At 50.7% G+C, this 243,058-nt stretch overlaps 3 protein-coding genes and 1 long non-coding RNA gene across 7 annotated transcripts; all 4 read left to right on the top strand.

Annotated features, from left to right (window-relative positions):
* The first annotated feature begins 4,532 nt into the window (after positions 1 to 4,532).
* KIAA1671 (KIAA1671 ortholog) lies at positions 4,533 to 191,439 on the top strand. Its single transcript, XM_036874227.1, is given in 21 exon segments — positions 4,533 to 4,869; positions 57,108 to 57,258; positions 59,000 to 59,499; positions 59,502 to 59,621; positions 59,624 to 59,702; positions 59,704 to 59,771; positions 59,774 to 59,863; positions 59,866 to 59,986; positions 59,988 to 60,255; positions 60,258 to 60,422; positions 60,425 to 60,603; positions 62,708 to 62,795; positions 67,289 to 70,063; positions 78,557 to 78,682; positions 172,672 to 172,790; positions 176,106 to 176,361; positions 179,253 to 179,427; positions 180,189 to 180,313; positions 182,644 to 182,786; positions 185,003 to 185,085; positions 186,329 to 191,439. Coding segments are annotated over 18 exon segments (5,421 nt in total). The 5' UTR covers positions 4,533 to 4,869; positions 57,108 to 57,258; positions 59,000 to 59,054; the 3' UTR covers positions 185,082 to 185,085; positions 186,329 to 191,439.
* Positions 188,890 to 200,750, top strand: CRYBB3 (crystallin beta B3). Of its 4 annotated transcripts, none has more exons than XM_036874230.1 (8): positions 188,890 to 189,004; positions 193,035 to 193,096; positions 193,475 to 193,810; positions 195,185 to 195,279; positions 196,823 to 196,941; positions 198,308 to 198,440; positions 199,103 to 199,245; positions 200,440 to 200,750. In XM_036874230.1, exons 4-8 carry the CDS (start codon positions 195,205 to 195,207, stop codon positions 200,603 to 200,605), a joined length of 636 nt encoding a protein of 211 aa, XP_036730125.1. In that variant the 5' UTR covers positions 188,890 to 189,004; positions 193,035 to 193,096; positions 193,475 to 193,810; positions 195,185 to 195,204; the 3' UTR covers positions 200,606 to 200,750. The 4 variants fall into 4 exon arrangements, with proteins under 4 accessions (XP_036730125.1, XP_036730126.1, XP_036730124.1 ...); XM_036874231.1 differs by having other exon boundaries at positions 193,475 to 193,821; XM_036874229.1 differs by lacking the exons at positions 188,890 to 189,004; positions 193,035 to 193,096; positions 193,475 to 193,810 and adding an exon at positions 194,253 to 194,326.
* Positions 200,751 to 210,659: 9,909 nt separating this feature from the next.
* CRYBB2 (crystallin beta B2) lies at positions 210,660 to 221,551 on the top strand. Its single transcript, XM_036823658.1, has 6 exons — positions 210,660 to 210,680; positions 212,417 to 212,496; positions 215,216 to 215,334; positions 218,213 to 218,345; positions 219,478 to 219,620; positions 221,291 to 221,551. Exons 2-6 carry the CDS (start codon positions 212,443 to 212,445, stop codon positions 221,457 to 221,459), a joined length of 618 nt encoding a protein of 205 aa, XP_036679553.1. The 5' UTR covers positions 210,660 to 210,680; positions 212,417 to 212,442; the 3' UTR covers positions 221,460 to 221,551.
* Positions 221,552 to 225,255: 3,704 nt separating this feature from the next.
* Positions 225,256 to 226,944, top strand: LOC118880331. Its single transcript, XR_005016259.1, has 3 exons — positions 225,256 to 225,355; positions 225,711 to 225,870; positions 226,868 to 226,944. It is a non-coding gene; the product is annotated as an uncharacterized LOC118880331 (long non-coding RNA).
* The last annotated feature ends 16,114 nt before the right edge of the window (positions 226,945 to 243,058 follow it).

Below are 243,058 nucleotides of genomic sequence, written 5' to 3'. Positions count from 1 at the left end.
CAGTGTGGCCTTGGTCAGGGCATCTCTGCTTTACTGGGCCTCAGTCTTTCCACTGTAAAATGAGAGCCTCTGGAATACACCAGGGTTTTGAAGAGATGATTGCCAGGGTTTTTTTCCCACTCATTTGGTCACGTATTCTTTTTTTTTCTTTCAATCAGTATTTGTGGAAGGGCTTTGGAGTTAGTCTGAACTGGATCTGAATCCCAGTGTGATATCTCTCAGGCTTGATCGATGCACCTTCTCAGGTGTGCTTAGCTGTGTCCTTCCCGGCCACCCAGCGGCACTGGATGCCATCAGCCTCCGCTCACCTGCCCCTGCAGGCGGCCTGGGTCAGTTGCTGCAGCCACTTGGCCAGCTCAGCCTGCGGTGATGAGGCCTGAGTCGTGGCTTGGTCTTCCAACGACCCCAGCTGTGGTCCAGTCCGACCTGACTGGATCCTTGGCTGGGGGTTGGGAATAGGGTTCTGCTGCCTCCTCTTCTAGACTCAGGTGAAGCTCTGGGTGTAGAACTGGCTTCCCTCATGGCTGCCTGGAGGTGCAGGTAACACAGCCCAGACATGAGGAGCAGTTGGGCCCAATGGTCACTAATGGCAGACAGGAAAGGGGACGGGCCAGCAGATGAAGTTCTTGCCCTTCATCCCTGCATGTTTCACGTGGCTTCTCCAGAGATGCCCTGAGTGGTGGAACTCCCGGCCGTATTTTCTTGGAAAGCTGTGGCCAACTTAGTAAGACACGTCTTATATTTGCTCTCCCTTCTTCTCAGTCTCACAGTCCCTTTTCCTTAACTCTTGTAAAGCTGGGATTTCATCCCTAATAAGGCATTAGCTTATAAATCTTGCCTCAGGCTCTGTTTTCTAGGGAACCCAGGCTGTGATCCTAGCTGTGTGACCTTGAATGATTTACTTAAACTCTCTGAGCTTCAGATCACTTACCTGTGAAAAGGAGATAATATAGCATCTCTTATAGGATTGTTGTGGCGTTTAATGAGACAGCTCAATAAATGACAGCTTTCATTAGTATCACTACTGTGAATGAGGCATTGGATTGTATCATGTGAAAACATTTATTCAACGTTGAACTCCATGAATATTTATTGGGGGTCAGCTCTGATTCAGGTATTATGTTAGTCTCTGCTCCCAAGGAGCTCACAGTCTAGAAAGTGAGACAGAGAAGTAATTTACAGTGTCATCAGTGTCTAGTTGGGGCTAGAAGACTCAGAAGCTTCGGCATGGGGGTCAGGGATGGTAGTCAGGGATGGCTTCTTGGAGGAGTTGACTTTAAAACTAGGATCTGAAGGACACATAGTTGTTACAGATGATGGAGGGCAAAGTGTTCCAGACAGAGGCCATGGCATGGGCAAAGGCCTGGTGTTGAGAGGAAACATTTCAAAGAACGTACTGGCTCTCCCCCTCAAGGAGCAGGTAAATTACAGGAGAAACAAAATGAATAAATATACATCAATGAAAATGTGTGAATATGCTCTTTGCCAAGGAGTGTGTGAGTTCTAGAGCTGTCCTGTTCAATACAGTAGCTGTAGCCACGTGTGGTTATTTAAGTTAATTAAAATGAAATAAAATAAAAAATTCAGCTCCTTGGACACACTGGCCGAATTTCAAGTGCTCAGTAGTCATCTGCGGCTGATGTTGGACAGTGCAGATATAGAACATCTCTGTCATTGCAGAAAGTTCTACTGGACAGAGCTGCCAGAGAGTCTGAGAACAGAGCTGCCGGATCAGGACAAACTTTCTGGAGGAGGGGGCAAACAATGGCAGAGAAGGGGTTCTGGGAGAGTCCCTGGGCGGCACTGTCCTCTCTCCTCAGGAAGAGAAAAGCCAGGGCTGGGAGTGGTGAGTGGGGTGTTGGCTCTGAAAACAATGTACAACCTGACACCTCTTTGGTCAGGGTGTAATCTCTGGGTGTGTGCTGGCTGGCAGCCTCTCACCTGGGAAGGATGACACAGGAATGCAGACAGAATCAGCTAAGGTGGGGCTGAGCCAGGAAGTCCCGCCCCTTCTGGGGCCAGGAGGACTCTGGGAGTTGTAGTTTGGCACGTCTGGGATTTCCCCTCAAAGCTTGATGTGGGTAGAAGAACTGACACTGGGCATGGGATGGGCATTTCTTGGGGTGTAGAGTTGGGGGTGAGCTGGCTAGGGCTGGGGACACATCTGAGTTTGGGGTTTCTGTGATAGGTGGCAGAAAAAGGACTGTCTTCTCCCTTCCCCTGCTTAAGTTCTGGGATAGAGAGGAGAGGCCAAGATGGAGGACTAAGCTGGATGGGGAGCTGAGAGACATCCAGTTCAACAGAATCCTCAGCCCACACGTTCTGGTTCATTGAGATTTGCCTGGGAGAGACAGGAAGTTCTGATAAGGTTAGGGAGGAGAGACAGCAGAGGGTATCCTATCAGCTGTTGGTCATTCATGCATTTAACCCAATATTTATTAAGCGCAGTATTTATTGAGCACTTACTATGTACCAAGCCCTGCTCTAGGCACTAAGAATAAGGAGTGAACTAAAGAGATAAAAGCCCCTGCCTCCCTAAGTTCTAGAGAGGGCAGCAGACGATAAACAGTGATTTGCCTTTGCTCATACAATATACATGTAATGCAAAAGTCCTGCTTAAAGGTTGATTTTGAGGCATTTTAACTTTCAATCCAACCATTCTCTGTCCCCCACCACGAAGACTCCGCCCTGGGAGTGGTAGACGTATTTAAAAGCCACTCAGTTGGGTCCTACTGATGGCTGTTCTCAAGACATCCAGATACAGATTATTCTAAGATGTAAGACTTTGGGACTTCCCTGGTGGCACAGTGGTTAAGAGTCCGCCTGCCAATGCGAGGGACACGGGTTCGATCCCTGGTCCGGGAAGATCCCACATACCACAGAGCAACTAAGCCTGTGTGCCACAACGACTGAGCCTGTGCTCTAGAGCCCACAAGCCACAACTACTGAAGCCTGTGCACCTAGAGCCCGTGCTCCGCAACAAGAGAAGCCACCACAATGAGATGCCCGCGTGCAGCAACGAAGACCCAACGCAGCCATGGGCGTCATGGGGCCACTGCCTCACCACTTCTGGGTTCCATCACTGTGGGCTAGTCTCAGGCTGCTGCTTGATAAAATGGTGATACTTACTCCAAAAGTGCAGATTAAAAGAAACAAGAGATATGATGTGTGTATCTCCTGTAACAGTGGTGCCTTCTTACACACACACACAAACTGAGAGAAAGACAGGTAAGAGAGATCCCTGCCAATTCTCCTGAAGCCACACAGCGTGATGTTCTTTTTCCTCTCTTTGACTTTATTGAGGTCTAACTGACGTACAATAAATTCATGTATGATTTTAGGTCCTTCAGTTATTAACTCTCCGTACATTTCCTTCCTAAGGAAGGAAGCACGAGTCACAAAATACAATTCAATTTATTCGTGCAAATATTGTTTACAATGTCTGTAAGCTCCACGAGAGCCTGTATATTGCCAGATGCTTCACCACTGGGTCCCTGACATCCAGCATACTGCAGGTGCTTAATAAAGACCTATGGAATGAAATGAGTAAAGGAGAGCAAAACAGGCATTTTCCCATTCAGGAGCAGCTTCCTTCGATTCTCTCAACTTGTCCAAAAAGTCTCTATATGCCTCACACCTCAACCCCCACCTCAACACAATGGCAGCAGGCGTGGCATACAGTAGGCGCCCCAGCGGAGTGAACAACCTCCTGCCAGGCCCCTGGTCCTGCGGTCCCGGGTGCAATTCCCCTGATTGCCGCGAGGCGGCGCGAGCGCTTCGCGCAGACACCCCCCACCCCCCACCCCCCCAAGCCGGCGCCCGCAGCCCAAGAGATTCAATGGGCGAGGCTCTACCGTGCGCCTCCTGAGTTACCGGGCTGCATTAGACTCTCGGGGGCGCAGACCCGGCGGCCGGTCGGTGTCCATTGCGGGGGATCCCAGCCAGAGCCGGGGACTGACCCCGGGAATGCGGGCGGGGATCATGAACAACGTTCTGAGTCCGGCGCGGCGGGGTCGGGGCTCGAGGGCCGGGACCGCTTCCGGGAGGAGTGTCGGGGCAAACTCGCGACCTCTGACCTGTCTGACCGTCCCCCGGCCCTGGCGCCGGCCGAGAGCACGGGTCCGCTGGCAGCGCTCCGCCCCGGGGCCCTCCGCGCAGGCGCCGCCGGCCACGGTTCCCATGGCGACGGGGGCGCTTCCCCGCCCGAGGCCCCGCCCCCAGCAGGCTAGGCTGCGCTGGGCCGCGGGCGGCGCGGGCAGGTGCCACGGGCTGCGGGCAGGTGGAGGCGCGGCGGGCCGGCGGCGGCGGCTCTAGGGTAGGTTGAGCGGCGGCCGCGGTAGATGGGGGCAGGCCATCCTCCCCCTGTCCCCGGCCTGCGAGGGGGCTGGGGAGGCGGCGGCCGGCGATGGCCGCCAAGTTTCTGCTCGGCTGAGGCCCCGGGAGAAAAGTTGGCAAAGTTGGCCGGGGAAGAGGTGGGGACCCGGTGGATCTCCCGGGGCTTTGGGTCTGCGGGGAGGGGGCATCTCGATTTGGGAGCCGGGAGGTCTGTCTCTCGAGACTTGGGAGTGGATCCCGCGGGAAGATCCCTCACTGGGCAGCCAATGGATCCCACGCCACCCAGTTGAAGACTTGGGAGTCGATCCCAGGAGTGGATTGGGCGCTGGTGGCCTGGGGTCCCATTCGCTCCCCAGCCTGGGGGTGACTGTGGACGGTGATTGGAAACTGGGAGCTAGTTGATCCCTCTCCTCTGACCCCCACTGGTCCGAGCCTTGGGAGTGATTCCGAGAGGAGATCTGGTGGCCGGGAGCTGGGGTATCGCTGGAGATCCGTACCCAGCCTGGAACTGCTAAGATCCGGACGTCCGTGCAGGTTGGAGGCCCAGGAGGTGGACACGGGGAAGCGGGGGTGCTGATCGAGGCGGAGCCCGGGGCGAAGGGATCCTGCGGGCACCTGGGGCGGTGGAGAGAACAGCGCGTGGGGCCCCACGGGCTCCGGGGCTCCGGACGCGCCCTCCACGCAGGGCCTGCGCACCCCTCCGCGCGCCTTCTCAGGGCAGAGGCGCCCTGATGGGATTAAGGCTCAATCCCCCTGCTCCCGGTAGGCTCGGGTGGCCCCCACCCCGCTGGCGGCGCTGCCTAGGGCTACAGGCGGGACCCAGGGGAAGGGAAGCGGCCCGTTGACCCCCGAGCCGGGCCCGACCTTTCCACACCCTCCTAGCACACACTCGGCACGGAGCCGCGGCGCCGCGCCCTGAAACCCTGCTTCTCCGCTGGTCGGTAGCCGGTCGGTAGTGGGGCTGCCGTGTGACCTCCGCGCGCCGCCTAGGTGGCCAGGGCTTCCTGCCCGCGGGACTGAACTTTCTCCAAACAGGAGCTGCCATTACCTTTTGGAAAGGAAAGGGCTATACCTGTTGCACAAAGAAAGTGCTTTTTCTTTGCAGCTTCTTTGTGACCTTGGACAAAACACTTAACCTCTCTGAGCCCAGGTCTCCCTTTCGGGTAAAATGGAGTGGGGGTGGGGGTCACAGTCCTCCCTCGTCTGGGTGACTGGCAGGATTAATAGGTATAAAAGGTATGAAACAGGTACAGGCTCTGTAAATATTAGTGGGCCCCTGTTCCGTGGTCTCTCCTTTCCCTTGTCTCATCCCCGGCCGCTTCCCCTCGGGTATCTGAAGGAAGGCTCCAGAAACCCAACTTGCTGTCTTTTTAAACTGCAGGATTAGGCAGATATTTAACTTAGTCTTTCTTCCAAAGGGGTTTAATTGCCCCTCTGATCCCCCTTGCAGAGAGAAGCTCTAGGGTTTGGCTAATCAGTAACCAGGGCATTTGGACAAGACTTCTCCCTTGGCCCAGCTTTCCCTTTGCTAATCCATCGAAGCTCCTGGACAAACATGCATTCACCCCCAGACACCAGTGTCTCATCCTTGGGACAGTTCCAGAGGGAGTTGTGCATCCACTAGCCACGGTCCTGGTGGTTTTATGGGGAATCCTTTTTAAAGGATTTGCATGCTTGACAAGGGGGCAATTATCCTAGAGAAGTACAGGGTTTCATTCAGTACAGTGTCTGGACATGTGAGAAGCTCATTCGGTCAACCAGTGTGTGTATTGAGCACCTACTATGTGGCAGACACTAGAAATGGTGGACCCAGGGCAATATAGGATCTGTCCTCCTGGCTTGCGATCTAGCTGTGAGCAATCAGCTTGCCCTGCAGTCCAGTGAGGCAGCTGTACTGATTCTTGTTGTTGGGGGTATAACCCTCACCCCAGATTCTGAGTCTGGAGGTGCCCCACCCCCCCTTGGAGGTCCTGGGGGCTGGCTTTTATTCAGAGCTGACCTTGGCAGGAGAATGGAACAGCCCACTATCTGGCCATGAGCCTTTCTCCCCTCTCAGCATCACCAGAATACATCTCTGACCATCTCAGAAAAAGAGTCTCAGAGGAATGTTTTAAATGTGCATTCATTAATTAATTCATTCAACAAATCTTTCAAGACACCATGTCAAAGAGGAGGCACACCCTTAAGGGGTAAATTCTTTGTGAAAAGAGGCAGTTGTCCAGAAGGAGAGAGCTGTGATAATGGGAAGAGGGGCTGATGACTTCTGACCTGGAGTGGGGGATGGTGGGCAGGGGGTTTGTTTCTTGGAGATCGTGCCCATGGGGAGAGGATGGCGTTATGCGCTGGAAAGAGGGAACAGAAAGGCCTGGGCACCTGGACAGAGGAGGGAGCATAGGGTGTTGGCTGGAGATCCTGACAGGGGCCAGGTCAACCATTCCCAGGGGTTTGGACTTTATACCGGGGCAGTGGGGCACTGTGGGAGTTTCTCTGGGGGAGAGGGATGGAGTCAGATGTGTGTTTTGGGAAGCTTGCCCATCTCTTGAGGAGGCTGGATGGGAGATGGTGTGCCAGGAGGCTGGAGACTGCTCGAAAAATCCAGGTGAGAGGTGATGACGGAACTGCACTTAGAGACAGTGGTCAGTGTTGTGTTTCAAGAGCCATGCAGTTGAAGACCCCTTCCTGGAGGCATGGCAGTCAATCTGGAGAAGGAAATCCCCAGTGAAGGTGGCCTGAATATTTTAAGTGTCAGTATTTCATTCAATTCAGCAAACCTTCCTGAGCATCTGTTGTCACCTGCCCTGGGAGGGTCATAAACATCTGAGGGGACTTTACCTTGGAACCCTCACCACCTTCCTGTGTGAGGGGGTGGGGCTCATCATTCCCATTTTACAGATTCAGGACTCAGTGTTGTGGCAGTGAGGCCTTTGTCAGCCGCCAGTGGCAGAGCAGGGATTTGAACTTGCTTCCAGTTTGCAAATCGCGGATGTTTGGAGTTAGGGAAGTTGAGCAGAGAAGCCACAAATGTTGGTGAGGTTGGGTCAGGGTGCAGCAGGGGTAAACCCAGGGAGGCTTCCAGGAGGAGGCAGGGATAGAAAGGAGGGAGTCAGCCAGGGAGACTTGGGGGCAAACCCTGGCGCTGCCCCTTCCTGGCTGTGGTCTGAGGCCATGGTATTTGGTTTGAGACTCAGTGTCCTCATCTGTAAAATGGGCTCATGATAGAATACTCCCCTCCGTCAAAGGGCTGTTATACAAGTTGAGAGAAGCAGTGCATGGACATTACCAGGCGCAGTGTCTGCACTGGTCTGTGCCCACTAAGTAGTGGGTATGATTATTATAATAGATGTCATCACGGCGTGTCATTTTATATATATATATATATATATATATATATACACATATATATATATACTATATATATGTATATATACACACACTATATATATATATACACTATATATATATATATATATACACACACACACAATAGTGTTTCAGGCAGGTGGTGCCTGCCTCTCCCAACCTGGTCTGTTTGGTGGGGGGGGGGGGGGGGGGGGGATGTTGGATGACCATGGGTGACACTTGAGCTGAGTCTTAAAGGAGGAGAGGGCAAGGATGAGGACATTGCCGGCAGCAGGAGCAGCACAGGCAAAGCCAGGGCCATTAGGAGAACTGCGTGCTCATTAGTATACCCAGAGTACAGGGTGTGTTGAAGGAATAAAAGTTAGACCATTGGCAACAAAAATTCTCTTTACACCCCCTGCCACTCCCTAAATACCCAAACAGGAAGGCTTTGGCAGGTTTGGGATTGAGAGGAGGGCAGGGGGAAACCTCTGTCCAGGAGTTTCACATTTCTTCCCCCACTCACCCATCCAGATTATAGGAGTGTGACCCCAGACAAGCCATTCCCCTCCTGGGACCTCAGTTTCTTCCTCTGTAAAATGGGAGGATTGGAGAGAATGTAGAGAAAGCACATAACACGTCAGAACAACTGCTTTTCACTGAACCCTTTACATGTGCTGGGTTCTGGGCGAAGCTTTTTTGTTCTTTTTTTATTCTTCACAACAAACACAGGCGATGCCTGCTTTGGGGACCCTTGATTCTGCAGTTTATAAAACTGAGGCTTTGAGGGGTCCTTCTGCCCAAGACCACTACTGAAACTCCTGTCATTTACAAAGAAGCTAACAAACTTTGAATTGAGAGATACACACACATGCACACACAAATTTTTTTTCCCTTCAATGTGATGGATATTTTATTGAGCATCTTCTATGGGCAATTCAAAAGAACCTCTGCCCTTAGGAATTCACTCCACAGAAATCTGGTCAATTGGATAGAAGGAAGGGAGGGGGAAGGCAAAGTGAGACAGATATGGAAATGATTATGGATTGACTTCTGGGAAGCAGTTATCACTGCCACATTTGCTAATTGCTCAGTTGAATGACCTTTGAAATGTTGTATAGCCTTGTCTCCACTGAGAATATAAAATACATCCCCAAAGGCTGATCTTTGGATATTTACATCACTGAGTCAGAAGAGATACACACACACACACACACACACACACACACACACACACACACTCACACACACACAGTATAATAATAACATATATATATTATTGTGAAAATAACATGTAACACACCAAACACTTCAAAGACGGCAAAATGATTTTATGTTAAGTGAAAAGTAAAATCCCACCCAAGACCCCCGATCCCACTCCTCAGATATAATGCAGTCAGCAGTTTCCCTCGACCCTCCAGAAACTTTCCACATACATATGCTCTGTTTACTTCTTTCCAAGCCCTTATCACACTCTGCTATCTTAAGTTGTTGTTGTTGTTGTTTTGTCCACTCTGGAACAAGATGGAAAGAGTTGCATCTTGGTTCTGCCACTTATTGGCTGTGTGACCTTGGGCAGGTGACTTAACCTCTCTGAGCCGCAGTTTCCTCATCGGTAAATGGAGATAATAACAGGTCTTACCTCTGAGGGTTGCTGTGAGGAGGAAATGAAAAGGGACTGGCACATGGTCAGTGCTCGGTGTGTGTTGATTGTTATTATTATTCTTGTGCCTTGTGGTGGTTGTAGTGGTTGTAGTGGAGGTGGTATTGCTTCCTCCCCCTCTAGATGATGCTCCAAGAAGGCAGAAACCCTATTTGTCTTCACTGCTGTTTCCTTAGGAAACAGTTGTGGAATAAAGAAATGAATCAGTATATGTGGACATACGCTTTGAACAACAACAATCGTAAGACAAAGAATTTCAAGCAGAAATTAAAAATAGATGTGGACCCATTTTAGACTGTGTTGACTTACTGCACTCTTTTAGAAAACTGAACAATACTTCAATGCATGAAGGTGCTATTAGTTATTGAGCACATGCCCTGTCTAGACAAGCTAGACAATACTAGGGCATTGAGTGGTTTGTTTTCTTGCTATGACACACAGTGTCACGGTGACATCCCTGCTCATGTGTCTTTGCATACTTGTTGAAGTCGATGGGAGGACACATTCCAAGATGGGGAACAGTTGGGATAAAGGGTGTTTAGAATGTTGATCTCACCTGCTCAGTTTCCCTCCAGAGTGGCTGTACCTTTCCTACTCCCTCCAAGGCTGGAAACACATAGCCCTTTGTGTCAGTCAGGTTTCTCCATGATAATACTGTGTAACAAACGTCTCCCAAATCGCAGTGAATTTTTTTTTTGTCTGCGTTGGGTCTTTGTTGCTGTGCACGGGCTTTCTCTAGTTGCGGCGAGCGGGGGCTACTCTTCGTTGTGGTGCGTGGGCTTCTCGTCGTGGTGGCTTCTCATTGTGGAGCACGGGCTCTAGGCGTGTGGGCTTCAGTAATCGTGGCACATGGGCTCAGTAGTTGTGGCTCACAGGCTCTAAAGCGCAGGCTCAGTAGTTGTGGCGCACGGGCTTAGTTGCTCCACGGTATGTGGGATCTTCCCGGACCAGGGCTCGAACCCGTGTCCCCTGTATTGGCAGGTGGATTCTTAACCACTGCGCCACCAGGGAAGTCCCTGCAGTGACTTTTAACAGCAAACATTTGTTTCATACTTGGGGGTCATCAGATGGCTTGGCTGACCTTGGCTGGGCTTGGCAGGGAGGCTGGATTCCAGGCTTTGGGTTGGGTTCCCGTCTGCCCTGTGTATCTTCGTCTTGGTCCCCAGGCTGACAGGCAGCAGCCAGCCAGGACACGCTCTTCTGTGGTGGACAACAGATGCTCAGGAGCTCACTGGGAACCTGCAGAGCCTCTGAAAGCCTCCCCTTGGAACTAGGAAGGTGTCATTTGTGCCCTCATTCTCTTGGCCAAAGCAAGTCACATGGCCAAACTCAAATCAATGAGATGGAAGTATGATCCTCTCGTGGAGGCTGAGAGGGAGCTAGTATATATCTTCTGAGCAGGAATACAGCCTGCCACATGGGGCAAGGAGGTCCTTGCCAAGGTGGAGGGTCTGCCCAAGAGGTGGCGGTGAGCATCGTGGCTCATGATTTGTGGGGGACACATCAGAGCAGGGGTCTGGGTAAGGAGACCTGGTTTGAGTTTATAGCCCAGAACAGGCAGTTCACCTCTCTGAGCCTCAGTTTCCTCATCTGGAAAATGGGAATAATGCGTCTTCTCTGGCAGAGCTGCTGTGAAGCATGAAACAGTATTAAATAAGGAGGTGCTTTCTGTGACATGAGGTGCGAAGGTGAGGGATAACCGTCTTGATGATGGTTTTTGCTCTGGACTTTGTTCCTCAAGCTCTGGTACCTGTAGCCAGTGGACTGGGAGATCACAGTGAGACCAAGGGGAGGCTGTGGTGATCAATCTGGCTTCAAATCCCAGCTCTGCTCCTTATGGTCCTCGTGACCCTCAACCAGTCTCATCACCTCTCGGAACCTCAGTTTTCCTGTTTGTAAAATGGACACAGGGTGCTTGTGACCATTAGCAAGAAGGACTGTGAAACACTTGGCATGAAGTAGATGACAAATAAATGGTCCTGTGACTGCGGAGCTGGGATGGGGGTGGGGGTTCCTGATTGGGGTGGAGTGAGGAATTCTGCAAAACTGGATATCGGTTCTGCAGAATTGGCTATAGAATTAGATATTCCCAACATCCCTTGGGAATAATGCAGAGAATCTGGATCCAGACTGCCTGTGTTCAGACCCCAGCTCCACTACTTTCCAGCTGTGTGACCTTAGGCAAGACAGTTAGTCTCTCTGTGCCTCAGTTTCCTCCTCTGTAAAATGGGAGTAACAATGGTGCCTGCCTCCTGAGGTGGATGAGCATTAAATGAGTTAATACATAGTGCCCTATAATGAGTGTACATGTGTCATTTTTATAAATTAATTAATTAATTTATTTTTGGCTGCGTGGGTCTTCATTGCTGTGCACGGGCTTTCTCTAGTGGCGGCGAGCAGGGGCTCCTCTTTGTTGCAGCATGTGGGCTTCTCATTGCAGTGGCTTCTCTTGTTGCGGAGCACGGGCTCTAGGCACGCGGGCTTCAGTAGTTGTGGCATGCGGGCTCAGTAGTTGTGGCTCGTGGGCTCTAGAGCGCAGGCTCAGTAGTTGTGGCGCACGGGCTTAGTTGCTCTGCAGTATGTGGGATCTTCCTGGACCAGGGCTTGAACCCGTGTCCCCTGCATTGGCAGGTGAATTCTTAACCACTGCGCCACCAGGGAAGTCCCTACATGTGTCATTTTTACAATAATACTATTGTCATTATTACTAGTATCATTATTGTCTATGAAGGTCTGGTGAGGTTGCTTCTGGTCCTTGGAGCACCAGGGCCCTGGGGAAAGGAGTGACTTAGGACCCCTGCTTCCCAGCAAGTGTTTTTCCCCTTCTGCTGTAGCTGGAGGGCTGTCAGTGAATGGATCACTGTTTACATGACTTTCTGTCCCCAAGGCGAGCCTTGACTATCCACTCAGCCCCATTCCGGCCAGGGAGGGGTCTTGGATGCTCTGCGTTTAAGGAATGTTCACACCGCCCCATTGTGGAAGCAATCAGCAGGTTTCAGGGAGCCCATGGTTATGAGTATCGGCTGGAGGCCACCTGAGCTAGCTGCAGGGTTAGAAGTCACACTTACTCCTTCATTTCGTGAAAATTTATCCTGTATCTATCACTTGGCAAACCCCGTGCTGGCCATGGGGAAAATGGGATCTGCTTGATGTCAGGGCTGGATTTTTGGAGAAAAGTCGGGTGGCGCCGGCATGGGATACCTGTGTGACCCTGTGTAGGTCGCTTCACCTCTCTGAGCATTTCCCCATCGGTGATGTGAGTCTCAGATGGGCCAAGGTGTCAGTGAAGGTGAGAGAGGACAGCCTTTGACCTGTGTGTACCTGATGGTCTCTGCCCTGGCTCCTGTGCCTTCAGAAGTTTGGGGAGATGACTGAGTCTGCTGTTGCTCCATCTGCTGAGACCTGGCTTTTGAGAACACTAAATGTTATTTAGAGTGAAATAAAATAAGTAGGGAGTTTTCATTCTGTCCCAGGCACTGTGCGCATCATTGTTTTATTTGATTCTTATGTCCCCATTTTACAGATGAGAAAACTGAGGCTCAGAGAGGGAGTCCCATGCCCAGGGCCTCTACTAGGAAGGGGGAATGCTGATCCTTGCAGCCTGACTCAGCCCCTGTGCCCTGAATCCCTCCTTTGCTGCCTCCCTGGCAGTAAAGCAGGCCAAGCTAGACAATCCTAGTGTTCCATCCCATCTGTACTGTCATTGCTGTGTGACTCTGGGCAAGTGACTTTGCCTCTCTGAGCCTCAGTCCTCATCTGCAGAAAGAAGACACTAGGATTTTCCCTGTGGGGTGGTTGTGGGGTTAGGTGAGGTAACCGTGCACATAGTAGGCACTTTAAAAATGGGAGCCCTGCCCCATAAAAAGATCAGTTTAGTATTCTTAAAAACTGTCTGTAAGTTATGCCAAGGAATGACTTTATGAATCACTATATAAATCTTCCTTGTTTGTAGTAGCAGAAGTAGTCATAGTAGCAGTAATTCAAAATAATAATTAGCTTTGATGGACTGCTTCTTATACTCTAGTTCCTTGTGCATTATTATATCCAATCTTTTCTCGGTGCTAGTGTTGTTCCCATTTTACAGATGAGGAAACTGAGTCCCGGTGTGGTGAACCTCCTTGCCCAGAGCTACCAGCTAGTGGCAGCCCTCTTGTGTGTGAATCTCCTTGGTGGAGACACAGCTGCACTTTCAAAGGCTCCAGGTCAGGGCTGTGGCTCTGTGTTGACGTTTCTTTTTGTTTTGCTTCCTCAGTGAAGAAAGCCCTTTCTGGGTGCCATCCTGTTTACCTGAGGCGTGGTGAGGCACCGCTGTGGGAAGGAAGCCCAGGGTGTGCGGGGCCCACCGGCAGTGGGAGGCCAGAGGGCACACTGGGTACACCGAGGTCACTCCGTGATTTCCTGACACCCCGCCTGCCCAGACATGGAGCCTGGGCCTTAGTGGGCACAGTGCCTGCCAAGCCCTGCCCAGTGCCCTGGGCTGGGCTGGGGAGTGACTCGTTGGGGAACTCCCAGGGCCCTTTGGCCTGGGAAGCTGCCCAAGTTTGTCTCTCCCTTTCATTTTAGGCCCCAGCCCTGGAAAGCTCATGTCTTTGTTTCTAGAATGGATTACCTGCCTGCCAGGGACTTGCTTGGCATGAGAAGGGGTCCGAGGCCATGGGAGAGAATGCAGAATATATTAGAATGAGTTCTGGGCCACTAGTCAGGACCCCTGAGTACCCACTTCTCTGCTGTGTGTCCTTGGGTAAGCCCTTTCCCCTCTGTGGGCCTTTTTCACAGGGGGAGGGGCAACTGGATGAGTAGATCCCAGAGCCTCTTATTCCTGCTGCGCTTCTGGGAAGAATCAAAACCAGACCTTTGAAAGGTAGGGCCCAGGAAAAAACCAAAAAGAACAACAACAAAATCCCACCATTTGTTGAAGACCTACTGTGTACCAACTGCCTTGTTAGGGAGGTATTACATCTACGTCTTCTGTCAGTCCTCAGAATGACTTGGACAGGTGGTATTACTAACCCGTTTTACAGATGAGAAAACTGAGCCTCAGAGACCTGAAGCCTTCCTCAAGGTCTCTTAGCTTGAGGCAAGAAGTGGCAGAGGCTGGATCTGAACTCAGGTCTGCCACCTGGAAAACTGCCGACCCCTATGGTAATAACTCAACGCAGTGGGTCCTCCCACCTCCCCATGACCATGCTGAAAATACCATCTCTCCCCTCAGAACTTCCCGGGCAGTGTATCCCTGTCCTCTTTTGGGATAGTTGGTCATTTTCACCTTTGTTATTAATTAAGCACCTATTGTGTACCAGGGCCTGGGCTGGGCCCTGGGTCTCAGAGCTGCCTGGGATATAGCTCCTGCCCTCCCAGAGGGTACAGATGAGGGGTTACAGGGCAGCGTGCCCAGGGCTGTGATGGCGGGTGTGGGGCCCATGGGGGCACCGGGGTGGGGACCCTGTTCTCCTGGCCCCGCCTCCTGGCAGCCTTGAAGCAAAACCATTTCCCTTGACACGCTCAGACTTGGATGAGATGGGAAGCTGTGGCAACCAGCATTCCAGCTCCTTCTTGGAGAGGTGAGGTGTGCCGGGTTACTGTCGGATTTAACTACAGGGAGGAGATGATAAGACGTCCAAGTGTCGCCTTTATCCAGATGCCTTCATCACAGCCCCTCTGCCCTCCTCCTTTTCCTTCATTAAAGGGGGGGATGGGGTGGAGGGGGGCAGGAAAAAGCTCTGGAGGAATTTTTGGAACGCCCAGAATGCTGGCTGACCCAGCAGAGCAAGTGTGAGCCATCTGCCCTGGCTTTAGTGGGCTCGGCTGGGTGACCGCAGGGGCTTTCTGGGTGTCGCCCAGTTCCTGTGCCAAGGCCCAGGTCACCCCCGGGAAGGTGGCTCTTCTGTGGACCGTGGCAGCGGCCCACCATGATGACACTGCTCGTTTGGGAGCCATGCAGCCCTGGGGTCACCTCATGCCTCTGTTTTGTCCCCAGCCATGGGCGTGGCTTCTTCTCTCTGCATGGGTGTCCATGCCATGGAGCGCGGGCGCTGATGCCCATCTTTCAGCCCGGCCGGGAGCTCCCGGCGAGGTCACGTAGGTGAATGTTGGGGTGAATGGCCAGCTGATGTTCGTGCTGATCTACTGGGGTGGGTGGTGATGTTAAGTAAAGCCCCCACTGTGCGCATGCATCCTTCTGCAGTGCCACGGGGTTTCTATAACCTTTACTATTTACACCTGGCCAGCCCTTCTGCCTTAAGGTGGTGGCAGGAGATAACTGTTCAGTGCTCTAACGGTTGATTCTCAGTTCATTTTCCAAATTAATAATTTTTATTCTCTTTTTATCCTTAGTACAATATGTTTACATCATGCTACAGTACATGTTCATTGTCAAACATTTACAAATACAGATAAACAAAAAGGAGGAGGTAAAACTCATACAATCCCACAATCGAAAGATAACCAGGGCTCATGTTTTGCAGTGTGAGTTTTAGACTTGTGCACAGTACATGTGATGGAGAGATGTCAGCACTGCATTCTGCGGTTTAGAGTGTGGGCTTTATTCTCAGGTGGCTTGAATCCAAATCCTGACTCTGGAATGTCCTAGCTGTGTGACCTTGGGCAGGTCACTTTCCCTGAGCCTCAGTTTCTCCTCCGTGAAATAAGGTGGCTGTGAGGATTAAATGAGTCAATGTCTGTGAAGTGCTTAGAGAGATGTCTGGGATACAGCAAATGCTTCATGTTTACGAGCTACCGTTTTACACGTATGCATATTTTTTCTTGTTTTGAGTGCTGCGCCCCTTTCTAGCAGTGCTGTAATCTACAACTGGCGGGTTTGGACATTAGGCTGGGGGGACACCCTGACCACCTCATGGCAGGGCCAGGGCCAGCAGTGGGGGCTGCTGAGAACGGGGGTCGGGCCAGCTGGTTTGGCTGACACAAAGCACTCCGGGCACGCTCACAAGCCGGTCCTGATCTTTATCGCTCAGGGATGCTTCCTGTCCCCACTGAGTCCTGGGCGTTTGTCCAAATTAAAGCCGCTGGCTGGTCCCAGCAGCTGGAGGTGGCCCCTGTAAATGAGCTCACCGAGAACCTTTCTTCTTCCTCCCTTGGCGGCCGCAGTGGCTTCAGAAGGATGGGCTCAGCCACAGCTGGGAAGAGGGACAGGGTCGGCTGGCCACCTCTAAGCAGGTCTGAAAGTAGGAAGTCACCTGGCACCAATGGGGACCCTCAGAGAGAGGGAAGGGGTTTGGGGAGCCATCGGGCAGGACAGTTAATGGAGCCTGGCTTTCAGAAGTGAATTTGGGGTTGGCGACATCCATGGGGGGCAAGCGATGGCGTGCTTTACCAGCTCAGTGACCACGGGCGAGTTAAACAACCTCATCCGCCCTCAGTCTTCTTCTCTGTAAAATGGGGCTAATAGTAGGTCTCACCTTATAGGGTTGTTGTACTATGATATGTAAAGGTCCTAGCATAACTGGACCCATAGTCAGCACCTCCTCCTCCTCCTCCTCGTCATCATTTGTACATTTAAAACAGCACGGACTGAGCCAGACACTATGCTAGGTGCTCGCTATGCATTATTTCCTAGTCATGAATTGCCGTTGCTGTTATTAACACTGTTGTCCTGCTGTCTGATTCCACACTGCTTGGGAAGTATGTTTAACCACGGCTTCACACCTTTGAGCGTGTGATGAAACACTCAGCACACAGTCAGTGATCGATAAAAGGCAACCACAGCGGTTATTATTATTAGGTTTGCTGGCACTACACACAGCTGTTGGACAAGAGGCAGCTCCCTCACCAACCCAATGTCTGTAATTTGGAGCGCCTGCCCCGTGAGTGTTCTTCTGGGGCTGACCTTGAAATCCAGGTTTGGGACTTCCCTGGCGGTCCAGTGGTTAAGATTCCGCGCTTCCAATGCAGGGGACGTGGGTTCAATCCCTGGTTGGGGGACCAGGATCCCGCATGCCGCATGGCACAGCCAAAAAAAAAAGAAAACCAGGTTTTCCTTGTCCATTTCAGTGCCATGCCCCTGCCCCCATTGGCAGTCCTCCTGGCTGTTTATCCACTTCAGCTGCTCTGAAGGATGGTCGCCGCATCCTGGGGGTACCCCCGGATCCTCCAGAGTGAATGTTGAAGCCACGACACGGTACATCCCAAACGTCTCTCCCAAATTTGGGCGTGATTAATCTGGCTGTTGTTGTGGAGGATGGTATAAAATTTGCCCCCGGAAACTGTATTTTTAGGGGGTGGGTCGTGGAGGCAGGGTGTTGGGAGGATGACTGCTCTTGCGGGCCGCTGGCTCGGGCTCTGGCTGCAGTCTTCATCTTCTGCTGGCTTGGAGTGCGGGTGGGGGGGTGTCCCTCTAACTGTGCTTCCAGAGGCCGACCGATGCTGGGAAATCTTCAGTTCCAGCGTGTGTCTACTGTGAGGGGGTGGGGTAGGCGGCTGGAACAGGCCGGGACCCCAGCTGGGTTTCCCTTCTATCTGAAATCTAAGATCATACTAGAGAAAGATGCTAAGTACTAAATATAATTCTTTGGGTAGTTCTTAGTACCGAAACAAGACAGAATCATTATAGAACACAAGCAAAAAATTAAAATACAAGATAAAAATCAACCAAAATGTTACCACCCAGGCAGATATCACAGTGATAACAAAGAAAATAATAAGTTAATGTCTATTGAGCACTTGCTAAATGCTTTACATGCTTTATCTCACTTCACCTACTCAGAAAAAGGTATTTCTGAGAGATTTTAATTCGGGACCCTGTGCTCATGAACACGTGGTCAGAACCACCCAAAAGATCTGGTCCCCCATTGATCCTTCCGTCGACCCCCTAGGATGTGCCAGACACGTGCTAACTCACTTCATTCTCACGGTGACTCAGAGAGGCAGGAACTCTTCTTGTTCCCATTTTCCAGATGAGGAAACTGAGGTCCAGAGAGGTGAAGTCCCTAGCCCATGGTCACTCAGGAGGTGGGATGTGAACCCATGTAGAGCCTCTGTTTTGAGGATTTAATGCATCAACTCTGTGTTTCCCAAACTCCAGTCATTCCTGTATCACCTTGAAAATTTTTCATATTTATGTACCACCTGGGACTGTTCCTCAGTTAACGTTTTTCTTGAAATTGACTCACTTTTTAAAGTAACAGCTTTATTGAAATACAATTCACTTACCATATGATTCATTCATTTAAAGCGTACAATTCAAATTACAGTTAAAAATAGAACTACCATATGATCCAGCAATTCCAGTTCTGGGTATTTATCCAAAGAAAATGAAAACACTATCTTGAAAAGACATCTGCACCCCCGTGTTCATTGTAGCATTATTCATAATTGCCAAGATATGAAAGCAACCCAAGTGTCCATCGATGAATGAATGGATAAAGAAGGTGTGGCACATATATACAATGGAATATTATTCAGCCATAAAAAGGAGTGAAATCTTGCCATTTGTGGCAACATGGGTGGACCTCAAGAGGATTAAGCTAAGTGAAATAAGTCAGATAGAGGAAGACAAATACCAGATGATCTCATTTATATGTGTAATCTAAAAAAAACCCAAACAAACCCAAAACAAAAACAAGACCTCCAGTACATAGATACAAAGAACAGATGGGTGGTTGCCAAGGGGGGGCGGTGGGCCTGGGGGTTGAAATGGGTGATCAAAAGGTACAAACTTGCAGTTATGCAATAAGTCCTGGGGATGTGATGTACAGCATGATGACTCTAATAATATTGTATTGCATATTTGGAAGCTGCTAAGAGAGTAGATCTTAAAAGTTTCATCACAAGAAAAAACTTTCTGTAATTATGTGTGGTGATGGATGTTAACTAGACTTATTGTGGTGATCATTTTGCAACATATACACTTGAAACTAATATAATGTGTGTCAATTATACCTTAATAAAAATTTTTTTAATAAAAAGAATTAAGAAAGTATATAGTTCAGTGGTTTTTAGTATATTCACAATTTTAGGACATTTTTATGACCACAAAAAGAAATTTTGTATTCATTAGCAGTCATTCCCCACTTCCTTCCAATTCCCCCAGCCCCTGGTAACCATTAATCTACTTTCTGTCTCTCGGATTTGCCTATTTTGGACATTTCATATAAATGGAATCATACTGTATGTAGTTTTTATTCTGGCTTCTTTCACTCAGCATAATGTTTTCAGGGTTCAGCCGTGTTGTCAAGTGTATCAGGACTCCATTCCTTTTTATGGCCGAATAATACTCCATTCTATGGCTCGATGACATTTTGACTCATTTTTAAAAAACTTAAAAATATTAAAAAAGATGTTCAACATGCTGGTTATATTTGATCTAAAGCATGGGGAAATACATCACTTAAAACCTTTTTTTTTAAACTATAACTGGAGATTTATTATATTCTAATACAGATCATTTATAAATGCAATTTCTTTATTCAGAAGTTCCCTCTCTTTTTATCTGTGTACAATTTGCAAAACTATTCTGAAAGCGGAATATATGTGCACGAGTCTGCAAAGACTGCAAATTCAGAATATGGTAAATGCTTTACAAGTTACTTTCAAAAAACTATCTGCTGTATAACTGATTCACTTTGTTATAAAGCAGAAACTGACACACCATTGTAAAGCAATTATACTCTAATAAAGATGTTAAAAAAAAAAAAAAACTATCTGCCACAACTGGGCCTTTACAGTGCCTTTTTCTCTTTTCTTTTTTTTTTTTTTTTTTGATAAAAATATTTCAATGCCAGCCTTCCTTCCGCTGCGTTATCACTGTGGTACATACACACTCCATGCCCTGATGTACTTGGGACCGTACATTGTAAACTCTTAACAGGCCACCCACAAAGTGAGCTGTTTTATCGTGTCGTGTCATTGTTATATTTGGGGGAGGGGGGTGTGGTGAGATATTTTCCATTTTGTCCCATGAATGAGAAAAACACAGTCTTCTGCTAGAACAGAGGAGAGATTTAAATTTCAGCGTTGATTGCTCGCATGCTGTGCGCTGCCCCCATCCACATATTGGGTTGAACGTATGAAAGTGCCATTTTTGTAGCCCAACGATGGTGGAATATTGTAATTTCATGTGGTACAACCTGAGGATGACCCCACCAGGTCAGCAATATTGGTCCCTGTTTGCAGATGAGAAAACTGAGCCTCAAGAGGGAGGTGACTCAGCAAACACAGCCAGGACGGGCAGAACTGGGAGCCAAAGTCCCTACTCATTTCATATGGCCTCCCTTGGCTCTTGCAATGACACTGCTGACTCACCGGTGGTGGATGGGAGCTTTGGCTTATTTTTTCAGCAGCAGGGACGGGTTTCCCTGCACCATCCACGCTCCCCTCCGTTCCACGTGGGCTGGCCACGTGCCTACCGCATGCCCTGCGGGAGGCCGCTGGCTGGGAACCGAACAAGTCTACCCATCTCTGGTCTCCAAGGCCCCTGACAACCTGGTCCTTCCTCTCCCCATCCTGAGCCAGCGACTCGGGGCTCTTGGCCCCGCTGCAGCCGGGAACGCTGAGCCCTGCGCATCCCTCCCTGGAGGATTGGTCCATATTTGGCAACTCCCTGTCTACAGAGCAGGATGGCAGAATCCCCAGGGGCGGGCATTGGATCCGGGCCCTAACCAGGCTGTCTGGATTTTTGTGCCTTTCCTTTGGAAGCCTTCCTTTCTAGGGGAGGGAACAAAAGGCCTCGAGTGTGTGTTTCTCTCAAGGTCACAGAGCCAGCTGGGAGCTGCTGTGCAGGGACAAGGTGTCAGGATTCCTGCCACCTAATTCCTGCTTCTTCCCCCCGACACCCTCCCGGCCCCCTTGAGCCCCCTGCTGTTGGAGGCACCCGTCCTTGCTGCCCCCCACAGCAGGTGTGAGCTGGCTGAGGGTGCCACACAGCCCTCGAGCTGTCTGCGTGGAGCTCCAGCACCCACTGGCCGCCCGCCAGGTGACTTGGGGAGCCCACCGGGCCGGTCACGGCTTGAAGATAGTCCAGCACCCAGCACCCCAGCAGGCGGAGGAATGGGTTTGGCCCTTTCCTCACCCATCCCCCGCATGCTGGGGCCCACCCCTGGCTCAGCCCATGGGCCACCTGCCCCTGGCTGCGCCTGAGTGTGCCGGGCTTTGCAGGAGAAATGCTGCCTCGGTCCTCCCCGCCCCAGGAGGACAAAGCCTTCCAGGGACCCTGCCAGTGGGGAGGGGAAGGGGGAGACAGAGGCGGGGTAACTGGACCAGCAGAGTCACAGCCCAGTGTGGATGACCACGGTTCCACAAAGAGACAGACCCCAGTTCCAGTCTTGCCTCTGGACAAGTCACATCACCTGCCTCTACTTCCGTTTCCTCATCTGCCAGATGGGTGTGATAGGCCTGCTTCAAAGGACTGATAAGGGTTGGGCCTCAGTAAATGGCCATGTAATGGGGGAGGGGGTAGATGGAGCTGAGCAGGCAGGCTCTTGTGTCCAGGAAGCCTGGGCTCAAGTCTTTGGCTTCACCACTTGCTGCTTGTGTGACTCCAGGCAAGTTGAGTCCCCAGCCTCAGTTTCCCTGTCTGTACAATGGGAATGACAGGAGAACCAACTTGAATGTGCTGTTATGAGGATTGATTGAGATGCTGCCTGTGAAGTTCTTATTAGCTGGGCATGTCTTTGGAAGCTGTTATTATTATTATTAATATAATAATAATGTTTCCACAGTATCAGCATCGGATGCATCTGAGTGTGTTTATTGGATGACCTTGCAACCTTGGGGCTGTGTTTCTTTGAAAAGGGGGAAACCAAAGGGTGATGGAGGCAGGGGGATGGATGATGTGAACCCTCAGGGGCCCTTCCTGTCCAGAGATTCTGGATAAAATGTTTGTCCAAGGCCAGGGACTCTGTGTTCTGCTGTCTGGGCCCTTGACAAACGGGGTCATTGGCCTTGGTGAGGCGAATGGGTGGATGGTAGGCAGGATCCACCCCCAACTTCCTGCTGGGGTGTGAGTCAGAAACAGAAAGGCCTGAGTGTGTCCGAGTCCCTCTAACCCTGTGGTCACTTGGGGGCACCCACCTTCCCCCCTTCCCTCCCCCGGGGTTCTGGTGGGGCCCAGGGGTCTGATGTGCTCACAGGTTGTTCTGTGGACTGGTTTCTCACCCTTAGATTCGCAGCGGGGTGGGGTGGGAGAGCTGGGGCTGCTGAAGCCCAGAGAGGGCAGGGTCTTTGACCTGTGTCACCCAGCAAGCCGAGGGCAGAGGGCTCTTGACTCTGGGCTCCGGGCAGGGACATTTTATTGCTGCATTGGCCTCTGTCCTCACTGAGTTTAATTTCTCCACTTTCTCACCTGCAGTACATAGTCTTTATTCCTTACTCATAAGTGGCACCTGGTATTAACCAAACCACGAGGCCAAAAATACACTCCCCTGGACCTACACATTTTTCATGTGGGTGTCCTCCAAAAGCTCAGAGGGGGGATGGTAATAACAGCCACCACCATCATATAGCTGTTAATACACTGAACACATGCTGTGAACCAGGCACGCTGCTCTGCACTTTATAACGATTAATTCATTTCATCCTCCCAGTGGCCCCATGAGGCAGGGATTGTTATTTTTATACTCATTTTACAGATGTGGTAACTAAGGTACAGAAAGGCAAAATAACTTGCCCAAGGCCACCATGGTAGAACTAGGATTTGAACCCCGGCAGCAAAATCTGGCACCAGATTTTAAAAATAAAAATTATATTAAAATTGTGGTGAAGTACACATAATGTAAATTTAGCATCTTAACCATTTTTAGGTGTACCGTTCAGCGGCATTAAATATGCTACCGTCATCACCATCCATCTCCAGAATTCTTTTCATTTTGCAAAACTGAAACTCTGCACCCATTAAACACTAGCTCCCCATTCCCAGCTTCCCGCATCCCCTGATAACTGTTACTCCACTTTCTGTCTCTGTGAATTTGACTAGTCTAGATACCTTATGTAAGTGGGCTCATGCAATATTTGTCCTTTTGTGTCTGGCTTATTTCACTGAGCATAATGTCCTCAAGGTTCACCCATGTTGTAGCCTGTGTCAGAATTTCCTTCCTTTTTAAGGCTGAATAATATTCCATTGTACATAAACACCACACTTTGTTTATCCATTCCTCAGTCGTGTACCTGGACACTTGGGTTACTTCCACATTTTAGCTATTGTGAAGAATGCTGCTATTAACATGGGTGTACAAATATCTCTTTGAGATCCTCCTTTCAATTTTTTAGGTAGTTACCCAGAACTAGGATTGATGGATGGTATGATAATTCTATTTTTAATTATTTGGGGAACCACCACACTGTTTTCCACAGCAGCTGCACCATTTTACATTCCCACCAGCAACGTACAACCGCATCCCACCAACACCTGTTATTTTCTGTTTGTTTTTTTTTAAACACCAGCCATCCTAATAGGTGTGGCTGGCACCTGATTTTTGTGGGAGATTCTTAGAAGCTGTATTTGTGAGGCCTCAGTTCCTGTTAGAATGCCTGCTGCATCATGGGATGCGTTTTCTGGAAATATTTCGGCCTCTCCCACCCGACTGGGAACTTTCTTAGGATGAGCCCCAGGGCCGCCACAGGGGTGCTGGCCTGGGTTAGGTGCTGAGGAAACGCTAAAAAACTCGATTCTCACTGACCCAGGGCACACCCTGCCATGTGTCTTTTTTAAGGAGAAACGCTTAAGGCCCGGATCTTATTCTTCCAGGATGTTCTCTGGGCACCGTAGTCCCAGCTTCTGGGTCACTGGGGAGGAAGCAGCGGCTGAATACCTGGCACTTGGCTGTTCAGAAGAAATACCCTCCCACCCCCGGCAGCTTTAAGAAAATACAGGTGCTGGGACCACCATTTGGAGGCTCATACTCCGTGGGTCTGGGGTGGGGCCCGAGCATCTGTTTTAAAAAAGAAATCTACCCAGGTGATTCTTACGGGCATCTGGCCCAAAAGGCACGCCCATATAACATGTCACTCGACTCTGGCTAAAGCTGCGGAATTTATCACAAAAATACCCGAGGGACGTGTGTGTCTGCGTCTTCGCTAGAGTGAGTGAGTTAATGAATGAATGAGTGCTGAGTTCCCCAAGTTCTGTCATCCCCACACCATCTTCATAATTTTTGCCCCGTCTCTACAGGCATACCTCGGAGATATTGCGAGTTCGGTTCCAGACCACCACAAGAAAGCCAATACGATAAAAAAGCGAGTCACGTGAATTTTTGGATTCCCAATGCACACAAAAGTTATGTTTACACTATACTGTAGTCTGTTAAGGGTGCAATAGCATGATGTCTAAAAAGACAATGTACATACCTTAATTAAAAAATACTTTATTGCTCAGAAATGCTGATCATCATCTGAGCCTTCAGCTAATCGTAACCTTTTTGCTGGTGGAGGGTTTGAAATATCGCGAGAGTTACCAAAATGTGACACAGAGTCAGGAAGTGAGCAAAGGCTGTTGGGAAATGGCACCTATAGACTTGCGCAACGCAGGGTAGCCACAGACCTTTAATTTGTGAAAAACGCAGTATCTTCGAAGGGCCAAAAAATGAGGTATGCCTGTATACTTTCTATGTTATTAGTCACCTAATACTTTAGAGCCACCCCACCTGGGTGTACTTAAAAAATCTTTGTAAAAATTGGAAAAGCCAGTATCTCTGGCCATAAACAGAAGTTTACTTTCAAGGTTCAAAGGCAATCAAACCGTGTCAGCAGATTTCAACTAAACTCAGTCTCCCTCGGTATCTGCGGGGGGTTGGTCCTAAGAGCCACCCGGGTACCCAGATCCGCGGATGCTTAAGTCCAGTCTAGGACAGGCGGCCTTCCGTATCCGTGGCTTCCTCATCCTCGGATGCAACCAACTGCGGGTGGTAAACACAGAACACGGTGCGCGGTCTGTTGAATCAGTGGCTGCGGAAACCGCGGATGCAGAAAGTGCGTAGGCGGAGGCCAGACTGTAAACGCTGCAACCCCCAAGGGTTTTGAGCCAGAGGCCTTGCTCTCTTTAGTAAAAAGTGTAATTACTTAGTATTACATAAGTGTTAAGGACAGGCTAGCGCCCAGTGGAGATGTTCTTCTGCCTGGAACTACTTTTCCTTCATGAGTCAGTGCTATTTATTGTCCAGACCTTGGACTATGTGGCCTCCCATGCTTCATAGCTGCAGAGTCAGGCAATGAGGGCATGAGGGAGGAGCCGGGGTGATAGGGAGAGTGGATTCCCGTGGGCGAGGCCCGTGGGCGAGGCCCACCGTCTTGAGTGGCCATCGTCCCCAACTGCCCTGTGGGCGTGGGATTAACCCAGAGCCCAGGGCATCCCTTGCCCCACGGCTGTCCCAGGACTGAAGAGGCTTTTATCTACAGGTTCATTGAGTTGAGACGGGTCCCTGCCAAGGAGGTCAGGTCCTGGGTCGGGCACAGAGCCCAGAGGGCACGGACCTCGTAGCTGGGAGTCAGGAGGGAGAAGAGGCCTGTCCTGCAGGGCTGGAGTCCCTGTGGGGTGGACGTAGGCATCCCGGCTCCTCGGATCACCGGTGTGGAGGCCAGCGGTCTGCCTCTTCCTGGAGTGTGACCTTGGGTGAGTCCCTTGACCTCTCTGAGCTTCCCTTGGTCTCTCTGAGCTTCCCTTGGTGCATCTGTCAAATTAATTCATTTGGAAACTACTATTGGATGCCTGCTGGGGCCAGGCTCTGAGCTGGTTGCCGCAGGAAACCCGGCAGCTGAGACCCCTTCTCCCTGGGAGTTTATGGGCTGGCGGGGAGGCGGACATGGCAGGGAGGGGAAGAGGAGCAGGAGGCTTTGAAGATAGTCTGGGGGAGGTGCTTTAGCTGAGGGGTCGGCTCACATTTTTCTGAGGCTGGTGTAACAAGTAACCACAATCTGTTGTTACTTAGAACAACAGAAATGTATTCTCTTACAGTCTGGAGGCTAGAAGTCCAAAATCAAGGTGTCAGCAAGGCCACACTCCCTCAAAGGCTCTAAGGGGAACCCTTTCTTTCTTCTTCCAGTTTCTGGTGGCTTCCGGCAGTCCTTAGTGTTTCTTGGCTTGTGTCTGTATATCTGCATTTTCTTTTCTTATGAGGACACCAGTCATTGGATCAGGGCCCACCCTAATGCAATATGACTTCATTGAGACATCATTATGTCTGCAAAGACCAAATAAAGTCACGTTCCAAGATTCCAGATGGACATGAATTTTAGGAGGGCACTATTCAACCCACTATGCTGAGGAAGGGCCATTAAAGCTGAGACCAAACATGTGTGTGTGGTCAGGGAGGGTGGGGAGTTGGGGGGAGGGGGTCATTCAGGCAGAGGGAACAGCATGTGCGAAGGCTTTCCGGTGGGAGGGCAGCTGAGGCAAGTGTGACGGGGGCAGGGTAAACAAGGGGAGCTGTCGGGGCTGAGGGCAGAGAGACTGGGGGGCTGCAGCACGGAGCCCCGGAAAAGGGATGGATTTCATCCTAAGCGCCTCTGACGAGTTTAAACAGGGGCATAACGTGATTGGATTCACTTTTTGGAAAACGGTCATCTTTTTTTTTCTAATTGAAGTACAGTTGACTTACAATGTTGTGTTAATTTCTGTCGTGCAGCAGAGTGACTCAGTTATACATATACATATATTCTTTTTTATATTCTTTTCCATTCATGGTTTATCACAGGATATTGAATATAGTTCCCTATTTTGTTTTTTTTTAAAACAAGGTCATTCTAACTATAGATGGGGAAGGGGCACGGCAGTGACCAACAGTATACATGCTTTAAGGTTTACCCCAGCACATTTGCTTCCCACGAGTGCTTTAATCTTCAGAGCCCTGGCAGGGAGGTAGGGCAGTGCTAATATCCCTTGAGGAAACGAAGGCCCAGAGAGGGTAAGCAGTTTTCCTAGGATCACACAGCTAGGACGAAGAGCACTCAGGACACTCACCAATGTCTTCTGTCTTGTGAATGCTCAGGCACCTGGAGGTGAAGGTCCTTGGACCTTGAAGGCCTATTTTCAGAGACAGCTGGGATTCCGGGGCAGGGGAAATGCATTGATTTTACACCTGTTGCTGCCTGTGCTGTGTCATTTGCTCAGCCCATGGAAGGTTTAGCTATGCGATGGGGATAAGGTAGCTTTGGCAACTTAGTGTGGAGTTAATTCCCTTATATCTGTGAGCTGCTAGGATCCTCCCCTTCAGAGCAGAGCTCCAGAAGAGAAAAAGCAGGCCAAGGGCAATAAACACTGCCCTGTTCACCAAAGAGCATTTTGGAGGGTTGTGATAAAATCTTGGGCCAAGGCCCAAAGGAAATGGCAGGATAGTTAAGACTGTCCCAGAACCTTTGAGCTGATGTTTCTGTGACATTTGGGGTGTCTATTCACATGGAAAAGAACTCTCTTCTTCTTGAGAAGTAAAAATTCGTATCTATTCAGATGAAACATTCCAAAGTGTGAACATGTTCATTTAACCCGTCCTGGGATTGAAAACATAAATTAAGTGCCATCTCCCAGGTACTGAGGGCGCTAATATCCTCCTATGAAACAGGCTTATTTGCTGGATCTGAAATTCCCAGTGTGGTGCAAGGTCATTATTTCCTGTTCGGGTCTCTTGTTTCTTTAGTTCTCTCTTTGTCTCGGTGCTGGGGTCGGGGAGGGAGACGGAGGGATTGCTCTGGAATGCCCCCCTTCTGATGAGGATTTTTCTCCAACTGTGTTTGGAGAGAGCTGTGGGCTGCTCCCTGGGGAGAAGGCTGAGCCAGACACCGCTGACTCCCTCCCCAAGCCTCGCTGCTGGGATGGACTCCTTACCCAGCAAGGTTGAGAGATGCTGTGTGTGTGTGTGTGTGTGTGTACGTGTTTTATGTGTGTGTGTGTGGCGGAGAGGAGTTAAACTTGGTTTGGGATCTGAGGGCTGGTTTCCTTCCTCTCCTGGTGAAAGGCCCTGTCGAATGAATCACATCCTCTCTTTAGCGTTCTGGGCCCACAGAATGTCAAGGCCAGCCTGGTGTTGTCAGAGGGACGCCCACCCAGGGGATGTCAGACTCTGGTTTGGGACTCCGTGGAGGGACTTTGGGCCACCCCAAGGGATGATGCCTATAGCTTCCCTTTGAGGCATGTATATTTCATTCATTCATCCATCCATCCATGTGTCCATCCCTCCATCTGTCCTTCCACCCATCCACTCATTGCAAATCTGGGTGACGCTCAACCCCTTGCTGGAGACAGGTCCTTGGGTTAATCATCCACCCTTTGTTATTCCAACACCTGCCTCGGCCTGGCCCTATGCAGCCCCCAGGGACTCACCTGTGGAAGAGACAGACAAGCTCCCGCACCCTGGTCTGCCAGCTTCTCCTATAAAGGACCAGATAGTAACTATTTTCAGCTCTTCAGACCATACGACCCCCATCACAACTGCTGACCGCCGGAGACAATATGTAGCCAAGTGCATGCCGCTGTGCTCCAATCAGATTTTATTCAGGGACACCGAAACGTGGTTTTCCTATAACTTTCATGTGTCACGAAATATTATTTTTTCGATTTTTTTCCCCAACGGTTTAAAAATGTGAAAACCATCCTTAGCTCACAGGCCCTACAAAAACAGATTTGGCCCATGGGTTTCTAGACAGAATCAAAGTGAGTAAACCAACAGAAAGATCATTTTGGTCGGTGAGAAGGGTGGTACAGAGGATACAGCAGTGAGACGGGGGCGCTCCTGTCTGGTGTTCAGGGAAAGCCCCTTTGAAGAAATGACGTTTAAGTGGAGAACTGAGTGGAGGGAGAGACAGCCCCTCTTCCAGGCAGTGGGAAGAGTGGGAGCAAAGGTCTGAGGTGTAGGGAGGAGTTGGCGGAGGGGAGGGTGGCACAAGGACAAGGAACAGAAAAGTGTGCATGGCCCAAGCCAAAGGGTGAAGGGGAGAGATGGGTAGTGGGGTCCCAGAGATGAGAGCTCAGCCATTTTAGATTTTGATGAGGACGTTGCACCTTAGATGTTTCCCCGAGGGATGGGAGAGCTGGGGTATTTATACTCCAGCTCCTGGGGCGTCAACTCCTGGCTACTTCCGGCCGTCTTGCACCCAGGCCCCCAGAGCAGGGGAAAGCCCTTAGGCAGAGACTGCAGGGCTTTTGAAAATTGTGGGAGCGTTCAGGGTTGCAGATAGGACACTGACAGCATCCACTGCACTGGGATTTAGTGCCTTTTTCAAGACCTAGCTCAGGTGTCTCCCCTGCAGGAAGTCTTCTCCACTCCCCCCAACACCCCCGGCAGCCCCTGGTCCTCCTTCCTCTGATCCCCCTCAGCCCCGAGGTCAACCCCCATCCTAGTGCTTCAGGGCTTGATGCTGTGATTCCTCCTTGGTCTGGGTTGGGGCCACACCTTGTTCCCAGATACAGGGTTTGGAAATACCTGGCGATGATGAGTTCAGGGCAGTAAGGCAGGACCCCTGCCCTGGAGTGCTCACAGCCCTGGGGGGAGGCGGACAAGTGACAGGTGGCTATGTTTCAGGGGACGAGGGCTGGGGAGGCTGTGTCTGAGAAGTGGCTGTTTTTTGAGCTCCTCCTGCTCCCAGACCCTGTGCTTCTCACCCCTGGACGATCCCTGGCGTCCCTCTGGGAGTTCCATAAAAATAGCCATGCCCAGGCTCCACCTGCGGAAATTCTAACTTGGCCCAGGACTGCATCTGGCTATAAGTCTTGATCCAGTCCTTTGGGCTTGGAGTGCCAAACGCCTCTGTATTTGTTTCTTGTGGCTGCTCTAACAAATTATTACAAACCTTAAAGGCTTAAAACAACAGACGTTTATTCTCTTCTGGTTCTGGAATCAGTTTCACTGAGCAGGAACTGAGGTGTCGGCTCCCTCCAGGGGCTGTTGGGGAGAATCCTTGCCTTTTCCAGCTTCTATAGGCTGCCGCATTCCGAGTTCCCTTCCTGAATCTTCAGAGCCACAGCTGAGCATCGATCGTCAAGTGTTTCTCTGCTGAGACTGTCACGTGGCCTTTTCTCTTCCCTAGGCAAATTCTTCCTCTGCCTCCCTTTTATAAGGACACATGTGATTGCATTTAGGGCCCACCCGAGTAATCTAGGCTAATCCTCCCATCTCAAGATCCTGAACGAAAGTACATCTGCAAAGACCCTTTTTCTATGTATGGTAACAGGGATCCTGCTTCCAGGGCTTAGGACCTGGATATTTTTTGGAGCCATTAATTCAGCATCGTGCTCTTGGTCCTGAGAACGCACCTCCTGAGCCCCCAGCCCGGGCAGGCGCCTCCCCTGACAACTAATCTTACGGACTCCTGCAAGGTTGGGCTCCTTATTTCTGCTTTCCAAGTGGGGAACCCGAGGCTTGCGGGGGGGAGAGTGATTTTCTGAAACCAAGCTTGCATTTGAGTCTGACCTCGCATCCTTTGCGCCCTGAATCGTGTTAGCCTTCATTCCTCGTGCTCCAGGGAGGGGGCAGCGACCGAAGTGCTGTAGCTAGAGGGGGTCCTGCTGAGCTCCCTCTTCGGGTCGCAGGATTCTAGAGACTACCGCCTTGGGGCTGGGAGCCTACTTGTTATGTTTAGGGTGTCTCTGTTCTGACCCCCCTCAGTGGGAAGAATTCCCATTTCTTCTTCACGTGATCCTTTGGGGAGAAAGTCACTATTGATGTTAGTTCTTTAAAAGTGGGCTTTGGGGTGATTTAACTCACCTGAGGATTGCAGTGGGCGTCAGCCCCAAAGACAGGGGAGGAAAGGGAACCGCTCTGTCCCAGTTGCTGCCCTGGGGCCCTCCGTGCCCATTTGGGCTCTGCATCACTATACCCATTTCACAGGTGAGGAAACCCAGGCTTGGGCAGGGGGATTGCCGTGTCCAAGGTCATGCAACCAGTAAGTGGTGGAGCCGGGATTTGAACCCAGGTCTCCCTGACTCTGCCCTTTGCGCTAGTGGTGAATCACCAGGCCCGGCACGCTCCCTGCTTCTGAGTGGTGGGAGGGTTTTATTGCTTTTTTTAAAAAAATTTATTGAAGTATAGCTGGTTTACAATGTTGTGCTAATTTCTGTTGTACAGCAAAGTGATTCCATTATACATATATACTTTTTCATATTCTTTTCAATTATGGTTTATCATAGGATATTGAATCTAGTTCCCTGTGCTATACAGTAGAACCTTGTTGTTTCTCCATCCTATATGTAATAGTTTACACCTGCTAATCCCAAACTCCCAATCCTTCCCTCCCCCACACTTGGCAACCACAAGTCTGTTTTCTGTGTCTGTGAGTCTGTTTCGTAGATATGTTCATTCGTGTCATATTTTAGATGCCACATATAAGTGATGTCCTATGATATTTGTCTTTCTCTGTCTGACTTACTTCGCTTAGTATGATAATCCCTAGGTCCATCCATGTTACTGCAAATGGCATTATTTCATTCTTTATTATGGCTGAGTAGTATTCCATCGTATATATATACCACATCTTCTTTATCCATTCATCTGTTGATGGACATTTAGGTTGTTTCCACGTCTTGGCTATTGTAAATAGCACTGCTGTGAACATTGGGGTGTATGTATCTTTTTGAATTATAGTTTTGTCTGGGTATATGCCCAGGAGTGGGATTGCTAGATCATATGGCAGCTCTATTTTTAGTTTTTTGAGGACCCTCCATACTGTTTTCCATAGTGGCTGCATCAGTTTACATTCATGGTGGGAGTTCTGAATTGAACTTTTTCGGTCCCTTCTGGTTTCCCTGCTTCATGTCGGGAGGGGGTTCACGCTCTTCCTCTCACCCTCACATGCAGTCCTTCAGCCGGTCCCTTCATCTGTTTTTAAAGCCACAACGTCTCTTCTCTCCGTCCCACTGTCACTGAACCCGCCCAGGCCGCCCTCCTCTCACACCTGGGAGGCAGCAGGGGCCTCCACTCTTGTCCTCGGCAGTTTATTCTCCTCTGGGCGCCCAGAGTGAGCTTCCAGACGGTTCACAGCCCTGCTAAAGCCCACGTCGGAGTGGATTCCCACTCCTTCCCACAGAGGCTCTGCCTGACCCCCCCATCCATCCTGCCCCTCCAGACGACCTCATCCTCCCCCTTCCCCCCTGCCTGCCTCTGGCCTTCCTTTTGGAGGCTCTTTCCTGAGCTGTTTGCATGGCAGGCCCCTCCGCTTCCCTTGGGTCTCAGCTCAGATGCCAGTCACCTCCTCAGAGCCCTCCCCATCCCCCCAGGGTAGAGTTGCTCCTCGCCACCCCGACTCTTATCACACAACCCTGCTTTATTGCCTTCGCAGCCCTGGTCGGCTCCTAAACGATTTCATCCTTTCCTTTTGTCTACTGAAAGCAGTACCGTCTAGAGCAGAGCCCTTGACACTTTGCTTTGAGGCTGCATCCCCCATGCACATAGTCGGTGCTGAATTAATGGATATTTATTGAGTGAACGGCCCTGGTGAGGAGTTCCAGGTTCCAGTGTGGACCTTGCCTGGGCTTCCTGGATGTCCTTGGGCAACTTTCTTCCCCCTCGGGCTCTCCTCGCCGGTATAACCAAGAAGCTTGGGCTGCGTAGTCTTGAAGATGGAAGACTCTGGCCTTCCAGGCCCCAGGAATTCAGGGCTGGTCAGGGCTCTGGGGGGATGGGCTGGCCTGAGGGAAGATGTGGGAGGAAGGCAGACCCTGAGCCACAGGAAAGGGAGAGTCCCTGGGTGGGGAAGAAACTATTTGGGACGAGTTCACTAGGTTTAACCAGAGCTCACGAGCCCCCCTCTCCACGGCCCCCCAAGAAAACACTGGCTGTTGTCTTAGCTGCTATGTTGGTGCCGGGAGGGTGTGCGGGGCGAGTGTCCCCCCCCGCCGCCGGGACCTCTGCCCAGCAGGCTTTGTTTGAGATTTGAACAGAAAAGAAGGCTATCCTCTTTAAAACGCAGCTCCAGAAACCTCTCTGGGCTTTGGGGATCTGGGCAGAAGATGGCAGGGAGCTTTTTTCTCACTCTTTGTTAAACATTAAAAATTTTTTTCTAATGGAACATTATACGTGCCAAACACCAGGAAGAAAAAATATCCTCCGGAAGTAAGCCCACCACCATTGGATAATCACTGTGAACTTTTGGCATGGGGAGTTTTGTATTTTTGAGGGTGCCATGATTACAATTTTTTTTTCAAAACCCCAGATGTATACAGCTTTGAAGCTTCCTTTTTTTACATTTAAATCATGCTATTAACTAGTTTCTCCCATTACCCATCTTGGTAAACTTCATTTCGGACAAGTGCATAAAATTTCCAAAGAATACCATAGTCTGTTTAACCAAACCCCAGTCATAGGACATTTAGATTGTTTCACATTCCTTGGTCCATCTCTCCAGCCTCGAGTACCTGGTGTTCTCTGGCCCTGGAAAACCCTGTGCTTTTGGTTCCCTGAAAGGGTCTCCTGCCTCAGGACCTTTGCACCGGCTGTTCTGCTGCCTCTCCCTCTGTTGTACCTTCCTGGTGTGCCCCCTTTACTTTCCTCACAGTTTGTATGGAAACCTTTCTTGGGTTTCTCTTTGAGTTCTGCTCGCCTCCCCTCACCCCTGACTGTGAGCTGCCTGAGAGCAGGGATGTTGCTGACTCTGGAGGGGTTATGGGGATTGTTAGTTTCATGCCCCGTAGATGTTTATTCTTGAGTTGTAAAAATGGGGCCTTGGCTTCCTTTGTGTCTTAACTAGTTGAGTGGCTGGCAGGGTTGGGGGGGGGGGTGAATAAGTTTTATGATGGGGGTAGGGGATACATTTTTATTTTATTTTATTTTATTTTTTGGCTGCTCTGCTTGGCATGCAGGACCTTAGTTCCCCAACCAGGGACCGAACCTGCACCCCCTGCAGTGGAAGCGTGGAGTCTTAACCACTGGACCGCCAGGGAGGTCCTAATACATTTTTATTTTAGCCCCCAAAGCATGAGGCAAAGATGAAAATGACCCCCACAGATGCATGACACCCCATCTAGTTCCTCCACTGACATACTCCACGTATGTGGACCCACATGGCAATGGCGGTTACCATGGATATCCACAGGTGTCATTGTCACCATGATAAATAGTAAGAGCTGCTCTTTCTTGAACACTTAGTTTAATTAATTAGTTTAATTCAGTTACTTCTCACAGCCAGCCCCCGAGAGAGGCTCTCATCATCCCCATATTACAGATGAGGAAACTGAGGCTTGGAGAGGTGTTGTAATTTGCCCAGGATCACACAGACTAGAAGTGGCTGAGGCAGTATACAAACCCAGGTGGGGTGGTTCCAGAGTCTGAGCTTCTAACAACAGCCCTGGCCCACCACACACACACACACACACACACACACATGTGCCAGACGTGAGCACACGCCAGCAGCTGCCCTGGGTGCTGGTATTGGCTTTGGGCTACAGAACCACTGCCTCCAGCCCGGCCCCAATGTGAACAGGTCACCTCTGGGTGTCAACAGGATGGCCCAGCAGGCGCTGGCTCATGCCCTGGCCTTGCCCGTCCTTGAGGGGTGGAGTCATGGTGGCCCCATGGTGACCTGGACTTGCAGGTGGGCAGCTTCAAGGATGCTGGCCTTGGACTCCTGCCGTAGCCTGAGCGGCTGATCTTCCGGCCACACCTGTGGGAAGGGCCTGGGGCTTGATGGGTGTGCCAGGCCCTCTTGCCCAGCAGGGGAACTGAGGCTCAGGACGCACAGCCAAAGTCACAAGCCCCAACCAAAGGCCTCCCCTTGACCGCTCAGCCCCTCTGTCCTGCTGAGGGCCTGGCCCAGGCAATGCCTGTCACTCAGGCCAGCTTTGGGGACCCACCCTTCCGTACTTTTAAGATTGTCCCCTGTCTTCATTCCTGCCAATCCAGGAGAGGGATTCAGCCTTTTGGGCTCTGAAGTTTGACAAGATGAGTGACCTTGGACTAGGCTTTTAATTTCCTTAAGCTTTAGTTTCCTCCTTTCTTAAGTGGGAAAAATAATGAAACCTGTAGTCATGGGGTAATGGGAGGAATCAAGGAGATCATCTCTATCCAGAGTTTATTTTAGAGCTGGGGACATGCACAGCAGGCGTGGGGTGGATGCTTGTTCTGTGGTTGGGCTTGTTATTTCCACCAGCATGGGGAGGTCCGGGACCTGGGCTTGCCCTGTTCATGCTTGTCCCCTCGCGTCCCCTCCTTCCTCGGCGTGGCCACACCGTATCAGCGTTTGCAGACATGGGTCTGGGGACCCCTCCCCCTCCTCTACAGAGCAGGACGTGACTCATGCCTGTGCTGGCGGACACCGCCCTTGGCATAACTGACCACACCCGCAACTGATCTCCTGAGAGGTTGTCTCTTGGGTTTAGGGATGTTGCCAGCGGGTGGGGGTAGGGACCAGGGCTTGGACCCTGCCAGAACTGAGACTGACCCCTGAAGAGCTGGATTCTTTAAGGATGCCCATGCCCGGGTCTCTGCCAGGAAACCAGAGTCTTAACTTGCCATGTCGTGGCTGTAGGCTCTGGGCTTTTAGTGGAGGACATGGTCTCAGATGGAGAGAACACACCTACTATGTGCTTGTAAAATCCTGTCTGTAATTACCGACTTGTGTGAACATTACATGTGTCCCCTGCCACCCCCAAGCTGGCCCTGTCTTGTTCACAGGTGCATCCTGGCTCCTGGTACGGTGCCTGGCACATAGTAGGAGACCAGTAAAAAGGGAGTCAATAAATAAGCAGTGCCAAGCACTTTTACGTCCTTAGCAAACCTCTCAGCTACTTTTGGAACTGGATAGGATCAACAGGCGAGGAGACTGAGGCTAAGGAAGATAAGGAGCCCAAGTGCACAAAGACAGGATTTGAGTTCGATTCTGCATGCTGTGAGCTGCTACCTGAAGCTCTCTTCTGACTCAGACGCGCACTTGCCAGGTGCCGATCTCAAAGCAGCTCTCTCTGCCTCTCCCTCTACCTGCCTTGAAGCCAGCAGTTCTCACCTGGAGGATGCTGACATGTGAGACGCCCTCCCCCGGGAGTGGGGGACTCAGCGAGGCTCCTGGCAGGCAGGCGGTAACTCCACCCTCTCCCACTCAGGAAAGCAGATCAGGATGCAAGGGAGGCAGGGAGAGGAAGGTGTTTCTGGGAGAACCCCAAGTGCACTCTCATAGGTGGCCTCAGATCTGCTCATTGTCCCTTGTCCAGATTCAGCCCTTGCCACTTTTTGCCACTTCAGCCCAGCCAGGTTAGCAGAAATTGCCTTTCCCTCAATGCCCTGAGCTCTTTTCCAACTCTAGACCTCATGGTCTTCCCTTGGCTGGCTCCCTCTGATCCTTTAGGTTATGCAGCTGAAATGTCACCTCCTCCAAGAAGTCTTCCTTGATCACCCAATCCATGGGGCTCAACCATGATTCACTTCACAGACCTCAGTCCCTTCACCTCCCTTGTCACATGCTGCCATCTTTGTCCTGGCATGTTGGCTTATCCATTCCCCGTCTTTCCCACTTCCCAACTCTAAACTCTGTGTAAACAGGGACCTCGAGTTTTGAGTTCATCAGTATCTCCCCATCCCCGAACATGGGGCCTGGCACATAGTGGGTCAATAAATCTTTTGAATGATTGGTAAAAGAGCAACTTGAAAACATTTGGCCAGTGCGTACGTTGGCACCTCCCACCATCTTGGTCATCGGTGGGTTGTGGACCATTTCACAATGGGGTATGCCTCACCATCACATCACGAGACCCTAGGGGAGAATGGGTGTTCTGAGCAAGTCCATCTCTTGTGAGTCAGTGATTTTGGGAAAAGACGGGTATCTTAGGTTGGGCTCCCCCAGAAGCAGAGCCTGAGTCAGGGGTGCCAGGGCAAGTGATTTATTTGGGTGGTGGGACACCATTAGGCTTTGCTAACAATCAGGATACCTCTGGGGGCAGCTGGGGCATGAAGTATGCTGGGAACCTCAGGGAGACTATGAAACACACCTCTAAATTGTCCCACCGGCAGTAGAAAGTTGTCTACCGGTGCCAAGGAGGTCTGGGTGGGGCTCTGACATCATCTGCTACAGCAGGCAGGCTCTTACTCGGTGGCTGGCATGCACGGCCTGGCAAGCCCTGGCGGAGACCTGCCGGCTCCAGCAGACAGAGGGGGTGGTGGCCCCGGTGAACCCGAGCGTGAGCCCCGAGGCTGTGACCAGGGAGAGGCTGGTTACTCGTTCCTGTTTCTGCCCGAGATCTGGGGCTATTTGCACATAGTTGCCACTTTGGGCGTAAAAGGATCTCCGAGCCCAGGGAGGTCATTTTCTTGGGTTCATCTTCTGAGGAGGAGTTTTATCATAAGCAGAACTCCTGCATACTGAGCGCCTGCTGTATGCACTTCCCAAGCCTCTTTGGTTCCTTGTGTTGTTGGAGATGCCGGACGAAGTCTGTCTGTCCCTCCCCCCAGCTCTCCACATCTTTCCTGCGCTTGTACAGAAGGCAACAGGTCTAGCCCCGCAGGCCCCCTCCTCGTCCCAGTCTCTCTAAATGGTTAATAATAGTACTAGTGATGAGGACAATGATGTGTGTGGCGCCCACAGGCATTGTCCGAAGCACTTTGCATGTGTGATCTCCTTTAATCCTCACAAAAGCACATGAAAGACCTACCCATGATTCCATTTTATACTTGAGGAAGCCAAGGCTCAAAGAGGTGGAGTTACTTGCCCAAGGTCACACAGCTGGTGAGGTCAAGACAGGACTGGACGCCCAGCTGGTTGACTCTGGAAGTCCACGCTCTGCTCCGTCCTACAGAGGGACACGAACAGGGCGAGGAGGATGGGGGGCTCCTGGCTGCCAATCCTGCATGTGTTCCCCCAAGCATGTCGTCCTCTGTGCTCTTAGTAACTGCTGATTACCCTGGGCAAAATTAAGGTCTGGAAGAACTGAGTGCAGGTGTTTTTTAATCCGAATTTAGGAGATTGTAGTGTTTTCTGTCACCAGATCAGGTAGATTGCCTTTAGGGGAGGGGCTTGAAATGACTCATCAGGGAACAGACCCCGTCTGCCCAGGTGGCTCTTCTCAGAGCCCGTGGTTGGGAGGGGTGGCTCGGGGGAGGGCCCTCTCTGCGCTCAGAGGGATGTTTCTTAGCTTCATTGCTGGTGGCTGAAAGCAAGGTTTTGTTGGGGGTCCTTCTGTATATCTTTTAGAGATAAAAGTGAAAGGACTCGGGAGCAGAGGGTAGACCCTCCCCCAACACACATGCATGCATGCGCACGCGCAGACACACACACACACACACACACACACACACACACACACACACACACACACACACACACACACACACACACACACACACACACACACACACACACACACACACACACTGTGGACATTGCCTCCCCTTACAGCTGGGCTCCTGGTCCATCCTCAGTCTGTCATTGTCATTCACTTTAGACTTACCAGTGGGAGGCAATGCGTCTTCCCGCAGTCCAGGCCGGTGGAGACCCTGGAGTCTGTCTTAGGTAGGGTTTGGTTCCCGAGAACCAAGCTTGAGATGGAAGGCATTGATTGGATGGGGGAGGGGTGCTCTCAGGAGTGGGGGAGTGAGGGAAAGAGGAGCGGGCAGGGGAAGGGATGTGGTCTCACCCAAGTTTAGCTTCAGCCTGAACCCCTGGGGGGCTCTGGAGCCACAGAATGAATCCTGCCTTGATGCAAGGGTAAGTGGCCTTTTGTATCCCATATACGTTAGTCACTGGCTATGGATGCCCTGGTTGGTAGGGGGTTTGCAGGGAGGGTTGGAGGTCTTGGCCTGTTGGAGGACAGCTCTCCTGGAAAAGTATGTATCTGTGAACAGACAACCCTCATAGCAGCTGTGGGGAGGGTGCAGCACCAGGGAAGGGGATCTGGTGGAAGGAGAAGGCAACAGTGTCTTCTGGTGGTTCTAGGCTACATTTGTCCCTAATTGGCTGTGTGACCTTAGGCAAGTCACTTACCCTCTCTGGGCCCAGATTTCACCTTCTATACCTGGAGGGAGTTGCGTAGAATCATCTTGGCCCCATCCCATTTTTAACCTCCATCAAACGACTCATTTTCTCCTTCAAACATTCATTTGTTTCAGCAGGTGTTTATTGTGTACCTACTATGTGCCAGGTGACTTGCTAGGCTCTGATGATGAGAGAGGGGAGGGAACAGGACAGAGAGGGTCTCAGCCCTCAGGGGGTAAGACAATCAATTCAACAGACTTAAAACAGTAGGATCAGTGTCACAAAGAAGCAGAGAGCTGTGGGGATGAAAGCCTCCCTGGGGTGGGGGCAGAGGTCTGGGAAGGCTTCCTGGAGGAGAAGCATTTCATCAGAGAGCTGTTGCTGCATGAACGCACATGGGTACTGACATCACTTGGGAGAAACAGAAATGACCGGCATTTCCTTGCAGGTCTCTTTCCCATCTGAGGGTGGAATTCTTACAGATCCTGACTCCCTCCAGGTCAAAGCAAACTGAGATCCCCAGGCTGGGTGGAGCTGGGGGAAAGGGAGGGGGCACTTGGTAGGAGATGAGGTGCTGGGGTGGGTGGGAGGCACATCAGGCAGGGCTATGGTGAGGGGCATGGCTTCATTTCATAAGCACCTGGAGGCCACTGGAAGTTTGAGGGCTTGTTTTCTCAGGCATAACTTACAGTAAAGTACACGAATCTTATGTGTAAACTGGACACACGTTTGCATATGAACACAGCACGTAACCACCACTCATATCAAGATATAGAACATTTCTAGTCCCCTAGAAAGCTTCATTATACCCATCCTAGTCAATACTCCCCAAATTGACCTGCCTTCTATCACCATTGACTAGTTTTGCCTATTTCCTGAACTTCAGGTTAGTGCAGTTTTACTGTACGAGTGCTTTTGGGTCCTGCTTGTTTGCTCATCGTAATGTCTGTGAATTTATCCACGTGTTTGCATGTTGCAATAGTTTGGTTTTTTCATTGCTGTATTATATCCCATCATATGAATATGCTGCAATTTATCCAGGCTACCGTGGATGGACACTTAGGTGGTTTCTAGGTTTTGGCTATGACCAATGAAGCTGCTGTGGACATTCGTGTACACGTCTCTTGTGGACCTGAGCACTCATTTCTTTCGGGTAAATACTCAGGAGAGGAATTGCTGGGTCATAAGTTAGATGCAGGTCAGCTTGAGTAGGTTCTGCCCAACAGTTTTCTAAAGTGTGCCAGTGTAAAAACGGTTCCACTTCCCCCCGGTCAACACGTCAGTCTCTGTTGTTTTGGCCATTGTGGTAGATGTCGGGTAGTATCTCATTGTGATTTTAATTTGTGTTTTCCGGATGACCAGTGAAGTTGAGCATCTTTTCATGTGCTTATTGCTCATTTGGAGATTTTTTTCTGGGTGTGTGCAGTGCCCATTCAAGTCTCTTGTCCTTAAAAAAAAAAGCAAACAATAAGCCGGATTGTCTTTTTCGTATTGGTTTAGAGTTCGTTATGTATTCTGGGTAGAGTCCTTTGTGAAGTATATATGTCTGTGTGTATACACGTGTACACATGTATAAATATGATATAATATTTTAAATTATATTTATAAACATAATATAGATGAAATACTATGTATCATACCATTTGTATACATAATATTTTATCCCAGTCCATGTCTTCCCTTTTCATTCTCTCCATGGTGTCTTCTTTTTATTTATTTATTTATTTTTGGTTGCATTGGGTCTTCATTGCTGCACACCAGCTTTCTCCAGTTGCCGCCTGCAGGGGCTACTCTTCCTTGAGGTGCGCAGGCTTCTCACTGCAGTGGCTTCTCTTGTCGCAGAGCACGGGCTCTAGGCGCGCGGGCTTCAGTAGTTGTGGCACGAGGGCTCAGTAGTTGTGGTTTGCGGGCTCTAGAGCGCAGGCTCAGTAGTTGTAGCGCATGGGCTTAGTTGCTCCACGGCATGTGGGATCTTCCCAGACCAGGGCTTGAACCCGTTTCCCCTGCATTGGCAGACGGATTCTTAACCACTGCGCCACCAGGGAAGTCCACGTACCTAGCATTTTTAAAACGTTTCTTTTTTTTCTATCATGAGCACATTTATTTGATCAGAAGTCAGCACAGCAAAGGAGTCCAGACGGTGGGCTTCGTGGTCTTGGTGCCTCTGAGCCTCAGTTTCCTCATCTATAAAATGGGAGTAAAATACTACTACCTGCCTCAGAGGTAGCCGGGAGAAGTGAGGCTTTGCCTATAAAGTGTTTTACCTGGAAACTGGCTACACATTCAATAAATAGAAACTGTTTTTGTTGTGATTAGTATTGTATAAAATTAAGAAATTATAAATAAGCAAAAAAAAAATAGATTAAAATCCCCTGTAGTCTCATCTCCCTCCCACTTAGAGTCACCCTCTCTGAACATTTCTTATATATTCTTCTAACACTTTCTGTAAGCATCCTTGTATTCATATTTATATACCCATCCATGTGCATCTATATAAAACAAGAAATGGGATCTTCATGGTCCATATCTTACCTAAATGTTTTACAGTTTAACTTTTACTTATTTATTTGGCCAGGTAATACATTCACGAGGCTCAAAATGCAAAGTTACCAGAGTGCAGACAGTGAGAAATCTCCCTCCCATTTCTGGCCCTCAATTCACCCATTTCCCTGCCTGCCACTGCCAGGGAATGAATTTAAAATTTATTTTTAATTGTATTCCCCCCTGCACCCCGAAACTCTTTGTAACTGCCTCTATTGGGCAAGGAGCCCCTTATATCCTTGTAAGTGGCAAAGGTTACCCTAGAAATTGAACCATGTTAGCCTCGTGTGTTGATGGTGTAATTCTGGCCCTGTAGATAGAGGTTTTCTTAGCGCTGTATGCCAGTTGATAAAGATGATGGATTTGGGGGTCAAAAGGACACTGGCTGATCTCTCAAACACGTGACACTCCTCAGTTTAAACCACAAGCGCTCTGTGCCCGTAATGAGTGGCTGGAACCTCTGTTAACCAGAACCTTTCATTAACCAAGGCCTCTCCTCTGCCTCCCTCGCCTCTCACCCTGCGTTTAAGGCAGAGAGAGAAAGAGGTCAAAATAAACAGTTCTCCGTGATGCTAAAGGTCATGACTCCGGACAGTGGGTGAATAATTCATGGTTCAGTTAAATAAGGTTGGGCCTGGGGTTGAGGCAGCCAGCCCCGTGGCCCAGGCCTCCTCTGTGTTAAGAAGGCTGAGGATGAAATTAGAAGATCCAGGGACTGAGTGCCAGCTTGTCCCTTCCCGCCCCTGTGACTCTGAGCCTCAGTTTCACATCTGTGTATTGGGAATGTATAGCGCAGTCCAATAGAACTTTCTGCACTGCCCAGTAAGGCACCCAGCCTCCCGTGCCTACTGAGCCCTTCAAATGGGGCTGGTGTGACCAAGGCACTGAATTTAAAATTGTATTTAATTTTAATCAGTTGACATTTAAATTTTAGTAGCTACATGGAAAAGTGCAGTGCCAGGACCTACCCTGTAGGATTTGATACTGTCAAGGTCCAAACAAGCAGGAATGGGGGGGTTAAGAATTTTGGTGGCTCTGGGGGGGCTAACCCAAAGGACTTCACAAAGGCTTGAGCTTTGGGGTTATTTAGGTAGCCATTCAGCTCCGTGCCGCCTCCTCCAGACAGTCCCCCCTTTCCTTTCTCCCCAGCCAACTTAAGCTCTGTATGAGTTTCCTATTGCTGCTGTAACAAATTACCACAGTTTACTGGCTTCAACAATGCAAGTTTATTACCTTATAGTTCTGGAGGTCAGAAGTCTAATGAAGGTCGGCTGGGGTGTGTCCCTTCCAGAGGTTCTAGGGGAGCATCCATTTCCCTGCCTTTTCCAGCTTCCAGAGGCTGCTGCATCCCTTGGCTTGTGGCCCCGCATGGCTCTAATCCCTGTTTCCTTCATCACATTTTCTCTCTCTGACTCTGACCCACTTGCCTCTTTTCCATAAGGAACCTTGTGATGACATCGGGCCCACGCAGCTAATCCAGGATAATTTTCCTATCTCAAGAGACTTCCCTTGGTCACATCTGCAAAGATAACAGAGTCACAAGTTTTGGGGATCAGGACGTGGACATCGTTGGGAGGCATTATTCTGTCTACTCTAAGCTCTTCCTCCCGAGGGCCTCAGTCTCACCTCCCTGCTGTGGTCACTGTCTGTGGCCATGTCTGCAGCCGTGTCTGCCTCCCAGCTAGACTGTGCTTTGAGCACAAGGACGTTCTGTCCCAAAACTTGCCTGAATACCCAGTCTGAGCTGGACAGGTCCCGTGAAGGATAAAATGGCAAAGTGCATACACTGTGGAGTCAAACAGCCTGAATGGAATCCCAGATCTGCTAACTTACTAAGCAGTTGACCTCAGCCAATCACTTTGTCTTTTGAAACCTCAGTTTACCTATCTGTAGAATGGGGATAATAATAGCATCAGCCCCAGAAGATCATTGAAGAGATTAACAGGGCCCAGTACAGGGGTAGAGGTGGAGGTGGTGGGGGGGGGAGTTTGGCATGGGGAGGGGAGGGGATGCCAGCACTTAACCCAGCAACTGTTGGCTGCTGCGAGGATGAACTGGGTGGGATTGAACTGGGTGGGATTGGGAGGGAGGCTGCCTGAGTTCAAATCCCAGCTCCACCCCGTGGGCAAATTGCTAAACCTCCCTTGGCATCATTGTCCTCATCCATCAAGTGGGCCTAATCATGCGACCCACCCCAGAAGGTGGATTAAGTGGGGAAATTCATTTAATGTGCCATCTGGCACAAAATGAGTGCCCAATTAGTGTTAGTGATCTGATGATGGTAATTATTAACACCAAGCTTTCCCAGGGCCCAGCACTTAATAGGTTGGAGGACAAAGCAATTGAATAAACTTGGGATTGTTCATTGGGTTCTCTTTTTGGCAGCCAGGCCAGGTATATTTCTTCAGCTCCACTGAGGCCTGGGTTCTGTGCCAGGAGGGCCTGTCTGTCGTGCCCCGAGGCTGGCAGCGCCAGGCCCTGACAGGTTTACAGGGGTGCTGGGAAGCTGGTCCCAGAGGACGAGGAGGAAGAGTCAGTTGGTTGCCTGAAGGGTATCGGAGGCACAGTTACCCTCCTGGGAAAACCAGGAGAGGACACGTCGGCCATCACTGCAGGTTCATTGCCATGGGCGTAGCCCCGATGAGAACGGCTGGTGGAGGTGGGGTGGGGTGGGGTGGGTGCAGCAGCCGGGGATGGACCTGGGACTGTTTACGTCCCTGGGACGCCAGTTCGGTCTTGACCGTCTTTTCAGGCTTTTCTTGCACCTGGTTTTGGGAGGGATGCTCTTTGGTGCCTACATTCTTCGGTGCTTCCCCATGATTTTAATCAAGGCTTGTGTAGATGACAGGCTGGTATTGGATCGTAGGCCAGCCTTGAGAAAAGTATCCGCTTACCCAGTCGCTGAATCACTCTCTCTCCCAAATTCCTTCATCAGAGAGCTATTCCTTTAAATCTAGCTAAAAAACTCCCACCAACCCACACATCCCTCCATCAGGCTTGATGTTCTGTTTGTTTATTTGCTCATTTATTTATCATGCATTTGCAGAAACCTACTATGTATGTGCCAAGTATACTGATGGTGTTTTACATGCACCATCTCCTTTAATCCTCGGAATCCTTGAGGTAGGTATCATTGAACTTAATTTACCCATGAAGAAACTGAGCTTTCAAGGGTGAAGTGGCTTGTCAAAAGCACTACTACATTCACTGTGTTTACTTACAAGACATTTGTCCACTTAACCAATTTGTACCCAAACTCCCTGTGTCCATTAAGAATGCTTTTGCCTTCATGTAACAGAAACCTTAACAATGGCTTAAATAGTACATTGTTATTTTTCACATAACAATAACAACAACAAAAATCCAGAGGAGAACGGTTCAGTTAGTTTAGTAACTCAGCTATGTCATCAAGGTCTTTTCCATGTCACTATTCTTAAAGTATCACTTGTGATCCCATGGTCCCAAAATGGTTGCCTTGGCTCCAGGCATCACATCTTTGTTCCAGGCAGGATGATGGGGAGGGAGCACCACAAGATGCATCTGCCTGTTTTTGACTCCAATGCCATGATCTTTCCACTTTACTGATGAATTCCAGTCACATGGGCTTTAAAAAAAAAAATAATAATTGATTTATTTTTGGCTGTGTTGGGTCTTTGTTGCTGCGTGGGGGCTTTCTTTAGTTGTGGTGAGCGGGGGCTACTCTTCATTGCGGTGCGTGGGCTTCTCATTGCGGTTGCTTCTCTTGTTGCGGAGCACGGGCTCTAGGCGCGTGGACTTCAGTAGTTGTGGCTCACGGGCTTAGTTGCTCCATGGCATGTAGGATCTTCCTGGACCAGGGCTCGAACCCGTGTCCCCTGCCTTGGCAGGCGATTCTTAACCACTGTGCTACCAGGGAAAGCCCCTGTCACATGGGCTTTTGCCATTTCTACATAACCCCTGTATCATCATTTTATTTTTAAACTTTCACTTTTCCGAAAGTTAAATAAAATTTTAAAGGAACCGTTACAAACATCTCTACTGTAAATAGCAAACCAGTGTCACTTGTCTTAAATTGAAAACAACAGTAAAATTAAATACAATGAAAATAAAATTATATTTTAAAATCTGCTGCTGCAGCTGATGGTCTGAGCTTGGAGCTGTGTCTTCTTTCTTAAACCTGGGAGATTAGCAGATAGTGTAGGTGTTAAAGTCATGGTGGCACCAAGCAGAGATGGACTCAGGAACTTCATGAGAAGGCACCCATGAGAATCAGAAAGGAAACAGTTTGCACAGAATGTCATTCACAGAAGCTTCATGCTGTGCCTGGATGTCAAAGCATCCTAAGTGTTACCAAAGACCATCTTGTGTCCCGCATGGGCTGCCTCCCACTGCTGGGGAACCCAGCACTCTCCTATTCTGCCTTCCCCGTGTCAAGCATTGGGTAGGTTCTGGGAAGGGGAACCCAGAGCCGGAGGGGTCTGTGTCCTGGGTGGGCTCAAGAGGGATCTGTAAATCTTGCCGGGGGGAGACTGTCAGGCTTATCTCTGATACAAGGCATGATGATCAGGTAAATAGCCAAAGAGGGTTGGAAGACACTTTGGCTTAGGAAGTCAGCACAGGCTTCCTGGAAGAGGTGTCCCTTAGTCTGCTGTAAAAGCATGAGTGGGATTTGGGCAGATGGAAATTGTGCTGTGGGTAAAGGGCTCTCCACGGAGAAGAAATAAGTGAAAAAGATACTCAGGTCGTGAGGTACCTTTGGGAATCTGGGAGTGGAGGCAGGACCTGTAGTACAGATCAGGTTGGTTAGTTTTGGCCTGTGGGTGGGTTGGTGGGGGGGGTCTTGAATACCTTGTCCAACGCAATGGACAGTGGGAGACATTTATTTTGGAGCTGGGGAACACATGATCAGACCTTCCCAGGGTTTGAGTTTGAACATAAGGCAGCTCTTGGGCCAAAATAAGCTAATTCCTCCAGAAACCTGTCTGTGCTCGGAGGGAATTATTTATTTATTTTTCTGAAACGCAATATGCACCTCTCAGGCTCCCTAAAGAGAGAGCATGTTATACTCAGATTTTTCTGAGTCCAGCATTGATCTGTGTGTCGTGTTGAACTGAGCTCTGATGTTGAATTTCCTCTGCCGTGAACGTCATTTCTGGGGCGGGGCTTCCTTCCTGCCCACCCTTGCAACGCCAGGCTGGACACAGCCTCTGGGCTGGGCCCAGACTCACCTCTCCCTGTGAGCCGTTCTAATTGCCTTTGCAAATCTTACAGTCAAGTGCGTGATGGTCCGGCCATAAATGAGACCCAGTAAAGCTGCCAGTGATGGCACAGTCAGCCCTGGGGCCCTGGTTTATTTCTCATCTTTATTGGGTCTGCCCCAGGGCAGAGGTTAAGAACCCTGGCCTCCTAAGCTTTGACTCAAGTCAGCATGGGATGTGTTTCCCTTAGGTGTGAAGCTCCATTCTGCATATATCCAAAGCTCTGAAAAAAGTGTACACCCTTGGAACCAGCCAGCCCACTTCTAGGCAACATTTACCTTGGGAAAGTCATTGCACGTGGGTGTTCACTGCAGTGTTGGTTTTAATAGTCAGAGATTGGAAACAACCTAAGGATACAATAGTGGAGGATGGATTCGATGTAATGATGAGATATCCATGTAATGGGATACTGCAAAGCATGAGAAACAGCTGTAGAGGTTGTGTAGCTATTGATGTGAAAGGTATTTATGACGTATTTTGAAATTAAACAAAACAAAGCAAGTTCCTAAACAGCACGCATGACCTGATTCCATTTTATTTATTTATTTATTTATTTATTTATTTATTTTTGGCTGTGTTGGGTCTTCGTTTCTGTGCGAAGGCTTTCTCTAGTTGTGGCGAGCGGGGGCCACTCATCATCGCGGTGCGCGGGCCTCTTCACTATCGCGGCCTCTCTTGTTGCGGAGCACAGGCTCCAGACGCGCAGGCTCAGTAGTTGTGGCTCATGGGCCCAGCCGCTCCACGGCATGTGGGATCCTCCCAGACCAGGGCTCGAACCCGTGTCCCGTGCATTGGCAGGCGGATTCTCAACCACTGCGCCACCAGGGAAGCCCTCCATTTTAGTTTTGACAAAAAGTTCCCACTTATTTTGGAAATGGCCAGATGGATGGACATCAGAATGCTAGTAATGGCTGTTGGCTCTGGGTGGTGGGATATAGGATTATTAAAAACATTTTGCTCATTTATATGTTTGAATTTTTCTGCAATTACTATGTGGAGAACCTGAAGAGACCTCGTGAAGAGGTAGGTCTCTGCCAGAATAGCGTGAGAGCTTTGGATAATTTAAAGGGGGGATGTCATATCCTTGGGGGAGTCCAGTCTCTCAGGGGACTGAGTTCTCTACAATCTAGAGCAGGGGTCACAAACTCTTTCTGTAAAGGGCCAGAGAGTAAATATTTTAGGCTTTCTGGGCCATACGGCCTCTGTGGCAGCCACTCCGGTCTGTCTTCACACCTTGGAAGAAGCCATCAATAACATGTAAATTAATGGGTGTGTCTGTCTTCCAATAAAACTTTATTTACAAGAACAGGCAGTGGGCCAGATGTGGCCTACAGACTGTAGTTTGCCCATCCTTGATCCGGAGAAAAACAAACAAACCCAAAAAAGCTGCTTGATTAATGGTTTTGGTGAGTGCTGTAGCCAGTCCAGAAATAGCACAAATAGTAGGAAGGAACAGGCCAATGAAAGTTGAAAAGGCGGATGTTTAAATAAAGGCATAAAGGCAACTTGTAACATTCTTTCTCCGAATCAGCAGTTGCACCTGGACAAGGCGTATTGGGGTGAGGCAGTTTGGATTATGCTTTGGAGTGTCTAAAATGCCAATTAGCTCACCAGAGGCTCTGAAAAGTCCTGTGGGAAGGACAATAGTTTACACACTGTTGAGCTCGCATTTCCCAAACTCTTTCTATTGATATAAACCACAGGACCCTTTGTGTGGGTGTGAATGTGTACCACCCACATCTTGTGGTATGGGGCCAGTTGGGGAAAAGCCCCCTCAAACTGTTCCTCTGTATTCCAGAGTCTGAAAGGTCAGATGCCCCGAATTCTAATTCATTACAACTTGAAATTGACACAGAAGTCAAGGCTGTACTAATTAAGGCAGTTCTTACAGAATCACACACATTGAGTAGGAAACTTAGCCCTCACTACTTCTGTCAACACTGAATGAGAATTTTATTGAGTCCCCTAACAATCCTTTATTGAGCACCAGTTGTTCAGAAGGAATCGTGGGGGACCAGGGGATGTAGAACATGGATCTCAGAATCTCAGAGAGCTGGGCTCCACGGGGGATGAGCCAGGGGCAGAGAAAAGTTACATAATGCAAACCTGATAAGTCCTGGGGTTGAGCCAAACCACAGTCACAGAATCTGGCAGGGACTTGTCCAAGCTCTCATTGCAAGTTTGTGGAGGAACTGAGACCAAAACTAGGGTGAGAGACATATTGGGTGATTCCATTTCTTTGAAATATCCAGAAATGGCAGCTCCTTATAGACAGAAAGCAGAGTAGTGGTTGCCAGAGGCTGGGGGAGGGGAGAAGGGGGAGTGGCTGCTTCTTGGGTATGGGATTTCCTTTGGGGTGATGAAAATGTTTTGGAACTAGATAGTGGCGACGGTTGCACAATACCTTGAATTTACAAAATGACACTGCTTTCACGCTTTGAAATGGTTGAAATTATGAATTTCATGTTATGTGGTTTCTACCACAGTTTAAAAAAAAAAAGTAGGATGATGGAATAATTTATTGTCCAAACCCGGGCACTTTTGAGAATGAAAGGGTTCTGTCCCAGGTACACCAGGATCTGTGATCACCTTGACTAAAATCACCCAGTTCTGACTCTCGGACCAGTGTTTTGTACCTTCCAGTGCGACTCTGACTCAACAAAAGTGCATGGTTTTTCGAAAGTTGTGCCACTCAGACTTTTCACCAAGATAGCCCCACATTGCCCCAAGGAGAATAAGTGAACAGGCTCACGCTATATGACTGTGTTTCTCCTGTACCTTTGGGCCTTTTCACATGCTGTTCCCTCTCCTGGCTCCAACCTCCTCCTCTGCTTGACTGTCTCCTACCAGTCTCAGTTGAGATGTCACCTCTTCCAGGAAGGCATCCCTGACTACTCCTCCTTTGGGCTTTTACAGCCTCATTTTCTGCCCCTATTAGAGCACCCCCCGATTGTAATCAGGAATGGAGTCTCCTTTGCTTCCCATTGTGTTCCTGGTGGGGATGGGGGCAGAGCCCAGTGTGTACCATGAGGGCTTTTTTTTTTTTTCATGAGGGCTTCTAATGGAGATTTGCCTAAAGGACATGGGTCCCCATGAGCTGAGTCACATGGTAATTAGAGCTTAAGCATTAGGTTTCCTTTATATTTGTCTTTAGTTTCTTGTTTTTTTTTAATTGTGGTAAAATATACATAGCATAAAATTTATCATCTTAACTGTTTTTAAGTGTGTAGTTCAGCAGCGTTAAGTACATTCACATTATTACTCAACCATCACCACCATCCATCTCCAGAATTATTTTTATCATTTCATACTAAAACTCTGTACTCATTAAACAATAAAGCCCCATTCCCCCCACCTTCCACCCCCTGGCAACCAACATTCTACTTTCTGTCTCTATGAATTTGACTACTCTAGGTGCCCCATGTAAGTGGAATCATCCAGTATTTGTCCTTCTGCGAATGTCTTATTGCACTTAGCATAATGTCCTCCAGGTTCATGCACGTTGTATGTGTCAGAATTTCCTTCCTTTGTAAGGCTGAATAATATTCCATTGTATGGATAGACCACATTTTGTTTATCCATCGATAGACGTTTGAGTGGTGTCCACCTTTTGACTATTGTGAATAATTTTGCTTTGAACACTGAAATTCAAATAAATTTAAATTTTATTAGGATTTTTTTCTCCATTAAGGAAGCTACATGCAAAATATACAACATACAAAATATATATACAACATACAGAATATCTTTAAATAACACAACTCCCAGACAGGGACAGGGTGATCTTTGGGGGAGGGGCATTCTGTCTTTGCTTCACTATGTTCTATTTTAAATTAAAAAAAATTTTTTTTCTCCTCTGGATGGAATTCTGAGATGGCAGTGGATGGGGGATGTAGTGGTGCTGGGAGGATGGGAGAAAAGCAGAAAGCAGTACAAATACGAGACTTCAAGAAGATTCTCAGAGTGACTGGGAGGTAAAGACACAGAGAGGGTTTGGTGGAGGTGTGCAAGTATCTGTTTGAGTCCCTACCCTCAGCTCTTTTGGACATACACCTAGGGGTGGTCATATGGTAATTCATTCTTTCTTTCTTTGGTTGCGCCGGGTCTTAGTTGCAGCAGGTGGGCTCCTTAGTTGCAGCAGGTGGGCTCCTTAGTTGCAGCTCACGGGCTCCTTAGTTGTGGCATGTGAACTCTTAGTTGCAGCATGCATGTGGGATCTAGTTCCTGGACCAGGGATCGAATCCAGGCCCCCTGCACTGGGAGCGCGGAGTCTTAACCACTGCACCACCAGGGAAGTCCCCGTATGATAATTCTATGTTTAGTTTTTGAGGATCTGCCATACTGTTTTCCTGGGCAGTGCACAAGGGTTCCAAATTTTCCACATCCTCACCAACACTTGTTGTTTCTGGTTTTTTTTTGATGATAGACACCATAATGGGTGTGACGTGTCCTTTACATTTGAACATCATAAAAAAGCACTTGTTCTAGTTAAGCCCATGTGGACTTTGGAAGGAATCCTACGGAGGGGAGGGTGGATCGGCATACCTCCTGCTGCCCACGGCAGATCCAGTCACTCCTCCAGCGTCAGTTTCCTCACCTGTAACATGGGCTTCATAATAGGACCTGCTTCTTTTTTTTTTGGCCAGGCTGCACAGCATGAGAGATCTTAGTTCCCCAACCAGGGATTGAACCCTCATGTCCTGCAGTGGAAGCGCAGTCTTAACCACTGGACTGCCTGGGAAGTCCCAGGACCTGCTTCTTTGTATTGTTAAGGGGACGAAATGAGTCATCTTTGTAAGGCACTTAGCACAGTTCCTGGCACACGCTTAGTGCTTAATAAATAATAGTTATCTTTATCCTCAGCTTCTTTTTTAAAAAAAATTATTTATTTATTTATTTGGTTTGTTGGGTCTTAGGTTGCGGCAGGCGGGCTCCTTAGTTGCCGCTTGCAGGCTCTTAGTTGTGGGCTCACTGGGCTCCTTAGTTGCGGCATGCACGTGGGATGTAGTTCCCAGACCAGGGATCGAAACTGGGCCCCCTGCATGGGAGCATTGAGTCTTAACCACTGCACCACCAGGGAAAGTCCCTATCCTCAGCTTTTGAAAGCTCTGAAAGTGGGCAGGAAGGGAGCCTTGGTACCCTCTACATTTTGAATTGATGGGAGAACACAGCTCAGAGGGAGACTTCCGGTATTGAGGCCTAAAAAGAATCTGCACAAACAACATTAATGGAAATAAAAAGGAATCTCAAAGTGAAAAGGAATTTAAAAATATAACAATTCCACCCTTGTCCCTGACACTTTTTCTTTTCACCTGTCCCTTTCCCCTTCCAGACCTTGACCATTTGTGTAAACAATCTTTGCCATTGTCACAGCCTTGAATACAGAAAATTACCCACCTGCCACCCTCTCTCCAACAGCATTCTCATGAGCTCTTCTCACTTTCCCGCACAGGTCCCCCAGTCCTCACTTTCAAGAGATGCAGAACAGCCCCTTACATGCGGCTGAGAGGCTTTCGCGTTTTGTGGAGAATGTGGATTATTTCTAGGTTTTTGCCATGATAGCCATGGCAGCCATCCTTTCTTAAAATAAATTTATTTATTTATTTTTATTTTTGGCTGCGCTGGGTCTTTGTTGCTGCGCGCAGGCTTTCTCTAGTTGCGGCGTGCGGGGGCTACTCTTCGTTGCGGCGTGTGGGCTTCTCATTGCAGTGGCTTCTCTTGTTGAGGAGCATGGGCTCTAGGCACGCGGGCTTCAGTAGTTGTGGCACGTGGGCTCAGTAGTTGTGGCGCACAGGCTTAGTGCTCTGCAGCATGTGGGATCTTCCTGGACCAGGGCTCGAACCCATGTCCCCTGCATTGGCAGGCAGATTCTTAACCACTGTGCCACCAGGGAAGTCCTGCAACCATCTTTTCTGATCACAAACTCAGGCTGTGTGGTGTGAAGGGATTTTTGTGCCACTTGTGGGCAGACTGGGAACTGGAGATCTGGTCTACCCACTGACGTTGCAACTTTTGTGACATTTCAAATGGCTTCTGAGTCCTGGGTTTTTTCAAATAAGAGTTATCACCCGAAGTTCAGGGTGCGTTATTGCTGCACTTGGATGGGGAACACTGCAGGGGGCATCTTCGTGTGGATGGTTTTCTCTTCCTTTAGATTCCTTCCATAGGACACGTTTTTAGACGTGGGATTACTGAGTCAAAAATAAATGAATGTTTTTGGGGTGAGGTATATGGGGGGAAACACTTGATTCATAGTGAGAAGATTTCAACTGTAACACTACCCCTCACTAGCTTGAGATCTGACTCATTTTCCTCATCTGTAGAATGGTGGTAATAAACTGAAAAGCACAAGATGGTTGAGAATATTACATGGGAGAAGGCAGAAGGTGCAGAGTCACTTAGTGTGGTCCCTGAGTCTTGATGGGGTCTCCAAAATTATTAGTGGAAAGTGAATATTGCCAAATTGCTTTTGTAACTTACATTGTCCCTGGGAGCAGATGAGCGTGTCAGTTTTCCCACACCCACGCCTGCATTGGATACTATTATTTTCTTCTCTCAGGGATGCTCTCCCTTGAGGTATTTTTTGCACACTGACTTTATGTCCGGTGCAGCATCAGACCCTGGGGGTACAGCTGCGAACCAGACCCAGGACCCTCCTGGTCTGGAGCTCCCACTCTAGAGGCAGTCACCACATATGGGATCAGCGCTGGGCTAGGGAGAGGCTCTGGAAGTTAGATACCAGAGCAGAGAAGAGGCACCTGAACCCACCCTGGGGCATCAGGGAAGGCTTCCTGGAGGAGGTGGCTGCTTGGAGCTGAGATTAGCCAGGCAGTAGGAAATGGCAGTGTAGAGGTGGGAAGGTGAGGAAAAGCATGATGTGTCTTGTGACCTGTCTGGGGTTCATGTGCTGCAGTAAGTATGTGAGTGAGTGTGAGAGACAGACAGACGGATGGAGGGGGAGGTGTCAATCATGAGACTGAAGCTGGAGAGATGAAGAGGATCCAGATCCTGCCAGGCCCTAGGGAAGGAGTTTGATCTTCATTCAGAGGGCAGTGGGAGGTGTGGGGAGTGACATGGTGGCCCCTGCGTATCAGAGAAACACTCTGGCTGCTGCTAGAACAGATTGGAGAAGACGCCAGCAGAGAAAGTTAACTTACCTAACAACATTCTATGCCTCTTGCTTATTTATTTCGTTTATTGTCTTTTCCTATCTTCATGATTTTCAGCTCCGTGGGAACAGGGGTTTCTATATGTTTTGTTCACTGCTGTGTCCCCAGAGCCTGGTACATGGTAGGTGCTCAGTAACTGTGTATTGGAATGAATGAATGAATGAATGAATGAATGAGCTGGGGCCACAGCCATGGGGACGGAGAGGAGAGGATGCATGCACTCCATCGACATTAGACGTTGGTCCCCCTCCATCTGGGGCCTGTGGATGGACAACGCACGTGCGTTTACCACAGCCCTGCTTTCCTGGGGAGACCTGGGCATGCACTTGGCCCTTCACACGGGGCACCACACAGAGTGGATGTGCAGATTTGGGAGCCCAGGTCACATTCCAGAAGATGCTGGAAGGTGTCAGGACTGGCTCACGGCCCTCAACAGATTGTGGCATTCCCAGGAAGCGGCACCCAGAAATGGCTGAGTGAATGACTGTGAGCTCCCAGATCGGATTTAGGGGTGTCATTATGAAAGATTGGCAACAGCTGTTCGAATGAATCAATGCCTCTGAATCTGAGAGAGAAGCTACCGAATGGTTGGGTTGTGAATGGAAGGGCTTCTCCTGCCTTGTTCCTGTGAGGTTCTCTCGGATTCCCCGGGAGCCTGTGCGCTCCATGGCTGCACCCCCAGCACCTGGCACAGAGCCTGGCTTATAGAAGGAAGGTCAGAGGGATGGGAGGAACGAATGCTCGTGAACGACGCCTGTCTAATTTCAGCGATGATCGGTCTCGGTGACTCAACCCTCAGGAACATGGTTTTCTCTGCATGAAATCGCAGGAAATGGGAATTTCAGACCTTGCAGATCAATTCAGGGAGATCGAGCCTGTGGACCTGGCGGGTTCAGCAACCGCAGAGGCACACCCACCACTACCCCCACTGCTGCCCCGCATCCTCCGTGTCCTGGTCCACTGCAGCCTCCTGACCTCCCAGATCAGCCTGGCTCCCCGTCTGTCCCCCCCCATGCCGACCTCCACGGTTATTTGTAGATAAAACCAGACGCAGCTCATACCTGGTGTCCCTGCTTTCTCCAGGGAGCTCTTGTTTACCTGGCTCTGGCCATCGTGCTAATATATTTAAAAAGAGCGAGCGAGGCCACCCCAGGAATAAACAGCATCTGTCCTCTGTGTGAGTGGGCTTCTGAAATGTTTTGGAAGAGACTACCATCTCTTAAATTAAGCATAACATATGTGGTGCATTTAAAGCAAGATTTTAAAGCGAACATTTCAGTCGGTTTCCTTGTATTTTACAACAGGTTAAAGGAAAACCTGAGAATCATGGGTTTCTAGGTTTGGGAAGAGTTCAAAATATTATTTAGCCGTCCACTATGGTGGTTTAAAAACTCTTTTTTTTTCCCCCCTTTGTTCATTGATTGATTGATTGATTCATTGATTCGTTCATGCAACCATATTTATAGACCAGGCATCTGCCTGGCATTTTAAATGGAAACTTGAGAGGGAGCCCAATATAGAAAGGAGATTACAGATAACAGAGACACCGTTCTGGTTAAGAGGGGTGCGGACCAAGAACCTTTCTCTTGTTTTCCCTTTTTCCTTCCCTGCAATCTGGCTACTGAGATGGGTTCAGAGATCCCAAAGTGGGGGCAACATTTGTGAGCCGTCAGCCCTGATTCAGCAACAGTTCTCTTGGTGGTTCTTCCCAGGAAAAGCTGTATAGAGAAGCATTCGTTCATTCCACCTTTGGGCAGATGAGCCGGTGTGACAGCCTGGGGTTAATGTGGTCACAGCAGGTGTCTGACGGTGGCCTGTCCCAGGCAGTGCAGCAGGTGAAACTGGTGGGGCCTCTCGGTGGGGTCAGCAGGTTGAGCTCCCAGCTGAGCTCTTCGCAGCTCCTTGGTTCTGTCATTCAGTAGCAATTGACCTATGGCCACACCAGAACTTGCCAGAGCCACCTTGACTGCTTAGTGTCATGAAACTCAGGACTCTGGCACTTATTTAGACCCAGACTGCTTAGTGTCATGAAACTCAGGACTCCGGCACTTATTTAGAATCTTAGAAGGGTGGGGAGCAGGGCCAGGAGAATAGTTCTTCATTCATTTATTTATTCACTCAATAATTATGTGTTCAGTGCTATTATCTGCCAGGCCACTGTGCTAGCTCTTGGGGATTCAGGGTGACTCCTGGGGGCTTCCCATTGATGTGAAATGAAGGATCATGAACTATTAAATGTAGCTGTGTAGCTATGAGGAGTCTGGCCGAGTGTCTGTGGGTCTCTCTGGACATGTAAGAGGGAGATTTTACTAGGTTGGAGGGGAGCAGCTGTGTCTGGACTGCAATCTTAGGGGATGGCCTGCGTCTGTGTGTAGTGACACGGGTGTCTCAGAGAACAGGCACAGCACGTGCAAAGGCCCTGAGGAGGCGTGTGAGGACCTCCAAGAGATGCAATGTCCAAGTACTGCTGAGCAGGAGAATCAGGGGAAATAGCTCCCAAATTAGCCAGCTCTTTGAGTCTTCAGGAGTTACCTCCTCTAAACCGAGGGAGTCTTCCGGGACCACCACTCCCAATTTTAGGCAGTTAATCCTCCTTTTTCTGTGCTCCCATGTCCCCCTTTATAAACTATGATGTTTATTGCCCAGTGTTGTAATCGCTTGTGTGTGTGTGTATGTGTGTGTGTGTTTCTCACACAAGACTCTGAGTTCCCTGAATGCAGGGGATATTTCTTATTCATCCTTGTGAACGTGGTAGGTGCTCAATAAACATGTATCAGAGGAACAGGGGAGATTTTTATTGAGCACCTACGGTTTGTACTCAGCACCCTTGATGCCCACGTGTATAGATAAGGCGACAATACTGAAAAGCTGCTAGGAGCATGAGTTTTGCAAGCTGGCAGAGATGCCAGCAGCTGCCGTTGGAGCTCGAAAGCCTTTGCGCCGTCTGTGCACATGTTGCCAGAACCCCGGAACTGAGGCTCTCGCCCTGTGTCTCCCCAGACTGCTCGAACTACTCAGCCTGCTGGGACGATCCTTCCCCCACCCGCCGGCTTCTGCATGGGAGTGTGCGGACAGCCCACTGGAGATGAGACACGATACCGCTGGCTTTCTTTGGCAGTCACACGTCCCCAGCCAGGACCTGCTAGCTCGGGTAAGTGGGGCTGGAGTGTCCGGGGGTGGGCAGGGCTCCTGTGGGTTCTGCCTAGGGAATTTTCTTCTGTCCTTTGAATCCTGTTCTTGTCCTCTGTCTCACGTCCGGGCTTATGTCTGTGTCCCCAGAGGTCACGGGAGCTGGCTCTAACGATGAGCAGTCCTGATTTGGGGCAGGACCCTGTGCACCTTAGAACTCCACCCCGAGTCACTGCAGACGGGTTCCTCCCAGTCTCCGATATTCCCATTCTCCATTTCTGTGCCTCTCTTCTGCCTCTAACCCCGTCTAGACAGTGTTTCCCCGCTTTGGGAGAAGGAATCTTTTTAGCACCATCGAGTGTGTAAGGAAGAGAAAATATCAAAATCTGTCTGCCTTTCTTTCCTGCAGCCTGCTGAGTGAGTCAGAGCCGGGGGCAGCAGTGTAGCACCCCAGGAAGGAAGTGGGAGGCTTGCGTTGGACTAAAATGCCTTCTACTTTCAGCCCATCTAGACGGGGGCAGGCTGGGGACAATTTTGTAGGGAAAGAGAGCACTGGAGTGAAGGTGGGGTTAGGGTGGGGGATGAATCAAGAACAGCAACTTGTCTGGCACTTTTTAAGACCAGAAAGGAAGAGGACATAATTGTTAAAAAGGCAGAGTTGAATGGGTCCAGGACTTGAGGTCACGTTTCAGCTGTGTGATGGTTGGCAAGTCGGGCCACCTCTCTGAGCCCTTTCCCTTCATCTTTATAAGGGAGATAAGGATAATCCCTGCTTCTCGGGGTCATTGGAGGATGGATGAGAGAGGAGGGCTCCTGCCTTGAGAGAGCAGAGCTCATGACTGGATGAACAAGGGGTTTGTGCCTGAGCTGCTGCAAAACTGGGGCTGATGATCACACACCCACCTCTTAGGGTTCTAAAGAGGATGTGATTTGTAAAACAGAGGAAGCACTTGGCTTCCCTGAGGCCTCACTCATGGTAAACTCTCGTCCTTAGCTGTTACTCTTCTTGCTGAGACTGTGAAGGCAGCCAGCATAAAATAGGCGTTCAACCGAAAAGAACCCAAAGGCAAACCGATCACGACAGCAGGTGGAGTGGAAAATGAGGATGGCTTTTTTTTAAGGCTTCTGGAAGGACTGGGGAGGGGAGAGATAAGGGACTGTCTGGACGGTTAGAGTTCCAAGGCCAGTGACCAACTTTGTGACCGTTGGGTAGTTGTGTGAGGTGGGGCTCGTCACCTACCCTCTCTGTGCTTGGTTGTGACCAGGATCAGCCTGACGTGGGCAGGCTCTGAAATGGGAGAATACTGCGGGGTGACAGGACTCTCACCAGGGTTTATGCTGGGAGCCGTGTGGTGTGAATTTGGAGTCTGACCTGGTTCGAATCCCAGCTTTGCCTCTTTACTCTCTGAGTGACCTCAGGTCGGTTACTTGCCTCTCTGAGCTGGTTTCCCATACCTGTACAGCAGAGATCAATCCCTTTTCACCCTGAAAGCTGGCCTTGAGATTAGCTGAGTCAGGGAAGTCCAAGAGAATGTTGGCGCCTTTTCTGTATCCTTTGAGCCGGAATGAACTTCAGAGTCGGGCCATTTAGTCCACTGCCCTTTGCCCACAGCTGAGAGGTGAAGGCACTGGCCCAGGCTGGCCCAGTGGTCAGTGGAGAGCTGTCGTCCAGACCCGGGACTCTGGTCTCTTGATCCCCGTCCCCCAATCCCTCTGCTTCAACCCAGACGCTGACTGAATCTTAAATTTCCTATTTTTTTTAGCGGTTGCCTCTCCGTTTCTGATGTTCGTCTTCCCCATGGCTCCACAGCCGTAGCCATGGTGACGCGTGTGGAGGTCGGCTCCGTAAATTCTCTGGCAGGAGTGCCAGGCCTGGGCGAGCTCTCCAAGGAGGAGGCTCTGACTCGGACCTACTTCCGCCAGGCTGGCAAGGCCCCCGGGGCGCCCTCAGCGCGGCTCTTGGAAGGAAAAAGCCCCCTCAGGAGCCCGGTCCGCTTGCTCCCTCTGCCGAGACTCGCCCCCAAGCCCTTCTCCAAGGAGAAGGCCGCGGACGTGACCTCCTCGTGGCCCAGCCTGGGCAGGCCGTCTCCCACCGGGGGGCTCTCCCGGGACGTGGCGGCAGCGGGGCTGGGCGAGAAGATGCCCGGCTTGGTGGGGCGGGAGGCGGGGAGCGGGGTCGGCCCGAGCAGCTCGTCTCTGGTCTCCAAGGCGGCGCTCCTGCGGCCTAGCCCCAGCACCGTGATCCTCTTTGAAACCAACCAAAGCCGGCTACCCTGGGGAAGGGGGTCGGCCGGGGGGCTCCGGAGGCCGACGCAGGCGTGTCCCAGGGGCCCCCTGCTGCCTCCCGGACTGAGGTGGCTACCAAGCCCGCCTTGCCGGCCCGAAAGCTGCGGGGACTCTTCCCCGACCGGCCTCCCGGTCTCAGGACACCGGCCGGCGGCCACCCAAGAGGAGACAGGCCCAAGGAGCCTCTGTCAAAGGCCAGCAGCGTGGAGGACGCGGGTAGCCCCGCTCTGGAGCCCAGGCCTCGCCTGAAGAGAGGCCCGTGTCGGCCATTTTCATCGAGTCCATTCAGCCTCAGAAGCCAGCAGGCCCTGGCGGGGCAGCCATGGCGGGGAAGGCGCCCCCACCCCTCCTGAGAAGACGTGGGTGAGGAGGCCTAGGCCTCTGTCCATGGACCTCACGGCCAGGTTCGAGAGTAGAGAGGCCTTGGCGAGGAAGGTGGCGGACGAGGCCATAGCAGGACCCACGCCAGTGGCGGGGGCCCGAGAGGCCTGACCTGGACCCCAAAGTGGGTGGGGAGTGTCTGGTCAAAGCAGAGGCTCCCCGTCACGACCCGATTCCGACTTCCTGCAGGTGGCCAGGAAGATCCAGGACGGAAGGAGAAGCTGCTCTGCAAGCAGGCGGAGATGGGCAACCTCAGAACCATGGGGGCTCGGCCAGGGTCACCCCCATCAATGACCAGAATCTCGGGGAAGAGAAAGCCAAGCTGGATGGGGAGCCAGAGAAGGCACCCAGGGCCCCCAGTCCCCTTCGCCCAGGCCTGGAAAAGGCCAAGAAGTCGCTGAGGTCAAGAGCAGAGCGGCTGATGGGGAAACCCAGGCAGGGGGAGAGCGGACCCTGAGGGGCGGCGTGAAGAAGCACGTCAGCCTCTTTGGCTGAGGAGAGTGCCTCGGCCTTGTCACTGGGGTCTTCACTCCCCATCAGCCCCCCCTGAGTCCCCACCGGCTGCACCGGAGCAGGGGAAAGCCGGTGTGAGCGTCCAGGAGCGGATCAAAGGCTGGGCCACCGAGAGCTCGGAAGCAAAGCCAGAGATCAGGAAGAAGGTGGTCCAGGCAACGGCCGCTGTCAGCGGATTTGACAAACTGTAAGTGGGAATATCCCGCTGGCTTCCCCCAGCCTCCAAGGTCCTCAACCCCTTACCAGAGACCCCTCGGGAAAGGAAACAGCAGGGCGCCAGGCTCCGTGCTGCGCGCCTTACGCCCCTCTCGGTTTACCCACAGCCCCCAGAGGAAGTGGCATTGGCTCCATTTCTCAGATGAGGGGCTGAGGTGTGGAGAGGCAGGGCAGCTCCCCTGTGTGTGCTGGCAGCAGGGCTGGGAGCTCCATTTCCTCGTACACTTTTCAGGGGGAAATATTGTGCCCATTTCACAGATGTGGACAGGAAAGGTGAAATACCATGAGGAAGTCGGGAGCCTGGTGCAATTCCAGCTCAGCCTGTCTCCATAGCTAAGCTTTCCTTTCCTAAAGTCCGAGGACACCTAATATATGGCCTAAACCTCTGTGGATGGCCCAAAAAACAAAATCAGATGGGTCACGATAACTTGGGCGGGTAGCTTCGCCCCTTGAGCCTCGGTTTCTTCATCTCCAAAACAGAAATGATGCTAAGACCTGCCTTTAAGGATTAAGGCAAAGACTCAGAGAGATAATGCTGAGAGTCACTCAGCCCAAGGGAGCCCTCAACACGTAGCTCCAAATGATATGATTAATCCTAATGGTTAATGATGATTTTCTAAGCTTGGCCTGGCCTCTGATACCTCTTGCTCCTTTGTTTTTCCACAAGTGGCTTCTCGGCTAGGACAGGGAGATGCCACCGGGTGTTTCTGCCAGCTTGTTAATGACATGCATGCCGCTGACATACTTTGTCAGGGATGGAGCTCCCAGGGGGAGCTCTGGCCAGACTGCCCTTCAGGCCCTGGGAACCCCGGGCAGACAGCTCGGCCAGAGTTAGGCCGGTGGCTCTCAGCATTTAGAATAACCTGGAAAAAAAATTACCGATGCCTGGCCCCCACCCCACCTCCTAGAGAATCTGATTCAGCTGGTCTGGGGAGGGGCCCATGTCTTGGTGGCTTTTAAAAGTTTCCCAAGTGATTTTCATGTGCAGTCAGGCTTGTGAACCCCTGAATTCAGAAAACAGAGAAAGGGGGGAATTCCCTGGCTGTCCAGTGGTGAGGACTTGGCGCTTTCACTGCCATGGCCGGGTTCAATCCCCGGTCTGGGAACTAAGATCCCGCAAGCTGCACAGCATGGCAAAATAATAATAATAAAATTTTAAAAAACCCCAGAAAACAGAGAAAGGGGCACCCATGTCGGGGACCTCACACACCTCCCCTCTCTGCGTCCCCGCAGTGTCTCAGGTTGTTCCCATCTGACAGGAGGGGAAACCAGGGCTCTGGGCTTAGAAACAACTCATGCACAGCCTCACGCTCCCAGAGGCAGACCTTGGACTGCTGCGTGTGGGTCAAGTTTAAGCGGTTTGATTTCTTTCACCTCCCTCTTCTCTGCAGCCCCCAGCCCTGAGCTAATCTTTCAGCGTCCGCTCCAGAGAACTCTTCAGAGATGGAAAAAGTGTAGCTCCAGAACTCCGCTTTCTCCCTCTTCCCCTTTACGGTGGGGAAACGGGCCCAGAGAGGGATAACGACTGGGCCCAGGCAGAGGCAGGCCCGCGCCCCGACACATCCCTGACTGCCCACTGCCCCCAGTCCCCGTGGTCGGTCTGCGGTGGGGCTGCTATTGTGGGGTTACAGCCATTAATATCCCTCTGGGGCATCTTCACTCTTCTCTAAACGCCCTCTTGTAGCTATTAGGGCCTTGGGTAGCCTCTTATCCGCCCTACAAAAGATGACGGGGAGGTGTTAATTATCCCCGTTTTATAGGTGAGGTCACAAGCCTGGCCCGAGCTCCCTCAGTGGGGAGGCAGGAGAGCTGGGACTAGCACCCAGGTCTCTTCCCCCAAGCCTGGGGCTCCTGCTGCCCCGATGATGCTGTGTTTAAGGTAGGCTGTCCCCACCGGGCCAGAGAGGTTTGGCAACTGCAAAGGACATGTCCCTTCTCGGAGGAAACTGGGCAGTGTTGCTTTGATGGTCTCAGTGCTGATTTCACCCCTGGGTTCCTGAGCTAGTTACGGGGTGTGGGCTGGAGGGAGCCACTGCTGCCGGCCCCTGTACAAGTAACTTGGATCTCTGTGCCAGGTTTTCAAGTGCAGCTTCAAGCAACGAAGTCACATGTGAGAAGTGTTCTGAGCTGAGCAGTGAGCCTCCTAAAGAACCAAGAGAAAAGGTAAGGAGCCACTTGGCGCATCCTTTTTTCCCAGCAGGTAGTTATACTTATTGGAAAAAGGGCTTTTATGATCTCCAGGACCCAGGAAAGAATCAGAAACCTCTCATGAACCGTTAAGACATTTTATTCCCTTAATGTTGGGACTTTGAAGTCCCTTCCGGTATGATGGGCTGTGTGATTCCCCGTTGCAAATATAATCGTCAGGCATTTCTTTTTGTCTGTGCAAATGGGAGGAGGGACATGGCTTTCCTGTATAAGAATGTCTGCTTTATTAAGAAATTAATAAAGATGTAAAAATGTTGATAGAAACCCCCCTCAATTTTCCCCCATTGTGGTCCCTGCTTCTTTCTCCACCCTGATGTGTCACCTAGGAGAAGAAGAAGGAGGAGAATTACCATCAATTAAATTGCTTAAAAAAATTTTTCATTTAGTCTGTTTTCTTAAATATTTATTTATTTATTTATGTTGCCTGTGCTGGGTCTTAGCTGTGGCACACGGGATCTTCGTTGCGGCATGCAGACTCTTAGTTGCAGCATGCATGCGGGATCTAGTTCCCCGAGCAGGGATCGAACCTGGGTCCCCTGCATTGGGAGCATGGAGTCTTACCCAGTGGACCACCAGGGAAGTCCCCATTTAGTCTGTTTAATAAAAAAAAAAGCTCATAAAATAACTGCTAGGTATAACGGGTTTGTGGTTGATGCTTTCTGCAGTTTCAATTTTTCTTAAAAAGCTTTATTGAGGTATAATTGACATACAGTAAACTGGACATGTTTAAAGCGTATAAGCAGGTGAGCTTTGACATCTTTGTACACCTGTTGAAACTTTCATCACAATAAAGACAATGGACATTTCCAGCACATGCAAGTTTCTTCTTTGTAATCCCCCAAAGCAACCGCTGATCTGCTTTCAGTTACTACAGATTCATTTGCATCTTCTAGATTTTTATATAAATGGAACCAGTGCTCTTTTTTTGGTCTGGCTTCTTTCACTCAGAATCATCATTTTGAGCTTCATCATGTCGTCATGTGTATCAATAGCCCATCCTTTTTTATCGCCGAGTAGTACTCCGTTGTACAGGTAGCCCACAGTTGGCTTATCCATTCACCCCTTGATGGGCATTTGGGTTGTTTCCAGTTTGGGACCATTGCAAATAAAGCTTCTGTGAACATCTGTGGGCAAGGCTCTGTAGGGACATCTATTTTCTTTACTCTTGGATAAATACCTAGGCGTGGAATGGCTGGATCACATAGTTTTACTTTTTAAGAAAATGATGCAGAGTTTTAAACACCAGAGCTTGGTTCCAAGCCCATTTGAACCCCTCCCATCATAAACCCCTAACAAAGGTGAGCTGGCTCTGAATGACAGTGCCCACCACTCCTGGGGTGGGCAGTTTGCCCTGTTTTTATCCTTGGATCTTGTGAGTCATTTCTTTAAAAATGGTAGAGAGGGACTTCCCTGGCAGTCCAGTGGTTGAGACTCCACACTTCCACTGCGGGGCACATGGGTTCGATCCCTGGTCAGGGAACTAAGATCTCGTGTGCCATGTGGCATGGCAAAAAAAAAAAAAGGTAGAAGGAGGCTCTAATTTAGGTGAAGCCCCCATATTCACATTAAAATATTATAGTGACAATAGCAGTAAGAACAAAAAGGGCTACATGAAGCCAGTGGGGCAAAATGTTGATTGTCATTGAATCCAGGGGATGGGCTGTGGCGAACTGATTATTTTATTCATTTATTTATTATTTTTTCACTTTAATGACATTTATTGTTTTTATTCAAGTGAATTTTTTATTTTAATCTGTCATTTCATATGTTTGAAAATTTTCAAAAAAGTGAAGAGTTAATAAAGAAACGCTTGCTTTAAATATCATGAGATTTCATCTCTATAAATGGACTTTTCTTTTGGTGATTTTTTTTTATTGGGTAAAATACACATAACATAAAATATACCTTTTAAACTAATTTTTAAGAACAAAAAATATATTTTTTCAATTAAAAAAACTATGTGTGTGTACACACACACACACAAGTGCAAGGAGAAAGTTCTGGACAGTTCTTCCAGGATCCACTGCCCACTGATAACACTTGTTATCCAGGAAGGGGCCTGGGATTTGAATATTTGAATGAGGGAACTGAAGGACTTGAGCTTTGTCTATATTGTTTAGATTCCTGTACAACGAAAATGAATTCGTATATTACTTCTGCAAAATTTATGAAATGAAACATAAAAATTTAAAATCAATATATTTTTAAAAGTCCTTAACGGCATTCCATCATCTAGAGTAGAGATTAGCAAGCTATGGCTGTGTCTGCACTATAGCTGTTTTGTAATAAACAATTCAGTGGCATTACGTATATTCTCAAGGTTGCACAACTGTCATCACTGTCCCGTTCCAGGATTTTTCATCCCCCCCAAAATGGAAACCCCTTACCCAGTCACTCCTCATCCCCCACCTCCAGCCCCTGGCAACCATGAATCTACTTTCTGTCTCTATAGACTTGCCTATTCTGCATATTCCATATAAGTGGAATCATATATGTGGCCTTTTGTGTCTGACTTCTTTCACTTTGCATTATGTTTTCAAGGTTCATCCACGTTATAGCGTGTATCAATACTGCATTCTTTTTTATGGATGAATAATATTCCATTGCATGGATATACCACTTTCTGTTTATCCATTCATCCACTGATGGACATTTGAGTTTCCAGCTTTTGGCGATTGTGAATAATGCTGCTGCGGACATTGGTGTACAAGTTTTTGTCTGAACACCTGTTTTCAGTTCTTTTGGGTATATACTCAGGAATGGAATTGGTGGGTCGTATGGTTAAATCTTTGTGTAACTTCTTGAAGTAGACTTTTTTCTAACAGAAGAGAAAAGTTTTAAATATGACTAAGCAATAATACATGCATATTATAAAAACCCAACAGAACTAAAATGTGTAGGATTAAAAGATGACGTTCTCATCCTCATTTCTTCTTCCTACCCTCACTCCTTCACTCACAGTTTTTTTTAATTAATTTATTTATTTTATTTATTTATCTTTGGCTGCGTTGGCTCTTTGTTGCTGTATGCAGGCTTTCTCTAGTTGTGGCGAGCGGGGGCTACTCTTCGTTGCGGTGCACTGGCCTCTCATTGTGGTGGCTTCTCTTGTTGCGGAGCACGGGCTCCAGGCACGCGGGCTTCAGTAGTTGTGGTACGTAGGTTCAGTAGTTGTGGCTCGTGGGCTCAGTAGTTGTGGTGCACGGGCTTTGTTGCTCCACGGCATGTGGGATCTTCCCTGACCAGGGTTTGAACCCGTGTCCCCTGCATTGGCAGGTGGATTCTTCACCACTGCACCACCAGGGAAGCCCTTCACTCCCAGTTTGATTGATATCTTTTCTCCATTGTTTATGTACACACGTACATGTTTATACACATGTACACATGTAGTTTTTTAAAATGATATTTTATTATAAATATATAGTTCCTCATCCTGCTTTTCTTCCACCAGCACGGCATTTTGTGTGTTCTTAGATGTTAGGACATTGGGACCCACACCCCCTTCTGTGGATCCAAGTGCCTGTGTGGTATTCAGTTATTTGAATATTTCAGAATTTATTTAGCCAGTGCCCTTCAGATGGGCATTTAGGTTGTTTCTGTGTTCTTTTGTTTCACAAACAGTGCTGTATGAACTTTCTCGTTCACATAGACTAGTGCACGTGGGCAAAGCAAGAATCCTGGGAGGAAATCGTCCAGATAAAAGGAAATGAGTGTCTTAAAATCATGACAGATATACTGAGTTGCCCAAGAATCATGCCCATTTGTCTTCTCACCAAGTGTCTGAGAGTGGCTGTGTCTGAGAGTGGCCGTTTCACCACATCCTCACTCACACTGGCTATGCTCAGTCTGTAAGATTTTATGGTGTCTCACTGCTGTGATTTTAAAAGCAGCTATTTCAGGGCTTCCCTGGTGGCACAGTGGTCAAGAATCCGCCTGACAATGCAGGGGACACGGGTTCGAGCCCTGGTCAGGGAAGATCCCACATGCCGCGGAGCAACAAGCCCGTGCGCCACAACTACTGGGCCTGCGCTCTAGAGCCTGCGAGCCACAACTACTGAACCCATGTGCCACAACTACTGAAGCCCGCGCACCTAGAGCCCTAGCTCCGCAACAAGAGAAGCCACCGAAATGAGAAGCCTGCTCGCTGCAACTAGAGAAAGCCCGTGCGCAGCGACAAAGACCCAAGGCAGGCAAAAATAAATAAATAAATAAATAAATAAAAGCAGCGATTTCAATCACTTCATCTCTTTCTTTCCATTTCAAACTGCCCCCCCCCCCACCCAGGTTTTGTTTTGGCTGCACTGCACGGCTTGTGGGATGTTAGTTCCCCGACCAGGGATCGAACCCCAGGCCCTGGCAATGGAAGCCCGGAGTCCTAACCACTGAACCACCAGGGAATTCCCTCCATTTCAAACCCTTTAACTTAAATTGGATTTTTTTTTTTCCCACAGCAAAAGGAAGGGCATGGTGTGGATGGAGCATCTGTCCCAAGAAGCCCCTGGAAGCCTGCGACGACCCGGGAGAAATCCAGGCAGACAGAGCGGAAAGACAGTTCTGACCAAGCCCCTGGCAGCGGTTGGAGCGAAAGTGTGGTGGGGCCTCTGAGCCCTTCTGCCAGCACCCCGGATGATGACGGAAGCTTCCAGACCGTGTGGGCCACGGTGTTCGAACATCACGTGGAGAAGCACACCGTGGCTGACCCGTCAGGACACTGTCCCACAGCCATGACCCCCAGGGACACGGCCGATGTCTTGGAGCTCAGATCCATGTTCCTTGGGTCGAGAAGCTCTTTCCCGCAAACCACATACCTGAAGAAAGAGTGGTTGGAAAATCCCGACCCAAAGAAATCTGGGCGGACCGCCTTCTCCAACGGTGAGCCCAAACAGCATCATACGTCTTCCCTCCTGGGAAGATATCCTGTGGGCGAAAAGTGCAGTAATAACCCCTGCCTCAAGCTCTTGGAAAGCCCTCCCGCATCCGAGAGGGTCGAGCCCAGGTATGACATCATGCACGCGGTCGGGGAGCGTGCGCACAGTGAGGCCATCCCCACGGCGCCCGAGGAGAAGGCTGTGACGCTCCGGAGCAGCCAGTCTTGGCTCTCGCTGTCCCAGGAGGTCACCCCTGCCGTGACCCCTGCTGACCCCGAGCGCAGGCTGGAAGGCCAGGTGGGGTCCGTCCAAAGGGCCAGTTTGATCTGGGAAGCTCGAGGGACGCGTGAGGTCAGTGGGCCAAAGCCTGAGTTCCACCGAGAGCTAAAGGACACGTCTGGAGGCAATTGCCTGTCACCCAGATGGACAGGTGGGGTGGCCATGAGCTGGCAGAAAGCCGCCGTGGGGGTCAGTGAAGAGAGAGGCACGGAACCAAGCCCCGAGGCCACCTCTGCGAGGACCATCCAGGCTGCCATCCAGGAGACCCAGCACCAGGGGATCGAAGGGGCCGGAATAAAGCCAGGGGAAAGGGGTCCCCCCCAGGGGGGCCCTCTGGAGCCTCCTTCCAGGGCTAAGGGCGAGGCCTCTGACTTCCGAGCCCGGCCACAGGCAGACGTGCTGCTGCAGAAGGGGCCCCTCGCCGTGGCTGGCGGCCAGGGTGGAGCGAGGCCGGCCCAGGTGCCGGAGCCCGAAGCCAGGATGTGGAAGGTGAGCCCCAGCGACCAGAGGATGGAGAGGTGGAGGCGGCGGACGTTACCCCACGACGTGAAGTTCGATGAATTCAGCTTGCTGGCCCCAGAGCACTCTTCCAAGGCAGAGCAGAGACGGACGGGTTATTTGACCTGCACCGCAGGTGCCTTAGGAAAACCCCAACTAGCCCACGGTTGGGAGGAGCCCCAGCAGGGCAACCCGGGCGTGTCACAGGTTCTTTCAGCGGCAAAGCAAGGGTCATCTGTGGAACCCAAGGCGACCTTTTTTGCAGTGACGTATCAGATTCCCGACACTCAAAAAGCAAAGAGCATTGTTAAGCCTGGGCCCGAAAACTTGATGGAACATTCTAGAAAAATAGCCCCACCTCCATCGCCTCATCTTTTAACATCTACGTTGGTTTCTCTGAACCGTGAAGAGCTGCTGGAGACCATGGGCAGTAAAAACCAGGCTCCAGGCAGAGAGCATGACAGCGCAAACTTTCCAAAGACTCCGAGGCCGGCGTCTCTTGGGGACAGGATTCTGGGTCCTCCCAGCGAGAGAATCTCCGATGCCGACGCTTTATGGGTTCGTCGGGGACCGGAAGACAGCATTGGTTTTCACAGCGACTGGAAGGACGGTGGGAACAAGACGTCCCCGCCTGGTGCTCCCCAAACACCTCCGGCTCTCAAAAGTCACCCGAAAGCCACCCATCTCCTGGTCAGAAGGAAGACGGAGGTGGTCAGCGAGACGTTCCCAGGTAAAATCAAGGACGGCTACAGGTCCAGCATCCTCGACATTGACGCCCTGATGGCCGAGTACCAGAGACAGCCGGCCGCAGGCCCCAGGGAGGCTCAGGAGCTGATGGGGGGTCCGCCCGCAGAGCCCAGGACCTCAAACCCTGAGAGGCCCGGCCAGCAAGGCGAGGTGGATCGGAGACGGAGGAGCCTGAAGGAGGGCCCTGAAATTGAGGGTCCCCGGAAACAAGCCAGTTTTGCCGAAGCAAACCCCAGTTCTACCCCCGGCTCGGGCAAGCAACTGGCAGAGACCCCGGGGGCAGCCACGAACACCAAGGTCAGCCCTCCTCTGTGGGCTCTGCCGCACTCAGCTCCTCCTGAGAAATATCCAGGGGCCTCTTCTGGCCCTGCAGGTCCCAGGAAAAAAGGCTCGGGGGTCACTGAGGATGAAAAATTGGCCTTTATCAGTAAACATCACAGTGCAAAGTGCCAGCATCCCCTGGCTGAGTCAAAGCCCACCACCTCCTGGGAGGATCTGGGCAGTGGGGCCACCATGCCACCCAGGTCGTCCCCCACTGACCAGAAGAAAGGGCCCCCAAGGAAATCCCTCGGGAGGGGAGAGGAGGACAATGTGACCCAATGGGGCAACCACCCATGGGACTGTGGAAGGTCACTGCTGGATGTCAAGAGGGCCCATTCGGAGAAAGGCCCCCCTCTCAAAATCCGAGAGGGCCTGTCCGTCATGCAGGAAGCCAGAGAGAGGAGGCAAGAGCAGCCCAAAGGGAGGCCCAGCCTCCCCAGGGAGAGTTCAGAGGCCAAAGACATCAAGACAGGGCTCTGTCGGCAGGAGTCGGGGAATCGAGACAGTCAAAAGGTGAGTACAAACCATGTTGCAGTTTTGTCAAACGTTGTTAAACATGCAGGCCAGGGGTCTCAAACTCAGAACCCACGTGGGTAGGCCAGGTGAGTATGGAAATGAGTGGAGTCAGGCTGGGTGTGAGATGCTAGGGAGTGGTGGGGCTTGTGGCAAATGGAGAGCCCATGCCTTATCGGAAGGGGGCAACCGCTGTGCAGCCCCGGCTGGTTCTTGACAAGTGAGGAAGGTGGTGTTGAGATGACAGATCTGATTTATCAAGAGAACTGGAAAGATCCAGATTTTTGTCCGTAATCCCCTCCCCCCATTATGAAATGAGGACAGAGTACTAAAAAAGTGCTGCTTAGGTCCAAAACAAAACTTGTCTGCTGGCACTATACAGCCCGGGGGCTACCAGTTTTAAAACCTCTGGCCTAGAATGATCACGATAGGTGTCATTATTGAGCACCTGCTGTATTCCAGTGTGCTTGCATCACGTTCATCATTGTATCCCCAGAGTCCAGCATCCTGCTTGATGTTTCGTGAACGTTCAAGAAGTGTTTGTTGAACGAGTGAGCTCACATGAGCCTCAGGACAATCCACACGAGAGGGATTGTCGTGGTTTGTGTTCCTATAGAAGCAGCCCCCTGCAAGTTGTTTTAGGAGGTGATCCCCAGAGGAGCTGGTGTGGGGAGGAGAAGTGAGTCAGGGAAGGGAGGCAGGTGATGAAGGTGTGGGCACCTGAGGCTCGTTCTCACTGGAGACCCCTGGGGAGCAGCACAGGTCACCTCTGGGTGGTCCTGTCCAAGGGGCAGGGGACCTGGAGTATTTTTTTCCTAGTTCCCCTCTGTCCTTGCCTGAGGCTGTGTCTGGAGTTTTTACCATTCAGACTCCTCTAACCTGGCTGGGGCCATGCTCAGTGGTGGAGAGGAAAATCCTCACGCAGCATTGGCGTGTACTTGAGTGGTGGGCAGGACACCCACAACGTCTGCTGCAGGTATGATCACCTTGTTCAGATGGAAAAAACTGAGGCTCAGAGAGGTTCAGTAACTTATCCCAAGTCACAAAGCACCAAGTGGCGTAGCCAGTGTTTGCACCCAGGTCTAGCCCGATACCCGAGCTTTCAGTGGAATGAGAGATCATGAAGGTGGGGAAGAAATCTGAGGCATGGAGTCAGCCCTCGGAAACTTTCGATCTCTGTGCGGAGGTGGGACATGGTGATTGATGGCCAGGAAAGGATGTGGTGCAGAGTGAGGCGCTGGAGAAGAGGCCCAGGGAGACGTCCCGGAGGAGGCCCTGGCCTGAGCCCACCCTTGAGGGGTGGATATGAATTTGGATGGGCTGATTAAGGGAGGTGAGGGCATTCTTGGTAGGAGCACAGCATGGGCAAAGGTTCAGAGGTGGGAAAAAAAAACGGCATGCCCTGGGGCCAGTGTGGAAACTGACTACGGGCCCCTCCCTGTCACCCCCCATCCAACCTAGAAAGGGATGTTGTGGAAATTAAGCGATAGGAGAATTCACCTAAGGTTCAGGGCGCATAAGTGGTGGAAGCAGACTTTGAACCCACGTCTCTTCCAATGACCATATTCAGGCTTGCGTTGGAATCTCCGCTCTGCCGCTCACCGGCTCAGCTGTGTGCAGAGCAGGCACTTGGCCTCCCCGAGCCTCCGTTTCCCCCTCTCCGGAGTTAGGAGTTAACGGGGATTCCTTCCTTGAGGCGCTGCGACCAGGCGGAGAGGAGATAAAGCGCCCAGCATGGGCCGGGCAGGCAGCGGGCTCCGCAGATGCGCCTCCGGGAAGGGTTTCGCCTCCCCCGCCCCCCCCCCCAGCTCCAGGCTGTTGTTGTGGGGAAGCGAGAGGGGGAAGAGGCCGTGGAAATGTGACACTGCATCTGTGTGCCAGCGCCTGGCTGAGGGGCCCGCCGGCAGCAGGAGACTCGGGGCCTCGTGGAGGGGCCACCCCAGCCCAGCCTTGGACGCCCGCCCGGGGTGCCGGGGCCCCAGGAGCGCTCATTGTCAGGGGATCTGTTTTCTCACAAAGGGGACTGGGAAGCCTTGGAACAGCTCCCGTTTCTCTTCTCTCCTGCCCAAAGATCTTTGGTTCTTGACCTTTAAAAAATAAATAAGAGCAAAACAGAAGTAAAAAATGTTGGTTGTTGAAAATTCAGACCTTACAAGAGTGTATAACGTGTATAGAAAAATGTCCCCCCCGGACCCCCTTTCCTTTCCTGTCCCCCAAGATGCAGCCACTGTTACGGTTTTTTGATCTCCTTGGAGACTTGCCCACACTCCAGAGTGGCTTACCCATCGTATATGTATTGATTTATAATTGTTTGTATTTTCTTATTGCAAAAGTAGTGAATGCTTGGGCACAATTTAAAATATTATTGAAACATATGGTTTAGGATGGAAAGCTCCCCCAAATGAGGACCCTCTGGTGCACTGGGACCCTCCCCTCCAGGCCTGTTGGTGGTTCTCGGCCATGGGCAGCTTTGCTCCCAGGGCGTATTTGGCAAAGTTTGAGACATTTTTTGTTGTCGTAACCAGGGAAGAGTTTGCTCCTGGCATCTACTGGGTGGAGACCGGGGGTGCTCCACAACATCCTACAGCACTGCCCCCAATACAGAGAATCACGGATCCCCAAATGTATGTAGATCTGAGGCTGGGGCACCCTGGCCCAGACACAGATAGGTAAATGCATACTGTTCTCTGGAAACATGGCAGCATTCTTCAGAAAATCTCACAACTTGCTTTGTTTTTTCTGTCGTGTATTTAAAATGTTTTAAAATTTTTTTGTAAAATTTTTAAAGATTACTTTCCATTTACAGTTATTACAAAATATTGGCTGTATTCCCCGTGTTATACAATACATCCTTGAGCCTATTTAAACCCAATAGTTTGTACCTCCCCCCTGCCTCACGCTTACGTTGCCCCTTCCCCCAATGCCCCACTGGTAACCATTAGTTTGTTCTCTATATCTGTGAGTCTCCTTCTTTTTTATTATATTCACTAGTTTGTTGTATTTTTTAGATTCCACATATAAGTGATACCATACAGTATGTGTCTTTCTCTCTCTGACGTATTTCACTTAGCATAATGCCCTCCAAATCCATCCATGCTGCTGCAAATGGCAAAATTTCGTTCTTTTTAATGGCCGAGTAATATTCCAGTGTGTGTGTGGTACACACACACACATATACACACACACGCACACCACATCTTCTTTACCCATTCATCTGTTGATGGACATTTACATTCCATACCTTGGCAATTATAAATAATGCTGCTGTGATCATTGGGGTGCATGGATCTTTCTGAGTTAATGTTTTTGTTTTTTTCAGATATATACCCATATAACTTGCTTTTAAAACTTTAACAGTAGAAAAAAAAGTGCATATATAATCACCTTATTATTTTTAATGGTTGCAAAGTATTTCATTATGTGACTGAGCCCAAGCTTTTCTTATCCAGACTTCTGTGGATGGACATTTGGGTTGATTTGAGTTCTAGGGCTTCATTGAGCATCTTGAGGTGCATCTCTGCTTCCTTGGGTGAAGATTTCTTGATCGACAGCCAATTCTGCTCATGTGCCCCAAATGGGGTGTGATTGCAATTAAAGTTATTCCTCCCTCCCTCCCTCCTCTCTTCCCTTCGTTCTCACTCTTTCTTTCTTTTTCACTTAACATTTATCAGAACTTTGTCCCAGGCCCAATTATAGTATTTCATTTCATCAAATGATTTATTTTCGTTTCAAGAGAGAATATTTTCACATGGCTCCAAAAATACTTATAAAGTAAAAATTCCCCCAGACCTCTCATTCTCCATCCTCCCGTTCCTCCTCATCCCGTAATCATATTCTTTTCTGCCCAAATTCTTTTAGAGTTTCTTTCCGAAAATACAAGCAAATGTGAATACGTAAGTCTTGTTTTTCCTTCCCTTTTCTGTAAAAGAGAGCGTTCTCTAAGAGTGGTTGAAACTTTGGTTGCCTATGGGTAAGTCCTAAAAGACAGCAGTGCAGGGGCTTCCCCCCAGACCAATTTGGCTGAAGTCTCTGGGGTGGGGCCTGCCTTTGTCAGTTTTAGAAGCTCCCCTGGGGATTCTTGGGTGGAGGGTCAATGCTGAACGCATAGATCTGCTACCTGCCGTTTTTTTGGTGTTTTTTTTTGTATAAAGCCTCTTTGAGAACTTTTGCATTCAGCCCGCAGACAGCGAGCGTCCTCATTGTTTTTAACTGCTGCATAGTAGAGGTGGATGATATTTCCCACCTTTTACTATTTACAAACCACGTACGTGCAGGTGTATCTGTGGGTTCAGAATGGCGATTGCCCTTCCACGGGGGAAGGGGGCTGTGGCTTTGCAGGACTGCCAGCGCGCCATGCAGTGGAGCTGTACCAGTTCACATCCTCCCCAGTGATGACAGGGCCCCGTCTTCCCTCAGCCTTGCCAGCCGGCTGGGTTATCAAACTTTTGGAGCTCATGCTCCCAATGAGTGCCTTCCATCCTGTCACTTGTGCGTGAGGCCATTTGTATTTCCTTCCTATAACCTGCTGGCTGAAGTTCCGCCACTTTTCTTTTGGAAAAAGAATTCTTCATTAGGAAGATGAACACTTTGTACTTTCATGATTTGACTTCTTCCTGGAAACAGCCCTGGACTGCAAATGGGGCAGACCTGGCATTGGGCAGACCTAGCTTTGTGACTTACCAGCTGTGTGGCTCTGGGCACCTTGCCAGACCTCTCTGAGCCTCAGTTTCCTCACCTGTAGAATGGGAATCCTGCTTGCCTCATGGACTTGCTGGAGATTTATCACAAAGTAACATATAGTCAAGTGCCTGGCCCAGGGCCTAATGTGGAGAAGGTTTGTGGAAGTCAGAGGGATGCACTTGGGGTCAACCTTCATCTCTTCACACATTGCATAAGTGTACGAATCTGGTGTCAGGCCCTGTTCTGGGCACCAGGGTTGCTGGGAGGGCCCAGTCCACTGTATCAGGCTGTGCCGTCCAATACGGCAGCCACTAGCCACGTGTGGTTCTTTCAATTTAAATTAGTTAAAATTAAGTAAGATCCAAAATTCAGTTTCTTCGTCACACTGGACACATCCAAATGCTCAAAAGCCACAAGTGGCCCACGGCCATGGTATTGCTCAGCCCAGATGGAGAACCTCGCCATAATCACAGAGTGTTCTAGTAGACAGCGCTGGTCCAGATGGGCAAGCAGAGTGAATGAGTGGGATCATTCAGAGAGTGGTAAGTCCTGGGGAGATGGAGTAACCTCCCTGTCACCCCCTTTCTCTAAGGGGCTGTCTCATGGGAAGGGACTTGACAGATGCCATGTGAGTGATGGGAGCACCCCAGGCAGGCCGGGATCTGCGGGGAAGAGGCAGAAGCAGTGAGTGAAGATGCCCCAGCATGGGGATGAGCTGGTCCTGGGCATGCTGGAGGGACCCCAGTGGGCCCTGGGATGCTGGCCAGAGCTGAGCTGGAGAGGTGAGGAGGGGCCAGAGCGTAAGGGAGCTAGCAAAGGGTTCTGAGCTGCTGCCACCATCTGTGTCTCAGAGAGACCCCTGGCTGCCCTCTGGGTGAGGGTGGAAGCAGGGAGGCCCGTAAGGAGGCTGCCGTGGTCCTCAGACAGGTGACAGGGCTTGCACCAGGGTGGTGGCAGTGGAGGGGTTAGCAGCATTTTTTGAGGAGGTGGTAACAGCTTTATTGAGATATAAATTCATGGCCCATGCAATTCACTCATTTAAAGTGTACAGTTAATTCAGTGGCTTTTAGTATATTCACAGAGTTCTGCAACCGTCATCACATTCAATTTTAAAATATCTTCTTCATCCCCCAGAAAGCCCTGTACCCACTGACCAGTCACTTCCTGTTCTCCTAATACCCTCCAGGCCCAGGCAACCATTCATCTACTTTCTGTCTCTATAGATTTGCCTATTCTGGACATTTCATATAAATGAAATCACACGAAGGGGTCCTTTGTGACTGACCTCTTTCACTTAGCATAATGTTTTCAAGGTCCGTCCGTATCGTAGCATATATTAGTAGTTCATTCCTTTTTATAGCCGAATAATATTCTGCAGTATAGATGCACCCCGTTTTATTTATCCATTCATTGGTGATGGGCATTTGGGTTGTTTCCACTCTTTAGCTATTATGGAGGAAGGTGCTTTGAACATTCATGCACAAGTTTTTGTATGCTTTCATTTCTTTGGCTATATACCTGGGAGTGGCATTGCTGGGTTATATGGTAATAACTCCAGGTTTCACTTTCGAGGGGCTGTCAGACTGTTTTCCAAAGCAGCTGCACCATTCTGCATTCCCACCAGCAGTGTATGAGGGTTCTAATTTTTCTGCATCCTAGCCAACATTTGCTATCATCTGTCATTCTGATTCTAGCCATCCCAGTGAGTGTGAAGTGATATCTCATGGTGGTTTTTTTAAAATTGAGATATAATTGACATGTAATGTTATATCAATTTCTGATATAACATGATGATTCAGTATTTGTATATATTGCAAAATGATCATTGTGGTTTTGATTTGCATTTCCTGTTGAGCGTCTTTTAACGTGCTTATTGGCCATTTGTGTACCTTTTTGGAGTAATGTCTATTCAGATCCTTTGTCCATTTTTAAATTCGTTTGTTATTTTATTATTGAGCTGTAATTATTCTTTGTACATTCTGGATACAAGTGCTTTATGAGACCGAATGATTTGCAGGAATGTTCTCCCATTCTGTGGGTTGTCTTTTCACTTTTTAAAAATTAATTAATTAATTAATTAACTTCTGGCTGCGTTGGGTCTTGTTGCTGCGCATGGGCTTTCTCTAGTGTGGCGAGCAGGGGCTACCCTTCTTTGCGGTGTGCGGGCTTCTCATTTCAGTGGCTTCTCTTCTTGCGGAGCACAGGCTCTTGGCGTGCGGGCTTCAGTAGTTGTGGCACGCGGGCTCAGTAGTTGTGGTGCATGGGCTTAGTTGCTCCGCGGCACGTGGGATCTTCCCGGACCAGGGATCGAACCTGTGTCGCCTGCATTGGCAGGCAGATTCCCAACCACTGCACCACCAGGGAAGTCCCACTTTTCACTTTCTTAATGGTACCCTTTGAAGCATCAAAGTCTTTCATTTTGATGTAGTCTAGTTTTCTTTTGTTGCTTGAGCTTCTGGTGTCCTATCTAAGAAACTCTTGCCTAATCCATGAAGGTCATGAAGATATAAGCCTATATTTTCTTCTAAGAGTTTTCTCCTTTTGGCTCTGACATTTAGGTCTTTGATCTATTTTGAGTCGATTTTCGTATATGATGTGAGGTTTGCAGCATGTTTTGAAGGCAGTGTCAGCTTTGTTGATGGGACGGAGAGAAAGAGGAGATAGAGGGTGACCCGAGGGTCTTGGCCTACCCAGCTGGTGACGGGGACAAGGTGGGGAGGAGCGATTGGAGGGGAGGAATGGAGAGGCCTGTTTTGGGCACATGAGGTCTCAGATCAGCGTGAGCAGTGACTATAGATGGTAAGTGGGCAATGGGATCTGCAGGTCTGGAGTCCCAACACAGAGAGACAGAATCCGGACTCGTCCGTGTGTACACGGGATTTATTTAAGCCATGGGGTGTGATAAGAAACCCCAAGGGAGTGATGTAGAAGAGGAGGCTGCGTGGCTGGCCTGGGTCACACTTTCACATGTCCCTCTGAGATGCAGGGAGCCTGAGAAGGAATAGCCAGGGAGGTCAGAGGAGAACCAGAGAGCCTCATAAGGCATCAAAAAAGAGGCTGTGAGGCAAGGGATCAGGAATCCAGCCATGCTCTTCACTCATGCTGTGTGTTCTTAAGCAGATGCCTTCCCTCTCTGGGCAGGGACAGTGTGAGGTATGTAAAATCCACATTCTAGAGTCCCGTGTTTACTGGCTTGTGACTATCCCCTTATATATAAAAATAACAGGATTCATACCAGCACACCTACTCCATTGTATTCATGTACCATTTCTCTGTATATGTGCACATGTGTTTGGATGCATGGAAGGATGTCTAAAATGAGGTCACCAGAAGTTGCCAGTGGCAGTGATGAGGCAGGCTAACATTTACGGAGGGCTCCCCACATGCCAGGCATGGGGGAGACTAAGATGAAGCCAACCAGGCACCCAGGTCTCACGCACGTCTGCCCCCTGGTGGCAGCACTGAGTCACACGCTTTCCACGGGCTGGTCCATCCCTGAACTGAGGACGATTATTAGGGGTCTTTCCCCACATGGTCAAGGCTCAGAGAGGTTAAGGCACACAGCTGAGGTAACACAGTTACTAAGTGGCTGAGGCTGGGCTGAACCCAGACCTGCTGATCCTACATATTACCCCCGTTCACTGAGGTGGACCACCTGCCATGGGATGGTGCGGGAGGGTGGGGATGGAGCATCTGGAGCTTTAATTTTCTTCTTTGCCCTTTTAGGTCAGAATGGACTCTCTCGGTGTGACATATTCTTCCTGCAAGTAGGGAAGCCCCAGTAAAGTCCTTTTCTTGTGTCCTGTGCCTCAGGAGCCACCGGGGAGGGAGGATGCCCTTCAGGACAATGAGCTGCTGCTCCGGCAGGTGACGCCTGTGGCTGCGGGCCCCCGGAGAAGCCACAGCTTCTGCAAGGACAAGAGGAGCGGGCCCTTCGTGGTGAGTGGTGCTGGCGTGGCCAGAGTGGACGCAGTTGGGAATGTCCCAGGCTGGCCCCAGGGCCTGAGGGGGACGGGGACGGGCAGGTGACTGTCCAGGAGCCTGGTGCTGTCTGGCTGTGCCATGGTTCATGACGTGGAGGGTGTTTGGTGGCTCTGCTGGGGAAGCCTTCTCCCCTCGTGGTTTTTTGGCCCCTTGTGGAGGGGTAGCCCCTGCTGTTTGGCGTGGAGCAGTTAGGAGAACACGTGCTGCGGTCCGAGAGCCCTGGGTTCGAATCCCAGCACTGTCTCCTCCTCTCAGCCTCTTTGAGCAATTTTTATTAATTTCTCTGCACCTCAGTTTGTTCACCGGGAGAACAGGGCTGATTCCTGCTTCTTTTGCGCCGCTAGGAGGATGGAGTAGGATTGCGTGGGGCCCAGCACATGGTAATTCAGACAGTGATAGTTAGTGTGGTGACGACAGGAGGAAGGTGGGGTTAAGCTGCTTCTGGAGCCGGATCGCCTGGGTTCACATCCTAGCTCTGCATGCAGATGGGCGTCTGGCCTCAGTTTCCTCATCTGTAAAATGGGGGTAGTAATAACATCTCCTTCACAGGGCTGATGTGGGGTTCAGATAAGATAATTCGAGAAGTGTTTAGCTTGGTCCCGGTAAACACTTTAATAAGTGTTACATTACCATTATTATTATCATTGTTGTTGTTGTTATTATTCTTGTTTTCGAGTGTCCTTTTGGCTGTCACTGAGCTCTGTCTCCTCAGCCAGCACTTCCTCCCTCTCAGCCTGTTTCCTCACTTGTGGAAGCAGGTAGGTAAATGAGGTGGCGGGACCCCAGGTGAGCCCCCTTCGCTGGAGCCTCAGTGTCCCCAGCTGGGCTCCAGGGCTTCACCACGTCTGAATTTCCGTGATTTTCTTTTCTGGTTTTTTTTTTTTTTCACTTTTGCTCCATGATCCTTGGAGATCTGCTGAGCTCTGCATTTCCTCCTGAAGTCCCTCCCAGGCCCTGGGCCTTGCGTGGGGACATCTGAGATAAGCCTTTTTTAATGAGGCAACACCAGCTCTGTGCCTGAGGTCATTCTGAGTGCAAGGCTGCATGCATTTCAGTGGTTATCTGTGCCCGGTCTCACGTCTCTGAGACGTGGGCTCCTGCAGCATTGAAGCCTGAGGTCCATTCCTTCTAGCTTTATGGCCACGGGCAAGAGACTTCACTTCCCTAAACCTTGGTCTCCTCCTCTGTAAAATGGGTGAAGACGCCGCCCCTGGCAGGCTTCTTGCCGAGACATGATGGGAGAGTTAAAAGGCCTGACTGTGGGGCTGGGGGTGACAGCTCCCATGCAGGGACTCAGATGTCGGCTGAGAAGCCCTGGAAAATTCCTCAAGTGTCCAGATCTCAGCCACCGATTTCTTTCTCACCCTTGTCTCCACTCCCTCTCAGGCACTGACCCAGCTTATCTGATTGTGTGTGTATGTGTGTGTATGTATGTTTGTGAGAGAGAGAGAGAGAGAGAGAGAGAGAGAAGACAAAGGCCATGGAGCGAAGAGCATTCAAACCCTGTCTTTTTACAGTCTCTGCTTGCTGGCCCCTCCCCTTTCTCCCTCTGTCACTGAGGAGCCTTTGTCCATGGAGTTGTCAGGTGGCTCCCTCCTTCTGGCCCCCAAGGCCCCTGCCCCATTGCTGCCTGCTTGATCACCTCTCCCCTGGAGGTGGATGGGTTGGGGTACTGAGCCTGAGCAAGACAGAGCTGGGGCCCCAGACCTCGGTTCCCTGCTTTCAGGACTGACACCTGCAATTCCAGGTAGTGGCCACCAGGGGGTGGTGGTGTTCAGCTCACTTTCTGATGGCTCCAAAAGCCTGTCTGGGGGTACCTCAGCATTGGGGCTCTGGAGACTGAAAGAAGTAGGTTCAAGTTCTGGCTCTGGCACTCTGTGACCTCAGGCAAGTGGCTTGATGGACCCCACTGAGCCTCAGTTTTTGCTTCTGTAAAATGAGGCTGGTCCTAAGTGGCCTCCAGAGTATTTTTGTGAGCAGTAAATGAGGTCACTCAGCCGTCAGGAAAGTAAATTCCCAGTTAATGCCTTGGCTGCGGGGATCACTGTTCCCGCTTTCCTTTTCCTCTCCTTCTCTTCCACCTCCCTTGCCCCCTCCTCCTCCTCCTCCTAACTCCCCGTCCTCCTGTCATCTCCCTTTTTCTCTCCTAGTCCAACTCTCTCATTATGAATGGGGAAACTGAGGCCCCGAGAGAGGGCCTGACATAGGGCAACCCTGCAGGTGAGGCCTGGGGTCCTGAGCCCTTGGCCCTGCCAGCTGCCCCTACCCCTCTGGAGGTAGGAGGTGGTCAGTCCTGCATTTTATACTCCGTGGTACATTTGGGAATTCATTCACTAGTGGATAAACGCCATCCGCCGTTACTCCTGTCACTGTTTTGATTGATGACTTTGTGCTGTTGACTTCCAATTGAGATTCAGGTTCATCTCCCTTTTTTGAGTCTGTGCTCCAGGCCTTGTCAGTCCCCACTCCCCACTCATGTTAGGGAATATGAATCCCATTTTGCAGAGGAGGAAACCAAGTCTCAGAGAGGTTAAGCCACTTGCCCAAGGCCACACAGTCAGCAAGCGGGGGAGCTGGAATGCATACTGGGCCTGTTTCACCTCCAGCCTTGGCCCTGGGCCCCTTCTGCCTCAGGCCTGTGCTTTTGGCCTGGGACCGCCCTGCCAGCCCCTCTCTCCCCTTGGGCCTGCAGTGCTTGGTGCATCTCTCACAAGGAAACAAGACAGCCAACCAAGCCCCGGGGCTGAGAATATGATATTTGTCCAGCACAGGGTTGGCCACCCTCCGAAGGGTGCCTGGGACCCACTGGGGCTGATGCCCTGCTGATCTGCAGAGCCCCACCCACCCCCAGCTGGTCAGACCCTGAGCATGAGGTCAGACCGGTCCCACTCGGCCGCTTCATAGAGGCGGCAAACGAGTGAGTTTAGCACTCGGGGCCTCTCTTTTTTTTCCTCTGTAAAGTGGTGGATTGCAGGAATAACAGTGCCCACCACAGTGCCCACCACAGTGCTTACTGGGTGGCGTAGATAGTAGTTTATCCCCATTTTACAGGTGGGAAAACTGAGGCTCAGAGCCAGTAAGTGCCTCTCCCAAGGTCTGAGTCTACCTCATCGTGTGGTAGGAGGATGGGGCTGAAATGAGATGATGCTTATAAAGCACTGATGGAGAGTAACTGCCTGATAAATGTTACTGTGTTTTGGTTTTGGGTTTTTTAAAATAAATTTATTTATTTATTTTTGGCTGCGTTGGGTCTTTGTTGCTGCACGCGGGCTTTCTCTAGTTGCGGGGAGCGGGGGCTACTCTTTGTTGCGGTGCGCGGGCTTCTCATTGCGGTGGCTTCTCTTGTGGAGCACGGGCTCTAGGGTGCGCAGGCTTCAGTAGTTGTGGCACACGGGCTCAGTAGTTGTGGCTCGCGGGCTCTAGAGCACAGGCTCAGTAGTTGTGGCGCACGGGCTTAGTTGCTCCGCGGCATGTGGGATCTTCCCGGACCAGGGCTCGAACCCGTGTCCCCCGCATTGGCAGGCAGATTCTTAACCACTGCGACACCAGGGAAGTCCCACTGTGTTGTTAATTATAATTTGCTGTCAGCTGTTTTTTTCCTCTACATTCTCTCGAAGAGCTGCTCATGGAAGGGGAAGTTGTCCCGTCTCTTAGGAGTTTTTTTTGCCGTTGAGGAAACGGAGGGCAGGGGAGGGGCGCTGTTCTGTCCGGGGTCCCATGGCGGCCGGGCTGGGCTGGGACTGGAGTTCTGAGTCCCTGGCCGGTGCTCTCTGCTCTCCCTGCTCCCCTGCTCCTTTCAGGGCCATCCTTAGGACCTCCGGACTGTGTGGCAGGTCCTAGTCCTACGCCCAGCCTCCTCCCTCCCCCATCCAGGGGTGGTGGTGGATGGGCGCACCCTCTTTTCCTCGTAAAGTGAGCCTTTGGCTTGCACTCGTGCTGGGATTGTAAAACACGGTGACTCAGTCGTGGACCATGACCTTGCATCATGGTTCACCCCAGAGGCCCCTCCCGTGACCGTGAAGGCACAGATTCACTGGCTCTGGGGGTTCCCTGCGATGTGGCAGATGGGCCTCTGGTAACCTCAGGAATGTTCTCCCAAATCCCCAAACCCGTCAGTCAGCATTTGGTGGCTCATCTAGTGATGAGTTCACCCCCTCATGGGCCTACTTTGTGCCAGGCCCTGAGTGAGGGGACCCTGGAGAGTCTCTCACTCAGTTTCCTGGGGTCCACAGTCCAGGCAGGCCTGGAGGTGGCCCAGGAGGGCATAGTTAGGTGAAGGCAGGCACTCAGGAAGTAGGGACAATGCATGCAAAGGCGTGGAGGTGAGGTGAAGCAAGAGGCGGGTCTTGGGGTCAGTGACTAGCCCAGTTGGGCTGAGATGGAACATTTCGGGGGTTCAGTCTTTATTTTGACAAATATTTATCTGCATGTTATGAATAAGACACAGGTAGATAAGAAGGTAAGTAAATAAAAAAAAAAAAAAAAAAGAAGGTAAGTAAATAACTGCCATGGGTTCTAACAGCTCTGGTTCACTGAGCCCTTACTGTGTGTGCCATGCTCCCTGTTGCGTGCTTCACCTACATTCCCTCATTCAATTTGCTCATGGTTCCAAGTTTCCCCCAAGATTAGGGAGTATATCTCTCCATCTGGGGAGGTCTCACAGAGGAGGGACAATTGTTTTAAGTGTTCAAAGATGAACAAGCGTTTGCCAGATGGGTGTGGTCTGGGAAGAAGTGGTTTGCCCCTGGTGGAGGGAGCAGCTTGGGCCAGGGTTGGGGGGTGTGAAACTGTGTTCTATTCCTGAGTGTCATGCAGGGTCCAGGAGATGGCCTGGAAGTCATTCCTGGACACCCCCCCCAGTGTGTGTTTTAATCCTGAGTTCAGACTTTTCCCACACCTCCTGCTGATGAACCAGTGGTTCTTACTTTTGAGCAGTGGCACACCTCCTGGCAACTCTGTCATCATGCCGTCATCTTTGGACAAGGATCGGCCAGGGCAATCCCTGAAGCTTTGAAAGCATTTGAACCTGATAACTTTATTTTTTTCCTTTTTATGATTTCTCTCTTTTTTTAAAAAAATTTTTATTGGAGTATAGTTGACTTACAATGTTGTGTTAGTTTCAGGTGTACAGCATAATGAATCAGTTATACATATACATATATCCACTCTGAGCCTGATAACTTTATTATAACGACTGGAGAATGGGGGCACATTTTTTTGAATTCTAATGACAAGAATAGTAATTCTTGTGAATGCGATCAACTTGAGATAAGAGGGAACTCTTGATGTGGCCCCAAAATGGAGACATCAGTGGTCCTGGTTAGAGGTTCTCTTTGAATTTCAGTTGGTTGACTGGGCTGTCAAAAGAGAAGGAAATAAAAGCAAAATGGAAAACCATATATGAACTGCTAGAAAGAACTCATCAAAGATTGTGCTTAAAAAACAAGTTGTACATAAAGATATGATGGCTTTTTATTTGCTGGGGATGTGAATTCTCCTCCCCATACTGTGTTGCTTGGTGTTCCCACATATGAGGTTGGGCCTGTGTCCACGTCTTGCTGAAGTACCGGGAACGTGGCTCACTGGCTTAATTGAAAGGCCTAATTTGCCTCACGCAGCAAGATATCTGGAGGTGGGCAGCGGCTGACTTAAGTCAGCACCTCTGAGAGTCTCTTGGGCTTTCCCTCCTGCTTCGTGCCTCATGGTCCCAAGGTGGCTGCCACTTTTCCAGCCACTCGGTCCACTTTCAGGTGGGAAGAAGTGGGAAGCCAGAGGTGCCATGTCAGCTGAGTTTGCAAGAAAGCAACAGCTCTCCCTGGAGCACCCTCCCAGAGGGCACTAATGGGTCACACGGCCACTGCTAGTAGCAAGAGGGTCTGGAAAAGTCAGTGTTCCACGCTGGAAGTTGGCCACATTGGAAATGGCCGTTGGTCGTTCAGATAGCATTGTCGGGAATTCCGTGGTGGTCCAGTGGTCGGGACTCCGCACTTCCACTGCAGGGGGCATGGGTTCAATCTCTGGTTGGGGAACTAGGATCCTGCAAGCCGCGTGGTGCAGCCAAAACAACAACAACAAAAACCAAATAGCATGGTTTAGTACAGTCTGGCTTCCTTGTCAAGGAAGCCTTGGGCCTCCAAACCAGGATACAGGACAAGAGAGAAAACCTACCCAGCATCTGTGTGCTGTGATGTGAGATGTGTGCTGGGCACTGGGCTTCAGGGATTGGAGGACACAATCCCCGCCCTCCAAGGCCCCCAGTCTGCTGGGGAGCAGGCCTCAGGGAAGGGAAGGAAGGCTGAGGTGGGAGGAACAGGCCGGGTGGGAGCCGGCCCAGCGGCCGGAGTGACTCCTTCTGCCTGGGTGAGTCTGGATTACGGGCCAGCTCTAGGAGCGTGACGCGGAGCTGAGTGCTGAGGATCTGGACAGCGAGCTGGGCTCTTAGGAGGCCCAGGAATCCTCTGACAGGTGGCTAATTTCACTTGTTAATTGCTTCTTGTCTTTCACTGTTGAGTCCAAAGGGCTGGAGAAGAATGGAGTAATTTATATCTCAGCTGATTAAAGTTCCTTTTCTGAATTAAAACCAGCCAGACCAGAAAGCTTTTGTTTCCTAGGTCTTAAAATGCAAATGACCAGTTGTGCCTGAGATTTTGTATTGGGAGGATTTTGTACTTATTCATTTACCCAGTTCTCTCTCCACCCACTCACTCATCTACCCTCCCAGCCATCTACCTACCCATCCATCCATCCTCCACCCAGTTATTAATTCATGTTAATTCATGCAAAGCTCTACAGATATAAAGATGAACAAGTTAACTTGTCTTCAAATTGCTCACATTCCTACACTGTAAACCCAGGATGGTACAAACTAGTTATTTGTTGATTTAGTCACTCACTCATTCATTCAACAGAAATGTATGAGTACCTACTATGTGTCATGTGCTGTTTTGGGCCCATCAGGTACAGCAGTGAACAAGACGTGTGGTTCCTGCTCCCTGGAGCTAATACTCCGGTGTTGGGTAGGACAATGTGGGGTTTTCCAGGAGCTTCCAGGGGGTTAGCTGGGGAGTGGTGGGGATGAGCCCGTTGACTAGACCCAGCTGAGAAGGACCCTCAGGGTTAGAATAAGGGGCGTGGTGTTCACCGGCCAGAGGCTTGGAAGAGCCAAGGGAAATTAGGACCAGGGTTAGAGAAGGTCAGAGGAGCGCCTTGGAGCTTGGGGCGCCCTTCAGTGGCCATTGCAGAGAAGGGTTGGAGAGGGTAAACTGGAAGCTCGGAGACCGGTTAGGAGGCTGTTGGAACAATTTGGGCAAGACGATTAAAAAAAAAAAAATTACTGTGGTTAAATACACATAACGTAAAATTTACCATTTTAACCATTTTAAGCTTACTATACATCTATAATAATGTATGTCATTAGATACAGTCTCAGTGTTGTGTAACCATCACCACCATCCATCTTCAGAGCTTTTCTCATCATCCTGAACAGAAAGTCTGTCTGTGCCGTGAAACACTAACTCCCCACTCCCCGCCTCCCACAGCCCCCGGTAACCTCTACTCTACTTTCTGTCTCTATGAATTTGCCCTTTCTGGGTACTTCATATAAATGGAATCATACAATGTGTATCCTTTTGTGTTTGGCTTGTTTTATTTATTTATTTGTCCATGGTGTAGCACGTGTCATCACTCCACTCCTTTTTATGGCTGAATAATATTCCCTCGTATGTACAGAACACATTTTGTTTGTCCATTCTTCTGTGGATGGACACTTGGGTTGTGTCCACCTTTTGACTATTGTGAATAATGCTACTAGGAACATTGGTGTGCAAGTATCTGAGTCCCTGCTATCCGTTATTTTGAGTCTATACCGGAGAGTGGAATTGCTCAAAAAACTATGGTAATTCTACATTTAACTTTTTGAGGGTTCACCACAGTGGCTTCACCAATTTTACATTGTCACCAGCAATAATGCACAAGGGTTCTAATTTCTCCACATCTTCACCAACACTTGTTATTTTCTGTGTTTTTTTTAAAAAATACTGTCCATCCTAATGGGTGTGAAGTGGTATCTCCTTGTGGAGTTGATTTGCATTCCCCTAACAACTAATGATATTGAATATCTTTTCTTGTGCTTCTTGGCTAGTTGTGTATCTTCTTTGCCCATTTTTGAATCTGATTGATATGTATATATATATATATATACACACACACACATTTGTATATTCTGGATATTCATCTCTTATCAGATACATGATCTGCAAATACTTTCTCCCATTCTGTGGATTGTTTTTTCATTCTCTTAGTAGTGTTCTTTGATGCATGAAGGTTTTCAATTTTGATTACATCTAATTTATCTACTATTTTTTCTTTTGTTGCGTAGAAAATAATTTTTAAAATTTGTGTTATAATATGCATACCAAAAACAATTTTTTAGTTGAAGTGTAATATGTATCTTAAGTCAGAGAGCCTGGGTTTGAATCTTAACTCTGCTACTTCTCAGCCATGTGACCTTGTGTGGGTTAATATCTCTGTGCTTCTGTTTCCCCATCTGTAAAAGAGGGATAATAATAGAGCCAACTTGTTAGAAATGAACTGAGTTTACATGAATTAATGTCAGAAGGCACTGTGAACAGTGGTTGACACCTAGTAGGTGTTTTTTAAGTGTTTGCTGTTATTACCATGACTGTATATCATATATTGAGTTTCTACTTGGCAGTCCCTGCGCTGAGTGCTATACAAACGTTATTCCACTGTCCCGTTGAATCCTCCCAAACCCCAAGAGATTGTCCCCATGTTGTAGATGAGGAACCTGAGGCCTGGGCCCTTACACTTTGTTGAGTGCCATATCCTGGCATTTTTCCCCTGAGTGACCCCACTGTATCCTGAGGTGCTAGGAAGATGCCCATTTTAGAGATGCTGAACTTGAGGCTCAGAGAGGGGAGGTGACTGGCCCAAGGGCACACAGCAAAGGAATCGCAACACCTGGATTGATTCTTGGCCTGTGGACTCACCCCTTGTGGCCGGGGAGGGGTGAGGGCGTTTTTCGGGGACAGGGGAGTGCTGCTGGGCTGAATTCTGTTTCAGTTGTGCCACTGGAACTCCCGGGGTTCTGTGGGTTCCCGGGCACCTGCTCCGCTTGCGAAGCCTCCCTACTGGGGCCAGGCGGGCAGCTTGTGGGCGCTGGGAGGAGATCCTGGGACCTGTTCACCTTGTCCACGTGTTAACTCATTCCGTGCCACGGCACGCTGCCGCCATTGCATAGGTGAGGAAGCAGAGGCCCAGAGGGCAGAGGATGATCTCGTCCTTTTGTTTCACCTCCTTGAGAAAGTATGCTGACGTGCCCTTGCGTGAGAATGATGCTAATACTGGAATAATCTTGATTCTCGTTTCTTTTTTTTTTTTGTAAGAAAGTAAATCATTAACGAACATACACTTTCAACTGCTAACAGTCACAATTACTTGCTTCAGCTGTACAGGCGATTGAGACACAGCACCCTGGCAGGGTTGCTGGGGCCACACGATTTCTGCTTCCAGGGTGCACACTAGTGCTCTTGTGTATATGTACACACACGCACACACACACACACACACACCTGCGGGAACCCCGAATAAGCCCCACTTGACCCGGATTCTCATCTAACCTTGTTCAGCTGCCACTCTCTGGCTTCGGACACCTCGCTGAGCTTTATTTCCCTCATCTGTGAAATGGGGTGAAGCCCACTCCGTGCCCCTCACAGGCTGTCATGAGTGGATGAGAAAGACATTGGTAAATTGCCAAGTTGGACTTAGTGGTCCAGGGCCCCGGCAGAGTTCAGAGTTCATTCCAGAAACGTTTGCTGAGCACCTACCGCACGCTGGAGAGAAGCCAGGTTCACATCGGTTCCTGGAAGATAAAATCCCATCGCACTCAGGCTCCAGTTCGTGGGCACAAAGGGCCTAAAGGACTGTGTGTGGTTTGGCCCCTGGCCACCCACGTGACCTCTGCTCCCAGCACTCAATCTCCGCTCACCCCACTCAAGCCACACTGGCCTCCAGAAAGTTCCCTTCACACGCAGGCGTGTTTCCACCCAGGGCCTTAGCACAGGCTGTTTGCTGTCCTCCAGATTCCCTCCTGACTTCCCTCCTCTCAGGGCATCTCTCAGCTCAGTGTCACTGCTCAGTGGGGCCTTCCCTGATGCCACGTCTCTAGAAGGACCCCAGACACCTGTGTCACATGCAGTGTCCCCCCGTCACCCCGTGTCTTCCTCCCCCATCAGAGTGGAGGCTCTGAGAGGCAGGGAACACCCAGCACGGTGCCCGGCACATAGTAGGCATGCAGCGCGAGGGTTTACTCCACTTCTGGTATACTCACAAACTTGTGCATCCATCAAGCAATCAATTTTAGAAGATTTTCATTACCCCCCAAAGAAACCAAGCACCCCTTAGCAGTCAATCCCTGGGCCCCTCCTTGATACAATTTATTGACCTCCTAGGATGTGCCAGGCACCGTGTTCGGTTCATTCTCACGGTGACCCTATGAGGTGGGAACTATTCTTGTTCCCATTTTCCAGTTGGCAAAGCTGGGGCCCAGAGAGATGAGGTCACTTGCCCACATCATGAAGCCAGGAGGTGGCAGAGCTGGGATTTGAACCCACACGGAGCCTGTGCTTGGAGGATCTAACACACGAATTTGATGTTTCCCAAACCCTAGTCATTCTCATGTATCACTCTGAACATTTTTCATTTTCATGAACCACCTGGACTAATACATAGTTAACGTTTTTCTTGAACTTGGCTCACTTTTCAAAATGTAACAGCTTTATCAAGATGTAATTCACATGACATACAATTCACTCACTTAAAGGGTAGAATTCAGTGGTTTTTAATATATGCAGCCATCACCACAGTCACCTCTAGAATGTGTTCCTCACCCAAAAAGAAAGCCGTACCCATTAGCCGCCATCCCCAGCCGGTCCCCAGCCCTAGGCAAACCCTTTCCTGTTTTCTGTCTCTAAGAATTGCCTGTTCTAGGTACCTTGTATAAATGGAATCACACAATATCTGTCCTTTTGGGTCAGTCTTATTTTACTCAGCGTAGTGTTTTCTAGGTCCATCCGGGCCATGGATGGATACCGCGTTCCTTTTTACGGCTAGATAGTACTCTGTCATGTCAACATACCACACTTTGATTATCTGTGCGTCGATTGATGGACATTTGGTGTGTTTCCACTTTTTGGCACTCCCCTCATTTTTACAGTCCCCTTGTACCGGTTTCATTTCTTCACTATTCTAACCTCTGTCTACACTTACAATTTATTTGGTTTCTGATCTCCTGTCTCCCTACCGCAAACAAGAACTGCAGGATTTCCGGGCTCTTGACTCCTTTGTTCAGCGCCATGTTGAATGAATGAGTGAGCAAGTGAGCCAGAGGGTGAGTCAGCAGCCGAGCAGGGAGGACAGATAGGCACGTGCACAGCTAACCGGCCCGGTGAGAGAAACAGTGCTCGGACGCCCTTGACTTGGTTGTGGGGAAGCCAGAAGGGCTCGAGGTACAGTGAAACTGGGTCTTGGCGGTGTGTAGAAGTCAGCCAGGTAGAGAGAGGCAGGAAGGGCAACCCAGGAAGAGGACTCAGCCTGAGCAGTGGCCGGGGGGCTTGACCTCTTTTGCCTGTACAACAGAGATTTGTTGTCCTTGCCACACTCCTGGGAGGGGACCCCTGTGCTCGCAGGGTGGCCTTGTCACTGAGCAGAGAGGAGGGCTTGGAGCAACGTGGAGAATTTAGTCAGGGGGGTGGGACAGCGCTCCGAGGACCCCATTCCTTCCACCTCAGAAACCCCCTGACCTGGTGATCCCTAAGTGCCGGCCTCAGATAGATGCATTCAGGGCTTCTGAATCCAGATTTGTGGGCAGTGTCCCTCGAGATCCTGTATCAGGGGCTACCCTCAGAAGCCAGGCCAGGCAGGGATGGGAATTTAATGACAAACAGGGTAGAGGGCGGGGGCCCTCCCAGGGTGGTCCTGCCCAGAGTGGCTGGACCACCCGATGTTCCAGGCAAAACTGATGACGGGGATTTGATCTTATTGTGAAATCTCACTGTCTTTATACATGGGAGAAAAAAAATTTTTTTAACCACACCCAGCCGCCTTCAGTTAACACAGGCGGTATTGGCAGTCTCGATTCACATATGATCTCGCTGAATCTTTGCCACAGTTCATGGGGAAACAGAGGCTTGGGAAAGTGGGCAGGTGCCACCGGCAGGCTCGGTCCAGGGATGTCAGACTCTTTTGGAAGCCTCCACCTTCAAGGGGCATCAGAAATGCCCTGAGTGTCCTCTAGGGAGGGTCTTGCTACAGTTTCTGTCCTCTCCCCCACCCATCCTCCTCCCAGATTAAAAGAAAGCACCAGCTTCCTGATGCAGTGTTCACAAGTGACCACCAGAGGGCAGGTTGGGGGCGATCTAAATGCTTTCAACATTTTGCTTTATTAGTTGTTTTTAACCCCTTTTGCACTAGGGCCTTCATTCTAAAACCGAAAAAGCCAAGTCTTCCACGGCCATTTAGATTTTTATTTTAACGCTTGTCACTGATTTTGGAGCACGTGTCACTCAGCTTGAGTCCCCATCAGGTCTCTTGTCAGTTTTGATTTTGCAAGCCAGTCAGGGCTGCTGGGCTGAAGTTGGGACATTCATCTGCAGCCCTCACAGCCCTGGCCACCCCAGTTTGTTTTCACTGCTGTTGTTTCTCTTTTGAATAAATTATTTTTTGGGGAAAAAAAGTTTCCCCAAAGTTTTTTGTTGTTTTTTTTTTTTTTTTTTAATTTTTTTAATTTATATATTTATGGCTGTGTTGGATCTTCGTTTCTGTGCGAGGGCTTTCTCTAGTTGTGGCAAGCGGGGGCCACTCTTCATCGCGGTGCGCGGGCCTCTTGCTATCGCGGCCTCTCTTGCTGCGGAGCACAGGCTCCAGACGCGCAGGCTCAGTAATTGTGGCTCACGGGCCTAGTCGCTCCGCGGCACGTGGGATCTTCCCAGACCAGGGCTCGAACCCGTGTCGCCTGCATTGGCAGGCAGATTCTCAACCACTGCGCCACCAGGGAAGCCCTCCCCAAAGTTTTATTTCTAAAAGAGGTGTGTGTGTGGGGGGGGTTGTATGTGTCCAGGGGGTGGGTAGCCCATAATGAGAGCCCTATGAATATAGAAATGGCATTTCTGACCTAAGAAGATGTATTTCCAGAGATGCTAAATCCTCTACTTGAAGACAGAGTCTCCTGAGAAGAGGAACATTTGGTCGTATCTCAAGCCTCGGTTCCATGCCACTTCCTCTAAGAAGCCCTCCTGGGTTGCACCCTTTCCTGTGCACTCCAGGCCCTTCAGCCTCCAGTGCCATAATTTATTCCCAGGTGCTTCCCTCCTGTAGACCCTGAGCTCCTAGAGGGCAAGAACCTGGCCTCCCTCAGTCTCACGCGATGTCCCTACCACCTCACGCTTCATCCTCAAGGCTTTCAGTGAGCGAGCACTTGAAATCTGCTAGGCACTCTTCTGACCCCACCTCACCTCATCCCCCAGCTGCCCTGTGAGGGAAGAAGTTATTATTGTTGCCGTTGTGGTCGTTGTTATCTTTTTCACCGACCTCGTTTTACGTCAGAAGGAACCAAGGCACAGAGAGGAGAAGCAGGTTGTCCAGGACGACACCATTTGGCAGGATCAGAGCTGGGATTCGAACCCAGGCCCATCTGAGTGCAAATCCCTGCTCCTGGCAGCTTCGTGCCCCAGCATAGTAACATCACTGCAGGTACTCAAGCAGGGCTCACTAAGTTAGCAGGGGGGGCTCTCTGGCTGGGGTCTAGGTGCATGCAGCCCCGCACACGCCTGCCTGGGGCTCTTACTGCTGCTGCCCCCCACCTCCCTCGGTCCTTTGCAAGCTGCCTCCTCTTCCTCCTGCTCTGGCTTCTCCTCCTCTTTCTTCTTTCTTCTCCTCCTTCTCTAAAAGCTTATTGAGGTAGAATCTACATCCTATAAAATTCACTCGTTTTTTAAGCGTACAATGTAATCATTTTCAGTAAATTTACAAAGTTGCACAACCATCACCACTGCCTAATACCAGAACCTTCTCGTCACCCCATTAAGAAACCCCGTACCAGTTAGGCCCTGGCAGCCACCGATCTACTTCTGTGTCCATCATTTCGCCTTTTCTGGACATTTCCCACCATGAGGTCTTCCCCCCTGGTTTCTCTCCCTGAGCACGGTGGTTTTGGTGCAGCCAGAGTGCTTCCACCCTTTATGCTGGCCTGGTTCCCTCTTAGTGCTGGTGTCTTCCCTGTCCCTCCCTTCCCTGTCTGCCCCTCCCTTCCCTGTCCCTCCCTTCCCTGTCCCTCCCTTCCCTGTCTGCCCCTCCCTTCCCTGTCCGCCCCTCCTCACAGTAGAGAGAACCCAGGGGTCAGGCTGGGCGAAAGTGGATGAAAAATGTTCTGGTTTGGTTTTTTTTTCGGGGGTGTGTTTTAAGTGATTTCCAACGTCCTGCAGTTGATAACGCCCTGTGGGTTGGCCGTGCCCTGGTGGGATGGGCTCAGAGTGCCTTGTTTGGGGTAGATATCCCCCTATCCTGCAGGGCTGACCCCAGCTTGGACCCCTCCTTGTTGCCCTGCCATCCAGGGCGGCTGAACTTGATATACCACTAGTCGGTCATGGCCAAGGTGATTTGAGCCCTGACTGAGAGCTCCAGGCTCTGAGCAGTTTATTACACATATTTCTTCATTTCCTCCTCCCAGCGACCCCGTGGGACAGGCACTGTCATCATCCCTATTTTACATAGAGCTGGGGCACAGAGAGGTTAAACAACCAGCCCGATATCACAAAGCTGTCTAGTGCTGGGACGAGGATTCGAACCCAGGCAGTCTGCCTCCAGCATCCACACCCTTGTCCTGCACCCCGGCTGCCTCTGTGAGACTAGTCATCCCCTCCCTGGGTCTCAATTTCCCCTCCGGACAGTCTTCTGCTCTGTCTGTGCCCTGACCCTTCAGGGGATTGTCAACTCCTGGAAGATGGGGGCATGTGTATGGCTTCTGTGGGTCCCTTTTGGTGGCTGAGGAGCCGCCGTGCACACAGTAGGTCTGCCTTCTGTGTGTCGTGGATTCCCAGATCTAGCTGTGATCTCCTTGTCAGCAGGAGAATTGGGAACCCTCTGCCTTTCAGGAAGCGGTTACAGAGCACCTGAGTGCTGGGCTCCGTGCCAGGCCCTGGGACCTCCTTGCCTGTGGGGAGCTCACAGCCCTGCGGGGAGGACAGGCTCTCATCATAAGAAGCACCTTCATATACTCTAAGAGGAGGCCCAGTGACTCAGGCTTGCTCGCTCAGAGGGCTTCCTGTGGACGTGCTGCTTGCACTGGCCTTGAGCGATGGTTGCATGTCCACAAATAGAAAGGGCATTCCCGGCGGAGGGCCCTGCCTGAGGGTCCATACACGGTTGAGGAACGGGTGTCACTGTGACTGTACGTGGAGGTTGTACGGCTAAGGGCACTGAAAGCCCAGCCAAGGCTGTGGGGTGCAGGGAATGTGGCAGGGCCAGTGGCCCATGTCCTCATGCAGGAATGCAGACTCTTGGGCCAGGCCAGCCTGCTTTTCTAGGGACGACGGAAATCTGCATTGCTACCCACCGTTCTTCTGACGCTTAAGTGTTAGCAACTCGTTCAAATAAAACAAAATAGTGTGCCTACCTCCCCCTGCCCTCCGCCCCCCAAAAAAACCTGACAGAAACAGAGTCACTCCTGGGGGCTACCAGTTTTCATCCCTGTTTTCCTTCGTGAATGCAGATGTTGATTTTTAACAGCCTCCCATCTTTTTTATAGGCGAGAGATTTCTGCTCAAGGCTAAGCCCTCTCAGTAGGTCGACATGGTTGCTTGTACGTTCAGTCTTTTCTGGAATGAATGAAGGACCTTAATAAGGATTGCCCGAGGACCTACTGTGGCCGGGTGTCGTCTTGGGACGTGGGGAGCCAGGCTGACCAGGGTGGGGGCCCCTGGGGAACTGACCTTCGAGGAGGGATGGAAGGAGGGGTCACCGGGATGCAGAGTGTTCCTCCAGAAGAGGCATCGTGGGGCCCTGTGTCTGGGGGCCACCCTGAGCCTGGGCTGGAGGCTGCCGGAGGGGGCAGGATGGTTAGCTCTTAAGCCAGAGACCCCGGCATGAATAGGAGCGAACTAGGTGGAGAGGAAGGGGAGTGTGTTTGTTTTCCGGGGCTGCCGTAATGAATCACCACGTGCGTTGTGGCTCAGAAACAGTAGATACTTATTCTCTCTCCGTTCTGGAGGCCAGAGCCTGAGGTTAAGGTGTCGGCAGGGCCACGCTCCCTCCAGGGATTCTAGGGGAGGATCCTTCCTTGCCTCTTCCCGCTTTGTGGGCCCGAGGCGTTCTTTAGCTTGTGGCCATACCCCTCCAGTCTCTGCCTCCATCCTCATGTGGCATCCTCCCCGGAGGTTGCGTCTTCTCTTCTGGACACTTGCTGGATTTAGGGCCATCCAGGGTAATCCAGAATAATCTCATCTCAAGATCCTTAATTTATTAATAATTACATCTGCAAAGACCTTTTTCCGGATAAAGTCACATTTACAGGTTCTGGGCGGACATACCTTTTGGGGGGGCCACCATCCCATCCGCTACAGGGAGGAAGACTTTTTCCGACTGAGGAATAGCATGAGCAAAGGCCCTGCGGTCGCCTGGCGCACCCGATCGGGGTGGGGCAGGTGTGGGGTCAAATGGTAAAAGGTGAGCAGGGGTCTGGGGTGGGAGGGATGGAGAGCCAGGGGAGGCATCCAGGGTGTGTGAGGGGTGCCTTGGTCACCACAGTGCCTGCAGGTGGTTCCCCTGGCCAGGTGAGAAGGGTCCTACAGGGCAGGGTGGGACCAGCCCAGCTGACCAGAAGGCGATAGCCCTGACTAGGTAGGGGTCGCTTTGGGCCTGGAGCGGAGGTGCGGTAGGGGGCCGCCTGCTCCTGGGAGTGTGACCTGGTGACTGTGGCCACCTCCAGGCTGAGAAAGCGGGACTCTGAGTGGGGGGGGGGGTGGAGGTGCGTCTCCATCACTGGCGCCTGCCCACCCCCACCCACCTCGTCGGGGCTCAGCTCTGTCTCCACCTGGGACTTGCCAGGTCTGACTTTTTCGCTTTTCTTTTTATCCTTAGCACCCCTGCCCTGTCTCCTGTCTTTCTGCCTCCACCCCACCCCCTTCCCTGCTCGCACCCCGCTGCCCTGCTCTCTTTGTCTCCTCGCGGTCTCTGACTTTCTTCGGGTTCATCTCTTTTCCTGCCTGTGTGTGTGTCTCCATCCCCCTCAGTGACCAAGCCCCTTGCCCCCCTCTCTGTCATCCCCTCTGCCCTTTCCAGCCCATTTCTCTCTTGGTCCATCCCCGTCAGGCCTGTGCGAGGCTGAGCAGCTGGCCGTCAGCAGCCTCCACGTTCCTGGTGGTGGACGGTTATCCCCTAGGACAGTCAGAGCCACCTAGGGCCACCTCCCGCTGTTCTGTTAGCCCCCCAGCGAGCAGGACCCCACTTTCCAACTGGACCATCAGCCAGTCAGCCAGAGAGCAGGGGCCAGGCTGTACCTCCACCTGCGCCATCGGCGGGGCCAGCCCCCAACTGGCTGTCCGTTGGGCAGTGAGCGGCGGGGACCCCTCGCCTGCCAGATGTCGGGCGCCGAGTCGGACGAGCCATGGGCCTGCTTCTGAAGAGCTCTGAAGTTCACGCCGTGGTTTCCTCAGCCGCTGAGCTCAGCTCCCCGCTGGTGTCCCCAGGGGCTTCCTGTCAGCTGCTCTGCCCCGAGTCGGGCTGTGGGCCTGATGTGTACGGCGCACGTGGTCCCTGGGGCCGGGGGTACCTCTGCGCCACCCCCCGCCTGGGCTCTCATGCAGGGCTCTCGCTGTGCGCCAGTCCGGTTCCGGTTCAGACGTGGGCTGACCTGACGGAGGTGGTGTGGAGCTGGGGCTCTGGGGCTGCCCCGCCGCTCACCTCAGCAGCTCCCTTTGCTCTCGAGCCCCAACTTCCTCGTGTGGCCCGTGGAGATGATAATGTTTCCCCCAGGGAAGCACCATGAGGACTAAACGAGATGCTCTGGTATTATTCTGCCTCATCCGATGCACAAAAGCCTGAAACACAGGGATACTCCATCCCATTTTACAGAAGAGGTAACTGAGGCTCAGGAAGGTGGGGTGACTTGCCAAGATCACACTCTTTCGAAGGAAGTTCCCAAGAAAGGTCACCTTGGGTCAGCCTTAGGTGTGCTATAATTAGCGTTTTTAATTGCTGAAAAGTATGCTCCCCCTGCTCCCCCCACCCTCCCCCCACCCCCAGCTGGCAGATGGTGACGCTGGGAGCCGGTCTCTCCCTTCCTCAGCCTCCCCCGCTCGCACCCTGGGCCTCCCGCCCTCAGGAGTGGACAGAACCCAGGACTGGTTGGGAGGCCTGGGTTCCAGCCTTGGCTCAGTTTCCACCTCTCTGTGTGACCTCGACCAAGTCCCTATCCCTCTCTGGGCCTCCCTTTTCCCCCTCTGTAAAATGGGGACAACCAGGGCCTCCTTCCAGGGCTGCTCAGAAGCTTAACTGAGTCAGAAGGAACTTGACTGAGCTGGGAGGGGCTGTGTGAGCCGATGGGTTCCTGAGTTGATTTATTTCCTTTATATGGAAGGATTTGGGGTTGGGGGGGCTCCCCCTCAGTGTGTGGTTTTGGGGAGGAACTTGTCCTCACATGACACACTCACATACACGCACACACTCAGTTCTGGGGCTTCATCCTTGCTCTTCCCACCACTCAGCGGAAAACCCCCAGGCCCAGAGCTCCCCCAGGAGGGTGCAGGGTCCAGACCGCTCAGCTAGATTAGGGAGGGGCCACCCCTGGGCCCGCCCCCCCTGGAAGAGCCACTAGAGATGCTCCAGGCGGGGCCCCGGGACCTGAGCAGCAGCTTCCCCGTGCCCTTGGCAGGGCCATCCTTCCAGTCCCCTGGCCACAAGCCGGCCCCTGAATGATTCATGCCACCTTGAACTTGACTCCTGGTGTGACAAGCCGAGTGGGAAGGAGCCACCCCCTCCAGAGGGAGACTGGAAGCGTGCACAATGCAGGCGGCATAACCCCCAGGCGCCAGAAATGGAGTATTATTACTGCCCCAGCTTGTTGAAGCTCTTGCGGTACCTGTGGGTGAGTGCGGCCGTCCGGACCCGTATCTCCTTTTTCTTCTCCTCCCGACTCCGGCCAGCTTTGCTTCCTGGCTCTGTCTGGTCAGCAGTGTCTCTGTTTTCTTTAAGAAATGGTGGTTTTTTCAAGGAGGAGGGGGTGTTGGGAAAGGGATGGGGTTTGATTTGGGAGGCAGAGGGGGCTCATAGAAGAGGACGGAGTCCTGCCCAGGGTGGGTCAGTGGGCACGGCGGCCACCCCTCCAGTCCTCGGCCACCCCTCCAGTCCTCGGAAAAACAAGGGGAGCGTTAGTGATCTTTCCAGAAATCGACATTTCTTTGATTTACAGGACTGTTCTTTATTCTGAAATTACATCCTACTTGCCTTTGTGTGCATGTAAAAATGTCTCATCTTTTATGAGTTGGAAAGAATAGATTTTGTTTTTCTTTCAGTGAACTTACTAAGCAAAAGTAGAAAGTTGGAACCCTCCCATTGCGGCCTCTCCTCTATATAACAGAGGAAAAAAAAAAAAAAAAAAAACTCCAAACTTTTTTTGGCGAAATGCCAAAAACAGGGAACCCACGTGGAAGTGCTTTGTGGGGTATAAAGTGTTTTTCAAATCTTGTTTTGACTCTGAGATTGACCTGCTGTGTGTCCGCAGGCAAGTTGCTTCCCCTCTCTGGGCCTCTGTTTCCTCATCTGTGAAACTAAGGGGTGGGCAGTAGATGATGGTGGGTTATGTGACATTCATCAGGGCTCCGTGAACAGAGGGGCTTAGTGGGGAATCGTCACAGGTGGGTCTCAGAGTTTTCCAGAACATTTGCCACCCGGCTGAGAACGCCCAAGAAAGTAAGACTTGGGAAATATTATTTTTCCCCCTGCTGAATGTTTGCAAATACTTCAAATGCCGAGTCACCCAGGGAATTTTCCGGAGCTCCTAAAAATACAACTTTAGGAAACATTGTCCTTCAGCCGCTCCCCACCCCAGCCCAAGTCCCCTGCAGCAGTTGAAAAACAGGAGACACCCCCACCCCCGCCGAGTCCTTCTCCTTTGATCACTGACTTTTGATTATTGTTGTACTGTAAACGTAAGGGAACATTAACTGGTTTATTTTTTTTTAATTACAGAAATAATTTATGGGCATGGTAGAAAACTTGGAAGATATTGAAGAACATGAGAAAGAAAATAAGCAGTCCACAATCATTTGTATTTGGGGATTCTGCTGCCCACTGGGGCCTCACGACCTTGATGTGCTGGACACACAGGCGCTGGGCTTCAGTGTTAGGGAGGCTGTGATATTGTGATTTATAGTAAGAAATACATATTTGGTCTTTGTTCCTGTCTCTGGCACAGGGCTCCTAAAACCCTTGGAGTTTCCAAAGTGATAAAAGCGATAAAAGTGTCTAGATATTCACACATGAGTTTATGTTAATGAGATGACTTTTGGCCTGCACCTAAGTAAGGGTGGGGGCTGGTTGCCAGGGAAACCAACTACATGAGCTCTTCCTCTTTCCCAGGAAGCCACGTCAGATGGAGAGTGACCAGCTAAGCATCGATTATTGTAAGGGTCCTGATGGGCGGAGCGTAGCCCTCCCCATCCCTGCTGTAGACTCACGTAGCACAGACTATACATTCACCCATCACTCCATCAGCCTGGGCCACTAACTGCTCTCAGTTTTCTGCTCCATGTCACCTCTTCATAATGTTTCAAAATTTTGGAATACTTTTAGATGTACAGAAAAGTGGCAGATATGGTCGGTGGAGTCCCTGTATACCCTTCACCTAACATCTTACTGTAACAACCATAGTATATTGTCCAACGTAAGAAATTAACATTGGTGCAGTACTATTAACTAAACTCTAGGTTTTATTCCAGTGGTTCTCATCCAGGGACGACCTTCAGGGGACACTTGGCAATGTCTGGTGACATTCTTTGATTGTCGCAGCTGGGGCGGGGGGGTGCTGGTGGCATCTTGCGGGTGGAGGTCAGGGATGCTACTAAAGATGGTCCAATGCACAGGGCAGTCTCCCACCCCCCAAACAACCACCACCAACAGCGACCCGTTCCCAACAGCAGTCGCACCAAGGCTGAGAAAGCCTGCTTGATTCGGATTTCACCAGATTATCCACCCATGTCCTTTCTCTATTCCAGGATCCAATACGGGGTCCCACGTCATATTTTGCCTCTAAATTTCATCCATCGCAGTGAACGAACGAGTGTAGAATATGCACGTCTCACTTTATGTGCCCACTGATGAGGGGAACATCTGCCCACATCTGGAAGCCCTCTGTAAACGTGTTGCTTAGTGACCGCTAACTACCTGCGGTCCTTGTCGTCAGCCTGGATTTATCAGCCGTTCTCCCACGGTTGGACACCTGGGTTACTCCCAGACATTCACTACACGCACAACTTAGTGATCGTCATTCTCAGCCTTAAATCTCTATTCACTTTTCAGGTTCTTTCCTAAGTCAGCTTCTTAGAATTGGGGCCAAGCGTGGGCTGTAGCAGGTTTCTGCAGAGTTGGTCATTTGTCGGTGGGATGTCGGTGGCCTCCTGCTGGTGGCCCGAGTCCCCCACGTAGCTGCAGTTCTGTTCTGGGGGGGAGGGGCGCTGCCCCCCACCATCAAGCCCAGTCACTGCCCAGCATCAGCTGGGAAGTGGGGGAGGGAGATTAAATTTCTGCTTTAAATCATTAGTAACTGTAGCTGGCGGCTACCCCTGCCATGGCTGTTTTGAGTTACTTAATCTCCTTTGTTGCCGAGATAACCCAGCCAGACGGTCCCAAGGCTGGTGGCCTTGCTGGGGCACTAGCACCAAGTTGGTTGCTTGTGGTTGTCAGTTGCAACAACAATAATAACAACAATGGCCACCGTCACCACCACCATTCCTACTGAGCGCTCCCAGTGTCCGGGGCCCGCGCCTTTCATGGTTATCTCATCCTCACGAGAAACCAGAACCTTATGTGTGGGTCTCATTATTATCCCCATTTTGCAGTTAGGGAACCTGAGGCTCAGAGAGGTTAAGCTGCTCACTGAAGGCCTCCCCAGCTAGGAGGTGTCAGAGCCTGTATCTGAGTGCGGGTCTCCCTCTATGACATTTTAGCTACTTCATTGAGTCTGATCTTCCTGTTTCTCAGATGGGGAAACTGAGGCCCACGGGTTGAGGCGACTTGCCAGCCTACAGGAAATCCTTCGACCTGAATCAACTTTTGCAAAGTGGGGGATTATAGAGGGATGTTGCACTGGGCCAAGCTGGGCTCTGGAGGGGAGAGGCCTGGCTTAGAATCCCAGCTCCACCAACAGCAAGTCACATTGCCTCGCTGAGCCTCAGTTTCCCCATCTGCACGTGGATTGTGCTGAGGATTAGCTAAGACAAGCGACATTAGTATCCTTGGCACAGGGCTGGACTCGGAGGAGGCACTCACCATCTAGATGTTCTTGTTTGGGGGTGGCGGGAGGGCTCTGATAGAATGGGAGGCACCCCCGCCCCCAGACTTTCCCAGGCTCCCCGGAGGCTGCCTGTTCAGCCAGCCCAGAGAGCCTGAGCGCTGACTCCTGGCTGGCCACCTTCCTTGACTCCATGTCACCCACGGCCAAGAGGGTTGCCAGAGTGTCACTTCTGACAGTTTCTTCAGGAAGAGGCTGTGTGACGCGGAGACCAAGCCCAAGGGCGGACCCCTGTGCTGTTGGTGGCGGGTCCCTTTCCTGCCCCTTTCAGACGCCTCCTTGCCAGGGTCTGTGGTCCGATGGCTCCATCTCCGTGCAGTGACAGGGAAACCACTTTGTTTTCCGTGGTGGTTGCTGGGCTTCATCTCCCTGCCTTCGACTCCATGGCCAGATTTTTTTTTTTTTTTTTTTTTTTGGTGGAAAAATGTCCAAATGTCTAAATGTGGTTAGACTGGCCGTTCTCTCCCCAGGGCCTCCTTGTTGCCTGGTTACTCAGCTTTGTCCCTCACTCAGCCTGTCATCACCTCCAGGAATAATAATACCAGTCATGGGACAGTGACGTGCATTCCTCTCTCACCCTCCAAACACTTGCACGTGTGGCATCACAGTTAATCCTCCCGACAGCCCCGAGAGCCGGGTAGTATTATTTTACAGATGGGAAGCCTGGAGCTCCAGGGGGTTGAGTGCCCACCTGATACGGACCAGCTGGCAAGGGGCAGGGCTGGGGTTTGAACTCGGGAAGTCTGGCACCAAAGCTAATGTGCTTGGTTATGGCATGCGGCTTCCCTCGGGCAGGAAGGATGCCCATCTTCACCAAGCCCCGGGCACGGTGCCCAGCACATAGTAGGTGCTCAGCAGACAGCGTGTGGAAGGCGTGGTGAGGACTGGATGGCTGTGGGCTTTCTTGGGGTGCCCGGCACTCCACACACACCTGTCCACTATTACCATTGCTACTGCTGTTATTTTTACTACCAGCTCCTGCGTCTCAGATCTTGGCGGTCTCACTCTGTGCTAAGGGTCCGGTTTGGCTTTGCAATGTCTGTGGCTGAAATAGGAGAACTGGCTATTTTTGTGCTGTTGGAGCCAGGGCTGAGGCTTGGGCCGCAGGCAGCTTGTGTCATGAGACTCGAGCCCCGGGTGCCTTGTAAACCCAGTTGCAGGGCGGAGAACTGGGGTCTTGGTGTCATAGCCTCCTGGCTTCCAGTCTCCACCGAGCAGCTTGCTAATGGAGTGGAGAGCTTCAGGCGAATCTCCTAACCTCTCAGAAAGTCAGTTTTGCCGTCTGTAGAGTGGGAATGATAATACCATCTCCCTCGTGGGAGGTCCTGAGGACTCAGTGAGGCAATGCCAACAAGCCCAGGGCACAGTCGGTCCTGGATAAGTGTTAGCAGCTGATGCCGGTGTAGACAGCTCATGGGTCCTCAATTCAATTCAATTAAACGCCTGTGGCAGGGCCTGCTCTCAGTGTTTGAAATAATCCGTGAACCAGACGGTCAAAGATTCCTGCCTCGGGGACTAACGTTCCAGTGAGGGGTTCAGGCAGTAAACAATGGGCGTGTTACACAGGAACACTGTATAGTATGTCAGGAGTCAGGGTGGCCGGGAAAAGAAGGAAGTAAGCGGGTGAGACGCTCAGGAGGGCTTGGATGGGTGGGCATGCCCCAAGAAGGTGACACTGGAACCGAGACTTTGGAAGAGGGGAGGGAGTAGGCCCAGGGAGGTTGCGGGAAGAGGCAGCGGCCAGTGCAAAGGCCCTGAGGTCCATGTGTGCACAGGCAGTTCTGTGGAACCAGGAGGAGGCCAGTGTGGCTGCAGCAGAGAGTGAGCGAGGGGATGGGAGTTGTCAAGGTCATGCAGGGCCTGGCAGCCACTTGGAAAACTTTGCCTTGTGCTCTGAAGGGGACGGAGCAGTGGAGGGTGTTCGCTTGGAGTGGGAGGGACACAGTCTGACTTGGGTTTTGAACAGACAAAGGCAGAATCAGGGAGACCAGCGAGGAGTCTCTGCAGTTGTCCAGGTGGGAGATGACGGTGCCTCAGACCAGGGAGGTGGTGAGAAGCGGACAGATTCTGGATCTGCCCTGAAGGTCAGGCCACGGGATTCGCTGATGGATTGGGTGTGGGTGAGAGAGTCATACAGACACTGAGGATTTGGGGGCTGACGAAGGGAAGGATGCAGCTGCCGCTGGCGTCCGTTAGGAAAACTGCAGAGGAAGAGGCTCCTGGGGGCAGATCAGGATTTGACTTTGACTTGTCGAGTTTGAAATGTCTGTTAGACATTCCCCATCCTTTCCCCAGCCTCTCTCTCCCTGTCTGTATAACCGAAGGTAATTCCTGCCCTGCCCGTGTCTGAAGGTTGTTGAGATGCTTTGGTGGGAATTTGAAACGACCTCCGAGGAGAATGAAAATGCCAAGCCCATGCCGGGAGATTCTTTAGCCCCTGAGATATTTCACGCTGATGGGCTGAAGTGAACAGCGTTCCCTACTCTCAGACGGAGTTGTCTCAGGCTGGCAGCCCTGGTTGTCCCAAAGGAGCCATTGCTGGGTTTCAGACATTCCAGGGATTAGAGCCATTAGAAGGGACATGCCAGTCCTATGACTGCCAAAAGGAATGATAAATGCAAGGTAGAAGCTCTGGAGGGGTGGGAATGTGGGCAAAACACTTCCGGGAACCAGGAGTCTGGGGTGTAATTGCTGTGTGACCCTGAGGCAATTGCCTGCCCTCTCTGGACCCCAATTTCTCTGTTGGTATAGTGAAGTATTGGGCTGGATTCTCCTTAAGGTTTTTGACTGTGCACAATCTCCTAATTCTAGGGATCCAGTAAAGAATGGAACTTTGGGGTCAGACAGACCTGGGTTCGAATCCAGGCTTCCCTGCAGTGTGACCTTGAGCAGGTGGCTTCCTGTCTCTGAGCCTCAGTTTTCTCACCTGGGGATGAGTAATCCGCCTTTCTCAAATGGGGATTATGTCAGCATCTCGTTGTGGAGACCAGTGGGGGGAACACCTGTCACGTAATAGGCACTAAATAAACGGGGGCCGTTATCTTTTTACATTCCTTCCCAAGGGAATTATCCGAACTGACTTGATACAGGAAGTGGGCTGGGGGACTCACTGGAAGAATGATTTCCAGATGGAGACGCTAGAGGGCACTCCTGTTCTAACAAATCACTTGAGCGGCTGCCTTTTTAAAGCAGGTGCAGGGCTACCCCATTTCCACACCTGAGCGTGTGTAACCCTCTCCAGAGAGGCAGGTGCTCTGATTATCTCCATTTTACAGATGGGGACATCAAGGAAACCTAACTTGTCCAAAGTCGCACAGAGGGGAGGCCTCAGAACTGGGTTTCTAGGGCAGGGTTTTTCCCCGCTGCAGCCCGTGGTCTCTCTCTGCCCCTCAGGTCTCCTGCCGCCTGAGTCCTAAGGCCAGTGAAGGCTAGGGAGTCACAGAAACGACGTTGCCACCAAGGTCAGTCTCGGTGGGATAAGCCAGGCCAAGGCCAGCCCCTGACCTCCAGTTATTTCAGCTGGAAAATCCAATATGAAGAGGGTGGGGTATAGTATGGAGTGTAAACGATGGAGCAGATTTTGCCAAGTTTTGCTAAATCCTAGGATGTTGGTCCTTGCAGAGAATCTGCATCTATTTTTTTGGTAGCAAATCTGGCCTCAGTCCATCAGCAATGGAGGGATGAGAAGCTTGATGCAGACCGGTGCCCGCTCTGCCACCCACTCTTGTCCCTGGTGGGCAAACGGATTTTCCAGAGCTGAAAAGGCACGTGGATTTGGGAGTTTCAAACTGAATGAACACATGGTTTCCATCCTCGAGGCAGAACGGGTGAGGGAGGAGGCAGCCTGGGCTAGCGGGACAGCGTCACTGAATCGGGAGCCAGGACGCTGGGCTGCTGGGCTGTGGTCCTGGACGTGAGACCTTGCTTGTGCTGGTCACTGCCCCTTTCCCGGCCCAGCGTCTTCACCTGTGGGATGCAGTCATCGGCTCGTCTCAAAGTTGGCTTGCTGTGCCGTGCGTGTGTATTGAGTGCCTTTTCTGGACTGGGCCCCGAGCTGGCTCTTAAAGCCTGAGTAGGACGGGGGGTGGGGGGTCGGGGGGAAGGACATTTAGGTGGCAGGACCAGCATGTGTGGAGGCCTGGAAGTTCTGGAAGCGGTGGGAGGTTTGAGGTGTCTTTGTTTGGAGCCAGAAGAAGACAATGTAAGTATTTCCTCAAGGGTGGAGTAGTGTGTGGATGAGAAGGCTGTCAAGGAATTTGGTCCAAATTAAGAAAACTCTTTGCTTTCTTTTTAAGAAAACCTGGTGAGGTTTGTTGTTTGTTTGGTTTTTTTAATTAATTTTTACTGGAGTATAGTTGCTTTACAACGTTGTGTTAGTTTCTGCTGTACAGCAAAGTGAGTCATCTGTACGTGTATGTGTATTTCCTCGTTTTTGGATTTCCTTCCCATTTAGGTCACCACAGAGCACTGAGTAGAGTTCCCTGTGCTATACAGTAGGTTCTCATCAAGGAAAACACCGTGCTTTATGTAGAAATTCTGAGGTAGGGAGGGACAGCTGTTTGCAGATGTATTCTGTTTAATGTCATATTCATATTTTGCATTAAGCCTACTTGTATTAATAAAATATAAGCACATTCATGTTAACATCATATTATTTCACAGTTGCAATATAAATACGATAATATAGTAATAGGAGATCTTCATGTACCTCTTCCTTTGTGTCAGTGTATGTATTTGCTAGGGCTGCCCTATCAAAATACCAGTCTGGGTGGCTTAAACAACGGAAATTTATTTTCCCACAGTTCTGGAGGCTAGCTGTCCGAGATCAAGGTGTCGGCAGGTTTGGTTTCTCTTGAGGCCTCTCTTCTTGGCTGCAGGAGGGCTGCCTCCTGGTTTGTCCTCACATGGCCTTGCCTCTGTGCACCCCAGGTGTCTGTGTCCAAATTTCCTCCCTGTAAGGACACCAGTCTCATTTTTACTTAATTATCTCTTTAAAGGCCCCATCTCCAAGCCCAGTCTCGTTCTGAGGTACTGGGATTAGGGCTTCAACATATAAATTTTGGGGAAACACAATTCAGCCTATAGCAGCCAGGCAGTAGGCAGAGCACTTCATATTACTTCGTTTTATCCCTCACAACAGTCCTGGGAGAGAGACACTAATATCATCCCCATTTTACAGATGATGAAACCGAGGCTCAGAGAGGTTATGTCACTTGCAGAAGATCACACAGCTGGTTGGCAGAGGAGCTGGGATTTGCTCCCATGCTGTCTTGCCTTGGAGCCTGCACTATGTTAGTGTATGTTTATAATTTGACTTGAATCCTAGGGAGACCTTTTTTTTTTTAACCTCTCACATTCTATTGAATGTACCCAATATTTCCTCATTGCCTCTCTGTACTCTGCCCTGTCCTTGTTTTAGGCGTAATTGGAAAAGACCCAGAGGGGGAGCGAAGGCCCCTGCCAGACCCCAGTGCTGCCCCAGCTTGCCTGGGCCCTCGCTGGCCTGTTGGCCACCTTCCCAGGAGGGGCGTGCCGGGGGCTGCCTGCTCCCCGCTCTGCCCCCAGCCACCCGTGTTTGCCGAGAGCAGCCTGGGGCCCAGTGAAAGCAGCCTTTGTCCTCCAGCCGTTCCTCCCAGAGGGATGACCCTAAGTCCCAGCTTGGGAACAAAGCAGCAACCTGCCATGTGAGTTCAGGTCAGCACCAGTATCCTGTGGAGTCTCCCAGGCTAAACACGGTGCGGGGAGGGGGCGGCCTTGGCTACGGGGTTGCAAAGTTAGGTGGGATCCAGAAGGCGGCAGAGCACTCCTGTGTCCTGAGCGATGATGCCAGGGGCTCCTGTGTGCACGGAACTTTACAGTTTATAAAGTTGTTCCATGCTTTTCCGGGTTGGTGGAGCCTCCCCGATTGTGCACATCATAAAGGGCAGGGACTCGGAGAGACAGGTAGTAGTTTTTACAAGGAACCACTTCAAAACACTGGGGTGTAAGCCAACCACTATTTACTCTGCTCATAACATTCGGTGGGTCAGGAAATCGGGTAAGGCTCCATGGGGATAGCAGCTCTGTGATATTTGGGGTGTCAGCTGGGATCCCCAAACAGCTGGGGACTGGAATCATCCAGAGGCCTCTTCACCCACCTATCTGGTGCCTGTGATGACTTGGAGGCCGGACTTTCTGGGACTGTTGTCCAGGCATCTGCTGTAGCTTGGGCTTCCTCACAACATGGAGGCTCAGGGCTCCCAGAGCAAGTGTTGTGGCCAAGAGGGCAGACCTGCATTGCCCTTTATGATGGACACAGCCTCAGAAGTCACATAGCGTCACTTCTGCTGCTCTCTGTTGAGCGAAGCAGTCACAAGCCCCCCAAGATTCAGGAGGAGAGGACACGGATCCCCACCTCTCAATGGGAGGAAAGTCAAGGAATGTGCAGCCATGTTTCAAAGCCGCCACAGCCAGAAATGAAAGTAAAATTACTAGGTAATGTTTATTGAGCACTTACTATATGCCAGGCACTGTGCCAAGGGCTTCCCATGGATGAACCTACGTAAGCCTCCCCACAGCCCCAGGGGTCAGGGGATTCGGAGCCTGATGTTTTCCTGTCAAGCTTTCAACCTGAGCAGACGGAGGAACCCAGGGAGATCGACAAGGCTGCCATTTGTTTGGTGTTGAACATGTCACAGTGGGAAGTTGTGGGCCGGTTTGTTTTTTTTCCCCTTCCTCCTCTAAACTTAGAATATTCCTTGAGTTCTTGAAAATTCTCACTTAGCTGTCTGATTCATCTCCTCCTCACTCACCAATTCTTCCCTTTAGTGTTTATTTCAAGCAGTTTCTCTCTCCCTCCCCCATCACCCCTTCTCCACCCTGCAGCTCGTGAGAAGGGGCATAGCAAACTTCCCCGCTGCCGCCTCTCCCCGGGCTTTTGAGGAACCAGGGGGTGGGGCCTCGCGGTCCTGCCTGAGGAACCGAGCCATCACTCGGCCTCCTGTGTGCGCCGGCTTTGCTGTTCCTCCGCGGCCAAGTCTGGGGCTCACTCATCTGCCTCCCAAAGGTCTGATGTACAATAGGTGCGCAATATATGTTTGGTGAACTGAACACGTAAATGATGGAGGAAGGAAGAACGGCTGGCTCTTCAAGGGTGGAGGTTCTCTCCTGTGCACCTCTGCATCCCTGGCACGCAGTAGGCACTCAATAAATGTTCATTGTACCAAATGAAGGAAAGAAGGAATGGGTGGATGAGACTGGGAGCAGCGACTGGGCCTTACGTTTGTATCCTTGTCACATAATGCAGTGCTGGACGCCCATTCATTCCCTCGGTGAATGAATGAATGATTGACTCCAGTGAACTCTCCACCAGGAGGGGATGTGTCTATTTCACATCTGTATCCACAGCCGGGCACACAGCAGGTGCTCAGTAGTGCCTATGGAGCTGAATGAAAGAAAGAGGGAATGAAAAGAATGACCAAGTGAAACTTCCCATTATCAGGGACCTTGCCTTGTTCATCTCTGTCTCTCCAGTTCTCAGCACAGAGTCTTGTATACAGTAGGTGCTCATTCAATGTTGAATTCAATGAATGAATGAGTGAATGAATGAAAAGAGAAACTTCCTGAGGGTAGGGACATGTCTTATTTGTTTCCCCACTTCCTAGAATGGGGCTTGGCACACAGTAGGTGCTCAGTAAATGTCTGTTGAACTGAACGCTTGGGTGAATGAGCGAGTGAGTACGTAAGTGAGACTTTTGGAGTGTAGGGCCTGTATCTTGTTCATTTCTTTCCTCAAGTCCTAATACCGGGTCAGGCATACAGCAGGTGCTTAGCAAATGCTTCCGCGCTGCCCCGACCTTTGTGGGAGTGTCTGTCCATCCCTGAGAATGGACTGAAAGGGGAAGGCCGATTGGGGGGACCTCGCCCGTCTCGATTGGCCCGCACCCTGCCCGCCGGGCCCCACGGCTGGGACTTCCTGTTGTTCCCGTCTGCACAGGTGAACAGGAAGTCCCCGAAGGCCTGCCCGAGAGCTGCTTCCCATATTTCCTTCATGCCGGGCTGCCCTCGGTTGGACCCAGGCGCCACACCGGGCCCCAGCGCCGGCTGGCCGAGGAACAGTACCCCCCAGGGACCCCACTTCCTGACCACATTAGCACTTCTATTTTAGGGCCTGCTGAGTTTTTGCACAAGGCAAGTGAAGCCTGGGAGAATGTTCCACTCGGAGCCAGCCCCTAAAATCACCTTGTTCTTATTCTGGGCTGTTAACCTTCTCACAGCTGAGCAGCAGGAACAGAGCAGAGAGTCAAGGCTTTGGGGTCTGAGAGAGCAGGGTTCAAATCTACCTCTGTGGCTTTAAAGTCGAGCCTCAGTTTTCTCATCCGTGAAATGGGCTTTATAAATACCCACACACACACCCCACCCCCTCCTGTTTTCCCATCTTGGCCACATGTCTGTTGCTCTTTCAAACTCCCCGTGCTGAGGCTGCCCACTCCCGGAGTTATGATTTCAGTAGATTCCCAGCACTGTGTTTAAAAAACTGTCTGCCCCGCTTGATTCTGAGAGGCAGTGGCTCAGGCTAGGTTCCCTAGAAACAGAGCTTGAGATGGGGATTCATGTGTCCACAACTTAGTGACGGAGAACTAGAGTCGGCCTGATCCCTGGAGGAGTTCTGGAGGGGCGACAGCACCACAAAGTCAGTCCCTGCCTTGGAGAAGCAGGGTGGCTCTCCCTCCACCAGCTGAGGTCCGCTGTTGGAGAAGATAGGGCAGTGAGCGGTGCAGCCAGCACCCCAGAACCTGGGGGAAGGGGGCCCCAGCCAGTACCGGGGGTCTGGGCGGGACACTAACAGCATCTACTGCTGTCAGGCAGCCTGGAGAGTTATGGACGCAGTGCAGTGAGATGCTGGGTGTGGATTGGCTAGCATGGAGAAGTCGATGCCTAATAAGTAGTAACTTGGTAAAAATGAAGAGCTCTGAAGAAGATGGAAGTGGGTATATGGGTGTAATGATGCCGTTTGTTCCTCCAGCACGTACTGGTTGAGCGTGAGAGGCCAGGCTCTCGGTGGGCGCACAGGTGTGGACCCCACATTCCGTGCCTCCAAGGAGGGGTGACACCCACATAAATGGATACATGGGTAATGGTGCTGTACCTGTGATGTCTCCACACATTGGTGGGGAGGTTAGGCCCATTTTTAGGGGGAGGAAATTTAACACAGATGATGGATGTCCAAACATTCAAAATAGTTTATTTTTCTTTGATTTGAGAAAGTAATACAAAGACACAGTGAACATTTCCAATAGTGCAAAATAGCATAGCGTTCTACAGAAAAATGTGTCTCCCTGCTACCGCCAACCTGCAGTCCCACCCTGCAGTCCCACCCTGCTAGAAATTGGTGACAGTTTCATGCATCTCCTTGCAGAGATATTCTCTGCATACATAAGACTCTCTGTGCATGTATCTGTATTTCCTGTGTATATACACATATTTTTTAACACCATTCAGACTTTGCCATACATAGTGTTCTATGCCCTGATTTTTCTTTTTTTCATAATGATGAGACCTTTCCCTCTCAGCACAGTAGGTCTATCTCATTCATTCTGATGGCTTTATGTTTTTCCTCTCACTGTATTTATTGAACCAGTCCCCTCCTGATGGATAGGTAGGTTATTTCCAGTTTTGTGCACCATAAACAACACTGTAGCGAACATCCTTGTGCAAACGTCTTGGTGCCCTTGTGTGTTGCATCTGCAGGGGAAATGCCTAGCCATGGACTTGCCAGGTCATTTGAAGGTTGAATAGGGTTTTCCAGGTGGGCTGGGGCTGGCAGGAGTGGGAGTGAGGGTGAAGGGGAGGTGTTCAGGTATGAAGAACAGCATGAGGACATACAGGAGCTGACAGCTGAGAGCAGGGTGGCCTGCCTCCATCACAAATGTGGTCTGGGTTCCAGCCTGATGTTCAGATGCCACATCATCTGCCAGAGTTTCACTCCAGCTCTGAGAATCTGCGGTTGTAGGTGGCTCCTTATGAGGGGTCTGACACCATGCAAGGCACTTTTTCTGTCTTCTCCTTGGGTTCACGTGGCACATCATCAAACAATATTGTTATCACAGTTTTATCACGGGCTCAGAGAGGTGCAGTGACTTGCCCAGGGTCACACAGCTAACGAATGACAGATCTACATGATCCCATAGGTCAGTCCTTCCACATATACCATGTTGCTCCCTGCTCTTCCTTGCTAGGAATTCCTTGCCAGGAATGCTCTTTCACTGAATGTCTATCCTGTTGGACCACAGCCTCCATGAGGGCAGGGATCTTCATCTGTCTCATCCCCTGCTGTGTCCCCACAGTCCAGCACAGGGCCTGGCACACAGCAGGCATGCAATGAATGTTTGTTGAATGACCAAGTGAACTAGTGAAGTTCCGGTCCATTCCATTACAAGCAAAACTTTTATTTGCTTATAACAGTGTTTATGATGATGATGATCTGGTTCCTCTTCTCAGAAATAGACTCACATTTTTTAAAGAAATGAAACATCTTTCTTTGCAAACCAGTTTATCTCGTAGGAATCTGACATTTTGCATTTTTTTCCTCTGGGAGCCAAACGAGGATGTCTATTCTGTAGAATGTCACCAGAGAAAAGAATCTGAACATTTCCTTTTGGAAATTACTGCATAAAAAGTTAAAGCGAGATGGAACTGTACTTGAAGATTTCAGTTGCCATGGCTACCTGATAACACAGTGAATAGTGTTCTTACATATGGTCTCCACTAGACCTTCAACCGCTGTATCTCAGTTACAGAATTTTGGCTTTTAAGTGCGTTTAATGCAGTGAGGCTTTGAGAGGCGAGTCTTGCTGCTGGGTGTCCGCTGGCTGAAGTGCTTTAACCAGCAAGTATTTTTTTGAGCCTCTCCTGGGCCCCATCCTTCGGGGCTTGTCTTCATCACCATCCTGCGGGTGCTGGAACTACCACCTCCACTTCAGAGATGAGTACACTGAGCCCCATAGAGTTTTGTATGGTGTATGTGTGTGTCCATTCACTATTTATTTGTTCGTTCATTTATTCATTTGTTTATTCTCTCAGCAACTATTTATTGAACCCCTTCTCTGTGTCAGACACTGGTCTAGGCACTGAGCATCCCTGCCCCAGCAGAGTGTGTGTTCCAGTGGGAGAGACAGATAATATACATGAAAAGTAAATACTGATAAATGTATGAAGATAGTAGAACAGGATGATGTGGCAGATAGAAGCTGGGAGGAGGTGTGGCTGTAAAGGCCCCTAAAGGGATGTGGCTTTTGAGCAGAGATCTGAAAGAAGGAGCCCACCACGTGGGGATCTGGGGGAAGAGTGTTTCAGGTGGTGGGAACAGCATATGCAAAGGCCCTGAGGCCGGAACCAGCTTGGAGGGGTTGAGGCCAATAGTGGGGTCAATATGGCCGGCCTGGTATTGAGCGGGGGGATAGGGGGAGGCAGGTGGGGGCCTGGAGGGCCAGGGCAGAGCGTTTGGAGTTTGCTCTGGTCTTAGTGGAGAGCTGAGGGCATGCTTTTGGTGGCGGCTGATGGGATAGGTTGGAGATGGGGGCTGGGATCTGGTGCTGAGGAGGGATGTCGGGGTCAGTGTGGGGATGGGGATGGAGAAATGATCTGGTTCTGGCTGTAGTTTGGGGAGGGAAGAGGGAGGGGAGGAAAGGGACCGTGGAAGGTTTCCAGTTTTCAGGCCAGGACAGCGAGGTGAGTGGAGGAACTTGTGTGGAGAAGGCAGATTTGGGGCCAGGCATCAAGAGTTTCCTCCTGGTGTCTTTGAGGCACATTTGAGGCACCATTAGATTTCCAAGCAGGGAGAGAAGTGGGATTGAAGGAGGTTTCCCTTTGGCTTTTGAAGATGAGTGATGTCGAGGCTTTCCTGATGGGCCTGGTCCAGCGGAGGGGGAGACTCGGGTGCTGCAGGGGACAGAGGGGTGGTCAGCTGCAGGGGTGATGCCCTAGAGTTGGTGAGTGGGGTAAGAGCAGGGGCTGGCCTGGCAGCTGGAGGGAGGCAAGGCGGGCTCCCAGATGCGGGGGCCAGAGGGGGTGGGCTCACTCTCCTCTGATTGCTTTGACTTCTTTCAGTGAAGGGAGAGGGACTTACCAGTTGGTGGAAAGAGAGAACTGATTGTGCTTCGGACGCAGGCTCCTGGGTTCAAATCCAGCCATTCGTCCCCCAGCAAGTTGCTGAGCACGAACATTCACTGAGCACTTCCTACGTGCTAAGTGATCCCTCCACAGAGGTCACTATTATTATCCCCATTTACAGATGGACGAGGAAACAGAGGCTCAGAGAGGTGCAGCAGCTTGCCCAAAGTCACACAGCTCTTTGGCAGACAGGCCAGGTTTTGATGCTGTACAACCTGGGAACCAGGTCTAAGGCTCAGGTTTCTCATACTTCAAGTGGAGACAAGACCACATGGGGCTGTTGGCAGAGCATCAGTGACCTAAAAGATACGATGGCACCTGCCCCGCACCGAATGCCGTGCTCAGCCCACGGCAGGTGCGTGAGTGATGACCACCCCGTCCTGGCCTGTTTCTGTTCACTGGGTCTCCAGTAAGTGCCACTTGCTGCTGGCATCTCGAGGCTGCACAGCATTTTCATTGCTTCCAGAAGTCCTTCTGCCAAGGGATCTCATTAAGTCCATTTTGAAATGAGAACACTTGGCAGGGGAAGAGAAGGTAGTTAGCATATTTATTATTCAAATTTGAAATAACTTGTCTGGTAAGAATGGAGAGGCACTGGGATCTGGCCTGAAACCCCGCCCTCTTCCCCCCCTGCCCTCGGAGGGTGCAGGGCCTGAGGGAGGAAGGCCGGGTTTCTGCCGGCCTGCTGGCAATTAGCCTGTCCCTGGGATCCAATCTGATGCGGGAGGAGGCCCCGAAGCTGCAGAGCCAGACCTGTCCCCGGCCTGCTGCAGATGGTGGTTGGAGAGCCGAGCTGGGAGTGCTTCCTGTTCTTTCTGGGATGCGTGAAAAAACAAAGTCTAGGGCTTCCAGGGAATTCCGTCTGGTGTGTGCCCTGGGTCTCATTAGATGGGAAGAGACCTGGCACCCCAGACACCAGCTCTGGCACCTGGGAAGTCCCAGAAGAGCTGTGGGTGCTCAGCACAGCCCACAGGGTCCTTGAGGCTGGACGAATTAAGGCCACTTGTCCCCGAGCCGTCCCCAAGGGCTGCCTCTGGGGCCTTGTTTGCCAAGTTAGGAACGTTTCAGAGACCTGCTTTCTTGTCCTCGGCTGTATTATGGAGCAGGCAGAGCTGAACATCACCTTCACCCAAGACACATGAGGTCTGGTGTGGGGCCTCTGGCTTCTCAGGCTCCCACCTTCCCTCTTCCCCTGCTTTTCTGCTGGTCCCATTCGGCCAAGACTCACCCACCCGTCCCTTACCCTCAGGGCTCCACTTATTGTAAGAGCCACCACTGTTATTTTGTATGTGTGACGGCTTTGTTGAGATATAATTGACGTACAATACAACATATATATTTAAAGTGTGTAATTTGATGAGTTTTGACATGTGTGTATTCCCGAGGAACCACCATTACGATGAAAATAATGAACACATCCTTCACCCCTGAGAATTTCCTCGTGCCCCTCTGTGATCCATCCCTCCCTCCCTGCCCTCATGCAACCACTGATCTACTCTCTATCACTATAGATGAGTTTGCATTTTCTGGACTTTTATGTAAATGGAATTGGACACCACACGCTCTTCTTCATCTGGTTTCTTTCACTCTGCATAATTATTTGAGATTCATCCGTGGCGTAGTGGGTGTCAGCGACTCATTCCTTTTTATCACTCAGGACTGTTCCACTGCATGGATGTACCGGTGTGTGTATCCATTCATCTGTTGACAGACATTTGGGTTGATTCCACTTTTTGGCTCACGTGAGTAAAGCTGCTCTGAACATTCTTGGTCAAGGCTCTGTGTGGACACGTGATTTCATTTCTCTTGGGTAAACACCTAGGAGTGGAGTGGCTGGATCATGTGGTAGGTGTATGTTAAACTTTTTAAGAAGCTGCCAAACTGTTTTCCAGTGTGGCTGTACCATTTTGCATCTCATCCCCTGAGAGTTTCAGTTGCCCTGCATCCTCACCAGCACTTGGTACACCGCTGTCATTTTATCAGTGAAGATGCTTTTGAAGATGCTGAAAGTAGCAAAATAACCCCCCCACCCCCAATAAAGATGGGTCAAACCATAAGGATGTGTATTACTTCACATAATTCACCTGATGGTAGAGGGGATGTAGTGCAGGGTTCATCACACTGTGGCCTGTGAGCTAAGAATGAGTTTTACATTTTTAAAAGATTATTTAAAAAAAAATCCCCCAAACCAAAAAATATGTGACAGAGACCACACATGGCTGGCAAAACCTAAAATATTTACTATCTGGCCCTTTAAAAAAGTTTGCCACATCCTGGATTAGTGGATCAACCCAGATTCTTTCCATTTTTCTACGCTCTCTTCAGTGTCTTGTCCCCTCGTGGTCCCAAAATGACTGCCACAGTTCCAGCCATTCCTGGGAGACTTGACAATATCCAGCTAAGGAAGAGGGGGTGTATTGGGAGGAAGACTTCTCCCTGAGTATACCCAGCAGACTTCCCCACAAAATCTCATTGGCCAGGATTTGGTCCCATCCCCATGCTATTGCTGCAAGAGAGGGTGGGAAGTTAGTAGCCAGCATTTTCAAGGCTTGGCCAGGAAAGAAGAATGCTGTTCATGGCTGTATTTTTCTGTGCCAGTTCTTTGATTAGTTTCCTGGTGCCCGATTGTCTTGAGTGAGTTTGAGCTGGTTATGAGGACCCTGTATGTCCCTGGTCTTTGTTCCTTCATCTGAGATTTGATGTCTCCTTTAAGGGCTGATGAGAACTGAATGAGATTTATGTAAAGTGCCTAAAGCGTTGCACATAGTCGGTGCTGGAGGACAGTGTGGTATAATGGTCGCCCAGGGTCCTTGCTGTGTGACCTTTGCCAAGTAGCTTGCCTTCTCTCAGCCTTACTTCTCTTGCCTGTAAAATGGGTATAAGATGGTCCCCCTTCTTACAGGGTGATGCTGAAGAGTCTATGAATTATCTGATTCAAAGTGCTCAGCCTGGGCCTGGCATGTGATTAGGCCTTGATAAACATTAGCTGTGCACCAGGCCTCAGGATGGGCCCTGGAGATACAGAAGGGAATTGAAACAGCACTGACCTTCCAGTATCTGCAGCCAGTGGGCAGAGGGGTGTGGAAATTAGCCCTTTTATTTATGGTTAAGAGAACGCTGTGATGGGGAAGTTCAGGGGTTGGGGAGCCCAGAGGAGACACTGAGCTGAGTGGGAAGGGTAGCAGGGAAGGCTTCCTGGAGGTGGGGGCATCAGTGTGAAGTCTTTAAGGGTGGGTAGGAATTGACCAAGGAGGAGAGGAGAGGAGAGGATGGGACTGCAGTACAAATGTTATAGTGTTTCTCCCCTCCCCTCCCCTCCCTCCCTCTTATATGCACCCCCTGCCACTTCTCCTCCCCTCCTCGCCCCTTCTTTCTCTTCTTCACTTCATTCATTCATTCAGCAAACACTTACTGAGAGCCTCCAGTGTGCTAGGCACAGGGACAATAGCAGATATTAAGACATCCAAGGTTTCTGCTCTCACGAGCCTTGGTTAGAGAGATCACATTAAATAAACGATCAGGAAAACACCAGGTAGTATAACAGAATGTGTGAAGGAAAGGGTGCTAAGATAGAGAGGGTCTGGCAGCTCCTTTGTGTTGGGTGGTTGGGAGGGAGAGTCCCTGAGGAGCTAAGATTCAGAAATGAGGAGCATCATGGTGTGCGGGCTACAGTCAGTTTGGGGCTGCTGGGCGGTACCTCTCCCGGCAGGAGGCAGCTGGGTGGAGGGAGCTGGGGGTCTCACCTTCATTGCCCTGGTGACGGGAGGGTTCCAGACAGCGGTGAGTCCAGGTTGGCCAAGGTCCAGGACTCTGCCAGAATATGCCTCGTGCCTACCAGGTGGGTACTGTGGGGGCCTATGGGGCGACACACTTCTGTCAAAATGCCAAGGCTGCCTGGCCGCCCCCCTTCCTGCCCTCCTGCCCAGCACAACGTGGCTCCTGGAACAGTGTGGGCAGTGCAGAGGAGGGGCTCTCTACAAGCCGAGAAACAAGGCACAAGATAATAGACCTCTAGCCGGGTCGGGAGAAAGCCGTGCCTGTGTGGAGGCCTCAGCCAGCAGGGACCGAGTGGGGACCATTACTCACAGCAGCTCTGAGATGAGAGGAGGGTGGCCGAGGGCTGGCGAGCTGGGCAATGGGAATGATAGAGGTGGGCCTGGGAGGCCAGAGGCGCCGGCTCCCCAGTGCCCACTGTCCCCTTGCCCACCAAGCCACAGCTCAGAGCACAGGCCTCCAAGCCAGACTTCACCACTAAGTGACGGTGCAGCCTTCAGCCTCTGCTCTCGCTGCCTCGGTGTCCTCATCTGTATAATGGGGATAGTCGTTCTGCTCTCACGAGATAGAACACACATCACATAACCTTCAGCACCACCTGGGGAGGAGGGGACCATTTTTATCCCATTTTAAAGACAAGGAAGGAGGGGCTCAGAGAAGGCAAGCCACTTGCCCAGGGTCACACAGTGAGGAGTCAGTCATGGGAGGCCTGCCCTTAACCATGTGTGTGTGGGGATGACATGAGATGGTGTAGGGCCTGGCCCGTCGTTGGTGCTTAGGAAATATTAACCGCGTCCTAGCAGTGTTTGAATAGATGTTGATTTGGCGTTTGGGAGAACATTTTTCTTCAAAAGTTTGTTCTGAAAATGTGAGCACTCCAGCTGCAGACAGCCCCACGGGAATCTGACGCCATCCCACCTACCTTTGCCAGGGGCCTACTTTGTGCACCTTTACCTGGGAGGCAGGTGTCATGATTTCCATTTGTGAGATGAGGCACCACAGGCAAAAGGAGGCCACGTGAGTGCCCCAGGCCACACGGTGTTTGAGTCTGCCTGGGACAGGAGGCTTTTGAGAGGAGGCAGCTGGGGTTTTGAGTTGGGCTCCCCGGCCTCCCAGAGAGGAGGGGAGCGCTGCCTGGGGACCCCCAGTAATTGGGGGCAGAGCCTGGTGGCCTCAAGCCTGGGTCAGTGTGCCCAGGGCCCACCCTCTCCTCTCCGTTCAGCCGGGGCAGGTGGGATACAGGGGGCTCTCCAAGGCCGCCCAGACCTGGGGGTCCTTGGAGCTGCCGAGGCGGCTGAGGCCATCTCGGGAAACCTTGTGCCCATCACAGTCAGGCTTCACTTGGGGTTCACGGCCACCCGAGTCTGAGGAAGTGAAGCAGAGAGGAAGAAAGAGGAGCAGGGGTAAGGCCCTTTATCCTGCCACCACCTCTTCTGCACCCCAGATCCAGCCCCGTTCTGCCATGAACCGGGGTGCTCACAGAGGCAGGGTAGCCCGGTGTTTAGGAGCCCCGGCTGTGAGCTCAGCCTGACCTGGGCTTAAGCCATGCTGTGCACGCGGCAGCCGTGTGACTCGGGCTAGGTTCTGCCTCACGTGGTGTCTCGGTGTCCTCATCTGTACAGCGGGGATCGCAACCCTTCTGGCTTATGCAGGTCAGGCAGGTGATGGCGCGCACAGTAGGCCCTCGGCGACCAAGAGCTACTCCAGTTCGCTATCATCCTTACTGCAAAGCCCAAATAAAACCGCTCTGGGGGCCAGGGGTGGGGTCCCCAGCACCTGGCACAGCGCTTGGCATATAGTAGGTCCTCATTCAAATGCTTGTTGAAGTCAGAAGGGAGGAGGGAGGGAGCAGGGAAAGGAAGCCTTCTTCTCATTCCTCCAGCCTTTTATTATCCTCGGGGAGAGGCTTCAAATCTTAGGGTGTTGCTTAGGGGGCACTTAGCCCAGGATAGCAGGCTCACTGCTCAGGGATAAATTTCCTAGGGGACATCATGAATCCCTTGTCCCAGTTCTAATTCTTGTTCCCCAAGAACATCTTGCTCTCTTTCACCAACTGATCCAAAAATGTGGAATTTCAGCTGCTCTGGTGGAAAGAGACGTGTTGTCCAACCCCAGGCAAGGCGACCAGACAAAGACCCCATTAGGGTCCCCTTCTCCTTCCCAGAAAGCCCGAGGAGCGGGTGGCAGCGGTCCAGAAACCACTGCCCCAGAGCCACTGGGCAGCCAGCAGCGTGAATCAGGCGGGGCCCTCAGCCTCTTCCTTTTGAGGAGGCCAGGGCCTGCAGCTTTATTAGACGCCTAGCTCTTCAAAGAGGGGCTGTAATTACAGACTGGCCTTGCCACGCCGGGCGGGGCCACACAGCGGGCTCTCCCCAGTGTGGAAAATGCTACTTTCCACTTGAGCTCAGGGTGGGGCCTGATAAAGCAGGGAGATGAGTTCCTGGCTGTTTCTAGAAAGATTTCCTTTCCAGATGGTTTTTTCCCCCCCCCTCCCCTTCCAAGGTTAATTAAGGGCATCTTAGGTCATTAAAATGACTGTTTGAATAAGAGTGTGATAAATGAACACAAGGAAATAGTCTTGGGCTTGGTTTATAAATAATCTGGGATTGACTTGTCAGATCAAGTTATTTCTGTGTTTTTTTTTTGTTGTTCTCATATCAGAATTCTTTTCCCTGTTGCCTTGGAAACAAGCCTAGGGAGAGGGATGCTGGGAGTTGTATGACTGGGGTTCAAACCTCAGTGATTCCCTCGTTTCACACGGTGGGCACGTCGAGTGCCTGCTGAGTGCCGGATGCTGAGATTCAAGGGTGAAAAGGACACATACCTGCTGCCCCTGGGCTCAGAGTCCAGTGGGGAGACTGACGGGTAAATTGAGCTACAGCTCTGATTGTTAATGATGCTTGGGGGTCATACGGCAAAATGGAAGCCCAGAGGTGACCACCCCCTGCTGGGGGGCATGAAGAATCAGGGGAGGCTTCTTGGAAGAGGGAGTACCCTAAGCTGAGCTGTGAAGGACAATAGATGCTGACCAGGTGAGGAACGGGTAGAATGGTGTCCTAGCCAGAGGGAACAGCATGTGCAAAGGGCTGAACAAGAGGCAGCAGAGCACATCCCAGAGACCTTGTCAAAGTCCAGCTCGTGAGTGACTCCTATGGAAGATCATGGCGCCTGACATAGATTTATTGTGGGTCTGGGACAGCCATCTGCCTGGGCCTGGTTCTTCAATGAAATGAGAAGTTTGGCTGTTGGTCAGCTCTCCAAAACCTTTGCTCCATCCCACAGGGAGAGAAAACAGGTTTAAGCTGGGTCAACAAGTCAGCCCTTCCCACATATGGTCCCTGGAATTAGTCTCTAGGCCAGTTGTCAAGAAAGGAAACTGATTTACAACCAGACAAGTCCTTCTGCAGGCATTTCCTGACCCAAGGAGGTCTGAAGACAACCAGAGAAGTGTGTGGAATAGTTACTGCCCTCATGCATGGGGCTTGGGACAGAGTTGGTTATTTTAAGGGGTCTTAGAGGTGTGGATAGAGTCTGGCTTCTGCCCTAGAAGGAGGAGGGCTTTGGAATCAGACAGGTCTGGGTTCAAGTCCCAGAACCCCACTTGCCAGCTCAGTGACCTTGAGCAAATACCTTCAGCTCTTTAAAACCTCACTGCCCTTCTCTGCAAAATGGGGATAATTAATAACAGGACTCACCCTGTAGGGTTGTTGTGAGGGTTATGTGAGGTGAGGTGTATGGGTGACCAGTTCCCGGCACACAGCAAATCCTCAATTAATGGTTATTATTATTTCTACCACACCACCTCCTTATCAATATAACATTAGTATGTTTCGAGGCCCAGGATGCCTACTTCTGGAATGTCCAATCTTTTGGGAAGCAGGATGTGCAGAGAGTCATGTAATTGAGACCTCCTGGGGGAGATTTGGAAAAGACTGAAGTTGCTGAAGGTGGTCTTGGGGTGCGGGGACATCCAATAGAGGTGGAGAACAGGGGAAGGCAGCTCTAGGCAGGAATACGGGGGATACAGCATGTGAAAAAGCCCAGAGGCAAGACTGAATACGGCCATGCCCAGTGGCCTTTGCACGTGCCATTCAGCCTTCTTGGAATACTCCTATTCATCTTTTAAGACCCTACCCAGATCTCCTTCTTCCAGTTACAGTAAATGATCCTCAGTAAATGATCATCTTCCCTTTGCTCTTCTTTCCTCAACTTCCTACTTTCATGGTTGGGTTTCACCTCCCCCACTTACATACCCATCATAGTGTGTTATTCACTAGTCTGTTATAGCCCTTGGTACTTGTACTGCAAATGTTCGGTTTTTTTCTGGCTTTTTCTTCTACCTGAGGGATTCTCTAGAGTGTTCATGTTTGTATCAGATTTGGGGGAGAAAATGCTACAGCCTCAGATTTGAGGTGGCCTGTTGGGACACCCTCTCCCCTTAATGGCTGAGATCAGATAGCTATCCCGAGCTCTTCAGGGACTATAGGTCCCTTCAGGGTCAGCACGGAGCTCACACAAAGTAACGGCATAGGGAACATTTGTTGAATGAATGAATGACCGCATTCTGATTTCTGTGACGGCACACACTTGTCTGGCAATGGTGACCTCTGGGCCCCACCTCATACTGTGGATAAAATTCCCCTTTATTTCCTGGATCACAGCAGCTTCTCCAGAGTATTTTGGATTAATTATGTAAGGAGACGGCTTTCTTTCCTTTTTGATGCCCAGCAACATCCCAAGAGTTTCCTGGAGAGAACAGAAGAGTTTGCAAAAAAAGTCCTCTGGCAGGGAAAGCGCTCAGGCTGCCCCAGTTTTCAGAGAGTCACGCTTTTTATAGTCACACTTTCAGACCACATTGTACCTAAGGGGAGCCGGGAGCGGGGAGCAGGCAAGCAATCTGGCTTTCCAGCTCCCTTCTGCACCCATCTCCCCCGTTGTGGAAGGAGGTGGGGCCTTGTGATCCTGCCTGCTGCTTGGTCTCCTCTGCTCTTCCCGACACTTGTCTTCCATCCAGGCTGATTTGCCAAAGGCCAGTCCTCCTCTACCTTGTCCAAGGTGCGAGGCTGGGGGTTGCACACTCTACCACTTAATAGCTGTGTGACCTTAGGCTGCTCATTGAATCCCTCTGCCTCAGTTTTTCCATCTGCAAAATGGGAGTAATAATCCTAGTACAAACCTCATTTCATTGTTGGGAGGAGCAGGCAATGTAATACAATGCCTGGCACACACAGTAAGTGGTTCCAACAGCATCAGTGACAATGATGACTTTGATTATTTCATCTCTGAAAATCTGAGAGGTTCAGTAACTTTCTCAAGGCCACACAGCTGATAAGAGCCAGAGGCAGGTCTACAAACCCTTAACCATGAAGCTATATTGATTTAGCATATCCTGGGCTGGGGCTAGGGTGAGGTGACTGAGGCACACACCTAGGGCCCAAAATTTAAGAGAGCACCAAAATAATGGGTTATCAAAATAAATAACTTTTAATGCAGTAGTTTTTAAAAATCAAAATTAATTCAAAAATCCATGGTGAACAAACTGTCGACATTATGCATAAAGACAGGATCAGTGTCACTGATTTTTTCTTTTGCCTCTGACTTCAGTATGGGTCGGCACAGCACTGAACGAGTCTCTTTCTGTTGGACGATAAGGTTTTTACGAATTTTTCACAGATATAACTGTGATGAACACCCCTGTATAGCAAAATGTTTGTATAGATCATTCTCATTTCCAGACAGATTGCTGGGTGTGGAATTGGATCATGAAACGCAGGATCAAAAGGCAGGCACATCCTCCCATCCCAACATTTTATTATGAAAAATTTCAAATATACAGAAAAATTGTACAGGACGTACACATATACCTACCAGATAGATTCTATAATTGCTCACATTTTGCTATATTTGCCTTAGAAAAATCTAGCCATCCATCCATTCCTTAGTGTATACTTTCTTTTTTTTTTTTTGGCTGCATTTCAAAATAAGTTATAGATATCAGTACACTTCAGCATGTGTGTCATTAACTGGCCATTGTTTTTAAGAATTTTGATCTTCAATGTTAAATTCCCTTCAGGAAATAATATACCAATCTCCATTTCCATCTGTGGGTAAATGTATCTCTTTTACCACAGCCTGACCAACACTGGGTATTATCACTTTAAAGGTGTTGTAGGTGCTGCTTTGATGTAACGTTTTTCCTCCGGAAGGTTCTCAGTAAATTTTTCCCACCTCTGTGTCCAGATGGTCTGTTAAAAAGTTGCGTCCCTTTCCAGATCTTTAGGTATTTCTGGTGTGGCTTTTCTGGGGTTAGATGGGGAGGACTCAGCTCTTTCTCATGACTGCTCCCACCCTGGAAGTTCCTGGCCCTCTGGGCAAGTGGCCCGCCCACTGCAGGAGGCTGGCTACGGACCAGGTGAGGAAAGTGGGCAAACCTTGGTGGCCAGAAGCCCTGGGACCCTGAAGGCTGTATGGGGTGGTGGGTGGGGCCAGACACATGTATGGAGGTAGGATCTGGGGCCCTGTGCACATTTTTCTCATTTGCATCATGGGGTGCAGGCTGCTACAAGAGCCCCTTGTCCCCCTCCCCTCTCTCTCCTCATTCTGCTCCAGCCCTTGGTTTCCCAATGGCCCAGGCACTATCCTGCCTCTGGGCATTTGAATCTCTTCTGATTTCTGTGGGTCAGGAATTTGGGAGCAGCTTGGCTGGATGGCTCGGGCTCAGGGTCTCCCGTGAGGTTGCAGTTGAGGGCCACAGTCATCCAAGGGTTTGCCTGGCGATGTGGGGTCTGCTTCCAAAATGGCTCACTCACACGGCTGGAAGTGGGTGCTGCCTGTTGGCTGGGGGCCTCAGACTCTCTCCACGTGGGTCTCTCCACAGGGCTGCTTGAGTGCCTTCACAACATGGCGGCTGGTAGGACCCAGCTTTGGAAATCACACACTGTCACTCCTGCCTTATCTCTTGGGCACACAGACCAACTCGGACTCATTGTGAGAGGGGACCACTCTGGGGTGTGAATAACAGGGGTCAGGGATCCCTGGAGGCCATCTTGGGGGCCGCCTACCACCCTGGAAGAACTTGGCAGGTGACGTCACCTCCCTGGGCCTCAGTCTCCTCCTGTCAAATGGGTTCATGTGAGGATTCATGAGTTAATTCCTATGAACACTTAGAATGGCATTGGACACTCAGTCACACTCTCAGTAAATATTAGCCACGGTTATAGTGTCCTACTGGACTGGGAGCCCTCAAGGGCAGGGACGCCCTCAGTCTCTGTATCCAGTGCCTGGCCCGGGGAGGGCAGTCTCTGAATGTTTACATGAATGAGTGAAAGAATGAATGAGCAAACGAACATCTGTAAGGACTGGGAATCCAGAGAAGAAGGAGATCTGCGTCAGCTGCATTGTCAGAGACACCTCCGTGAAAAACTTTCTCAAGTGAAGCCCTTTGATCGGTGTCTAGGGATCAAATATTTGTTCAAAACTGAGATGACGTGGGTGGGGGAAAGCGCTGGGGATGCAGTCAGACTGATCAAAGTTTCACTCTTGGACTCGGCGTTTGAACGATAAATATTTACTGAGCTTCAACTCTGCACCATGTGCCATGTCAGACCCGGAAAATGGGGCAGGGGCGGGGATGAAACAGCCCAGACCCATGCTCTGGTGGTACCCTTGCTGTGTGACCTTGGGCAAGTGAATCTACGTCTCTGAGTCTGCATCTCCTCATCTGTAACACAGAGGGTGGATCCCTGCTGGAAGGAGAAAGCTCCTTCCGCAAGTGTGCCTCCCCTTAGGGTCCGGCTGCTGCTCACCCTTCCGGACAAGCACCCCCTCCAGTCTCAGATGCTGCTGCCTCCCATTTCCCACCTCGCCCCCCAGCCACTGCAGCTCCACAAGGGTTAAAGCCCAGGAGCTCATGTGACCCAGTATAAACCATGAATCATTCCTGTTCATCCCTGTGCTGCGCCTGCCCACCCAGGATGGGGCAGATGCTGTGCCCCAGGGTTGCCATGGCAACTCTGCCTGTACTGAAATACAGCCCGGCCCAGTTCCTTCCTTCGGGGACCTCGGGGACTGTTTCACCTGGCTGGGTGTTGCCTTTTAGGGAGGAGGGAGAGAAGGCTGGAAAGGTGAGAGAGAGAGAGAGAGAGGATGAGAGGATGAGAGAGAGAGAGGAGCTTAGGGAGGAACAAGTGGAAAATAAGACACAGGGGGAGGAAGGAGAGGCTGAGAAACTGACAGAGAAATGGACCGCCAGAGGGAGACAGACTGACTGCCGGCCAGAGGTCCCCAGACGCTCGCTGCCTGTCACCCCAGAGGCAGTTTCCCAACTGTTCAGCCTTCGCCGGGCCGCCTGATCTCCGACATACGTGCACACAGGCGCCCGCGTGCACGCACGTGCAGCCGCATCTCCCCGTGCGCCCGCGGTCAGGGCACAGGGCGGATAGGCTGCCGGGCACGTGCAGTCACCGTCAGCCCCGCGGGACGGTGAGCGAGTTGGGGCTTGGAGAGGAAGAACAAATGGGGGCGGACGTCAGCTCCCTGGGTGGCCGCCTCCCTGAGGCCCCTCCAGCATTCCTGGGCAGCGAAGCCCCTCGCTGAGAACGGGGGCTGATGTCATCCTGGGCTGCCGAGCCAGGGGACCCGGGGCCCTGGTGGCTGCCTCCGGAAATGAGCTAGCTGCCCGCCGGCCCACAGGTTTGGAACCCCCGGCCGGAGGACAGGAAACCTGCGTGGGCCAGGTGAGCAGGGCCCCGCCGCCGCCGCGGGTGCCCTGGGGGTGCCGCCTACCTGGGGGAAAGTGAGGACCCAGGTGCCTGAGGGTGCCCGGGGGCCACCGCCTTTTCCTCCCCCACCTCGCGGGGACCGTCACGCCCTGGAGCCGGCGCGGCAGCCCAGTTCCTCAAAGCTCCTCGTCACCCGAGCCCGCCGGCCAGCCGGTGAGCGCTGGGAACTGGATCTTGGAGCTGCCAGCGTGTTTACTCACAACTCCGGGGGGGCGGACTCGCAGCCTGACCCTGAACTGCCTCCGATTCGGAGCGAGCCCCGCGGATGCCGCCGGCTGCTGGCTCAGCGATGTTTATCTGCTCTCGGGCCGGCTGAAGAGGGCTGCGGGCTTTCCTCTCCAGGCAGCCCAGGACTCCCGGCGGCGCACAGCAGGGAGAGGGGAGAGGACCCCGGCGTTTCACCGCTTTCCTGCCTCCCCACCTCCCGGCCCCATGGATTACCTGGGAGACAAACTCACGGTGGCCCAAACCCACATGACCCAGTGGATGGGGACCGTCCGGAGGTCCTTCCAGGAGGCCCTCAACTTAGTGACCAGCACGGTGGGCCCCGAGCGGGCGAGTGGGGAGCCCTCCGGCCGGACCCCCTTCAAGCGCACCTCGTCCTTCCGCCACCTCGCCTCCCGCAGCCGGGAATCTTTACGCCGCTTCTCTGCGCGAAGCCAACAGAGATTTTCTTCCCTGAGGAAAAGGCAGCCGGACTCGGAGCCCCCAGATCTTGTAAGCTTATTATGTTTTTTAAAATATTAAAACAACAGTGAGAACTCCTCCCCTCCAGTGCTGCCCCTCCCCCACTCCAGGGAGGTGGTGGGGTTCCCATAGATCCAACCGGGGAGGTTGCCTCTTCCAGAATAATTGTCCGTCTAGCCCGACCCTGTCCTGCTCCCGCGCCTGGGAAAGAGGCGTGTGGTGGCAGTCCCCCTGACAGTGGACTTGCTCGCTCCCCCAAAGCGGTCAGGACATTTATACCGGATTCAACGTCTGTGTGGACGGGGCTGGCACATGAGTCCAGCAGGCTTTGCCGGTTGATTTATCTGCAAGTGCCGACACTCCAGCCCGACGCAAATGCTTCCTATTTTGGGGGAGGATTAGTTGGCACCTGCTTCATCTCCTTACACCCTCCAGGGTGACCAAGTGTCCATGTCATATTTGTGAGGAGTTGTGACTTCTGTGGTCTTATAGTCGAGCAAAATTGCGAGGTCTCATCTGATTACCCGAGGTGGTGGGCAGATTTGCCCACTGACAAGTGAACCTTGGTGTGAATGAGCCAGGACAGAGGACCTTAATCTGGGTCCTGAGATTCCACCATCTCTCACTCAGGCAAGCTTGATGGGGCTAGGGGACCAGGGTGGAATGACATCTAATGATTGAAAACGCGCCTTGCATCCAGGTTTTTCCTCAAGGACCTTATTAATGATTTGAAGAGGTGGAACTGAGCCCAGACAGGAAAAGGTACCTGCCTGGGGTAGCACAGTGAGTGAGTGGCAATGCAAGTGCCGGAACCCCCAGCTTTGAACCCCACTCAGGGCTCTTTCCAGCCAAGCTTCCAGTAAAAAGATTTCTCCAGACCTTCCTGATAACTTCAGGGAAGCCCATATCACTGACCCTCAAAGAAAGGACCTGGTGTTTTCACATAGGAGACATCTGCCACCTGACTATGTGACCCAGTTCGCAGGAGACTAAAGATGGGTGAAGGGCTAAGCCAGCTCCTTCCCCGGGTTCAGCCTTGTGATGAGTCCCGATGGTCATTTTGGGACCCAGCATTTAGGTATGGAGCCGAGGGGTGCACCAGGCTCTGAGCCAGCCCTCTGTGCACGCGAGGTCGCTGAGATCTCACACCTGCCCTCAAGGTGCAGGATCCCGGCATCCCCTCGGCTGGCCCAGAGAGGTGTGGTGATTCTCCCAGGGTCACACGGCAACCAGAGCAGTCAGGTGCTAACACGTGCCTCATTAATATGACATCTCCTTCCCTTCTGGGTCTGTGCTGCTCTGTGGCCCTGGACGAATCAGTGGGGCCTGAATTTATGAGACAGATCCCCCACCCCAACCTTTGGAAGGGGTGACTTAGCCCAGGGAGAGAAAGCCTCTCGTTCATTCTTTCTGTCCCTCTGTCTCTGTCTCTGTGTGTGTCTCTCTCTGTCTCTCTTCTCTTTCACTCTTGTTCCCTCTCTGGAAATTCATTTAAGGGTGTGGGGCTTGGTAACATTCAGTTCTCCTGCCCTGTGACCCTAGGCATCGGCCCGAGTCCCCGCAGGCCTCATTGCCCTGCTCCCCCGCTTGGTGAATGAATGAATGAATGAATGGAGATGGACCTTGCAGCGTCTTTGTCTCCTCTGTTCACTGTTGCCTTGCAGTGCCTCCATCAATGCTAATGCGTGCTGGATGAATCTGGGCTGAATTAATCTGACACCTTCCCATTTAGCATTTGGCATCTACCAGCTGGCATTGGGGTTGAAAGCTTGAATCAAAGTCGGCCACATCCTGGCGGAGGGACCTTGACCCGTTCTCAAGCCTCAGTTTCCTCCTCTGTCAACTGGGGAGAACTCAGGATCATCAGGAGGTTGAAATGGGTACCCATCGCAGGACTGGGCACATAATAGGTGTGCATTTGTAGCTGCTTTCTGTCTGTCAGGTGCCATGATGTCCTGACTCCTCGGGATGAGGGCAGAGTTGGGATGGAGACACAAGCTGTTTTGCAGAGGGCCTGGGTTTGACTCCTGGCTCTGCCACTTCCCAGCTGTGCAACCTTGGGTGGACTGTTCCCCTCTCTGTGCCTCAGTTTCCTCATCTGTGAAATGGGGGATTATCCTCATTTCCCATTTACATTTCCCATCGTTATCACTTAAGGGCAGTGACCTGCCACCAGTAGACGCATGATGCCCATGGCCATGGTATGTGGGCCTTAAAAGTTAGCTACTGCAACAACCAAAACCTTTTCTCCCAAACCATCCCTTCAAAGATCCCCAGCGAATTGGAAAATCCACACATTCCCCTTTCACTCAGGGACTTCGCTTAAATGTTTGTTCTATGGGAGGAGGAAACTTTTTAAAGCCACCAACAATTAAGAGTTCAGGGCCACCTGCAGGAGCCATAGCTGGGGCTGGGAAGGGGACGGGGGTGGGGGGGGGCGGGATTTCAGTCTTTGGGACTTGAACTCTTACTCGATTTACCTAAAGAATCCGTTCTGTTCCAAATCCTGCCTCAGGCTCCTATTTACTCAGAGCCGAGTAGAAGAATCTCTGGCAGGCAGAAAGTAACCCTCAAAGGCGTGCCCCAAAACATTTTTCTAAAGGCAGCCTTGAAATAATTTGCTAATGGCCTGCCTGGGCGTCTGCCGAATAAAAGGGGGAAGAAGGGAAATAATCGCATTGTCTCTGAGCGACAAAGGCAGGAAGAGGCATGTCTGTGCTGCAGCCCAGAGTGAGCCTGAGAACAAGCCCAGCAAGTGAGGTGGACTGCAAGTAGAGGCCAGGCAGAAAATTCCAGAACCCAGGCACAATGGCAGTGCCACAGAGGCCAACGGCTGGAGTGAAAGTGGGAAGTGGGAGTCTCCAGGGCCGAGGGCTGTTCTGCAGAGAGGGCTTTGGAATTGGACCGACTCGGGGTCAAGGCTCAGCTCCTCCATGTGCTGGCCGAGTGACCTTGGGCAAGTGGACCCACCTCTTTCAGCCTCAGCATCCTCATCTGTAAAGTGGGGGTTCGCCTGGGGTTTGTCAGGTGGGTGGTCCAGTGGGCCGGACTAAAAACCAGCACAGCCCTGGCACCTGTTAAGCACCCGCATACAGGAAGGGCTTAACGAGTGTGGGTGCAGGTGCCGTGATGTGAGTCCCACCTGACCAAATGGGCAGACTGGTGCCTTTTGCAAAGCAAAATAAGAACCTGGCCAACCTTTTGTGGGCATTTACTGTGTGCCAGGCCCCCGTAAGCATGAGGTGTGTATTATTTGTGTCCCTTCATTCACTCACTCACATTTTCATCCCACCAGTGTTTATCGAGCACCTACTAGGGTGCCAACACTGAATGAAACAGACACAGCTCTCGCCTTTATAGAGTTGCCTTCAAGGGGACAGAACATAAAACACGTCAGCACATAAATATGTCATGTAGGGGCTGAAAACGAGGGAACCGTCTTAAAAGATCAAGGGCTTGTCTGTAACACCAAACTCTTTTGTTGTTGTTGTTGTTAATATTTATTTATTTATTTGGCTGCGCCGGGTTGCGGCACACGGGATCTTCGTTGCCACGTGCGGGATCTTTGTTGCGGCATGCATACTCTTAGTTGCGGCATGCATACTCTTAGTTGCGGCATGCGAACTCTTAGTTGAGGCATGCGAACTCTTAGTTAAGGCATGCGGGAATCTTTTAGTTGCGTCATGCAGGCTCTTAGTTGCGGCATGCATGCGGGATCTAGTTCCCTGACCAAGGATCGAACCCGGGCCCCCTGCGTTGGGTGCGCGGAGTCTTAACCACTGTGCCACCAGGGAAGTCCTGACACCAAACTCTTGCCATATGTCAGTTTTCCAGTCTCACCACCGTTGGTACCTAGGGCCCAGTCATTCTTTGGGGGGCAGAGAGCTGTCCCCATGTATGTATATAGGATCATCCCTGGCCTCTCCCAACTAGATGCCAGTAGCGCCCCCATGCATGATGACCAAAAATGTCCCCAGACATTGCCAGGTGTCTCCAGGGGGCAAAACCGCCACCCCCTCCCCCTCCTCCGGTTGAGAAGACTGCTGTACGTAATTTGGTTGGGGGACTATAATTGTATTTGGAGTATCCTCCCACTGACCTGAGCTGGGGAGGAAGGGCAGGCACCTCCTGCTTGCCAGGAGTTTGTCTCATCAAATTCGCACAGCTGCCCCTGAGGGACATGGAGTGTAGCCCCCATATTTCATGGATGAGAAATCAGAAGCACAGAGAGGTGAAGTCACAGGCCTGGGGCCACACAGCTGGGATCAGTGAGGCTGGAACCCCAACACCCCAGCGTGTGTCGGCTGCGCTGGGCCCAAGGCGGCCCCTGGCCCCGGGGATTCACTGCTTAAGCACCAGCGCCCTGTGCTGGGTGGGTTCAATCCTGAGTGGGAGTATTTGGTTCTGCATCAATTATGACGAAATGGATGCATAAATATTCAGCAGGGCTCAGCATCTTCCCCCTGCCGTGAGCATACACACACACACACACACACACACACACACACACACACACACACACACCCCTTTTTTTAGCAAGTAGGAGAGAATTAGAAAGGAAAAGGATGTCTGTGACTCTCACCATCAAAAGCCCCGATTTCTGTCAATACCTCCTCCACGTTGACTGCCTCTTTAGGCTGCCACGATAAATGACCACACACACTGGCGGCCGAAAACAACAGAAATTTGGAGTCCGAAAGTTCAAAATCAAGGTGTTGTCAGGCCACACCCCCCTTCTAGGGCTCTAGGGGAGGATCCTTCCTGCCTCTTCCGGCTTCTGATGGCTCCAGGCATTCCTTGGCTTGTGGCCACATTGCTCCAATCTCTGCCTCTGTCTCCACGCGGCTTCTCTTCTGTCTCTTATAAGGACACTTGTCATTGGATTTAGGGCCCTCCAGGTCATCCATCCTGAGCTCATCTGGAGATCCTTAACTTCTTTAACATCTGCAAAGACCTTTTTTCCAAGTCAAGTCCCATTCACAGGTGCCAGGGGTTAGGATGTGGACATATCTCTTTGGAGGCCACAATTCAGCTCACTCACTGCTTCTACTCTGGCCTCTTGCCCTCCAGGCCATTCTTCACCCAGCAACCCAAGGGGTCAAGTTGTTGCCCTGCCTCACCAAGACTTAGGAAGCCTCAGCTTCTTACCATGGCCCTCAAGGCCCTGTGAGATCTGGCCCTGCTTCCCTCCTGACTGCAGCTCTCACCGCTGTCCTCCGAGCTCATTCACTCCTGCCACTCTGACCTCCTGCTCTTCTTCAGTCACGGCATGCTCCTTCCAGACCCTGGGCCTTTGCCCTCACAGTTCCCTGTGTTTGGAATGCTCTTCCCTCTCTCTTCATCTCTACAGAGAGGCTTCCTGACAGCTAATCCCCACCGTGTTTCCCTCCACCCTGTGCCCTGTAAATGTCCTCCTGGTACTTATCTCAGTCTGAACTTGCTTCATTTCACTTGTTTGTTCTGTCTCCTCCACTAGAATGAAAGGCCTGCGAGGGCTGGGGTTTGGGTTGGCCTGGCTCACCTCGGTATCGCCCATGCCTAGAAGAGCGTCCTGCACATCTAGCCGCTGACGTCATGTCTGCCTTCCTGAAATCCACTCTCCTTTATCCCTGTGTCTGCCTTGTGGCACCATCTCCATATCACAGATGGGTAAACTGAGGCCCAGAGAGGATCAGTGATTTAGCCTTGGTACCCACCTTCTCAGAGTTGACACCAAGATTCCAGCCCAGGGTGGTCGGGGGTTCTTTCCTTATAGAGGTCCAGGTGGGAAAATCTGAGATATAATGGGGATAGAAACTATTATTCATTCATTAAGAATTTTTTGTCCATTATCTCTTCTTTGCCAGATGGAGGACAAGATAGACAGGGTCTCCACCCTCTCAGGGCTCACAGGAACAGGGAGACACAGTAAACAAATAAGTCAGCTAATGAGTGAAGATACTCTCTGGTATGTGTCAGGGCTCTGAGGAAAAATGTCACAGGGTATGGGGACTGGTGGGAGTGTGATTGAGGAAGAGAGGTCAGAGAAGTTTTCTCAGGAGGTGATGTTTTAAGCAGAGACGTGACTGAAGGGAATGGGCCTTAAGAAGTTTTGGAGGAGGAACATCCTGGCAGCGGGAAAGGCAGGTGCAAAGGCCCTGAGGCATGTTTGAGGAGCAGCAGGGAGGCCAGGGTGACTGTATCAGAGCAAGTAAGTTGGGAGAAGGTAGAAGATGAGCAGTTGGGGGCCAGGTCGTGCAGGGCCTGGGGGCTCTGGTAAGGATGCGAGATTTTAGAACCGTAAGGTTACGAGCAAGGGAGCAGTAACGAGAGCAGAGTAACCATTGCTGCTGTTAATTATCGAGTGCCTACTCTGTGCCAGGCACAGGTTGTCACGTTTCTCCCGGAGACCTGGGCTTCAGGGGAGTAGGGTCCAGCTGCTACCACCCCCTCCTCCATCTCCTGGCACCTGTGCCGATGCTGCCCACCACTGCTGGTCCAGAGTCCTGCCAGGTCCCCTGGCCTCAGACCCCGCCCCTTAGGGCATGGAACTGGGGTGCTGGACTTCAGCGCAGCCCCCGAGCCCAGCGCCCAGTGACTGCACCTCTGCTCCGGTGTGGATGGGCAGGCAGGATGGGCCGACCGCACCCAACTCCAGGTCTGCTCTTCACCCTGCAGGCAGCAGAATGATGTCACCCAGAGAACAATGGCCCCTTCATGGGTCCAGACGGGGCGAAAGGCTGGGCCCAGAACCGGTGCCTCTGGGAGAGACCTGGAGTGACGCGCAGAGCAGGACAAAGGCTTGGCCGCTCCACCGGGCTCTGTTTGTGTGAAATTATGTTGAGCTCCCCGCCCCTCCCCCCACACTAAAAAAAGGGGGGTGCGCTCACAATATGTGGAGAGTACAGAAAACCCGAACAAGAGCAGAATCCACCCATGATTTTAAGGTCCATGGAAACCACTCTTGGCATTCGAATGCATTTCCTTCCTGTCTTTTTTCCTCCCTTTCTCAAGCAAAATCGCCCACCTTCTGTCTCTATCCTTGGAAAACATGTGCCGGTTTTATGTGTCTGTAGTAAAGACTGTTGTGAATGCCCAGGCCACACTCCACAGCGCACACACTCCTTTGTTTATTCACCCCTCTGCCTGGGCATTCGGGTCGCTCCCCATTTGGGGCAATCAGGAAGGACTCTGCAGGGGTGGCCCTAGGTGGGCACGTCCTTATCCGGATTTCTGAGAGGTCAGCGAGGTTAAAAGAAGCTCCTCTTCATCTCTGTGACCCCACGGCCCCTCTGTTACTCTCACTTTCTCTCCCTCTTTCAGCGTTTTCAAATCTCAGATGTTTTGTTCAGACAAAATGCCTCTGGCTTTCCTCATCAGGAAGTCAGAAATTTCAGGAAGGAAATCTGGGTCGGTACATATCACAGGGAATGTTATATTTTTGGATTTCATGAAGAATGGGGTCTCTGCAAGGAGTCACCGAGATAATTCCTTACGAGTGGGAAGGATGTATTGGGTCAGTTACAGTGGGCCACTGGTGAATGTTTAACATGAGCCAGGTCTTTAGGGGTAAAGCCCTGATTTGTATGCAGCATTTGCCTATTCCTCTGGTGTAAATACTCCCACCAGGGCCCACTGCAAGCTACCAACTAGCCGTCAGTGAGCATGGAGCTAGGAAAAGATGTGCGGTACACCATTAGTATACACAGTAGTCCCCCATTATGTGCGGGGGATACGTTCCAAACCCCCAGTGGATGCCTGAAACCCCGAATAGTACGATACCCTATATACACTATGCTTTTCTATACATACGTTCCTATGATTAAGTTTAATTTATAAATTAAATTAAACTTTTAGGTACCGTAAGAGATTAACAATAACTAATAACAAAGTAGAACAATGATAACAACATACTCTAATAACAGTTATGTGAATGTGGCTTCTCTCTCTCTTTCTAATTGTACTCTACTCACCTTTCTTCTTCCGGTGATGATGTGAGATGGTAAAATGCCTACATGATGAGATGAAGTGAGCAGCATGACGTAGACAGTGTCACGGACCATTGGGCTGCCATTGATCTGACGATACGTCAGAAGGAGGGTCGTCCACTTTGGGTTATCCTGGATCATTGAGCCACGACGATGGTAATGGATGGATGTCGGGAGCAGATGAATCCAGTGGTTGGGGGTCCAGGAGGGACAGTGTGAGATTTCATCATGCTACTCAGAAAGGCGTGCAATTTAAAACTTATGAATTGCTTATTTCTGGAATTTTCCATTTAATGTTTTTGGGCTGAGGTTGACTGTGGGTAACTGAAACCATGGAACGTGAAACGGCAGATAAGGGGGGGGACTAGGGTATAGTATGTTCATTGTACAGACTCAATGTACATAAGTGACCTCAAGACCATAGATAATAGTAAACTGTAGTAATTAGGAAGTGATAAGGTTTGACTACTCCTTAGCTTTGCTTTAAATAGGGTTTATTCAATCGTTAGTTTATATCATTAATTTTTCGTAATGGCTGTGTTTAGCAACTGGCTCAGAACTGACTCCTGAAAATTTCACAGTTGTGTCTGTACCACTGTTGGCAAAGAGAGTAAGTCGTGGAGTCTCAGAGCTGTGGGTTTGAATCCTGGTTCTGCCTCTCACTTGCTGTGGGACTTTGGGGAGGCAACTTAGTCTCTTTATGCCTCCATTTCCTCTTCTGTAAAATGAGGCCCACAATATTAGTCGACTCCGCAGCTGTGCTGGAGATTACACTGAGGTAACGCACACAGAACACTGAGCACAGTGCGAGGCACGTAGTAGGGTCTCAGTGAATGCTTTCTGTCCTCCTCCTCCTTATCATCGTTTAGTGTTTAACAGTTGGCAAAGCACATTCAGACACTGGCAGGCAGCCTCCAAGTTGGCCCCCAGAGCTTCTTGCCCTTCAGTATTCACAAAAAGCCCCCTCGCACCCCACGTCGGGGTGGTCTGTGTGACCAGGAGAATGCAGCAGAAGTGGTGGTGTCACACCTGAGATCCGGTTATACTGAAGGTGGCTGTCACTTCCCTCCTGGTCACTCTTTCCCTTTCTCGGAGCTTTCCCTCTGGGGGAGCCAGCTGCCTTGTCTCGAGGACACTTGGGCAGCCCTGTGGAGAGGCCCACGTGGCACAGACTGAAACCCACCAGCAGCTGCGTGAGTGAGCTTGGCAGTGTTTCCTACAACCTGCAGAGGAGACTGCACCCCCAGCTGGGAGCTTGACTGCAACCTCATGGCATCCTCAGCCAGAACCATTCGGCCAAGCCCCTGCTGGACCCTGACTACCAGAAACTGGGAGAGGCAGTGTTTGTTGTTTCAGCTACGAAGGTTTGGGGCTATTTGTTATGCAGCAGTAGATAACCAGTATACGTTCCTTCTCATTCATACCTACCACAACAGACAGTCTGACGATGGCGAAGGAGTGTTACTTAATCCCTCATCTCACAGATGAGTAAACTGAGGTGGGAAGAGCTCAAGGGACCTGCCCGAGATCTGTGATGCAGTAGCCCTTGGTGTTCCCCACGGATACTTTTCTCGTCTTGGGGGCTCTTGCTCATAAGGGAGGCTGCTTGGCCAGTGTGGGCTCAGGGTCCCGGGGGCTTTTGAGCGACACATCCTTTCAGGAGTTGGCCAGACTCTCCCGGCGTGGGAGGGAATCCATTTCTTGGATCCTAAGTGCTCATCACTCCGTTTAACTCATCAAACATTCATCATAAAGGTTGGGCCATAAACAGCTGCGAATTCTCCACATGGATTTGAGAGCAGGGAATACAAGTGGTTTTTCTCCTGCATTAATTTCTAGACCCGAGGAGCCCTCTCCAACTGTCCTGCTCCCTCAAAAGGCAGATCCTAAAACATAAATTATCACCAAGAGTTAAAAAACTGCAAAGTGTGTGGATGTTTACTTTTGTTTTTTAAACATAGATTTGGCATCCTTGTCTGTCCTTTCTTGATTAAGGGGAAAAAAAGTGGGGAGATGCAGGTAGAGTTAGGTCAGTCCAGTTAAGAGCTTGGCTCTCCCTTTGGAGAGATCTGAGTTTGAATCCCAGCCTTGCCACTAATTAGCTGTGGGACCTTGGGCAGGAGACTTTACTTTCGTGAGACTCAGTTTCCCTGTGAAGTTCTTAGCACAGTGCCCGGAGCCTAAAAAGTGCATAATAAAGATTAGCTGCTATTATTCTTCTTATAACATTGAAATATTAGTCAGCTTAGGGTATATTATATTGTGGTAACAAACTGCCAACTCTCAACTCTTTTTTAAAATTAATTAATTTTTTATTGAAGTATAGTTGATTTACAATGTTGTGTTAGTATCAGGTGTACAGCAAAGTGATTCAGTTATACATGTATGTGTGTATGTATATATATATATATATAAATTTTTTTTTTTAAGATTCTTTTCCGTATAGGTTATTACAAGATATTGAATAGAGTTCCCTGTGCTGTACGGTAGGTCCCAACTCTCAACTCCTAACACAAAACTTTTCTTTTTTTTTCAATCTGAATTTTTTTGAAGTATTGCTTTTTTCCCCAGTTTTACCGAGATGTAATTGACATATAACATTGTGTTAGTTTAAAGTGTACATGATGATTTGACATGTGTAGAAACTGCGAAATGATCACCACAGTGAGTTTAACACCCATCACCTCACATAGTTACGCATTTTTTTTCTCATGATGAAAACTTCTAAGATCTGTTCTCTTAGCAACTTTCAAATACACAGCACAGTATGGTTAACTATGGTCGCCTTGCTGTACATTACATCCCCAGGATATATTTATCTTACAACTGGAAGCTTGTATCTTTTCACCCCCTTTATCCATCCCCCTCAATTCCACCCCGCAAAATGTTTATTTCTTGCTCACACGAAGTCCAGTGCTGGCCGCTTGGCTCTCTGCAGCTGCCGTCTCTCCAGGCTGTTCGAATCTAGTAGCGAGGCCATCTGGGAAAATGTGACTTCTGTTTAGCGGCATCAGAGGGAAAAAGCTTGAGAGTCACACCAAGGCAGAGGCTGTCTTGTCCCATTTCCCAGGTGGGGAAATGAAGGCATAAAGGGTGACACGTCTTGAGCACTTACCCCGTGCCAGCCACTGAGCAAAACGCATGCCTTATCACATCCTTGCAGAAACCCCATGGGGGGTCGTATTATTTTTGGTATCCCTGATTCACAAAGGATAAAACCTAGACCCAGGGGGTAGGACGTGACCTCGCTCACAGCCTGGACCCCAGCCCAGGTCTGCCGATGCCTCATTTCTTGTCCCTCAGTGGACCTCGAGACCCGCGTGCCTGTGCTGAGAGACGCACCGGTGCCGAGCCGGGTTTCACACCACAGCGACACTGACACTTGGGGCTGGATCCTTCTTTGTGATGGGGGGCTGTCCCGCGCTTTGTAGGAGAATGAGCAGCACCCGTGGCCTCCAGCCAGTCCTTCCAGACTTTGCCAAATGCCCCTTGGGGGCAAAATCGCCCGCGGTTGAGAACCACTAATGTGTATGGTGAGAGTCACAAGCTATGAGCTGAGGTCCCTGCCAGGCCCTGCGTAACCAAGTGGCCTTAACTCTGAGTGAAGCCAAAACATTAGTAGTCGGGCTTTGGAATTTCCTAACTTTTAGGTAAAATACCCTTTGACTCCTGGTGTCATTTGGGGCAAGTCTTTCCGCAGTGATAAGCACTTTTCTTCAGCTGCAAAGTGGAGCAGATGAAGTCTGCTGATGGAGTTGTTGGGAGAGTGAGTCGAGATGCTGGTTGGGTGCCCTGGCACGGCACTAGCACACAGTCAGTGCTTTATGGTCCTTCTAGTTATGACCTGTCACATGGGGTTGGGGGCTGGTGCACATTTCCTAGCAACCGAAGATACTTCTCCCGGTCTGTTGAATTTCCAATCCTGTGTCTTCAGGCTCTACATCCAAATATTTGCCTTCTGCCAAAGCCAGACATTATCCGGCAGCCCACACTCCTGTCACTCACCAGCTTGATTTCTAGAAACAGCCCTTCCCCGGGCACACCTATAATTTAACATCTGTAATTCCTCAATTAGTAGTTAGCAGTCCGTTCTGTTCTTCTCGGTAATTGCCTTCTGCCCTGGGGAGGGTGAGGGATGGATGTGGGGGCCGTGTTGAGGCAGCTGCCGCCCTCACCCACCACAGACATCTCAGCAGGAAGTGCCTGGAAGGTTCTGGAACCCCTGGCGCTGGGTTTGAAGAGTGTACCAAGGTAGCTGCCCTGGTGGATGATGGGAAACCGAGCTTCAGTATCCGTAAAAATTTTTTCATGAGCCCTGGGAGCAAGTGTAAACAGGCCGCTGAGGGGCAGGGCGCTGATGTGGAGTTCCTCTTCCTGGAGAGGCTCCTGAGCCTTGATTGCCAGAGCGTCTAGATTGTTCCGGTCCACTCCTTCCATGTTACAGCTGGGGAAGCCAAGGCCCAGAGAGGGAAAGAGACCTACACAAAGTCACACGGCGAGTCGGTGACAGACCCAATATGGGAGCTTGGGGTTTCTAAATTCAAAGTTGGAGCAGTCAGAGGTCGTGCAGTTCTCAACCCTGATATCCTTCAGAGTTGAGCAGCAGATGTTTATTGAGCTCCTACTGTTTGCAAAACTCTGCAGTCAGCTGTGTGAGGCACTGAAGATAATGAGATGCAGTTCCCACCTCGGAGAAGTTTTCAGAAAAGTGACTAACATGCATATAGCAGCTGCACAGCCTCGAACCAACCTCTTGTCTGCAGCCCTGGCGGTGGGCCTCACTTTCCCTCTCTGTACATGGAGGCTCCAGTGTGACCTTTTCAGACCTCCCTAGTGGAATCAGCCTGGATTCAAATCCCTGCTCCTCTGTGTGCTGGCGTGTGACTTTCAGCCAGACTTTGAGGAAGCCTCGGTTTCCACATCCGCAAGAAGGGGATGGGAATTCCACGCGGTGATGAGGGTAAAGCGCTCAGCAGAGTGCCTGGCCCGTGGTAAGCCCTCGGTAGCTAGTAGCTGGTAATCGTGATGGCTTCACTCTACCTGGCCTCGCTCTCCAACCACGCGGGGCTGCTCCCGGCTCTGCGGGAACCTTCCCTCCTCCCCATCTGTGCACCAGCCAGCACGGATGGAGCAGGGGCACGGACTCCGCTCTCTGCTGGCGGTTTGACAAGGTTAAGCCTCTCCTTCAAACTGCGCTGTTTTCTCTCCAGAACGACCCTCCACCCGCAGGTGTTCTGGTTGTCAGGAGAAGGACAGAGCAGAGCAGGTGGGCCTGGCCTGCAGTGACGGAGCCAGCGGCTCCCAGCCTCCTTTGCTTCCACTCAGCTTCCGCACCCTCCTCGCAGGACACACCCCACGAGCCCTCCCCACCTCCGCCCCCGAGTTGCTCCCTGGTGATGAAAGCATATCAGGGTCATTAACAGCCACAGCTAATTAGGAAAGAAGAGACAGCACAGAGTTAAATAAGGGACCTTCTGAGATGGGGCTGAGGGCAGAACAGTTGGAGATCCTTCATATATATTTTTCCCTTTCTCATGAATAAATACAAGCCCTTTTGGGGGAGGGACTGAAAATAAGAATGGAGGCCGGCAGAGCTCTGCTTAATGAGTTTCCTAATCTTTTCATATAATGGGGAGCCCTGTGGATTTTCAGCAACTCGGTGCCATCGGTGGAAACGTAAGCCTTCCAGGTTTCTGAGCTGCACTGTGCCCTTCGGTGACATCTGAGCCCCGAGGCAGGGGAGTGGAGGAAGCAGCACGGGTGGTTCGAATCCTTGTGCCGCCACTTCCCATATCTGGGACCTTGGCCAAGGGCCTTGACCTCTTTGAGCAGTGGTGTCCTTGAGTGCAAAAGGGAGCTAACACTGTGAGAACTGAACTCAAACTTCAGTGGGCGCCTTGGATACTGGTTCAGTAAGTAGAATCCCAGGTGGAGGTCTTCTGGGTCTTAGGTGGGCCTCAGAATCTGCCTGCATTTCAAGAGCCCCAGGTAGAGACGGTCACATGGGCACCACCCTTAGAGAAACAGTTCCTTAAAGCAGTTCCCTCAGTCTGCAAATATTTATCGAGCACCTACTGTGTGCCAGGCATAGTCGGAGGCCCTAGGGATCCATCAGGGAACAGTATGTTGTTACTGAAGGGCCGGCTGTGTTATTTGCTCTAGTGAACCTCTTGTGGATGGATGAATGAATGAATGAATGAAAGAATGAATGGCTGCCTGAGTTGTTAATATTGTTCTGATCATAGATGTGTCTTTGCAGCTGCTTCCAAATTCTTTCTAGCCATTCTTGCTAGATCACAAAGCAATACTGAGATGTATTTGCCCTTTCACGTCCTCAGAGCCCAGCAGTACACCTGGCACATCTGTGACACTCAGTAAGTATCTATGGATGGGTGAATGAATGAATGAATGAATGGACACGTGCATGAATGAACTCTAAGCTCCTGGGTACCCACCAGCCAGATTAGTTGGGTGGATGACTAGGGCTCAGTGGAGCTGTGTTTTCTTGCTAGGAGCAATGGTCTGGAGAGGCTCCAGGTTGTAAATAGGAGTTCCACATTCAAGGTGTATCCATGGGGTCACGGCCATTCTCTCCAAGGACCACAGAAGCCCCGGGGCCTATGGCGGTCAAGTCTCAAGAACTTGAGGGTCAGTCCATGTCTTGACCAGCCAGAGAAAGTCCAGCTTTGTTCTCACTACTACAGTTTGTACCCTGCTTTTCTGCGCCCACTCCCTAAGCCGTCTTTCTGGACCCCAAGGTTCTCACTGCTACGCTGTGCTCACAGGTCTCGGTTTACTCGGCTCTGTGGAGCTGGAGTCGGGCAGCCTTCCAGAGAGCTAAACCGGAGCCCTTTCTGAATTCCTAGGGCGTGTTGCCAAAGGAAGGCTCCTGAAGCCTCCTCAGGAGTTAGTTGGGACTCCATCCTCTGCTCATTTATTGATCCAACTTGTATTAAGGACCTGCTGTGTGCCAGGCACGGTGCTGGGTTCACGGACCTGACTTGACTTCACCCTCAGGGTCACCCAAGGGTGTAAGCCAGAAGGGAGGGCACACTTAGTGCCCCGGGCCCTTGCATGCTGAGGCTGGAGCTTCTCCCTACTACTTCTGTGCACTTTTTGTCCCACAAGCTGAGCTGCCGAGGTGCTTTATTATGTCTCTCCCCCGAGAACAGAAGTGCTGTGAGGACAGGGGGCTCTCTCTGTTTTGCTGAGTCAGAAAGAGCTAGTTAGTGACAAAAAGCAGACTCTGGAGCCTGACACATCTGTTCGAATCCCAGCTTTGCAGCCTACTGGCAGTGTGTATAGGCAGGTTACTCTGTGCCTCGGTTTCCTTATCTCTAAAATGGGGATAGGGACTTCCGTGGTGGCTCAGTGGTTAAGAGTCCGCCTGCCAGTGCAGGGGACATTGGTTCGTGCCCTGGTCCGGGAAGATCCCACATGCCGCGGGACAACTAAGCCCATGCATCACAACTGAGCCTGCTCTCTAGAGCCCGCGAGCCACAACTACTGAGCCCGCGTGCCACAACTACTGAAGCCTGCGCGCCTAGAGCCCGTGCTCCACAACAAGAGAAGCCACCGCAATGAGGAGCCCGTGCACCGCAACGAAGAGTAGCCCCCGCTCGCCGCAACTAGAGAAAGCCCACGCACAGCAACAAAGACCCAATGCAGCCAAAAATAAATAAATAAATAAATACATTAAAAAAAAAATGGGGATAATGATAGTACTTCATAGGGTTGTTGTGAAGAATACATCAGTTGACATATGTAAAGCACCTAGGACAGTGCCTGGCATGTAGTTGGCTCTAAAAAGTTCTTAGTATGGGTATTAACATTATTATATTTGCAGCTATAAGAATATTATAAATAAATACACAGAATATCATAAATATTTTGAGGGATAATTTACATACAGCAAAATGCATATATCTTAAGCACAAAACTTGATGAGTTTTGACAAATGCACACACCCATGTAACCCACAACTCTATCAAGATCTAGAACATTCTCACTCCCCCTCAGAAATTCCTTCATGTCCCTTCCTGTCAGTCCTCCTTACCTGGAACTTAATAACACTTCTTGAATGAATGAATCAATGAATGGAGATCCACTGGGTTTGATCCCAAACCTCTTATGCCGATTGTACTTGTAACCATAGCTGCATAACTTGATTAACTGTTAGGTAAATGTAGAAATAGGAGTGCAAAAAGAAAGAGAGTTGTCATACTATGAAAACTTAAACTCATTGAAAACATTCCGTAAAGGTGAACTGCTAAAAAAAGAATGACTATCCTGTCGGGGCGGAGGAGACTGTGAAAGACTGGGGTGAGAAATCCAGGCGTCTAAGTGGATTCTCCATCCCAGGATGCCCAAGTGTCTGGGCCTCCACTCAGAGCCCAGGCACCTCCCTGGCGCTGCAGCACCGGGGACCCATCCCCCTGGGCTCAGAGCCCCTCTCCCCACTGCCCTCCAAACCTGTCCCTCCCGGGGAAACCCAGAAGCTTAGCACCCCAGACCTGCGAATATGGGAGGGCGAGGAGCTTCCAGAGCATATTCTGCTAGGGGTTTTCACGGGGGTGGAGGGACCAGAAGGAGAGAGGTGGATTCCAGGGCCCCAGCCCTCACACCTTACCCACCACATCCCAAACCCGCTTGCTCCCCTATCTTTGTAATATACTGGGCTTCTGTGATTTGGCTTCTAGAGATTTTTCTAAAGCTAACAAAGGAAAAGGAAAGTGGAAAGCAGGTGCTGCGGTGCCAGCCACTGCCCTCAATCAGAGACGAGGGGACATTCAAACAGGGCTAGTGCCTTGCCAGTGACATACAGCGACCCCGTGACAGGGGCTGTTCCAAGTCTGGCTTCCGACTCCCAGTCCTGAGTCTTTCCCCGTGGTCCCAGCTGGGTGTTGTCCAGCCCTGGAAAGCTGAGTCCAGGGGGCGCCTGCCTACAGCCCATGTGATGCCCTTTTTGGGATCTTAGATACACAGGTGCCCAGCAGGGAAGGGTACCTGGTACCTTGTCAGCCCGCAGTGGGTGCCTGGTCCCCTGGCCTGCTTCTAAGGGGAGCTGCTGTGGTTCGGGTCTTTGGTTCGGCTTTCCTCCCTCCAGGGCCTGGCAAGCAGCACAGGGGCTGCTCCTTCCCTCCAGGGAGAGGTGGCGATGAGGTCACCTCCAGGCCCCTGGGCTGCGTGGCTGGTCAGGTGAAGGGGCCGTTGGCACCTGCTCGGGCTGATGTCACCCTGGGAAGCCATTCAGTGCCGAGGGCCGCCTCCAGCGTTGGCTGCCTGCCCGCCCTGTTGCCTGTGTCCTGTTTTGTTTGTTATGTGGGGCGGGCTCAGGGAGGGCCCGGGGTTCGGGGAGACACAGTCTTCTCCCTGCTCTCTGAGGCCAGGGTGGCGCCATCCCTTTTCTTTTGGAGGCACCCCAGGCTGTGGGGCAGACTGGTTTCAGGTTCAAATCCCAGCTCTGCCACCTCCGGGCCGGGTGGCGGTGGGCAGGTTGCTTTGCCCCTGTGCCTCTGAGCCTTCCTCTCTGAAAAGGGGTGATGGGGCCTCACCTCACCGGGGTTGATCTAAGGATGACCGAGGATGCGTGTGGATCTGCTCTGCGCAGTGCCTGCCCTCGGGAGTGCCTGTGAGCTGGTGTTCCAATGGTGGGGATGGTGACGGCTGTCCCCCTTGTGTGGGACGTGGTTACGAACGCCGTTCGCGTTATTCCCAGAGCTGATTTAAGTCAAGCTTTTCAAAACAAAGCAAAACAAAACCCAAGACACACTTGCTCCCTTTTGGACCCCCACTTGTTTTAAATCAATGTAACTTAACAAGACACAAATCATCTGTAAGCAGGATTTGGGTCGTTTCCAAAACCTTCCTTCACTCTGGCAAAGCTCTCAGCCTCCCAATTTGCAAACCATTGTTAGAGAACCACAGTTCTCAAAAAATGCAGGTACCCAGGGCCCTGCCTCTTGAGAGTGTGACATAATTGGTCTGGGATGCTGTCCAGGATGCTGGAGTTTCCACAGCTCCCCAGGTGATCCCAAGGTGCCACCAGGGCTGGGACCCACTGGGTCAGGCAGCATAACAGAAAGAACACAGGCTTCAGAGTAAGAATGACCCAGGATCAAACCCCAGACCTGCCACTTAGCTTCTGGGCAACTGTGGGCAACTGCCTACATGTCCCGGAGCCTCAGTTTCCTTATTTGTTAATGTTTCTAGAGGCTGCTGGGAGGGACCTGAGGTGGATATGAATGGTACCTCTCATGAGGTTGATGAGTCAAAGGACGGACATTCCACAGACGTGTTTCCTGGAAATCAGGGCAGGGCAGGGACCCTAGACCCTTGTCCAGCCAGCCATCCCCACCTTGTCAACACCGGGGACCCCCATTACTGGCTTCCCCCCTTCAGTTTTATGGTCTGGGAGTTTCCCAGAATTCTTTGTTGCTACACTGGACTTGATTCGTGTTCCATGCATAAAGATTACCAGAGACAATTCATTTAAGAATCACTTGGTTAAATAATGTTTCTAATGCAGGACTTTTCAGAGCCTTTAATTATGCAAATATGCATTAGGAACCTCCAGAGATGGTCGTTGGCTTCCTGTACGTCTGAGCTCTCTCCATCGAGAGAAGCGCTGTAGATCTGTTCCCTGACTCGAGTGGGAGAAGGTCACGGCAGGGAATGGACACACCAATTGTCAGAAGTCCGCTTTCAGAAATGCTAAATCTGGGGTTAGGGAAACGTGCCTCCAATTGGGAGAATTGGGTAGCATGCGTTGAGTACAGAATTCACAAAGGGTTTCTCTGGGTTGGTATCTTGCATAACATACTTTGGGAAACACGCCCAGTCCTTTTTTCCCCGCCTCTGGAATTACATACATAGGCTTCCATTAAAAGACTCTGTTCTCCAAACTGCCTTTATAGAGTCAACATTAATTCATTCCCTCCTCGATTTTTATTGGGCAGAGAGGAAGGTACATGCATCGATGTGTCCATCACTGCCATCTGGGCATTGATGGGACAGTCCTAAGAGGCCCTGAGATTCCAGAAGAGGATCTCTGTCCGGCCAGGGCCCTTTGTTCAGAGAAGGGGGCTGAGAGGCCCAGAGGTAGAAATGACGTGGCCAAGGTCAATCCAGAACTGCGCCCAGACCCGGGTTTCTTTTTGTTTGTTTGTTTGTTTGTTTTTTAACATCTTTATTGGAATATAATTGCTTTACAATGTTGTGTTAGTTTCAACTGTATAAGAAAGTGAATCAGCTATGTGTATACATATATCTCCATATCCCCTCCCTCTTGCGTCTCCCTTCCACCCTCCCTATCCCACCCCTCTAGGTGGTCACAAAGCACCAGCTGATCTCCCTGTGCTATGCAGCTGCTTCCCACTAGAGAATGGACTTCAGACCCAGGTTTCTTGCTGTGCTCTGTCGTGGCTGAGTACCTCGCATGCTGTTTTTACAGCCTGAGCCTGGTTGGCCTCCAATTATTATTGAAATGAGTGGAGGTTTCCGGGAACAGAGCAAATCCATAGAGTTTAATTAATGAATATGCCAGAGGGCTTGGCATCTGGATTCCTGTGTTTACCACAGGCTCGGCTGGCAGGCATTTCCTACTGCGAGGGGCAGGGTGGAGCCCATCTCCCTGCCCACCCCTGCCCTCCTGGTGGAGACTGAGAGAAGAGAGAGAGAGAGAGAGAGAGAGAGGGAGAGAGAAGCTGAAATCTGATTCCCCCACCCCCTTCACAGCCCAGTTCCTGCAGAAGGTTTTCCGTATTGTTTTCAGAAGCACCGGCATTTTGTTTTTAGCATTCTTTATCAGTTTGTCGAAACGAAATCGTCCCTCAGAGACCCTGGAAATAGAACGAAGTGTCTGTGACGCCGGCAGACCTAAGCAGAAGTTGTGCTGTCAGTTCTGCCAACCAGCACCTTAAACCAGACCCGGGTCCTATGGTGACCAGTAAAGCCGAGATAACCTCGGTGTCCTGAGCTCAGAGGGGGAGGCCCCTGAGGGTTGCAGCTGAGCCAGCCAGGATCTCATATCCAATGGTCACGGGGCTCAGAGTCCGACAGCCCTGAGTCTAAATCCCAGATCTGCCACTTGTCAGTTCTGTGTCCTGGGGCAAACTCCCTAAGGTCTCTGAATCTCAATGTCTTCTTAGCTAAGATGGGAATAATAATTGTATATCTATACACACACACACACACACACACACACATATACACAGATGTACTGTAAAGATTAAAGGAGCTAATACAGGCAGAGCACTCAGCACAATGTCTCATAGTAAACACTCTATAAATGTTAGCAATGATCTTAATCATCGTTATATACATTCCATTTTAGAGGTGTGACAGCCGGGTCCTGGAGAGATCCATCGACTTGCCAAAGGGTTGGCCTCACATCACCATTAGATGTGTGTCTGTGACAGTGCCCGCAGGCCCTGCCACCTCCTTTATACTCACAAAGATTTGAGGGATCTCAGGCACTTGGGGCTGTTCTTTCGAATGTCTTTCAACGCTTGGACCCCGTGCACCGCTTCTAGTAGCAGGAGCTGCTTGTTTTTCCCTCTGCCTTCACACTTTCGAAATTACCTTCCCACTCTTGCAGTCTAGAGAATTGAAGCCAGACGTATGACTAATCAACGCCTCTTAAGTGGGGACATAGGACCTTTTAGATGTCATTAAAATGGCAGCCACCAAAAGACGAAGGTGCTTCTGCCCCTCACTTGGCCGCCTGATGGGCGGCAGCTCCAGAGATGGACGAGGAGGGCATTTCCTTCTGGGCCATCCTCCTGGGCCCTGCCACTTCCAGCTCCTGGGAGAGCTACAAACAGCCACGCTGATGGCAGCTGACTTTCCCTGAGCGCTGTGCGCCAGGCACTGTTCCAAGGGCTTCACGTGCTTTGATGCTTTGAATCGTCACAAACATCCTGCGAGGTAGGTGGTGTTATCCCACTTTACAGTTTTGGGAACTGAGGCTCAGGGAGCTGAAATGACCTGCTCAAGGTCACACAGCTGGGAGGACACAGTTGGCATTGGACATAGGCCTTTGGACTGGAGCCTGTGAGCATTACCTTGATGCTATCCCAGAGCCGTAACCTCTGCAGTTAACTTGAGCTCTGAGTTGGAAACCGCCCTTGTCCTATTTCGAGGAGGATGAGGGGAGGGAGCTGATATTCCTTATGTAGCTACTCTGGACTTTATGTGCCAGATGGTATGAGCCCTATACATATATCTCTCATTTCATTCTTTTTTTATATACTCCCTCCTCTCTCTTCTCTCTCTGCCTCTCTCTGTCTCTCTCTCTCAAACACACACACACACACACACACACAAACATGCACACAATTAGCATTATGGTCCCTCCTTTTTCAGTGAAGAAATCAAGCCTCAGAGACCTCATGGGGCGTCCCCAGATCACACAGCCAGTGAACATCAAGCTTCGAACCCAGGTCCGGGTGCTTCTGAGCCCATACTTTCTTCCACATTGAGCCAGATTGTGGCGTTCCTGATCCTGTCCCCACAGAGGAGCAGCAATAATGTGAATCCGGAGCTTGGCATCATAGAAATAGCCCAAGACCAGAAGTCAGGAAGCCTGGAACTTAGTCCTGGTTCTGGCAGGACCCTGCTGTGGGGCTGCAGAAAAATCCTGCCCCTGCTTTTGCCTCCATTATCCCATTTATACCACAAGGGGTTGGTCTCGCTGGTTTTTAAGCCTCCTTCACATGCCAACATTTCATGTGTATTCTGATTATAGCAAAAGGTGCCTGGATGTGTATCGTGGAGAAGACGAAGCTCAGGGCAGACCTTTGAGAGTGTCCCTGAAGTGGGGGAATGAAGCACCTCTGTTCTGCATGGGTCTCAAGGGTTTTACTTAACAACAAAAGAGAAACTTTTCCCCAGTAGCCGAATAGACAGGTCCCATCACTGGGATACACTTCATGAAGCTGTAGACATTAGGGAATCTGAAGTGGTGAGCCTCCTGTCTCTGGAGGAAATCAAGCAAAGGCTGGGTGCTCTAGACATGAGGTAGAACTAGAATGACCTCTCAAATACCTTTCAGCTCTGTAATCTGGTGATTCTGATAAAAGATAACCAGCTGATGAGCCTAGAGCAGGGTACCAAATAGGTCTCTGCCCACTAACTAACTCTAAACGATGCAGTGGCTGCCTGGGGTGCTGTGTTGGGGATTCTCAGGGCTTGTCAGGGCTCAGTTCTGTAATTGATTATTAATGTCTGCCATGGGCAAGTAAGGGAGTGTTACTGACTTTCTCCTTTTCACTCTTTTCTAAAGAGTATGCTTTCTGTTTCCAACACGAACTTTTTACTGTATTTTTGAAAATCTGGGGACAGGAGGGCATGGTTGTCAGCAGCCATCCACTCCCACACCCAGAGTTCTCTGTTCTACGTTACCAGGCCGGTGGGGTCTGTCTGTAAAGGTCAGAGGCTTTAGGAAAACGCCATGGACTCATGGAATGGTTGCTATTCACCTTGGTTTCCTTCAGGCTGGGAGAATTTGGCAGTAGCCAGTAATTGAGGTTAACAGAAACCGATAATAAACAAGAACACTTGAGATTAATCTCTTCTGTTTCTTGGGATGGCACCATCGTATACCTGCCTAATTTTCAAAGCTTATTACTGAGTAATCGGTGAATCGGACCTGTGCTGGGGAATCAAGACAGGCAAAGCCCGTTTTCCTGTAAGTCTCTTTTTCTCTTTCTGCTCAATTACTGTTGTTAGCCATTATGTCCTCATCAAGTGATTTCCTTTCAAAGCAAAATAAAAGTTGCGCATCCCTTCCTGGGAGAATTTTTCCTCCTGCCAGGACCTGCGTATAGCTGGGAAAGTTTCCAGCAAGCAAACAATTCACAGTGCGGGGGGTCGGGGGGGGACCCACAGAGATTAAGCCACTTATGCCTAAGGTCACACAGCCAAAAAGCAGCAGAGCTGGGCCTGTCTGCCTTAAAGGCACCTGCTCTTAAATATGTCAAGTGAATGTCTGTCCTGCAGTAGATGTTCAGTACACGATGGTTTATTTTTCTTGTCCTTGTCTCATAAGTTGTTCGTCTCTGTATCTGTCAGGATAGGTTAGGTTATTCTGCAGTAACAAACAAACCCCCCAAAGTTTAACAGCATAAAACAGAAAAATAGGTTTCTTTCTTGAGTGCTCCACATGTCCACTGACACTGGCTATGTCTCTGTTTCACGTCATTGTCGCTCCGAGGCCCAGGTTGATGGAGCAGCTTGCCAGGGACATGACCAACCACAGGGAAAGAGGTAGGGCCATCATTGAGGGAAAGAGAATGTGGCAGTCATCACCGGCTCTTAAAGGTTCTGCCTGGAAATAAATGACATCACTTCTGCTCACACTTCATTGGATAGGGCAAATAACATGATCACACCTGTACTCAAGAGGGAGTATAATTTTTCTGCAGGGAGAGGCAGTAGATAGGTATGCTTCATAATACAGTCTGCCTGCCACAGTCTCTGCATGATCCCTGTGGGTTCGTTTGTAGAAATGAGTTTGCACAGTCTCATATTTTTCCTTTCCTATAGCACGAGCCACCCTTTTGGATCAATTCTGTCCGTGTTGCTTGGATTTATTAAGAAGCCCCAAGTTGAACATATACCCATTTTCCAGTACAGCACAATTCCTGATTCTGACATCTCCATTTATTTACTCATCTGTTGGTTTCATCCTAGAGGTGGACTGCCAACCTGCAATGGTGAAAGAAACCTTCAAATATAAGTCTTTCAAGGGAATTCAGAGTTCTTTAAAGAAATGCAAGACTGTGTCCCTCCAACCCACAGAAGTATTGCCAAGTGGGTTACTCCACATGGGCAGCACTTAAATCGAGTGCCTACTGTGTGCCAGACACTTCTGTGCCTACATCAGAGTGGGCTGTGGTTACAAGCTGCCTCAGGAGGGTTCCAGAGAACTCAGGGAGGTGGCCTGTCTTTGGGGGCTTGGGAATTCCACCCCCTGCCTGTTCTTCACTTTGAGGGAAAGGGACAGCCAGCTTCAGTGGTTGAGCAGAGAAAAGCGCCAGATAGTTACACCCCCTCCACCAGCCCCTGACTGAGAAGCAGGAGGAAGAATTAGTATGGGGTCTAGGCACAGTCTTAAGGGGTCTCCTGAGCATCTGTGTTCGTCTCTTCTCAGTTGGGAGTGCCGGGGATCCTGCTCTGAAGGTACTTACAAAAGGAACGCCCATTGCCTGTGGTGCTCAGAGAGGCAATTACATAGTAAGAAGGGGGAGCCTGGGCGCTCTTGATGTGGCTTGCCTGGGAGGGCCGCAGGAAGATGGGGACTTGGCGGTCTGCAGCCGCCAGCCTTGCTCCTGCGAGGAGGGGTCCCAATCAGAATCAGCCGATCGGGGCTAGGCATCTCCCCACATTTATTGTATTTAAAGAGATGGTCCATCAAAGTGGATTTCCATTTTCCAACTTCCTGAACCTGAGTTCCAGTGGTTCTGATTTAGAACACGAGTTCCTGGGTCTGCCTGGCAACTGCCAAGGTCTGGAGTTCAGTAGACGTGAATTGGAACGCTGGCTCCACTATGTATGTAAGCCCCTCTCCCTCTCCAAACCTCAGTCCCCCCCGCCATACCCCCAGCTTTAAATGAGGCAGTGGATGGTCCTTGCCTTATAGGGGCAGAAGAAGGGGAAAATGCAATGGGGGTGAGTCACGTGGCAGCACCCCCCTAAGCTGGGAAACATCACAAATGTGGTGGGTGTTTGTTCCAGATTAAGAATTAATGAGCTGCAAATTCCTCCATCAAGCATTTCTGCGGGCAGACCTTTAACATCTACAGTACCCCGTAATTCCACACTCAAGTCCCGGGGGGCGGGGGGTGGGATGTGCACTGTAGCGACAGCCTCTGGTTGCCTAGCAATGGGAAACCCATCCCAACGTTTCATCCACTGCAATGGTTCCGATGTCCAGTTACATGAGAAGGAAAAAATTAGCAGCGTGCACAAACCTGTCCACAAGTTGTAGAATCCAACCCCTTCCCAGGGGCTTCTCAAGGCAAAAGCGAGACTGGTTCTCCCTGTAGGGGGCGAGTGAGCCCCATGGGTTTACAGCTCTGTCCCCCTGAACCAGCACCACGGCCATCTTGGCCTGTGGGTCCGGCTTTGAAATGGTGTTTGGGGCTGAGACCGGCGGGATATTGTCTGCGGCTCTCAGTCCATCTGGGCTCCCTTTAAACCAGGCGGGTGAAGCCCAGGGAGCTCCAGGGAGCTGCTTTGACTCCCACCTGACGATTTAATCCCCACTCACTGCTGGTCACTTTCATTCTAGGGGTTTACACACACATCTGGCTCGGCCGACGCTCCTTTGCAGGGGCCATGTCCTCCCTGGTAAATATAACGGTGCCTGGCCCCCGGCTCTCCACCTGGCCCAGTTCAACAAATGACATTCCCCGTATACCCACCCTCGCAGGCCACTGGACAAACTCCTAGAGCAGTTCTAAGGTTTGGCAAAACTGAGCGTGGACTTTGGGCTGGGACGCTTTTCAGAGTCACATGTTCTCTGGTGTAAGGAGACTCAAATTCGCCAAAGCTAAGACAAATATTTGTATGGTCTTCAACAATAGCTGAGTGAAGGACGGTTACTGTCCCCATTGTACAGATCGGGAAACTGAGGCCCAGTGAGGCCAAGGGACTGACCCAGGGCCCTACTGCCAGGCAGGGGCAGAGCAGGGCTTGGAACCCACGCTTGTCTACACAAGGGGTTCCCACTCGAAACCTCCTTCTTTCCCTGGGAAACCCCGTGCAAGTCCCATTCGCTGTTAGTTAACCCAGACCTTGCCAGGGTCCCCGCGTGGCTAATATTAGGACCTGATGATGTTACAGTGCAAGAATGGAGAAGGAACAAGGGGTGTGTCCCCCACGGGAGGCTTGTGGCCCTTTTGCTCTCACAGTGTTTGACTAACCTCCTTTTAATCCCCCTTGGCCATGCACACCTGGGAATCCTTTCTCTTTAGGGACCGTGAGTGGATCCCAGTGGTCCCCAGAGCCACCTGACAGCCATGGGGCCCACCTGAGGCCTGGGTCCCCGGTGTGGGTTCCCTAATTATTGCTGGAAACCATCCCTCGCCTGTCAACATGCTATAAATAGGAAGCTGGAGGAAGAATTGAAAAAAACGCCACTGGCTCTTTTCCCCAGTGTGGGTGGGTTGAGTTAAAAAACCATCAGGCCGCCGGCGTCATCGCAGTGTTGGAAAGCCTGAGGGGGTGGAGGGTGGCCACCGCGGCTGAAACTCAGAGGTGGCCCAGGACTCGGCCACCCCCTCTTCTGTCTTCATTCTCATTGGCAGCGCGGGCTGCAGGATTGGATTCTGAAGCTGAGAGTCCTCCAGTGACCTGCCCCTTGGGCAGTGACAATGACTGTGATTTCCCCAAGGCCACAGTGTAGCCCAGCCTGACCGTGACCCTGCTGACATGTTCCAGGGGGATTGGGAGGGACTGGTCCTGGCGACGCCCTGACCTTCCTCCAGGAGGGAAGCAGCAGAAACAGCCTCCAGCCTCTCGTTTGAGCACCACCTCCACCCGTGGTGTCACCTGCCCAGGCCACTTCCCCCTCTGGGCCTCGGATTCCTGGACCCTAGGTGAGGTCCCAGACAGCTCCAGTGCTCTCGGTGGAAAACCCAGGCAGGAGAGCAGAGTCACCTTTTGCCAGTGGTGTGTGTGAGAGTGTGCACGGGTGCATATGCAACTCTGGTTATAAATTGTGTATTAAAAAAACCCCGGTGAAGGGGGGAAGGTTACCTGTGCAGAAAGTGAACTTCACATTGGTCGGAAGGTCCTTTGCAGGTAGGACCATCTCAGCAGTGTTTGGTAGAATCTAATACTAGTACAGTATAGACAGTAATGTATAAAAAGTTCTAGTAGTCACAACCAGGCATAGGCTCAGAGAGGTGAATCGAGTTACCCAGGGTCACACAGCTGGTATGATGCACAGCCAGGACCAGAACCCAGGTCTGTCTGACCTCAGATCCACCGTGACGCTTGGACTCCCACATCACGTGGCTTTTCCAAGATGAGTTGCTCAGATAGATCCCTTGCCTGCACTTCTTTTGTGGCAGGAGGGGGGGCCAAAAAAAATCACTCTGCTTTTCCCAGACTTCCCCCAGGCCTCACCAACAGATCACTGAAATGTTATTTATCATGAAAACATCTGGGAACAATAGCAGTTCCCAGGGCCAAGCTTGTGCTGTTGGCTGTTAAAACGCTGTTTAGAATTAAAGTGGAGGCGAGGAAGGTGTAACCCAGGAGGCTGAGTTGATGGGTTGATGCCGGGCTGCCTGGGTTTGACTCCCATGGGTCTCTGGGCAGGTCACTTCGCTTTGAACCTGTTTCCCACATCTGGAAGATGAAATCCTGACCGTGGGTAATGTGCTCCCCTCTCCCAATGGGAGCAGAATATCGGAAGCCCCCCAATTTGTTTTTCACATCTGGAGATGACGTTTATGAATGCCCCCAGCGTGGGTCTCCATGTGGTCAGTCGGTGCCCAATCAGTGTTTAAAAATAAAATACAAGAGAACAAAGTGCAGTGGGGTCTGTTGGGGAACCAAGAAGCTGGATGCACCAGGCGGACCTCAGCCCTGGCCGCCTGCTGCCTCCCTCCCACCTGGAGTGTCCAGACCAGCCCGGGCCTCCAATTATCTTGGCCTTGCTGCCCCACGGGGGTGAAGGAAGCGCCTAACACTCTGTGTGCTTAATTTGCGTTTTTATTTGGGCAGCTGGAGGTTTAAGAGTGGGCAGAGGAAATGCTAGACTTAGAATGTGACTGGGGAAATGGGGGAGGGAGAGTGGGGTGCTTCAGCCCAGGCTCCTATGTCAGCTCACCAGGTACCAGAAAACACCGTCTGCGGTGGCGGCAGCACTTGTAACAACAGCTGCCTCGTCCTCTGCACTGGCCCATCCCTCCTCCTGGATATCTGCCTGGCCGCCGTCGCCTCCTGCAGGTCTTTGCTCAAACGTCTCAAGAGAGACACTTGCCCTGATGGCCTGTTTAACATTGCAGCCCCCCCGCCGCACCCCCAGCACTCCTCAGCCCCTGCCCGGCTTTATTTTTCTCCACGACACGAATCACCTCGCAGCGCAGTCTGTAGTGCAGTCTGCTCTGTATTCTGTCTCTTTCCCCCCCTAGGATGTCAGCTCCCCCAGGGGAGGGACTTACCTGCTGTTCAAGGTGTCTGCGCATGGCCGGTGCTCAGGTGAATGACAGGAGGGAGGAAGGGCTTCCTGTGTCCCTGGGCCTTTGCACTTACTATGGTGTGTAATCTTTAACTGCCTGGAGAGGTGGGTTCTGTAGTCCCCATTTTTATAGATGAGGGCCTTGGAACTTGGTTGCATAGTAATTTAGTACCTCGGTGCCTTCTTTATATCATCCACAGTCTTGGGGCTTGGTCCTTCCCTCCCTCCTTCCCTCTCTCCCCTTGCTCTCTTTTTCCCTCCCTCCATCCCTCCCTCCTTCCCTCTCTCCCCTTGCTCTCTTTTTCCCTCCCTCCATCCCTCCCTCCTTCCCTCTCTCCCCTTGCTCTCTTTTTCCCTCCCTCCATCCCTCCCGACTTCCTCAAAGCACCTGTATTGTGCTGGGCACTGGGTCTGGCCCTGGGAAGAGGGAGGTAAACCCAATTTGATCCCAGCCCTCAGCGGCACGAGTCTTGGGGTGGGGTGGTCAGAGCTGACACAAGCCCCTGCCGCCCAGGGTCCTAAGTGCTCTAGGAGAGTTATGAGTCAGAACTGCTTGCTCCCCTGTGCTCCCCTGTGGAGATCTGGGTCTTAAAGGTAGAGTAGGAGCTCCTCAGCAGACCAGGCAGGGACAGGCATTCGGGCAACACAGCATGCTCGTGGCAGAACCGCACGTGGTCCAGTCTCCCTGAAGCAGGATCTAGGCAAGGAGGAGCGGCCAGCAAGGGGCCTGGAAGGTGTCCTGGGGGCTGCAGGTGCCCAGCCAAGGAGCTTGGACTTTATCCAGCTGGCACTGGGCCAGGAGAGACGTCAGCCCAGGAGCCTCCAGGAGCCTCCAGCTCGCTTTTGCCGCTGGGAGCCTGGTAAAGGGAGGGAACGACGGGGGGGTGCTCAGCTGAGGTTTCTGCCCCGCCCAGGATTCTCCGTCCTGTCCTTCGTCTCCATTGCATCTCACTCCCCTAATTGCTCCGGGTTTCCCCTCCAGAGAATAACGTTTGCAGCCAAGGCCTTATTTCCCGGAAGCCGAGGATAGTCATTGCTGCAAGAATTCTTACAGTTCCTATAAATCCCGCCAGCTCCTCTAAAGGAGTGTCGACCTGGGTGGTGGCAGTGCAGTGATCTGTACCAGGAATTCCGAAACACTTAATTCCTAAAAGCCCCTCGTATCATCCTCTTCAGCTCTGTGTCTCCTGCTGGTTTCAGAGCCAGAGAGGTGATTCTGACTTACGAGCATCATAGCAATTGCAGTCCTTTCCCGGGTACCTACCACTCACCCAGCCCTTCACACAGAACATTAGCCCATGCAGTGCTGGCATCAGTGATGGACACTGGAGTGGTTCTCTGCTGTTACTGAAGCCCAGAGAGGTGAAGCAACTTACCCAGGGCCACACAGCTTCTAAGAGCTTGGGAAACAGGACTGGAGCCTGGGTCTGTCTGCCCCAAGGCACCTGTCAACCCGGCATCCCTCTTCCCTGAATCCCTGCATGGTCTGTAGCTAACATCCCAGCCCCTGCCTCTCTCCTCTCACTTCTGACTTGATGCCCAAGGAATAAATACTGGGCTCCTTGAAGCTTCCTTGTCACTTCACATCCTATTCCTTTACCTTAACCGCCCCTCTCCTTACCCTGGCTAATTCCAGCTCCTCATGAAAGACTCAAGAGTCACTGCCTCTAGGAAGCCTTCCTGATCTCCCCCAGGCCCTTCCTCTGGCTGCAACCATTCCAGCCCATTGTCCTTCCTGCTCCCTGTTGAAATGATCTGCTTACATGTCCACTTCCCCAACTTGATTTTAAGCTGCCCCCGGGCAGATATCTGAGGTGCCTCAGCATCGTTAGCAGAGAGCTGGCATACAGCAGGCACTGAATAAGTGCTTGTTGTCCTGGGCAAGCTCCAGGCAACCTGAGCCCCCTTTCTGTTGGAAAGTCCCAGATCCTGCGGCTTGTGCGATGGACATGCTTCTTTCTCCACCTTTCCCCTTTTGGGTGGTGGCGTTGTATAGGAAGGGCTGGATAGGGCACCACCAGTTGGCCCAAGAGGGTGGCTGCTCCCTGCCTGGCATTAGAACCCCTGGATGATGTTCTGACCCAGTGATGCAACCCCAGTGATGGCCCCTATTTTACAGAGGGGGAAACTGAGGCCCCATGAGACTCACCTGAGGTCACACAGCTCATTAGAGGCACGGCCAGGGACCCGAGGTCTGACTGAGCCCGGGCTCCTTCTCTGTGCTGAGCGGAGGAGGTGGGTGGGGGTCCAGGGCAGGCCCAGCAGGACTGGGCGGTAGACATTCTCAGGCTGTTACCCTCCCTTTCTCTAAGGCCTCATCTGTCTGCTCCTCTGTCCCCAGATACTCTCACGTTAACACCAAGGCTGGGAAACAGGAAGGACACTGCCCTGCCGGCGGCAGTTAAATCCCCGGGTGGGGACAAGTCTGCGTCTGTAGGAGACTAAGCACCAGCTCTCACCACGACAGAGAGAAGGTGAAAAGGGGCTGAGCAGCATTCTGCCCCCTCCTCCTGGGCCAGACAGCCACAGTGCTTGCCTGCCTGGGTGTGTTCTGGGTCCTTCTCCTATTTAAAAAAAACTACACAAAACATGCTCACTGTAGAGAAATGAGATCACAGACAAGAAAGAAGAAAACAATTACTTAATACACCACCCCTAGAAATATTCTTTATAACATGTCTATATCCTTTAAGATTTTTTTGCATATATGTGCAAAATGTATACATATATATGAATATGATAGATACACACGCATATATAACTATATTCATATTTTGCCTATGTGCAATATATATGCAAAATATATACATAGATATATAATATACGCACATATGTATATAAATAATCTTTTGCATATATTTGCATATACATGCTATATACATGTATACATATATCCATGCAAAAATATATATGCAATATATATACATATTTTTGCAGATAGGTCAACAAAATGGAATTATACTGCAGGAATGCTTTTGTACCTAGTTCTCTTACATTTTCTCTTCTAGGACTAACTTCTCATGTCATGAACATGGACCTGCAGCCTCATTTTCAGTGGCTGTACTGTATTCCATTTTTCCAGTTATGCCCACTTTATTTAGTCAGGCCCAGATTGATTTTTGGACACGTAGGTTGTTCCCAGTCTTTTTGCCTTGTAAATAATGCTGCAGTAAACATCACTGGACATTCATCTTCATGCACCTGCATAGCCAGAATAACTTTTAGAAGCCGGGTAACTGGGACGGAGGCAAAGAGCTCTTGCTGCACACTGATTAAATCCCTCTGGTGTCAGCTAGACCTCGGTGTGAGCACACGTGCGCGCACACAGGCAAGTTGCTTAATTCCCCTGAGCCTCCGTTCTCTCCTGTATAAAACGGAGCAGCAGATATGCAACCCTTATCTATCGTTCTGAAATCCACCAAGCTCTCCTTTGTAGCAAAACCACCCTGTACCAATGTACTGACATGAGGTTATTAATAGTATTTACACACGGTGTGACTATTCATACATTTTGCTGCAGAAATATTAATACGTTTGCTTGTGGGGTGTTGCACTACACCAGTGTTTATCCACTTTTTTGGGTATTTTTTTCATTATCATCCCCCAAAGGCCCTTTAAAAATTTTTTTCTTAATTACCGTTCCATGAAATTTTAATATCATAGTTAATATTGTACATCTGTATGTGTACTGTATGCATATCTGTGCCAAGGTTCCCCCCACCAAGAACCAATTTTCACCCCCTTAGGGACAGTATCATTCCGGCAGAGAATGCATGACCTAGACCAGTAATTCTCAACCAGGCGCGACTTTGCCTCCCAGGGACATTTGGCAATGTCTGGAGACAGTTTGGGTTGTCACAGCTCTGGGTTCGCGCATCGGTCGGTACAGACCAGGAAGGCTAGCCCCCTCCAGCGCACAGCGACGGCCCCCCTGCAACGGGCCAGAGTTCTAAGGTTGGCAGACCCTCCTCTAGACCCCACTGGGGGTTCCTCCCAATATACAGTATGTGCACTCGCCTGTTGCCTTTCTAAAATCTGAATTAGAATGCGTCTGGCCCCTGGGTTAGGGGTCGGGGCCGGCGGAGCTGTAACACTAAAACCTACTTCACAGGTCGGTGGGAGGACCCTTTGGGGGCTGATGCAGTAAAGTGCATTTCTTGGCACCTGGCCTTGGTCCATCTCACCCAGGATGAGCCAAAGTGCCCGAGTGCCGGACGTCCAGGGTCCCGCGCCTGGATGCTGTCTCCACATTGAGAAATACACATTTGGGAGCCTTTCAAAATCACTAGGTTTGCCTTCCAAGTCCCGTTAAGTGGGTGCTGGCCCCAAGGATGCCCAGGGCTTTTCCAGCATGTCTGAAAGCTTGCATGGGCACCAGCTCCTTGCAAATGGGTCTGTTATTTTGTTTGTGGGCTTTGACCAAGGTGCAGTGTCTGTTTGAACGTGCCTCTGGGCTTGGCCAGCAGCCAGTGGTAAGCTGGCCTGGAGCGGTGCATGGGGACCAGCCCCCGCATCCTGGAGCTCGAGACGGAGGCTTCCGAGCGCTCTCACCCACTTGTGACCCAGTGAGCCACGTGATGAGCAAACGGCAGCCTGAAGCAGGCAGTTCCGCCCCGACTTGGGTGCTGCTAAGAGTTGGCCAAAGAGACACCATCCACCGGGCATTTTCCAGGGCCTCTCTGGCTTCCCGAGGGCTGGACTGGGAAGCAGAGGTGGATCAAGTTGTGAGTTAGAACAGGCGGCGCCCTGGACCCTGGGCAGGGTCTTTGAACAAAACCACAGGCTGGGCTGGGCACCAGAAGGAAACGGGGCCCTTGGCTCTGTTCCAGGCGATGGAATGTCAGCCCAACTGGTTTTCCTCCTTCACTGGAGCTGGGCACTCATAAACAAGGGAGCTGCCAGGCCTGTCAACAGCAGAGAGGTCCCGGGCTCGGTCCCTGCCCCTGCCCTGCCCTCACTCCAGGGGAAGAGACGCCCCATCCGTGCTCCGTGCCATCTCTGCAGACCAGCCCCTTATCCTCACGGCGGGTCCTTAAGCCTCTCCTGCAGGGCTGCTCGGCAGGGTGGATGGGATGGGTCTGTCCAGTCCCCAACATAGCCCGCTGTTAGTAAAGATGGTATTTCGCTTCACCTTTCCGCAGGCTGTTTTGTCACCTGCACTGCCTTCTCCATTCTCCCCCACCAGTTCAATCTGACCCACTTTTCAAGGCCTGGGCCATGTCACATGCCGTCTGTCACCCGCCACTCCTGAGCCCCTGTGTGCACTCTCCTCCCCTTCTGTCTGGCGCCCCGAAGTACTTTGGGTACCTGGGATAGGAAATTATTAATCATGGGGCCCAAGATGACCAAGAGGGTGATCTAAGGTGGAATTGTCTGCCCCTTGTTCCTAGTAAACTTTCTGTAACAGCTTTGACATCTCCATATCAGCACTTAAAGTTCTACTTCATTGTTTTTGATGGCAGCACGGATTCCCTTGCAGGGATAAACCTGTCTACAGATGCCCTTATGGAAAGACAACTGGGTTGTGTTTGCTGTTAACCAAAAACCAAATGCTGCTGCTGTGAGCATGTTTGGGTGTGTGAGTTGATGTATGTATGTATTCGTGTGTGTATTTTATGTTATCTGTGTTTATTATGTATGTGCTGTCTGTATGTGCAATGTGTATTATGTGTGATTGTGTTGTGTATATGTATTTGTGTATATATATGTGTATGTGTGTATGTGTTTGCATTTGTGTGTATGTATGTGTTTTTGTGTATTTTTTTGGTGTATGTGTATTTGTGTGTATATTTGCATATGTGTATATTGGTGTGTATGCATCTGTGTGTGTGTGTGTGTGTGTGTGTGTGCGTGCGCATCTCTCTGGGTGAATCACCGGAAGCAGGGGTAATGGAGCAGTGCTGTAAGATTGTAATGTGCCTACAGATTGCGGAGGAGGTGGTGGGTGTGTCCTGCCCGGGAGAGATGCTGGAGGATTTGGAATCCTGAGGCAATGGACAGACGCACCGGCTCCCCGCCTCCTCCCCGGGTTCACACTTACGTCAAGGCTGCAATTCTGTCGCCTGACAAGTTGAGCCATCTCCTGAAATAAACATGAGAGAGATGTTTTGACATGTGATGTTTCAAAAAAAAAAAAAAAAAAACACAGAGTCAAATTTGGCTGAGACTGTTTTAAGAATCCCTCCAGGAGGAACCAAGTCAGGGTGGATGGGAGCAGATCCCATGAAGAGGAGATGCTAGGAAACATGAAAGAATTATATATTTACATAGAATCGTACATTTTAACGTTTATTTTTAAAAACTACCAACAGCAAATGTTACAAAGTACAAAAAGAGGTAGAATTTTAAAACTATGTCTCCCTCTCTCCCCCTCCCCCCGTCACTCGGTTCCCCTCCCAGAGGCAAGTGTGATGACAGTTTTCCTATGTCCTTCTCACATATTCTATGCATTTTCAAATATTTACGTATATATTTTTCCTCGCTCCACCTGTTGCTTCCAGCCTTGCCTTATTCACTTGACAGTGTATCTTGGAAGTCACTCCATATCAGGCACATACATCTTCCTCATTCCTTTCAACAATTAAAGAGTATCCCATGCTATGGTTGTTCTGTAATTTTAAAATATAAAAATACATTTTAAAAAAACAAAATTCCCTTTTATCTTGGCTCATCTTAACCTTAGAACTGTAGACCTTTTATTAATAGAACTTTAGACTTAAAAGGAAATTGAATTTGTCTGTATAAAAGTATCTCAGGACTTTTAGAATGTTCTATGCCCCTTCCCCTCCCCCTGCACGAAGGTTCCTGGTTATCTGGGGGGCATTGTCCTCCCTCCCTGGATCAATCTCTCCCGTTTTGCACCTTAAAAAATTATCACAGTCGCCAGTCCGCTTTCACTGTTTGTCAGCATGCTGAACATGATGTTTTAGAAAAGAGACTGGTTTTTTAAAATGTAACAAAAATTAAAATTTAAGGGCATATATGAAAACAGACGGTCCTGGGATATATCAAGAGTCTTTAAGTAGACAGTAATATCGTTCATGGACATGAGAGAGGGGTCCGGGGATCATCTGTGGATCATTCATTCACTCATTCATTCATACACTGATTCATTCATTCACTGATTCATTCATTCATTCATTCACTCACTTATTCATGCATCCATCCATTGTCAGTTGCTCCCCTGACCACCGTGGCCGTCTCTTAACTTGGTGCCAGGGTTTGAGGGTGAACAGACCCCAGTGCCTGCCCTCAGGGAGCTCACAGCCTGGAGGAGACCGTCAAACAAGCAGCAAGCACAGTCCAGCACAATAAGCTGTATGATGAGCTGAGCACAGGGGGATTTTATGGGGTCCCAAGGGGAGGCCCAGTCCCGCTGCCGATGGAGGCAGTCAGGAGAGGCTTCTTGGAGGAGCTGATGCCTGAGCTGTGTTTCAGGGACACACTCCAGGCAGACCTGGGCCAGCACTGGCCAGCGGCTGATGGACTATACCAAGAAGTCTCCCAGAGGGGCGTTTCCTGGGTGCGGTGACAGCAGGAGTTGGTGGAATGGGGCATAACTGGCCATAGACTTGGAGCCGCCTGTGTTTGAATCGGGTCCCTTCACTCACTCCTGAGGCCTCGGGCGAGTCGCTTCACCTCCCTGTGCCTCGGTCTTCTCATCCGGAAACTGGGGAGAATTCACAGTACCTGCCTCTCAGGGCTGTCGGGAGGACTAATGTCGGCAGCCTAGCATGCAGGAAGAGCCGTGTCAAGGCCCCTTCTTGTTGCACCTGTCCATCTGCGAAATGGGCGTGTGAAAGCATCTGCTCTGGGACTTAGGCTAGACGGTGCACATAAGAAATCTGACTTGGTGCCAGGCATGCAGTGGGTGCTCCTTACACGTTCCTGGTTATGACTACTTTTATTGCCTCTTCGCCCATCTCCGACACCCAGAGCACAGGGTGCCTGCCGGGTTTCTGGAGTCTGGGAGACCCCGCCTCCGAGGCCAACGAGAGCCTGGGCCCCCCAGCCCAGCTGTCCTTTCTGTTTATAGACTTGGAGGTGGAGGCCGTCGGGAGAGCCAGGAAGCCCCCCCGACCACGGAGCCCTGCGGGGCACCCCCCACTGGAACCAGGCACACCTCCTGAGGACCAGCTGCCAACGTGTGTTCCCGTCACTTTAGGTGACACACTTGCCCCCTAGAGTCAGCGTGTCTCTGCCGGAGCTGTCATTTTGCAGCCTGCGTACCCGGCTTGGCCCTGGAGGAGGGCAGGTGTGCTGGGGTCAGTTCAGTCTGTGATGGAGGGGAGCAGCTGACTGATGTCTGGGTCAGGAGAGATGTTGAAGGATCTGGTTAAGGCAGCCCCTTTGCTCTCAGCTGAATGACAGAGCTGTCAGGCCTCCTTGTTAGAGTGTTTGTTTAAATGATGTGCTTCTGGGAGCTAAGCAGTGGACGTCATCATCATCATCATCATCATCATCTCAACTGGAATCTATTTGGCACTTACCGTATGCTGGGTGTGTGCAGCTCTCACCACATGTCTTACAAAATCCCCCCAACTCCCCTAAGCACCCTCCCCATCCCCATTTTACAGATGGGAAAATTGAGGTTTTGAGAGGTTTGCTCATAGCTACCAAAAGGCAGAGCTGGATTTGCCGTGGTCTGCCCCATCTCAGAGCCTTCCCCACCTCCAACTCATCAGAGCCCCGGGGTAGGTTCATGTCCCACCTGCAACCTAAAAGTTCGTGCTTTCCGTTGCTAATCACCAGGCACTGCTAGCTTCTCCATAGACTGTTTATGAAAACTGATTTTATTCAAGGCGTGAACAGCATCATTTCATCATCAGTCAGGTGGGGAAACCCAGCAAGGGTGTGAACAATCCAAACGGGCACTCCTTTAAAGGGGAGGAAACCAATGCCTCTTCACCAGGAAACAGCTGACAGCTGACACAGGCCGGCTTGGTGAGCTCCGGACATTAGCCCCCAGGCAGAGGTGAGCCATCAAGTGGCAGAGGGCCCCTGAGACCTGCCGTCCCTAGCCACGAAGTCACCAAGAGAGGAAACCGAGGCTCAGAGAGGCGGGGGCTTTGCTCGAGGTCGTGCAGAGAGGGAGCCAGCGCTGAGCCTGGCACCTTTGCTCACCACGATGGGTCAGGGGACCCAGTCCAGGAACAGGTGCGTTCCTGTGGGGGGAGCCGCAGCACCACCGCCCAGGTGGGCCGGTTCAGCCCCGTCACTGAGGCCCAGCACGTGTCCGGCACTCCCGCCCTGTGCCCATCTCCGCGTGCCTCCCAGTCCCGGTTGTGTTTTCTCCGTCTGTCTTGCTCTCTGTCTTAGCTGTGCCCCCATCCAAGCCACCACAGTGTGCCACACAAAGCCACACCTGGCTATACCCGACTACACCTGGCCACACCTGGCCAGACTGCACTGTTGTTCCCAGAGCCCATTGAGAGGGGTCAGAAACTGGTGTCCCACCAACCTTCCCCGGGAAGCACCATGCCCTGCCGTGGGGCAGGGGCAGGGGCACAAGGCCTGGCTTGCGATGCCACCTGAGGTGACACTGTGGACTCCCAGGAGCCCATCAACTGCGCCGACGCCTCCTGGCTGGGACACAAGTCCACAGGGAGGGGACACCGTGCGGGGTTTGCTGACAGCACTGGGAGAGCGTTCTAGGGCTCTGTCCTGCCCTGTTCCTGTCCGTTTCCTTCTGGCCTGACTGCCTTACCTTGTTCTCCCTTCTCTCCTTTTTGTTTTTTCATTCCTCCCCACCTTCCCTCTTTCCTCCCTTCCTCCCTCCTTCTTTCCTATTCAGTGAGCACTTAACTCTGTGCCAGGAGCTGTAACTAAGCTCCGAGAATCCAATGGTGATGAGACGCAGCTCTCCCCTTTTGGAGGTTGTGTGTACTGGGAGGAACAGGCATCCAAGGAACCGTCCAAGTGCTGAGAACCCCGAGCCGAGGCCAGGGCTCGGAGGGACAGGACAAGGACCTAGATTCGGGTGGGAATCTGCTCGGAGGGGCCACCACGCACTCTGCGGTGTGAAGGAGGCCGCCCTTAGCCAGGCGAACAGCTGTGCTGTGAAGGTGCACGGGGTGTTTGGGCGTCACTGTGGCTGCAGCACAGGGGAGGGAGTGAGGGTGAGAAGAGGTGGCCAGGAGAGTGGGCGCTGGACATGCAGGCCCTGCGGGCCACGGTGGGACAGACAGTGCTCTTAAGAGCCTGGAGCAGGGGGTACAGGGTGGATGGGAGATACACTGGGGGACTCGGCCCATCCTTGGCCTGCTGCCCCCCTCCTCCCCTCTCTGGGCCTGAGGCCCCACCCCGGGTGCAGCTAGGGAATGCACTGTGGTAACCAGGCACAGGCCAGGGGATCAGGACACCTGGATTCGACGCATGGCCAGGCATCCTTTCCCCTCTCTGGCCCTCGATTTTCCCATCAGTGAGATGGTCATTGAAGGCCCTACAAAGCTCTCCATGTCAAGCCAGAGCTTGGAGAATGCAGCAGTTTGGGGGAGTATTTTGGGGCTTGGGTGTCAAGCAAACCAAGTTCAAATTGCAGCTCCACCACTTTTTAACTGTGCCACCTTGGGTGTGTCAGGTCCCCTATCTGGGCCTCAGTCTCCTCCCCTGTAAAATGGGTCCATTACGGTTCCTACCACATAGCGTTGTTTGGGAGCATTAGATGGCAAAGTGAAAGGTCATGATAATCACCAGCGCTCACAGTAATGTTAGCCCTTGATATTATTGTTAGTATTATTGCTCAGCTGTTGTGCAAGTCTGATCTGGGCACAAGGCAGGGAGGTGCCACCAGGCCCCGGGGGCACTGGGACAGAGCCAGCGTCACCCCAGCCTGGGTCCCATGACACCAGAGCACCCTGCACAGCTGAGAGTGTCCAGTTGCAGAGGGGGGAGGGGGACGCACATCTTGAATTGCCCCGTTAGCCGCAGGCCACCGAACACCGTCCTGACTCAGGCTTCTTTCCCAGGCTGATGTGTCAGACACCCCAAAATACACACGAGCATAATATTTTCTCTTTTCCTCACTCCTTCCCTAATGACACGGCCTTTTCTGGGTAAGGAGCTCACACCTACTCAGTGCAGAAAAGTTATTTTCAGAAACATATTCCTCCAGCAAATATTTATTCAACAAGTACTCCAGGCCTGGCATGGTTCTAAGCACTGGGGTGCAGCAGTGGATGAAGGAGTCCCCATTTTCATGCAGCTGACAGTCTAAAGGGTATAGATCAGGGATCAGCCAACTGCTCGTGGGCCAAATCCAGCTAGCCACCTGTTTTGTAAATAAAGTTTTATTGGAACACAGACATTGTGCTGCTGACATGGTAACGACAGGAAAGCTGAAGTTGGGAAAGAGACCCCATGGCCCACAAAGCCCAAAATATTTATTATCTGGCCCTTTATAGAAAGAGTTTGCTGGCCTCTGATAGAGATTAAGAAATGAAGAGCCCCCTTCTGATTTGTTTTTAATTCGTGATGTCTACTATATGATAGTGTTGGAGGAATGATAATTAATTTTATTTAATTTTATTATCTGATGATATTGGGATAAAAAAAATCACAAATGTGGATACTAACTAAAATCATCATCAATAACAGAAAGACGGCCCGTTTCCTCACCACATACAGTGCCACTGGTATCAGTTTTCTGTGGAAACTTCTGGAGATTTCCTTTGCTTATTCTCACATGCATTTACATATTTGTTTTTACAAAGCTGGTATTAACACATGTGCTGTTTTGTTACCTTTTTTAAAAAATAATATTTGCTAGTATAAGGCAGACATCTTTCTGTGACAGTAAATATTCTTTCTGAGCATCATTTTCTTTGGCTGTGTTTATTCCATCATGTGGATATATCATATTGTATTTCACCGATCCCCATCTTACTGGATATTTAGGACAATTCCAGTGTTTTGCAATGTTATGTCCGATATTTTGCAATCTTTGCTCTCCTGCGGGGAAGCGTCTGTGTTCATAGGTCTTGGTGAGCGTGTCTAATGATTTTCTTGAGATAAATTTCTGGAGCTAAAATTGCTGAGTCGAGGGTATGCACGTTTTAAATTTCAGGACATGTGTTGCCACTTGTTTAAACACAACCCTCAAAGGCGTCTGTTAGGCTGGTCTCCCCAGCCTGGGTGTTAGAAAAGTGTCCATTATAGGTCCTGGGCTGCGGCAGTCGTGTTTGCCTGCAAGACGAGGGCCTAGAATTTTCACCTACCACCAGCTTGGGGCTTGGTGAGCTAGCCTGAGCAAGTGGTTTTTAAACCCGCCAAGTTCTCGAGGCTTTTTTTAGAGCATTTTAAAGTGCATTTCCTCATCTGAGCCTCTTGAAGCATCCTGGCCAAGGTGGGGGGCTGGAAGGAGCCCAGAAAACTGGGTTCCAGGCCCCCCAGCTCTGCCTCTCACTCCCCGTGAGCAATCCCTGCCTCTGAGTTTATCATCTGAAAAAGTTTATCATCTGAAAAGGGCCAGCTGAATGGACTCAAGGGTCCTTGGAGATCTAAATGTTAAGATTCGCAACTTACCTGGTGGTCCAGTGGTTAAGACTTCGCCTTCCAGTGTGGGGGGTGCAGGTTTGATCCCTGGTCAGGAAGCTAAGATCCCACATGCCTCATGGCCAAAAAACCAAAAAACATAACACAGAAGCAAAATTGTAACAAATTCGATAAAGACTTTAAAAAATGGTCCACATAAAAAAAAATCTTAAAAAAAAAAAATGTTAAGATGTGATGACTTGGTGTGACAAATGACAGCTGAAATTTGGATTGTGGCTGGTTGATATCCATCGGGGGTGCATGTCAAAAAAAAAAGACCTGCCCATGACCCAAATGCTGGACTAATTTGGACACATGTGCTCCTCAGACAACGCTTCTCTTTATGCGTCATGGATTTTCAGACCACCTTGTAGATATCTACTCATCCGCAGACAGTGAGGGCTTTTATAGCAGCCCGAAAGGCAGAACTGATTTGGAAGAACACTCTGCCTTAAAGCTAACTTAAAAACCTGACTTTCAGAAAGTTTCAGAAGAGTTTTGGGCCCTTTCTGTGGTTGATCTTGAGGCCTCGTAGCCCTGGGAGTGAAGATCAAGCCTTGTTGATCTGAAGTGCCATCAGGGTCTGCTACAGTAACGAGACATGAATAATTTGCACTGAGCACAAGGTTACCAGGATACTAGTGGGAGAAAGTACTGACAAACAGCTTGATTTCTTAAGCGTCATTTGCAAGATCAATTCCCTTAGATGATCCTAACCCCTGGAGTACTCCAGATTTGGGGGCTCTGTGTTAAAACATAGTGACTGAGGTGGCATTCAACCAAATACTTAACATCTGCGTTGTCCAGACATTGAGGTACAGAGAGGTTAAGTAACTTGCCCGAGGTCACACAGCCTGAATACAGGATCTATGTGACGGAGGCTGGATTTAAATCCAGGCATCTGGCTCCAGAAATAGTACTCATCCAAGGGAGACTGAAAAAAAACAGGTCAATTATAATGAATATAATTTGGGAAGTTCTACAGCAGTGCTCTTCAGTAGAAACTTTCTGCCATGATGGAAATGTCCTGTATCTTGTGCTGTTCAATATGGTAGCCACACGTGGCTATGGAGCCCTTGAAATATAGCTAGAGCCGCTGAGGAACTGGATTCTTTGTATTTTTAACATCTTAATTAAATGAAATTTAAATAGCCACACGTGGCTAGCGGCTATCATATTGGACAGCACAGATGTAGAGACTTGAGGTCTAGGGAATGGTGGGAGCTGGCTCCTGAGTCAGCCTTGGGTGAGGGGAGTTCAGGGAAGGCTTCCTGGAGGAAGAGCCAGCAAAGCTGGAATCTGAACGACAGCCAGGTGGTGGTGGCTGCTCCAGCTGGTCTGGAGGTGAGGGTAGCCAACTGAGGAACGTGAGAGGAGGAAAGTGGGCTGGAGCAGCCAATGGGAGGGGCTGGGAGGGCCTGGGGATGGGGGAAGGGCAGGGGATGGTGGGGAAAGAGCCCCACTAATGAAAGTCCCACAAGCCATCCTTATGGTGTTTGGACTTGACCCTGGGGAGCTACTGAAGGGTTTTGAGCAGAGACCCTGCAGGCTTAGATTTCAGCTTTGGAAAGTGTAATGGGAAGAGAATATATGGGGGTGGGGGGGAGCAGAGGTGAGGGAGGCAGGGGGACCCCAGAGCTGGCCAAAGTCTTCCTGATGGAGACTTTGAAGGGCTTGGGGATTGATCCGACACGGGGATGAGAGTGACAGAGGAGTCAGGGATGCTGCTGTCCGGAATCCTGAGTCTGGCTTTAGGCAGTGGAGGGAGAAGACCTCCATCCCTGCCTGCGGGGATTACAGATCCCTGAGCGTGAGTCTTAAACCTCTGCGGGAGGGCCCACAAATGGGGATGCATAGAAGCCAGTGTATTTTGCTGAGCACCATTTATTCCCCCCACACCCTGCCGCCCAGAGCCTTCCAAAGGAGGTCAGGAAACATTCCCCTGCCTCCTGCCCTGATTCCACCCCTTAGCATCCTTCGGAACTTGCCATGCTGATTTCCAGAGGCCCCACCTGCAGATCCCTTCCTCCATCACTCAGCACCGAAAGATCCCCATCTCTTGGGGGTTTTGAGGGCCCGAGAAGAATCACACTTTGCCAAGAGTCCGTCCACCTGCCTGACTCTGGGGAGGGCCGTGAACCTGGTTCTGATCGCATCAGCTCCTGTGTCCTGAGCACCTATATGCCAGGCACTGAGCTTAACGCGTTCCAGGGCTTATCTCCCTGAAGCCTCAAAACAACCCTTGTTTTTCCACTGAGGAAACTGAGGCTTGGATGGGCGGAGTCCCTTGGCCAGACCACCCAGCTGAGGCGGAGCAGAGACAGCAACCTCTCACCCCCAACCCTGAGTTGTAAGCTGTCCCTGAGCAGTCACCTTTCTGCCTTAATGTGAGCTTGGCACACACGGGGCACAGACCGAGCATCCACCTTGCAGCCATCTGCAAGCTGCTGGGGACAAGGATGTCGAGTCCACCAGAGGCAGCCCCCCAGGCCCCGACCTCTGGCCTCCGAATCCGACCCATGTGGTGGGTTAAGTTAGGGAATGGCCGATTCTGTGACAACTTTGAAAGCAATAAGCAGCTGGGAGCATGCGCAGATGACCACTTCCATTCCTGGGTCCCAGGGGGAACTCTCTTAAGGGTGCTGGGCATCTGACCATGTCAGGTGACCTTTCAAGGCAAAAACATCCAAGTTTCCCCACCTGGAGACTGACTGAATCCCTCAAGCGTGCTAACAGCCTCCCTCGCATGCTGCTGTGGGCTTGCAGTTTGGGTGGACTGTTCCAAGGCTGGCTTGTATATGCTACCCCTCCACCCTGCGATTCTCTGCCTAGGGAGTTCTCCTGTGGGAGTCATCAGAGATGTGTCACTTCAGCCCCAAGGATGTTCATCGTATTGTTGATTATAACGGTGAACAGCAACCTAAATGCCATGACACTTGGGGATCGATTAAAGGAACAATGCTGTGTCCGGGCAGCAGAATATTCTTCAGCCGTTAACGATGGTGCTCTAAGTGAGTTGACGCAGACGAAATTCTGGGCAGGATTATGGCAGAATATGGTCACTGGCTGATGGGTGACTTTTAAATATTATTTTTTGTGCTTTTCTGTAATTTTGACATGTTTTGCAACAAGCATTTGTGATTTTGGCAATGAGGAAAAGGAATCTACAGGCAGCAAAATGAGGGTGTGTGAGTGTGGTTGTTTACCAGGGTGACTGAGAGGTTCATCCTGATTCCCCGGGGTCCTTGCACATACCTCACCCATAGCATCCCCTCATGGGGTACGCAAGTGTCCCCAAAAGGTGAGAGGAAGAGAATGATGAAGGAGATGGGCATTTATTGGGTGTTTCCTGAATGTCAGGTCCTGCCCTTGGAGCTATCATGTGGGTCTTCTCATTGGCATCTTTCCACAGAGAGGGAGACAAAAGCCCTGAGGTCACACAGCAGAGCTTTTTCCCGAGGCGCCTGCTCACTCTGCAGGACCACACGTGTTCGCTCTGCTACGGATGGCTCCGTGGAAGCTGTGAAGAGGCGTGCTCCCCACTGGGAGGAAGATAAGCTACTGCAGGGCAGTCTGCCCACCGCCACTAAGCACCTACTGGGTGCCAGGCAGGCTCTGGGTGGGGAACAAAGGTGACGGAGTGTCCGATCTTAAAGGCTGCCTCGGCTGAGTTACAGAATCTGTGTAGTGACCCCCCACCCCTGGTTCCCAAGTGCCTAGCACATGGTAGGTGCTCAGTAGATGTCTGTTGCATAAATAACTTATATGTCAAACTTTACCTGGCACAGAAATGAGTCCAGAGTAGGCAGGGAGAGTGCAGGGGAAGGCAAGATCACTGTGGGTTGTTGCAATGGCTTGGGGTGGGAGGGATGGATAGGAAGGGGGAAAGGTACAAGCAAAACCACAGAGGCTGGAAGGTAAGGCTTGTGTGGGATGCAGTGAGTAGGTCTCGGTGGGTGGGATGGGGCGTCTGTTTGGGGCAGGGGTAGGAGATGGGACTGGACAGGAAACTTGGGGCTCAATTACAAGGGGTGTTGGATCTCAGCAGGAGGACAGTAGGGAGTCGTGGAAGGTTTCTGAGCAGGAGATGCATGCTCCAAAGCACATTCCAGCAGAACATGCCTCCTGACCCCAGATGGAACGCAAGGAGTGAGATGCTCCTGTCGGTGTTTCTGGAATTGGGGGCCAAGTTGTTCTCACCCCCTCGCCCCGTGACCCCCAACTCTCTCCATATTCCTCATCCAGGCCATCAAGAGATGGTGACTGGGAACATCCTTCAAAGCTCAGAAGCCAAGGCCATTTGAATTGCTATTGTGCCAATGGCCACCCAAGGGGCTTGAGTTTTGGTTTTGCCTTTAACATTCCAGCTGCTCCCCAATCAATAACACAGGGGCCCAAGTGTCAGCCAGTTCAACAGTCAGTCACCAGGGATGGGCTTTTAATTTGTCGAGTGAACAAGTTAGGGAGGCCAGCACTTTGATGGAGATCTATGGGCTTCCCAGCATGGGCCAGGTACCAGGTTGGGCCCTTTGGCCAGCGCTGTGGTTAGCAGGACCCTCTCCCTAGGGCCCAGGCTGAGGGCAGAGACCAGTCACCGAGCAGGTGGTGACAGAACCGGGGATCCGGGCTGCGTGGGGCACAGTGGTTGCCAGTTTGGACTTGCAGTCCAAGCCCCCTGCCCGAGTTTGAGTCCCACCTCATCATTTACTGGCTGTTTGATGGAGGGCATGTCACTTCACCTCTCTAAGCCTCAGTGTTCTCGTCTGTAAAATGGGGAGTGTAACGAGCTCCACCTCATGGGATTGCCATGGGACTGCAGCTCAGCGAGGTGATATGCAGACAGCTTGATCAACACCGGGGACAAGTTAAATGCTCCACGAAGGCTGTGCTGGCGACGCTGGTGGTGGAAGCATGGCGACCATGCGAACGTGGTGGTGGGGGACGGATGGGGGAGCACCGTGACCAGACTGATAAGTCCTGGGAGCAGTGAGGATGGAGAGAAGTTTGGCCAGGGGTAGGGTGGTACCCACACAGGGCGCGGGAGGGTGACCCCTTCATGTCAGTTTGCCCGGCTTTGGCACCCGCCGTCCTGCATCCTGCGATGTCTTGGGCAAACCCGGATGGTAGGTCACCCTCGTGCCCAGCGCAGACGTTTGGACCCGCTTCCGAGAGCGGTAGGGAGCTGAGGTGGGTTCGAGCAGGGGGCGATGCGGTGTGAGTTACCAGCTGGGACCAGGTTCTGAGCATTTTCCCTGATAGAAACCTCTGGCTTGTCCTCGCAGGATCAGCTGAAGCAGTGTTTCTCCAGGCGGACCCCCGAGGCCAAGGACACTGACACCCTCGTGCAGGAAGCCGACAGCCAGTATGGGACGTGGCTGGACCAGCACCGGAGCGGGGAGAGGTAGGGCGCGTGGGGCGGGGCCTCCGGGCGGGAGTCCGGGTGGCCCATCTGCCTCCTGATTTCTCTGTTACTAAGTAGGACCTGTTTGGTCTGTAACTGTAAGAGCAAACCATTTCTTTTTATAAAACAAATTTAGAATGTACAAAAAACTTATTTTAAAATGATATATGAAATATCCAGAATAGGCAAATCCATAGAGACAGAAAGTAGATTTGTGGTTGCCAGGGGCTGGGGGGAGGGGGGATGGGAAGTGACTGCTTTACAGGGACCAGATTTCCTTCTGGGGAGATGAAGATGTTCTAGAACCAGAGAGCGGTGATAGTTGCATAACATTGTGAATGCACTACTGGTAAATTTCATGTTACGTGTGTTTCATTACCATAAAAAAAAATTAACAAAGAAAATGAAAATCGCCTCTAATCCCAGCACACAGATATAACCTTCATTAATGTTTTTTGTTGTCTTTCTAGACTTTTTTCTGTATGTATTTGGTGTGTTTACAAATATAGGAGCATATTACAGATACTGCTTTATAAGCTATGTCAGCATTTAGTATCACCGCTGTTAGAGGCTTGTAGGGCCCCTCAGGTGTCAGCCTGGCTGGGAAGGAATATTATGACTGTGGCAGACGCCTGAAGGTTACTGAGCATCGCCTGGATTCAGGAGGCAGGCAGGTCTGAATTCCAGCTTCACTCCAGCTGGCTGTGAGGTCCTGGGTAAATTAGTTATATTTGCCAGATTTCACGCTCCTTCTCCATAGAAAGGGAATGACGCTCATAAAAAGAGCCAAGATGTGTTGAGCGGACGGGCCGAGCACTGTTGTAAGCACTGAAACATAACATTTAATCCTATCGCCCCATCTTGCAGAGGCAAAGACTGAGGCACATGGGGTTGTCAGGAGGGTAACCTGTGCAGCAGTTGGCATATTTCCCGGCACTTAGTAGGAGCTTGATACATTGCACCTGTTCATTGTTTTAAAAATGCAATTCTTCTTCTCGCCCTTGGCGGGGGGGATCGAACACAGCAGCGGCTTCGTGGACACCGGGGGTGGGCTTGCCGTGTTCTCAGCTCACCCTTCCCACCGGTGGGCCACAGGATAGCACGGTGTTTTGTTTTTTTTTTTTTTATAGATTTATTTATTGATTGATTGATTTTTGGGTGTGTTGGGTCTTTGTTTCTGTGCGAGGGCTTTCTCTAGTTGCGGCGAGTGGGGGCCACTCTTCATCGCGGTGCGCGGGCCTCTCACTGTCGTGGCCTCTCTTGTTGCGGAGCACAGGCTCCAGACGTGCAGGCTCAGTAGTTGTGGCCCACGGGCCCAGTTGCTCCGCGGCATGTGGGATCTTCCCAGACCAGGGCTCGAACCCGTGTCCCCTGCATTGGCAGGCAGACTCTCAACCACTGCGCCACCAGGGAAGCCCCCGCACGGTGTTTTGAAGTCAGGGAGACCTGGGTCCACCCCGGCATGGCCACTTACCAGCTGTGTCACTGTGTGACTCAGTTTCCTCATCTGTGGGTTTCACGCCCAGGGATATGGTGTGTCCATGGGTGAGCTGGACTCAGACCCAGGTCTCCCATCTCCTTCCCCTGCCCCCCACCCGTCAGGAGCGGCCACACCCCTCTGCTGGTTTATGTCCCATAGCTGGCATTGGTACTAAAGCTGGGTGGAGGTTGATGGAATTGGAAGTGGGTAAGAAAAAGGGAAGCACAGGTTCCTTCCAGTACCCACGAAGGCTTTTTGTTTTCTTTCCTAACCTGTGATATGTGTTAATCAGTGAGCGAGTCTGGAAGCCTGGGTGTCCTGGTTTTGCGGTCGCTGTGTGACCCTGGGAGGCCCCTTCTCCCTCTGGGACCTGGCATCTCCCTTGTGTCCTGGGGTCGCCCCCTCCTGTCTCCCGGAGGCACTGCAGCTCCTCCTCCGAGAAAGGGCCCAGGAGCTGCTGTGCTCCCAGCCCCGAGCAGCAGCGCCACCTGCAGCCTCCGCAGTGGTATTGCCCTCATTTTTTGTGGATTTGCCTCAGTCGCACCCCACACCCAAACATCCTGCCTATTCCAAGGAATAAATTCTTCCGAGCTGACGAAAAGCATGGCTGTGCTCCTGCAGTGAAACACCAGTACACCTGCGTTGCAGGTTCTGCCCAAGGGTGCAGTTCAGGGGTGTTTCAGGGCAGACCCTCCTATCAGCGAGGTGGTGTCTGGTGTGCCCGTCCCCCCTTCCTTAGGGTAAGGCTTTCCTGTGCTCTTGGCTTTGGGGTCTTTTCAAGGGGGGAGCAGGGAGCCTATTTAATTTAATGGCTTGATTTATTGACATATTTTCTATCTTGTGTGGTTCCAATTATCCAAGTGGTACTTGGAATACATTATGGGCAGAAATTCCAGGAGGAGAGGGCCATGGACCTGGATTCTGGGGTCAGGTCTGTCCCTTTGGGCAGGCTACTTCACATCTCTGTGCCTCGGTTTCCTCATCTTTAGCGAGGTTAGTATTTAATTTCCTGAGGTTAATCCTACCTCCTAGGGTTGTGGACGTTGCAGGATTATAGGGTAATCATTGTAGGATTGTGAAGAGGATGGAACGATACAGTTTTTAGCACAGGGCCTGGCACATAGTAAGCACTCCATAAATCTTTAGTGAGTGAGTGAGTGGATGGGTGAATGAATGGATGGATGAAACAATGCAGGAGATTCCCCACCTCCTGCTCTTCCACTGGTGACTGCCGGTGATTATTTGGTCTACATCAGTGCTGTGCAACAGAAATACAATGCAAGCTGCAAACTCGAGACACACATGCAGTTTTAGTGTTCCAGTAGCCACATCAGTAAAAAAGAAACAGGCAGAATTAATTTTAACAGTATGTTCTATTGAGCCCAGTAGACCCTAAATACTATCATTTTAACATGTAATCACTATAAAGTTATTAACGCGGTATTTTACGTTCGTTTTTTTTTTTCACTCAAAGTGCTGGGAATCAGTGTGTACTGATTGTACTCAGGGCCCAGCTCAGCGTTCACTTGCCGCATTGCAAGGGCCCAATGGCCCACATGTGACCAGTGGCTCCCGTATTGGACGGCGCAGGGTTAGAGGGTCTTGAACGGGACATTCTGCACCCATTCTGCACCTGTTCAGGTATTCTAGAGGCACCATGGACAGCACCTGGCTGGGCCCAGAGTGGTTCTCCTAACTGGGATGTTCTGTCTCTTGTTTCCCGGCATATAAAGCACACCCCACACCCTACCTTCTGCCCCTTCCCTTCCTTGAAATTCAGGTCTCTGAAACAACCTGCCCGACCAGGCCTCCCTCCCTTCCTTCCATTCTCATAGCTTGGCCCCCGAGTCCCCATCCCCGGACAGCAGTGCCACGTCGGCTCAGAAGCAGCCCCCCAGCAGCCGCGTGTCCTCCGTGTCCTCCCAAACGGAGGCCACCTCTGCTGGGGACCAGCACGACTGCTCCAAGGACCAGCAGAGCACCAGCGTGGACCAATCCAGCACGGACCTGGAATCCACTGACGGGATGGAGGGGCCGCCCCCACCGGACGCCTGCCCCGCAAAGAGGGTGGACGACTTCTCCTTTATCCATGTAAGTCAGTCGTTGGGAGCACACACTGGAAACAGTCATTTCTTCTCAAAGGGACGTTCTAGCATCTCCCGATGAATTACCCCTTTCCCTGGTAGAATCTGTGTGCCAGGGCCCCCTGTGGTGGGTGCAGAGGGCACAGTCTGAGATGGGACTGAGGTCTACATGAGGCTTGTACCTGCCACACACCAGCTGTGTGTCTTGGGGCAACTGTCTTCACCTCTCTGAACCTTGGCTTCCTTATCCACCTGTAACCAGTACAGTGGGCTCCACAGCTCTGAATGCAATCACATGTGTACAAATTAATACTGAGCTGAGCCCTCACCTGTTAGGTGAACAGGCCATCCGGCCTCTCACCCCTGGCGGATGGGAGGTGTCTGCCTGAGGTCTGCAAATCTAGGCGTGCAGCCTGGACTTCGCTCAGACCGATTCTGCTGGGGGTTCTTACCAAGGTCTTGCCAAGTGGGACCATGTCCCTGGAGCCAGGGAATCTAAGTCTGTCTGTAAAGGGGAGCCTCCTCAGGCGTGGGCAGCCCTCAGAACTCAGCTCTTCTGGGGCCCACGGAGAGCCACCCAACAGGACGCTAGCCACCCAGGTCCAACTGCCTCCTACCCAGCCCCTTCTAGACCTGCAGGGGTCAGGCAGATTGTCCTTTTCAATCCTTGAGACACAGGGGTCTTATTATTCTCCTTCCCTGACAATAGGGCTACCTGCCCACCCTCCTGAGGATGCAACATCTAAATGATGCAAAATCCAAAACGGACCCTGTCTCCTCAGTGAAGCCTCACGTCCACATTCTTAGAGATGGCTACACAGGTGCCCCCAGAGAAGGACCATCACTGCTTTGGGTGTGGGGCTTCCTTTAGGGCCTCAAATGGGATTCTCCTTCCTAAATATGGTCAAGGTCTCTCTCTGGCATCTCTAAATAAGGGCAGAAATGGGGAAAGGCACACACTCAGTCTCCATTGGGGCACCCCACTATATAAACATGCACAGGGTGCAGATTGTCAGGATTTAGTTAGGTGATTTATTCAGTTATTCATCCAACAACCATTTATTGAGCTCCAGCTATGTCCCAAGCATTGCTCCAGCTTACATGCCCATACGATGTCACTGTGCCATAGCATAATTCTCCTGATTTACCTTCTGGAACACTAAGCCCAAGAGGCAAAACCCCTGCCCCATTTTTATTTTATTTTATTTTTTTTAACTTATCCTTTCACATAACCAGAGACAACACTATTTTTTTTTTTTTAACATTTTAAAAAAAAATTTTGGCCACACTGAGCAGCTTGCAGGGTCTCAGTTCCCCGACAGGGCCTGAAGCTGGGCCATGGCAGTGAAAGCGCCAAACCCTAACCACTAGACCACCAGGAACTCCCTCATTTTTGCTGATTAGGGAACAGAAGTGGCCTCTGAGTGATTGAAATGCCAGCGTCCCTAAGCACAGGTCCAGCCAATTATTTAACACCGAGGTCTCCCACAGGCAGTGTTTGGAGGCTGAAAGGGGAGGCGAGACACTAGGGAAGGAATCAGCTTCTGCACCAGCCTGAGGCTGCGAGGGTGGCCCTGGGGAACGGAACCACGCCCCCTTCAGCAGCCCCTGCGTTGCTGTGGCTCCCTCCCACTTTCTCTGAGTCTGAGAAACCCGCTCTATTTAGTAGCGACCGGAGATACATGCTCTCCTCTTGAGGACGGCGGACCCTTTATGATTTCCATCTCTCCCCCACTTCCACCAGCCCCACACAAATCCCCCCGCTGGACAGCATCGCAGCCAGTTTGGGAAACAGCTGTGCAGATATCAGCCCCCTCCTCCCGCCCCCAATGGGGTGTCTGTCACTTATCAACTCTGGGAAATGAGTCACTGAAATTAGCTCATTATCGCTAACTTAAAAGGCCCTGGGTGACAGAATTTCTCCAAAGTGGACTTGAGAGGAAGAATCCAACATTTCATGCCAGGACCTGAGCTGGCCAGGAAGAGAGAAGCCCATCGTAGGAATAGCTCTCGGCTGTGAGCCTGGGTCAGGTGCTGCTGGAACCAGGACTTTCCATGCCTGGGCTCCCTGAATTTTCTCAATCACCCTAGCAAGGGGATACTATTATCATTCTGTTTTTACAGATAGGGACACCCAAGCTCAGAGAGGGTAAATCCCCTGCTCTGAGGTCATACAGCTGGCATTTGAACTGAGCGGGATTTGAAGCCCAAGCTCCGAGCTCTTCATCACTATCTCCTTGGAGATCACTGAGCCAGAGGCTGCCCCAACTTCTTGCTGGGCCTACCCAGGTGGTCTACCCCCAGCCCTTTCAGCACAAAAGCTGGTGATGTTGGAAACCATCACTGACCCTCCACCCGCCTCTGCTCAGAGTGTGATGCTTGAAAACAAATGCCTGGTACTTAGTAGGTTGCTCCACCGGTTCCCACCTGCACCTGAATTACTGTGGGTAGAGGAAGGACCACACTGAGAACCTCTCAGCTCGTGGACCCTGTGTGGAATAAGGTTGTTGTAAGGATTTAGTTAGATGATGTGTTCAGTTATTCATTCAACAAACAAACAAACATGTATTGAGCTCCTGTTAGGTACTGCTCTAGCTTACCTGCTCAGATGATGTCACCAGGAGGGGAAAGCCATTTCCATTATGTGCCCACTGTGTTCCAGGCACTGTGTGGGGCACTCAAGGTTTATTTGATTCTTGGAATCAGCCTACATGCTATATTTCACAGAGAAAGTAGGCTTAGAGTGTTACATTCCTACTGAAATGCGGAAATGCTGGCCCAAGTACCACCTAAATAGCATTGTGTATCGACGCAGCTATGCACACGTCCCTTGGGTGATGCCCCCATTTAATGTTTCCCATGCTTTTTTTCCCCTCTTCTTCCCTGCCACTCCCACAGCAAACCTCAGTCCTCGACTCAAGTGCCCTAAAGACCCGGGTGCAGCTCAGCAAGAGAAGCCGCCGCCGGGCTCCCATCTCCCACTCCCTCCGGCGCAGCCGAGTCAGCGAGTCGGAGAGCAGGTCTCCTTTGGAGGAGGAGGCCAACAGCACGTGGATGTTCAAGGACTCCACAGGTATGCCCCCTCTCCTCCACAGGTAGCACACTGGATAGCAGGAAGGATTTAGGTTAAACCCTGGAAGAGCTTTCTGACTTTGAAGGCTGTGGGATATTAGAACACAATAACATAGGAAACTGTGGTTTCTTATTACACCAAGCTTATTAGAAACTAGGTAAAACATTTTTTTGAGGATGATATATTAATTGGGGCTCCACAGGTTGCAAGGAACTGAGACAACTTAATAGGATTTCACTATTTATGCTGTTATCCTTATTAAATTCACCCTTATCCTCTCTTCAGGTTTGCTTGCTGGTCTTTTTCTAGATTCTCAAGTTGAAAGATCAGTTCATTTATTGTCAGTCTTTTTGGGTTTCTAATAAATTATTTAAGGCTATGCATTTTCCTCTAAGGACTTCTTTGGCCACATTCTGTGTCAAACCTTGAGCTGAATCCTAAAGAACAGATAGGAATTAGCCAGGGGAGGGTATTCCAGTTGGAAATATCAACAGGATCAAAGGGGCAGAGGTGTGGAAAGAACATTCCATGGGTGTGGCGGGGGCAGGGGCGGGTCGTCTCTCTAAGCGGTTCAGTGTTTCCCAAGCTAGAAATAGCAGGAATCAAGCTAGAAAGGCAGGGCCAGTTCGTGGAGAGTTGTGATTCCTTGCTAAGGAGTTAGACTTGATCTGTAGATGGAGAGCCATGGAAGAGTTTTAAGGAGAAGCAAAATCTCAGAATGGAGGCTGCCAGTGACTTCAGTACCCTTTTCTTTGCAACAGAGGAGAAATCCCCCAGGAAGGAAGAGTCAGATGAGGAGGAGAAGACACCCAGAGCTGAGAGGACGCCCATCAGCCGACCCCAGAGGATGCCCGTGTTTCCAGGCATGGACCCGGCAGCGCTGAAGGTACCAGACTTCATGCCCAGAGCTATGCTTACCTGTGGCAGCAAAACAGACAGGCCCATGTTTCTCACCCTCCTCCCTCCTTCCTTCCTTCCTGTCTTCCTCCCTCTCTGTCTAATTTTTGAAATAGTTGAAGATTCATGAGAAGTTGCAAAACTAGTATGAGAGACTTCCCGTGTACCCCTCCTCACCCAGCTTCCCCCAGTGCTAAAGCATCCCGTGGCCATGGTACATTATCAAGACCAGGACATCGGCCTTGGCCCGGTGCTATGAACAATACTACTGATTTATTTGGATTTCTCCGGTAATCCTGTGTTTCTGAATCTCCGCTTTCTTCCTCCAGCCCCCACACTTGCTGCTCAGTTTAGTCTTCCAGCTAAGCCTCCATGTGCTCATCTGTAAAATGGGTTAACAGTCCACCTTAGGCATCAGGCCCAGTGCTGGATGTCTGGGAAACAGGAGTGAACTAGCCCAGGCTTCTGTTCTTGAGGAATCTGGTGTGCTAGGGGTGGGAGGCACATAAAATGATTATTTTGATTCCAAACAATGTGAGAAGTCAGCATTGGAACCACATTAATCTGTCTTAAATAGCACCGCAATCCCAGTTGGACTGTGGAATCCTGAGGGCAGGGCTGGGCTGTCTCCCCACCCTCAGCTCCACCGAGCATCTCACAGGTCCTGGGAGGCAGCGGTACTTAATGCAAGCGAGAGAGGGGCCTCTTTTATCCCCAGGCACCATGTGCTTGCAAACTCGCCTTATGTCCCCAGCAACCCTAAAAAAGGTAGCTCTTTACTCCCATTTTACTGAAGAAGAAATCAAGACAAAGAAGCCTAGGTTGTTTGTGGAATTTCTCAACCCCACACTCCGTGTGGCCAGGGAGCCTCCTGTTAGGGGCTGTGAACTTGCCACTCCTTCAGTAGATGGCAGCTTTGCTTTTCATGTCATTTCTGGCAAGAATAAAAAGTTGATAAACAGGGCTTCCCTGGTGGCACAGTGGTTAAGAATCCGCCTGCCAATGCAGGGGACACGGGTTCGAGCCCTGGTCTGGGAAGATCCCACATGCCGCGGAGCAACTAAGCCCATGAGCCACAACTACTGAGCCTGTGCGTCTGGAGCCTGTGCTCCGCAACAAGAGAGGCCACGACAGTGAGAGGCCCGCGCACCGCAATGAAGAGTGGCCCCCACTTGCCACAACTAGAGAAAGCCCTCGCACAGAAACGAAGACCCAACACAGCCATAAATAAATAAATAAATAAATAAATTTATTAAAAAAAAAAAAAAAAGTTGATAAACAGCGGATGCATACTTGCCCCTGTAATTCATTTTACAGGCCTTCAAAACATGAATGTCTTGCAGCAACTGTCCTGGGCCAGAGGTTTTCTGACTTCTTTTTTGAAGCATCGGAACAAAGGCTGCCTTACAGGGCAGCCTAACACAGGGGGCAGAGAAAGGCCCTGCTTACATGAGGGAGCAGAGGCCCTAGGGAGGCTGCCAGGCTTTTTCTCGAAAGAGCCCTGGAGTTGGAATTGGGCAGACCTAGGACGAATCCTAGTTGTTGAAACCCATGTGACTTTGGGCCAACTGCTCAACCTTTGACCTTTAGGCTACTCCTCTATAAAATAGAGAAAGCCAGTCTCCACCCTGGAAACGTGTGTCATATAACTTACGCCTGGTGGAGTCCAGACGCTGGATGCCCAGCGCACAGAAGTTGCAGGGCCGACGACGGTGATGACCACTATTGCTGGGGGCTCCGCCAGCACTGACTTGGAGACAGATGCCACCTGCCACCATCATACCCCCCCACAGCCCCCAAAGGAATTCTGGGCACACCATTCCAAGCCATCCCATTCCCTGCGTGCCCTCCAAAAACGGTGGGAATCCACCCTGCCTTTTCCCTGTGCAAATCTGATAGTCAGAAACCTCACTTACTCATATTCACAGGAGCGAAGAGCTTAAAAGAGCCGGACCTCAGCTGTAAGATGCATCTCTTGTCTCCATCTCGGGGTTCTCAGGAAACTAAAGGAGATGGAGCGTCCTGTGATGAGGACACCACACATGGTGGCTTTTCAGCCAAAGATAATGTGATTGTGTGGATTTTTCATGGTTGTTTGATCCCAGTGGTCAAGGGTGGCCTCTTGGACTACAAGCCTGACCTCTGATTTTTCTTGGCCTCCACGGTCAGGCAGCATCTCCCCCACCCCTGAGTCTGCTGTCTGAGTCCGTTCAGATGCTGGGAGCCCTGCTGTCTCCATGCAGTGACAGTGCCGTAGGATGGGACCCTTCCCCAGACCAAGGGCGGGTTACAGACTCCACCCCTGTCTTCTCTCCCCAGGCTCAGCTGCACAAGAGGCCAGAGATGGACAGTCCCAGCGATACCCCCAGCTGGGCCCCCCAGCCCAAGACCCCCAAGTCCCCCTTCCAGCCTGGGGTGCTGGGCAGTCGCGTGCTGCCCTCCAGCGTGGAGAAGGACGAGAGGTGAGAGTGTTGCTAACACATGAAGGTTAGGGATGATTCATGATACGGTTATCGTAATAGCAGAGCTATGATGGAGCAGGGCTTGGCCAACTACAGCCCACAGGTCCAGTCAGCCCACTGTCTGTGTTTGTAAATAAAGTTTTATTGGCACACAGCCGTCATTTAAGGATTGTCTGCGGCTGCTTTCCTGATGCAACTGCAGACCTGACACATTGACACAGACACCCTATAACCTGCAAAGTCAAAAATACTTACTATCTGACCCCGGTGATAGAGGAAGGCAGGAGAAGAGTTCAGAACCCAGACTTGAGGAGGAAGGCTGTGGAAAAGGCTTCCAAGAGGAGGGGATGCCCGAGCTGGGTCATGGCAGACAAAAGAGGTGGCCGAAGTCACAGCACATGCAAAGGTCCAGAGGCCTGGTAGAACTGGGCGCTGTAGGCTGTGCATGTTATTGGAGCACAGAGTGGGCCGTGGGAAGCAGGAAAGCAAGAGGATGAGAGGGAGAGACAGGCTGAGGCAGAGATGGTACCTCTCTTGCTCTGCAGATGCCAGAATTGCTCTGGAGTCAGCTGAGGGCACCAGTGTTTCTCCAGGGCTGGAGGGACCCCCAGACCAGGAGGCCTGGTTTTGAGCCTCCACCATCAGGCAAGCCTTGCTTGGGGTACTCAGACCCCTGTCTGCCCAGGGGACCTCTCTTTCCTCGCAGACCCCCACCCCACCCCCAGCCAGGTCAGCAATGTCCCTGAGCCCTCCAGGAATGTGGAGTCAGGAGCTTTCTCTGAGATCAACAGAAGTCAGGTCTTGTGTGTACATGTGTTTGATTATAAAAGTAGTACATGCTCACCTTAGAAATTGTAGAAAATATAAAATGAGTATAAAGCAGGGAAGAAAATCACCCACGATCTGATACCCCGCCCCCTCCGCCCCCCCCGCCAGAAGACTACCATAGTGACGTTTGGGCCTTTCTCCTTCCATTCTTTTTAAATGTAGTCAAGATTACAACATACAATATATATAGCTTCTTTTCTGGTTACATGTTTCATGTGACGATTCTCCCATAGCCATTAAAGTCTTCATAAGTATGATTTCTTTTTCTTTAAAAAATTTTCAGATGTTTTTGTTTGACTTCATTGTTCTTGTTAAAATGATGTGTTCTCATTACAAGCCATTCTGAGAAACAGAGAAAAATACGTAAAGAAGAAAGTAAAAAATAAGACACTCGAAAATGTTATCATTTGGATGGTGATGACTCAAGTGAATTCACTTTGAGAAAATTCATTGAGCTGTGTGCTTGTGATCTGAGTGATTTCTGGATGTGTGTTCTTCAATTTTAAAAAAAGTTAAAACAAATCGTACCTCCCCCAAATAATTATTGTTATTATTCAGTAAACATAAGATCGATCTATCTATCTATCTATCTATCTATCATCTATCTATCTATGTCTTACAGGCATTGTTTTAGTCAGGGTTCTCCAAAGAAACATAACAATAGTATGTATACACAGGGAGAGAGAGAGAGAGAGAGAGAGAGAGAAAGATTTATTTTAAGGAATTTGTTTTCACGATTGTGGACGCTGACAAGTCCAAATTCTGCAGGGTAGACAGGCAGGCTGGAGACCTGGGGAGGAGCTGGTGTTGCAGTTCAAGTGCCAAAGGCAGTATCTTGGCAGAATTCCCTCTTCTTCTGGGGAGGTTGGTCTTTTTCAATTAACGCCTTCGACTGATTGGATGAGGCCCACCCGTGTTATGGAGGGTAATCTGCTTTATTCAGAGACAACTGGTTTAAATATTAATCTCATCTAAAAAATAAAGTAAAATACCTTCACTGAAATAGCTAGTATAATGTCTGACCAAACAGCTGGGCACTGTGGCCTAGCCAAGTTGACACACAGAATTAACCCTTATGGGCATGTACCTGGGTAGAGAGATGGAAGGATGAATGGATATTTGGGTGGCAAATGGATGGATGGAAATAATTTTACGTAAGCATGACTTTCTGCTGCAGATTATTTCACAGAATGGATGTACCATGATTTATCTAACATTCTTCATTTTGGAGCACTTTGGTTAATTCCTGTTTCAATCATGTCGACATGGGCATCTTTGCTGCCTGCGAATGTGGCTCAGCCCCCACCCACACGCGGCAGGAGAATTGGGTCCCTCAGGGAGTCCTCGGTCAGGCTCACTCTTGACTCCCACTGCCTTTGCTGTTTCAGATTGGAAGAGCCCTCTCCCCAGTGGCTAAAGGAGCTGAAATCCAAGAAGAGGCAAAGCTTGTATGAAAATCAAGCTTGAGCAGGTATGAGGGGCTCTGGAGGGGAGACCCGGACAGAGCCTCCAATCCGAGGAGCAGGGAACTTGGGCCGGGAGGCAAAGGCTCAGAGACTTGGGACGCTGTACCCTGGAAAAGAGAAGGGAAAACGTGGTTGAGGGTGTTTTGGGTTCCCGTAAAGAGGGTGGCAATGATCTGCTTCTTCTTAGCGAAAAAAAAACACAGTTGGACGGCCTGGGGTAGGTGGAAAGGGTATGGACTCTGGTCTCATGCCCTTGGCCAGCCCTTCTCACTGCATCTCAGGCCCCCTTTATAAATTGAACGGGCAGGACAGCTTAGTCTGAAATGTCCCCAATTTCTACATGCCTATACAACCTGTATAATTAAAAATTAATTTGAAAAAAAGAAAGAAATTAAAAAATCGAACGATTAGATATGCCCTAGTGTGGGCCTCAAATGATTTAACTTCTTGAACTTTAGTTTGTCCATCTGTAAAATGGGGTAGCAGCGCCCGTGTTGCTGAGCGGTCCAGAGGGCTCCCTGAGAATGGACCGGAAGTCCATGGGGGAGGAACACATGGCTCTTGCTCCATCAGAGTCAGCGCTGCTCTGAGCAGCACAGGAGACCCACCACCCCTTCTCCACAAACCTGAAATCCAGGAAGCTCGCAAAACAAAGCATCTCCATCCCTCATTTAGTGACAAAACCTGACCTGCATGGATAAAATACTATTTAGACTCTGTTTTCCCCATTTTATATGAATATCCATACATAATACTGCAAACATATTATGTGCTTAATTATGGGGGTGTTGCATAATGTACGTATGTATTATATGTTACATAATATTTACATATAAGCATATATATGTCTGTATATATGTATCTAATAAACTCAAAATTTCTAAATTCCCCGATAAATCTATGCTCTAGGATTTCTCATAAGGGATCAGAGCCTGTGTTTATTTGGTGCTCAGTGCTGCACCCACGATATCTCAGTTAAGCTTCCGGCCATCCATTTGAGGACACCGATGCTGGCACCCTGACCTGACCCTAAATTTCACGTTCATTCCATCAGATCCAGCCGCCCGCCGCCTTCCCCATCCCACCCCTCAAAATAATTTTTTTTAATAAAAAGTCGTCTTTCCTGGCCTGTAGCTTGTGGGGTGGCCGTCTTGGGGAGCACCAGAAAAGTGTTTAGGGCTCGATGATGGGGAGAAATGGCGTCTCACGTTCCCCCTGCTGACACCAGGACTGTCCCTTCCTCTCCAGACAGGGGGCACTGCCACGTCTAATGAACAAGCCTTAACTGTCAGTACCCGAAGACGAGGTCCCGCTGCTGCCGTTGCTTCCTGCACACACCTGGGCCCTTCCGGTCGGTCGGTCTGTCGGGTGGAGAAGGCTGCGCAAGGCCCCCCCCCCTCACCGCAGGCTCTCCCGGACAGATCGGGGCACGTGCTCCGTCTCCCCAGACAGCACTTCAGGCTGGGAAGGAAGCCAGGCGGCCCAGAAATGTCCATGCTGGTGGTTCTGTTTTGTTTTGTTTAATGTAAAAATGTGCATTTCTACCCATTTTAACCCCCTGCAGCAGCTCCAGGAACATGGATGTAAGGCTGGACCGTCTCCCCTGGGTCTGAGTCGTGAAAGCACCTCTTCCCCCTGACCCCCACCCAGGGCTGGTCTTTTTTTGAAAGGACATTTCCAAGGAAGATGAAACCATATATTTCCTGCTGTAACTGTGGTCCCAGCAGTACCACCGGGTTGGGGGCTTTGATTGCTCCTTTGGCGAATTCCTTCTCCCTCTCGAAGAATCAGCGGTTCTGATCTTTAAACACACCCACCCTCATTCTTTCAAGTGTATTTATCCTCCCAGTGGGGCTGTGTGCAGAGCTTGCCTGTTCCATTGTACATCACGTTTTGTTTGCTTTAGAAGGCGATAAAGCAATAATCCAGCCAACTTTCTTTGAATTTTGATATGTATATATGTTTTTATGTTAAAGAACAGGAGGAGAGGCGTGTGAATAGTTTGCTTGAAGTATCCAATCATCTCAGGTTATCTTATCCCTACCCCAAGCTTTTTAAAAATTCTAATTGTCACCCTGGTGTACATTTTCCTGGTTCCTATTCATTCGAGCTCTGATTTCTGTAGGGTGACCTTTGTCCCTTGGCCTCAAGGTTCAAAAAACTGCAGCCCAAATGGCAGTGCCTTTCCCTCCCAAACATCAGACCCACCCAAGAGGCTTTTTCTCCAAAGTCCCTTTCTGAACACGACCTGAGCTGCTGGCATAAAAGATCCATTCCCAGTTGGTCTCAGGACAAACGATGAATGAGGGGTCCTTTTTGTTTCTTCTCACCTCTTCTTTCTACCCAACCTCCCCCCAATTCTACCTGACCAGGTGCTTTTTCTAGGTCCAAATGCAGGAAGTGAGGGTCTTGCTGAAAGCCCTTCTCTGGAGGGGAGTCCCTCCGACCCCCAGCCCAGGAACTCTGGACAGACTTGCTAGACGCTAGGTAACCAAGTATAGGCTTGCCTTGCCTCTTTTTTTCTTGGCAACTCTAAGCTCATTCCCAGGAATCTCCAAGACCTCTGGGGTCTCCAGTCATGTCTACTCTGTCATTTTTTTTGGAAATCCTCCACACCAGCCTCCTCCACCTCTTAAGCCCAAGGCTCCAGCAGTCATCCCAGAGATAGCCGGCCCACCGCCGTGTCTGGAGTTGCCATAAACTTTGTGCCAACCTTGCCCGGGAGATGCCCATGTGTGAGAGAGTTGCTTGGGCAGTTCACAGGGCAGCCTGTGATTGCTGAGGGGCACTGGGGCTGAGCTTCTTAATGGATCTTTGCTCAGCAATGGACTTCCCAAGAGGTGAAAGTCTCTCCTAATAAATCCATTCTTTGCAAATGGTGTCAAAACCTGCTTCCCTTCTCCCTGGCCACCCCTCCTTCAGTCTCTATTTGTCTCTTCAGATCTTCTTCCTCCCTTATCTCCCTTTACCACCTCTTCCCTCTCTTGGGTATGGCAGGATGGAGACCAATCCCGTCTCTGCAGGTTAAAACAAACACCCGGGCCCGAGAGGGGTTGTGGTTCAGCACCATGGACAGTGACCGAGGTGGGGGTGAGAGGCCCTCCCTCCCTGAGTCCTGTTGGCTGAGCTTCGGCTACTGGATGGGCGGTTGTTGGAGCCTGTCACTCGGGCAACCTTGTGCATCTGGAAACCTCATGCATGTGTGTCTGGAGATTTGGTCCTGCTTGATCATAGTTTGTATTCTCTTCATTCCCTGAGTTTGCAGTCAGTCCGTTCTCTCTGGCCATTTGGGGATTTAATCCTTTCAGGAACTGCTTCAGTTGATTTTTCTTTCTTACTCTTTAAAGATCCAGTTCATGTTTTATTTCAATTTTGCTGTAGTGTCCAGGTCAGTAGGTCCTCTTTAAAAGACACTCCTAGTGTGCTTTGACCCTGATGTCTTTTCTCGGCTGCTGTCTTTCTTTGCCTTTCTCGAGGTGGGAAGGCCCCTTGGTACCATCTTAGGCTGTAGGAAGCGACTTGCTCTGTTCAGTCAGTATAGCGCTACTCACCATGCAGAACTCTCAGTTTTGAATTAGTCACGTTTCATCCCATGCATACCCAACAGGAAAGCAAAACACTTGAAAACAAGATTGACCTGGAGGTCTTCTACCTAACCTCCCACACCTGGATTGGAAGTAGAAATCCATGGAATTCCTTGGTGACGAGGACATACAGAGTCCACCCCTTGAAACTGACTACAGCAGCCTCATCCCCTCACCGTTGAGCAGTCACAGTGCGTCAGGAGCAGCCTACTCAGGGCAGGCTCCCGTGACCCCTGGCTCCCGCTATGATCAGTACAATGAAGTCTGCAGCAACTGATGCTTAAAGCCTTTGCAGATAGCCAGGCAAATGGGTTATTTATTTCTCCTCTTTCTAAACCAGGTGAGCTCTTGGGGGCTAAGCAAGGGGTTGTATGCTAGTTTCTTGAGTTTGCCTGGAGCCACCTTTGGAAATCTGTCTCCTTTTAAACTAACTTAATATGCCTTAATCATTTGTATGCAATCAGGTCACCCGTCCTCATCCAGCCCTCCTCCCCTGGGCCTTTGGCTTTCTTTAAATGAGAGTTTTATACGGAATGCATCAAAAATAAGATGGATAGATAGGTGATTTTTTAAAGTATCCTCTCTCTCACTCTCTCTCTCCCCCTCCATCCCCCCACACCCCCTTTGCACATCAGCATTTTGAGAGCTGGTCTTTTGATAAGTCCATATCTTTCTCCCCTCCAGTAGATCCCCTTCTTCATGGTCTCTTGCCTAATGTGACAGAAGCCTTTGGCCTGTAAAATTCCATGGCGAGGCCTCAAAAAGCAGTGTTGTGGAGAATCTCTCAGTACCACCAGAGAAGCTCCAGTGGAAGAGAAGCCTCACTAAACTCCAGTGGAGTTTAGGATGTTGGGGGCTTTGAGTGATGCTGGCCTGACGGCCTCATGTTGTCGGGATTCAGGGAAAGGACAATCAGATGGGGAGGTTTTGCAGGGGACAAGCAAAGTCACGTGCTTTCAGACGAATGTGTTTTCCCTTGTGCTTCCCAGGAAGAAGTGAGGCCAACTCTAGGTATCGGAATAGAGGTGAGCCTGAGGTCTTCAACCTTAGAGGCTGTGCAGGGGATTTGGAAAAACCTTAGGCATGATTTCCCTGAAGGAGACCTCAGCTGCTCCCACCTGGCGCTGACAGCTGCCTTGTCCATTTACATGTTTCATCACGATACCCCCAGACTGCCCCAGGAGCTAGGCGTCATTACAAAGCTAAAAACCCACAGATGTGTCATTGGATCACCTCCAAAACAAAATGCTTGCTTAAAGGTGACGTGGGCCTGCATGGAAGACAGTGTCCCACCCAAGGAGAGGACTCTCAAGCCAGCCGCTCCCTCTCTCCTCCTCCATCCCTGTGGTCCCTCCCACACAGCCCTGTCCCTTAATACAGGAAGCTAGATGATGGTTGTCTTTGTGTAAACTAGCATTTCAGGGTGAGGTCTGCAGGGAGGTGGGAGAAAAGCTCTATCCACCGGGAATTGCGCCCCCTCCAATTTATGCCGTGGCGAGTCACTACAGTAATGGAGAATACTTCTATAGCCTCCGACTGTGCCTTTCCTCCTCCAACATGTGATAAAATAGGAAAGCAAAAAAAAGAGCCCCATGGCATCATGATTCCATGGGGTAGGAGGGAGCCACTTAAGGGAGAGCGGACCTGCCCCACATCTGGAAGGGGGTCCACCTTGGGCCCCACCCCCTTAGGGAGTGATGGATCTGAGCCCTGTGCTGAGAAGCTGCCAGGAGTTACCCTGTTGGAATTCTCGGCAAGTCGAGGGTCTGGAAACATAGAACTGCATAGAAAACCAGTAGGCATGAATGTGCTGGGTCTTGGTCTGTATCTCCTTTGGCCCCCATCATCCCTCTAGAGATTTCTTTCTTTTGTCTAGGTTGGTTCCTGCAGGGAGGGGGCCAGAAAGCCAGGTTCCTGGAAAGTCAGCCTGAGATTTCCAGCAAGGTAACCTCTCAGCCGCTCCCTGTTGCCCTCCCAGAATCTCCTTAAACAGTCACCCTCACAGCTGGCACCACACCATCTCCTCCCATGAATCAGCCTGGCACTGTTTTAACAATCTCCGGTGGCGTCACGCCTGCTAAAAAAAAAAAACGTGATGCCGTTGTCTAAAGAATGATCTCATTCCACATAGCCTTATAGATCCTGTAAATACGGGGCTCATAAAAGTCATCTGTTGTGTTACTGAAGATATTTTGTACTGTGTCGTTTCCTAAACCATACCAACATCCTACAAGTCCTGCACTTCCCAGACGATTATGATCCTCAAAATGCTTTGTAAGATGGAGGGGGGAGTGGAAGTATATATACGTACGCTATGTATTTTCCTAACCTTTCTTCTGGGTCCTTTCCTCCGATATTTGAGTCACGATCGAAAAGGAACTCGAGTCCTGTGTGCAGGAAAGTTGAAGCGTCCGGCCAGTTGGTGTCCTTGCAGTTGCCTTATGAATTCACAGGCTCCAGGAGTTCTGAACAGAAGGTGGTCGACCGGCACTTTATCCAGTCCCAGAAATGATCTCTAATTGTGTGACTGAGAATTCATCTAGAAAAACCTATATTTTTAACATCAAAACAAACGGGGCTTCCCGGACCTCACAGAGTATTGGATGTCTACCAGTGCTTTTCTATTTTGTAACTGTAAAGAGGTTTCATACGCACAGCAGAGCAGTTGGGAATCTGGTCGACTGCCCTAAAACAAAAATGACCTTTGCATGTACAAAGACGTTGCATTCAGACTCTGAAAACAGCAAATAAAGCTTTGACGCGAGCTGCACTGGAGACGTCAGCGTGTCGGTGTGTGAATGAATGGACTCCCCCATGCATGCATGCCTGTCCCCAGCTGAGTCAGTCTCTCCGCTGTGCCGAGCTGGGGGGCCAGACAGCGGGAGGGCGCAGCAGGGGTCCTGGGAAAGGGGGCCGATGGAGACAAAGCAGGATCTCCATTCGACGTGGGGGTGGGTCCTCATTCGGCCTCCTCCTGGCTGTGGGGTATCTCTGAACCCTCACGGTTCTGCAGAATGGGGGTGGTGACAGCGATAACAGTGGGCAAAAGTTAAAGGCAGTGGCTCTCAGCTGGGTGGATTGTGTCCCCCGCACGACATCTGGCAATGACAGGAGATGTTGTTTTAGTTATCACAAGGAGGGAAGGGAGGCGCTACTGGCATCTAGTGGGTGGAGGCCAGGGTTGCTGCTCAGCGTTGTACACTGTGCAGGACAGCCCTCCCACCCCATCGCACAGAATGACCTGGCCCCAAATGGCAATAGGGCCAAGATTGAGAACTCTAGGTTAAAGAAATGTGGCCCAGGAAATCTGGGCGTATAGTAGGTCTTCAGGATCCTAAAGGAACTGATGGGGGTTGGGGAGTCAGGCCTGATAGGCTGTCGCACCTCTGTCTTCCCCCTTATATCCGCAGCAGGTGGCGGCTGCATCCCAGGTTAAGGGGTTGAGACCAACTCTGCTTTCCATGAGCACCAGCAGGAAGCAGCCTCTTGGTTTGAACTGTCAACAGTAGGCAGGATCCTCAGTGATTAAAAGCTAGAAGGTAACGCTGTGCTGAGTGTTTTGCTCTCGTGATCTCTCAATGGCTCGAGGAGAGAGAAGCTTCTCTATTTACAGATGAGGAGACTGTGATTCTGACCTTCATTCACTCCCCCAAGGTCACACAAGTCCACCTGTTTCCAGAGCCCAGCTGTCACCCACATCTCCAGGGATGCAAGGAGGCTGGGTTTTATGCTGACTTGAGAATGTTAGCTAAAAACAACAACAAAAGAAAACCCTCTTGGTTAACAATTTACCCCTTTGCCCTCATTATTTTATTCATTCTGCAATCATTAAATACAGTTCCCCTCCACTATCCGAAAGTAGAGCGTTCCTCTGAAACCTTTCCTAAGCCGCAATGGCATAAATTGAAGAAGCAATTACCTGAGGACACATCTTGCTCACAGATGCACAGAAGAAATGGAGATAAAGCACAGATGCTCTCAGACACAGTTCAAAGCTCTGGCCGCTTGACGCTGAGATACTGAGTGTGGTTCCCATGGAAGGCACTTGGTGGCACCACTCGCTGCTTGGGGCTCACCTCGCCACTGTCATGGCTCGTTATAAAATGAACACCAAACGTGATTTTTGTTTTTCACCCTTTTTTTGTAAAAGCAAAAATTCTCTGGATTTCTTTCCGTTAAAAAAACAGGTACTAATGTAGGTCTTTCATAAAAGCAAAGTAGCTTAAGGCAAACTTTCGAAAAGCTAGGAAATTCTGTAGCTATCACAGGCAAAATTATACTTTGTTAGGCACACACACAAAATGCATGGATCTTTTTTTTTTTTAGTCATAAATAAAGGGACTATCATGATCATCTTTATTTCTATTTAGGCTAAGAGCTGGGCCCTGGAGGAGGCCAACCTCTTCTCCTCCTCTCTGCTGTGTGACCCTGGGTGAGTGACTCCACATCTCTGAACTATTTCCCCCTCTATAAGGTGGAGATCATAATTCCTCCCCTAAAGAGGGCTGCGTGAGGATCGAACATACTGCTCATGAAGCTGGCCCAGTGCCATGCACATAGTAGGTCTTCAATAAATGGTCACTGTTATTCGTCAATGTATAACGAAATGTATAACGAAAATGAATCTTTGTTGGGTCTGTTACCACATCTCGTGGAAATGTTTGGATGGATTTACACCCACCTTGGAGGGTATGTTCAGGGTGATCTGACTTAAAATTTAGGCCACATGGCACATGGGAAAATTGAGAGATTCTGGGACCCCTCACTTTAAGAACTGGAGCCATTCCAAGGATGTCATGCACCCCAATAGGAAGATGGTGGAGCTGAGAAGCCGAAGGAAGGAAGTTGAGGACACTGAGATCTTTACATCCCGATGCCCCCTGCCTGGTGCTGCCGGGCTTCCCACAAAGCTGATGCAGTCCGTCTGCCCCCAGGAAGTCATCAGAGGCCACGGCTGAGGGCCTCCCTGGGCCTGCTATTGGGGTGAAGTGGCCCGCACAGAATCAGGTGGACAGCGCGCTGCCTCAGCAAGCCAGGATGTGCTGGGCTGTCAGAAAACGCCCATAAATAGGACGGTCCCTGCAGAAGCAGACTGAGTCTGCAGACGGCATCGGCCCTTCTGCTCTTCTCAAGGCGACTGCAACAGGTTCATTCTGGGTATGCGGGGAGAGAGAGGCAGGCCCGGACCTTGGTGGTCTCCGGGGGGCGTGCACAGCTGGCCCCCTGCACCAACCGGGGATCCACATGAGGGCTGGAGCCGAGAGGGAGGACGCAGGGCAGGCACCAAGCCAGCTGGTGTCGGGGGGTGGTGGGCAGGGTTGAGCGCTTGGCTGTGAGCTTAGGGCAGGGGGCCTACAAAGACTGAGCACCGCTGAGGAGGGGGAGTGGGCAAACTGGGGGGCTGCCACATCTGCTGAGAATCCTTCGTGAGCTGGACTTCCACGAGCTGGACCAGGCCCTGTTTTCTGCTGAGGCTGGACACAGGCAGACAGACAGCCCGCAGGCTATGCATCCCTGGGCCTGTGTCCTGAGTATATGGGCCACGCAGCCCATCTACTTCCAGGAACGTGGGGTGTAGCTGAGGTGCCTTCTGGACCACTGTGGATGTCTGAAATGGGCATGTGTGTGTGCAAGAGAGAGAGGGGCTGTGTTTGTGCAACAGGTGGGAAGTGACTGTGTACAATGACCACGGGAGCTTGTGTGTGTGTGTGTGTGTGTGTGTGTGTGTGCACCTGTGCATGTGCTGATAAGCAGGAGAACAGTCCTATGTGTCTGTGTGTGCGGCATCAAGAGAATCCTTCCATGTGACGAATGCAGGCCCAGTGGTGTGTGGCACGTCCCTAGGGATGAAGGGGAGCTGTCTGTCTGTTTGTGTCTGTGTCTCTTTAAGTGGCTGGAACAAAGTAAGTGCTCCATAAATGCATATGAAATGAATAAGTGAATGCAGAGAAACTGGACTGGAGCCGGTGTCCCAGGACCTGGTCCGGCATCATGCTTTCTCTAGATGTCTGTCTGTCTGTCCATCTCCCACCAGTCTGTGGTCTCCTCTTCCTCTCCATCACCCAGCACAGGGCCAGGCACCAACTGGGTTCTCACAGAATCTTTGGCAAGTGAAGGAGTCAGTGAACAAAAGACTATACTGCTTGGGGTGCAGAGGCAGGAGAGATTCCTGTAGAGGAAACCCCGGCAACGCCCACCCTCTGAGCAGGGTCTGGAGGTGCTGTGTCCGCACAGAGCTCCGGGTGTGGGGGAAGGGCACGCGCTTTGGAGCCCAGTCCCAGCCCCAGCTCACTGGGCGTCGGGATTGCCCTCTGTAAAATGGGGATCCTGACTGTCCCGGTGCCTGTGGTCCATAGTGGATGCCAAGGGGATGTTTGCTGAATGACTGAATGACCACATGTAGGTTGTGAGCAATGACCACATCTTGGAGGCAGCCAAGTTCTGTAGCTCAGCCTCGACTCCAATCACGTCAACACCTGGTTTTGCCCAGGTGCACCTGGTGACTCTTTTGCCTTTGAAGCCACAGGTGTTCCTGGGGCGATGGCGGAGCAGCACAGCGCGCCGGAACAGGCTGCCGCCGGCAAGAGCCACGGAGGCCTCGGGGGCGTCTACAAGGTACCGGGCAGGGAGGGGGTCCCGGGGGCTCTGGGCCCAGGGCTGCTCTTGGTCCTCGGGGTCAGCCTCCTGGCCAGGCAGCCTCTCTCCAGAAAGGAGCCGCAGCCCTTCCGGCCAGCTTGGACCACGAGCACATCTCCCCGGCCTGCGATAAATCCGCTTCATGGTTCTGCCCCATCTTTCCTCTTCTGTGTCCTTGTCTGCAAAATGGAACTGGTCACGCGCACCCTGCCAGTCTCAGTGCGGGTTTCGGGAGACACGGCGCTGACTCTCCTGCCTGACCTTGGTCCGGTCCCTGGCCCTCTCTGGAACTCAACAGCCCCATCTTTAAAATGGGGTGGTACCCACACTTCTCAGTGTGAGAGCTCAATGCATGTGCCATTACCATGGCCAGCTAACGGAGGAATCTGAGAGCTGGGATTTGTTGGCTCTGTCATTTTTTTTTTTTTTTTTTAGTTTTTGGCCGTGCTGCGTGGCATGTGGGATCTTAGTTCCTTGACCAGGGATCGAACCCGCGCCCCCTGCATTGGAAGCGCGGAGTCTTAACCACTGGACCGCCAGGGAAGTCCCGGCTCTGTCCTTTCTAAGCTATCGCGGGGGCTTTAATTTGAGATGGGGTCCGGGAATGAATTGACTAAGGAGATAACTGGGAGCTTTAACCGGAAGGGTGCACACCGGGAGGGGAAGAGCAGCAAAGAGGCCTGCCTGGCTGTGGGCCTGGTTCGTGGGTGAATCAGCCTTGCCCTGTGGACCCCCAGCTTTCCCCTGGGGAGAGCTGCCCAGAGGCAGCCGCGCACCAGAGACGAGGGTATCACTGCCGGCCCTTCCTGGCTCCTTTTGGCATTTGGCTTTCCCCTGACCACGCCAGTGCTCGGGAGAAAAGAGCCAGCTGGCTTATTGAATCCATGCCTCCACTTAACTTGCTGCCGCAAGGACGCTTTCTGAGCCTCCCTTGACCCTTGTATAAAATGACCAGAGCCAATGTTCCCCAGGGACCTGCTACAAAGACAGTTTGTGCTTCTAGGCGGGTGAAAGAGGCAAAACCTTCCTCTGCCTTTGCAACCACTTCCTCTGGGGTATAGGGACAGGTGAAGGTCAACTGTTGCAAACTGGAGTTTTATTTGTCCTGAGCAAGACTTTTTAAATGGAGAAATTTCACATTAAGGAAATTACAGATTTCTGGCTTCTCTTGAAAAGCTTAGAAGGGGGCCCACAGTCCCTCCTAACCACAGCGGCTTCATTTCCCTACACTTATCCCTCTGGTTATTTTGGTCATTTTGCTTTACTTGATTTTGCACTGCCTCCGGCCAGATACCAGAATTGCAGTCCCTGGATTAATAGGGGGTTCCTGGAGGTGTTCCCCTCCATGGCCACCAGGGGGCAGGGCAGACCTGTGGCAGTGCTGGCTTCAGACCTGTACCAGGCAGAGCTGAGGGAGCGGATGGCAGTACCTCCCTCCAAGGCCCTAAAGAGGACCTGGCAGGACACAGGCTGGGGCTGGGAACCCTGCCCCGGTGGGATGCTCAGGAGGCTGCCCTTCCAGGTGATCGTGTACGAAATGGAGAACTTCCAGGGCAAGCGGTGCGAGCTCTCGGCCGAGTGCCCCAACCTGACAGAAAGCCTGCTGGAGAAGGTGGGCTCCATCCAAGTGGAGTCGGGGCCGTGAGTACCTGCACCCCGAGCCCCTCCTCACAGCCCTGAGCCCTCTGGAAGTCGGGAGGTCCAGGATCAAGCTCTAGATCTGCTGTGGGGCCTTAGGCAACTCCCTTCCCATCTCTGGCCTCAGTTTTCCCACCTGTAAGATAAGAACATTGAACTGTGATTTTCTTGGAATCCTTCTAACTCTCCATCTCTGAGGTCAGTAGCAGGGCGCTGTGGAGAGAGAACAGAGGAAGGCACCCAGCACCTAGCTCAGTGCCTACTAGTGGGATTTAATAGTTTTAATAGTTTTAATAATGATGATAATATCTAAATTTTAATGTGCTTTATATCACTGAATCCCTCTTGACAGATGAAGAAACTGAGGCCAAAGTGGTCACGTGTCCTGTCCACGTCCACGTGGCAAACAGGAGTCCCAGCTGGACCCTGAATTCTTCAGGTGGAAAGTCCAGGCTCTGGTACTACCCACTTGGGTGATCCTGGGCAAGGTGCTTCACCCTCTTGGCCTCTGTTTTCTCATCTGTCAAATGGGATAATAAGGGTACATACTTCAGAGAGAGTTTTTGTGAAAACGAATGGAAGGATGCACATAAATAATTACAATATAATAGTCATAATAGCACTAACAATATAATAGTAAGAAGAAGAAAAATAAGAGGAGGAGGGGGAGGGGCAGGAGGAGGAGGAAGAGAAGGAGGAGAAGGAGGAGATGTCTATGGAATACTTACTGTGTGCCAGACATTGCATTTAAAATGTTTCTGAGAGACTTCCCTGGTGGTGCAGTGGTTAAGAATCCGCCTGCCAATGCAGGGGACACAGGTTCGATCTCTGGTCCGGGAGGATCCCACATGCCGCGGAGAAACTAAGCCCATGCGCCACAACTACCAAGCCTGCGCTCTAGAGCCCGTGAGCCACAACTATGGAGCCCGTGCTCCTAGAGCCCGTGCTCTGCAACAAGAGAAGCCACCGCAGTGAGAAGCCCGCACACCACAGTGAAGAGTAGCCCCCGCTCGCCGCAACTAGAGAAAGCCCGCACGCAGCAACGAAGACCCAACGCAGCCAAAAAAAAAAAAAAAAATTAAATAAATAAAAATAAAATAAAGAATAAAATAAAATGTTTCTGAGCAGCCTACACAGAGGCTGCACGTAAAATAGATTCTCAGTACTCTTCCCCAGGATGGTTTTCTGACTCAGAGTCTCAACTCCCAGTATGTTCTAGCAGCTCCCTCAATACCAGGACCAGGGGTCAGTAGTAGCGTTGGAGGGAAGGTGCAGGGTCAGAAGTCAGCAGCTCTTGGGCACCCCCCTCACTAGTGCTGGGTCCTCCCCGAGGGCAGCAGAGGTGACCCAGGCCTCTTTCCTCCCGCAGGTGGCTGGCATTTGAGCGCAGGGCCTTCCGCGGGGAGCAGTATGTGCTGGAGAAGGGGGATTATCCTCGCTGGGACGCATGGTCCAACAGCCACCGCAGTGACAGCCTCCTGTCCCTCCGGCCTCTGCAAATCGTGAGTATAGCGCCCAGAAGCAGGACATGCCTGGAGCTCGTGCGGCAAGCTCCTTTCACGAGCTCAGCTGAGGGCTTGGCTGGCATTCTACATGAATAATTCTGATCTCCTGCCATCCTCTCTGTGGCTCGGTGTCCCTATCTGCTAAATGACGGAGGTTTTTTTTTTTTTTTTTATTTGGTTGCACCAGGTCTTATTTATTTTTATATTTATTTTTGGCTGTGTTGGGTCTTCGTTTCTGTGCGAGGGCTTTCTCCAGTTGTGGCAAGCGGGGGCCACTCTTCATCGCGGTGCGCGGGCCTCTCATTATCGCGGCCTCTCTTGTTGCGGAGCACAGGCTCCAGACGCGCAGGCTCAGTAGCTGTGGCTCACGGGCCCAGTTGCTCCGCGGCATGTGGGATCTTCCCAGACCAGGGCTCGAACCCGTGTCCCCTGCATTAGCAGGCAGATTCTCAACCACTGCGCCACCAGGGAAGCCCAATGACGGAGTTTTTAACCAGACCTGAAAGGCCCCTCTTGGTCTCACGGCTCTCTGGCTCTAAAATTCCTAAGGAGACCAGCTCTGGGGGTGGGCATTATTTGACTTAATTCTTTCCTGGAGCCTCCCTGCCCCCTGTTCTGGGCATGGGAGCAGCCGGTTTACCCCGTGGTCTTGCCCCCAGGATGGTCCGGATCACAAGCTGCATCTCTTTGAGAACCCGGCTTTCGGCGGCCGCAAGATGGAGATAGTGGACGATGACGTGCCCAGCCTCTGGGCTCACGGCTTCCAGGACCGTGTGGCGAGCGTCCGGGCCATCAACGGGACGTAAGGGACCTGATCCCACTCTTGCCCCTGCCCTGTCCTCCAGTTAGCATGCCTCTGGCTCCACACAGAATCTTTGTTCACAATTTCCTACACAGCTGACGTTTCCTGCTCCTTCAGGTCTGGAGGCCCTTCACTCAAGTCAGTGCGTCTACACCAACCTTGCTCAAAGCCCCATTCAAGATCTCCCATGATGCGAATGTCCAATTGCTTGCATTCCTGTACCGTTGGATATCCAGGAAGCCTTGACTTATAGACAGTTTTATCTTTTTTTTTAACCAAGTGAAATCTGTCCCCCTTACCTGTCTCCATCAAAGTCTTCACTCCTTTTCTGAACATCCCTAGGCCCTTGAACTCAGATATTTTTTTCCTTTTCACAATCCTTGTCCTTACCAGGGAACCCAGCCTGTATGTGGGTGTGGCTTGAGTAGTACATAGGAGAGCAGGTTCATCACCGCCCTCCTTCTAGGCTTGATGTCTCTGTTAATGCAATCTTAGGATCACCATCCCTTTGTCCAGGTGACTATCTCACTTGCAGGCTTGTGATCTGGGGTTGGGCCTTGAAAGGTGCCACCTCTACCTGATAATAATGTATTCAACAACTTTTTACTAAGTTATCACCTATGGTCAGGGTATGGGGGCAACAAGAACTATACAATTCCTCCCTCAAGAATTTCACAGTCTTATAGGGAGACAGACAAGGAAATAGTATTCACAATTCGTTGTGATCAGAATTGTGATGGGGGATGTACAGGGGCTCTGAGGGTCCTGATGAGGCACTTGATTCAGCCTGGGGGTGTCAGGAAGGGCTTTCTGGAGGAGGAGATATCTGAATTGATATGTAAAGGATACTAATGAAAGAGGAGATGAAATAAGGTTGAGGCAAGGACAAACATTCCAGGCAGAAGGAACAGCATGTGTAAAGGCTCAGAGACAGGCAGGTTCAGGGAGAATAGAATAAGACAGGCTGGAGTGTGGGGTATAAAGAGGGAATGAGAGATGAGGTTAGAGATGCTGCGTGAAGAATCCTGTGGGCAGGACTAGGAGTTTGAGTTCATCCCGGGGGCACTGGGGAGCCAGGGAGGGATTTAGGCAGGTGGAGAGCATGATCAAACGCTGGTTTCAAAAGACTCCGTCTGGCTGGAGGCAAGAGATTGGACACTGACCATCCTCTCCCCGACCTTGGTCTCCCTGCAGGTGGGTTGGTTACGAGTTCCCCGGCTACCGCGGCCGCCAGTACGTGTTTGAGCAGGGTGAGTACCGCCACTGGAACGAGTGGGACGCCAACCAGCCACAGCTGCAGTCTGTGCGCCGCATCCGCGACCAGAAGTGGCACAAGCGGGGCTGCTTCCTCAGCAGCTGAAGGGCGCCCAGGACCCAGTGGCCCAGGCCCGCCCTGGGGGGCAGCAAGGGCAAGAAGAGGCGGCTCCAGGGCCGGGGTGAGGGCCTGTCTGGCCACCCTCCCCCAGAATCTGCTCAATAAAGCCTGGGGCCGGTCCCCCACCTGCCATGTTCCTCCGTGTCACTTTTTGAGGGGGCCGGGCCCCAGGTAGAGCCCAGGGGAGGGGCAGGATGAAGGAGGCTGGGGCTTGAGGGTTCTGAGAGCCCCAAGGGAGGGCCGTGAGCTGTTCTCCCACTCGAGGCTCTGGTCCTTATCAGGAAGAACCACACGCGCATCCTGCCCTGATTTTGTGTCTGTCTGTCTGTGTCTCCATCTGTCAGTCCGTCCATCCAACCATCCTTCTAGTCTTCCTTCCATATTTCTATGTTTTCTTCTGTCCATTGATTTATCCATCCCTCCTTCTACCCACCCATCTTTCTACCCATTCTTTCAATTCTTCCCCCTATCCTCTCATCAACCCATCCATCCATCCCTCCATCCATCCATCTTACGTCCCTCCCTCCATCCATCCATCCGCCCATCCATCCATCCATCTGTCCATCCATCTGTCCATCCACCCACCCATCCATCCATCCATCCATCCATCCATCCATCCATCCATCCACCCATCCATCCATCCATCCATCCATCCATCTATCCATCCATCCATCCATCCATCCATCCATCTACCCATCCACCCCTCCCATCCATCCATCCTTGCCTCAATCCTTTCACCCATTAATCCATCCATCCTTCCTTTCTCCCATCCAGCTGTCCATCATTCCCCCTCCATCTCTCTGTCAGTCTCTATTTTCACTAACTTATTCAACAAATTCCAGGCCCTGTTCAAGGCCTGAGGTCACAGCAGTGAACAAAGCAAAGTCCCACCCACACAGAGCTCACCTTCTATGAGAGAGACAGAACATAAATGAACAGGTAAAGTTTGAATATAATGCCAGGAGGTGGGAAGGGCTAAGGACAAGGAAGCAGGATACAAGGATGCAGAGAGATGGGGTCGCGGTCAGAGAACCCTGAGGAGGTGACATTTGAGCTCAGACCTGAATGACCCATGAGAACATTCCAGGCAGAGGAAGACCAGGCTTGAAGGTCATAGGCTGGAGTGCGGCTGAGTGATGGAGACACAGCAAGGAGGGTTAAGTAAGACATGGGGAGGGGATCAGAGAGGGCGTACGGTCGGCATTTAGGACTCCACAGACTCTGGGAAACTTTGACTCTTCTCCGGGGGGCGGGAGCCACGGAGAGTTTGAACGAGGCGAGACATCGTCTGTCTTTGGGTTTAATAGGAGAGCTCTGGCTGTGGCACAGAGCAGAGACGGTGGGACCAAGGGGGGGAAGCAGGGAGACCGGTTGGGAGGCTCCTGCAGAGATCCGGGTGAGCCGTGATGATACGGTGCCCCCGACCCGCTCTCTTCCATGCATCGGTGACTGTCCCCCTGCCCAGAGATCTTCTGCAGCCTCGGCTCAAGGGCTGAGCCCCCATCCCACCCGCCACCCCTGACCATCACTGCTCTGAGCCTCAGTGGCTTCCTACGGCCCAAGGCGGGACACCGTGGCCGCGCACGTGAGTCTCCTCTGCCGCCCGCTCTCCGCCCCCCTCCCCGCCATGGGAATAGGAGGGACTGTCCCGTCTGACAGTCAGGCGACAGCTGGCCTCCCGGGACCACCCCTCCCACCTCCAGGAGCCAATTCCGACCTTGCTCCCCTGTTGCCCCTGCAGTCGGTCCCAGCCTCCTGCAGCCTCCCCACGGCTAAAGGCCGCTGGTATGGGGGAGGCCCGGGGGGGCCCCAGGAAGACATTAAAAAAATGGGGCGATTTTCAGTTACTTCAGCCTGTGTGCTTAAAAAAATATGCACAGCTGAGAAATCACCTCGAATTATTCTTACATTGGTGTGTAGGGGGGAGCTGGGGTGGGTGAGGGCACCCAGCAAGGAGGCAGGTGGAAGGCAGGGGTTGACTCCCTGGAAGTGGGGACGGCAGCACCTACCCTTCTTCACCCTTTCCTCCCACCAGGACCCACTCCTTCCTCCCTCTCACAGAGAGAGGCCTTGTTATGCTTTATCCATCAGTGCTTACTGAACAACAGACCCAGTGCTAGGGCTTTTTATTCATCATCATCTCGTTGAATCCTAACGAAGACCTTGGAAGGCACAGTTATTAATCCTATTTAACAGATGAGGAAACTGAGGCTCAGAGAGGCCGTATCACCTTCCCAGGGCCACACAGACAGGAAGTGGTAGAGCCGAGGTTTGAACCCTGTATTTTGATGCTAGAACATCTGTTTCTGAGCCCTGCACACTCTGATGTATCCATCAGGGGCACAGAGACATCACAGAAAAGGAAACAACAGCAGTTGCCACAGCGACAATTTTAACAAGAATAATAGTAGCCACTGCTCTCCAGCCCCTACTGTCACCGAGCCCACTACTGCTTTATAGAATCAGCTCTCATCTGTGATGGGTGATAATGACCTCCATTTGCAGAGAGGGATACTGAAGCCCAGGGTGCTGAAGTAAATTGCCCCAAGTGCCACCACATTTAAGTGGTGGGACCAGAACTCAAGTTCATGTCCATCTCCAAAGCTCAGGTCGCCTGCCCACCAGCTGTTGATGCTGTAGTTGAAGCCTTCTCTGCTGCTGCAGCTGCTGTCTGTGAAGGTGGCCGCTGTTTATTGAGCACCTGCTGTGTTCTAGGTTTGGGGCAAGAGGTGTCCATGCCTGGTCTCAGTTTACACCAGGAAGGCCCCTGGCAGGCTCCAGGGTCATGGGTCAGTGGAGGCAAGGAGGCCAACGCAGTACTGGGGACAGTGCCCCCTCCCTCCCTCCCTCGGGCCAGACTTGGTCCCAGGCACTGCAGCTGGGTTAACTCTAGAGGTGGGGTTCAGCTGGACCCCCATATTCAGGACAGACCCTGTCCAAAGCCTTAAACCCATAATAACCATCTGTGTCAAGGAGAGCTTGCTCTCTGCAAGTATTCCCATGCATTATCCCATTCAACCCCACTAAAGGCCTCGGAAGCACAGAGAGGGGCAGCCGACTCCGAAGGTCACACAGCCAGGGAGCAGCAGAGCTGAGATTTGACCCCAGGCCTGCAGCACCCCAAAAGGCTGCTCTTAACTCCAACCTAGACTTAAATTCCATCTAACACAGGGGCAGAGCCTGAGAGGGACAGTGAAGCAAGGGCATCCCTCAGTGACAAAAGGTCAAGGTTCAGGGCCAGGAAGTCACTTTACTTAATTGAGAGGCTTTGTAGACTAATGGTTAGAGGCAGTACGCCTGAGATGGGCTTTTTTTTTTTTTAACATCTTTATTGGAGTATAATTGCTTTACAATGGTGTGTTAGTTTCTGCTTTATAACAAAGTGAATCAGCTATACATATACATATATCCCCATATCTCTTCCCTCTTGCGTCTCCCTCTGAGATGGGCTTTTGATCCACATCACCCAGGTTTCTTTCCAGGCTCCACCACTTACTGTGTGCCTTTCGGCAAGTCACTTAACCTCTCTGTGCCTCCGTCACCTCGTCTGTAACATGAAGTTAATAACACTATCTATCTAGGTTGTTTTGAGTATTAGCGTAAGATTAATTGGCAGAAAGGGATGAGAACAACAGATAAAGTGTGGGCTCTAGAAATATTCATCCTCCTCCTCCTCATCATTAAAAATGATGACCCTAGATATGGGCTCCGTGGCTGTATGAAGCAGAGAGACTTGCCAGTTACTCAGTAATGGGGGGTCATCCTAAGGATGCCAGAGCAAGCAAGAAAATAAGGAACCTAGGCTCCGTGGCCAGGCTTGGGGAGTCCAAGCTGTGACAAGGCTTCATGGGGAGAATGGGACCCGGGGGTGAGCAGGGCTCATGGAGACAGGACTGCAGCCCAAGGACTCTTGGGAGCCGGGCGGCAGACTCTGTGGGCATCCTCCTAGGGGTCCACCATTAGCGAGCCTCAGCAAATGCATCCCCCCCACCTGCTTCTCCTGGGGTCCTCCTGCCACTTCCTGCTGCCAGCTGCCCCCTCTCCCCAGCCTTCACCCTGGATGTCTTTTATCTGCCCCTGGATGGTAGCAGATGCTATGTATTTTCCCATACCCCTTAGAACCTGAAATGGTGGTGAGTGAGAGCCACTTCCAGCTGCCAGCGTCTGCATGCTTGTGTGCCGGGGGGCAGCTGGTATTCTGGGGAATTAACGCCTACTAGGAGCAGCCCTCATCCAATAGCTAACAGGAATTAGTGTATAAATACCCCAGCTCCCTACCCTCGGGTGGGAACTTGACCAAGCATTCCTCCCCATTTTGGAAAGAATCATGGCACCTGTGGCGATGTTGCCTGCAGTGTTTGCATCACTAATAAATCACCTCTGGGCCAATCCACATGTCTGGCTGTATTATGTTCAAGAAGATTCTTCATGGGCATATGAAAACGTCAAACACACATTCAGTTCAATATTAACTTCTTATCCAAGCTTGTCCACTATGAGTAGCACAAATACCTAACTCCTTGTTTACATCATTCTGGTATAACTCTGTCCAAACCTTTATCTATTGAAATACATATTATTACACATTTTATTTTATTTATTCTTATATATTACAGTTAGGACATTTTATTATGAATTTATTCTGAAAGTATGTAATAGGTGAGTTATAGTTTCAATTTTATTTCAGGAAAGGACTGTCACACAATAATTGTCATGAGAAGGGAGTGTCGGTGCTGAAAGAGGGACAAGTTCTCGACTTGGTGGCCTCTGAGGCTCCTTGTAGCTCTGGCTCCTTTGTATCTAAGGATCAAACTGTGTTTGGGGACACCAAGGCCTGTACTCTTTGTAGCATCAAGAAGGTGATTTCAACTAAAAATAGAGTTACCATATGATTCAGCAATCCCACTCCTGGGCATATATCCCAACAAAACTCTAATGCAAAAAGATACATGCATCCCTATGTTCATAGCAGCACTATTCACAATAACCAAGGCATGGAAACAACCTAAATGTCCATTGACAGATGAATGGATAAAGAAGATGTGGTACATATATGCAATGGAGTACTACTCAGCCATAAAAAACCCCTGAAACAATGCCATTTGCAGCAACAGGGATGCAATCAGAGATTATCATACTAAGTGAAGTCAGAAAGAGAAAGACAAATACCATATATCACTTATATGTGGAATCTAAAATATGACACAAATGAACCTATCTGTGAAACAGAAAGACTCACGGACATAGAGAACAGACTTGTGGTTGCCAAGGGGGAGGAGGATGGGGGAGGGATGGATTGGGAGTTTAGGACTAGCAGATGCAAACTATTACATATAGAATGGATAAACAACAAGGTCCTACTGTCTAGCACAGAGAACTATATTCAGTATCCTATGATAAACCATAATGGAAAAGAATATTTAAAAAAAGAATGTATATATGTATAACTGAATCACTTTGCTGTAAAGCAGAAATTAACACAACATAGTAAATCACCTATACTTCAATAAAAAAAAAAATCTTAAAAAAAGAAGAAGGTGATTTCAGACTTTTAGCTTCCAGAACTATGAGACAATACATTTCTGGAAGTCTTTTTGTGACATTATTTTTATTGTGGTAAAATAATCATAACATAAAATCTACCATTTTAACCACTTTTAAGTATACAGTTTAGTGGCATTAAATACATTTACATTCTTGTGCAATCATCACCACCATCCATTTCCAGAAGTGTTTTTCATCTGGCCAGACTGAAACTCTGTACTCATTAAATCATAATTCCCCTATCCCCCCTCCCTCCAGCCTCTGGCAACCACTATTCTACTTTCTGTCTCTAAATTTAGCTGCACTAAGAATCTCATATAAGTGGAATCATACAGTATTTGTCCTCTTGTGTCTGGCTTCTGTCACTTAGCATAATGTCTTCAAGTTTCATTCAGGTTGTAGCCTGTGTCAGAATTTCCTTCCCTTTTAAGGCTGAATGATATTCCATTGCAAGGATAGAACACATTTTGTTGACCCATTCATCTGTCAGTGAACATTTGGGCTGTTTCCACTTTTTGGCCATTGTGAGTAATGCTGCTATGAACATAGGTGTACAGATACCTGCTGGAGTGCCTGGTATATTCCCAGAAGTAGAATTGCTGGATCATGTGAGAATTCTATGCTTAATTTTTTCAGGAACCGCCATACTATTTCCCATAGAGGCTGTACCATTTCATCCCCAAATTCTGTTGTTTCAAGCCACTAGTTTTGGGCCCTTGGTTACGGCAGTCCCTACTACGTGTTAGGCACGGGGCTTTGGGGATATGATGGTGTATGGTCAGGCCACTCAAGGTGGCTGTTCTCTTGCTCTCTGTACGTCCCCTGCTGGACCAGCCCCTGCTTCACCTGCACCTGCTCACGTGACCGTACCTGCCCCCCCAGCCCCCAGCTAGTGATTGTCCTAATCCTTGGCCCAGAGCGGCTCCACCTGCTAGTTTATTAAAGGGAAACACCTGCCCTCCTGATGGTCATTAATCTGAGGGCCGTGAGGGGCGTGCCCAAGCTGCTGGTTTCCCTGGTAACTGATGAGCCCATGTGATGGCGGTTCCCCCTATAAACGGCAGCCTCCCTCCCCACCCCGCAGTGGTAGTGAGTGTCGCCATGTTCTGCTCGCCAGGTGCTACGCATGGCGGGGTGTCGCCCCAGGACCCTTTGCTTCGGACGTGTAAGGTCCCCTGTCCAGTGACCGTTGATGTATCAGGCTCAAGGCTGGGCAATTGCAAGGCTCACAGGCCGGCGGGCGCAGCCCAACAGTTGGCTGGCCAACCAGGAGGCCGAGGAAACTCCTGTGAGCGCCGAGCTGTCGGGAAGTAAGGACGGGGAACGGAAAGTTGCGGGGGGTGATCCCGAGGTGGCCGTCCACCAGCACGCGGGGCCCTGTGGCAGTGGCCACCGCCAGAGCTGCCTCTCTCTTCCTTACATTGAGGATGCCCTGTTCACCTCAGAGTCTCTTTCCAGTTTAGAAGTAGCAGCTCCACCCTCGGGGTTCATCTGACGGCTCGGGGATGGCTGGTGAATACGGAGGAAACACAAGGACCTGGATTATCCATCAGATACTTGGGTGTTATCTGGATGGGTAAGACAAGCCTACCCCCGAAGCAGCACCCCTACGCAATTACAGACACAGGCTTTAGGGATATTAACTCAGGGACAGCCTTGTGAACTGGACGTGGCCAGTTACCCAGAGGGGTTTGGTTAGGGTCTGTGGCAATGGCAAAATAATAAGAGAACCCTTGGGTTTCTGGTCCCAGCTATGGGAGGGGGCAGAGCAACGATATAGGGGGATGGGACCGCAGCTACGTGCCGTCTACAACGCGTCACCACAGGTGGGAGCTGACCCAAGTCATTGAGCGTCACAGCCACTATTCAGGGTCTAGAACAGCTGTGCGTGACCTACAGGACCCCTGTGGACATGGATAGCCACCAAGGACCATGAAGTCCAGGGATGGGCTGATAAAAATGCCATACACTCGATTTTCCACCTGCCTTGTTACCCCACCACTGCTGGGCTATGAAGGGACCACTTAAACGACTGAGAGGGGAGCTTGCTCTCAACACGTGGACCAGGAGGCTGACTTGAGCCCTGCGAGATATCACTGAGCATCCCAGGAGCATCGTCCCAGCGCCTACGCCGTGTTAACCTAGAGGCACCTAGTCAACACCGCCCGAGCTCAACTGTTGACACCGAGGGACCAAAGGACCGTTGCCAACCACCTGTCAGGACAACAGCTCACTTTTGGCCTTGACACAGGATCTACCCCCGGGGAACAGTTATAAAGTGGCCTGGGACTGGCAGGATTAAGTCCCGGTGGTTTGTGTTTGCGGCTTCTTGGGAATAGCGTTAGAAAGGGGCTTACAGATTTCCCCTGTCTTCTCTCCGGCCCCACCTAAGGCCGCTAAGGTAATTAACCTGGGCCCCTACTGGAGAAAGGCACCATTATATTAACCCTGTGGCCTGTTGTGAAACTTCCTCTCTGGTATTTGGCACTGGCTGTGGGGCCCGAGGGTGGGCAGCTGGTGTGGTCCTGTAGGCGGGGCAGAAACCACAGGCGGGGTGAGGTTGTCTCAGTGCTCTTACTGTTTGTATTTCGCGATGGTCATGATATTCCCTGTCTAGTGCCTGTTGAACACCTTACGTTTCTTCCCTAGTCTGAGGGGAGGGAATCTGTTCACAGACTGGGCGGCAATGGGGGCCTCCGTGCGAGATGAATCTGATTGCTGATTGCCGTGGTGGTCCTCCGCTGGACTTACATGAAGAATTGACCCGATAAGCACCTGGCTTACTTGTGATACTCCTTAGCTGCCGGTGTCTAGATTGCATTTGTGGGGTTCGGTTGCGGTGCACCCCGGCCCGACCCCAGGGATATCGGGGAAGTGGGGTGGACCAGGATTGCAAGGGTTGTGCAGGGGATGTAGGGGTGGAGAGTAGCCTCAGGCCCCTCAAGGTGGCTGTTCTCTTGCTCTGTGTCCATCCCCTGCTCGGCCAGCCCCTGCTTCACTCACATGACCACCCAATCCTCTTCATTGTAGGGCTTCATTAGTCCCTGGTTATCGATGAGCCCACCTGACGTCAGTTCCCCCTATAAAGGGCAGCCTCCTTCTTCCCTGAGTAGCTGGAGATTTCTGCCATGTCTGGGCAGCCATTGGCTGCACATGGTGAGGTGTCTCTCCAGAACCGTTTATGTCCAATATCCTCTGTCCAATAAACCACTGATGTCTCTGTCGCTGTCTCTGGACTCTTTCTCTGGTCTCAAGGCTGGGAAACTACAAGGTTCACAGGCTTGTGGGTGCAGCCCAACAAGCGGTAAACCCGGCAGACAATGGCCCTTCTCTCGTGATGCTTATCTTCTATTTGGAATGACAGCAGATAAATGAGTAACATGATGTCAGGTGGTGAGAAGTGCTACAGAGAGACACAGCATGCCCAGGGGGCTGGGGTGTGTGTGTGTGTGTGTGTGTGTGTTGGGGGCATGGAAGGCGGGGGCGAGCAAGTCCCCTCACTCAAACCCAGTTTCCAAACCCCCGTGCTGTCCCCTCTCTCCTGCCTGACCTTGGATTCAGTCAGGACACAGACTGTCTACAAGGAGGACATGCAAACTGGAGGAATGCCAGTTAAGGCCAAATGCCCATGAGGCAGCGATGAGGCCGGCAGGAGGGATGTGAGAGGTTTCTCCACACCACGGGGCCCAAGGATCCTAAGGGCACCCCGCTGAGGAACAGTGAGTGCTGGTACAGTCAGGGGCCTTCAGGATGAAGATCCCACTCCTCAGCCCTGCAAGATCAGGCCTCTTCCCACCTTGGCCACCCAGCCCAGGCCCTGCCCCATCACAGACCACCCTGTAGCTGCATTAACCTGTTTGCAGGTCTTCTCAAAATACCGCGACAGTGCCTTGTACCTGGTCCCCTTCTCTTTGGAACCCTCCTCCCAACCCGGCTTCCCAGGCGAATTTCTCCTCATCGCTGAGGACTTTGACTCTTCCCAGGAGCCTTCCCGGGTGGTCCAGGCTGGGGTAGGTCCCCTCCCTGACACTACCCCCTAGAGCAGAGCTTGGCGCCAAGTGCATGCCTGATCAATATTTGTTGAATGCACGGATGGATGGATGGATGCTGGACTCTGCCAAACCACCTTCCTGTCCTTGTCTTTTTTTCACCAGGGCCACTGAAATTTGCCTCTGTCTGCCTCCCCCAGGGCTCAACTGACCACATCAGTGAACCCAGCATGCCCCTGGTTCTGGCAGCTGGACGGCTGATGCATGCAAAGTGGGCATCTCCTTGCTCAACCGCCTGACCACCCTGGCGCGGCCGAATCTGAAAGCTGATGACATTATTGTGCAGAGACACAATGTCTGTGGGCATTTGCTGACCTGGGCTTTGGTGCGGGCTTAATCCAGCATTCTCGCCCCGCTTTCCGCAGGGACGCAGCGGTCACCCGGCTTGGCACCGGCACTGCTGGGGAAGGTATAAATGCCACCTCCCGCCGGCCGGCTTCACGGGCACTCTCGGGCTGGTGTCACTGGTAAGAATGCCTCTCTTGCTTGTCTTGCCTTTTTCTCTCATCCTCCTCCCTGCTGGAAAGTGTGGGAGACCTGGGTTCAAATCCAGAGGCTGTCACTTTCTGACAGGGTGACTTGGGGCAAAGACCTCAAGGTGCTGAGCCTCGGTTTTCTTTTCTGTTAAATGGGGAGGGGGTCGTAAAACCTCCTTTGCTGTGGGGCTCAGAGATACATAGGTGAGCGGTCTAGCGCAGTGCCTGGCACAGTGTGTATTTTGGTGGTGCTCCTTATTAGTATTAGACAGTCCATCAGCATCCTCATTTCGCCAGTGGAGGAGCATATAACTGAGGGTTTTGCAAGTGGAAGGAGTAAAACCACGGAAGGTTCAGCTTCATTTCTAGGGTGGTGAGTCAGCTCTCTCCATATCCACAAACACTCCCGGGCACCGGCTCTGTGTCCCGCCTTGGGACAGCTAGGAAGCAGCCCCCCTCTCGGGGAGCTCCCAGCAACAGGTGACTCCAAAGGCACTAAAACTGGGTGGAAAGGACGCTAATAATGCCATAATTGCTGCCGTGCACTGAGCACTGAGTGGGTTCCGGGACGGTGGCCGAGTGCTTGAGGTTTTCTGTGTTATATGATTGGATCATCACAACCTGTGGACCAGGCACCATCCTGTCCCCATTATACAGAACAGGAAATTGAGGCACAGAGGGGATGACCTTCCCAGGGCCTTGATGCTGGTAAGCAGCGGAGGAAGCACCTGAGCTGAACCACCTGAGCTTAATCTTTAGTCTGAGGATGCCGCTGGGGCTGTAATGTGGGATCTTGGGCACAGTGACAGACCCAGAGGGCTGGTTTCTTAGGGGAGAAGGGCAGGTTTGGCTCCCAAGCTGCTTAGTTGAATGTCCTCTTTTTGGGGAACATCCTGGCCTGGCCTCTGGAGTGGAAGGAGCTTCTGGAAGCCGGATGTTATCTCTGGAGAAGGAGACAGGTTTCCGCTCTACACTGGGAAAACACAGGCTGCGTTCTCTGTCCATCCTGTGGGAAGGGAGAAGAAACTGACACTCTTCCAGAATTTTCTGACGTTCTTGGCTGCTGCTGGTCACAGTGCCTGAACTTCCATAACACTCGCATCGTTGCTTTCTTGTGGCAGGAGTTCCATAACGCACTTGTGTACTATTTGGGTGGTGGAGGGGAGGATAAGACCAATGGTGGAAAGGAGCATTCTGGGTACTGGATGGGGGGGGGCCAGAAGTCAAGGAGGAAGTTGGGGATGAGGGGCGGGGGCCCAGGGGACTCTGTGAGATGGCAGATTGGGAGCTAAAACCCGGCCAAGCACAGCCAGTGCATGGGGTTTGTCTGCCCACATTATATTCTTTGAATCAAGAAATTTCTCCATAATATCAATCGATGCATAAGAAATTTATGCATAATAGCATCAATTATCTGGGGCCAAGTGGGTCCCCACTCACACTCTAGTTTCTCACTTTATTTTTTAGTAGACCTCATTTCTCTGTCCCCCCTCGGAGCTGGCCTGGACACAAAGAAGCGAAGCTAAGGATGGACGTTCAGGCAGCCGCTGGCTGTCTCCACTGCCCTAGGACAACCTGAAATCAGGGAGACAAAAAAACAGGACGTGGGGCTGGAGTGATGTGGCCCCAGGACACGCCGCCACCACCACCCCTGTCCCCCCCAGTGGGAGAACCGAGGGCCCAGAGAGAGGTCCTCACTGCTGCTTCCCCCATGCCTTGCCTTCCAGGTCATTCCTGCACCGGACAGCCCACCATGGCCTCAGACCACCAGACCCAAGCGGGCAAACCTCAGCCCCTCAACCCCAAGGTGGGTACCACGTGGGAGGAAGGGGTGGCGAGCACGGTGCCTCTCCCAGACTCGGTTTCCCTCCTGTAAAGTGGGGTTGGTGTCTTCCTTTCTGGGGCTCCCCCTCTCTGGGCCACAGTCTCCCCAACTTGCACACTGGAGGGGGTGCTGATTCAGAAGGCCCCTCCCCAGCCCACGACTAGCATCCTTCTGGCTTTGGAGACTTAATTTTCTCTGCCTTACCCTTTAGCCCATTGCCCAGGGTGGGTACCCAAAGCCAAGGCAGACCCTCAGTCCAGTCTGAGATGGGGCTTGTGAATGGGAGGTGGGGTGGGATTCCTGACTCCACACCTGCTGTGTGACCTTGGCCAGTCACTTGACCTCTCTGAGCCTCAGGTCCCTCCTTCAAAAACTGGGGAGCATTGGACTCATGGCATAAGATAATTGTGAAGAGGCAAAGAAAACAGGCCCAGCCTAATGCTTGTCCACCTAACGCCAGCCTTCTTTGTTTTTTCCTCCTAAGGGCGGTGGGATCTTATCCCAATGTCAGGGGCTTGTCACACGGAATCTGCCCTCAAAGTTCTACAGTCCACCAGGCTGCCCTCCTGTTTCCCTCTGCCTCAGAGGCCCCAGGCATAGATTCCATCCTGGAACTGCCTTTTGGTCTGATTTGGGCCCCCACCCCAGCTCACCCCAATTCTGTCCCTTAACAGGCTTACTTTCTAGAAGAAAGACAATAAATAAACTAACAAATACATAACTTCAAGGAGTGGAAAGTGTTAGGAAGAAACAAGAGTGGGTTCTTTAGGGTCAGGGTGGACGAGGAACGTGTTAGCTAAGGTGGTCAGGGAGGACTTCTCTGAGGAGGTGACATTGAGCAGAGCCCCCAGTCAAGTGAGGAAGTAGTGAAAACTGGGGAGTTGGGGGTAGGGGAGAGCATTCTTGGCAACGGGCACAGTGAATGCAAAGGCCCAGGGGTTGGAGTGAGATGGGTGAGTTTGAGCAGCAAGAAGCCCAGTGTGATATGGCTTGGAGCAGCTCTGTCCAATCGATTTCAAATGGGAGCCACTTGTGGACTTTAACACTTCCTAGTAGACATGTTAACAAAGTAAAAAGAAACAGGGGAAATTAATTTTCATACATTTTATTAAGCCCGATATATCCTAACATACAGTCAGTAGAAAAATTATTAGAGAACTATTTTACATTCTTTTTTTCCTACTGTATCTTCAACATCTGATGTGTATTTGATACCCATAGCACATTTTAATTCAGATTAGTTGCACATGTTCAATAGACATCTAGTAGTTGCTGAATTGGACAGTGCAGGTTGAAAGGATTAGGTAATACGTAAATTTTTAGCGTCCATTTGTTGATACTTACAACAACAATAATAATACTGAGCTCCTGGGCTCTGAGGCCTTTCAAATGCATGGGGAGGCTGACCTGCCTTGCCCTCCTTGCCCCTGTAAGCCCTTGTCTCCCAGGCCAGTGTCATAATCCACTAGCCCCTGACGCCCAGGTTCTCGATTCTTCTCAGTAAGCCTGCAGAATAGGCATGATTCCCCATTTTACAGATGGGGCAGCTGAGGCTCAGAGCAGTCACGTGGCTTCCTCAGGTTGCACAGCTGGATGCAGCAGAGGCGACATAGGAGCCCAGTTCTCCTGACCCATCTGTGCTCTTGTCAGTGATCATAAAGGCTGAACTGAGCCCATGGCATTGACTCTGCACCTTGCTGGGCCTCCCTCCCCTGGCTTTGTCTGGCTAATCCCCGGCCTGGGAGGGAGGGGCGTGTTTCCCCAGCCAGTGCTGACCGCTTGGATTGTGCAGCTGCCCCTCCTGGAGGCCCACTTCCCTCAACCCCGCCCCCCTTCGTCCAGAGGCTGTCCCCTGGGGGAAGTGTGGCTGGAAAACGTCTGCCCCCAGGTTCTGTCTGGAATCCTGAAAGGAGGCAGCTGCCCCCCTCCCCCACCTCTTAGCACTTGGCTGTGAGGCCGTGAGCAGCCCTTTCATTTTGCTGATCTTCACTTTTCCTGATGGGGATCCTGCCGGCCCTTCCCTGGGCTGCTGAGAGGCAGGTGAGGCAAGGGGAGTGAAGTCCTCTTAAGAAGTATCCGGAGGATAGCCTGCAAAACCTGTGGGGGCTTAAGAAAAGGGCACAGGTATGCGTAGTCTTATGGGTGAAATGGGGGTGAAGGGTGGATGTGGCAGCACTGGTCCAGCTCTAATGGGGGTAGGAGAAGCTTAAGCAGCATGGTCTAGCATCTTATTACTCCTACTCTGGTCCACAGACCAGTGGTATCAAAATGCTGCTCTACAGGAAGCAGCATCAGACAAGCTTGGGCTCTAATTTCAGCTCTGCCACTTACCCACTTGGGAATCGTAGCATGTCCCTTAATATAATTATGCCTCCCACACGCAGAGCAAATATGGTGTGCTAACCATCACGTTCCTCTGAATCCTTCCAACAACCCCATGATGTAGGTTCTGTCTTTATTTCCCATTTTACAGATGGGGAAACCGAGGCTCAGACAGGTGAAATACTGGCTCAAGGTCTCGCAGCTGGTAACTGGAGCCAAGACTGTCAGACTTTATATTTGGTTCGTGATTCCCAAGTGTGGAACCCTTCAGCATCCTTCAAGGCTCTCTGAGTCCCCTCCCTACGCCCACTCACCCCCACTGCCCTGTTCTCCCTCCTCCCCATCATGACGGGGGTCTGACTCTCTCCTCCTGTTGCAGATCATCATCTTTGAGCAGGAAAACTTCCAGGGCCACTCACATGAGCTCAATGGGCCCTGCCCCAACCTGAAGGAGACCGGCGTGGAGAAGGCAGGCTCTGTCCTGGTGCAGGCTGGACCGTAAGTACCTGGGGGCCTCACTTGGTCAGGGGTTGCCGGGGTGAGGCAGTCAGGCTGTGGAACGAGCTGGAGGGATCCGCTCTCACTGAGCTCCTAGACTGTGCAATCAGGAGACCAGGATTTGGGGTCTTGGCAGCCTGTGGAGAGAGCCTGTGGTTTGAGTTCAGATAGAGCTGGGTTTCAAATCCTGGTTCCACCACATCTGTGCTGTGTGACGTTGGACCAGGAACTTCTCTCTCTGCGCCTCGGTTTTCTCCTCTGTAGGATGAGGTTAACCATGTCCTCCTGGGAATGATGGGATGGAGCTCATGTGAAAAGCCTGACACCAAGGTCATCCACTTCCTTGAGGCAGGGAGACAGACACAGTGACTCCCGTGGACCTTTTTAGAGCTGCCAATCTCTGGCTCTGGGAGTGTCCTCACTCTCCTGGGAGGTTTAAAGCTGGATGTCCCAGCTCTGCAACCACCCCTCCCTTCCCAGGTCCTGGTGATACTTGGTTTTCGCAGATACGCTGACACATTTGGGGGCCAGCAGGCTTGGGACCCCTGGCCCAAGAGAGAAGGGAAGGTGACTGGTCAGGTCTGACTGTGCTGCGATAAAGTGACATAGTTGAGCACAGCCTGCAGGGGCCTCTCCTTGTGGTTCCCTGACTGTTCCTTCTCTCCAAGAGCCTCCGGAATCAGGGGTGGCCACCAGTGACCCCCAACCAACAGATCAGTGAGTCTAGTGTGGGTCCTGGATGACCCGCACCACACCTCAAGGTTCACCGGGAATTCTGCAGTGTGTGATGACCGTAATTGAATCAGAGTCTGCTGGTGTGGAGAACACGGCCAAAGGAATGGCCCTGCCCAGCCCCACTCAGCTGATGCGCTCAGAGCATCAGTGTGCCTGAGAGCATGTCTTCCTGGACGGCTGAAGTTTTGACAATTGAAGCACCACATCTGATTTTTCAGTTGTCTTTTTTTTTAGTATTTGGATGGAAGAATTTCTCAAGTAGACCTTACATTCCTCCTCTGCTTTCTTTTAAAAAATATAACTTTGATAGTTTTATTAGTTATTGTTTATTGTTTAAAATTAAGGAGCAATGGTTTAGTGCAAAAAAGCCATACGACTTTAATCTTACCACTCAGAGTAACCATTAAGATTTTCATATAAACTTATATTTTTCTCTGTATATATTTCATCAAATATATAGTAGATATATACTTAATGAAAAGTCAGATCATGCTTTACATACTGTTTTATAACTCATTTTGAAAACTTTTATCTCAAATTCTCTCCATGTCATTAAGTAGCATTTTATGTCAATGCTTTTCAAAGAGTTTTTTGGAGGTAAATCTGTATCAGAATCACAGAAGGTGGGGAGGCTTTGAAGTGCAGATTCTTGGGTCCCAGCCCTGCCCCATTGAATCAAACTCTTGGGCCTGGAGCCCAGGAGTCTGCATTTCACAAACCCACCACCCTGTGATATTTCTGCCCAGTTAAGTTTGAGAACCCGTGTCCTACTTCATTGTTTTTCATGCCTTTGTATCATTTCATTACGGGATATGACATAATTTACTCAACGAGGCCCTGCCCATTGGATGTGTAAGTTGTTTTGATTATTTGATATTATAAACGACACCGTGATGAACATCGTTACCCATGTTATCTGTGAGCTCTTTGACAACTGTTTTCTTTTTTTTTTTAATTTTTATTTATTTATTTATTTATTTATAGCTGTATTGGGTCTTCGTTTCTGTGCAAGGGCTTTCTCTAGTTGTGGCAAGCGGGGCCACTCTTCATCGCGGTGCGCAGGCCTCTCACTATCGCGGCCTCTTTTGTTGCGGAGCACAGGCTCCAGATGCGCAAGCTCAGTAATTGTGGCTCACGGGCCCAGCTGCTCCGTGGAATGTGGGATCTTCCGAGACCAGGGCTTGAACCCGTGTCTCCTGCATTGGCAGGCAGATTCTCAACCACTGCGCCACCAGGGAAGCCCCGACAACTGTTTTCTAAGGACACGTTGCCTAAAGCTGAATTGCCAGATCAAGAGGGCATCCTCTTCTAAAAGCAGCAAGAAACATCATCTCCCCTTCCGTTAAGGACTTAGATTACTGTTCCAAAGTTGTCACTGTGCCAGGCTGAACTGTCTGCTTCTGCGATGAACGACCCAGAATGCCAGGCGTTATGAAGTCGGTGCCACCTTTTTCTTATTGTCCCCTTTCCTCTATTAGCCATGCCTCACTGGCAGGTAATCCTTCCCTTTAAGGATTTTCTCTTCTACTGTGGATCTAAGACTATTAGAGTTTTGTGTAGCGTAGGAGTCCAGAGACCACCATCAAGAACCAAAGAGGAAAGAGACCCAGAGAGAAGGGGTTGGTATGAACAAGGTACGTGAGCTTTAGATACAGGGATATTCTGCAGTCTGTTCTCGGTAGTAAAAGCTGATTGGGCACATTTCTTCCCAACTCCATGTTCACTGATGTCACACTGAGAGCTTGACACTGGCCACGGTGGGAGTATTTACACCATGGAAATTAGCAAACGCTACAAACAGGATTTGTTTTGTTTTTCAGAGCTGGCTGTTGATTTACCAGCATACCATTGGCCTTAGGACATGGGTTCTATACATCTGTATTTGTTGCTAGGCCATCTTTTAGACTTCCTCCTCATTTCTTGGTTATGTTCCAGATGATTGAAGTCAGCACCCTGCTGGGTTCTGGATAACTGAGGTGACGCTGCTCTTGGATTTGCCGTGCTTGGAGTTAAATGAGGCTGCTACTCATTTGGATGAGCTGGGCAACTGTGAGCTCTGGGGCCCAAACGAGTAGCCAGGGTCCCACCAGAGGAAGCCTGGAGTGAGCCTGACCTGCCCTCTCTCTCTCTGTCTCCACTGCAGCTGGGTGGGCTATGAGCAAGCCAACTGCAAAGGGGAGCAGTTTGTGTTTGAGAAGGGTGAGTACCCCCGCTGGGACTCATGGACCAGCAGTCGGAGGACAGACTCCCTCAGCTCCCTGAGGCCCATCAAAGTGGTAAGCCCCCGACCCTCATCTTCTTCCTCTCTTTGCCCCCTTCGAGCCAGAGGTCTGGGGACCAGGAAGGAGCCTTCACCTCTGGCATCGTGCCCCTTCTGACGGGCGGGGGACTTCCTGGCTGTGTGACCTCGCATAAGTCACTTCACTTCCCTGAGCCTCAGTTTCCTCACCTGTAAGATGGGGATATTAGTATCTACTGTCCTGAGATACCAGCAGACTTAGCCTGAGAATTGCCACATCGTATGACTTCAGGGGCTTCATTCAAGATGCTCCAGGGGGCGCTGTTCACATTCTATTCTATGTGGATGGTGCTGTCCAGGGCTGTGTGATTTCTGTCACAAAGCAATCGTTCCATAAATGATTGCCACCATAAATATTCAAAGAAATTCTGGGTTTCGGGGTGGAGGAGAAGGCAGTTTAGCTCTTGTTCACAATTCATGCCAGTGTAACCTTTCAGAGCTTCTCTGATCCTGATTACTAGTATGTGAACTCTCTGGAGGGCAAAGGGCCCAGCGATGCTCAGTTATACTCCCAAACCTCCCCAGCCCAGTCTAGTTCTCCCCAGAACTAGATGGAAAATCGGAGAACATTGGACTTGGCATTCCACAGACCTGGGTTCCTCTGCTGGCTCTGGCACTCCCGGCTGTGTGACCTTGACCAAGTCACTTTACCTCTCTAAGCCTCAGTTTTCTTATCCACCAAACAGCATAAAAGTAGTTTAAAGGATGAAAGGAGATGACTAAGAAAAATGTCACAGGAACAGGAGGCTGGGAAGATATGTGGAGATGAAGGAAAGCCAAAATATTTCAAGTGTCTACTAGAGGCACGATAAGCCTATGTGTGTGTGTGTGTGTATCGTGGCTGTCATTTATTTTTAAAAAGGGGAGTTGAGGCGTTGGGAGGGAAAATGCCATTTCAGAATCAAATATTCCCCGAAGTGTAGAATCTGGAGTGTCTGTTACGTGAAAATAGCCCAGTAGGATCTTAATGAACAAACACTGTTGGATGCCGTTGCCATAGACACTCACGTGGTGGGGGTCTTGGGCCAGAGGGCTGCAGGTGGAGCCTGCTGGTCCCAACTCCAGGGACCCCTCACCCACACTCGCTTTCCCCCACTCCCTGTCCACAGGACAGCCAGGAGCATAAGATCATCCTCTATGAGAACCCCAACTTCACAGGGAAGAAGATGGAGGTGATAGACGATGATGTGCCCAGCTTCCACGCCCACGGCTACCAGGAGAAGGTGTCTTCTGTGCGGGTGCAGAGTGGCACGTGAGTGCACACCCAGCCCTGGCTCGCCCCGCCCCAGGGGCCCAGACCCTGGGCTGCTAAGTCCTGCTCTGTCCTGAACTCTGGGGATCTTGTACATTCCTGACCTCAGTCTTCTCATTGGAAAATGGGCGTTGAAATCATCAGCCTACACATGGCTTTCGGCCCCTGAAGTTCCATCCTGATCTGCCTTTTGGGCAACACCCTACCTCTGGAGGAGAGAAACCTTGGCCTTAACCTCAGGCCCAAAGAGCAGGACAGTAAATGGTGGGGGTAGGGGGGCAGGGTAAGGCAGAGGTGGGGAGGGTGTGGGGGGAGCAGAAGCTGGGAATGAGTTGAGTGGTCTTAACAGAGCTGGGAGAGGCAGGAAGCCCAGCCCGTGCTGGCCTTTGACGGCCTGAGTTCCTGAGATTGGAAATAGGAGGGATCCTTCTCCACCAAATTAAACTTCGGCACATAAACCTCAACCATCAGCATTGGGGAATTTCTCAATGTGAAAAATTTGGATTCCGCGGGGAGTCTGACGATGGGCTTTGGGCAGTGGCGTGCTGGAGCCGGCTTGTACCAGCTTGCAAAAGCTGACTGTTAACTTTTCAGAATTTATGTGAGCTGGTTATTTAATCATTGGTAACTTGAAATGAGCCATCATGAAGTATTTACACCTCAGAAATTGGAAAATGTTACAAATCAAGACTTTTTCCCCCCCCCCCCCAAGAGAGCTAGTTTACCAACACATACTGGCTTTCTGGGACTTGTCAAACTCCTAGAGCGTGCAAAGTTCTGTATTCATGTTCCCCTCCATTTACTCGTTTATTCATTCATTGATTCAATTTGTCGAGTGACGTCATATGCCAGGCACCGTGTTAAGTGATCAGTTAAGTCAAGGTAGGTTAAACAGACCTGGCCTCTGCCTTGTGTAACTAGCAGTCTGGTTGGGGACAACTGTTAATAGTTTAGGAATCTGCACGAATCTGGCCTCCTTCCCCGAGGAAGGCACTCTTGAGCTGAGATCTCAAGAAAGTAGGAATTATAGAGGTAGAGAGAAGGAAGGACATCCCAGACAGTGAGAACAGCACATGCAAAGGTCCTGTGGTGGGAGGAGCCTGGTGAGTCTGATGGGCTCTACAAGGGACGGAGTGGCTGTGCTGCAGAGATATAGGGGCCCAAGTCTGAGAAGCAGAGCTAGAGGTGTCCACAGGGGCTGGATGGGCAGGTCCATGTGGACCAGGACTGTGTGATGCTTTCTGGGGAGAAGACTGTAATGGTCATCAGGTACTCAGTGAGTGACCCCTAAATGGTGATGGCTTCAAAGGGTGGAGGGATCATGGAGGGCTCCTGGGACCTAGCCTGCTGTCCTTTGGCCTTGCCAGGGGTTGGGTTAAGAGGCCTGTCTTCTTCTAAGCTTAAGTGAACTTGAGATCACCCCTTCCTCTGAACCCAGTGTCAGGCCTTCAGTTAAAAGTTGCTTCTGGAGGTAGTGAGCTCCCCATCAAGGGAAGGAAGAAAGCAGAGGCTGGTCCCAGGAAGAGTGGGGGTGTTCCTGCTCGACACCCAGTTAGTGTGAAATGATTGAAAGGCCCCACCCTTCCTAGTGGCTAAACAATTCTCCCCCTCTCTCTCCATCTGCATCTCCTGTCTCCCCACGTCCCCTCTTCCCACCTCTGGCCCTGCAGGTGGGTCGGCTACCAGTACCCCGGCTACCGCGGGCTGCAGTACCTGCTGGAGAAGGGTGATTACAAGGACAGCGGCGACTTTGGGGCCCCCCAGCCCCAGGTGCAGTCCGTGCGCCGCATCCGTGACATGCAGTGGCACCAACGAGGCACCTTCCACCCCTCCAACTAGTGCCTCCCATTTCCTCCTTCCCAGGGGCCTGGTCAGCTGCCCAGGATCCCACCAGACATCCTGGCGAGTGAATAAAGTGTGACTTGCAACTTGCCCACGGCAGTGTCTTTTATCCCCCATGGGAGCCAGGGTGCTGCGTGCACTTATCCCCGTGCGAGCCAGGGTGCTGCGTGTAGTGTGTGTGTGCACGCGTGCACTTGTATGAAAGAGACACAGAAAGAAGAGAGAACCAGAAAGTGACTGGGTGAGGGGTGGGCAACCTCTTCGAGAATTTTCAGCTCTGCAGCTGCTTAGCTGTGTGACCTTGGGCACATTGCCCAACCTCTCTGAGCCTCCACTTCTTCACCTGACTTACAACCCTCTTTACCCCATGAGTGGCTGGCTTGGCTGACCTCTCAGTCCTTCTTGTGTGGTTGCTGAGCAGTCACTCAAGGGCATGTGATGGATGCTCCAGCCCTTAAAAATGTACCCACTGCCTGCCATTCCCACAGAATTGCCTTATCACCTTGAACCTGGGAGTTTTCTTAGATCTGCCCAGCAGATCCCCAAACCCTGCAACCCCCACTCCATCCCGGAGAGAGGTCACAATGACCTGTTTGTAGGTTTGTGTGTTCCTTGGTTCCTTTGTTCACAACTTGATTGGGGTTGTCACTTAGCATAGCAACTGGGGGCTGTGTTCCTGCATCCAACTGGCCTGGGTCCTAATGGCTGTTCTGGAGGCTTGGCCAGTGATGGGGCCTCAGAACCTTAATGCCTCCACTTGGAAAAATAGGGAAAAAATAGTGCCTCCCTAACAGGGTTACAGCAAGGACGTCATGAGATAGCCCAGGTGTTCTCTATATAAATGTTAATCACTGGTTGGTTTTCTGTGCTGCAAATATCCCCTCCCAGACAGCAGCTTCTTTTTACTTTGTCTTTGGTATCTTTTGATGCAGTAGTTTTAAATTTTGATGTGGTCTAACATCAGTCTGTTCCTTTATGGTTTGTATCTGCCGTGTCTTCTTTAAGAAATTCTTTCTCACCCCACTTCTCACAAATATGTTCTCCAGATTTTTTTTCCTAAAAATTTTAAAGTTTTGCTTTTCCCACTTAAATTCTCAGTCCTCCTGGAGTTGATTTTTCTGTATAGTGTGTGCCAGGGACCTAATTTCTTTTTTCTCTTTTTTTCCACTTTGAACCACCGTTGTCCTGGGGTAATGAGAAATCCATTTCCCCCACTGTGGTGCGAAGTTGCCTCTGTGTCCCATAGTAGATTGACACATATGTGTGGGGTCTGTTTATGGGCTCTTTTTTTTTTCTGTTCCTTTAGTCTATCTGTGTATCTCTGTACTCTTACCATATTATGTTAATAGCCATTGCTGTGTAATAAATCTTGCAGTGCCCTACATCATTCTTCTTCAAGGACGTTTTAGATATAGATAAGCTTGCCCCTTTATATCTCCATATAAAATCATTTTCTCAAATCTAGAAAAATGCGAAACCATATTGAATGAGCTAAAGAGATTAAAATGATTACCATGAAGGTGGGAACTAATCAGTGCTTAACAAATTTTGCCAGCTTTGATTTGTTCCTTCGTTCTTCAGCCAACACTCACTGAGTACCTGTCTTGCTCCTGGAGTGGACAGAGTAGGGGATACAAAGGAGGTAAGACAAAGCCCCTGCCCCCAGGAAGCTTCTACTCTGGGGGATGGTAATAGCTTAAGAGTAGAACCTTGATGATGATTATGAGTTGAATTATACCCCCCTCAAAATTCATATGTTGAAGTCCTAACCCCCAATACCTGAGAATTTGACTTTATTTGGAAATAGGGTCATTGCTGAGTCAATCAGTTAAATTTATTTGAGGTCATACTGGAGTAGGGTGGGTCCCTAATTCAATATGATCGGTGCCCCTATGAAAAGGGGAAATTTGGAGACAGACACACACGCAGGGAGAACACCATGTGAAGATGCAGGCAGAGATCAGAGTGATGCAGCAGATGCCATGAAACACCAAAGATTGCCAGGAAACCACCAGAGGCCAAGAGTCTCCCTCATATACCCCCAGAAGGAGCCAACCCAGCTGACACCTTGACCTTGGACTGCTAGCATACAGAATCACAAGAGAATAAATTCCCATTGTTTATGCCATTCTGCTTGTGGTATTTTGTTCTGGCAGCCCTAGGACACTAATACAGAGATGGTAAGATGAAGGGGCCAGAGACACCAAGGGAAGGCAGGAGTTACTGCCCAGGACATCAGGGTAGACTTCCCCCAAAGTGGGGGTGTTCAAAGAAGAGCTGGCACTTTCCAGGTGAATCTTGGGGAGAACAATCTTGGTGAAGGAAACAGAGCATGCAAACTTAGGGAAGCAAGAAAGAGCAGGGTATGTTCTGGTATTTCAGGTACAGCAGGTACTTCGGGGCCTGGAAGCTTCAGAGGGTTTGCTAAGCACAAGGTCCCGAGAGACTGGAGAAGGATGATGATGATGGTGGTGGTGATGGTGTTGTGATGGTAATGAGGGTGATGACAATGGTGGTGATAATGGTGAAGGTGATGGTGATGACGATGATGGTGATGGTCTTGTTGATAACAAAGATGATGATGATGATGTGTGTTTGTGGTAGGTGGCACCAAGAGGGTTTCCAGTTATCTATTTGAACATATCAAACTCCCCCAAACTTAGTGGTACAACTACAGCCATCATTTATTTGGATAACACACATGTAATCTGGGCAGGACCCAGTGGGGCAGCTCATCTCTCTCCAAACAGAGTCATCTAGGGTGGCTCAAAGGCTGGGGTGAGTCACATGGCTGGGCGTTGTACTGGCTGTTGGCTGGGACCTCAGCTATGGCTCTCAGATCAGACACCCCCAACACGTGGACGCCCCGTGCAGCTGCTTGCCTCTCCCACAGCCTGGTGGCTGGGTTCTCAGAGCAAGTGTCCCAAGAGAAAGGTGAAAGCTGCCTGGCATTTTAATGACTTAGCCTTAGAAGTCACATGGCATCACTTCCTCCCTGCTCCATTGGCAGAGGGGTCCCTTAGGTGGACCCAGGTTCAAGGGGAGGAGACAAAAACCCCACCAGTCAATGAGAGGAAGGTCAACGTATGGGACGAGGTATATTATGGTGTCTTTACCAAATGCAATCTGCCCGTTGGGGAAGGGAGGTACCAGGAACGGCCTTTCACAAGGCAGGGAAGAGGGCTGGGTTTACACGGCCAGGACACACTCTGTCTCTCAGAACTCATCCTGCTCAGTAAAAGAACAGGCTGGACCTGACAGCTGGTTGGGGTCACTGCACCTCCCCCTACATCTCTCTGTGTTTCTTATTTCTGTGTGTGTATGTTCCTCTGTCTCTCTCCCTTTATCTCTCGCTATCTTCTGTCTCTCTTGGGACCTGTCTTTATTTCTGCCGGTATCTCTGCCTCGTTCTCCATCTTTCTGTCTCTATTTAACTCTCCCTCTGCCTCTCCATCTCTGCTTTTCTCTCTTTATCTCTAGCTCCCCATTAATTCCCTATCTTTCCCCTTCATCTTCCTCCCTCCCTCTCTAGGTGTCATGGGTGGGCTGTGGTCTGCCCGCCTCTCCCCGCCCCCTAGCGTGGGCTGCTCTCTTTTTTTCTCTGGCCTCCTCAGGGCCCGCCCTGCCGCCTGCTTCCCGCTCTCCGGGAGCCATTCTCCCTTTCAGCCACCAGGTGTCAGCAAAGCCTCATCCTCAGGGCTCCTGCCTGCGGGGCCCTGATTGGTCGCAGCCACAGCCGGGCAGCCACAGGTTGTTGCACATCCGGTGATTTCCTCACTCTCTGACCTACAGCAGCCCGTGGATTACTTCCATTTTGCAGATGAGCAGCTGAGCCTCACAGAGTGCGGAATGACTTGCCCAAGGCCACGCTGGGAGAAAGCGGAAAAGCTGAGGTCGGAGCCCAGGGTTCTATCTGAGCCGCGGTCATCAGCCTCTCTGGCTGCCCTTGAATCCCCACACTCCAAACCCTCCACCACCCACTCTGGGGGCCCCTTTCCCGGCTGCCCGTGCTCGCTGTGCAGCCCTGCGCCCATTCTGGTCTCCCTCTGGTGCTGGGCGGGTGGAAGGTCAGGGGATGCCCTTTGACGCTCCCAGTCCTGGAGACGCCGATGGGCGGAGTGCCCTAACCCCGGCTTTAAAAATAAGGAGCCTAAAATAGTCCTTCCTGCGCCTTCTCGCTGGGGACTTTGATGCTGGCTGGCTGTGCTGGGCTGCCGGGTCCCAGTGTCCGGTGTCTCCTCTGGACAGGCTCTGCAGGGAATATGGGCTGGAAGACAGTCCCGCCTCAGGGCCACTGTCCAACACAGCAGCATGCTCCCCTCTTGAGGACGGAGTTGATTGGCGGTGGACTTGGGCACCAGGAAGCTTTGGCAGAGCTGCCCTGAAGGAGATGCTTGAAAGGGAACAGGTATGTGATTTCCCTGTGTTGGTCTCCTGAATTTCCATCACCCTTTGACCTCTTGAATTTCTGTTAAATCCACCCACTTCTCACCAATCCCTCATCCAAGCCTGCATCCTCTCCTGTTCACACAATCCCAGCAGCCTCCTCACAGGTCCCTCTGCACTCCTTCTGCCCCTACAGTCCCTTCTCCACACAGCAGTCAGAGGGAATCTTCTCAAAATGCAAATCCAATCATGACACCCTCCTGCTTAAACCTGCCATGGCTCCCCATCACCCTTGAGATAAAGACCCTAATCATTGACTCACAAGACGTTTGAGGGTTAGTCCTGGCCTTGTCTCTCCAGCCTCCTACTACATAAATACACTTTTTTTCCCGTCCCTTGTACTCATCAAGTCACAGGGCTTCCCAGTTTGCCTAATTAGCCCTCACGCAGCCTTCAGATCTCAGCCCAGTGTTTTCCCTGTCTTCACAGGTGAGGCCAATCCCCTGATGACATACGATTTTCTGCTCTGCTCACCTGTCTTCTGAAGGCCTAAGCACACATGTGGCTGTACATTTCTTTGTCTGATTCCTTAATTCATTTTCATTCCCTCCTAGACTGAAGTCTCTATGAGGGCAGGGACAAGGTCTAATTTTGCATTCTATGTATCCAAGAGCCCACACGTAGTTGAGGCTTGACAGATATTGAATGAATGAATGAGTGGGTGGGTGGTCCAACCCAGAGATCAGCGGTGACTGACAGGACAACCTCCTTAGAATCAGTCCTGTCCAGGTAAAGACTGTCTGTCTAAGGAAGATCAGGCAGCAGCATGGAAAGCTCCTCTTGCTGCCTGGGCTTGTGTGAATCCCTCCTACCCCTTCTCCTTGAATTGGTGACCATCCCCCATGCGTCCTTCCAGAGCGCAGACTCCGGAATCCATCACAGGGCAAGATGTGAACCCTGACTCTTCACAGCTGTGTGGCCTTAACCAATTGAGCCGTAACCTTCTCATCTGAAAACAGGGTGCGTGAGGCTTATTCAGCGTCAGGTCCTTCCAAGTTATGAGTCCAGAGCCCGGTACCTAGCTGCTCAGGAACAAAGGTAACTTTTCTCTTTTAAACTTTCAATGCTTCCTCCTACTCCGGTGCCATCCCAGGCGTCTCGGTCTAGAGAGTATAAGGAAAAGTATCCAATCAATGCCTACAGTCTAGGGCCAGGGCTCTTAACCTCAGCTCTCCTGATAGGTTGTGGGTCCCGGGACTGACTGTCCTGTGCATTGTGAGATGTTTAGCAGCATTGCTGGCCTCTGTCCGCTAGATGTCACCCTCGAGTTGTAACTCCAAACAGCCAGATAGCTCCTGGGGGCGAAATCACCCCAGGCTGAGAACTAGGGATTCTAGTATTAGGGACTCATCCTGCGGGTGGGGGGTAAGTATATTTTTAAAGATGATAGTGGATGGGGTCACAAAGGGTAGGACTTGGGGCGGGGCTGCAGACAGGGAGAAGAGCCATTAGGACAAATTGTGACGGTAGGTGTTTTCTCCATGCCACACATGAGATAGATTCAGATAAACTGTCAAGAGCTGGAAAGGGGCCAAGTCTCCCACCTCACAGATGGGAAAACTGAGGTCTGGAGGCAAGGGCTTTGTTACTGGCAAGCAGAGAGGCTTAGGCGCCTAAAATACACACACATAAATGTCTAGGCATTTAATATGTACATATATATTGGATACATATTTGACATATATTGTATATAGCAACTCTATTAAAAGCAGACATGGAGTCACAAGCAGGAAAGGCATTTTAGACTTTTCCGCTGTGTACCATGTGTGGACACCTGTGCACGCTCACACACACAAAAGTGCAGCCCAAACTTCTTGTTTCTTTTTGGTAATTCTGGGAAGAGAAAGTGGAAGGAATTTGGGGTGCATTTGCTGCCTGTGGTCTTTTGGTCTTGAAGCCCTTGGGGGGAGGAGACAAAGAAGGGGGGACAGGGCAGGAGGTGCAGATGAAACAGGTATCAGAGGGACATCTGTAGGCTAAGTAAGAGGACAGTGCTATTTTTTCCTTTTGCTTTCTCAGACTGTTTTGGTGGCAGTAATTTGGTTTTGAGTGAGAAGGGCTGAAGTTTGCCTTCAATTTTACAAGCACACCACCACGACAGGAGGAAATTATGAAGGGGAAGTAGGGAATGACCTGTCTTCTAACCTTTTGACGCAGCCCTTCAGACTTTTCCTGGGTGGCCCTGGCGGGCCCTGGGGGATTTTGAGCAAGGGACTGACACAGTCCCTGGATCGGCATTGGAGAGCACTCCCTCTGGCCGGTGTGTGTGGAGCTGGGGAAGGTGGGGAGGGGCTGGAAGCCCTTTTCTTTGGACTGACAAGAGGGGGCAGCAGCCGGCCCTGTTCGGGTGGGGTAAAGCATGGGGTGAAACTTCAGGGCACCCACTCCTTGGAAGGGGCACTTGGGCGCCCTGCCACCTATTCACAGTGTTCCCTGTGGTCCAGGCCATTATACTTTTCAAAGCACATTTGTTTATTTCTTGCTTCCGACATTTCTTTTATAAGAAGTAAAACGTTACCAGTATTGTGCAGTGTGCCCCCCTGAATCCATAACCTTTCCCTCCCTTGCCTTAAGGTAACCACTTGTATGTTTCTTTTTTTACTTTTACTTCCTATGTGAATATCTATAAACAATGCGTAGTATTGTTTCTAGACTTTCCATAAGCATTATACTCAATGTATCCTTTCGTAACTTGAACTTGCCTCTCAATATCATGCTTCTGAGACTTATTCATGTTGTAACATGTAGTAGATTTAGATCATGCATCTTAACTGGTGGTGGGGGGGGGTGTTTCATGGTACAGACATAATGCAAGTTACTAATCCTGTCCAGTATTGATGGACTTTGATGTTCCTCCTGGTTGGGTGTTACTATAAACTAAGCTGCATTCGCAGCGTACTTTAACCCCTCTTGGAGTGGCCCTCTGGCTGTTGGTGCTGAGAGTAAGAACACTGCAACTGAGCCTAAATAACCCTTGTTTCCTCATTCACAAAAATAAAGATCACAGCAGTACCTACCTTCCTGGGGTGTTGTGAGGATTGATGTAATAATGTTGGTGAAGCACTTAGAGCAGGGTAGTGCCATGCAAGTGTTTGATAGAATTTATGCTGTTATAACTTGAGCTTAGGACAAAGTGTGAATGGAGTTATGTAACAGCCTTCTCTTCCAGGCTGTGTGACTTTGGACAAGTCATTCAACCTCCCTGGGTCTTTCCTTCATCATCTGTAAAACAGGGTGTCGTAAAGATTATGTGAGATGATGGGTGCCATATCATAGACACTCTGCAAAGATCCGCTTTTCTTTCCTCACTTCTGTTTCCTCACCCTTGAGAGGTTCTTTGGGCACATGTTATTATCCTCTTGGACAGATAAGGAGACTGAGGCTCAGAGAGGTAGAGAAACTTTCTGCAGATCGCACAGCATGTCAGGATGAATGGACTTTATCCAGGCAATGCCCCTGGGTTGGGTCCCCCGGCTGTTGTGGTAGACCTCCAGGCCCTTCCTGCCTCCTCCCCAGATCCCATGACACCCCTGCACCATCCCACCCCCAGCCTAGACCTGAAGTTTGGCCACCCTCTGTGTTCTTGCCACCCGGTGGAATTGATACAAACAGTCCTCCACGTGGCCCCTCAGAAACAGCCGCCAAAAGCTCCCGTATCGTGGCAACCACAGAATCAAAACAAGCTCTTAAGAAAAGATCGTACAGGACAGGGAGGTAGAAAGCCCACCCCGCAAACCAGTCCCCCCTCTGTTGATTCCCACCGCTGGGCTTTCATCCTGCAGAGCTGACTTGGTTTGCGTTGTATCTTCAGTTAAAGGAATTCCCCCCGTGTTGTTTCCCTCTAGCTGACTAGGGCTGGGAGCCAAGAAGGGGGGTTTAAAATACACAAAAGGGAACAGCACAGAGGAGAAGAACCATCAGAGAGTGGGTGCCCTGGGGGCGGCAGAGCCGAGCGGGCGCTGTGCCACGTCTGGGCCCTCCCTGGCTTCGTCTTGGTCCTGAAGTCACTGGGGGCAGAATGGTGACACCTCAGCCCCTCGTGTGTGCCCACTGATCAGCCCCTAGTTGGCTCCTTTTGGAATTTCATCCCAAGTCCCAAAACATAAAGCTGGGAAGGCCCTGGAAGACCATCTGATCCAGTGGTTTCCTTTTTTTTTTTTTTTAAGCAAAGAAATTGTTTTCTGGATAATCTAGCATAAGTCATGCCAATAGGCAAAGCAGATAAGAGCTTGTTGGGGTGGAAGGGGCGGGGCTGGAATTCTGCCCTTTTGGGGGCTCCCTCCCCCCAAGGGAGCCCTTTAGCATCTGCATCCAATGTCAGTGCCCTAAGGGCATACAGGACAAACCCAGCCCCTTCATTTACAGATGAAGAAACTACTATTATGATGGACAGTAATTATTAGCTAACTACTATCTTTTTTAATTGAAGTATAGTTGATTTACAATGTTGTGTTAGTTTCAGGTATACAGCAAAGTGATTCAGTTCCATATATATGTGTGTGTGTGTGTATATATATATATATATATATATATATTCTTTTTCAGATTCTTTTCCCTTATAGGTTATTACAAAATATTGAGCTAGGACAAAGAGGTGGCCTGGTGTGGAGGGAAACTCACAGGGTGTGCAGGGTTGGAGCTCTGGGTCCAAGATGTGCATCAGGCATTTGTCCTGGCTGTTGTGTACGAGAATGATGGTGAGTGGCCGGTGAGCATGCGGGGAGGAGGAAGGAAGCCTTGAGATCACGCTGGGGAGATCACACTTGGAACTAGGGAGCTACAGCAGATGCTTGAGCTAGAGAGTCAAATCCTACCCTTGGCTACACTTGAGTGTTGGGACAACAGGCCCAGAGTATTTTGTTAACAGTAATCACAGCTGTGCTAGCCACTGCTCTAAGCATTTTATAGGCACGATTTTCATCATCACAAAACCTCCTTCTTGGAGGTGGCATTAGCGTCCCACTTTACAGATGAGGTTACTGAGGCTTCGAGGAGTGAAGTGATTTGCCCAAGGCCACACACCTGGTGAGTAGTGAACCTGACATTTGAACCCAAGACTGGCTGATTCCCACGCCACATACTTTTATCAGTTAAGTACAGCGACTGAAATGCTATGTAACAGATGACCACAAAATCTCAGTGCCATGGAACAATAAGTGTTTATTTAGCTCACGTGTCTAATGTGTGTGGTTGAGCCAGGCTGGGCTCAGCTGGGTAGTCTATCCTGCTCCACGAGTCTCTCATTCTCTCCTGGGGTCACTGGGCTGGCTTGGACACATTCCTCTCCTGGCAATGGCAGGACCACAAGAAGACAAGCAGGAACATGCACAGCCTCCTGGGACCCAGGCTCAGAACCAGTGCACAGTCCCTCCTGCCTCATTTTATTCATCCAAGCAAGTCACAAGACCAAGCCCAGGAACTGCAAGGTCCCTGGGGAAGAGTTGGAATATATGGAGAGGGGAAGAACTGGGGCCAATATTGTGCATTACAACAGTGCCTATGCTGGAGAAAAATGTATCCACACACTCTCTGACACTCTTTTCCAAAGGTGGAGCCCTTGAGTGTGGGCTGGGCTTCCTGACTTCCTTCTAATGAACAGAGCAAGTTGGAAGTGACAGTGTGTCCCTTCCAAGGCCAGGACACTGGGACTCCCTCCTTGCCCTTTGGAGGATCATCACTCTGGGGAAGCCAGCCGCCATATTGTGAGGATACTCAAGCAGCCTTGTGGAGAGACCCACGTGGTAAGGACCTGGGGACTCCAGCCAGCAGCTGTGGGAGTGAGTCTTCCTGGAAGCAGGTCCTCCGGCCCCAGTCAAGCCTTCAGACGACTACAGCCTAGTGACATCCTGATGGCAACTTCTTGAGAGACCCTGAATTAGAACCATCCGGCTAAGGTACTCCTGAATTCCCGATCCACAGAAACTATGACACAATAAGTGTTTTTATTGTTTTAAGCTTCCAAGTTCTGGAGCAATTCAGTATGCAGCAACAGAAAACTAATGCAATGCCTAATCATTATGCCAGCCTGTTGCTGCCATTTCAAATGAGGCTTCGATGGAAGCTGTTTTGTCTGCTGCCCGGAGGACCAGCAAAATCCCAACAATTTACCAAGATTAAGAAACCAAAAATACTCATGGTAAACTGTGGTTGTTAAGAAACATCTGTTCTTGAGATGCCCAAATTGGGCTGTTCTCGAAGGGAAGGAAAATGTATCAGAGGATGGGGGTGGCTGTGAGGGGACTGATGCTAGCCCTTTGGCAGACTCAGCTTGTCACTCAGGTCCCTCCTTGCAGCTGAGGCAGGGAGAAGAATCCGGACAAAGGTCTGATGGAGCTGCTGTAGCAAGGCACTGAAGGCTCCATCCAGCTGCGAGGGAGGTACTCACTTATCACATCCTCCTGTGTGCCAGGTACAAGGTGGGCACTGCAAACCCTGTATGTGAGGAACAAGGGTTGGGGTATTAGAAGACTTTGGCTTCATGACGCGGACTAACGAGTGAGAGGCAGTATGGACTTGCGGTTAAGAGCCCATGGACAGGCCTGCATTTGAATCCCAGCAATGATGCTTGCTAACCCTGGGGCTTGTAAGAGGCCAGTCGCTTAAATACTCTGAGCCAGTTTCCTCATCTGTAAAATGGGCATAATAACTGTGCCTACTTGACCACTAGTTGTGGTCTGCCCAGCTTTGCTTTGTAGGACTCCTCCCATACTCCATGTGTTCTGTCCATCCTGGTGCCCTGCCGCTGTAGCGCATCCCCTTGGCCACAGTGATTGGTTCAGGAATAGACATATGACCCAAGCGAGGTCAATCAGATGGCTGTAGGGAGATGTTCTTTCTTTCTTAAAGTGGTAGGTTTAGAAGGACAGGAGCGTGGGTTGTCAGTGTCAACCATAACATGTACCATGTGAAGAAATCTTGTCTAAGACCTGGGAAGAGATGAAAGAGCCTCATGACATTGTTTAAGCTCCTGGATCCAGCCGCACCTGAGGCCTACACAGAATTTTTTCCAGATGTTTACATTAATCAAATTTCTCTAGAGAAACAGAACCAATAAATACACACACACACACACACACACACACCATTGGTTTTGATATATCTAACTATAGATATGGATATAGATATAGATAGAAATTTATTATAAGGAATTAGCTCATACAATTATGGAAGCTGAGCAGTCTCAAGATATGTAGTCAGCAAGCTGGAGACTAGAAGAGCTGATGGTGTAAGTTCCAGTCCAAAAGCCAATAGACATAAGACCCAAGAAGAGCTGATGTTTTAGTTTGAGTCCAAAGGCAGAAGACCAATGTCCCAGTTCAAGACAATCAGGTGGGCGGTGTTCCCTCTTACTTACGGGAGGGTCAGCCTTTTTGTTCTATTTCAGGCCTTCAAGTGATTGGATAAGAGCCACCCACATCAGGGAGGGCAATCTGCTTTACTCAGTCTACTGAGTTAAATGTTAATCCCACTCTCACAGGCACACTCGGAAGAATGTTTGATGAAATATTCTGGCACCCTGTGGCCCAGTCCAGTTGGCACATAAAATGAACCATCATGGTGGCTGAGTTATAACGTCATCGAATGCCTTCCCCTGTTTGTTTTAAACCTATTCGAGTCGATAGGACTTGCTTGCAATCAAGAATCCTGACTGATAGAAGTTCTTGTTTAATAGGGATATTTTAAAAATGAATGAACTCTTGCACAGTGCCTGAGAGATAGTAAGCACACAAAAATAACAATCATTGATGCCTGTTGTAGAGAAGCTTCAAAGGAGCAGGATTTTCCATTTTGGCCCCATTTCTTCCCACAATCCTGAGGTCAGAAAATGGGCTGGCATTTCTCCTACTTTCCCTCCACCACTTCCTCTCTTTAGAGTTGGCCCATTGGTCCTGAGTAGGTGGAACCGACCCTCTACCCCATGGGAAGACTCCATATTCTAAGTCATCTGGCACAATAATTGATAAACTAAAAGATGAAGAATGTGGAAAAGTCCTTCCTCGAGGCTATGGTCTGGGACACCATCTCATTTTGAATGTCAAAAGTTGAACATCACCTCTGTCTTTCTCTTTTCATTTTCTGAAATAAATTCTAATCTCCCCCCAGACTAATGGATGCCTTGGGCTTTACAGACCCAAAGCTATACTCAGGGAAACAAATTGAAAAGTACATTAAAAACTTTTAAACTAGTTATCCCTGTAACATATCTTTCTAAGAATGGTGGATATATTGTTTTTGGCCACCAGCATCCTTTCCTTGATGGACCCATGCCTCCCTCACTTCCTATGGTACCTGGAGGCTATTAATCACAGTCTTGCACCCTCTGCACCACCGGGGAGAGCATATCCTGGGATTGAGCCAATCCTAACACCATGGCCACGTCCTCTTGGACCCAGCAGTTGGTCCTGAGGTGGACATGTGATTGAAGCAGAGCCAATCCAAATCCTTCTTTGGGTTCTTATATCCATGATGAGAGAGAGGCAGAGATAGAAAGAGACAGGAGCGGGGCGGGGGACGGCGGGTGGAGAGAGACAGAGGAAGAGAATGCGAGCGCCTTTTCCTTTTGGACTGCAAGCCATAGGGAAGAGGCTTGGGGCTGCCTGTGGCCATTCTTCTTGGCTTGAAAAGAGGTCAACACACAGAGGGGAGAAGAGATATGGAGAGAGAATTGAGTGCCAGATACATGGTAGGATATCACCTGAGCCCCTGGATCTAACCGTGCCTGAAGCAAGCTAAAAATTCCCCCTTTCCCTTAAACCTGTTTCAGTTGAAACAATGATCTATTTCTCCCTCCTTAAATTCACTTTAAAAATGGTGAAGGAAACTGCAGACATGCTTCTCGTAAAGAGCTCCAGCTTGGGCCACCCTCTCGTAGTTTGGAAGTCTGCCCTGCCCCCCAAGTGCAGACATTGGAGTCAGAAGACTGAGATGTGAGCCCCAAATACCAACTCTCTGAGCCTCAGTTTCTTCCTCTGTAAACTGTAGATAATAGTACGTACCTCCTCGGGCATTAAGAGGCTTAAATAAGATCACGGTTGTGCATCTCCGGGCCTGGCACAGAGAAGTGCCCCACCTGCAGGAGCGCCCATCCTCCAGAATGCCAGCGTGCTGCTCCCTCCCCTGCCTGACCCAGTTTTTCATCCAAATTTGGCCACAGGCCCAGGCCCTGGCCTATTTTAGGCATACCTCTTTTTGTTGCAGGAAAAAGAGACCCACGCAAGTTACCTTAAAACAGGGGGTTTATTGTGGAGACAAATGGGGACAGGAATGTGGAGGGTGTGGAGGCAGGAAAACCCTTCGGACTGGAACCGTTTTGATGTGGAATCTCTTTTCTTTGCGCCTTTAAAAGGAATCGTGCTACCTGCCCTGTCCTTACAGGAAGGACCCCTTCCCAAGCCTGGGTATAAAAAAACCCAGGGAGGCTGGTGACTATCGTTGTCCAAAGCTAAGACTCCTTAGCACTCTTGTGGAGGGAATGGACTTTTTTAGTTGCTCATAATTTGGATTCAGATTTTAACAGCTCTCAGGACCAGCAGGGCTATCGTGAGAGAGGACGTGGACAGGGATTTTGGAGTGAAGTACAGAGTGACTGTCATTTATCATCCAAACCAAGACGCTTTGAGAATGAAAGGTAGCACCACAGTAATTACACAGGGCTGCAGACGTAAACCAAGACTGCAAGCAAGCTAGGACGTACGGTTGCCCTGAGAGCGCAGAGGTCTGGGAAGGAGGGGACTGAAAAAGGCAGGTGCCCAGGATGCAAAGAGGTCTGGGAATGCGGCTGCTGCCCAGGAAGTGACAGGTTCATGAGTCCAGGGCTGGATGGCTAGGAAGGCAGCCCTCGGGTCCCCAGGGACCATGTTGTAGCGCCTGCCCTGATGGTGTTCACGCTCATGGAACTTTGCTCCATCAGCCCACAGCCCCCCAGAGGGAGACCCAGACCCTAAGATGCTTGAAACCCATAGGAGGTCTCTGTACAGGTGATGGAGAGAAACTCCCCACTCAGCTAAGCGGAGGGGGGAAGATGGATGGAGCATGTGTCCCTCGCCCTGCAACCTGGCTCAGTGAGGTAGCTTCTTCTGTGACACGTGGCGTTTTCCGTATCATATCTGTGCACTCAGAGCTCAGTGCACGCGAGGAGCTTCCCCACTTCCTCCAGTTCTCTGATTTCTGGTGACTGTGCCTCTCCCTGACTCTTTCCCTTGTCTTCCTGACTGACCTCTAGCCTGGACCTTTGGCAGTGAAATCACCCCTTGTCTCAAATCTCAGCAACCTTGAAACAACACTTTTCCGCTCCCCAGGAAGGACCAGAAGCTTCTCACCTTCAGGGGATTTCAGGCCCCTCCATGTATGTACGTGGTAGTTCTTCTCATCCCTCTTATTATCCCCCCCAACTTATGTGCCCCAGGGGCCCCACCCCTTACTCATACTCATTCATTCTCTGGACTTTCAATGACTCCATCCCCTGGATGGAGCATGCGACCTAAGCTAAGCCAATTAGCACGTCCTGTCTCCCTGGCCACTGATTGGTCTAGGTATGCGCCCAATCAGAATTTGTTACACGACTTGAGGTCCTGAGAAGAGCCTGGGCCATCTTTTCTGATGCTCTTGGGGGGGATGAAGAATGGAATGCAGAACAGCCAACACTGTTCTTGGTGAAGGATCTACACATGGAGCCAACCCCAAGGAAGTAGAGCTAAGCGGAGAGAGAGAAACTGGATCCTGGTGACATCATTCGAGCCCCTAGATCAAGCCACACCTGAAGGTCTGCCTCCAGGCTGTTCAAACACAGGCACCAATAAATTCCCTTTTCTCAGGTCAGGTTTTCTGCTACCTGCAATTGACAGAACTCTAACTGCAGGCTGAGTCCCAGGGTCCAGAGGATGCTCAGATCAATGGTAAAGGGCTAAATAAATTATGCAGTTGCTCATACGAAGTTCTGAGCCCTGCCCTCCCATAGTGAGAATTTCCAGGCTCCAGTTAAAGCTATTAGTCCTTGTCTTCCTAGCCACTAACCCATACTCTCTTACAAAAGAGGCTCTTGGCAATATTGTGAAATAGGTCAAGATTGTTTCTAAAGCCCCAGTGTTCCACCTGACCACCCTCTGAGGGTCTACAGCACCTATTTCATGAATATGTGGCCCCCCCCCAGAATTTAATGGTCCCACATCACCCCTCAAGGTCCCCAATCCCAATGTTGTCTCGAAGACCTCCTGACTTCCCTGTGCTTTTCCTGCACTGTACTCCCCTCACCCTGGGATCCAGCCGTTCTGGAGTCTTCCCTGGTCTGTGACTTTTTCCCACATCGGGAACTTTGCAGATGCTGGTTCCTGTGCCTGGAATTCCCTTTTTCTATTTCTTTACCAAGTTTTCTTCTATTCATCCTTGACGTCTCAGCTGAAATGTCACTTCCCCAGGGAGTCCTCCTCGGCCTTTAATCTAGGTCAAGCCGGCCCGTTTTACATTCCCGTGGCACCTTGTACTTTTTCTCTTGTAACTGTACCTTCGTGCTTAGTCACTCCCCAGGGCCTATCTTGAGATCTGGTACAAGGTAGGTTTTCAAAAACATCTGGATGGGTGAGTTCAACAGGCGCCGAGCCCCTCGGCAGCGGGGAGCAGGGGTCCAGAGAGAGAGGCAGGACCTGCTCAGGGTCGCACAGCCAGCCTGTGGCAGCGTGGACACTTGGAGCAGGACGGCGGTCAGATGCTCTGGGGAGCCCCGGTAACGGCCACCCCTCCTTTGTTGCGAGCGCCAGCTCTGTTTACATCCCCAAAGACCTTTCCTGAGGTTCCGTGGCTGCAGACCATGTGCTGACGGCCATGGGGGGCCGGAGCTCAGCAGGAGATGTGGCTGCACTGGAGCCCGGCGGAGACGAGCTGGGTTAATGTTTATCCTGATCCCAGAGACATGAGTCATCAGACCAAGAGCAGGTGCAAAGAGGGTGACTGTGCGGGGAGACCCCATGTGCTTTGGCCTTGATATGGCTACGAGGCCCAGGACAAATGGGGGCAGAAGGCCCTGGGTGCAGAGATTTCCCATCCTGATGCTCTGCCGTGACCAGGGGACACACTTGGGTTCCAGTCCCAGCTCTGCCACTTGCCAGCTGTGTGACCGTGGGCAAGACACCTTACCCTCTGAGTCTCCGCTTGCCATTCTGTGAAACAGGAATGTTCATAGAAACAACCTCAGAAAGCAGTAATGAGAATTAAATTAGAAAATAATCATCCCGTGCTTACAGCAGCGCCTGACCCAGTATAAGCATTCAAATTGCATCCCCTGGGCATGCCTGCCCAATAAAGCAATTCTACTATTTATTGCTTTGTTTACTTTGTTATTGTCTAAATCCTGCTCTGGACTGTGAACTCCGTGAAGGCAGAGTTCACCAGTGAATTTCTGGTATGGTGCTGAGCACATAGAAGGCACTCAATAAATATTGAATGAATGGATGGGTGAATGGGTAGATGGGTGAATGGATGGATGGATGGATGGATGAATGGATAGATAGGTGGGTGGATGGGTGGATAGATGGATGGATGGATGGATGGATGGATGGAATGGTATCAATGGATGAATTTCTAGAATGAATGTAAGCTTTGTAAGTTTCTGTAGACCTATGACTCATGTGCTCATGTCCCAGGTTCTCCTCCCTGCCTCATCCTGGTGTCCATGGCACAAGTTGCTGGGAGTGTAAAGAACAATAGAATAAGCATACAAGACTCTTCTTGTGGGTATTATTTTTAGTTTCCATGCTGCAGAGGTCAGAGTGTCAAAAACAAAGAAAAGTCTTTTCTCTCTCAAGGAAAGAATTGGTCACATCTGCGTGGGCAGCAGGTAGAGGTGGGTTTGTTTGGTTTAACAGCTATTTGACTCAGACCTCTTGCCAGCGGGAGCGGGTGACCTTTCCTCCAAGCTCTGGGCCGCGAGCCAAGCCGGGGAGGGCAGTTCCCTTCGTTCTCGAACACTGTCAATGCAGCTATGTCCTGCTGAGATTCAGTTCCCACTGACTGCCCTTTTGCCACCACGAGTGCATCTGAGAGCTCGGCAGAAATAAGAGTTCCATGGGGCTGGGGCAAGGACAGGAGTGGGGAGGGGACCACATACCAGCCATCTACCTCATATTATGTTAACTCTTTGGGGTAGACCAATATAATAATAACCCCCAAAGGGGCCGTCTCTCTGGGTTCACACTCCTTTGCAATGTGCTATTGTTGTTCTTCTCAGGACATACAGTCTATCTCTCCACCCTCTTGAACCTGTGACTTGCTTTGGCCAACAGGATGTGGCACTAGTGAGGCTGTGTGCCTTTGAGGCTAGGTCTTACGGGGAGCTGCAGTTTCTCTTGCCCTCTGGGAACGTTGAGACCACTAGGCTGTGCGGACTCACCTACCAGTGGATGAGATGCCACATGGAGGAACTCAGAGGTGACCCATTAGACAGACAGCATCAACTACCAGACATTGCATGGGACCATCTCGGACCCTCCAGCCTGGCTTAACACCCCGACCGAATGCAGCCGTGTGAATGAGACCAGGCAAAACTGGCAGAGGAAAAGCAGAAGCAATTCAGAGAATCATGAGACACAAGATATTGTTTTCAGGTACAATTTGGCGTGGTTTCTGTGGCAACGGAGGCTAATGAAATGCTGCTGTAACAAATAGTCCCAAACTTCGATGGCTCAAACTATGAAGATTTGTTTCTCACTTGCATCCCAGTCTGCTGTGGGCGGGAGCCCCTTTCCTTGCAGTCATTCAGAAACCCAGATGTCTTCTACACTATAGCTCTGCCAGATTCTAAGGTGCTGCCACTGAATCGCTGGCCAATGGGGAAAGAGAAAGCACGGATGTGGCATGAGAGGTTTAGGGGCCAGTAGCTTATGTCACTTCTGACCCTAATCCATTGGCCAGAACTCAGTTTTATGGTCATCCCAATGGCAGGAATAGGGAAATGGAGTAGCAAACACTAGCCAGTCCCAGCCCCTCTGTGCTAGGCTGTGGGCTCAGTGCCTTGAACTCAGCATCTCATGAAATGCTCACAGCCCCACTTTGGGGTGGGGCTCTTCAATACTCACCCCCAGTTCTGCATGGCCCTCCAACTTGAGCCAGTGAGGGAAAAGACAGATATCGTTTCTGCTGTCGTGGAGCTTTCATTCTAGCGGGGAAAGTTGGTCAGCAAATAAGGAGACTGATACATAAGTAATTTCAGAGAGTGATACATTCTTAGAAACGTATCAGAGTGAAAGTTTAGAGCAAGAGGTGCTATTTTGGAAAGGGTGGGCAAGGGACCCCTCTCCAAGGAGGTGACTAAGACCCTGCTGTGGAGGCTATTAGTTGCCTATTATCCACCCTCCCTTCTACCTGAGTAATAGTCCCACTCTAGTGCTGGGTTCAGCCATATTCTTGGCTATTTAAGCATGTTTCCTAGCCTTCCTTGCAGACAAATTGTGTGATGAGGTGTAAGTAAAAGTTGTTAGATGGAGCTTCCAGGAAAGTTCTTTAAAAGAAACAAACTTGACTAGGAGGTGAGAATAGTTTTGCCATTTCCTTTTTCTTCCCTATGATGCAGATGTGATGTCCGGCGCTACAGCAGCCATTATGGACTATGAGATGAAATGTTAAGAATGATACAACAGAAAGACATAGGAGCCTTGTGTGAAGAAGCTTTATCAGCTATGAATAGGATGGACTGAGAGGTTTCTGCAAAGAACTGAAGAACCCACTTTCAAGAGCCAGCTTTTCCCTTTTTGGCCTTCTGATCTAGATCTAGGTTCTGTGACCCTAACTGCCCTCAGCCCCATCTTCTTTCACTGCCAGTTGGGCAGATTTATCCTCCTCTTGCTGTCTTAACACACTGCTGTACGACCCTCCCTGTAGCAGCACTTGAGGAACTGCCCTCCCTGGACCCTTGCATGGGACATCTAAGCCAGTGTGAGCTCAGCCCCTTGCAACTAGTAATGGGTTGATCCAGGTGAAGCCAGGTTAAAAACAAATGCAAGGTGATGATAGTCAGTAAGACTGTATCATATACTTGAAAGTTGCTAAGAGAGTAGATCCTAAATGTTCTCACCACAAAAACGAAATGGTAATTATGTGACCTGATGCAGGTGTTTGCTAACACTATGGCAGTCATCATTTTGCAATATATAAATGTATCAAATCAATATGTTGTACACTTTAAAATTATACAACATTATGTGTCAATTATATCTCAATAAAGCTGGGGAGGGGGGGAACCAGTGCAAAGACTCATTAAGCGGAAAACCTCTCACTAGTGGCCAGGGTGATACAGAAGCTGAGAGAGGAGATTTGCTGCTAGGCAACCAGGCTGCATTTTGTGGGAGTTGGGGGTAGTTTTGTGCATTTGTGCCAGTGCCCAGGATCTGTCACTCAGATCCCTCTGCCTCCACATTGTGCTGCTACCCTGAATCGACCCATTTAACTCCCTCCGCCCACGATCCCTACACTCCCCCAAATTGTGGAGCCTCAGGAATCACCCCAATTTACCCAATCCTAGGAATTTTCCTCTGAGCCAACCATGACCCTCAGACTGAGTAACCACAGATTACACAGCTCAGGAAGAGATCAGACACAGGTATGTAGAATAGATTTGTGCAGTTCACAGAAGATTCTTTTTGAATTCCTCCAAAGCCTGTGATATGTACAAAGGAACCTGGAGTCCACCCATCTCTGGACCTTTGCCTGTGTTGTTCCTTCAGCCAAGAATAATCTTCCCCCAGCTTTGGGCATGACTGGCTCTTTCTTCCCCTTCAGCTCTCAGGTTCAATGTCACCTCTTTAAGAAATAAAAACACATTCACACAAAAACTTGTTCTCAGCAGCACTAGTCATAATGGCCAAAAAGTGGAAACAACCCAACTACCCATCAACTGATGAAGGGTTAAATGAAATGTACTGTATCCATACAATGGAATATTACTTGACAAGAAAAAGGGATGACATACTGACACATGCAACAATGTGGATAAGACTTGAAAACGTTATGAAGAAATCATTCACAGAAGACCACATATGGTATGATTCCACCCATAATAAATGTCTAGAATAAGCAAATCCATAGAGACAGAAAGTAGCTTAGTGGTTGCTGGTGGGTAGGGGAAAAGAGAGAATGGGGAGTGACTGCTAATAAGTATAAGATTTATTTTGGGGGTGATGAAATATTCCAAAATTTGATTGTGCTGATGGTTGCACAACCTTGCAAATATGTTTAAACCCCCTGAATTGTACACTTTGAAAGAGTGAATGTTGTGGTATGTTAATTATATCTCAATATATCTGTTTAACAAAAAGTCACCTCCTCAAAGAGGTCCTCCGTGATTCCTCTCTCTGAAGGTGGTGTCCCTTGATTGTTTTCTAACTCCGCCCCCTTAATTCAGTCCCTCATCCCATTGGCCACCACCTGAGATTATGTGGTCTGTTTACATGTATATTGCATGTATGTGAGCATGTGTGTGTGTGGTTCTCTCTCTGTAGGAGCAGGCTCTGAGAGAACGGGGCCATGTCTGCCCCATCAGAGCTGTGTCCCCAGTGCTTACACAGGGCTGTTTGTTGATTGAGTATTCGTTGATTGATGGGGGAATCTTAGCATGCTAGAGCCGCAAGGGAACGGAGTGCTTATCCAATCCTCCTTGTTTTCAGATGCGGAGGCTAAACCCTGGGAGAGGGGCTCCTTCAACGTCCTAGCTTTCCATGGCTGTGTTTGAGTTTTCCCCCAGCTGTCTTCCAAAGATTTGGAAGTCCCCCAAACCCCTGCCCATGTGGAATAGACAGACTGTTCTCAACTTAGCCATTAAATGACAGAGATAAATGATGTTGAGGGTCCCGGTTGAGTTAATAGACACGCACGGACTTCTATGGCGATAGATGGTGTGTGGCCTTATTCTCTATAAATGCCATCCATGTCACAGCTAGGGCACGGCCACCGCCAAGCTGCTGTCAGATGCTGCCACGGGGAACGGGGGCTTCGGCCAACTCAGCTCCCGCCGTGGGAGCTGGGTGACAGGGTACAGTAGCCAGACCATGCCCCATCACAGCAAATCGCTCCTCAGTGAGCCAGCTGGCCCCCAGCCCGAGGAGCAGTGGGGTCCTTTGTGCCTTGAAGTAATTAATTATGCCATATGGTGAAGAAACACAACAAGA

The sequence above is a fragment of the Balaenoptera musculus genome, chromosome 14 (genome assembly GCF_009873245.2).
Source record: "Balaenoptera musculus isolate JJ_BM4_2016_0621 chromosome 14, mBalMus1.pri.v3, whole genome shotgun sequence".
NCBI lineage: Eukaryota > Metazoa > Chordata > Mammalia > Artiodactyla > Balaenopteridae > Balaenoptera > Balaenoptera musculus.
Note: the sequence above shows the minus strand (reverse complement) of the source record. Positions and strands in the feature narration are given on the sequence as shown.

Coding starts and splice junctions, on each gene's coding strand:
- CRYBB3 (XM_036874228.1), top strand. CDS start 196,646: ATGGCCACCAGGGGGCAGGGCAGACCTGTGGCAGTGCTGGCTTCAGAC. Junction 196,942..198,307: donor ATCCAAGTGGAGTCGGGGCC/GTGAGTACCTGC, acceptor TTCCTCCCGCAG/GTGGCTGGCATTTGAGCGCA. Junction 199,246..200,439: donor GTCCGGGCCATCAACGGGAC/GTAAGGGACCTG, acceptor GTCTCCCTGCAG/GTGGGTTGGTTACGAGTTCC.
- CRYBB2 (XM_036823658.1), top strand. CDS start 212,443: ATGGCCTCAGACCACCAGACCCAAGCGGGCAAACCTCAGCCCCTCAAC. Junction 218,346..219,477: donor CCCTGAGGCCCATCAAAGTG/GTAAGCCCCCGA, acceptor CCCTGTCCACAG/GACAGCCAGGAGCATAAGAT. Junction 219,621..221,290: donor GTGCGGGTGCAGAGTGGCAC/GTGAGTGCACAC, acceptor CTGGCCCTGCAG/GTGGGTCGGCTACCAGTACC.